Genomic DNA, 288,358 nt, shown 5'->3' with positions numbered 1-288,358 from the left:
ATGCATATTTCATGTCAAATTATTTCTTGCAATGGAATAATGAACAGGAATTCAAATAAAATTAATTTCCACTTTGGAATGCACTGCCAAACCTGTCCCCTGATAGATGCCGCTGAAATGAGTTTCTGGAGAACAGAATCCTCTGTATTTGGCAACCATGCCTACTCTCCATCTGTTAGGTAAATCCCAAGCCGCGCACAGACGTTGTAACAGAAGTACCTCAGAGCAAGTGTGGTCCAAACTTGGAAGTATCAGTCCTTGCACCTGCAAGCATGAGCTGATTTAAATTCTAATATCGTTCAGCTGAATAGGACACTTGAACACAGCTGTACAAATGAGTAAGTTGAGCTGCTGGGCTCTTGAAAGAAGCAGATATCTAGTAAATAAACAACCAGGCAGGATGGTACCCAATGCTACCTTCTGAGTAATAAGCTACAAATAAGAAAGAGAACTTGAAATCTGAGACTTAATTGAGAAATCCACTTAGGTTAAGAGAATAATTAATTCAGGATCAAAGTGACTAAAGGACAGAGGATATGGAATTTCAAAACAACAACTCCACACTGTAATAATTAACCAATTGAAGTAAGACATTAGGATCAGATACTATGACTATGTCATGATAAAGTGTACTAGATTAGGTAAATTAAAAATTGCTAGCAATATAATGTCAATAGGAAGATGACATACTTAAAAACAACTGTAGACCTTCAAATGACCCTGCTTGGTATGAAGGTTACAAAGAGCAAATTTAAATTACAAATTGTCAACATGTACTTATAGAATCTCTAGCAGTTACAAATATAAATAGGATAATTGCAAATCCTAGATTAAGAGAGAAATTGGGGTGATGAAAAAGGATTCAAGTCAGCCACTAAAATCATCAGTTTCTCAATTAAGTCTAGATATCTGCATGCAGGGGAAGACATCAATGCCTTTTGTTAGTTTGCAGAATTATTTGTTTGATGTGGCAGAAGTTATTGAATCTGAGGCTAAAATGGTAACTTAGACAGTGCAGGGATTTTAACCAGATTGTGATCCATGTGAAAAAAGAAAGGCCACAATCATAATCTGTATTAAATTGAAGAACTAAAGTAGTGGTGTTATGGTGAATCTTCTACTGACTGTGATAATAGATGCAATCTTGAAATGCCTATTGTGTCTTTCAAAGTTTAGCACATCACTAGGGAATTATAATTACTATTTAGGCTGATGAGAGTTGAGTGGAGGTGGATTTTGAACTATGCTTAAAATTAATGTTTGAACACAGTCCACTATTTACAAATTAATTTTGAGAGTGGAGCACAAACATGTGTTTCTAAGCCAAGAGCTGACATGTCACTGGATGTGATGATTAGATGAGTGTGCATATGATAATCCACCTTACTGACAGATGGGGAAAAAAAACCTTTATGGTACATCAAGAACAAATGGCTAGATTTTGGAATGGAGTCTACTTCCATGCACAGGTGTTCAGTGTTAAAAGTAACTTCGTGACATCATTGAGAAGACAATATACACTGATGTGTGTATTACTCCAGTCAATTCAAGCACCTCACTCTAACTTCTCACAAGCCTTTCTGTCAATATATTTCTGCACATCCTCATCTATCACTTATTTTTAAGTAAAGTTATTTGTTGACAAATAAACATTTCCATCCATCCATTTTTGTTTGTATCATATTGCTCAATGCTCATCAATAAGCTTTTTCCGATCCTCAGCCCCGGAGGGCACAGAATACATGGGGAATGTAGGGAACAAAGGATGGCATTCCAGTCAATTGGCTTAACATATCTGCAGTGGAAAGGGTGCACAGATAGCTGGAATATTGGCGTGCGTGACCGGTATTGGGGAGATGGGTAATATCAACGCTGATTGGTGAGAGAAGTAAATGTTGTTCACGCACACAAAAGGGACCAGACTTCACAGGATGTTGGACAAGAACATTTCCACAGGTAGAACAAAGATCCACAGAGCTCGTCTCTCCTTCCGCTGGAGCTCGAGGAAATCAATCACTCAGAGATGATACAAAGAAAAAGTGTAAAGATTTGTGGCTGCATGAGGGTGTGTATGTTTTGCAAATGTTAGAATGTTTCAGCCATAATTTTGATCAAAATGAAATGTTGAACCATTTTCATGTGCTTCAGATCTTTAGCTAGCATTTCGAAAACGGATCACTTGTGTTGAATGGTAAGGCGTAAGATAGCATTGTAGTACTGAAAGTTTGCAAAAAGGCCCACGTGGCTGTTACCTGTATGGTGTTTTATAATGGAAGGATGGGGGAAGTGAGTAAGCTGAAAGCTCTAAAAGCACTTTCTCAACATGCCGATGGCTTGCTCTCTGGCACATTTAAATGCCATATGTTTTTTGCTGCACCACTCACGGGCTTCACCAATGTCATCAATCATGTTATAAAGTTAACTCCTATTTCATAAAGCAAGTAGCTGAGAAGTTTATTTGGAGGTGCAAAGATGTCAGAGAGTGGGGAACTTTGCTAGAACAAGGCATCAGTGGCAGTTGTCCAGGAACTCTGCGCGTTCCTCCAAGGAAAGCTTTCTGTGCATGCCCACGCATTGCAGATGGAGTGCAAACACTGGTACTTAGCAAATGCTACTTACACATCAGGGCTGGATGCTTTGATTGACACATGAATACAAGTAGTGATTTCCCACAAGCTGGAGTGCAAACCCAGTCTCCAAAGAATTCTGACTGATCTCACTGGAAGCCAAACTGAGATGATGTTTATCTTGGCAGAACACCTTCCTTCATCCATCTCCTTCACTTGCATGCCGTCAGCTGTGAGATCCTAAAACCTCTCCACCATAACCCCAGACTAACTCTGAGACAAAGTTGATTTCTGGGCAAATTTTCTAAGCCACTGGGATAACACAGTGAGCTACTTGGCTTATGGCTGTGGGTTCATTTCCTGCCGATTGCTGCCAACACAGTACCTTAGCTTCCTGATGCACCAGCATCCAGACATGTTCAGAAGCTTTTTATCCAGTGATACATTTTCTCTTGTGAATATGGTTTCCTGCAGGCTGTAACTAACACTCTGCTAATGTCCCACCATTCTGTGGAACTGAGTGCTATGAGGAACTGCAGTATCAGACCTTCCTGCCACTGCAGGTCCTGCTGGTGTTAATGCTAGTACTAAGCTCAACTCCAGATCAAGAAAGCTGAAGCACTAGATGTGCAAATGTGACACTAGATCTGACTGATGAGAAGATCAAATGGGGCATCCTCCAAAGTTTACAAACTGAACAATTTAAAACTGAGCCAAACTGTGAAGTTACAAGTTACTTCTTTAAAAACAGTTTACAAGACACATCTGTGAGGCTGTTTCATTTGCCAGCAGATTCCTCTTTCCATTCTTTAGTCTCTTGCTTTAATGCTGCTATTCCTACACTGGTGCACTCTGGCAAAAAAAAATGGGGATTCCATGACCTCATTATCCATTTAAGATCATTTCTTGACTAAAGAATTATGGAAAACTCTGAACATCCTCTACATAGCACCATCCAGAGACAGAGAAGCAGTTTCAGCGACAGGTTACTATCGATGCAATGCTCCTCAGACAGGATGAAGAGGTCAATACTCCCCAATGCCATTAGGCTTTACAATTCTACCGCCAGGACTTAAGAACTTTTTAAAAGCTATTATTAATGCTTTTTGAGATAGTGATTTAGATGCATATCATATTTTTTACTGAGTTAAGTATTGTATGTAATTAGTTTTGCTACAACAAGTGTATGGGACATTGGAAAAAAGTTGAATTTCCCCATGGGGATGAATAAAGTATCTATCTATCTATCTATCTATAAAGCATCTCAATTTCATCTCCACATTTAATCTGCCCATCCACTCGAGGTAATCTCTGAGTGCATTTTTTTTTGTTCTTGTACTACAAAAATTGTTTCATTTCTTGTTTTACTATAAACATGTGTTTTTGAACACTTTCCCTCTCATAAACACAAGCGATGTTGTATATGCTGAACATCCAGAGTGACACACACAAAATGCTGGAGGAAATTGGCAGTTCAGGCAGCATTTATGGAAATGTATAAGCAGTCAACATTTTAGGCTGAGACCTTTCCTCTCATTCTTTTTATCATAATATTTAAAGTACTGAAGTTGACCAACAAAGTAAAATTGTTTTCATTAAACGGACTTCTCTTTCTGCTTCCAGAACCTTTAATCTGTCATCCATTCCCATAACTTAAAGTTCAATGCTAGGAATGAACACTGTTGATTCCAGTTGAAGTGTTTTATCAGACATTTCCTGAATTCTATTCGTCTGCATCTATCAACTGCATTCTGTTGATTTTGTTCCTTTCATCATTAATAATGCCTTTGATCTATTTTAATTTTGGTCCTAGTGACATGTGGGAAAATATTTTGTAATTTTTTTTTAACTGCATTCAGGGGACAATAGAAACTTACATTGTTGTGTCAATGGTAAAATACCAAGTTTGAATTGTGACTGCAGATGGCTAGAGACTCGTCACTCAAAACAGTTTAGCATTGGCTGCTTTTGGTCAAGGATTGTCCACGTTCTTTCTTCTGTGATGTGGGGTTCTATAACTTTATATTTGAATTCCTCATCACTATCCTTCTTCATCATTCCACACCACAAACCCTAAACTCCATAAAGTAATTCTTAATCATCCATATGAGAGTGAGTTGGCTGATGGTGGGTTGGAGAAGGATGGTATTTCATTGTTAGGATGTCTCCATACACGGGATGTTCCCCTTGATATTATATACTAGCTAAGTGGTGTGTGGAAGACCCTACTCCCAAAATAACTGGCATTATAGTTTTCTTGATAGGAAATGTTTGCAGTGATATGGACCAAATATATCAAATGAGACTAGCTCAACAAGGCTACTTGGTTGGCAAAGATGCATTAAACCAAAGAGCTTGTTTCCATGCTGTATAACTCCATGATTCTATGACTCTGTTGTTAATAACTTTTGGGTTCCATTGGGTTCTGCTGGACTCCAGCTGGAGCTATAGCAAAGCACTGATGAGACTGCAAAGAAATGTTGTGGTTTGTGTCTTTGATAAAGATGTCCATTAGACATTGCTATTCACATGGCCTTCTTAACAATCAATTTCATCAGGGCCAAAACTTATTGTGACCTTGAAAACTTGCAAATTTTGTATGTAACATTTTTCTGTGAGCTGACATATTTTTCCCATTTTTCCATTAAGAATGTTATTTGAGATTTATAACCCTGCACTCCATTTGGACATATAAATGTCTATCACTTTCTCATTTATTAAATGCAGTAAAGCACCGTTTCTTCAGCTTGGTCTTCTCTCTATCGGAATTTCTGCAATTTTCTGCAACCACCCCCAATGTACAAAACAGATATTTTCCAGCACTGAAGAGTCTTTGAAAGAACAAATCAATAACTCCCACCCCATGCTCCTTTCCTGTAGTTTTATCATTTTTGTCTTTTCAAATATGTATCCAATTTTCTCTTTAATTGGATAAATATTGAATCTGCTTCCATCATCTTTCAAGCTGCACATTACAAATCAACTTGCTACATCTAAAAATTCTTCTCAATGCCCATCTGGTTCTTTTGGATGTCATCTTGGACTGTAAGCCCATAAGATATATGAGCAGATTTAGGCCATTCAGCCCATCAAATCTGCTCCACCACTCCATCATGGCTGAATCATTATACCTCTCAACCCCATTCACCTGCCTTCTCTCCATAACCTTTGACACCATTACTAATCAAGAACCTGTCGACCTCTGCTTTAAATATATGTAATGACTTGGCCTCCACAGCTGACTGTGGCAATGAATTCTATGGATTTGCCACCCTCTGGCTAAAGAAATTCCTCCTCACCTCTGTTATAAGGGACACCCTTATATTCTGACGCTGTGCCCTCTGGTCCTAGGCTGACACACTCTAGAAAACATCCTGTTCATGTCAACTCCATCTAGACTAGGGGTTCCCAATCTTTTTAATGCCATGGACCATTTAACAAGGGGTCTGTGGACCCCAAGTTGAACTCCTAATCTAGACCATCCAATATTCGATAGCTTACAATGAGATCCCCCCTCATTCTTCTAAACCCAGTGAGTACAGACCCAAAGCCATCAAATGCTTCTTTATATCATAACTCTATCTTAGTCTATCATCTCTGGAAACACCTTTGTATATTTCTTCTACATCTTTTCCCTAGTTTTGATGATCTTCCTGAAGGATTGGTGCTAGAGTTGTTTATTATATTCCAGCAGGATCCTAAGTAAAGATTTATAAATATCTTTTCTAACTTCCTTCTAATCCTGAGACTGGTAATGCTAATGGATAATTCCAGTTTTGATACTCAAGGTGGTATTCCTATAATGTGTGGCAAAGATCAGACTAGATCAGGCAAATTGGAAAACCCAACAACAATACATACATGAAGGCTTGGCCTTTGTTTTATCAACAGCATATTTGGAAGCTCAACAGTTCAAATAAGCATTCATTCCTGTTTTTGCTTGATATTATTAAAACTGATTAGCTGAGAGCAATTCTTATAGAGTTCTAGAAACCTGACAGCTGAGGAGAGTTGGGAACACCTGCTTATGGCAGGTAAGTGCACTTTACAGCCCTGTTGGCAGACCGGGAGGAGGAGGAGGAGGAGGAGGAATATCTCGGTGACACATTAAGCAAATCTGCCATAACCAGCCATCACCCTGACTGTGAAACCTGTTACAATTAACACTCCTAAATTGTGACTTCTAAGACTGGTTTTCTCAATCCCAGCAGATAAGTGGGAACCGGAACTGAAAATAAAAATGAAGATTTCTTACATTGAATTCAGGAGAACACCTACATTTTGAATTTGACTTGAAAGCATACATTCATTGGTCACTTTATTAGGTACAGAAGTGGAACCAAATGTGGTCTTCTGCTGCTGAAGCCCAGCCACTTCAAGATTGAATGTGTTGTGCATTCAGGGATGTTCTTCCGCACACCACTGCCATAACGCATGGCTATTTGTGTTACTGTTGCCTTCCTGTCAGCTTGAACTAGCATAGCCATTCTCCTCTGACATCTCTCATTAGCAAGGCATTTTTGCCCACAGAACTGCCACTCACAGGATGTTTTTTTGCTTCTCGCAACATTTTCTGTAAACTCAAGAGACTGTTGTGCATGAAAATCCCAGGAGAGCAGCAATTTCTGAGATAATCAAACTACCCTGTCTGGCACCAACAGTCGCTCCACCGTCAAAGTCACTGAGATGAAGTAGGTACAGAGGAGATGTCAGGGGCATGTTTTTTTTTACACAGAGAGCGGCGATTGCATGGAATGGGCTGCTAGCGATGGTGGTGGAGGCGGATATGATAGGGTCTTTTAAGAGACTCCTGGATAGGTACATGGAGATTAGAAAAATAGAGGGCCTAGGTAATTTAGAAAATAGAGGTAACCCTAGGTAATTTCTAAAGTACATGTTCGGCACAGCATTGTGGGCCAAAAGGCTTGTATTTGCTGTAGTTTTTCTATGTTTCTAGATCACATTTCTTCCTCATTCTGATGTTTGGTCTGAACACAACTGAACCTCTTGAGTATGTCTCCATGTTTTTTATGCATTGAGTTGCTGCCACATGATTGGCTGATTAGATATTGTCATTAAGCAGGTGTACCTAATAAAGCAGGCGTACCTAATATACCTAATAAACTGGGTGTATTTCCCAACACATTAACCCCACTCTTTGCTCAGTCTTAATGACATCCTTCCAGAACTGATTTCAGCATTCTAGTGTGGTCTCACTGACATCTTGTGCAGCTGTAACATGACATCCCAACTCATGTAATCAGTGCCCCGTGCCTTCTTCCCCACATTGTCCACCCATGTTTCTACTTTCAGGGAACTAGGTGCTTGTATTCCCAGGTCTCTCTTTTCTCAACACTCCTCAGGGCTGTGTTATTCACTTTGAATGTTCTGTCCTGGTTTAATTTCCCAAAATGCATCACTTCACACTTGCCTGAGTTAAATTCCATCTTCCATGCCTTGGCCCCTTTCCAAATTGATCCGAATCCCATTGTAACTTTAGACCACTTCATTTACTCTTCACCACATCACCCATCTTGGTGTTATTTGCAGATTTACTAATCATGATACCTATGTAAAATTCTTAATCGAAGTCATTAAAACAGGACAATAACAATGGAACCAGCACCAATCTCCAAGACACATACAGTTCACCAATCTGAAAATAAAATTTACTAAGAAACTCTGACTCCTTCCACCAAACAAATTTTATGTCCAATTGACTAGCTCATCCTCGATCCTATATGCTTACCATGCAGGAGTTTTTATTCAGGCATCCCTCATAGACTGGCCTATAATGGCAAATGTAAAAGAGATTATGGAAAAGATTAGAATTATAACAACTGTCAAACTTTTCAAGTGTGTTTCCTGATCAATAGTTACTCAAGGAAATAATACCCGATTTCAGTCTCTGTACAAATAAGTGATAGATCATTTTAATAGTCTGAGCTTATTGTCAGGTGTGGGAGGCACATGGGTATAAACAACAACACAAAATACACAATGCATTAATTATCCAAGATAGTGAAGAGACAGAAAAAAAGACTGCAAAAACAAGACATCAGTTCAACAAAAAAGACACAACCAGTGACAAGTTCACAATGGTGCAAGAGGCAAGCCTTGATGTTCTATTGCTAAGATAGGGCTAGGGTTGTGAAGGTTGGTTCACAAACCAGATGGTCTAAGAAAGTAGCTGCTTTTGAACCTTTTAGACTTCCCAAATTGTACAAGATAATCCTGGAAGCACAGGCATGGTTGAACTCTTTGTAGTGGAGGTTTCTATTAACCATCTATTTACTTCAAAGTGAACCACTGACATAAAGTTTATCAGTTTCCTTCAGCTGTTCTAGACATCTTCAGCTAGCTCTTCTGTCACACATCTGAACATTCTTCTGCTGATGTGACATACCCAATGAGTTACTGATCTTAACGTCTGTGTGTGATTCCTGTAGATTATATTAACTGTTGTCTCCTTCTCTCCTCGTGTGGAGAAAGAAGCTCACGTAGGGGTGAAGGAGTGAGAAGGAAGGGAAAAAAACTGAGACCATTCTAAATGCTGTGAGCCTTTTCCATGTTTGGGACCATGCTCTGTTCTGGTAAGTTGGTCTTTCATCTACTTGGTGATACTTTCCATTCTAATCAACTTTGCTAGTGTAATTTCTGCCTGCTAACTTGTATGGGTCAATTGCCTCATTTCCTGCTTCTTTGGGTGCTGATCATTATTTATTGCAGCTGTGTGACTATTGAACCCCTTAACATGCTCCGGTGATAAGAATGTTGCCTAATAGCATTTGCAATGAACCTGCAGCGGCAGTTAAGTAAAGGTACTTATTGCAACATAATTGCCTAAAGTATTTGAATGCTTACAGTGAGGATACCATCCCCAAAACCCTTATAATCAATAATTATCAGGGTCTGTGAAATGTTTCCCTTAATGAAGACATTGCTACGCCTTTGCATAAATCAAAATAGGAAACAGATGTGTGTCCATTAAGGTCATATGAGTGATGACAGAACTCTCCTGCCCTTGCATTCAGACCATTAGCTTGGGAGCAGTTGTTTCCTGATTTAATTGGCAGATCAATATGAAAGTCATGCAATAGTAAGAGGCTCTGCTTTTCATTGGAATGTTCTTAATTTAGAGTTTACATTAATCTCAATTTAGCTGGACTTTGCTAAATTAATTCATTTGTTATAACCACTGGATGTAGTAAAATTTGACAGTATTCTTAAATATATGTAAAAAAACTGTTTTAGAAAGTTAATGAAAAACAGGATTAATAGCATGAGACCTTTCACTCACCCCAAATTCCAAATAAAGTCCTTTCCTCCCAAAACTACCAACAAAACATTATTCAAAAATTCTGCAGGATTTCTATTTCCTCTTTCAAGCTTTGCAAATAGCAATCTGTAAATCCTGGGTCTCAGTGTCAATTTTACCTTCTAATTGGAAAAGGGGTAAAAGTCTGACACTAATGCAAATCTTTTCCTCTGTGCCTTTGATCAATCAACATTACCAGTGTCTTTATTTCTGAAACCGATGAATGGCGGACAAGTTAATGCTGCCAGTTGGTGGCAATGGAGAACAGGCAGTGAGCACCAAATTTCATTCCATATCTGACCTTAAAAAGCAATAAAGTTCTCCCAGTTCCTAAATGATCTCACTCTCAGAACACTAAAAGAGTAATCTCTTTAATCATCATCTTCAGGTGTTCCTTCTGCTCCACATGGGTGGGTTTTGTATCAAAATATTATAAAAGTGGATGTTTTGTACACTGCACTGATACAGGAAAACTGTCATTGACTTTTTCCACATTGAGTTAAGTTACACAACAATCAAGGAATTACACAAACACTTAACTACTGGACTCCATCCAGTAAAAATTGCTTTCAAGCTACTTGAGTGATGACAAATCTGAGTTAGTGATTTTCATGATAGCAATGTTTACTTTGTACATTTTTATGCCATTCACCTGCTCCCCAAACATTTTCCTGTGTTTTCTTAACACTGGACTCTGATAAACCTGTGATCTTCTGCCCAACTCAGCTGATGTGTTTTATTTGATGAAATGTATTGGCTGGACATTTTATGAACTTCTTTCATATCCATTCCTGCTTCCACTAATGAGCATTTTTACTAAATTCAAGACTCATTTCTCAAACATATTTACCCAACATTCAAAATCTTGTTATTTTTAAAGATATATTTAGGGATTTAGTATTTCTAGCCCTAATTTAATGCTTTATTTTCTTCTAGCATTCTCCAAAACAGTATCAGTCAGGATCTGTGACTATTGGCAAGTAGAGTGCCTTTGAGTCGCTATTGACGCATGACGACCTGATGGATAGTGTAGTTGTCCATAGGGTTTTTGTGGCAAGATATGGAAGTAGAATGCCAGGCCTTTCTTCCACTAGGTATCTTATCAGAAAAATGCTCATACAACAATTTTACATGACGCAGAGCCACATCATCTGTGCAGGTGCCAAGAAACACGAACTGAAATTAAACTAAAAATTAACACCCAAGTTCTATGAGTGTTAGCTGCTAATCTGTATCTCAAACTGTTTGGTAATGATTTGCAATTTCTGTAAGGGTGAACTTCTATCAGCCAAACGCTATAAAGTGGGACATGCCCAACTTTAGCAAAATGCTGTAATATTGGCTTCTGCCACTTCTGCATAGTCTAATTTTGCAAGGTTGCCTTCAATTATTTCATTTCCATCAGATTCAACCAGTGTAACTCTGGACTGGATGAAGACAATGCTGACTGTTGCATCCTGAGCAACATGCCTTGTATCATTACACGTTTTATGTATAGGCTATATACAGTATTTTGGCAAAGGAGCCATGATATGGTCGAAACAGGGTAATAGGAATACATCCTTTTCTCACCTGCGTGATGCCCCACACTGAGAACATTTGTCACTTACTCTCTTACCTGTACTTTTAGCTTGACCCCTGATGGTCCACAAACGCCAGCTTCAAAACCCTGAAGCTATATCCTGCTCTGCCGAAATGCTGCTTGTCCCAACGACTTTGTGTTATCCTGTTAGCCACAGGTTTCTTAACTTCATCCACAGAGCCAATATCCATATAAAGGAGACTTCCTTGTGTCTCCTTAATTCTTTTTCCAGTCACCTTTCTTCCATTCCTAGTTTTTAATCTTTCCATCTTTAGGAACAGTTTCTTTCTTCGTACCTACTCTAAAACACTCATTATTTTAAATCCTTTTGTCAACTACATCTTAACCTGTTTTTTAACAAGTTTAGTGCATTAGGGAACTCTCCCAAAATCTGTTTCTGTTTCTGCTTTTAAGCACTTCTTTTCATCGAAGCCTTTAATCAATCTTCCTCACAAAACTCGCAGAAAGGCCTGCCTTCCATTCTAATCTCCTATGAAGGACTACCTGTACTTTTGAAGCCGATTTATGTTTTTCATCATGTACAGCTTGTTAAATTACCAATATTCTCTGAATATGACCAGTAAATAAATTCTGTGCATAATTGGAGCATAAATGCAGGGCAATTTAAACTACTAAAGACAGAATAAGGAGATAGTTAATGTGTGGAAGGAGTCCATTTGGCTCAAAAACTCCATCTAGTTGGTCCTTCTCCCTCATTCTCACAACAACAATCTGCAAATTCTTTCCTCTTAGATGTTTATACAATTCCCTTTTGCATGCTATTACTGATCCATTACCCATTTCTCTAACAAATCCCTCACAAGCTGTTATGAGGAATCAAGGCCAATTTTTCCAGTTCATCCACATAATTGAAGTACCTCATGCCTGGACCCACTGCACTCTCTCCACAGTTCCGTAGCTGTGGCTGAACCAGTGTTTTATGCTTCACCGTTCCTTCCTTCCTCTTGTGCTCTAGGCCTCCATTTATGATCTTACATGATGTTTAAACTATTTTCTTAAGGCAGTGTGTCATTTTCAATGAAATATTGCCTTCACACTTCCCTGTTGTACCTATGTTGTGACGGTGACTAAATCAGTGGAGGTTGGAAGCTGATGCAAGAAGTCTTTATTCACTAATGCACACAGACAATTTCTTGGAGATGCTGTCACTAGAATCTCTTTGAATGCAAGTTTATTAACCTCATCTTTTATAACATTTTCAATGGCTATAATGACATCATTTACTTTAATATGTTGAGTCTAACAAATGAGAATCACAATGGAGCTTCCAGTAACTGGCGAGACACCTCTAAATGTTCAAACAACTTTGCTGGAACAAAATAATTCAGGTAGATGGTCTTAAAGTTTCTGTGGACAGAGGTCCCAGACACCCAAAATTAGTTTTGTGAGGGCTGAATCTTTGAATGGCCAACTATCCCAATAATTGGCAGATAGAGCAAATATGCACATAACCATGTTTGATGTGCTAATTAACAAAATGTGTCTTTTCTGGATGCTACCTCCATCTCATTCACAATGATGCAAAAATAACTTACCTTGAGATATCTGATGCCTGGTTTGAAATAGGCCAATTAACATAGTTCCATTGCTTTACATTTGTTTGGTACCTATGAGAATGCTTCATAGCTAGAATCCCTAACAGCCCTTTAGTTTACATTGTCTCTTATCATTCTTCTGACCTATACATAACTCTTTACAGGCCTCAGCATCAAGTTTCATCTGCCGCCTCTCTAACCATTTCATTAGCTTATTCGCATCACCGTGAAATCTAGATCTCCTTCTCACAGTTCACCATGACTCCAGGTTTTGTGTCATCTACAGTTATGAAATAGTACCCCTTCCGAATCATTATCATGCGATGAGTGAGGATAAAGTTGCAGGGGCAGTGATGGAAGCAGATACATTGGCAATATTGGAGAGACATATAGGTAGATTTATGAACCAGCAAAGGACGGAGAGACATTGGCCATATGTAGTCAGAGGGGATAAGTCTAATTTTGTGCCATGTTTGGCACAGACATCATGGACCAAAGGGCTTGTCCTTGTGTTGTACTGTTCGATGTTCTGTGTTCTTGAACCCACCACAATGCTATCTACTCTGCTGTGTTCTTTGCTCTAGTCCAAGACAAAATTTCTTACTGCCACTATCTTCTGTTACTCAGGCAATTCCCTGACCATGCAGCGAGAACATCTTCTTTTTCATGGGCCTGTTTTACAGCTCTTTATCAAGCTTCTTTGGAGCTCCATAAATATTAAGCAAAGCAGATTGCCATCATCTACATTCTCTGTTCTGTCAAAAAAAACTCTCACAAGCCGGTCAAACAAATTAACCTTAACCAAATTTATACTGGCTTTCTGTAATTAATCCACACTTTCCAATCAACTGTGAATTATATTGTTGATTTTTGTTTCATAATGACAGATGAGGAAGCTCTTTAACTCAACAACAGCTTTATATTTTTTATTAAACAAAATATACTTTATTCAGAAATAAAATTATATACAAAAAACCATTCAATGACTTTCAATCCTTTACAACTGTTTCCATTGCTGTCTTTACATTTTCACACTTTTCACCACCCACGTGGCACTCTGTTATTCCATATTTACATACACTTGTTTAGGGGTATACACCCCGCCCCCCCCCCACTCCCGCGGGAGAAGAACCCTAGACTGTGGTCCTTCCCCACCACACAAAACAGACCAGGCACCATAACCTGGAGAGAACCCATCCACTCTCACACCGACGGGGGAGGTGTCCATCACACACTCCGGTTACAGTTAGGGTGACCCACAAATACACAAGCAAATAGCTGTAGAACCCAAGCTAAAATGTAACAATAAATGAACTGGAACTTCCCACCATAATCCCACAGAAGTATTTTAACACATGAACAATAAACAGCACTGGTCTTTAGAAATGCAGGGGTGGGCTGTCGGCCACGGCCCCTCCAAACGTCACAGTATGCAATTTTCCAAATGTTGGATACCTGAGAGTTTGTATTCAGGGCCTCCACAATCTTTCCTCCCTTACTTTCTTCAGCCTGCATCTCTTCTGCACCAGGATGTTTGTCCAATTTATGTTCTTTTTATCTTTCTGCTCCATTTTCAGTCCACCTGGAATCTCAAAGACATCTTTCTTTGCTGAGACACCGGCAGAACCTTCTTCCTCAGTAAAGTACAGGGTCTCTAGGAGTTCATTTCCTTTTGGTTTTAGGTTGACTATACTTCCAATTTGTAACTCATTTCCGGAACACGTGTGTATAGGATATGTTGGGAATCCTTTTTATATTTGCTCTCTATTCCTCTATTAGTTTGTAGTTTACTTTCCCTCTGAAATTTCTTTTATCAACCTGATTCCCACTTGTGTTAACAGCCTATCATTTTCCATCTGCTCTTTATATCTCTCTGTATTGGTCTTTTGCAGACCTGATAGTATCTGAAACATCTTCACTATAATAGCCTTCTTACATCCATTTACAGTTTGCCTGACAAAGGGGAGAAAGCACAAGAAGTATGGATACCTGGAAACCTTTCCTGTTGTCTAACACACAATGGCTTCAAGGGACTAGTCTGTGAAGGGGGGGGGGGGGGGTGTGTGTGTGTGTGTGTGTGTGTGTGTGTGTGTGTGTGTGTGTGTGTGTGTGTGTGTGTGTGTGTGTGTGTGTGTGTGTGTGTGTGTGTGTGTGTGTGTGTGTGTGTGTGTGTATACGTTCATCTGCGGGCTGCTGAGAAACATTTTCTCTCACCAAAGTACCCATGCACCATCAATTTACAGGATGTGCCACCCATGGACTTGGGCTATATATTTTATTGTTTATTGCTCTCTTACATGTGCTATGTGTGCCTTGTGCTGTGTATGACTGCTGGTATTGTGTTTGCATCTTGAGCGCAGAGGAATGCCTTTTTGTTTAGCTGTATTCATGGGTGTTCATGGCTGTGAAGTGATCACACCCTGAGTGCGGGCTTTGAATAACAGACGGGTGTCCACCAGGAGAATAAGCTGTCAGTGCAGGGTTCTGCTGTGGCAATAAGAATACCCCTTTGCTTGTTAGATCAACTTTTAGTGCACAACGGCAGTCAGTGGCACTGTGGCTGACTCTGAGGTTCAGAAGGGAAGGGTAAAGTCAGACAGAGCGATAGCAAAAGGAAAGACAACAGTTAGGACAGGAGATCCCATTGCCATAAAAGAGACGCCAGGACAGTACGTTGCCTCCCAGGTGCTAGGGTCTAGGATGTCTTGGGAGGGTGAGCAGCCAGAGTTCATGGTGCACGTATGCACCAATGACATGGGCAGAAAGGGGAAGAGGTCCTGCTCAGTGAGTATAGGGAGTTAGGGAAGATGCTGGAGAGCAGGAACTCCAAGGTAGTAATTACTGTCAGCATCACATGCTAGTCAAGGTAGAAATAGTGTAACAGTTCAGATGAATTGGTGGCAGAGGAAATGGTGCAGGGGGCAGGCTTTCAGATTTCAGGATCATTGGAATCTCTTTTAGGGAAGGTATGACCTGTGCAGAAAGGACGGGTTACACCTGAACCCAAAGGGGATCAATATCCTTGCAGGCAGATACGCTAGAGCTGCTGAGGAGTGTTTAAACGAATTTGGCAGGTGGGATGGGAACTGGAGTGATAGGCTAAGAATTGGACAGTTGGTATACAAGTCAATCCATTGTGTAGTGAGACTGTGAGGAAGGACAGGTGGATGATAGGGTAAAATTAAAGTCAGTGGGATGCGTTAAAGTGTAACATGGGGGCAACATCAAAAAGGGTGGAGACTACAGGACTGGACCTGTCCTATTTGAATGCATGCAGGATATAGAATAAGATAGATGATCTTGTAGTGCAGTTAAAGATTGGTAGATGCTGAGGGCGTCACAGTGTCATAGCTGAAAGAAGTTCATCGCTTAATATCCAAGGATACGCATTGTATTGAAAGGATAGGCAGAGGGGGTGGGGTAGGTCTGTTGGTAAAAATGAAATCAAATCCTTTGAAAATGATGAAATAGGATCAGAAAATGTAGAATCCTTGTGCCTAGAATTAAGAAACCTCAAAGATAAAAAGACCCTGATAGGTGTTATATACAGGCCTCTGAACTGTAGCCAGGATGTGGGATATAAATTACAGAGGGAGATAGAAATTGCATGCAATATGGGTAACATTACAATAGTGATGGAGGATTTCAATAGGTGGGTTGTTTGGGAATATCAGGTTGGTGCTGGATCCCAAGAGAGAGAATCTGTAGAATGGCTATGAGATGGCTTTTTAGAGCAGCTTGTGGTTGAGCCCAATAGGAGAAAGGCAATTCTGGATTGGGTGTTATGTAGTGAACCAGATTTGATTACAGAGTTTAAGATAGAAGAACCCTTACATGTCAGTGATCACAATGTGATAGAATTTGTCCTGCAGTTTGAGAGGGAGAAGATAAAGTCAGATGTATCAGCATTACAGTGGAGTTAAGGGAATTACAGCGGCATGAGAGAGGAGCTGGCAGAAGTTGATTGGAAGGGAACACTAGCAGGAATGATGGCAGAAGAATGGTTAGAGTTTCTGTGGGTAATTTGGAAGGTGCAGGATAGATGTGTCCCAAAGATGAATAAGTATTCTGAAGGGAGGATGAGAAAACCGTGAGTGCCAAGGAAAGTGAAAACAGCTTAAAAGCAACAGAGAGTGCATAAATAGCAAAAAATTAGTGGGAAATTAGAGCATTGGAAAATGTTTAAAAACCAACAGAAGGCATCTAAAAAGCCATAAAGAGAGAGAAGATGAAATATGAATATAAGCTAGCCAATAATATAGAATAGGATACCAAAAGTCTTTTTCAAATATATGAAGAGTAACAAAGAAGTGAGAGTGAATATCAGACCTCTTGAAAATAAAATTGGAGAAGTAATAATATGGATAAAGAAATGTCAGACAAACTTAAGTATTTTGTGCCCATCTTCACTGTGGAACACATTAGCAATATGCCAGAAATTCAAGAGTGTCAGGGGCAGAAGTGACTGTAGTTGCTATTACTTAGGAGAAGGTGTTTGGGAAAATGAAAAGTCTGAGAGTAGATAAGTCACCTGGACCAGATGGATTACACCCCAGGGTTCTGAAAAATGTAGCTGAAAAGTTTGTGAAGACATTAGTAGTGATCTTTCAAGAATCACTAGGTTTTGGAATGCTTTTGGAGGACTGGAAATTGAAAATGTCATTCCACTCTTGAAGAAGGGAGGGAAGTAGAGGAAAGGATATAATTGGCAAGTTTGCCTGACGTTAGTGGTTGGAAAGAGGCTGGAGTCCGTTATTATGTGAGGTTTTAGGGTACTTGAAGGCACATGACAAGGTTGCCCAAACTCAGTATGATTTCCTTAAGGGGAAATCTTGCCAGCCCAATCTTTGAGGAAGTAACAGGCAGGATAGACAAGGAGAGTCAGTGAACATTGCTGACTAGGATTTTCAGAAGGCCTTTGACAAGGTGCTGCACTTACGGCTGCTTAACCAAATAAGAGCCCATGGTGAATAGCAAAAAAATAGTTAAGACCAAAATTGGGCCATTGAAGACCAAAACGGGTGAATTTATTATGGGGAACAAGGAAATGGCAGATGAGTTGAACAGGTACTTTGGATCTGTCTTCACTAGGGAAGACACAAACGATCTCCCAGATGTAATAGTGGCCAAAGGAACTACGGTAAAGGATGAACTGAAGGAAATTTATATTAGGCAAGAAACGGTGTTGGATAGACTGTTGGGTCTGAAGGCTGATAAGTCCCCGGTACCCGATGGTCTGCATCCCAGGGTACTTAAGGAGGTGGCTCTAGAAATCGTGGACGCATTGGTAATCATTTTCCAATGTTCTATAGATTCAGGAACAGTTCCTGTGGATTGGAGGGTGGCTAATGTTGTCCCACTTTTCAAGAAAGGAGGGAGAGAGAAAACAGGGAATTATAAATTGGTTAGCCTGACGTCAGTGGTGGGAAAAATGCTGGAGTCAATTATAAAAGAGGAAATTATGACACATTTGGATAGCAGTAGAAGGATCAGTCCGAGTCAGCATGGATTTATGAAGGGAAAATCATGCTTGACTAATCTTCTGGATTTTTTTAAGGATGTAACTATGAAGATGGACAAGGGAGAGCCAGTGGATGTAGTGTACCTGGACTTCCAGAAAACCTTTGATAAAGTCCCACATAGGAGATTAGTGGGCAAAATTAGGGCACATGGTATTGGGGGCAGAGTACTGACATGGATTGAAAATTGGTTGGCTGACAGGAAACAAAGAGTAGTGATTAACGGGTCCCTTTCGGAATGGCAGGCTGTGACCAGTGGGGTACCACAAGGTTCGGTGCTGGGACCGCAGCTGTTTACAATATACGTTAATGATTTAGATGAAGTGGATTAAAAGTAACATCAGCAAATTTGTCAATGACACAAAGCTGGGTGGCAGTGTGAAATGTCAGGAGGATGTTATGAGAATGCAGGGTGACTTGGACAGGCTAAGTGAGTGGGCAAACGTATGGCAGATGCAGTTTAATGTGAATAAATGTGAGGTTATCCACTTCGGTGGCAGGAACAGGAAGGCAGATTACTATCTAAATGGAGTCAAGTTAGGAAAAGGGGAAGTACAATGAGATCTACGTGTTCTTGTACATCAGCATGCAGGTACAGCAGGCAGTGAGGAAAGCTAATGGCATGCTGGCTTTTATAACAAGAGGAATTGAGTATAGGAGTAAAGAGGTCCTTCTGCAGCTGTACAGGGCCCTGGTGAGGCCACACCTGGAATATTGTGTGCAGTTTTGGTCTCCAAATTTGAGGAAGGACAGTCTTGCTATTGAGGGAGTGCAGCGTAGGTTCACAAGGTTAATTCCCAGAATGGTGGGACTGTCATATGTTGAAAGATTGGAGCGACTGGGCTTATATACACTGGAATTTAGAAGGATGAGAGGGGATCTGATTGAAACATATAAGATTTTTAAGGGATTGGACATGCTGGAGGCAGGAAGCATGTTCCCGCTGATGGGTGAGTCCAGAACTAGAGGCCACAGTTTAAGAATAAGGGGTAGGCCATTTAGAACAGAGATGCGGAAAAACTTTTTCACCCAGAGAGTGGTGGATATGTGGAATGCTCTGCCCCAGAAGGCAGTGGAGGCCAAGTCTCTGGATGCTTTCAAGAGAGAGTTAGATAGAGCTCTTATAGATAGCAGGGTCAAGGGATATGGGGAGAGGGCAGGAACAGGGTACTGATTGTGTTTGATCAGCCATGATCACAGTGAATGGCGGTGCTGGCTAGAAGGGTCGAATGGCCTACTCCTGCACCTACTGTCTATTACAGGAAAGACTCTAGCATGATTAGACAATTGGCTAACTGGCAGGAGGTAAACAGTGGGAATAAAGGGGTCTTATTTCCGTTGGCTGCGCAGGGGTTGGAATTGAAACTGCCTCTTTTCACGTTATATGTCAATGATTTGCATGACAGAATTGACAGCTCTGTGGCCAAATTTGTGGATGATATGAAAATAGGTGGAGGGGTAGGTAGTGTTGAGGAAACAGGGAGTCTGCAGAAGGACTTAGACAGATTTGAAGAACAAGAAAAGAAGTGGCAAATGGAATATAGTGCAGGGAAGTGTATGGTCATGCACTTTGGTAGAAGGAATAAAGATGTAGACTATTCTCTAAGCAGGGAAAACATTCAAAAATCAGAGGTTCAAAAGGACTTCGGAGTCCTTGTGCTGTAACTTGCAGTTTGAGTTGGTGGTAAGGAAGGCAAATGCAATACTAGGATTCATTTCGAGAGGACTGTAATGTTGAGGCTTTATAAGGCATTGGTCAGACTTCAGTTGGAACATTGTGAGCAGTTTTAGGCCCCTTATCTGATGAACGATGTGCTGGTATCAGAGAGGGTCCAGAGGAGCTTCACAAGAATAATTTCAGGAAAAAAAGGGTTAATATATGAGGAGCTTTTGATGGTTCTGGGCCTGTACTTGCCGGAGTTTAGAAAAATGCAGGCAGATTGCATTGAAACTTATTGAATATTGAAAGGCCTAGACCAAGTGGATATGAAAAGGATATTTCCTATAGTGGATGAGTCTAGGACCAAGGGTACAGCCTCAGAATAGAGGCAAGTCCATTTGGAACAGAGATGAGAAGGAATTTCTTTAGCCAGGGCGTGGTGAATCTGTAGAGCTCAAATTATTCAGTATATTCAAAGTGGAGTTTGATAGGTTCTTGATTAGTTGGGGCATCAAAGGTTATGGGGAGAAGACAGGAGAATAGGGTTGTGAGGGGAAATAAATCAGCCATGATGGAAAGGCATAGCAGACTGGATGGGCTGAATATTCTAATTCTGCTCCTGTGTTTTATGGTCATTTTCCCTCCAGTAGGGGGAATCAGGGACTTGGCTAAGAATCAGAATCAGGTGTATTATCACTGGCATGTGATGTGAAATTTGTTAACTTAGCAGCAGCAGTTCAATGCAATACATAATCTAGCAGAGAGAGGGAGAGAGAGAAAAAAATAAATAAATGAAAAAAGACATAATAATAAATAAACAAGTAAATCAATTATGTATATTGAATGGATTAAAAAAGTACAAACATAGAAATACTGTATATTAAAAAAAAGTGAGGTAGTGTCCAAAGCTTCAATGTCCATTTAGGAATCAGATGGCAGAGGGGAAGAAGTGTGGTACGTGGCAATGTGTGGTTGTGGGCAGATTGCTGGGAGTTCTGGCAAAGACTGGTCTGTGCCGCCTGGATTGGCCCACAAGTTAGAAAGCTAAGGTTCCTTACGGCCTTCAGGGCAGAACTGTTCAAACAAGCCATGTGTTTGGAAATTGCTTTCTCAAGGTCAGATTTCTAACACCACTAATTTAATAAACCTCGGCATTTAGTGCATTGCTTTTCAGAGAGATTCAAATAGAAATGAGGAGATCAGTAGACTCTGGACTGAGAAGGTCAGTGTTCGTGAGCCCTCTTCCCTCAGGGTTCCAAGCTAAAACTGGGCCCAAAGGGTGACTAACAGCTTTAGACATTAGCAAACTTCAGATCCCTACATGATGAGTGGTTTCAACTGTGAAATTGGTAGATGACCTCAAAATCTCTGTGGTCAACAGGAACTTGGTTTAGAATCATCCTCCAGAATGTTCTGTAGCTAACAACAGATGTTTGGCAAAGTGAGTGGGTGACCTTTTTTATCCCACAGCTGTATGGAGAAAGCATGTTCTGTGGGACTGACCACTAACTCATCAATGCTGGAACAACATGACCTAACCTCTCCATACGATGCTGCTATCAAGCTTTAGATGACATTCTTGCTGTGCATTCTAAGAACAAATGAGGTCATTCGTTCATCTGTGAATTGTGGTAGTAAATTTCCAGTATAGATTCTGTTGTGATTTTGATCTGATTTAAAAATAAAAGCTATCTCATTTCAGAATCAGGTTTATTATCACAGGCATGTGATGTGAAATTTGTTAACTTAGCAACAGCAGTTCAATGCAATACATAATCTAGCAGAGAGAGAGAAAAAAATAATAGTAATAAATAAAATAAAAGTTAATAAATAAACAGGTGAATCAATTATGTATATTGAATAGATTTTTTAAAAATGTGCAAAAACAGAACTACTGTATATTTTTTTTAAAAAGTGAGGTAGTGTCCAAAGGTTCAATGTCCATTTAGGAATTGGATGGTAGAGGGGAAGAAGCTGTTCCTGAATCGCTGAGCGTGTGTCTTCAAGCTTCTGTACCTCCTACCTGATGATAACAGTGAGAAAAGGGTATGCCTTAGGTGTTGGAGGTCCTTAATAATCGACACTACCTTTCTGAGACATCGATTCTTGAGGATGTCCTGGGTACTTTGTACATGAGTATCCAAGACTAGATTTACAACCTTCTGCAGCTTCTTTCGATCCTGTGCAGTAGCCAAACCCTCCATACCAGACAGTGATGCAACCTGTCAGAATGCTCTCCACATGCAACTATAGAAGATTTTGAATGTATTTGTTGACATGCCAAATCTCTTCAAACTCCTAATACAATATAGCCGCTGTCTTGCCTTCTTTATGACTACATCAATATGTTGTGACCAGGTTAGATCCTCGGAGATCTTGACCTAGGAACTTGAAGCTGCTCACTCTCTCCACTTCTGATCCCTCTTTGAAGGTTGGTATGTGTTCCTTCATCTTACCCTTCCTGAAGTCCACAATCAACTCTTTCATCTTACTGACGCTGAGTGCCAGGTTGTTGCTGCGGCACCATTTCACTAGCAGGCATATCTCACTCCTGTATACCCTCTCGTCACCACCTGAGATTCTACCAACAATAGTTTGTGTCATCAGCAAATTTATAGGTAGTATTTGAGCTATGCCCAGCCACACAGTCATGTGTATACAGAGAGTAGAGCAGTGGGCCATGCACACACCGCTGAGGTGTGCCAGTGTTGATTGTCAGCAAGGAGGATATGTTATCACCGATCTGCATAGATTGTGGTTTTCCAGTTAGGAAGTCAAGGATCCAATTGCAGAGGAAGGTACAGAGGCCCAGCTTCTATAGCCAGTCAGGAAAAACAATAATTTTCCAAGATGTGCTAAAAAAAAAACACTGCAATTGTAAAAGGCATGGTTTTCTCACAGAAAATGGTTGGTGTATGGACCGCTCTGCCAGGGGCAGTGGTAGAGGCAGATATATTAGGGGCATTTAAGGAAGTCTTAGATAAGCACATAAACAATAGAAAAACAGAGGGTTATGTAGGAGCAAACACGAGGAAATCTGCAGATGCTGGAAATTTGTTAGGTAGGAGGGAAGGGTGAGATTGATCTTAGAGTAAGTTAAAAGGTTGGCACAATATCATGTGCTGAAAGGCCTTTATGGCACTGTAATGTTCTGTGTTTTATGCTCTAATTGCAAAACATTTTTTTAAGAAACAGATCTCCTGTGCATACTATGACAGCATGAGCCTAAAGAAAGGAACGTGATGACCCTCTGCTTTGATCTTAGAGTCAGACAGCGTGGAAAAAGGTCCATTAGTCCACAGTTTCATACCAAGCAATGTATCTATCTGTGATTGGCCCATACTCTAAACTTTTCCCATCCTTGTACCTGTCCAAATGCCTTTTGAATATTGTTTATGTACCTGCCCTAACCATTTTCTCTGGCAATGCATTCCATATTCTGACCACCCTCTGGGTGAAGAAGTTGGCCATCAGGTTGCAATTAAATTTGTCACCTCTCACCTTATGCCCTCTATTTCTTCATTGCCCAACCCTGGGAAAAGCGTTGTGAGCATTGACACCATTTTTGTATAATCAAAGACGCCTGTTAGTGGGATAATGGAAACATTGGTCCTTGAACTGGAAACACTTTAAATAGTAGAATTTGCATGCTGTACACTGCCTTTGAAGTTCAGTTCCATTGACTAGAATGCAGGTTTAGTTCTGCAAAACTAAGAACAAACATTTTGCTAATAGTGTTAAACTATGCAAAAAATGGAATCCTGGCTAAGCTATTGGGTGACAGACAATATTAATAGAACAGTGCGCAGGCAGGAGTTACTGTTATAAAAGCAAATGAAAGCAACTGAAACAGTTTATAGTTAAAGATATGGAATGATACAAAATCTTCTGGCAACAGAAGTACTTCATCAGAAATTGCATCTTTATTGTCCTTTCATTAGGTAAATAGCATCGATACATATCTAAAAAAGTCATTTCTGAGCAGCGGCATGAAATAACCTGCCCAATCCATTCCATTCATAAAATGCAATCCCTTCAAAATCAGAGGAACTAAATTTCAACAGCAGAGCAGAATGAGCAGCCACACAAAGCCAAGCACCGGAAAGCACCATCAATCTGCCACACCCTGGACTTTGGAGGTACTGGACTGACAGATGTTCCAAATGACTCAGGCACACCTTTAGTTCATTTTTCAATGGCATTAAGACAGCAGAAGGGTAAATTTTCCGGAGTTCCTGGTACTTTTAAAGGGAGCTTGGGAAACAAAGTCTGGTAAATGTAAACAATAAAAGAAGTGGAAGCAACACAGACAGAATGCTGCAGGAACTCAGCGTGCCAGGCAGCATCTGTGGAAAATAATATAGTTGACTTTCCGTGCCGAGACTCTTCCTCAGGACAGGAGAAAAAAAGACGAGTTAGAAAGTGGGGAGGTGGGGGGAAGAAACACGAGGTGATAGGTGAAACACAAGGTGTCATGCCATCAGGTCGAAGGCTATGCAGACGGAATATAAGGTGTTGCTCCTCCAACCTGAATGTGGCCTCATGGCGGAAGTGGAGAGGCCACAGATCAACATGTCAGAATGGGAATGGGAAGTGAAATTAAAAAGGGTGGCCAGTGGGAGAACCCGTCCACCAGAAAAAGCAGGATCTCCCAGTGTCCACCCATTTACACCGATCTTTAATTTGGCCCATTGTAGTGGTGTCATCAGCAAGCTTAAAAATGGGAAAATTGTTCCATTGCATTCAGTCAGGCACTATACATAATGGGCAGTAGAAGTAATATAATTACACATCTTACTCGATAGACTAAAATAAATGTTTCTGCATCAGAAACAAGAGAAAATCTGCTGATGCGGGGAATCAAAGTAATTCGCACAAGATGACGGAGGAACTCTGTAGGCAGCATCTATGGAAAAGAGTAAACAGTCAACTTTTCTGGCCAAGACCCTTCATCGGGACTGGAAAAAAGAGATGTAAAAATAATCTGCTTCTGGATCCTTCAGACAGTCCCTTTGCTGGGAAATCTAATAGTTGGTCAAGAAGAAAGGAGTAAAACTGCAATCTAAAACACTTTTTTCCTAACTTTCCTTTCTCTTTGAGGGAAAACAAGCTGATGGAGGATTCCTGATGAAGGCTTTGAGACCAAAAGGTGGACTGCTCATTTCTCTCTCAACATGCTGCCTGGTCCCTTGAGTTCCTCCATCGGTTTGGCTTTTTGTTCCACGTTCCACCATCTGCAGTCTTTTCTGTTTCCCTTCTCTTACACCTGGAATGTAAAAGCACTCATCAGGCAAAACAAAGGTTAAGTTCTATTTTCACTTTTTGGAATGTTTTCGGTACAACCTTGCAGAATAACTTTTCAAGGAAGTATGTCAGAGAAATTGACTTAAGTATAAAGTTACAAGAAAATATATCTCAAGATAAATGTCAGTTTTTCCAGTTTCAAATAGTAGTTTTCACTTCAAACTGCTTACATCTATGAAAAATCTGGAATGATCTAGAAAACAGGTACAAGGCTCCTACAGATTTTATATCTGAAGTGTTACATTTTAGATAGCTGAGATAACTAGAGTTGATTAAACACTTCTTCACGTTTCTCATTCCAATTTATTCAGATGGCCCAAAAGATTTTTTTACAGAATGATACAAATTTGCAGCCCAGTATTTCATGATTATCAATTTTTGTGTGTGATTTTCCTGTGGGTAGGTAGGGCACTATCATGTTAAATGGAGGAGAGGGAAGGCTGGATATGAAGCTCCTGACACAGCTGCAATCTTTTCCTGTGACCAAGTTGTTGAAAGGTAAATTGCCCCAGGTTTCCTTCACTGCCCTGGAGCTGATCAATGGTGCTGTTTTACATTAGTTATATCCCTGTATAATTAGGCTTTTCATGATGTTGTAGAAATCTTTATGGCAGTGCTTTTCACATTCTACTCACTAATGTTCCCATTTGCGAGGAGTGTAAATGTTAGAGTTTACTGGTAAGGTAATAGTTGCCTGCATTCAACATTCAACCAGATTACATTGTTAATGACACTTATATTTCCTGTTGGAGATACAAAGAACTGTAGTAATACTAATAATACTTATGCATATTTTATATTTTCAATTAAGTCTAGCCGGCATTGTTGATTAAGTGTGTGGAATGCTATGATTATTATTGACTTGGGAATGTGAAAAGTCACAGTGTGTCTGAGGTGACTGCATAAAAGTGTTCAGCAACTTACACTTATTGTCTGCCTTTTTCATCCCATTTAACAGGAGTTTATTGCTGTATCCAGATATCAGCATCATCATTATTATGTGTCGTATGGCATGATTATTGACCATGATTGTTCTTGGCAAGTTTTTCTATAGAAGTGGTTTTCCATTGCCTTATTCTGGTCAGTGCCTATACTAGATGGGTGACCCTCAACAATTAATTCAGTGATCACATAACCAGGACTTGTGATATACACCACCTGATCCCGTGGCTTCATGCAACCCTAATTTTGGGGGGGAGGCACTAAGCAGGAGATACACCTTGTCCAAAGAACAAAGGAAGAAGTGCCTTACATCTCTTAGGTAGAGATATAACTGCACCCTGCCACCTGAGTTTCCATATAGCTATGAAGAAATAAATACAATTAGACTGCTTCATTCCACCCTTCTCTAATAACAGTTAGTGTGTATTTAATATTTCAATAATATTTGAGTTACCTTGTGTATATATTGTTTGAAAAGCATTCTTGTTTGTTTAAATGATTAATTACAGGTTATGTGTATAAATGCACGATATGCGTATGGCCTCCTGCTACCATGTGATACATGCAAGAGTCGCTTAAAGCGAAAGACGAAGTTACAGCCGCATTTTGGAGTCCTGTTTTCATTTAAATGAATTTAATGTTCTGAAGCTACAAAAGATAACATTGTTGACAAGGTGTTTTTAAAATGAACCCAACACGGCTACTGACCTGCTGAAGCAGACTGAGACATTCGAGTTAAGAAATGCAGCGGAACAGCCCAGCACACAGTGACAGACTTCAGAAGGAACAATACTCTTCTTGATGTATTGCTCCAAACCAAATTGAAAGTCTCCCTATTACGGCAGAAATGATCCACAGGAAAACCAGAAAAGACCCCATGATAGAGGTATGCAAGATATTAAGAGGAATGGATAGAGTAGACAGCCAGTGCCTCTTTCCCAGGCCACCACTGCTCAATACAAGAGGACATGGCTTTAAGGTAAGGGGTGGGAAGTTCAAGGGGGATATTAGAGGAAGGTTTTTTACTCAGAGAGTGGTTGGTGTGTGGTATGCACTGCCTGAATCAGATACACTAATGAAATTTAAGAGATAGGTATATGGAGGAATTTAAGGTGGGGGGAATATATGGGAGGCAGTCCAGATCCTGCTGCAAGCTTTTATACCTTTCCCTACTGTCCACTACACCCCAATCTTGGTGTCATCCACAAATTTGCTGACCCAGTTTATAGCATTATCATCCAGATCATTGATATAGATGACAAACAGCAATGGACCCAGCACCAGTCCCTGTAGTCACAGGCTTCCAGTCAAGTGGCAACCATCTCCAACCATCCTCTGGTTTCTCCCTCCAATTTACTACCTCATCCTGAATGCTGAGAGACTGAACCTTCTTGACCAACCTCCCATGTGGGACCTTGTCAAAGGCCTCATTAATATCCACCTGGACAACATCTTCTGCCTTACCTTAATCAATTTTCCTGGTAACTTCCTTGAAAAATTCTACAAGACTGGTTCAAGACAACTTACCACATAGAAAGACATGTTGACAATCCATGATCAGTCCCTGTATATCTACATACTTGCAGTGGTACTAGAAAGTCTGTGAACCCTGTAGAATCTTCTCTATTTCTGCACAAATATAACCCAAAATGTGATCAGATCTTCACGTCATAAAACTACATAAAAAGAACCCAATTAAGTAAATAATACAAAAGCATTATACCTGTTCATTCATTTATTGAGAAAGAAGATCCAATATTACATGTATTTGTTGGAAAAAGGAGAGAGAGAGCCTGCAGCATGTCGAATTATCGGGTGAACAATGTAGTCTTTGGGGTAACTGCAAGTCTGTGTCTTTGCTATTTCTTTGCTCAGGTTTGAGTGCTGGTAGTGGATGCGCTTTATTTTTGCCGGTGGGGGGGTGGGATCGTTACTTGCTGCCACTTACGCACAGGGGGGAGGAGCTGGGGGGGGACTTCGGGGTTCTAACATTTAACATTCATTCATTCTTTGGGGCACTCCTCTGTTTTCATGGATGGTTGCAAAGAAAAAGCATTTCTCTGACATTAAGTGTACTTTTGAACCTTTGAACCTCTGGGGTAATGTCTTCTACAAAAGCTATTTGGAATCAGGTGTTCCAATCAATGAAATGGGAATGGAGGTGTGGGTTACAGAGGTGCCCTGTCCTATTTTTAAAAAAAAGACACATAAAGTCAGGTTGCTGACAGAGCCTGCTCTTCTCAAGAAAGATCTGTTTATGTGCACCGTGCTTCAATCAAAACAGCTTCAAGGGCCTTAGAAGAAGAATTGTAGAGACGTACGAAGCTGGAAAAGGCTACAAAAACATTTCTAAAGACCTGAGTGTTCATCAGTCCACAGTAAGAGAAATTGTCCAGAAAAGGAAGAAACTCAGTACTGTTGCTACTTTCCCTCGGAGTGGGCATCCTGCAAAGATCACACAAAGAACACAATGTGCAAAGCTAAAGGAGGTGAAAAAGGACCCGGGGTAACAGCAAAAGGCCCGCAGAAATCTCTAGAATTGCTAAAGGATGACATCCCAGTACAAGTACTCGAAGTGTACACGGCACAGCTAGCTGGTGTGTTCACAGACATTTTTAATCTTTTCCTCTCCCAGTGTGTAGTGCCCTCCTGCTTCAAAACATCCACCATTGTCCCTGTACCATGTCTGAACGACTGGCGTCCTGTCGTACTCACCTCAATCATAAGCAAATGCTTTGAGAGGCCGGTAAAGGACTACCTCTGCAGCTTGCTATCACCCACACTGGATCTCCTACAATTCACTCACTGACACAAATGATCAACAGGTGTTGCCATAGCCACAGGACTGCACACCGCCCTCACTCACCTGGCGAAGAGGGACGCTCATGTTGGAATACTGTTCTTGGACTACAGTTCAGCATTTGACACCATAATTCCCTCCAGGCTCAATAAGGAGCTCAGAGACCTCGGCCCGCACCCCGCCTTGTGCTGCTGGATCTTGGACTTCCTGTTGAATCACTGGCAGGTGGTAAGGATGGGCCCGCTCACCTCCGCCCCTCTGACCCACAACACAGGTGCCCCCAGGGCTGTGTCCTGAGCACCTCCTCTACTCCCTGTACACCCATGATTGTGTTACCACACACAGCTCCAGTCTGCTGATCAAATTTGCAGATGACACGACGTTGATAGAAGTCAATGCCCTGTCACCATGGTGCCAAGAAGACAACCTCTCCCTCAATGTTGAAAAACTGAAGGAGTTGATCGTGGACTACAGGAGGAATGGAGGCAGGCTAGCTCCTATTGACATCAATGGGTCTGTAGTTGAGAGAGTGAGTTGTTTCAAGTTCCTCAATATACACATCACCGAGGATCTCACATGGACTGTACGTACTGGCTGTGTGGAGACAAAAACACAATAGCGCTTCTTTCACCTCAGATGGCAGAAGTCCCCATATCCTCAGGATTTGCGATAGGGACACCACTGAGAGCATACTTGCTGGCTGTGTCACCATTTGGTATAGGAACTATGCTTCCCTCAGCAGAGAATGGTGTGGACAGCCCAGTGAATCTGTGGGTGTCAACTTTCCTAGATTCAGGACATTTACAGCAGCAGGCACGTAAAAAAGGGCCTGGAGGATCATCAGGGACACATCTTAAGTGTTGCATTTCTTGTACTTCTTATACACCTCAAGTACCTCATTTGTTCCTTCCTGTCGATATCTGCAATGCATCTCCGTCTTCTTCTTCTTAACCAGGGTCTCAATATTTCTCAAAAACCAACATTCCCTAAACTTGTTATACTTGAGTTTTATTCTGACAGGAACATACAAACTCTGTACTCTCACTTTTGAAGACCTTCCACTTACCAAGCATGTCTTTGCTAGAAAACGACCTGTCCCAAACTACACTTGCCAGATCCTTTCTGATACCATCAAAATTGGTCTTTCTCCAGCTTAGTATCTCATCCCAAGGACCAGACCTTTCCTTCTTTACCTTTGCACTCAAATCCTGATTTATAAACCAGGATAACCTGTCTTCTTAATTTCTACTGTAGCTGCAAGTTGTGTACAGGTACACCCGGTCCCTGAATACCGCCACCTTTCAGTGCCTCAGTCCATGGCTCACATTTTAATTCACTGTGGAATCTAGGGGGACAACCAACTGATCTTAGCAGCAGAACCCATGGACATAGTTTAGCTCTGGATTTTATTGATTTGACTCTTCAGCTTGAATCAATTGGGTAATTGGAATTAGAATTGGTTTATTATTGTTAATGTACCAAGGGACAGTGAAACGCTTGTCTTGCATACTGTTCATATGGATCAAGTTACTGCACACTGCATTGAGGCAGTACAAGGTAAAAGAGTAGCAGAATACAGCATTAAGTGCAGCAGCTACAGACAAAGTATCGTGCAGGTAGACAGTAAGATACAAGATCATAACAAGATAAATAATCAGGTCAAGAGTTCATCTTATTGTAGTAGGGAATCACTGAATAGTCTTATTACAGCTGGGTAAAAGCTGTCTAAAGACACCTGTCTAAATGCCTCTTAAATGTTTCTATCATATCTGCTTCCACCAATTAGTCTGGCAGTGTATTCCAGACATCTATCACTGTGTTTAAAAAAAATGCTTCACAGATCTCCTTTAAACCTTCCCTTCTCTTCTTAAAATTATACCTTCTGGTGTTTGACTTTTCTGCCCCTGGGAATAAGATTTTGACTATCTACCTGATCAATAACTCCCATAATTTATATTCTTTTATCAGATTTCCCTTCAGTCTCCAATCATCCAGAGAATGCAATCAAGTTTGTCCAGCTGCTCCTTATCAGTTAAGTCTATAATTAGGTTTGTTTGATGACTGCTATACTGTATATTTAACAGAACCATCAGTGAGGAAGGAATGGCTTTGTATAGGAACTGAGTGCCAAGTAATGAGGTGCTCACTATTTGATATCATCGCTCTCACTATTGGCCTTGAACCAAGGGGCTCCAAAGTGGTCCACTAATAGACCTTCATCAACTCTGCACACCTTTTCTTCTCCAAATACACAATGGAGATGTTAGGATAACTTAATTTAAAAAAAACAGATTAAATAATTGATTAGCAGTCTCATTTGTGGAGTTTTTATAATGAGAATTGGAAATTAAAGATGGATGCTGCTACACTTAGAGAACCACAAAAGATGCCATTCCCTTTGAGAATAGCAAATTATTTTAGACAGGATATTTCCAAGTCTTTATTACATATTGTTGGCTTAGGTACTTGAATGGCTTTCTACTTCCATCTAGGACAGATTGGAAAAATAATTATTATAGTAATTATCACATTTAATAGCAGACTCTCAAGGATGAAGTATTCTTTTTCTTGCCTTAAAGTCAATTACAAAATGGCAGACAATGTCTTGTATAATTGTTGCATATTTTTATTCTGTTTGTTACCTCTACCTATGTGGCTTTCATACCACTGCCAGCAAGTTTCTCATTGTACCTGTTCCCCACTGCACATGTGCACACGCCAGTAAACTCAAGTTGACTTGATATAATGTTCTACATGTGTTCGTGCACCTTGGGAAAAAAGGTAGCAGGGAACTCAAAACATACAGGGTTTGGTTTAGTCCTTATGGTGGCAGAACTGAAGATGGGGTTTAAAACTTATGTTTGCTTAACTCAACAAGATTAAACATTCTAAGTTGGTTTTACATGGAGAAAAGTGTGTAAAAAGGAGTAATTTTGAGTCAAGTGACAAATTCTTTTGTATTGAATGCAACTGTACAAAATGTGGAGAGTCAGGATATCAATACACATGAATTCTGGATTTCAATATTTAACTTTGCATGCGCAGGCGCCAAACCTTGATAGCAGGAATGACAGTGAAGACTAAGAACTTTTGCTTTCATTACATTTACAAATTCTAGACTGTTTATAAAGCATTAAGTATTGAGTGACAAAATTGGCAGAGATTATAGAAACACACAACCAAATGCTGGAAGAACTCAGCAAGCAAAAGCAACATCTATGAACGCAGGTAAACAGTTGACGTCTTGGGCTGAGACCCTTCATCAGGACTGATTATGGAAATGCGAAGGCTTGCATTTGAGTTATTGAACAGAATATTGGATAAATTTGTTTACTGTTATGTGCCCAACAAATCTCATTTTCTTTCTGATATTTTTCACTGCAGATACAATACATAATTCTGAATTACATTCAGACAAAAAATATCTTACCGATTTGAATGCAAATTTCAAACAGATCAGAATAATATTAAGGTATGAATACTAAGACTAATGAAAGTACGATTTAGGGTGAAGTCATTTGTTAAAATACAGAAATCTGTAATATGGACAAAAGTTGTCCATTTTCAGTGTGTGGCACAGGAAGGGTTAACACAAGTAGGTAGTACAATGAAGCTGTTTGCATTTGCTTTGATGATCATTCTATTTTTAACTTAAGATTGCTGTTTCCCTGGCAGTAAGAAATTTGTCAAATGAAAGCAGATGAGATGCACTGTATTTGTGATGATATGCATCTTTAAAGCACTGCTTCTGGGCCAGAGGAGCAGGGGTATTTTTGTCAGGTGCACCAAGCTGCATAGCAAACCCTCTCCAGCAATCAGTCACCACTCCACAACCATCACTCAGTTTATTTCTCATCATGTCCATTGATCATTGAGTGTCTCTGTTCTCTGATCACTTTCCGGTGCCTTGCACATCCTACCCTCTCCCCTGTACTGCCCTCCAAATCCTGGTCTCTTCTCCCCCCACCCCCACACACACACCTTTCAAAAGCACCATCAGTTCTCCAACCATAATCAAGTAGCTCTCTTGATCAGTGTTGTCTATTTAATATTTAAGTAATATTATAAATATATTGTTTGATTAAACGTTCTTTGTTATATACATAATTGCGGGTAATATGTAGAAGTACAAAGGTGGCATATATCATTATGTCACCATGTCATGCGTATATGCCTCATTTAAAGTGAAAATGAGCGTACATGAGTTACCTTCCGGCACCGTGTTTTTCTCTTAATTCATTTGTTATGTTTTGGAGTTATAAAACAAAACAATCAGGACTAGCCTGATCATGACCAGGATCTCATCCAACCAGGAACGTGCGCAATCAGCAACCTTGGCTTCATTCTCCTGCATTCTACAAACCACTTCATGATTTTACTTATTCCATTAAATAGATATCTATCTGCTCTTGGAGACTTTGGACTTGAGATGGCACCTTCACCTACACCATCCCTTTTTCTTCCTCCATAAAGAGCTCGCATTCACGCTGAAATTCAGGCTTAGACCATATTGCCTATTTGGTTTCATGTGTTTTTTTCGACTGACTAATTTAATAGACATACTACAGCACAAGTACTGCATTAATAATCTGTGTTCAAGAAGTAGTTTTTCTTTTTTGTGATCCAGGTTTCTACAGTACTGTGCAAATGTCTTGGGCACATATATATATATATATATATATATATATATATATAGGTAGGGTGCCTGAGACTTTCGCACAGTACTGTGTCTGTCAATGTGGAGCGGACAGCGAGTTTGTAAATCTGATGTGTGCAAAGGATGTTGTGAATGGCAAAGGTGGAACATCATGTGAGGGGTGTGGGACAGGTGGCAGAGTAGGAATGCCAGGGGCGGGGAGTGGCATGGGTGCAGCCACACCCAGTCCTGAGCCACTAGGCAAGGCCATTTAATTTCAAACAATTGGTTTATTGATCACTACAGAATGTCACTCTGGTGCTTCCTGCTTCCTCCCTCTCCCTTCCCCTTTTCCCAACCATGATTCCCCTCTCACTGCCCCCTTCCCACTCTCAGTCCACAATAGAGACTGATGTCAGACTCAGACCCATATTACATTGTCATAAAATGTGTCTTTTTTTGCTACACTACAGTACTCTGTGAAAGTCTAGACACCCTAGCTTTATTTATGTACCTAAGATTTTTGCCTGTATCTAGAAAGATCCTTTGATTTCCACATCCAGCGTTTTCTTGTGCAAATCAGGATTGCTCTCCTTCATGACCCACTCATAGTTCCTCCCAAAATTATGATACTCTTTGTACAATAAATTCCTGACATTGTTCTTATGCTTTTTGTAATCTCCAAAAGTCATGCTTTAAATTGATGTCATGATCTGGACTTGCATTCTTCTTAGCTCAACATGGTCATAATCGATGTTCCCTCTAAACTGTGTGCATCTGCGTGCGCACACAAGTTTTTCAACCAGCGCACAAAGGAAGTTAATGTGCGCACAAAAGGTTAGTCACCTAAAATCACGTAATAACTTTGTTATTTATTACTTTAGTTTTGCTAAGCCAACAATGTGAAGAAAACGTCACAGTAGATACAGGTTCACTGTTGGCTTTTATAAATAGTCCGTGTTCTTTTAGAAGAAAGGTTTCCTGAAGATGAGGTACAACAATGGTCAGCTTTTGATTTCCTCGCAATTGCAGATTGTGACTTCACATTTGGCGATGAACAAGTTAATGCCTTGTGTCTAAAATATCATGATTTTCTAGCTGAAAATACAGCAATAGTTAGACAGTTTAATGATTTCAAATTTTTTGTGCAAGAAAAAATTAAATCCAAACTGATTTCAAACTTTATTCAAATGGTGGCATTTGTACTTCAAAATGAACAGTTTTGCGAACTTGCACAGTTGATGGACATTGGAGGAACTTTTCTTGCATCTAGTGCAGACTGTGAGCGAGGTTTTAGCCTAATGAATCAACTCCAAAAACAAGCTGAGGAACCGTTTAGGTGAATGTCATTTGGATATGTTAATGAGAATCAAAAGCTATCAATTGGATGAAAGTTCTATTAGTTGAGATAGAGTTTACAAAGAATGGGTAAATGCCAAAGACAGGAGAGAGAAAAAATAACTGAGTGACTTAAATATGTATGTTATTTTGCTGTTATTCTGTGCAGTTTTAGGTCAAATATTTTGTAAACCTACATAAACTGTGCCATTTGTGCATTCAGTGCACACATACTTTTGTCACAGGAAAAAAAGTTGCTCAATGTAAGATTTTTGCGCACACTGACTACTAAAAATTAGAGGGACCATTGGTCATAATGTGAGTAATTTTCCACCTAGGCCAAAAAGCTATAATTACCTGGGATGTCCCAGTCATTTGATCCTTCAGCAATATTGATTACACCTGTAGCTCTTTTCAGAAAATGCCCAGGATTCCCTTGTGTCTCCATTGGAAAAATTGGTCAAGGCCTTCAATGTGTGATGTGTCAAGAGCATTGAATTATTCAAGTGCTGATGGAACATACTTATAAGCAACTGCCAGCATCTGAATTCAGAAGATAGTACTGAAAACTACACTTATTAAACTCCAATTTCTACTTCTGTACTATACAAATGAAAAGTAAGATGTGACACTATTGACAATGCTCTCTACTTTGTTATCTTGCAACTGTGCTGCACTTTCTCTGTGGCTTTTGCTCTTTATTCTGCATTCTGTTATTGTTTTACATGTACAATCTCAAATGGACTGTGTAATGATTTGATCTGTAAGCAACACAAGCGTTTCACATACCTGGGTACATGTGACAATAATAAACCAGTTCCATTTCAAAAAGCTGCTGGTGGAAAATGTTGTCTGGTAGAATTTGATCTGGTAGAAAGATAAAAATCTATTCCCTCTGATGAAGGAGCTGGGAGCAACTTTTTCTTAAGGATTGTTCTCTAGATTGGCTACCTTTCAAACACTTTCTTTGGGACTACTACAAGATCAATGAAGCAGGAAACTACTGGTTTTCTTTCTCTTTCAATACTTTTCTTAAAGTTAGTCATTTGTGATTTATTGCCATTTAAGTAAATGGGGATACCTAGGTATAATTGATGCATTGGCGGAAAGACAATAGGTAAATAAAAGTCAAATGATTTAACGGATCAGTGGGTATAGACAAGCCTATATGCAAACCATTAATAATGTGGACTGTGGTTTTAATCAAGATAAAGGAAATCACTTTCCATATATTAGTATTGAGCGGATTCTAACTGTTTCTAGGTCTCTGTGGAGAATTATTTATTAGAACTATTATCACCATGAAAGGAGCTTAATCTTGTGTGGTCTTTGATTTTGTCATTCTTTACAGAGAAAGTAATTTAAAGAACTCTTAATTTGGTTTTGTAAGATCTGCATTGGCTTTAATCATCTGTAATTAAGTCCTCAAAAACAGAACAGTGAGGATGCTAATTAGTAATTTGTGTTGGGCAATTTTGGAAGATTGATCAGATGAAAGTTAAGCACCAGTTTTAACTCATTTTTAACAATGATCATTCTTTTGCTCCTTTGTTGTCTGAAAACCTGGCTGTGTTTTGCTCAATACACAATATTGCAGGAGAAATTATGCTCTGCGTGTCTTTGCTGATTCTGGAGCAAATAGTGTGCAAAATCGCTTATGTTTTATTTTTCCTTATCCCCCTGATTTTCTACTCAAAACCTCCTCTGAATTAGCACAAGCAGGTAACATTTAAAATATGTATTTACATATTTTATTTTCTAATGTGACTTTCTAATGAATGATAGCTTAATGAGATTTGAGTGTTTCACAGAAAGTATTTCACACATGCCCATGACCTGCATGCAACCTGTTTTAAAATGATTGCAATGGGGAAGAAGTGTGATTGAAGTGACTTCGACTGTGGAATGATTGTAGCTGCCAGAAATTGCTGATCTCCTGGGATTCTCATGCACAACAGTCTCTAGAGGTTAGAGAGAAAGGTCCAAATCACAAAAAAAAAAATCAGTGAGCAGCAGTTCTCTGGACAAAAATGTCTTGTTAATGAGAGAGGGGTTGATGAGAATGACCAAATGGCCAGGCTGGTTCAAGCTGACAAGAAGCCAACAGTAACTCAAATAACCACATGTTTCAAAGGTGGCATGTATAAGAGCATCTCAGAAAGCTCAACACTTCAAACCTTGCAGTGGATTGGCTACAGCACCGGAAGACCACTCTGGGTTTCATTCCTGTAAAAAGTGGCCACTGAGAGTAATTATGAAAAGGATCTACAACTACATTCTACTTCTACCAAAGTACATTTTCAGTCTCTTCATAATTAAAAACAAAAATCATTTTTCTAAATCTCTTAAAATGTGTTATTTGGCGTTCTCGTGTCCAGATGCCTGAGCTTTCACAAAAGGCCACACATGAGTTAAATTAACAGAAATACCCGATGATGATTAAATACTCCTGAGGGTTGAAAACTTTCTAAGGGTAGGGACAGCTGTGTTTTTTTATATAACGTTTGGGATCTGGGCATTGTTGGGAAGGCTCACATTTCTTACCCAAGCCTAATGGATATCAGCCTTGACAAGCAGTTGCAGTTCATCGAGGTACTCTTTCAGTGCTATTAGTGAGGGAGGACCAGGACTTGGATCCAGAGACAATGGACAGTGATATATCTGCTGCACAGGATGCACTGGATCAACTCACCAAAACTTTTGGACAGCACCTCCCAAACCGACAGTCTTTACCAACTAGGACAGGGGCAGCAGAAGCATGAGAACATCACTGTCCAGAAGTTGCCTTCAAGCCACACACCATTTGACTTGGAACAATATCACCATTCCTTTACAATTGCTGGGTCAAAATGCTGGAACACCCTCCCTTGCAGCTTGGTGGCTGTACCCACTCCTAAAAGAGTGCAACATTTCAAATCAGCTTACCAGTGGTTTAAAGCCAATTAGGGAATACTTAATTACGTGCTGTCTCGGCCAGCAAAGCCTCCATGCTTTGAATGACAAAAACGAAAATCAAAATGATTAACTTGGAATGGAACTGGAAATTGGTGCTTTTCCCATGCATCCGATGTCATTGTTCATCTTACCAGTTGGACTATGTTGTCAGAGAACCTGGCAAGTGACTGCAGTGCATTTTGTTGATGATACTATTGCAGCCATTGTTTACCAATGGTGGAAGGGGATTGGTAGTGTGCTGATCACATAGGCTGCTTTGTGGAGCATTGAGTTGTTTGCTCTGCATTCAACCTGCCTTTGAAGCCATTGCTGATCAGTTTGAGTTTCCAGTCAATGATGACTCCCAAGATAATTGATGATGGGAAGCTTGTTAATGGAAATATCCTTGAATGACAAGGATAGATTCTCTTTTGTTGGGGAAAAGATTGTCTTCAATATTTGCTTCTCTTTGATGTTATACCAATTATTTTTCATACTTTTTCTTTTATTTTCTGGGACATGTGTTGTGTGAATGTTACCTACCACTTGCATGTCAGTGTCAGAATGTTGCCTGGGTCTTGGAACACTCTCCCTTGAATCCCACGGGCTTTTAATGTTTTGAACAGCTTGGGATATGAAGTCTTGTCAAATCCGTTTAGAGCACTTCAAAAGGTGCCCCATCAATCCTCCTTGTTAGGTCCTTGTATACTAAAAAAATCAGTCAGGTTAGCCACACATGACTTTCTTTAACAAATGTATCCTGACTGTCCCTGATTAATCTGCACCTTTCCAAATAAAGACTTATCTTATCCCTTAACATGGAGTCCATGATGGTGTTCTTCACTGAAGTTAAAGTAATTGGCTTGAAATTGCTTAGTTAATCTCTTTAGTTCCCTTTCTAAACCACTGCACACCATTTCAATTCTCTGCGACTTCGGCACGCCTTCTATAGCCAGGGACGATGGAAAAAAACAATGCAGCTCAAGTACCTGTAATATTCTCTTTTACTATTCATTTGGGCTTTGGGCCTGGTGATTTATCTATTTTTAAAGATGATAAGGCTTCTTATAATTTGTCTTTTAATATGTTCATCCCATCCAATATTTCACTCTCATTTGCCTTAACTACAACATTCTCCCTCTTTTCTAAAGAGAATTGAAAAAAAAACCATTATTTTGACCTCATCCTCTACCCTCACATTATAGGCTAGCTTTTTGGTCAATAATAGGTCCTAGTTTTCACTGGCTCTTTGACAATGTTAAAACAATATTGGCTTCTCTTTGATGCTATACCAATTATTTTTCATACTTTTTCTTTGCATTCCTAATTTCCCTATTTAATTTCTACACATTTCCATAGTAATTGAAGAAGATGGATCTAGTGGCAACTGTGTGGAGTTCGTGAAAAAAAGACAAAGATTCAGAATCAGGTTCATTATCACCGGCACATGTCACAAAATTTGTTAACTTAGCCGCAGCAGTTCACTGCAGTACATAATATAATAATAAATAAACAAGTAAATCAATTACAGTACACGTATATTGAATAGATCAAAAATCATGCAAAAAGCAGAAATAACATATATTAAAAAATGAGGTGGTGTTCATGGGTTCAATGTCTATTTAGGGATTGGATGGCAGAGGGGAAGAAGCTGTTCCTGAATCGCTGAGTGTGTGTCTTCAGGAATCTGTACCTCCTACCTAATGATAACAATGAGAAAAGGGCATGCCCTGGGTGCTGGAGGTCCTTAATAATGGACGCTGCCTTTCTGAGACACCGCTCCCTGAATATTACCTGGGTACTTTGTAGGCTAATGCCCAAGATGGAGCTGACTAGATTTACAACCCTCTGCAGCTTCTTTTGATCCTGTGCAGTAGCCCCTCCATACCAGACAGTGATGCAGCTTGTCAGCATGCTCTCCACGGTACAATTATAGATGTTTTTGGATGTATTTGTTGACATATCAAATCTCTTCAGACCCCTAATGAAGTACATTGTACTTGAAGAATACAGAGTGGAAAGCCAAGTATGAGATAGGGAAGATTTTGCCAGATTTGAGGTAGAAGTTTCAGAATCAGAATGAAGTTTAATATCTCTGACATATTTGTGAAATCTGTTGTTTTGTGGCAACAGAACAATACAATATGTAAAGAACTATAAATTACGAGGATAAATATATATATACACTATATTAAATAAATTACACATATATACATATACAAACACTATATTAAATAAATTATATATATAAAATATAAAATAAATTAAATGAATAGTTAAAAAATTGGGCACTCATGGGTTGGTTCTTTATTGGTTCTGAAATCTGATGTTGTAAGGAAAGAAGTTATTCCTAAAACATTGAGCGTATGTCTTCAGGTTCAATGATTTTGTAGACTGTGAGACTGGTGATTACTTTTTCTCAAGGAAAGAGGCTATCTATGACTTTAATGGAAATGCATGATGAAGATAGAAATGAGAGTTTTATGGTCAATTGTTCTGGGGGAAGAGGATCATTGGAGCTATTGGTGATCTCCAAAGTAAATAAATAAAGGCAAGTTTTAAAGAAAGATTCAGACATAAAGCCAGGGTTGGGAGTGTATATGAGGGAATGGGGGAGTTTTCATCACTGGAAGTTTTTTTGTGCCTGTGAAATGAAAAGGAATAAAATTAGCAAAAACAACCAACTTCTTGAATAGTTCATCACTAGTACTGAGACCATTTGCAAGTTACATCTGGAAAAGACGGGGGCAGGAATGAAGATGCCAAAATATAGTTTTTAATGGGAGAAGAAGGTAGTAATGCTTTTCTGTTCAGGCTTATGATGAACTTCGAAAGAAATGCAATGGAGAATCCTAACTGGTTACGTCACAGTCAAGTTTGGAAACACCAACGCCCAGGAATGGAGAAGACTACAAAAAAAATGGACTCAGTCGAGTCCATCACAGGAAAATCCATCCCCACCATTGAGTACGTTTACATGACACACTGCCACAAGAAAGCAGCATTCATCATGAATGACCCCAACCATCCAGGCCTTGCTTTCTTCCCTCTACTACCACTGGGCAGGAGGTACAGAAGCCTTAGGTCCCATACCACTAGGTTCAGGAACAGGTTTTACCCTAAACTATCAGGCTCCTAAACCTAATGCAATGATCACTACTCTGAACTGATTCTACAACCTACAGTCTCACTTTCAAGAACTCTTACAACTCATGTTCTCAGCATTAATTTTTGATTTACAATTTATCTTCTTTTGCACAACATTTGTTTGCCAGTTTCTGTCTGTTCATGTAACAAAATTCTTTTGTATTTCTTTTTCCTGTAAGCTCCTGCAAAGAAATAAATTTCAAGGTGGTATCTAGTACCATTATAAGCATTTTGATATAAATTTACTTTAAACAAACTAATACTGAATCAACGAGCAATTTTGGTAGAGGGGAGTGGGACCTTATTAAGTATGATCTAGTCAAACCTGACCAGGTGAGAAGAAACAAAGTTAATTGAAGGCCAGAAGACTGTGCTTCTTGGAGAATGAATAGGAGATGGGGCAGGAGACAGAAGAGAGGAAAAGTTCCATTCAGCAAAAATGTACATCAAACATTCCAATGAGACTGTGTCTAAGCTGCAAAAGGGGTTGTGTGAAATGGAAAGCCGAATGCTGACTGACCAGAAGTTTGACAGCATAGTTACAAGTGCAGATACAGATGGAGCAGGTTTCTGCAACAACATCCCAATAGGTGGTATGAGTGCAGGGCGATCAGTCCTAAATTGGATTTCTTGAAATTAGGTGCAACTTTGTAAACGCAGATACTGCATTTAGGGCTGAAAACAACCTTAGATTTGCCAGAATTCACTGTTTAATCTCATTCCTTTGTACTTAAAGGAATATAAAACCACTTCATAAGTAACAGATGGGGAAAACCTGGTCACTATGTTTTCCCTCTGCTTCATTTCCAGCTTACAATGCAGCTGACTGACTTCCCCTCTCCATTTATAATTATCCTGCAAATACTCAGGCCCTGTGAAAGAGAGGCAGTGCGCACATACTTAAGCTCAGGCAATCAAACAGAAATAATCTTTTTAAATAAAAGTCTTACCAAAGTAAAATGACTCCACAGAGTTTGTTTCCTTTAGAAGCTCATTAGTTTAATAACTACTCTTCAATTAAACAATAAACCTGTTGAGGAGATTGCTGGATTTAAGCTCTGTGCCAAAGTCTTTGTGCATGTAAATCTTTGCACGCCATTTATTGAATGGGTTATATTTTTAATTGTTACCTCCTGAGGGTGAAAAACAATTGCATGTTTTCAATCTGCATGCCCTCCTGAATTATATGAAACATTTGCTATATAGTTAATGACACCATAAATAGGCATTTTGTAGAGGAAATGCTTGCAGGCTTTGTGCTTCAACAGGCAAATTTGATGATCACTCTCACTGTAGTTTGCATATCTTGGTTGGGTAAAAAAGGAAAGTATAAGGCATATACATCTCTAATTTGTAGACGACAGCTACAAAACTTGGTTGCAAGCACCATATAATTGGGTACTACACTCACTAGTAAGCATGAGTGCTAATGTCTGTGATGAACATGTACTATAAATGTGTAGGAGGATTGACGGCATCTAAAGTGAAACACTTTAGTTGCTAATGCTAAGGCATTGCAGCTAATGCAACATATCAGACATGCAAAGATAAATGGCAGAGAGCACCCATTGCTTTCCACTTCTGCCAATATCCAAAGGGATCATCCTTTACCTTCAGTCTAGCTACTGACTGATATCTCTGGTGTCAAGATCTGTGTGTCTAGTGCCCAGATTCTCAAGAGTTTACTAAACATACAGCGAGTGGTTTACCAGGAACTGGGGGATTTGTCTTGAATTCAAAGTGTATGCACTAATGAACTCTTTCTATTGATGGCTTGTTTAATATCAATTCCTGAAAGTTTGCAGCATAATATGTTTGAAGGAGAGGAATCCTTACCGGCAGGGTAACCTATTGGAAGGAGGAGGAAGACCCTCCTCAGGGAGACACATTCATCAAGCAGCGATTCATGAAGAGAGTCTCCTATCTCCAGCTGAGTAAGAATACATAAGACACAAAGATGAACTCCAGATCATTCAGGAGGCTGAACGGTTGATCAACAGGACATACCTGAAAGTGGTTATACCCAAGGTGCAGAACACAGGTAACTGGGTGACCATCAGGAGGGGAAAAGGGGATAGGCAGCCAGTGCAGATTACGCCTGTGGTCATTCCTCTCAACAACAGTATCCACTTTGGATACTGTGGGAGGAGATGACCTAGCATAGGAAAGTCACAGTCACTTGGTCTCTGGTATGAGTCTGGCTCTGAGGCTCAGAAGGGAAGTGGGGAGAAGAGATGAGATGTATTGATAGGGGATGCATTAGTTAGGAGAAAAGACAGGATGTTCTGTGGACAAAAAGGAGATTCCTGAATGGTCTGTTGCCTTTTAACTGTTGCCAGGGTCACGGACACCTCGGATCGAGCTCTCGGCATTCTTAAGTGGGAGGGTGAGCAGACAGTGTTTGTGGCCCATGTCGGTACCAATGACAGGGGCAAGGTCCTGCACAGTGGATTAGGTGCTAAGTTAAAGGACAAGACTCCAGGGTTGTGAACAGGACTGCTACCTGTGCCACATGGTAGTGAGGCCAGAAAAAGGAAGATCCTACAGTTTAACGCATGGCTAAGGAAATGGTGCAGGAAGGCGGGCTTCAGAGTTTTGGATCATTCAAGGGAAGTTGGGACCTGTATAGGTGGGACAGTTTGCACCTGAACTGGAATGGGACTAATAATGTTGCGGGAAGGTTTGGTATTGCTGTACAGGGCAGTGGGAGTTGCTGTTAAACTAGAGTTGCAGAGGGATGGGAACCAGAGTGCCAGTGCCGACAGTGGAGAGGTTGTGGGGAAAGATGTTGTTAAGCTTACATACAAAGTCAGGAACTGAAAGGTTGAGCTTGGTGGGTCTGATGTGTGTGTATTTCAATGCAAGGAGTATTGTAGGAAAGGTAGATGACCTTAGGACATAGATCAGCATGTAGCCATGACATTGACAACTATGACATTCATGAAACTTGGCTGCAGGAAGAGCAGGACTGGCAGCTCAGTGTTCTGGGGTTCTGTTGCTTTAGACATGAAAGAGCAGGAGGGATTAAAGGGAGAGGGGTGACATTACTAGTCAGTCAAATAATATTGAGGTTCTGGTTAAGAAAAAGGAGGAGGTGCATAGTAAATATAGACAGGAAAGAGGTGCTTGTGGAATATAAGAAATCAGAAGGGCCAAAAGAAGGCATGAGACAGCTCTAGCAGACAAGGTGAAGGAGAATTCTACGGGTTCCTACAGATATATTAAGAGCAAAAGGATTGCAAGGGACAAAATTAGTCCTCTGGAAGTTCAGAATGGTCACCAATGCATGGAGCTGAAGGAAATGGAGGAGATCGTAAACAGATTTTTTGCATCTGTGTTTGCTTGGGAGGTGAAAATGGAATCTCTAGATATGAAGTAATGAGGTCATGGACCATATGTAGATTATGGAGGAAGAGTATTTTTGCTGTCGTAAGGCAAATAGGATGGATAAATCCCCAGGGCCTCACAAGTGCCCTGATGAAGAGTCTCGGCCTGAAACATTGACTGCTTACGATGGCACCATGGATGATGCCTGATCTGCTGAGCTCCTCCAGCATCTTGTGTGTGCTAATTTGTACCTTGTTGGATGCTACTGCAGACAAAAGGTAGAAGTATTTAAAACATCCATAGTAGTGGAGGATGGGAGGATTGGAGGATGGCTAATGTTGTTCTGTTGTTTCAGAAAAGCTCTAAGAATAAGGTAGGAAATTATAGGCCATTGAGCCTGACATCAGTAGAGGGTAAGTTACTGGAAGGGACTGGATATTCAAAGATTTGGATTTACAGGGACTGATCAGGTATAGTCAACATGCTTTGTGTGTGGTAAATTGGGTCTAACCAATCTTATAGAATTCTTTGAGGAAGTTACTAGGAAATTTGATGAAGGTAAGGCAGTGTATATTGTCTACGTGGACTTTAGCAAAGCCTCTGACAAGGTCTCACATGGCAGGTTGGTCAAAAAGGTTCAGTTGCTTGGCATTCAGGATGAGGTAGTAAATTAGATTAGACATTATCTTCATGGGAAAAGCCAGAGTGGTAGTAGATGGTTGGTTCTCTGACTAGAGGCCTGTGACTTGAGGAGTGCTGCAGGGATCAGTATTGGGTCCACTGTTGGTTTTCATCAACAACAGTAATCTGGATGATAATGCGGTTAAACTGGAACAACAAACTTGTGGATGACACCAAGATTGGGGATGTAGTGGACAGCAAAATAAACTATCAAAGCTTGCAGTGTGATCTGGACTAGCTGGAAAAAAGGGCTAAAAACTGTAGACAGATTTTAATACAGAGAAGCGTGAAGTTTTGCAATTTTGGAAGATAAACCAGGGTAGGACTTGCATTGTGAGCAGTAGGGCACTGAGGAGTGCAGAAGAACAGAGGGATCTGGGAATACAGATGCATAATTCCTTGAAAGTGGAGTCACAAGTTGATAGGGTCATAAAAAAAGCATTTGGCACTGAGGCCTTTATAAATCAAAGTATTGGGTACAGGAGTTGGGATATTATGTTGAAGTTGTATAAGACATTGATGAAGCCAAATTTGGAGTATTGGACTGGTCACTTGCGTACAGAAGTTATATCAATAAGACTGAAAGAGTACAGAGAAAATTTACATGGATGTTGCCAGGGCTTGAGGACCTACATTATAGGAAACGCTTGAATAGGTTAGGACTTTATTCCTGGAGCATAGACAAATGTGGGGAGATTTGATACAGCTATTACAAATTTATGATGGATATAGATAAAGTAAATGCAAACAAGCTTTTTTCCACTGAGGATGGGTGAGACTAGAACGAGAGGTCATGGGGTAAGGGAGAATGGTGAAATATTTAAGGGGAATCTGAGGGGGAATTTCTTCACTCAGAGGGTAGTTCAAATGTAGAACAAGCTACCAGCAGAAGTGGTGGATTTGGTTTGACTGCAGTACTTCAGAGAAGTTTAGATAAGTACATGGATGAGAGGAGTATGGAAGGATGTAGGCCAGGTGCGGGTTGATGTGACTAGGTATAATAACAGCACAGTACAGACGAGATGGGCCAAAGGACATGATCCTGTGCTGTAGTGCTCTATTAGTCTACCCAACAGCTGGGAGTTTCCTTCAAAGCCATGCACAACCCTGACTAAGATTATACCATTATTTTTCACTTTTGCTGGTTCAAAGCATTTGGAACTCTCGCTTTAACAGCATTGTGGGTAATCCCACTTCTCAAGGACTACAGCAACAATTCAGGTCATTACCACCTTATCTAGGGCAATTAGGGATGAATAATTAAATGTTAGCTCAGTCTGTGAAGCCCACATCCCTTGAATGAATGAAAAAATATATATCATTGCAGGGATGAGAATGTGCATTCCCCTGCTGTTCCCAGATCCCTTTAAGAGGGCCAGTTTCCTGCTGTGATGGTAAATTGTTAACAGTGAAATGCTCATTCATTGACCATTTACTGTGACTGCTTGTTCAATTTATAAAATGGTAGGAGGTAGTGGTAACATCAGCGTAATATTACAAGACGCTGATTTGCTACTCTACTCCCCAAATTAAAAAAAAAGTGATTTAAATTTATAAACTATTTAGTTGGGGAAATACTGTTATAAACAAAGTTTGGCATTCAGAAGTTGAAAACATATTATGAAAGTAAAGCTAAATGATGTTTTACACAAATATTCATACAAGGAATAAAAAGCTGGAAGATCCTATATAATCAACTCACATTGTGAAGGACGGGGGTGGTTGTCCAGGGTAGTTGTCAATAACCCAAAATATTTCCAATATTGGGGTCACTGCACATGTACTTGTGTGCTTGGGTTTATCTAATCAAATGATCTATGTGAAAAACTTAGAGATAATAGCCTTAAGGCTGGACTGGCATACCAACTGGAGTAAACTTTAACATAATTTCTGCCTAACTGTGGTCCAGAAAATTCCGACTGAAGATCAGACACAGGATATCCTGCACCAGCTGTTCCATTTGGTTTGGAGAAACAAAGTAAAGCTCATTCTGGATTCTGGCCAGAAGTACTTGAAATTTATAAGCAATTCACTGACCCCTTAATTCATCTTATAAATGTGCATAAAGTTGTAGTTAGCAGCATGTATCACAATTGTGCCTCAAATCCTAGGCTACTCTTAAACAATGCTTTGAAAGTTCTTTTGGTTGTTTAAAAATGAATATGCTTATTGACAGCCATGATACCAGAATCAGAAGTAGAATCAGGTTTAATATCACTAGAATATGTTTTGAAATATGTTGTTTTACAGTAGCAGTACATTGCAATACAGAATAATAATAAAAACTATAAATTATAATAAGTATGTATTTTAAAACATAGATGATATAAGTACTGTAGTGCAAAAAGATAGCAAAAAACAATAGTGAGGTAGTTTTCATGGACTCATCGTCCATTTAGAAATCCTATGGCTGAGGAGAAGAAACTGTTCCTGAACCATTGACTGGGTGGCTTCAGGCTCCTGTACCTCATCCTTGATTGTAGCAATGAGAAGAGGGCATGTCCTGTGTGTTGGGGGGCCTTTAATGATTGATGCCACCTTTTTGAGGCATCACCTTTTGAAGCCGTCCTTGATGCTGGTGAGGCTGTTGCTCATGACAGAACTGGCTGAGTTTACAAATTTCTGTAGCTTTTTCTGATCCTGTGCAGTGGCCTCTCTGTACCAGACAGTGATGCAACCAGTTAGAATGCTCTCCATGGTACATCTGTAGAAATCTGCAAGTGCCTTGGATGACATACCAACTCCTAAAATTCCTAATGAAATATAGCCACTGTTGTGACTTCTTTGGAATTACATCAATATGTTGGGAGCATGATAGATCTTCAGAGCTGTTTTCACCCAGGAACTTGAAACTGCTCACCCTTTCCAGTGCTGATCCCTTGATGAGGACTGGTATGTGTTCCCACGATGTCCCCTTTCTGAAGTTCACTATCAAATTCTTGGTCTTACTGTAGCTAAGTGCAAAGCTTTTGTTTCAACACCACACAACCAGTTCATCTATCTCACTCCTATACGCCTCCTTGTCACATCTGAAATTCTGTCAATAGTAGTTGTGTCATCAGAGAATTTATAGATGCTGTACCTGGTCACAGAGTCATGGGTGCAGAGTGAGTAGAGCAGTGGGCTAAGCGTGCATCCTACAGGTGCACCAGAGTTGATTGTCAGTGAGAAGGAGATGTTATTTCCAAAGGGTACTGACTGTGGACTTTCGGTGAGGAAGTCAAGGATACAGTTATGGAGGTCAGGTTTTGGAGCTTATTGATTAGTACTGAGGGCATTGCTGTATTGAATGTTAAGCTGTAATCAATAAGCACCAACCTGAGATAGGTATTGCTATTGTCCAGGTGATCCAAGGCTGAGGTTACATCTGTTGTAGACCTATTGTGGTGATAGCCAAGCTGCAGTGGCTCCTTGCTTAAGCAGGAGTTGATTCTGGCCAAGTTCAGCCTCTCAACGTACTTCATCACAGTAGATGTTGAAAATAGCCGCTCTTCTGAAGCAGGTGGGAATCTCAGACTGCAGCGGCAAGAGTTTAAAGATGTCCTTGAATACTCCCACCGGTTGGTTGGCACAGGTTTTCAGTGCCCTACCAGGTAAACCATAAAAGCATGATGCCTTGTGAGGGTTCACCCCATCAAAAGATATTTTGACGCTGGCCTCCAAAACAGGTATCACAAGATCGCCAGATGTTGCAGGGATTCACATAGGTGTGGTTTTATTATCCCTTTTAAACGCATGCATAAAAGATGTTGACCTCATCTGAGAGTGAAGATTCACTGCCTTTCACGATGTTAAGTTTCGCTCTGTAGGAAGTCAAGGCCTACAAAACCTAGTAGAGCTGCCGCTGATTCCATCTCTAACCTTAATTGGAATTGTTTTTTTCTCCCTCTTAAAATTGTCTTTCATAGTCCTTATCTGAAGTTCTTTATAGTTCTCGATTGCCAGGCTAGAATGTCACAGACTTAGCCTTCAGTAGACTATGAATCTCCTGGTTCTCCCATCATTTTTGGTTTGGGTATATCCGGTATGTTCTCCAGGTTACACACTCATCCACACAGGTCTTGTTGAAGTCCATGGCAACTGTGGCACATTCATTCAGATTCAAAGATGAATTTCTGAATATTGTCCAGTCTGTTGACTCAAAGCAGTCCTGTAAGCACACCTCTGCGTCCTTTGACCATACCTTCCTGGTCCTCACCACTGGTACTGTGGTTTTCAGTCTCTATCTGTATGGCAGGAGTAGAATACAGTCCGATGCAGTCAAGAAAACAAACGAAGGCAATCAGCTTAGAATATGTTTTCAGATATAAACACACCTACCATGTAGCATTGGCTGCAGTTCATTGTATTTAACTTTCTTATATAGCTCGCTTTACTTATATAATCTGTTTATCCAGGTAACTGGAAAAATGGGCTGAAAAATGGCAGATGGAATTTAAGCAGACAAATGTGATGTGTTGCACTTTGGTAGGACAAACCAGGGTAGGTCTTACACAGTGAATGGTAGGGCACTGAGGAGTGCAGTAAAACAACGAAATCTGGGAATACAGGTCCATTATTTATTGAAAGTGGTGTCACAAGTAGATAGTGTTGTTAATAAATCTTTTGGCACATTGGCCTTCATAAATCAAAGTATTGAGTACAAGAGATGAGATGCTATGTTGAATTTGTGTTAGAAGTTGGTGAGGCCTAATTTGGAGTATTGTGTGCAGTTTTGGTCACCTACCTACAGGAAAGCTGTAAATAAGATTGAATAAGTACAGAGACAATTTACAAGGATTTGCCGGGTCTGAAAGACCTGAGTTACAAGACAAGTTTGAATAGGTTAGGATATTATTCTTTAGAACGAAGAAGATTGAGAGTAGATTTGATAGAGGAGTAAATGCAAGCAGTCTTTTTCCATTGAGGTTCGATGGGACTACAACTAGAGGTCACAGGTTAAGTATAAAAGGTGAAAAGTTTAAGGGCAACATGAGGGGAAACTTCTTCACTCAGAGGGTTGTGACAGCATGGAATGAGCTGCCAGCATAAGTGGTGTATGCAAGCTCGATTTCAACACTTAAGAAAAGTTTGGATAAGTACATGGATGGGAGGGGTATGGAGGACAATGATCCCAGTGCAGGTCGATGGGAGTAGGAAATTTATATGGTTTCGGCATGGACTAGATGGGCTGAAGGTCCTGTTTCTGTGCTGTACTTTTCTATGACTTTAATGTTATAAATAAGTATAGTAATCAAGTAAAGAAGCAATTATGAAGGCATATTTTGCATTGGTATTTGTGGAATTGGATTGGGTTACAGAAATAAAGAAGTCTTGGAGGAATTGTACACATTTTTGGTGAGTCCTAATTGGTGTGCAGTTCTTGTCTCTATATTGAAGAAAGGACAGACTTTCCTTGGAATCACTGCTGTGTAGATACAACTGATGATTGCTATGATGTCCCATTTGTTTTATGAAGAGCGATTGAGTTGAACTGACTTCTGCTTTATCAGTAAGGACGAGCAGCAACAATTCTGCCACAATTATTTCCGACAGTAGTGTTCCACAAGGTTGCACCTTCAGCCTCTTACTCCCTGTGCATTCAAGAGCGTGTGGCCAAATTCTGTTTTAAGTTCATCTTCAGATTTGCAGATGATATCACTATAGAGAAGCACATCTCAAATAACAATGTGTCAGAGTACAGGAAGGAGGTTGGGAGTTTGGTAACATGGTGTTTTCCCCTAATGTCAACAAAACAAAAGAGCTGGTCATTAACTTCAGGAAGGGAGGCAGCAGACACACTGCTGTCTACATCAATGATATAGAGGTTGAAAGGGTTGAGAGCTTCAAAGTTCAAAGTAAATTTATTGTCAAATTATGTACATGTTACTATACACTGCCTTGAGATTTATTTTCTTGCAGGCATTTTAAGGAAGAAAGAGATGCAATAGAATTTTATGAAAAACTATACAACAAACATATCAAGACCGACAAATACCAAAGGCAAAAGAAGACAAACTGTGCAGATAAAAGTACACTGAGCACATGAGTAAAAGAGTCCTCAAAAGTGAATCTGTAGGTCATAGAATTCCCAGGAGTGACATCATGTCCTGGTCCAACCACATAGATCATACAGCCAAGAAAGCTCACCAATGCCTCTACTTCCTTAGAAGTCTAAAGAAATTGGCATTTCCCCATCAACACTTACCATTTTTTAATCAATGCACCTGCAGCTTATTATTGCAACTGTTCTGCCAATGACCTTCAGAAAACTGCACAGAGCTGCAGACACAGTTCAGCACATCACAGAAACCAGCCTCCCCTCCGAGGATTCTGTCTATACTTCTCGCTGCCTCAGTAAAGCAGCCAGTATCATCAAAGACCATAACTCCTCCGGACGTTCTCATTTCCTCCCTCTCACATTGGGCAGAAGATAGAAAAGCCTGAAACATGTATCACCAGGCCCATAACAGCTTGTACCCCGCTGTTATTAGACAATTGAACGTTCCTTAGTACAATGAAATGGAATCTTGGCCACAACATCTACCTCGATATAATCCTGCACCTTATTCTCTACCTGTACTGCACTTTCTCCATGGTGTTACACTTTATTCTGCATTCTGCCATTGTTTTACCTTGTACATCCTTAGTGCACTGTGTATTTGTGGTAACTATGTATACCTGTCTGGACATGCCCCTCTGCTGACTGCTCCTGTGGTTCCTCCCACAGACCCCTGTATAAAGGCGATTGGAGCATTGCTCCTCCCTCAGTCTTCGACATGTCGTGCTCCCTTTCTCACTGTTAATGAAAGCCTTTCGTTCACTTCCAGTCTCCTAGAGTTATTGACGGTGCATCAGTATTGAACTAATCTGAATGAACAGTATGCAAGACAAGCTTTTCACTGTACATGTGACAATAATAAACTAATTCCAATACTTCTTGGGGTTTATAAGAACAAGAGGTCATCTTACTGAGCATTCCAAGGTTCTCAGAAGTGACAGACAGAAGAAAAGTCTAGACCTAAACAGCATAGTAACAGGCCTCGGCTTCAACTGTTAGGAATGAAGAAGAAGAAATTTCTTCAGACAGAACACTGGCAGTGTAAACCCTTGGGACTCATTACACTAGGAGATTATGATTGCTCAGTTACTGTGCATGTCAAGTGTTGAGAGTGACAGATTTGGTTACTGAGGGGAAATACAGCTTTGGACGTTAACTAATTGACAAAGCAGGGTGAAGGGGCTATATAACTTAGCCCTATTCCTCATATTCGCAGCAAAGTACCACATAGAAACTTTTCCATTGCATCTTGCACATATTGCTGAGATGTAAATATTATTACTTAGTAATAATGATTAACAGTGATACAGAGAGGGTTTCTAAAAGCAGGTGATCATGCTTAATTAAACAGGAAATTCCAGAAATCAATTATTTGCTAAATTGTATCAAACAAAGAAAATCAGTTCCAAAGAATGGCTTTGAGGATTTCTCTTTCAAATACTTCTAATCCTGTTTTGTGTGGATCAGTGTAGTTAGCGCTGATGCCTCAGAGCTTCACTGACCCAGGTTCCATTGTGACGTCCAGATCTGTCTGTGTGGAGATTACATATTCTCCTAATGACCATGTGGTATTCCTACAGCTGCCCTGGTTTTTTCCCACATCAAAAGACAAGCAGGTTGGTATATTAATTGGCTCCAGTAAATTGCCTCTAGTGTCGGTGGATAATAGGAGTATCAGTATAGGATGGAAGGTGTTAATGGGAAGTGTGAGAGAATACAGGAAAGTAACTGCAGGAAGGGCATTGATGAGATTGCTCTGAGAGCCAGCGTATAATTGATCGGTCAAATGGACTTGCCTGAGTCATAAGAAAATCTGAGAAATAAAAATACTGATTTTCAGGGATTTATAATTTTCTTTTAAATTCATCCTGTTAAAATACACATATCTCTTCAATAAGCTAATACCTTTTAAGTTAAAATAATTAGTAGAAAAAACCAAAAGATGATACCTTTAATCTTATTATACAACACCATTTGGTTGTTAGCTATGTATGACTATTCATGTTCCAAGCCTTCTTAGTAACCCTCCCCAAGTCTTCCTTCGCTACATTGACAACAGCATCGGTGCTGCTTCATGAACCCATGCCGAGCTTGTCAATTTCATCAACTTTGCCTCCAACTTCCACCCTGCCCTTAAATTCACTTGGTCCATTTCTGACACCTCCCTCCCCTTTCTTGATGTCTCTGCCTCCATCTCTGGAGACAAGCTGTTAACTGACATCTTTTATAAACCTGCTGATTCCCACTGTTATTCTGATTATACCTCTTCCCATCCTATCTCTGGTAAAAATGCTATTCCCTTTTCTCAGTTTCTTCACTTCCACTGTACCTGTTCCGGGAATGCTGTTTTCTATTCTAAGACATCAGAAATGTCCTCCTTCTTCAAAGAACAGGCTTTCCCTTCCTTCACCATTGCTGCTACCCTCACCCGCACCACCTCCATTTCCCAAACATCTGCACTCAAACCAGCTTCCCGCTTCCAGCCTTAACAGTGGTAAAGTTCCTCTTGTCATTACCTACCAACCCATGAGCCTCCACAACTTCCGCAGTCTGCAAAGGGATCCTACCTCTAAACATATCTTTACTGCACCATCCCTTCCCCCACTCTGCTTTCTCCAGGGATCATTCCTTCCATGATTCCCTTGTCCATTTGTCTCTTCCCCACTCATCTCCCTCCCGGCACTTATCCCTGCAGGTGGCCCAAGTTCCATACCTGCCCATTTTCCTCCTCCCTTGCCTCCATTCGGGGCCCCAAACACAGAGAGGCAACACTTCACCTATGAATCTGCTGGAGTCATCTATTGTATCCAGTGCTGCCAGTGAGATCTCCTGCACATTGGTGAGACCAGTCAAAATTTGGGGGACTGCTTCGTCAAGCATCTCCGCTCCAAAATTGGATCTTCCGAGTGGCCAGACATTTTAATTCTGATTCCTATTCCCATACCAAAATGTTGGTCCATGGCTCCTCTTATGAAGGATGAAGGAGCAACATTTTATATTCTGTCTGGGTAGCCTCCAACCTGATGGCATGAATATCGATTCCTCCTTCTGGTAAAAAATTTCTCTCCCACTTCCCTTTTCTGCTATTCCCCTGGGGCCTTTCACCCCTTCACACCTGCCTATCATTCCCCCACCATCCCCGCGTCCCCTCCTTCTTCCCTTTCTCCTATGGTCCACTCTCCTCTCCTATCATGTTCCTTCGTCTCCGGCCTTTACCTTTCCCACCACCTAGCCTCACCCATTGCCTTGCAGCTAGCCTACTTCCCCTACCCCCACCTTTTTATTCAGGCATTTTCCTTCTCAGTCCTGGAGAAAGGTCTCGGCCCAAAAGGCTGACTGTTTATTCCTTACTATAGATGCTGCCTGAGTTCCTCCAGTGTGTTGCTTACAATTTGTTCTTGATTTGCTATATTAAGTGATCCCCAATTAAATCCCCAATAAAAAAAATGTCATCACAGATCCTCTGCTTAGAACTATTCAAAAGGTGCTGCATTTTGTCCATTGAATTTGGAGATGATTATATTATTCATTTATTTTCTATTTCATAGCTGCCTGTATTTCAAAATGCAAAATGACTCCTTTTAGCTTCACTAGAACTGGATTGGATGGGTTATTCTGTGTGAGTCCACATGCTGTGAGACTATACTCAGAGAGGTTATTTAAGTACATTGTGCACTCATCTTTAGTTTTGAGATGACACCCAAGGCTGCTTGCAAGACCTGTAAAACTCACATTGAAATGCAAGAGAAAAAGATTGAAACTTAATCTCGGCAATGCACTTGCAAGATTGGCTTCCTGCTGATCTCCCTGACAGCAATAACTGACACTGTTTTATAAAGCAATTATACATTTGCAGTAAAAGTACATACTGAGTGTGCAGGGAGTTGCAGAAACATTCACTTTGGCATTGGCATGGTCAATAATTGGTGTAATTCCACTTTAATAGGTACAAGCTTGTTCTTTTCCTATAATATATCAAAGTTATAAGATTTCATATGAAATATTGACTTGCTCTTTCATATGTTATTTCTGCTAATATAAACAATGTATCCCCTTTGACACATAACATAGAAGTAATGTTATTTCCTTATAGCATAAACACACTCTTCCTGTCAGTTATATACAGTACAAAATCTTCAGTTTCTCCATGCAATCTATGCACCATGTTGAATCTGTGCTGTACAGACAGGACAGCAAACCTACCAAAAGCTATGCTGTGTGTGTCATTTCTATGTATGTTTACTCAACAAGTTTTAAAAAAAGGTTCAAGTGAGTTGTAGAGTCAAACATCTGCTGTTTTAGAGACATCTAACTGAATGGCATTCATGATTTGATATACATTACAAAATAGAGTTTGGCTGTTGAATGATATACCGTAGCAGCTGAAATGCTCGGGGAATTTAGAGCATTAGACAACTTGTTTCCTCCAATCAAAAATTCTAGTAATTTGCAATTAATTATTCTGGGTGCGCAAAAGTTAATTAGATGAGTGTGGCATCCCTCTAAGAAAAGATATTGGAGCAATTTGCATCGGCACAGGAGAGGTGAACTGCAGCAGTTTGCCCTTCCATTATGCAGCCAGTGGTATTTTTAAGCGTGTAGATCAATGTAAATGAAAATTAGGTTCTGCAGTAAGAAGGTGATCCTACCAAGTGGTGAAGGTAATCATTAACCTCTGTGATTTTCTCTTTGATATATAAGTATTCCACGTGATTTCAATTAGGTCAAAATAAAGCTCTTATCATCTAGACATGACCGAGGCACCATTTTGAGTAACAGGATTGTGGGGAGTGATTACATATAATCATAGCAGATGAGATATTCAAAAGTAAGAATTCTGATTGCATTGTTGAAAACTATTTTATTTATATAATTATAAAGATATGTTTAATATGCTATCAATGATATCTTCCCAAGCAAATTATTCAGACTATAATTGTATAGAAGATATTAAATGTACAGTAATCACATTTTTGAGAGTAGATTCAGTACTGAGTCTTTTGCTATTATAAAAATTTGGAAGCTTTTAATTGTTCAATACGTGCATCTACTATTTTTGGAACGCTGAATAATACAGCACAAGAGCAGGCCTGTCTGCCCATCTGGTCCATGCTGAACCATTGAAACTGCCTACTCCCATCGACCTGCACCTGGACCATCCTCTCCACACACCTACCACCCAGGTACCTATCCAAACTTCTCTCAAATGTTGAAATTGAGCTCGCATGCACCACTTGAGATAGCAGCTCATGCGACACTCTCACGACCCTCTGAGTGAAGAAGTTTCTCCTTGTTTTCCTCTTAAACTTTGCATCTTTCACCCATAACCCATGACCTCTAGTTGTAGTCCCACTGAACCTCAGTGGAAAAAGCTTGCTTGCATTTACCCTATTGGCACCCCTCGTAATTTTGTATAACTGTTGGATAACAGGTAATTTTTCAGAAAAGGATAAGTTAATATAGCTTTCACTTACACTGAATAAATTTCTAAAACTAACAATGACATATAATGGAATGAAACAGTGTTATTTCTAATTGTATGAATCATCAACCTGGGATTATATTCCATCATTTATCTATTTGCATAATCACACAGCTCATCTATTACAACTATGCTCTTTGAATCTACTCTTCAGACTCGTTCACAGTCATGGCTGACTATCCTGCAGCCTCCCTTGCAGCTCTCATTCTCTCTCTCACACCTTTGTCTCTATGCCCTCTAGCTTTTAGTTTCTCCCTCCCTGGGAAAAAGACCAAGTGCCTTCAGCCTTTGGTATGTTTGCCTACAACAACATTAAACTTGAAGTAATGTTCCTCATGCAGTTCCAACACTAATAGCCCAAGTGGCCAGTTTTGGACTGCACCTTTCGAAAGTGAGGAGCAGCTGGCAAACTGGCAATAGTAAAAGTGGCGGCAGTGGGAATTGTGTTCATTGGTGGTAGTGACGATTCCAAGGATTGATGTCTCACTTAGTAATCTGTTGGATGAATATTGTGGCACATTGTAAATCTCTGGGAATACTAACTTGTTGCACCAATGCTTGTGTAGAAGAATCTGAACATCCATTTTGCAGCTGGACTTTGGGTAAATGAGGCATCATTCATCAGATATGAATATAGTCCATGACTATGTTAATTGAGTTGTCCACCACTTCCATACCAAGATTGGCACTGTGCTCTTCCATAGTCCTTGAGAATGCACATAGACTCTCTAGCAAACGTGAAATGGTTTTAACGTGCAACTTCGTCTCTATGCTGCTGCAGTGATGTGCACAGCTGGATCCCCTGCATCAGAACATGTGCCTTAGTGTAGTCTCATCTGCTGGCACCCTTTCCTTTACCCTGGCTGCAGCTTAAATGTGCCTAGTGACTCTTAATGTGCAACACTCGTCTCTAGGGTAACAGTTAAGCTGTGTGATCTGACAGAATCTTAACTGGTGGCTAGAAATGTTAAATCAAGTCTTTGCATTTTCATCCTCTTTTGGTTAGTGGAAACAAGTGATTAAAGAATCATTTGGCATCCAGGTCCATTTCAAGCACCAAAGGGTTATTATATAAATATGTATTCTGTACAGTATATCACAGATGAGGAGAAACCCATTGAAAATCCCAGGCAAACAACTTCATAGAACAAATGGAAAAATGTATAGTTATACCTTTATCTAGATCTTCCCAGTTTATTGGTGGTTGGAATCCATCTGTCTCGAAGGACAATGATGATCATGATCATCATCACAAGCCTCGGCTGAAGGTATGGAGATCCTGAGATGCCAGTCGTCAAGATCCCCCTCTCGGCCTCACCGGTGTAGTCCAAAGGAAAGCTTATGAAGCAACACGTTCAGCACCAGCTCGGCTGCAGGAGCTGCCAGAAGGATGTTCAATGACGTCCAGCCTCCTTAGGGGCTCCACTCCAGATTTGCTGTCTGGGTTTACTCCCTTAGCCTGCGTCTCTCCTGGGGCTGCCTACAAGACAGTGGGACTATTTACCCATAGCTGGGGATCTGGTTCACAAGCACCAGGCGTGTCCACACACCGGGCCTGTATGCTACATGTGCAGGAGCCGTGCCTTCTCCCTCTATCTGTAGTTCAGCTTGAGTCCAAAAGGAGTTCAGTTTCTGTGTGTTGCCTGTGAGGAGACACTACATGAGGCTTGCTGTTGGAGAGGCCATGTACTGGCAGGGAGAGACTTACACATTCAGTTTTCCATTTCACATAACTTCTAGCCAGCAGTGGAAGCTGAAAGTGAGATTGATAAGCACTATCTGATGGTGGAGGGGAAGAGGACATTTCTGAGATATTAGGTGTCTGTTATCAGGCTCTTTACCTTCTCCCTGATAGTAGAAAGGAGAAGAGGGGATGTCATGGATGGTGAGGCTCCTTTATGATGGATGTCACCTTCTTGAGGCTCTGTCTTTTGAAGATTTTCTCAATGGTGGGGAGGCCTGCACCCATGGTAGAGCTGGCTAAGACTACAACCCACTGAAGCCTTTTATGATCCTGCGCTTTGGCATCCCCATAGCAGGTGAATATGCAACAAGTTAAAATGCTTTCCATGGTATATCTGTAGAAATGTCTTTGGTAACATGCCAAATCCTCTCAAACTCCTAATGAAGTACAGTAGATGGTTGTGCATTGCTTGGAGGCCTTCCTATAAAACATGCAGGTACTTGAAGGGCCCCTTGTGATACAGCCTACAGTGATCGATGTCTTATCTGCCATCTACATGTGAAGATCAGACTTTTGACATATACAGCTTACTCAAGTATGCTCAAAGGCTGTAGACACAAATGTTCAAAGGAACTTGCTGGGTACTAAATCAATCCTTGAACCTGCTCTAGTAAATCAAGGCAACTGGACTTGCTGTGTTGTCTAGAAGACCTTCTGCCACTCACCTGAGAGGCTGATTCAGTTCTGATCCACGGTGGGTAGTTCTCCAGCTTATGAACTCTGTGAGTTGTTTAAAGGCTTTGCAATCACATGAGGGTCATTAAGAGTTGTAGTGCTAATGAGAGGGTCTAATCTTGCAGGTAGTGTGAACTGTTGTGGAGAAGCCAGGGTAAAGATGTTAGGACTACATTGTCAGTAGCTGATAGGTGTTCAGGGATGGTTTTCCAGTTTGACAAAGATGGCTTCTTTAACCCCTCTTTCAACCCACCTGTCCTCCCGGTCCAAAATGTGCACATTGTTATCATCAGATGAGGGTCCCTTGTCCTTTAGTTGTAGCAACACTGCTGAGTCTAGACCCGAGGTGTTAGCCCTCCTACGTTGAGCCATCCGTTTGTGAAGTAGTTGTTCTGTCTCACTAGTATACAGATCTGTGCTGTTCTCATTGCATTGGAAAACATTTACAATAAATTCTCTGTTTATGTCTGGGTGTAGGATCCTTGGGGTGGACGAGTATCCGAGTGTGTTTGTAGGTTTGAAGGTCTCAGTACTTCTACAACTTTTAACGACCCTCACCTGATTGCTATACCGCGAAACAACTCAGGGTTTACAAGCTGGAAAACTGCCCACCATGGATTGGAACTGAAGAAGCCTCTTGGATGAGTGGTGAAGTGTCTTCTAGACACCATAGCAAGTCCAGTTGCCTTGATTCACCACTGCTTTCTATACAATTATACGGACGACTCAGAACCTTCATAGACATATTCAGTCTGTTCTCTTTCTGAGGTGCCCTGCCAGATTTGTGTATGCAGGTATATGGAGCATGAACCTACTGTCCTTTGTCAGTCAGTGCTTACGATTTCACAAGTACATTCAATCAGACAATCCAGATTGTTGCTGCTCATCTCCAGAAGAGACAGTGTGAAGCTGGCTTTTATAGTACCAACCAGAGGAGGCTATCTTAAACTTCCTCAACTAAAACTCAGCAGCCTTCCACCAGTTAAGCTGTAGACATCAGGAAGGCACTGTACACCAAGGAGTCACCAGAAAGACAGGCTCTAAACCAATGTTCAGTGTGTTGGTGTGAAATAGGAGATGGTTTTATTTATAAGTCTGGATTTGATTGCTGTCTCTTAGATTTTCACTGTGGCCAGGTAGATACTGTGGTGATCAGCAACAGAGAAGATAGGATGAGTGGGTGTTAGGGAACTGCAATAGGTGTCAGCAGACACTGAACAGTTTTTCGCAGACAGCCTGCTTAGAAAGGGTTGACTATGTTGTCCCTTTCAGTGTCTTCAGCTTCTTCTTCCTTGTCCAGTCTCTCCTCCTGCTCCTTTACAGCCTCTTTCTTTATTGAGAGAGGTTGCTGAAGAGGTAATGAATGCTTAGTTATGATTTTTCAAGAATCACTTGATCCTGGCACGGTCCCAGAGGACTGGAAGATTCCAAATGTCACTCCACTGTTTAAGAAAGGAGGAAGGCAAAAGAAAGGATAGGCAAAAGATGGGCCAGTTAGCCTAACCTCAGTGGTTGAGAAAGTGTTGGAATTTATTATTAAGGATGAGGTTCCGGGCTACTTGAAGACTGATGATAAAATAAGTCAAAGTCTGCATGGTTTATGTAAAGGGAAGTCTTGCCTGAGAAATCTGTTAGAGTTCTTCGAGGAAATAACAGCAAGGTGGACAAAGGAGAGGCAGTGGATGTCACTTACTTGGATTTTCAGAAGGTGCTTGATAGGGTGCCGCACATGAGGCTGTTTAACAGGATAAAATCCTATGGCATTACAGGAAAGATACTGGCATGGATAGGGAAATGTCTGACAGGCAGGAGGCAGTGAGTGGGAATAAAAGGGGCCTTTTCTGGTTGGTTGCCAGAGACTACAGGTATTCCCCAGGGGTCAGTTCTGGGACCATTGCTTTTCACATTGTTTGTCAATGATCTAGATAATGGAATTGATGGCTTTGTGGCAAAGTTTGCAGATGATACGAAGACAGGTGGAAGGGTAGGTAGTGCTGAGGAAGCAAAGTGATTGCGGCAGGGCTTAGACAAATTGGAAGAATGGGCAAAAAAGTTGCAGATGGAATACAGTGTTGGGAAATGGGTTATAATGCATTTTGGTGAAAGGAACAATAGTGAGGACTACTAGCTAAATGGGGAGAAAGTTCAGACATCAGAGGAGCAGAGGGACATGGGAGTCCTTGTGCAAGACTCCCAGAAGATTGAGTCTGTGCTAAAGAAGGCAAATGCAATGTTGGCATTTCTTTCAAGGGGAATAGAATATAAAAACAAGTAGACAATGCTGAGGCTTTATAAGACACAAATCAGGCCGAACTTAGAGTATTGTCAACAGTTTTGGCCCCCATATCTCAGAAAGTATGTGTTCTTATTGGAGAACGTCCAGAGGAGGTTCACGAGGATGATTCTGGGAATGAAGGGGTTAACATATGAGGAGTGTTTGGCAACTTTGGGCCTGTACTCACTGGAATTTAGAAGAATATGGTGGAGGTGGGGTGGGAGGGTGGAAATCTCATTGAAACCTACTGAATGTTGAAAGGACTGGATAGGGTGGATGTAGAGAGGATGTTTCCTATGGTGGGGTATACAGAGCTAGAGGGCACAGCCTCGAAATTGAGGGGAGACCCTTTAGAACAGAGGTAAGGAGGATTTTCTTTTTGCCAGAGAGTAGTGGAATGCTCTGCCAGAGACTGTGGTGGAGGCCAAGCCTGTGCATATATTTAAGGTGGAAGTTAATCATTTCCTGATTGGTTAGGGCATCAAAGGATATGGCAAGAAGGCAGGTGTATGGGTTTGAGTGGGATCCGGGATCAGCCATGTGGAATGGTAGAGCAGAATCGATGAGCTGAATGGCCTAATTCTGCTGCTATGTCTTATGGTCTTTACCTGCCTCTCCTCTGCCCTCTGCACAGCCAGAGGGCAACAACAGGTTTGTGCAGGATTCAAGTTACTGCCACCCAAATGTGAAACAGTATAAGCTGCTGCCGATTTTCTGGAACATATTCATTACTAGCAACCAAAGGCTATTTTTTTGCCATTGTTCAATCCTAATATTAAATTTGAGTGAATTAAGTGATTAATTTGAAGCATTTTATTTCTTCCCAGATATATTACTAATTATGTACTTTATAATGAATTATTTTAGCTTTTAAAGTGAAAGATTTAAAGTGAAGTGTACTTTTCCATTGATGGTATTTACTGGCTTCTGTATTTGTTGCCCTGTGTTAAATGAGATAGATTCTGTAATTATTTCAGCCATCTGAAAGGATGTTCTCCCCCTCCATTTTTCTATGTTGTTTCATTTTATTTATTATTTAAGTTTGGTAAGCTAAAAGGTTTCAAACCTTTAATCAGCTTCAATCACCAAAGTTTTAGTTCTCTGTAAAGGTTAGGAAGTAATGACACCTAAGTGACTTCATTGCCAATAGTGTTGTACAGTAGGTATTCTTCAAAATGCTGTAATAAATGAAAAGCAATTGTGTGCAAAACAGTGGAATCCTGGCATAGATAATAGTTGTAGTACTGATCAGTACTGAGAACCCAGTATTGATCAGGATTGGGAAATTTGACCTCAATTGACTTTTTATGTACTTCACCTTTCAGGACGTGGAATCTTGATTATTCATCTGGACTTAATCTACTTCTTTATTTTATTCATCCTACTGCTTCGCCAATTGACCATAACTTCTATATTCAATATCCAATAAGGTATAACTCTGAAAGAATAGTTTGCTTTTGTAAAATAATTTTTGAATTTGAGTCACTTTTTAAAATCTATACCCTGATGGCAATAAAGGACAAAATGCTCAACTTTCAAAATATGACAATTACTCTTATGGTAATTAACTGCTTCATGAAGAAAATGTGAACAGAACATATCTTGGAAATTTGCTACATACCAGGAGAGTTTTCTTTGCTGGAAGCTAGTAATTCATCAGCGTGGTAAGACAGAGTCATACATATTTAATGTATAGAGCACACTTTAGAGCTAATTGTTTTGAATGTTCCATTAGAAAACAAATTGTTACACAATATGCTTATTGCTTTAGAGTTGTTTATTACAGTTGGAAACTCAGTCATTGTATAAGCTTACGTCAATGTTACACCAGTGCTAAATGGTATTAGGATTTCTTTCTTTTTGTAATTATTGCACAGCCTTTCATTGCACTGCAGCCTTCAGTGAGTGTGTTATGCACAATCACAGAAATAGATGCAGTTACAATCAATTGGCTCGTGCGATCTGTTAACCACTACTTGCATGATTTTGCCCTGTTAATGGTGTGGACTTGCCCTATAGAATGAATACAAACTCCAGAACTGCTTCTATGCCACTGTAAGGGCCTGATCCCACTTGGTCAACTGCTGGCAGTGGAAATTCTTCTATGATTGTCATTCTTTATCATGATAATTTTTCCCAGTTTTTCTTAAACTCCTTAATCCTACTAACCCGGTGAACCCTTCACTCTGACACAGTTCCTTTTCCATGGCTTAGCAGTCTTCTCCATAGCTCTTCGAAGCACCCTCACCTCCGCCCATCCATCAACAACTTACCTTCACCCCTTTAGCCTATTTTTCCACCTGATTGTCTCCTTGGTTTCTCTTTCTTTTCTCCAGTTCTCTGATGCCCTTCCCAGACATCATCCATGAGCATCAAAGCTCTTGCTGATAGTTGACACCCAGCCTCTTCCTCCCCCTCCCTCAGCACAATTTCTCCCCACCCTCATCCCACAAAAATTCTCCTAGCATGCTTCTCTTGTAATCTCAAACATGCATAGAGCCACAAGACTCCCACTTCTCTGCTGAACTCCAACTTCAGACATCTTTACAGCTCCCTATCTTCCCTTTGTCCAACCTTTTAACCCTTCACAATCCTCCATCCCATTGATCATTCAATCATCTTTCTGATCTGCACTGATATTCTCTCTAGCTTCTCAATGGTCTTTGCAAGGGTCTGTACATTGATATATTTCAAACTCTGACTTATCCAGAATTGGCCAAATAAGTCCTTTTCACAGGACACATCTATTCAGGTTCATCACCATCTAATCCATCTATCCTCAATGTGGAAGGTGATATTATCAGTCTTATTGAGTGCCACACACTCTCCAATAAACTGCTCACCAGCGTTGAGTTGGGTTTTGCAAAGGACATTTTGCACAAGACTTTATCATAGTCTTATTCCAAATATAGACCAAAAATTGAATTCCAGAGGTGCGGTGAAAAGACTGTCCTTCACATTAAAGCAACATTTAATTAACTGAAGAATTAAAAAGTCCTGGTAAAACTAAAGTCAATAGGCATCAAGGGGAAAACATTCCAATAGTTGGAGTTATTTCTCACACTGAGAAAGATGGTTATGGATGTTGGTGATCAATCATCCAAGCCCCAGGACATCTGCTTCATTAATAACGTTACTTTCATTGTAGTTAAAAGTAGGGATGTCTGCTGATAGATGAATGATGTTCAATACTTTTTGCAACACCACAAAAAAATGTAGCATGAAAATGAAGCAAATGAAATACTTGAAGCAAATACGAGTAAACATTCAGGCAGACACTGAAAAGTAGAGAGCAATATCATTACACTAAAGTTCCAAGCAATGACTGACCTTAACCCAACTTTTAACCTCAGATATTCAATGACATTTCCATTGACAAGTTTCCCACAATCCCTGTGGTTACCATTTACTAGTCATATGGCTAGGAAAACCAGTCAGAATCTTTATATGGCAATCCAAAGACCTTCATCTACTCAAAATGCATAATTTAGAGATCTGATGGAATACTCTCCACTCATCTGTACAAGTGTAGCTCCAATATCTTTCAAGAAGATTGACACCAGCCAGGATAAATGAGCCAAAATTGATTAGCACACCTCCCACCTCTCCAGATTCTATTGTCTCTTCGGGTGGCACACAGGAGCTGCAGTGTATACTATCAATAAAACTCTCTGCAGTCACTCACTGAGACATCTCTGTCAATGCCCCTCAAGCTTGCAATGTCATTTTAAAAAAGAAAAAATAGGAAAAGACAATAAATGTCATGTCCTTAAAAGGCAATGAAGAAGGAAAATAGGAGAAATCTTTCTCAATAGTTAATCAGACATTCATTTATTTCTCGGGTTTTAGGATCTGTCGTTTGTTGATGCTTTGTTTGTCATTAACAGCCCAGGTATTTTATATTTCTGCTCAGGACTATTTTATTCCTTTAAAAAAAAATCATTTTGTGAAGTACATGCTGAACAGTCACCTAATTAGCCATAATCCATTTAAATGTGATTTCACTTATTTAACCTCAGTAACCCTCCCTATTGTATATGCGAATAACGGAAGCTTTTGTTTTGGAGGAGCTTTCTTTTGTATGCAAAGCTGTAAATTATGTGTTTCTAAGGAATCAAATCTTAAGCAATGGGAATTGGCTTTTGTTTTTAATATTACTAAAAATTACCCATTCACTGCGATAGAAGTGGTTTGGAAATATAATCTTACATCTAAATTCACAGACATGTTGTCGGGGTATCTAAGAAGTGTGCATAGCAGAGAGCTGCTATAACACTGTAAGAGTAATCAAGATAGACTGAATAAATGAACATGATTAACCACCTCTAAGGCAGATTGGCAGGTTTAGACAAGCTGCAGATGAGACTATAGAAGCGGGGGGAGGGAAGGCTTTCATGCTTATTGGATTCGATAGCTTGAAGCGATTTGAATTCACCCAACCAAGTAAAATAACAGCCAGAATTCTATTTATTTGTGTTTATATTTCACATATATTTCATTTGCAGAAATGTTTAAATGTATAAATCCTGTTAAAGGGATTCAGCATAAGCAATGAACCCCGGGCAGCCTTTAGTCATCCAATGAAAGACAAACTTTATATTGTTACTAAGGATGACTAGCTTTATTCTACAGTTGACAACTCTAATCATTCTATTCCATCGCTCTCATCTCAAATGATGCTCCTTCAATCTGCAGCACTAACAACTACAGGCTAATTGGAAAGAGGTCAGTGACCTGCTCATGAGCTTTCATCCCTCTGCCCTTCCTGAGCACTAACATTCTCACAGATGCCAATCATCAGAAATGGCAATTGCTGAAATAGAGATCCTGCAGCAATGTTTGAGTGTACCGTCAATTTTTTTGACAAGGGCTTAGCACGCAAAAGTGTTACTTCCGGCTGAATGATGCAGGCCTGCTGCTTGCTTTGTCCTATTTTGATTCTTATCAGTAGACAGCGCTGAAGGGGTCGCCTTGGTGGAATTGACTGTGTCAAATGGTTATTGGCTTCTTTCTTGTCACTTTATGTAAGGCCGTGCTTCCCTTAATTGGTGATGATTACACCTACCATTTTAGGTCAGAAGTAGGTTTGCAAAGATAAAGCTAAGGAACCTGCTCCATTACTAATGGGACAATTTATCTTAGTTTAGTGATGTATGTCCAAACACCAGGTTTGCTCAGCAGCGTACTGCTTAGTGCCTGCTGCTCTTGCAGATAGTGAAGCTCAAGAGAGATGGCTATTTTGCCACCAGCACTGTGAGGGATATCAGGTGATAATGTTTGATGGCTTTTAATTCACTGAGGATCAACCGAGTTAATGAATAGTGGCTCAGTATCGGAGTTAGAATTATGGCTACTGATAAAGTGGTTCAAAAAATGTCTCTTGCTCAAAGCATCTGACAAACTATGCACTGAGACAGGAATTGAATCATTAACCCAGATGTCCCTGAAACTTACTCAAATTCTGTCCCAGAGTGTAAGATTATGCCATTAATAGGGTTCAGACATCGGGATGTAGTTCGTGTTATACATCAACAATGAGTCATTCGATAATGACAAAGATTTAAGAGGATTTTGTTGGTACATGGAAAAAGATTTCCTCACACATCAGTACCAGTAAGATGGTGAAAAGTAATTTCTCACAATGCTTAAGCCTGAAAGGAAAGAGACAGGTCTTGACTTTGTAGGACATCGACATGGGAGGAGATTGGAGTTCAATATATTTGATGCATAAGACTCCCATTTTCAGTCATTAGTTCAGCCTGAAATAACCCACAGCTGTGACAACAGCTGGATCCTATGTCTAAATAAAACAGCTGAAATACTAGTTAATTGTTCTTTGTGAAGATGAATCTAAGCTAGAAGGACTGAAGCACTTTCTGACAAACAACTGTGTCATAACTCTTCACTCTATTATAAACAGAAAACCACTAGAGATTATTTTTCAGAGAGCTGAAAAAGGCTGTCATTTGCATTGCAGAAACTGAAATATGTCTTGCAGAAAAGAAAACTTTAAGAGCAAGAACTAATAGAAAGTTGTAGCAAGAAGCAGTTATATACCTTAAAAGAAACTTCATAGTGTATGAGTAACATTTTCTTGGAAAATGACAGTTATTACTTCCACTCATATTCAAAGATGGTTTACAGAAAAGAACCCAGGACACCCATAAAATATTTCTGTTTTGGCATATAACCATATAACCATATAACAATCACAGCACGGAAACAGGCCATTCCGGCCCTCCTAATCCGTGCCGAACTCTTAATCTCACCTAGTCCCACCTACCCGCACTCAGCCCATAACCCTCCACTCCTGTCCTGTCCATATACCTATCCAATTTTACCTTAAATGACACAACTGAACTGGCCTCTACTACTTCTACAGGAAGCTCATTCCACACAGCTATCACTCTCTGAGTAAAGAAATACCCCCTCATGTTTCCCTTAAACTTTTGCCCCCTAACTCTCAAATCATGTCCTCTCGTTTGAATCTCCCCTACTCTCAATGGAAACAGCCTATTCACGTCAACTCTATCTATCCCTCTCAACATTTTAAATACCTCGATCAAATCCCCCCTCAACCTTCTACGCTCCAATGAATAGAGACCTAACTTGTTCAACCTTTCTCTGTAACTTAAGTGCTGAAACCCAGGTAACATCCTAGTAAATCGTCTCTGCATTCTCTCTAATTTATTGATATCTTTCCTATAATTCGGTGACCAGAACTGTACACAATATTCCAAATTTGGCCTTACCAATGCCTTGTACAATTTTAACATTACATCCCAACTTCTGTACTCAATGCTCTGATTTATAAAGGCCAGCGTTCCAAAAGCCTTCTTCACCACCCTATCTACATGAGACTCCACCTTCAGGGAACAATGCATTGTTATTCCTAGATCTCTCTGTTCCACTGCATTCCTCAATGCCCTACCATTTACCCTGTATGTTCTATTTGGATTATTCCTGCCAAAATGTAGAACCTCACACTTCTCAGCATTAAACTCCATCTGCCAACGTTCAGCCCATTCTTCTAACCGGCATAAATCTCCCTGCAAGCTTTGAAAACCCACCTCATTATCCACAACACCTCCTACCTTAGTATCATCAGCATACTTACTAATCCAATTTACCACCCCATCATCCAGATCATTTATGTATATTACAAACAATATTGGGCCCAAAACAGATCCCTGAGGCACCCCGCTAGTCACTGGCCTCCATCCCGATAAACAATTATCCACCACTACTCTCTGGCATCTCCCATCTAGCCACTGTTGAATCCATTTTATTACTCCAGCATTAATACCTAACGACTGAACCTTCTTAACTAACCTTCCATGTGGAACTTTGTCAAAGGCCTTGCTGAAGTCCATATAGACTACATCCACTGCCTTACCCTCGTCAACATTCCTCGTAACTACTTCAAAAAATTCAATAAGGTTTGTCAAACATGACCTTCCACGCACAAATCCATGCTGGCTACTCCTAATCAGATCCTGTCTATCCAGATAATTATAAATACTATCTCTAAGAATACTTTCCATTAATTTACCCACCACTGATGTCAAACTGACAGGTCTATAATTGCCAGGCTTACTTCTAGAACCCTTTTTAAACAATGGAACCACATGAGCAATACGCCAATCCTCCGGCACAATCCCCGTTTCTAATGATATCTGAAAGATCTCTGTCAGAGCTCCTGCTATCTCTACACAAACTTCCCTCAAGGTCCTGGGGAATATCTGGTCAGGACCCGGAGATTTATCCACTTATGACTTATGACTTTACATAGTTATGACTTGATGTAAATAATCTTCACATATTGCCTTTCATACTCTTTCTATTTCATTTTACTTTCCTTGAAGATCCTGGAAAATAGTTCCACAGCTCTTAGCCCACATTTCAAGTAGAGATTCTGCCAGTATGAGTTTGAACTAGAACTGTTGGCAGAAGCTGTTTAAATCTCAGGGCATCTCAACCAACCCTGATCCTGTCCTCAGCCAACATCAACACTTGTGCAAACCTTGCCCTTCTAGATCTCTGGCTGGTATATTGTATCATGTGCTAACCACAGCTAATTCATTCCAAACCAGAGTCTGAATTGACTTTCTATTGCTCATTGTAATGATCATAAGGAATGCTGAATCCACCTGTGCTTTGTCAACAGCTCTCTTTTATTGCCCACATGGGTTTTGTACAAGGGTCTATCCTAGATGGGGTTGCGTATTTAATATTTCAGTAATATTTGAGTAATATTGTAAGTATTATATAATGTTTGAGTCAAAATTCTTTACTTGGTTAAATAATTCATTACGAGTTATATATAAAAATATGTGAATTGCATACATCATTATGTTACCACATCATACATGCGAGTCTCAATTAAAGTAAAAATTAAGTTAGACTCACATTCCAGACTAATATGTTTCTCTTCCAGTTTTTTTTTTGTATTTTGAAGTTACAAAACATAATCATGATGATGAGGAAGTTTTAAATGAACCCAAGGTGACTACCTAATTGTTGAAGTGCAGCGAGACACTCAAGTAAAGGAAAGGCACAAGAAATGGTTGAATAAAACAAGCAGCACGGTACATGCTTCTTCAAAAAATGAGATATTTGTCTTTAAAAAAGGCAGATTAACAAATTCATGGGATCAGAAACATGAGTACTAGGTGATAGTAATCATTTAAAAAAAAGCTGAAATGGCAGGCTACATTGGAAAGATTTGTGCATTCGATTGCACAACAGATAACTGGATTTTGTAGACTGAGCAAGTTGAAAAGTATTTTAAAGCAAAAAGAAATAGCCAATGAGAAGTGATGGCCTGTTTTACTGAGTGCATTGGGTTTAAAGGTATGCAATTTGCTTAAAAGTTTGACTGCTCCTACAAAACTAGCCAAAATGAGGTATGTTGATATTGTGAAAGTAGTGCAGGAACATTTAGAACAAAAGAGCATTGCTGATTGCAGTACGCTTTATGTTTCATGAGTACAATCAAAAGGAAGGGGAGTCCATTTCAGCTTATGCGGCTGAATTGAAGAAGTAGTCTGAGCATTGTCAGTTCAGTGATTGGCTTAATGATACATTGAGATATCATTCAGTTTTGGAATCTTAGAAGATAACATTTATAAACAACTCCTAACTGAAACACAACTTGCCTTTAATAGAGCAGTTGTGTAAGCTTAATCAATGGAAGCAGCAAACCGAGATGCAATTGAATCACAGTCAGGAGTGGAAGTGAGTACCTAAGCAGAAAGCTGCCTGGCCAAACAAATTGTGTTACCATCATGGCAGTGGCTCACATATACCGGACCAATGTAGGTTCACAGTTGAAACTTGTTGAAATTTGCAGAAAATGCAACAAAATAGGCCACAACCAAAAGAGCATGTCAGGCAGATAAAAATAAATGGACCGTACGGGGAAGAGGAAAGGATAAAAAGTCAAGTTGTAGTTTCAAAAAGAGCACTAATCTGTAGCTGCTGATGAAAAATCTGATAATGATGAAAGTGACACAGGACTGTGTAGCCTGAAGATTTGAAAAGAGGAAAACTAGCAATAGACAAGCAGCATGGCTTTCACCAGAAATCAATAGCAAATTAATTAAAATGGAATTGGACACTAGCTTGGCTGTTTCAGTCAGTCCACAAAATGAGCTTGAATGCCATTTCAAAGATACTGAACTAAAGCTTGCAGACATCCAACTAAGAACCCAATGGAGAAAAGATAACTCCTTTGGGAATGACATTTGTAAGAGTGAAATACAACAACCTACAAGTCACATTGAGCTTATATATGGTAAAAACAGGAATGTGGGGTCATGATTGGCTGAGACAGTAACAACTTGTTTGGAGATCCATCCACCATTTGCATGCCACATCTCCTGTAAAGGAATCAACTGAAAGCGAATTAAGGAAGGTACTGGATGAGGCCACAGCAGTCTTCAAGGATGGCATTAGAAAACTGAAACATATAAAGGGTAAAATAGTGTTAAATGAAAATGCCACACCCAAGTTTTACAAATCCCATCCAGTTCCTTATACCATCCGTGATGAAGTAGTCAGTGAGCTGGATCACATTGAGTCTGAATTAGTTCTTTCCAAGGTTGAGTGGAGTTCATGTGCAATGCCAGTGGTCCTAGTAGCCATGAAGAATTGGTCTGGCAGAATCTGTGGTGATTTTTTAGGTCACCGTCAACACAGTACTAAAAGTGGATCACTACCCTCTGCCCAGAATAGACGATATCTTTGCAAACCTTTCTGGAGGGAAACACTTCAGCAAAGTGGACTTAGCTGAGACTTACCTACAGATGGAGATGACCAAAGCATTTCAAACCATAAGCACTCAAAGGGCTTTACATTATAATAGGTTTACTTTGGAGTAGCATCTGCACCTGCACTCTGGCAGAAAGCTATGGACCAGGAACACATTGTTACCTGGATGGCATCAAGGAAGACAAAGAACATATCCAAAATCTCAAGACAGTGTTATTGGAAGATTATGGGCTCAGAGCACAATGCCACAAGTGTGAATTCTTTAAACCAAACATTACTTACTGTGGTCACGCTACTGATGCACAAAGATTACACAACTGTGCTGACAAAATTCTAGCAGCAGTGGATGCCCCATGGTCAAAGGACATGTCACATTTGCAGTCCTTTTTAGGATTTGTCAATTACTGTAACAAGTTCCTGTCAAACCTGGCTGTGGTGCTCCACCCCTTCCACTCAGAAAGCAATGGAAACAGACAAGACAGTATGAGATGGCTTTCAAAAAGATGAAGGAAATGGTGATGTCAGATGCTGCACTCACACATTATGATCCACATTGTCCAGTGAAGCCTCGCCTTGTGGTACAGGTACTGTCATGTCTCATGCTATGAGTGATGGATGTGAACACCCCACAGCCTTTACATCACTTTCCCTTACTTCTGCAGAGAAAAATTACACACAGATTGACAAAGAGGCTTTGAATCTGGTTTGGGGTATTAAACAGTTCAAACAGTACTTGTGTGAGGGAAGAGTTTACCCTCATTACTGGTCATCAACCACGAGTGTTCATTTTCAATCCACGGAAGGGTGTTCCACTAACAGCAGCAGCATGAATACAGAGATAGGATCTGTTTCTTGGAGGACACAATGACAAGTTCAAATTCAAGAGGACAACTAATCATGGAACTGCTGATTGATTGTCCCATTTATTCTTCGAAAAGGAAGTACCAGAAAAATGTATAAAAGAGGACACTCTTCTTGATGTATTTTCCCCAATGCAAATCAAAAGTCTCCCTATTATGGCAGAGGTGATCGAAAGGAAAGCCAGAAAATACCCCACACTGTCATGGTGACTCAAAATGGTTGGACTGTGCAGCAGGAATCCCAGTTTCCTTATTTTTCCCTGTGCCAGGATGAACGCCCTTAATGGGGGTTGCCTGATGTGGGGATTGAGAGCTGTTGTACCATCCAAGCTGAGAGCTAAATTGTTGGAGGAGCTACACTCCAGTCATCTAGGCATGGTTAAAAGGAAACATGGCTGAAAGCTTTGTCTGTTGTCTGGTACAGAATCAGCAGCTCAGTGTGCACTGTTCGGGATGCCAAAAGCAGCACATCTCCATCTCCATTACCCTGCCAGAGGATTCATGTGGATTTTGCCGGACAGTCATAGGCACAGATTTCTTAGTTATTGTGGTTGCATGTACAAATAGCCCCCACAACAGCCTCGCACACTGTTGATGTATTGAGAAACCTCCTCCGAGGGATTGATGTTCCAGAACACTTAGTGACAATGGACCACAGCTTGTTGCAGAATAGTTCCCGTCAGTCCTAACAATGAATGGAATTAGGCATATTACATCTGTTCCATACTACCCAACTACAAATAGCTTGATAGAAAGCTTTGTCCAGAGTCTAAAGGACGCATTTCACACAATGTCAACAGAACACATCACACTAGCACTGGAACAGTAGCTTGCCAATTCCCTCCTTGCATATCGCACTGCAGCACACTCCACAACCAACAACTCTCCATCCATACTGTTCCTAGGTCGTCTCTTGAGCTCACTCTTGGATCTCTTCAACCCCAATTTCAAAAGGAGTATGCAGGACACACAGCTGAGGGAAATTGAAGGCTCCTTAAACAAGGAGGTTCAGTGTTTCACTCCCGGACAAGCTGTCCTGATGAGTGGTTACAGAGGTGATCAAAAGTGGGTACTGTTGGCCAGAAAGAACTGCGTTCTATAAATCATTGAATTCAAGGACAGTGGAAGCAGATAGGTCAATTGTCTTTGTTCTTGCTGCGTGCTTGGGGATGGAGGCTGCCATTTTGTGAAGACACTCTGTTCACCATTTTGTGAGCTTGACATGCTGGACTTGATCAATGTTTTAAAGAAGACACAATGGTACTTCGGGTAATCTGCTGGAACGGAGATAATTTCTGAATAAGAAGTTATTTGTGAGATGTTTTTTGGTTGGATATAACATGCAGGTTTGTGAACGTTGTGGTTGGTGCCTGCCTGGAGTGATTAAAGCTCGTTGCTGATTGAGAACAAACAGTGTTACGTACCCGTGGGTATCTGGTACTTCTCATGTGACAGTGGTGTTGAAGTTATACTGGACTTAAGGTAATGGTCTTGTGATGGTGGAGTGACGTCATTTTCCCGCCAGTAGAGGTCATGTGACAGTTTTTTCAACAGGGTAGAAAAGGAGGACCCCTCCCTGTGAGGAGGGGCAGTTAGTGGCTGGATTTGCCATTTTGACTCCATGCCACTGCGTGGTCCAATATTATGACGCAGTTTGGTTGAAAGGTGGAGTTTTATTTAATCCCTAAAGTTTAAAAGGTTATTGCCGGTAGTTTCTTTATAATACTGCCAGTTAAAAGTCAGTGGAGAGTGAAGATCGGAGTTCAGGAGTTAAAAGATCGAGGGAAGTCGATTTCGACAGTGAAACAGGTTTGACCTTGTTTGATCCTCATTCGGAAGGAATTCGTTGGCTGTCCCTGTGGTAACCCCTGCGAATAATAGCAGAAAGGATTGAGTACAGTTTTGTCAAGGAAAGGTCAGTGCCTTTAAGTCGTTTCATTTTCATCTTCATAAATTCTCCTGGAAAAGTATACTTCGACTGGGAACCGCAACAACACGACTTGAAAGAGAATTTAAATAGTCTAAAAAGTCTCTCCTTTAATGGACTGTAAGCATTTTGAACTTTCGCAGTACTACTTTGAAGAACTGTTTTTGCAACATCGCTTTAAGAACTGTTTAAGCTGCCGCACAGCAGCTGATTTCCAGTTGCATTAGCTTTTTGTTTACTTTTGGGGTTTGTTTTTCAGTGTTTAATAAATGTTTTATTTGTTATAAAAAACCCTGCCTCATTTATATATTTATTGTTGCTGAATCCGTAACAACAGCCATAAATTATCAACAGTCACTTGATGGGAAGAGTTCAGTAAGAGGGATGCTGGCTTGGAGCCGAGCCAATAACAAGGTGCTAAAGGTCAGACACGTGACCTGTAGCCAATGACACTGGAATGCAATTTATGAATTGATAAGAAATGGATATAAAAGTTGATGCTTCGTGTGTGCTGGCAGTGGTAACTTGGAAGAACAACCATCGCAGAAACAAGCGTGAGCGACCCTGTTTGAAACACGTGGCGAGTGAATCGGAAAAACGAGGACGCCTGACCAGCATAAACTCCTTTGCCCAGGTAATATCTTTGCTATTCTTTGACTACTCCCGAGAGTCAGGGATACATAGCAGGTGTGCACACAATGTGTGTGAATTCACATACTTGTTCGTTTGAACAATAAAGGTACTTGTCAGTAAATACAGATCTCTCGGTGCCTCACTCATCATTTTTATAAGAGGATTTTTTACAACAGTACTTGGAAAGATTAAGGATAAAGTTGGACCATTCTCCAACACTGTGAAGATTGCATCTGATATCTGGAGGTGACACATCAATCCATTGAGGAGAGCAGAGTCAATTGTTAGAGAAGAAATGCATCCAGAGCTCTCAGAATCACTTCCTGCAGGCTCAGAGTCATCTCCCACAATCACCAAGGAGGAGAACCCAGAACGCGAAGTTGTTTCACAGCCTCAAGTTTCATCTGCCGAGCAGTGATCCCCCTTGTCCGGAAAGATGTGATCCCACAAGAGTAAGAAAGTCTCCTCAGCAATTAAATCTTCAGCACAAAATACACTGCAGATGCTGGGGTCAAAGCAACACATACAACACACTGGAGGAACTCAGCAGGTTGGGCAGCATCCGTGGAAATGAACAGTCAACATTTTGGGCCGAGACCCTTCATCAGGACTTAAGAGGGAGGGGGCAGGGGCCCTATAAAGAAGGTGGGGAGAGGGTGGGAAGGAGAAGGCTGGTAGGTACCAAGTGTAAAACCAGTAAGGGGAAAGATCAAAGGGTGGGGGAGGGGAAGCTGGGAGGGGATAGGCAGGAGAGGTGAAGAAGGAATGTAAGGGGAAAGCACTATGGGTAGTAGAAGAAGGCGGAATCATGAGAGGTGATAGGCAGATGGAGGAGGAGGCAGAGTGAAACTGGGATGGGGGAAGGGAGAGGGAGGGAATTACTGGAAGTTGGAGAATTCGATGTTTATACCAAGGGGCTGGAGACTACCCAGACGGTAGATGAGGTGATGCTCCTCCAACCTGAGTTTGGCCTCATCATGGCAGTAGAGGAGGCCATGTATGGACATATCCGAATGGGAATGTGAAGCAGAGTTCAAATGGGTGGTAACCAGGAGATCCTGTCTGTTGTGGCAGACAGAGCGGAGGTGCTCGACGAAGCGGTCCCCCAATCTGCATCGGGTCTCGCTGATGTAGAGGAGGCCACACCGGGAGCACCGGATGCAATAGATTACCCCAAAAGACTCAAGTGAAGTGTTGCCTCACCTGGAAGGATTGTTTGGGGCCCTGAATGGTGGTAAGAGAGGAGGTGTAGGGACAGGTGTAGCACTTACACTTGCAAGGATAAGTGCCCGGTGGGAGATCTGTGGGGAGGGACGTGTGGACCAGGGAGTCGCGGAGGGAATGATCCCTGTGGAAAGCAGAGAGGGGTAGAGAGGGAAAGATGTGTTTAGTGGTGGGGTCCTGTTGAAGGTGGCGGAAGTTGTGGAGGATAATGTGCTGGATCTGGAGGCTGGTGGGGTGGTAGGTGAGGACAAGGGGAACACGGTCCCTGTTGTGGTGATGGGAGGATGGGGTGAGGGCTGAAGTGTGGGAAATGGAGGAGATGTGGGTGAGGGCATCATTGATGATGGCAGAAGGGAAACCACGGTCCTTAGAGAAAGAGGACAGAGTCCTGGAATGGAAAGCCTCATCCTGGCAGCAGATGCGGCGGAGACAGAGGAACCTGGAATGAATGGGACAATTTAAAATTTACTTTGCTGAGGATGTGAATGTTGTTGTATCATATAGTATACTTATAAACATAAGTTGAGGTGCATTCTATATTGAGTTGGAGATAATAGCTAAGCAGTGAGGTGTGTTGTGTATTTAATATTTAAGTAATATTGTAAATATATTATTTGAGTAAGCATTCTTTATTTGTTTAAGTAATTCATTACAGGTTATATGTAAAGGCGTGTGAATTGTATACATCATGGCACTACCTTGTCATACGTGTGCAGCTCTCTTTCAGTAAAAATAAAGACTCGCATTCCAGACTTGTGCCTTTTTCTTCCAATTTGTTGTTATGGTTTGGAGTTACAAAACATGACAAATGGCTTCTTTTTTGTCCTGTTAGAGGTTCGGTCAAATGCAGCTCAGAGAATTGCAGAGAGTTCTGTTCAACAGGAAAAGGGCATTAAAAGATGTGGGTAAAGGCAGTTGAATGGATTGGTGGAGATCAGCCATGTTCTAGTTAAGTGCTATGGAGGGCTAAGTGTTTGAATGGACTGGTCCTATACGTGCTGTCTCCTGGTTCTGGGATAATGTAGCGGTTAGTGCAGTTGCTTTACAGCACTTGATTGAAGTTTGATTCCCACTTTGTCTGGAAGGAATGTGTACTTTCTCCTCATGACCATGTGGGTTTCCTCTGGGTGCTCTGGTTTCCTCCCACATTCCTAAGATGTACAGGTTAGCTCAGTAGGTTAAGGGTATGCTATGTTGGCACTGGACGTTTAGCAACTCCTGCAGGCTGTTCAGTGTAATCATTACTGACTTGCTTTGACACAAATAATGTACATGTGACAAATCTGATGAAATCAGGGGCTTATCTCTAAATTGTGCTGTTGTATTTGGATCGGTGATAAGATTTTCAAAATTATTCTTAATATATTTTGGAGTTGTGCTCCATCCAACTCTTTTCTGAATCTTTTGAAGCAAAGGGCAATCCTTGTTGATCTTCACAACTTCTGGTAGCTGATACAAAACCACTGGCAGGGCTCAGGTTGGGGAACTAAAGGAAAAGGGATGAAGACACAAATTAGAGCTCTGAAAGCTACATGGACATTCTAATAAAGCAAAGGATATTATTCCACTGCTGCTGTCCAGAATTCACAGGTGTTACAATGCTAATTGTACACTCATTATGATAAATACAAGCTATGATAATGTATGCTTACAATAATGGCCACAGACATTATTAGTACACATTTTCCCACAGCTTATATTGACTAAAGAAAGGGAGAGTTGTCATCTGCTGTCAAATTCAAAATTGTACAGGAAAAATCAATTAATGAAACTCAATTTTATAAGAGTCATGTGAAAGAGAATTTAATGGGAGACCAAACAGCCTCACATTTCTCATCCCTAGCTAGTTTCAGTGTCGTGTAAAAGTATCATTACCACAACATAGTTTAATAGCTTTAACATACCAAGATTCACATGCTAGAATCAGACCTGTAGCAAATTGAATGTTGGAATAGGAACAATTTTAATGGCTATGACCATAGAGCTGTATTTATTTTAATGAATTCTGTTCTTATTATAAAGACAACTGGAAATTACAGGTCCCTGTCCCATAATTTTTCAGCCAATAAAATTCATGTGAAATATTGATAGGTGCCACAGCTGTGATTCTCTGCCTGGTACTGGTGATAGAGAGAAAGCTGAATTTTGCTAAATTTGGTCATCAGAAGAGAACCTGACAGCCTTTCCAGTCCCGCCATTCAACACATAGTGCGTTGGATCTCCCTATTCATTTACTTTCCTGTCAAGCAAAACTCTGTATTCACTATGTAGCTGCAAACTCTATATTTACAGTTATTTCAGTAAATTTAATTTTCAAATCTGCAGATGTTGGGAATCGGAAATAAAAACAGAAACATTGGAAGCATTCAGCAGACCTGGTCGTATCCATGAAAAATGGAACAATTAACGATTCAAGTCCAAGATCCTTCATCAAAACCTTTTGGTCCATTGATGTTGCCTGTGCTGATGAGCACTTCCAGAATTCTCTCTTTGTATTTTACATTTATTTCAGGTCCACTGGGAAACCGAATCTCTGAGGTGTTTGTGAGAATGAAGCCTACGGTCCAAGTCCTACTCAAATACAAATCCTTACGGTTCCTAGAGCATCCTTCAGTAGAAGACATTTAAAAGGGAGTCCTGATGAAGGATCTGGGCCCAAAACAGCGACTGCTTACTCTTTTCCATAGATGCTGCCGGGCCTGCTGAGTTCCTCTGGCATTTTGTGTGTATTGCTTGGATTTCCAGCATCTGCAGATTTTCTCCTGTTTATGGTTTAAAATGCTGCATTAGCTTAAATTTTTTTTTATTTTAAGAAATAGATTCCTTTTTAAAGTTAAAGTGCTTTATCATTTTGCAATCAGACTTCTCAGACAGGATGTACTCAGAGATGATAAAACTCTATTCCTCAGGCATTAAGTTAAGTAATCTAGAACTTGTATAATGAGCTATTTTGAACAGGAATTTGTTTGGTGTTCATTATCTTATATAAATGTATTTCTGGGAATGCGTGTTTTCATTTGGAATTTCCCATAATGACTGGAAATCTCATCGTGGATGATGAACTGTTTCTCAATGCATATACCACTCTTTTCTAGAGCAAAAAAGCTCAATTAGAGCAGAAAATGCCAACTCGGACAGGACTTTGATGTTATGATATTTGACATGGTTCAGATTGGAGACTTAGGTAAATCTGTTGTTCTATGATAAGGCAATTCACGTACCTCCTGGACACTGCGGTGCACTGAACAACAGGATGCTGTATTATTAGGAGCAAAGAATTGCAATCTGCACACCTATAATCTGTGTGGCCCAGTAAGGAGCAAAATCTATTGTTCATATAGGCGATCTGGATTCAAGAATTGAAGGATAATGATCAAATTGATCAGCTCAAGTGGTCTGTGAATTTTATGAATTTTCTACCACAGAAGACTGAATCATTAGACATCATCAAGATTCAGACTGATTGACTTTATCTTACAGAGGGAATCAAGGATTGCAAGGACTGGCCATGAAAGTGGTTGGGACTGGGAAAATAAAGAGGATTTTAACAATGGAGCAGTGTGAATCGTCTGCTAATGTTGTAGTTTCATGTGTTTATTTGTAGGAAACCAAAATGAGATTGGAAGAACATTAGATGTCTCGATTCAAAATACAGATTGTGCCCAGCCTATTTATAGCACATGCATCTGAATGAACATTTGTGCGATTGGTGAGATGTATTTTCCAGCTGTTGAGGGGCTGCAGGTATCTTTTTCCATGTGGGAACTCAGTTTGCAATCTCATTTCCAACCTGCAAACTGTTTGGGTTGTAGAAGTTCACAGGATTAGAATCCTGCTGTAACGTGAGGATGACCTGTAATATAAAATATGTCTCAGAAATACAGACGAAAAGGACATTTCTATTAATATTAAATATTTTGGAGGCAGAGGGGGAATTTGCTTTCCTACCAGCAGTAAAGAGTGAGGAGGAGAATTAAAACTTTTTGGAACTTTTCTGGCACTAATTCTTTTCTACTGGTAGGAAAGCAAATTCCCTTTCTATCTTCAAAAGAAAAGGCTAAAGATTTTAATCTTCCTTCTGGCACCAGAGAAGAAGAAAGGCTTTGGTTTTACAATTCCAAGCATCCAACATTATTCCCAATGACAAGGCCCATTTGAGACACCCTGGTGATAGGCTGCTGGCACATCACATGATTTTCCTTTCTTTTTCATGGGATTTTATTGAAACTCGTGGGTTAAAATCCATGGGGTGTCTTTTCACTGTGGGCTTATGAAAAATTAATCCACCAATGCAGTTTCCTGCCAGAAATCACTGGCAGTTAAAATCCAGGCCATTATTTTCAATTAATTTATGATGTTGTAACAAATGACAACCAAAGAAGCTGATTCCCCCACATCTGGCAAATACTGTATGCTTATCCTTTCCAGTTTACAAATCCCATTTCACAATATCTCCTACAACATTTGAGATTGTGACTGGTCTCAGGAATCCAAAGGGAGATTTCATTCTCTGAGACAGATGAGTTTGAGTTGAGTAGGTTGTAAGAATTTTAAAGGACCCAAACCTCAATTCCCCAATCTGGGCTGTTGGTTTTAATGGAAATAGGGTGATCAGACATGCAGCAAACTCGAGTCCAGCAGACAGATGGCTAATTGATATTATAATGAGGATTTCAAATAGTCTTGCAGGTTTAACCCCAGCTGGCCAGGTTTTCTAGGCTTTTGTATACCTGGGAGCTCAAGGAAATTGAGGACTGTGCCTTGGAAGAGTTGCTTGTGTGTGAGTGGAAGCAGGAATATTTTCACCCAACACGCCAAGCTAATGAACTTACTGTGTGATTCGATGATCCTCATTGGATTTTCTCCTTAATCATCCTCTAAACCGTGCCCTCTACCCTGAGACCTCTCTTATATCACTGATTCTTCTTTCCATGTGTGCATTGACTGCTTTGGGATCTCTTTAATCCTACTTGCTAAGAACATTTCCTGACTGCTCCTGGTATTCCTAATTCCCTTCTTGAGTTCTTTTCTCAAGGGCTCTGTTGGATTCTAGCTTCCTGAACTTCACATACTTTTCCTTTTTCTTCTTCTTGATTAAATTTTTCACCTCTCTTGACATCCGAGGTTCTCTTACCTTTCCATCCTTGTCTTTCCTTCTGACTGGAGCATACCCGTCCTGTACTCCCCGCAGTTGGTCTTTAAACACCCTCCACCCAAAAACAACTGTTCCCAATTTACTCTCCCCAGTTCCTGCCTAATGCTCTTGTAATTTACCCTGCTCCAATCTAATAGTCTTCCTCAAGTCATAATTATCCTTATCTATAGCGATCTTAAAACTTAAGGAGTGTGATCTTAAGATCTTAAAACTTAAGGCTCATTACCAAACAACTGGACCAGTAGAACCTTTGCCCATATTGGTCTATCTACATATTGATTTAAGAAATCCTTCTTGATATCCTGTACATAACAAATTCTGCCCCATCTAAACCTCTTGGACTAAGAAGGTTTTAGTTTATGTTAGGGAAGTTCAAGTCCCCCATGCCAACAACCCAATTGTTTTTACACCTTTTCTTAATCTGCTACATATCAATTCCTCAATGTCCTGGTGGCCATATGAGAATTTATAGTACTCCACTGCTTTGTTGTATATAAAACAATTAGACACCCAAGGAATACATGCAATAGATGAAAAGAAACAAGTTCTAGTGATAAAATATTAGCAAATACAAATATATAAAGCAGTAGTATTCACCAGCGAGAGGGATCTTGACAAGGCAAGTGTAGAACAAGCTAATACGCTGGAACATCTTGGTGTAAAGTTTGAGCTCATAGGGCTAGATGTTTCAATCCCTTTGATAAGCAGATCCTAACTTGAGTCATAGCATGAAGATCTTGAGATGGGGCTTTGTGGACGGCAGATACTTCCCAAGGGTCATTAGGTGGGCACCCCCCTTCTTAGATGTTTTCTCCAGAGGGCTCAACAGTGCGACCCGGCATAGACCCTTCACATCTGGCCACCCATGGGTCATTTTAGGGCCCAGCTGCCATCACTCCTCTTTATCCATAATCAGTGGCTGCTTTGCTCAGCTGCCTCTGTGAGTTCATTTATGGATTACTGCTGGCCCTGGCCTCCAATCCCTTCAGCAATCTGACCATGGAAGTAGCCTCAAATCCTCTGTAGCCAACCTCTACTGGGAAAATCTGCACCTTCCATCCATGCTGCCTAGGCCTGTGGCCAGCTCAGCGTATCTTACCTGTTTCCGCTCAACACAGACTACCTCTTCTCAGGGCACTGTGAGCTCTGAGATTACTACGACTGTTGGATGGTAGTGGCTATCTCCGGGGGCATATATTAGCCTTTCGTCAAGATCAACAGCCATGTCACTGAGGGTGGCACTGTCTGTCCTTGCCGGACAAAGGGGACGGTGGTTCTTCCAGTCACATGGGGCTTAGAGTTGTTATTCAGCCTTCTCTTCTCCACAGTGGATGCCAAACATCTGAGGACCTGGTTGTGCCTCCACGTGTATCTCCTTTGAGTGAGGCTCACTTTGCAAGATGAAAGGATGTGCTTGAGGTTTGCTGTTCTTCCACAGAGCGGACAGGCTGGGTCTTCCCTGAGCCACTGGCTCAGATTTTTGGGAGTTGGGAGGACATCATAAACAGCTCTTATAAGGAAGCTAATCTTCCTTCCTTTTCCCATAAGTCTTTACAGCTTAATTTTCTTTTCTCAATGTTTTCCCACATTGTCCACTGACCCTGTTTTGCCTGAGACACTGTTCTTGCATACCTCCTGTCACTGTACTTTGGGGGATTGAGTTTAGAAGCCGAGAGGTAATGTTGCAGCTATATAGGACCCTGGTCAGACCCCACTTGGAGTACTGTGCTCAGTTCTGGTTGCCTCACTACAGGAAGGATGTGGAAGCCATAGAAAGGGTGTAGAGGGGATTTACAAGGATGTTGCCTGGATTGGGGGGCATGTCTTATGAAAATAGGTTGAGTGAACTTGGATTTTTCTCCTTGGAGCGAAGGAAGATGAGAGGTGATCTGATAAAGGTGTATACGATGATGAGAGGCATTGATCATGTGGATAGTCAGAGGCTTTTTCCCAGGGCTGAAATGGTTGCCACAAGAGGACACAGGTCTAAGGTGCTTGGAAGTAGGTACAGAGGAGATATCAGGGGTAAGTTTTTTACTCAGAGAGTGGTGAGTGCATGGAATGGGCTGCTGGCAACGGTGGTGGAGGTGGATACAATAGGGTCTTTTAAGAGACTTTTGGATAGGTACATGGAGCTTAGAAAAATAGAGGGCTATAGGTAAACCTAGTAATTTCTGAGGTAAGGACATGTTCAGCACAACTTTGTGGGCCGAAGGGCCTGTATTGTGCTGTAGGTTTTCTATGTTTCTATGTTTCCTCCCCCACCAGAGCTCACCTTTGCTTTTCTGTTGTCACCTTTTGCCAAATGGGCCTATTCGAGCCTGTGCCAAGGCCCCTTCTTCCAGATTGCACCCGGCCCACCATGTCTGCAAGCCTGAGTGCTGCTTTTGCCAGTTTTACTGACTCTGCTGGACACCACTTTCTCCCTGTTAAGGTCCTGGATGTAGTATTCCAAGAGGGTCATCTCAAGCCTCACCTTGACACACTCAAACTGTTCAGTCAGCCCTGTGACAGGCAACTCTAGAAATTCTTTGCCATACAGGTAGATGTTACTTAGCGATCTTGGTAGGCCCATCCACTTCTTAATGAAGGAACTAACTGTCCTCTCCAGCTTTTCAACATGAGTGAAGGGGACTTCATACATTTTCAGTGAGCACAACACCCAAGGGAGCAATCCAAGTTGAAGGCACCAGAGCTTGAGGTTTCCTGGCAGCAAGGTCTTCTCAATGTCTTTAAGCTCTTTGATGGTTTCTTCTCTCAGCAGTTTCACTTGATTTGTATCACTGAGGTTTACATTGCACTAATGTCCCAAGCTTTTATCTGGCATTTCTGACGCAGTAAGAAAGAGGATGTGATGGAACTTTTGAAAAAATTTGGAATAGATAAGTCGTTGGGGCCAGATGAAATATAATGAGATGTTACTACCAAAAGTGAGGGAAGACACTACTGCACCTTTAGCAATAATCTTTGTGTTGTCACTGGCCAAGGGAATAGTACTAGATGATTGGTGGCAGATATTCTTCCTTTTTTCAAGAAAGGCAATAGGGATAATCCTGTGAATTATACACCAGTGAGTCATACATTAGTGGTGGGCAAACTATTGGAGAAGATTCTTAAAGACAGGATTCATGAGCATTCAGGGAAGTATAGTCTGATTAGGAACAGTCAGCATGGCTTTGTGAGGTGAGTTCTTCCCTGATGAATTCTTTGAAGATGTGACCTAACAAATTAATGATGGCAGAGCAGTGGATGTGGTGTATATAGATTTTGTTAAAGTATTCGACAAGGTTCCCCATGGTAGCTTATTCAGAAAGTCAGGAGGCATGGGATTCAGGGAAATTGGGCCACTTGGATTCAGAATTGATTTGCCTACAGAAGGCAGATGAATCAGAATTAGAATTACAATTAGAATCAGGTTTTACATCAGCGGCATACATCATGAAATTTGTTGTTCTGCAGCAGCAGTACATTGCAAAACGTAGTAATAAAACTATAAATTGCAATGAAAAGTATATATAGAATTTAAATTAAATAAATAATTCAAAAAGAGAGGGGAAAATACAGAGGAAGTGTTCAAAAATTCTTCCTCCATTCAGAGGTCTGAAGTTGGAGGGGAAGAAGCTATTCCTGAAATGTTGAGTGTGTGCCTTCAGAATCCTGTACCTGGTGGTAGCAATGATTTTAGGGTATGTCAGGGATGAGAGAGGTCCTTAATGATGGAAGCCGCCTTTTTGAGGTATCGTCTTTCAAAGGTGTCCTTGATACTGGAGAAGCTAATGCCCATGATGGAGCTGGCTGAGCTTACAACTTCCTGCTGTTTTCCCCAATCCTTTGCAGTTGATATACCAATTCTCCTCAAACTCCTAATAAAATATAGTCACTGTTGTGCTTCCTTTGTAATTGCATCAATATGTTGGAAGCAGGATAAACCTTTGGAGATGTTGACACCCAGGAACTTGAAACTGCTCACTCTTTCCACTTCTAATCCCTCAATGACGACTGATGTGTCTTCCCTTGACTTTCCCTTCCTGAACTCCACAATCATCTTCTTGGCTTTACTGATGCTGAGTGCAAGGTTGTTGCTGTAACACCACTCAACCAGCTAACCTATCTTGTTCCTGTATGCCTCCTTGTCACCAACTGAAATTGTGCCAACAACAGTCGTGTCATCAGCAAATTCATAGATGTTGTTTGAGCTGTGCCTAGCCACACCATCATGAGTGTAAAAAGAGTAGAGTAGTGGGCTAAGCACACATCCTTGTTGATTGTCGGCAAGGAGGGGATGTTATTTCCGATCCACATGGTCTATGGTCTCCCAGTAAGGAAGTCAAGGATCCAATTGCAGTGGGAGCTACAGAGGTCAGATTTTGGATCTTTTTGATTAGAATTGAGGGTATGATTGTGTTGAACGTTGACCTGTAATCAATAAGCTGCAGTCTGCCTTTAAGTATTACTATTGCTGGTAGGAGATGGAATGTATTGTGCCTGGAGGTTAGTGACCAGTGGAGTTCTGCAGTGATCTGTTCTGGGAACCATGCTCTTAGTGATTTTTAAAAATGACTCGAATAAGGAAGTGGGTGGGAGGGTTAGTAAGTTTGCAGTTGAGACAACGGTTGGTGGTATTGTGGACAGTATAGATTGTCAAATGGGATATTGATAGAATACTGAGCTGGACTGAGAAGAGACAGATGAAGGTCAATCAAAAAAGTGTGAAGTGATACAGTACACTTTGGAAGGTCAAATATGAAGGCAGTTTACATGGTTAATGGCAGGATTCTTAGCTGTTTGGAGGAACAGAGGAATCTTGGGATCCACATCCATAGGTCCCTCAAAGTTGGCGCACAAGTTGATAGGGTGTTTAAGGATGCTTATGATATGTTGGCCTTCATTAGTGAGGGCTTTTCCCTTTGGAGTGAAGGAGGACGAGAGCTGACCTGATAGTGGTGTACAGTGCAAGATAATAAGAAACTTAGATAGATTAGAGAGCTGGTGGCATTTTCCTAGGGCAGCAATGCCTAATACAAGAAGGATTAATTCTAAGGTGTTTGGAGGAAAGTATATTGGGGTGTCGGAGTTAGGTTTTTTTTACAGAAAAAGTGCTGCACTTCCAGGAGTGGTGGTAGAGACAGACATTTAAGGGACTCTTAGATGTGCGCACAGATGACAGAAAAATGGAGGGCTACATGGGAGGGAAAGATTTAACTGATCTTGGAGTAAGTTAAAACACTGGCACATATCATGGCCAAGGAGCCTGTACTGTGCTGTATAGTTCTATGTTGCATATTCAGTTAGTTTGCTCAAGTTTGTTTAATCCACATACATGAATACAGCCAAATGAAACAGCGTTCCTCCGGGACCAAAGTACAAAACACAGTACCAGCAGTGACACACATAGCTGCCCTGTCATCTGTCTCGCCAATGAACCAGTGAACTGACTTGCAGGATTCTACATTACCAATATCCAACTGAGCCTTGCGATTAGAAGATGAACATCCCACACAATCTTTTGCACTGTTTGTTGGACCATGCTCTGCCTCTGATGGCTTCCTCCTTGGGTGGCCCTAGCTACCAACAGCAGAGCACACAAGTCCAACTTCACCACCATCGAGCGACTCAGCAGGGGGACAGATCTGCAGCATTTGATGCTCTCAATATCCAGCAGTGTCCAGCGATCGCAAAAAGTACATTTCACTGACATCAATTCTTCCTTGTGAAAAATGTGGCACAGTAGTCAGAATAACATAATCCCATTAAAAATGTGCAGTAGTTCCTCACATTGGTTACCAAAGTGAACAAATGTGAAATAGGCACAATCAACCCTAACACTTATGTGTGAACCAATGTTGAAGCTAATGTTTAAGTCTCATTTTCACGGCACTCCCTTCACAAAATGCTTTCATGCTCCCACATGAAACTTGCAAAATTATGTTTTCTTTTTACTTATTATGGAGGCCACATTGAGACATTAAAAAATTTGGGGATTTATGTTAAGATCAAGTTTGCATTTGGCCTTTCATTTAATTATTGTTCCCCTCAATCAGGTTGATAAATAAAACTGAAATGTAAAAACTCTACATGGATATGGTGGTCTAAATGACTTCCTACCCAGCCAGCTAGCCTGGAACTCCATCAAACCCAATATTGTGCATCTGCTGAGGGCCCCTGAGACAGCGTAACTATCAAGTGCTTTTCATACATTAATTGTTGATGATATTTATTGATGAATTTGTCTTGGCTATTCCAGCCAGATTGAAATCAGCAGTATGCTCTCCAGAGAGCCTGGCCTTGCCAAGTACAAGGATATTGGTCCAGCTGCTTTCTGTAAAATTAGAATAAATTCTGAATGGACTGGAAGGATCTAAATTGGAAAAACTGCATCCACATACAGAGGTTTCTATGCTACATGCTGTTCCAACATCAGCAGGATTAGTCTTCCATGGGATAACCTTTTATGTTAATGGAAACATTGAACAAATACAATACAGTGCAATTCCAGTTAAGTAACTGTAACCGCTGTGCTAGTTCCTGTTCTATGATATCGTTGACCCCATTATAATGTGGTTATATATTTTATGTGTGTCATAAATTATAGTCATTTCCGGAAGCTAGTTTTTTGTCTTTCTTCATGGAATGAAAACTCGTTAAATTCATAGAACCATAGAATTTTACGGATCAATGGAGACCATTTGGGCCAAAAGATTAGTTCCTTGAGATATCATTACTAAAGATCCTCTACTGTCCAGTTTTCTCTTCATAGCCATGTACTTCCCTGGTTTCAGATACTTAACCAATGTTCACTTAAAAGGTCTCTGCTTCTACACTGCACTTCTCCATGCTCCAAAGTAACTTATGCAAATATTTTAGCCCATCATAATACTCCTCACACTAACATTAAATTGAAAGCCTCTGATTCAGCAAGAGGAGGAAATGATCTTTTCTGTCACCTTATTAAAAGAGGTTTTGAAGATATTGGAGTCATTTTTATTGCTGTAAACAATGATCCTGGCATTATCAGGTTTTCTTCATGACTTAATCTAGCATCACCTTTTGTATACTTACACCATAGGTTTTTTGAAGTTATTGCTGAACTACTTAATGATTTAACCAACATCTTTAAAAATGTCCATGTAACTATATATTTAATTTCTCATATAATAACCAAATATTGTAGCCAAGTGGATAGAATTTCATTCCATCATTGTTTTGAAACCTTTATCAACTATCTTTCCAGTGTCTATTCTTTCTATAGTAAATGAGCCTGGAGTGGGAAACTGTGCATGTAGAGTTTTTTCGGAATTGATTGTGATTTGAGGAAGGGGGAAGTTGGGAGAATGTGCATCAGTCCTCACTGAGGAAGGACTCATCAGTGGAAAGACTCAGCAGCCTTAAGTTCCTTGGTGCCAACGTCTCAGGACCCACACATTGATGCAACCATGAAGGTGGCACACTGGCAAATTTATTAGGATTTTGAGGAGGTTTGTCATATCACCAGGCTCTTTAAAATTTCTTTAAAAGTATGGTGGAGAGACAGCTGACTTGTTGCCTCACCACCTGGAATGGAGGTTCCCGTGTGCAGAACTGCAAGTGCCTTCAGAGAATCGTGGACATCTTCAAAAAACAGGGCTTCCAGAAGGCAACACCCATCATCAAGGATTCTCACAATCCAGGGCCTGTCCTCTTCTCATTATTACCACAAGGGAGGAGGTGCAAGGTCCTGAAGACCCACACAGAATAATATAGAAACAGCTTCTGCCGATTGACCATCAGAAAGTTCTGAAAGGTCTATGAACCCACAAACGTTAGTCCTTTACTTGCACTTTTCAGTTATTTTGCAATTTATGCCTTGTACGGTATTGCTGTCACAAAACAACAAATGTCATATTATATAGACAGTGATAATAAACTAATTCTAATTCTGATTCTGAGTTCTGACCATTGCATTATAAAATCTGGATTAATAATAGACAAAGAGAAGAAGAAATCCAAAGTAAAACTTGTAAACTTCATGTCATGGTCCGGTCCGTGAAATCTGCCTTCCGGTTCACAGTCCAATCCATGTACTCCGGTCTCCAGGGCTTCTGGCTGTCCTTTGTTTCAGTTGGGCTTAATCACAGGCACCTGATTCTCATATTGGGGCTGGAATATCAGTGGCCCTGGGTTCGAGTGTGGGTGATGGTTTGTCTTGTCAGTTTCTTGTCCTTGCCTCTGTGGGGTAAGTCAGGCTGGCTTTGCCATTACCCTGTGGTTGGATCTGTCCCTTCCTGTCCTTGTCTCCATTGGCTAAGCCAGGCTGTCTTTGCTGTTACCCTGAGGTTGGACTGTTCCCTTCCCTTCCTCTCCCTTCTGTAGCCCTTGCCTGGAACCTTGCCTGCATCTTTGCCTATCCTTGCTGTCAAGTTCTACTGCTGGAGCAAGACCAGAGCCTTGCTGTGTCCAGATAAGAAACTGTCTTTTGTTGTTTGGAACTGTCTCTTTGTGTCCTCGCCTTTGCTAGGTAGGTCTGGCTGTTTGCCGCTGCCTTGAGTTGGAACTGTCTTTGTGTCCACGCCTTCGTAGGTAGGTCTGGCCATTTGCTGCTACCTAGTGTTGGGAACTGTCTTGTTGTGTGCAGTGTTCTGTGTATGAGTCCTGGCCCTATGTCCTGTACCCAAGGAGGGGTCCCGGCTCAGTGTTCCATGTTCCTGTTCTCCCTTGAACCAAGGCTCGGTGTTCCTGTCCTCATCCAGCCCTGGAGACCTGTGCCCTGCCCCCATGTCCAGTCCTGTTGCCTTGCCATGTCTTGTCCTTACCTAGATCCAGAGTCTGAGCCCGAGTCAAGACCCAGGTTCTAGGTTCCTGTCCAGTCTCTGGCTTGGAGTCCTTGTCCAGGTTCCAAGTTCCTCTTCCAGGAGGTCCCTCTTTCCCAGTCTATTCCTAGCCCAGTCCCTGTATCCATGTCTCGTCCAGGGCCTGTGTCTTGTCTAGTGTTGTTTCTTCCCCAATTCCCTTGCTTTCTTGACACGCCTAGTCCTGTCCCTAGTACTTCAGTGTCTGTGTCTTGCATTTGGGTCCGCTCCCAATGCCCACCTTATGACATTCAACTATATAGGAAGGCTTCAGTCCAGGGTAAAGTAAACCAAAACTAGCTAAGTAAAATAGTATAAAGGTTGATCTTCAGAGGACAGAGGTTTCAGGATCAGATTTGGTACATAATGGAAGCAAAGGCAGAAGTAGAGGTGATAAAAAACAAGGGCAAGTTGCTCAGTTAATCTCGGGTGACTAACTTCAGGAAGAAGCAGGCTAAGAGGGAACTGAAGAGGAATACAAACACACATCGAATGTACAACATCAGGCTAACTCCAAGGTTTGTTGTGAAAAGAAATTACCAGGTTGGATGGAGGAAGAGATTAAAGATTGTTTTAAAGCTTCTTGGAAAATGTGTGACATTCCCATGAATAGAGAAGAATCCTTTTCATAAGAGGACTGTAGGAAAGCTGTCATGTGCTGAAGGATGACAGAATCACAAGCAGGCCACTGGGAAATCAATATCCTCTTCATCATAATCATCATCAGCATCTCTCATCTCTTGAAATGCCTGATGTTTCTGGAGTAAGAAGGCTCCAAAATAGGAACAATTGAATATCATTCTTGAAATTAAGGAGACAGGGAAGTTGGGTGAAAGTCCATGGACCCCAAGTTGGAAACCCGTGCTACCAACTGCTGATATCTAATATTACCTTTCTTGGTTTAATAAAAACAAAGTCAGAAACATGGAGGTGTGAGGGTGCTAAATTGTTGTAAGTGACTTCAGATCTAAGTATAGCACCAGGGGTTCTGGGCAACATGAACAAAATGTCCAGTTAGACCCGAATCCTTGTGCGTAGAGCATAACGAATGACTAGTTCTGGAAGTCTTAGGATGAAATGCATGTTGCAGTTTGTGGCACCCAAGGAAAAGACCGTGATGCCCAAAATTTTACCTTGCCCTCCCTGCTAGAGATTTGGAGTCTGTTGCAGAATATTTACAACCCTGTAATGAAGGTCAGCACTCAATATCAATACTATATCCTTTCAGAGGCATGTGTTTGTCCTGTGTTGCTTAGAACCTATTCATCCAACCTTACTGCAAATAGCCAACGAAATATCCTTGTCAACAGTTTTACTTTTCTTTCCCTATCAGTATCATCTGCTGATTAGTTCTTCCTTGACACTCTAATGCTTATTCCTTGTTAACAGTGATCGTCTTCAGCTGAGATTTAAATAATATCATTTGACAAGAAGGAAACTTGTGTCAGTTTAAAATAGAATGATTGACAAGTAAATGACTCTTCAAATATGTTTCCAAGTATGGGATATTTAATCTCTGATCTTTTAAATTCTTAAAATGTGTCTATGATAAAACATATCTCTCTGCACCAGTTTGGAAAATTCCTGACAAATTAAGCATTTTAACTTTTCCTATAACTCTTCATTTTGCTGATTTAACAACCAGGTCGATAAAGCATTGCTTCAGAGTTGGAGGCTCCATGGTGTTACAAATGGCTTAATTTTGAAATAATATTTCAATGCTGCCTTGAATATATATGTATGTCAATCCAATCAATAATGATTTTGAACATATTAAAACAGTTGTGGATAATACAAGCAATCATCATTGTGCTCCAGTGAAAATGATTGATATATCAACTGTCAATATATCCTCACAGTAACATACATATTTCTCCTGTTTTGAAGATTTGAAACTAATTTTCTAAGATGCATTAAAATAATTTTCAAGGTGATTTTCTTTCACTACATCAAATTCCTGGTTCCCAACAGATAGAATATTGCAACACTGAGCGGTGCTCTACCAGGATTTAATTTGTCTAGACTGTGAGCTTTTGGCTCCAGTCCCACAATGCAGAGTAGTCTGGATTGAGATTCTCTTAGTCTTTTTGGGTAGACAAATACTGGACATAGCTAGTAGAGCTCACAAATTCTGAGCCCACACTCCCATTCTGTCTGCATGGAATTTGTATGTTCTCCCTGGGATTAAGTGGGTTCTCCTTGGGTGTCTTGGTTTTCTCCCACATCTCAAAAATGTGCAGGCTGGTTTACATCACCACTATTCACTTAGTGGTTACTTTACTAGGTACATGTGCTCATTAAAGCAAATATCTAATCAGCCAATCATGTGACAGCAACTCAATGCATAAAAGCATGTACACATGATCCAGAGGTACAGTTGCTGTTCAGGCCAAACAGCAGAGTGGGGAAGAAGGTTTGATCTAAGTGACTTAGACCATGGAATGATACTGGTGCCAGACAGGGTGCTTTGAGTATCTCTGAATGGTGTGAGAAACAAAACGACATCAGTGAGCGGCAGTTCTGCTGGCAAAAATACCTTCAGAAATCAGGAGAATGATCAGACTGGTTTAGGCTGACAGGAAGGTGGCAGTAACTTAAATAACCACATGTTGCAACAGTGGTGTGCAGAAGAGCATCTCTGAAAGCATAACGCGTCAAACCATGAAGTGGATGGGCTACAGCTGCAGAAGACCGTTAACATACACTCAATGGCCACTTTCTTAGAGAGGAGGTACCTAATAAAGTGGCCACTGAGTCTAAAATGCCCCAGTGAGTAGGTGAATGGTAGAAACTGGGAGATAATGAGAATGCGGGAGAATGAAAATGTAGGATTGGTGTAAATGTGTGCTTGATGGTTGGTGGACTAAAGGGCTAGTTTCTGTGTGACTTGTTTGCTGGTGGGACTGTTAAACTTTTTTTTGTTTTAATGAAAACTGCTGTCACTTTCAGTGTGCTGCATGGTGTGGAACTATAGTTTTTTGCTGAGCAAGGTCACTGTATTATTTATAATATTCACTGCAGTATTGTAATACATTTAAACTCAAACTCAGGCTCTGAAATCAGTTTGTTGACTTTAATGAAACCACATTTCTACTGTAGAATTCAAATCACATGCTGGTATATTGTATATTTTAAAACTACTGCAAAAGATGAATTTTATCCCATTACATTATTATAATTTATTCTTTTTCTGTCAGGTCTATCCCTCCGTGGGGGGGGGGGGCGGGGGTGGAAGATTGTTTCTACTTAATGATTCACCAGATTTCTGGGATAAAACAAAGCTTAGCTTTGGGAAAATGTAGGATTAAACTTATGCCTTCACACTATCCACTACTCCATCATTCTTCATATGCCAAGAAAAATACACGATACCATTCCAGCATGTTTTTCTCAGGAGGGCCTCAGAGTGATCCTCTTGATTCACCACTGCAACTGTTTGATTAATGGTTTCTCAATGATTAAAAGTGGATTGAAGATAATTCCATGAGAGTTTATCCCTATTCAAATCTTTCCTATTGAAGCAGCCAGCCTAAGCTGCATCGGATTCGCAGTAGCTTCTGGACTTGGGGTACAGTCTTTGGAAGCTAATATATCATTTCATCGTCAGCAATAATTGTTCACATCAAAAAGTGGCTTTACCTTCTTTCTTGATCTTCAGTGATGTTACCAGGATCAGGTTTATTATCACACTGACATATGTTATGTGATTTATTACTTTGTGTCAGCAGTACAGTGTAATAGAAAAAATATACTATAATAAGAAATATATATTAAAAGTAAATAAGTTTGCAAAAAGAGGATAAGTATTGAGGTAGTGTTCATGGACCATTCAGAAATCTGATGCCAGAGGGAAGAAGCTGCTTCTAAAGTGCTGAGTCTTCAGGTATCACTTTTGATGTGGAACATTCCATTAACCACTGGAGTATCTATATTATATATTGAGAGTCTCATTTCTGAATTCAGCAGAGCAGTTTTGTCAAAGACGAGAATCTAATAAAGTATTCAAAGTAATACCATTATTTTATCAGGATTGGATTCAGCTATACAATGCTCAACAACTAATGGTTTAAGTTGCCTGTCATACTTTAACAAGACTAATACAACACATCTCATAGACCTCTCATTGCTGCTTTCAAACATGACAGGCATATTTTTGGAATATCATGACCTGCAAACTTCTCTCAGCAGCTTACATCTTTGGGTAATTCTTGATTTTTAGCATTAGTATAAAACAGATTTCAGAAGTGCATATCCATCTCCTGATTTTTATTGCCATCAAAGCCAATAAAAATAAGAATTGGGAAAATATAAAACTGGGTGGTGACTCACTGACATAACTTAACATTGTCACACAAAGGCTAAATTAAAACCAGAAAAATGGGAAATAAAGAACTTGAGTTTAAACAGAACAAATTCATGAGACTGTGAAGGCAGAAAGAAAAGAGGGGTAAAGAAAGCAACTTGGAGAATAGGAAAAATAAACTGATGCAGTTTATTTAACTCTAGCAGTTAAAGATAATAGCTGGAAAACGTTAAGGGGAAATTACTAGTGTTAGGGATCATTAATTGGAGTGTGAACAGTATTGGATAGCATTATTATAGATTAACTATAATGAATGAAAACCAGTCTTCAGAAAATAAAACCTGTATACAATTGATTAGTGAGACCAATCATTCTGATTTCATCCTATTGAAACTACATAAGGGAAGACAATAGATGAATCTTTCTGCTATTAGCACATTGATAAAGGTGCTAATGCACACTTAATCCACAGTTTTTTGGGTGTCTGGCTTTTTTTTAAACAGACCAGTATTAAAAGGGATTCTAGAAGATGGGATGTGCTACCATTGTAAATATGTAATTCTGTAAATTTACCTGACTAGATTACAAATGTTAAAGTTAAGTAGGTGATTATAGCAATTAAAACTGTAGTTAATTGTTATTTTTATCTTCGAGTTGAAGTCTAAAACCTCATTTCAGGAGAATCTCCTCAATTTCAGGAGAAAGAGAGAGAGAGTTCTCTCTCTCCCCTGGAGAGTTGTTGCATGAATAAAGACTTCTATATTTCCCAGTTACAGTTTCCATGTGATTTAGTTTTTACCAGTCACAAGACCCAGAAAGAGAAAACTTGAACGCAAATGATAACAGAAGATTTGAAAATTTTACCAAGTTTTATTATTAGTTGTAACTGATTTAAATGTGCAATTTTATCGTATTATTTTGTGGTTTGTGGAACATAATGGGATGTAGGTTAAATTGGAAAACATCACAGCTGTTAATATATGTTTTAATTCAAATAAGTGTGTTCATAATATCTATTTTAGGTGAGGCTAAATTAGCACTCTTTGTAAAGTCTGGTTGAATAAAATGTTTAGAAGATCTCGGGCATAAGAAATAGAAGCAGGGATGTCTCTAGCCTGCCTCGCCATCTAATAAGACAGCGGCAGAACTTGCATCTGAATTCTACTTGTCATCGGATAGTACATACAGGTTTTCTTAGAAACCAAAAAAATCTGTCAATCCCAGTTTTATATACACTCAGTGACTGAGCATGAACTAAACTACTGGTTGAATTGTTGGCAGAATGAGAAGCCATGTAGTCTGGGGAATATGAAATCGGGTAGAATGACAGGTAGGTCATTGTAAAGCTGAGCTGCAGCAGAAGAGAAAGGTGATGGTTTCTAACCCATTTGAATCTTACAGTTTTTGGGCTATGTGGCCACAGTTAGAGGTTTATTTCCCAATTAGCAACTGGACATTGTAATTTTGCTTCTCTTTCAACTTTTCATCCTAATGATTGAACAAGAATGATTTTCACCATTGTTTTCCAACTCAGGCCTGCATTCAATCTTTAAAGCTTAAACTCATTTGTTCCTTATAATCTTATTTGTTCCTAACTCAAGACTCAATACCTTATTCGTTAAGCCAACAGAGAATAGGATAACGTAGATCTGACTAATAGCTATCACTGGCTTTAAAGAATTCATTAAATTGTTCATCATACCGGATGAAGGTATGGTATCCCAAAGAGTGGAGACAGGCTGGAGAGAAAAGTTCTTAATATTTGAAATGATAAACTGACTGTGACAAGGGAAGAGTACATCAGCATGATAAACTAGAGGTTACAGAAGTAATAACAATATGTACTTAAAACCAGCTTTCCAGTGACAGCTACAGTCCATATTGCAAAGTCAAAATTATTTCATTACAATTTCTATTACCCCAAAAAGATTTCTTATTCAAAACTGCTTTCTCCAGGTAAGCAATATACAATATAAACAATTTGTCTGTTTATCACTAGATTATGCACTGGAAGTGATGTAGAATGGCACTGTATTTCTCTCAAACAGCTGAAGAAACATTTCACTGTTAAACTGGATTTTACAGACTACCCTGTATGTAGTTTATTTTAATAAAGATGCTTATACACAAACTGATTATATCTATAGGGCAAGTCTGTGGTACTGTGCTTAAAACTTGAAAATAATAAAGATCTGTCTAAAAATATTGAACATGGTTTCCTGATGAATTTCTTTCAAGAAAAAAATTTGGCAGGCTTCTTAATGACTGTAAATGTATAACTGACAGGAATGAGGAAACTGAAGAGCTTTATGTGATGGCATTGGGTTTGCTAATCATGAAGTTCTAAACTCAGACATAGATTTTAAGCCCTATCAGATACATGTACCCTCACTAAAGGGAGGTTACACTGCAACTACCTACTCTTCAAAGACTAGTTCACTTCCCTGTTTAATTGCCAACACCCACTAATTGAGCAGTGGGATCCTCCAGCCAACGGAGGAGATATTTCTAGCTAGGAAAATAATATAAACACATTTCATTTTTCTTTAGTGATACACATCTAAATCCAGACAAAATTCTTAAGACACTTCCATTTCCAGTTTTCTTTCTTACAGAAGATTTCCAAATTACAAATGATTTCTAAAACACAAAAGAATTTCCAAAACACAGGTATAATTACTACAAGCTTAAAAGACATACCAGTGATGCAGATGTATGAATTGTCCATTGCAGAAATTGAAAACAGAGGAATAGATTCCAATTCACCCTATCTTTCTATCATTCTTCTTGTTGTTCCTTACCATTTCTACATTTCTACTTTTTTTTCTGCCATTTGGGCGACTTCATGCATATATAATATTCTTTCAGAACCTTTTTACACAAAGTCTTAAATCTTCTGAAGTTCCCAGGTATCCAACGTTAATGCTGTGAAGCTGACTCCCTGAACATACTGTACATCTATTAACAGATCAACTATTTGATGTGCTCAGTGATAATATCAATCTGGTCGGCAGGCTTCTTTGAACCGGTTGTCCGGTTTGAAACAAACCCAATTAAATAACCCTATTGTCTTACACTGCAACATTTGAGAAATCAGCTCAGGTGCTGTGAACCAGCATCATGTGTTCAATAGACAATGTGTTTCTTTGCAAAGCAGTCCATATAACCATATAACAATCACAGCACGGAAACAGGCCATTCCGGCCCTCCTAGTCCTTGCCTAGTCCTTTTAACTTCAAGATGATTATCAATTCCCATTTACATTAATTGAAGACTGGCTCCTATTTATGACATAAGGCTAAACAAAGAATATTGGTTAGAAGTTTATCTTATTCAAAAACAACCCTTGGATCTGTAGAGGGTTCAGCAGCTATGTTAGAAAGCTGAGATTAGCCAAAAGGAAAAGAAGGCCTGCTGGCCTAAACAGTCAATATTCATCACAATTGGAAACCCATCTTGATTACTGTGTATCTTACTTTGCTTTGATGTGCAAGCTGGGCCAATAGGGAATAAAATAATATCCATTGCAAGCAAGTCTACTTCCAATTATTTCTTACAATCACTGACTGGAGACAGAAAACTTATCAGCTAACTTTAATTAATTGAACTAACAATGACAGATTCTCTCTTTAGAAGTAAGTAACTGTTAATATCCCTCCAGGACATGTGTTGGGTCCGGAATCATTTACTGCTCATGTCAATGATAGAAAGCTATGTATCCTAATTTATTGGCAATAAATCATAGGCAGGGTGGATAGGAATATAAAATTATGGACATTGGGGAAAAATTATTGGCAAATATGAAATTTGAATCTGGAAAGTATGAATAAGCTATTATAATGAAAAATCTGGAGGATTTGGAGATAGTAAAAAACAATAAACTATTAGAGAAAGTAAACAAAAAGGCAAATGGAAAACTGGCTTCTATATCCAGACTATAAGCAAGAAGATATTATTCTGCAGATTATGAAGTCTGTTTAAATCACCTGGACAATTTGGTGAAATTCTAGGTATGACACAAAAAATGTTAATATAACACCTTAGAAAGGATAGATTAATCTTAAGAAAAATGCAATATACTGCAGGTATACCAGGATGTTGCCTAGGCTCTGAAGTGCTATATATTTTGTGGTATACATGTAACCTAGAAGCTAATGGACAACTCATAGGACGATGAGAGCAAATTCTGCTCATTATGGAAGCTTTGACAAGGAACTAGATATTCTGTGAACACACACAAAATGCAGGTGGAACACAGTAGGCCAGGCAGCATCTATAGGGAGAAGCGCTGTCGACGTTTCGGGCCGAGACCCTTCGTCAGGACAAACCGAAAGGAAAGACAGCGCTTCTCCCTATAGATGCTGCCTGGCCTGCTGTGTTCCACCAGCATTTTGTGTGTGTTGTTGTTTGAATTTCCAGCATCTGTAGATTTCCTTGTGTTAGATATTCTGTGAATGAAGTTAGGAGATAATTAGAAGTGTAAGAGACAGACACTAAAGCATTCATCTACAAAAGCAAATGATGCTACGAATGAAAGCTTCTATTTAACCAAAGATGTTAAGTAAAATATGGAAAAGGAGCGATATGCAGCTCAGTCATAAATTAGCCATGATATCATTGAATAGGCTACTTTCCCACACTTGACTTTCCTACACTTCTATACTTAATACTGGGGCCAATAAAATTTGGCTAACTTTGATTTATTCTTTCTTTTGTAACAGAATTTCTTTATGGGTTTAAACAAGGGATAAGTTTAAAACATCAGCAGTTTAGTTGATACCCTGATAGATTTTTACATTAGGACAAAAGGCAGTTTATGATTTCCTACGACAGTTTGGAGATACTGACAAAAAAAAATTGCTTTCCAAAGTCAAATTGTTTCACATACTAGGAGTCTGAAAAAAGAGAAAGTACTGGAGGTTCTTTGGAGGTCCACACCCGACCTGTGAAGAGAGGATTTAACTTTGTAAGACATTAACAAAGAAAACCAGTGAAATACAAATGATAATTTCAAATCAAGGATTACTCAGTTATATACTGAGACTATAAATTTAAACAAAAAATACCCTATATGGGGAAAAAATAACTAATTAAGTTCCAGTGAAAGGTAACAATGTAGATTTTGTACTTTGTTAAATTTAGTTAAAGGATACAAACTCATAAAGTCCCAAAAAATCACTGCTCAATCCTAGACTTGAATACAATGGTCAGCGATGACACCGTGATAATCAGATGATTGCGATGACTTTGAATGTTAATACTTATCATTATGCATTTCAACTTGAGTGTCTGAAAATATTACTATCTGAAAATAAGCTACTTTTCTAAACATCAATATAAATTGAAAATATATCTCTGAACTGAACCAAAAGTTAATAAAAAATAATAACTTCACATTTGGGATGATCATGGGGATGAGCCAGAGACAGAATGGGCTGGGGTGGGCAGTTGTGAAGATTGGTCAAATATTCATAGTTGTGGAAGTGCTAGGAACTGTAGAAGCAAATCCCAAAGCCAGGCAAAACCTCAGGTAGATCAGGAAAAAGCATAACTAAAAATAATTTTAAAAATGGAAAAACTACAGCACAATACAAGCCCTTCGGTCCACTATGCTGTACCAGATATATCTTTACTTTAGAAATTACCTAGGGTTACCCATAGCACTAAGCTCCATGTGCCTATCCAGGAGTGTCTTAAAAGATCCTATTGTATCCGCCTACACCACCACTGCCGGCAGCCCAGTCCAGGCACTCACCACTCTCTGCGTAAAAAAACTTACCCCTGACATCTCCTCTGAACCTTCTCCCAAGCACCTTAAAACTGTGCCCTCTCATGCTAGCTATTTCATCTCTGGGAAAAGGCCTCTGACTATCCACACAATCAATGCCTCTCATCATCTTGTACACCTCTATCAGGCCACCTCTCATCCTCTGTTGCTCCAAGGAGAAAAGGCCAAGTTCACTCAACCTATTCTCATAAGGCATGCTCCCCAATCCAGGCAACATCCTTGTAAATCTCCTCTGCACTCTTTCTATGGCTTCCACATCCTTTCTGTAGTGAGGTGACTAGAACTGAGCACAGTACTCCAAGTGGGATCTTACCAGGGTCCTATATAGCTGCAACATTACCTCTCGGCTCCTTAACTCAATCCCATGGTTGATGAAGGCCATTGCCAATGACTTAATCTAAGTAATTAAAATCTTCTTTTCTTTCTAATTATCCTGAATTTGTTTTATTTTATCCATTCAATTTCAGTTTCAAATATAAACATTAGAAAAGTGAATTCTTTAAATGGAATAATTTTAAACCTGGATCTGCACAAGATTAGAAGTCAGTTTATGCTCCTAAGAGCAGATGGAATGTGAATTAATAAAAGGTTAGCTCATGAAAAAAGGTAAGTGTTTGACTTTCTATTGTGACTTAAACACATAAAATTGGATTGTAATCATTGGAGGCACTTCAGCAAGGGGCCATGTGCTTCACCTTAAATGATTTCCAGGTTTTTCTATTTCAAAATGCAATTAATTCTACAAATATTCCTATTTACATGGCTCCTCCATGGTGTTCTGTGTAACATCTATTTCAGCAGTGTAGTAGACCTCCTGGCAGGATGTATGCCAAAAAGATTCCCTAGAGCTTGTCTGTTTTATTTCATGCTGTCATCCTCATCATCGACCTGTCTGCTGACCAATAGAAAACTATCTTTTTAAGCTTCCCTTAATGTCCATCAAGTAGTAGATAAAGCACACAAAATACTTAGTGGGCACTGCTAGAGGCAAATACAGACAAGATGGTCTGTAGTCAATCTTTGAACATACCAGATGTATACTGCAACCACAGTCCATAGGCTACCCAGGTCCTGTTAACACATTACTGAGTAACTGAATTAAATAGCTCCAAATACATCATGGAGAATGGGAAAGGAAAACAAAGAACAGGGGAACTTGACAGCTGGTTAGGTTTTTTTTAAATATAGGTACTGATTGTATACAAGGAATGCAGCAGGCAAATTGCAAATACCAATGACCCACAAATGAATAAACAGATTTTTTTTGTGCCATAGGTTGCCTTTTAAAATAACAATTATGCCCTTTACACCAATGAGAAATAGTCAGCCACTTTTAGCTACTTCAGCTAAACAAAAATGAGTTCTTAAGCAATGCTTCTACTGCTTGGAGTACTTGGGTAGTACTTTGCTAACAACAGCACTGAAATCACAATAACAAGATTAGAACCCGGGTATTGTATGCATTTTCTGTTAAGTTAAGACTCTGGGTGATTTCCAAATCATAACTACAGCTTATCTTTTACATGGCCAGACAATATAGCACCCACTTTTTCTAAATCCATTTGCAATGTCATGAAGGATGCCACCCAATAGTGATGGTATTGGGTTTGCTAATCATGAAATTCTAAACTCATGCAAAGATTTTAAGCCCTACCTCATATAAATAGCCAATGGTACTCTCATTAATTGGAGATTAACTGTAACTATGCAATCTTCAAAGATTAATTCACTTCATTGTTTATTCTGCATAGCAAGTTTAGCTGCCAATACCCATTATTCAAGCGGTGGGTCCCCTCTCCCTACCAAAGAGAAGATACCTCCAGCTAACAAAATAATTTAAAACAAATATTTACATGTTTAAATCCAAACAACATTCTTAAAACACATTCAATACTCACAGAAGATTTCAACAGTATCTCAAACATTTCCAAATTATAATCTATTTCTAAAACACGAACTATTCCTAAAACACATAAAGAGTAAGTGTAGGTTGCTCTGGAGGATGAACACATGGTTGAGGAACTGGTGTAGGGGGCAGGGTTTCAGATTTTTGGATCATTGGGACCTCTTCTGGGACAGGTGGGACCTGTACAAGAGAGACGGGTTACAACTGAACTACAAGGGGGACCAATATCCTTGCAGGGAGGTTTGCTTGTGCTTTTTTTGGGGGGGGGGGTTAAACTAGATTTGCAGAGGGATGGGAACCAGAGTTCCAGAGTAGATAGTGGAGCGGGGGGTGAAAATAAATTATGTTAAAAGTTCATGCAAAGCCAAAAATAGAAGGGTTGTGTGTGGTGGTAATAATCTTCTGAGGTGTGTCTATTTCAATGCAATAAGTATTGTGGGGAAGGCAGATGAGCTGAGGGCGTGGGTTGACACATGGAATTATGACATTGTAACTATTAGTGAAACTTGGCTACAGGAGGGGCAGGACTGGCAGCTTAATGTTCCAGGGTTCCGATGTTTCAGACGAGATAGAGGCAGAGGGATGAAGGGTGGGGGTGGGGTGTGGCATTGCTAGTCAGAGAAAATGTTACAGCAGTGCTCTGGCAGGACAGATTAGCGGGCTTGTCTACTGAGGCCATATGGGTGGAGCTGATGGGGTTAATGGGGTTGTATTATAGACCACCCAATAGTCAGCAAGAATTGGAGGAGCAAATCTGCAGAGAGATAGACAACTGCAGGAAACATAAAGTTGTGATAGTAGGGGATTTTAATTTTCCACATATTGATTGGGACTCCCATACTGTTAAAGGTCTAGATGGGTTAGAGTTTGTAAAATGTGTTCAGGAAAGTTTTCTAAATCAATATATGGAGGTACCAGCTAGAGAGGATGTAATATTAGATCTCCTATTAGGAAACAAGTTAGGACAAGAGACGGAAGTATGTGTAGGGGAATACTTTGGGTCTAGTGATCATAACGCCATTAATTTCAACTTGGTCATGGATAAAGATAGATCTGGTCCTCAGGTTGATGTACTAAACTGGGAGAAGGCCAAATTTGAAGAAATGAGAAAGGATCTAAAAGCGTGGATTGGGACAGGTTGTTCTCTGGCAAGGATGTGATTGGTAAGTGGGAGGCCTTCAAAGGAGAAATTTTGAGAATGCAGAGTTTGTACGTTCCTGTCAGGATTAAAGGCAAAGTGAATAAGAATAAGGAACCTCGGTTTTTGAGCGATATTAGAAATCTGATAAAGAAGAAGAGAGAGATGTATGACATGTATAGGCAACAAGGAGCAAATAAGGTGCTTGAGGAGTATAAAAAATGCAAGAAAATACTTAAGAAAGAAATCAGGAGGGCTAAAAGAAGATATGAGGTTGTTTTGGCAGTCAAGGTGAAGGATAATCCTAAGAGCTTCTACAGGTATATTAAGAGCAAAAGGGATAAAATTGCTCCTCTTGAAGATCAGAGTTGTCGGCTTTGTATGGAACCAAAATAAATGGGGGAGATTTTAAAAGGGTTTTTTTTGCATCTGTATTTACTAAGGAAACTGGCAAGGAATCTATGGAAATAAGGCAAACAAGTAGTGACATCATGGAACCTATACAGATTAAAGAGGAGGAGGTGCTTGCTGTCTTGAGGCAAATCAGAATAGATAAATCCCCAGGGCCTGACAGAGTATTCCCTCGGACCTTGAAGGAGACTAGTGTTGAAATTGCAGGGGCCATGGCAGATATATTTAAAATGTCGGTATCTACTGGTGAGGTGCCGGAGGATTGGAGGATAGCTCATGTTGTTCCGTTGTTTAAAAAAGGTTATAAAAGTAATCTGGGAAATTATAGGCTGGTAAATTTGATGTCAGTAGTAGGTAAATTATTGGAAGGAGTACTAAGATAGGATCTACAATTATTTGGATAGACAGGAACTTATTAGGGAAAGTCAACATGGCTTTGTGCATGGTAGGTCATGTTTAATCAATCTATTAGAGTTTTTCAAGGAGGTTACCAGGAAAGTGGATGAAAGGAAGGCAGTAGATGTTGTCTACATGGACTTCAGTAAGGCCTTTGACAAGGTCCCGCAGGGGAGGTTAGTTAGGAAGATTCAGTCACTAGGTATACATGGTGAGGTAGTAAATTGGATTAGACATTGGCTCAATGGAAGAAGCCAGAGAGTGGTAGTGGAGGAATGCTACTCCGAGTGGAGGCCTATGACTAGTGGTGTGCCATAGGGATCAGTGCTGGGTCCACTGTTATTTGTCATCTATATCAATGATCTGGATGATAATGTGGTAAATTGGATCAGCAAATTTGCTGATGGTACGAAGATTGGAGGTGTAGTGGACAGTGATGAAGGTTTTCAAAGCTTGCAGAGGGATTTTGACCAGCTGGAAAAATGGGCTGACAAATGGCAGATGGAGTTTAATGCAGAAAAGTGTGAGGTATTGCAAATTGGAAGGACAAACCAAGGTAGAACATACAAGGTAAATGGTAGGACACTGAGGAGTGCAGTAGAACAGAGGGATCTGGGAGTACAGATACATAATTCCCTAAAAGTGGTGTCACAGATAGGGTTGTAAAGAGAGCTTTTGGCACATTGGCCTTTATAAATCAAAGTATTGAGTATAAGAGTTGGAATGTTATGGTGTGTTTGTATAAGACATTGGTGAGGCTGAATTTGGAGAATTGTGAGCAGTTTTGGTCACCTAATTACAGGAAGGATATTAATAAGGTTGAAAGAGTGCAGAGAAGGTTTACAAGGATGTTACCAGGACTTGAGAAACTGAGTTACAGAGAAAGGTTGAATAGGTTAGTTTATTCCCTGGAGCATAGAAGAATGAGGGGAGATTTGATAGAGGTGTATAAAATTATGATGGGTATAGATAGAGTGAATGCAAGCAGGCCTTTTCCACTGAGGCTAGGGGAGAAAAAGAACCACGGGACATGGGTTAAGGGTGAAAAGGGAACATTAGGTGGAGCTTCTTCACACAGAGAGTAATGGGAGTGTGGAATGAGGTGCCACTTGAAGTGGTAAATGTGGGCTCACTTTTAACATAGAAGAAAATCTTGAATAGGTACATGGATGAGAGGGATATGGAGGGATATGGTCCAGGTGCAGGTCAGTGGGACTAGGCAGAAAAATGGTTCGGCAGAGCCAAGAAGGGCCAAAAGGCCTGTTTCTGTGCTGTAATGTTCTATGGTTCTATGATTCGCAAAACACAGGTACAATTCCTGTAAAGTAATAAAATATATACAAATGATACAGATGAATAATTCATCCATCAGAGTTTCTAGTTCAGCTCGTGTTTCTGTCACACTTCTTGATGTTCCTTAACCATTCCTAATAAGCCGGAACTGCTCTCTATATTTATATGCTTTTTCTTTGCCACTTAGGTGACTTCATATTCATATGGTATTTCCTTAGGTACACTTCTTACACAAATGGTCCAAAAGCTTTTTGGAGACATAGTTAACCAGTTACCTATAATTAATACTGTAAAACTAACTTCTCTGAGTACATAAAACTCCAAACATTAATAGATCTATTATTGATACATTAAGATATATTATCTATCCGGTTTGCAAACTTCCTTGATCTAAGCAACTTAGTTTGTCTGTTTTGAAACAAGTCAAATTAAATAACCTATTGTCCTATAGTGCCCTTCTTGGGCAGCTGTAAACCAGGTACAGTTACTTCCTACATACAGAGCATCTGCTATATACAGAGTTTGTATGCAGAGCTGCTTTATAGACAGTACTTTGTTTTAACTTCAGAGGGATTGCTGTTTGCCATTTATATTTTAAGAACTGAAGACTGACACTTGTTTACCACCAGAAGCTAAACAAAGTATACTAGTTGAAAGATTACTTACAAAGCTTGATCTTGACAAGTGACAGCTGCTGTGCTTAGAAAGTGAGCTTTGCAAAGCATGGGCAAGAGGCCCAGGAAGCAAATATCCACCACATGGTCATTTATTCCTTTTATTTCAGTGAAAATGCAGATACCTTTAATCCAACAAATCCTCAGAAGTACAAAACAATTGAAAATATTTTCATTTGTAGAACAGTGAAGTCAATCTGTTAATCTATTCCTTTCACCTTCAACTAATGTTATGAAATATATTGGTGAGCACGGTTCTGCTGATTTCCAAATAATAGGCAATTCCACTTTTCCACCCTCTGATCTCTTCATTTTCTCTATACACATAACCCCATCAATCTTGGTGTTGAAGGCGCTCATCAACAGAACATATACAGCTGGCTGGAATGGAAAACTCCAAAGAGGTACATCATTCTCATACAGTCCTCATCTGATCCCAGTCCTAAATAGCATATAATTTATCCAGAAAATTCTAATGACAACTCACACTTGTGAAACCATTTTAAAAAACTGTGAGCTGAATTGTTTTCCAGTAGAAAAATTGATAGTTCTCAAACTTTTGATGCTCAGTCTGTCTTCAACTTCTGTGGGTGAGTTACTTAAATGCAGAAATCTACAGCTGACCTGTTGTTCTACTTATAGTTGAGCATGGTGTAAGGACCGTGTCTCTTTGAAGGAAGGGTCTGGAAGACTTTTGCAATCAGCCATTAGCTTTATGCCAGAGAAACCTGATGGAGAAACTGTGATAAAAGGCAGGTCAAGGTAAGTGCTCATGTTATCTTCATTTTACTTTCAGTATTTGTTAGAATTGTAAAGTGGAGAAATGTCTTTTAAGTTTTTAAAATTTTTAATTCTTCTTAGCTGTTCATTTCTATTTAAAGAGTTTTTGAATGTTCCTAACTACATTTGAAAATAATAAGAAGTCCTTTTGAAGCCTACAAATTGTCAAAGGCTCTGGAGTAAAGGGATTCTGGGATCAGGTGTTTATGATGTGCTACGTACGGTCTGGTAGACGAGGAAGAGAAAGAAGAGGGGCAGGAACTCTTGTGTAACATGATTACTTGGGAATAGAGCCATTCGGTGGATGGGCTTCTTCTGTGCTTTAAAACCATGTGATACTACAATTTCAACTCCCCAAGTCCATTCCAAAATAAGACTAGCCTTCTAGGATGTAAAACACAAGAATTAAACTTGTGCAAATTGACATTGTCTTTGCTCACCAATATTATTGTATCTATAACCAAATTAAGGAGCTTGTGCAGTCCACGTCATTTAAAAAACTCTAGTATCTTCCCAGGGCACGACGTAAATTAAATGCAAGCCAAAACTAAAAGCTTACTTTCTCTCTTAGATTTGCATTATTTCTTTTATAATACAGTAGATGGCTGTTAAATTTTCTTCGATTTTACATTGGCTGCTGTAATTTACGAAACTGAGTTTATATATATTTCCCACTTCCTTACTTTGCAGTATGTTCTTTTCCCTAGCCACACATCTTCCAGCCAGTTTCTCTGAAAGAAAAAGCATGTCTTACTTGATAATGAGTAACTTGCGATCCATTCTAACACTGCTGACTGTGAGGAGATTCTGTGCAGCAAATCTTCCCTTAAGGGATAGATTTTACAGCTTCATTTCTATGGTGCTTTGAGGGTGTCTCAAATAATTCTGCAGAGTGACTGAAAATGAGCTGGCATTGCACAGGATGTTGAGATAGGAAAATACAGCTGAGGTAAAATCAGAATAATAAAAGATTTTTATTGGTATTGAGGGAAGTTGCAGATGATGTTGCAAAAACAAAAACAATGAGCGCTTAATAAATTGAAGTTCCAGCTACATGCTTTGAAAGTTCAAAGTAAATTTATTATTAAAGTACTCAAATATCACCATTACCACCCTGAGTTTCACTTTCTTACCTGCATACTCGATTAATCCAATAATAGAATTAATGAAAGACTACGCTTACAGGGTGGACAACTAGTGTGCTAAAGACAACAAACTGCAAATATAATAATAAATAAGAAATAAATAGATGGATAGAAAAATCGATACATCGATGAATAAACAAATAAGCAATGTCTATTGAGAACATGAGACGAAGAGTCCTTGAGAGTGAGTTCATAGTTTGTGGGAGCAATTCAGTGATGAGGTGAGTGAAGTTAAGTGAATTTATCCCCTCTGGTTTAGGAGCCTGATGGTTGAGGAGTAATAATTTATTTAATGTTTAATTAATGTTTGAGTTATCTTGTATATATATTTAGATTGATAAAGCATTCTTGTTTGTTTAAATAACTCAATTATAGATTGTATGTATAAATACATGAGTAACATACATCATTACGCTACCACATAATACTTGCATGCCTCGCTTAAAGTAACCTTGAAGACAGACCCAAATTCCCAGACTCCCAATTCTTGTTTTGAATTAGTTTAATGTTTTGAAGTTATAAAGCATAACAAGATTTTTTCCTGAGCCTGGTGGTGTGAGTCCTGAGGCTATTGTACTTTCTCCCTGATCGCAGCAGCGAGAAGAAAGCATGATCTGGGTGGTGGAGATCCCTGCTGATGGATGCTGCTTTCTTGCAACAATGCTCCATGTAGATGTGCTCAATGGTGGGGAGGGCTTTACCCATGATAGAAAGGGCTGTATCCAGTATTCTTTGTATGATTTATATTCAAGGACATTGCGTTTCCATACCAGGTTGTGATGCAGCCAGTCAATATACTCTCTATCACACATCTAAAGAAGTTAGTCAAAGTTAAAGATTTCATCCAAACCTTTGCAAACTCCTAAGAAAGTAGAGGTGCTGCTGCACTTCCTTTGTAATTGCACTTATGCACTTAGCTCAGGACAGGTCCGTTTAAATGAAAACACTGAGGAATTTAAAGTTGCTGATCCTCTCTACCTCTTGATATCCCATTGAGGACTGGCTCAAGGACCTCTGGTTTCCTCCATGCTGAGTGAATAATCAGCTCCTTAGTCTTGCTAACATTGAGTAAGAGATGGTGTGGCACCATTCAGCCAAATTTTCAATCTTCCTACTATATGTTGATTTGTCATCACATTTGATTTGGCAAACAGCAATGGTGTTGTCACAAAACTTGGATATGGCACTGGAGCTGTGCTTAGCCACACAGTCATAAGTGTAAAGCGAGTAGAGCAGAGTGCTAAGCACACGGCCTTGTGGTGCACCGGTCCTGATGGAGATTGTGGAGGAGATGTTGTTACCAATGCAAACTGACTGCAGTCTACAAATGAGGAAATTGAGGATTGAATTGCACAAGGATGTATTGAGGTCAAGGTCTTGAATTTTTTTTGATTCATTTTGAGGGGTTGATAGTATTGAATCCCAATCTGTAGTCAGTAAAGATCATCCCAATTTATGCATCTTTGCTGTCCAGATGTTCCTAGGTTGAGTGAAGGGCCAATGAAATAGCATCTGCTGAGAACCTGTTGTGCTGGTTGCCAAATTGGAGCAGTTGCAGGTTGCTTCTCAGGCAGGAGTTGGTATGCTTCATCACCAACCTCTCAACACATTTCATCACTGTGGACGCAAGTGCTACTAGATGATAGTCACTGAGGCAGATTACCAAGTTCTTCTTAGGCACTGGGATAATTGAAACCTGTTTAAAGCAGGTCATCACCTCAGACTGCCAAAGTGAGAGGTTTAAGATCTCAGTGAACATTCCAGCCAGTTAGAAGGATCAGAAGTGGAGACAATAGCAATTTCAAGTTCCTGGGTGTCAAGAGCTCTTAGGATCTAACCTGGTCCCAACATATCCATGCAGCCACGAAGAAGTCAAGGCAGAGACTATACTTCATTAGGAGTTTGAGGAGATTTGGCTTGTCACCTAAAACACTCGAAAAATTCTACAGGTGTACCATGGAGAGCATTCTGACAGACTGCATTGCTGTCTGATACAAGGGAGCTATTGCACAGGATCGAAAGAAGCTTCAGAAAGTTGTAAAATCAGTCAGCTCCCTCAAGAGTACTGTACTACTGTAGCATCTAAGACATCTTCAAGGAGTGGTGCTTCAGAAAGGTGGCATCCATTATTAAGGCTTGCCATCACCCAAGAACATGCCCTGTTCTCACTGTTACCATCAGGTAGGAGGTACAGAAGCCTGAAGACACGCACTCAGTGATTCAGGAACAGCTTCTTCCCCTCTGCCATCCAATTCCTAACTGGATATTGAACCCATGAACTGTACCTAATTTTTTTTTATTACTTCTTTTTCTTTGCACTATCTTTTCTTTAACTATTTAATATACATATATACTTACTGTAATTGACTGACTTAATTATTTTCTATATTATCATGTTCTGCAATGTACTGCTGCCGCTAAGTTAACAAATTTCACAACATATGCGGGTGATAATAAACCTGATTCTGACTGATGTTACATGATCTCACTAGTAAGAGATGACAGTATTTGAACCCTTCCACAGCTGTTGAGCACCCTTCATTGATTCAAGTCTGGTACAGAATTGCCACTTCACCTATGAGACGGCTTTCCAGAGATCGTACCCGGACCTCTTGTAGCTTTCTCGGTTGCCAGACTCGAATGCCTCTGATCTGGCCCTCAGCAGATTGCAGATCTCATGGTTCATACAGGGCTTCTGGCTGGGGAAGACTCTGAATGATTTTGAGGGGCCACACTCATCTACGACTGTTTTTACAAAGTCTGTGATAACCGTGCTGTACTCATTCAGATTCACAGATGAGTTCTTAAACGTGGCCCAGTCTGCTGACTTGAAACAATCCCGTAGCCTCTGCTCTGCCTCCGGCAACAAACTCCTTGTTGTTCTAATCTCTGGAGCCTTATTCTTTAGCCCCTTTCTGTATGCAGATAGAAGTACAGCAAAGTCATCAGATTTCCCAAAGTAGAACCTGGGCATGGAACGGTAGGCATTCCTTATCTTAGTATAGCAGTGGTCTAATGTTTTGGGATCTTTGGTGCTACAGGTTATATGCTGATGGTAGTTGGGCGGGGATTCCTTCAATCAGGAAATCCCCACTAAGATTTGAAATGCATTGGGATGGACTGTTTCTTGTTTGGTAATGGCATTATTCAGTATCTCAAGCGCATGAATACTGTCGACCGGTAGTGGTGCTCAGGATCACAGAGGGGAACTCTCTGGTTTTAATGGTTATAGTGATCTTCGAGTAGTATTCAAAGTGGAGAATTGATTTTCTTCCTGTGTACCAGCTGATTTTTATCCCTTTTTTGGAGTTTCACAGACTGATTAACTTGCTTTTCATCTTGCAGTTTTTTTCTGTGTTTTTTTTAATTGTCTACCTGATGATGACAATGCCTATAGTTCATTGAAATTTGGGATTTGGGGCACCCAAAGTTCAATAGATTATAGTCACTGTCATTATCAAGGTTCTTTGCGGAAATGAGACCTGCTCTCAGGGCCTCTCAACTGGCCGCTTTTCGATATGCCAAGGACGTGGCCTGGAAGACCAGTGCACTTTCAGGACACCAGATTTTCATGTCTCTGGAGGAGGGCGGATTCAAGGCCAGTGCCACCACCTGATGTGTCGTGGGAGTACACGGAAGATCGAAAGCAGTGAGCTGGCTACAGGCTGTGTGCCCAGAGACCTGAGTTCTTTGGGCACAGAGCTCGGAAAAAGCGACACAACAGACTTTTAACACCATAGATCAGTGAGTTGCTTTATTATGTCTCCCCTTTCACTATGAAACGGGGACACCTCTTTTTTCCTTATTAGGGAGAGTGAGAGCCTGTGGCATGTCGAATTACTGGGTGAGCGAGCAGTCTGTGGGGTGCTGCAAGTCAGTGTCTTATTGATGCTTTGCTGCACGCTTGAGTGCTCGGTGGGGGGTGCTGATGCTTTTTGCTGGTGAGGGAGGGGGTTCATAGCTTTGCTGCTGCTTATGCATCGGAGGGGGGGGAGTTGGGGGCATGCTTTGGGGTTCAAACATTTAACTGTCATTCATTGGGGCACTCCTCTGATTTCGTGGATGCTTGCAAAGAAAAAGTATTTCAGGATAAATATTGGATTCATTTCTCTGACATTAAATGTACCTATTGAAACCTATTGAGTTGTAACTCTAGATTTAATAAGATAAAAAATAATTTTTTCATGGAAAGTGAAGTTCACATATTTGTTGATGAAAAGAAACTCCACTTAAATCCTGTCCTGTCCTGATGTAGGGTCTCAGCCCAAAACATCGACTATTTACTCTTTTCCACAGGTGCTGTCTGGCCTGCTGAGTTCCTCCTGCATTTTTTGTGTGGTGTCTACTTGAATAAAAGCTCCTCTGTTCTTGCAAATATCCTACAGGTCAGGTTGCATTCCTGGAAAGACAAATGGAACTAGGATTTCTTGTCAGTGACCTTTCATCAGAGTAGCAGCATTCAAGATGTTTTTCTGTATTGGGATCTTAAGAAACCAACTTGGTAACATGCCTTTTTAACTCTAACTTTGCACAGTGAGAATTGGGTTATTAATAATTTTGTCTTCAGGAAAGAGTGATTGGAATTTTATATTAAGATTGAAAATGATTTAGCTCAATGCAAGATCATTGAATCTGACCAAAACAAACCATGAAAGTATTAGGTGTGAGTTGGGTGTGGTAGATTAGAAACTACATTAAAAAGTGTGACAGATGATAAGCAATGAGTAACAAATAGAAATTGATATATATATTAATGCATTTTAAATGTTTTTCACATAAATGCAAAATAAAATGAGGTATGATTGTGATTAACATGGAAAGTTTAAAATAGTATAAGATTTTTAAAAAGCTATAATGACACCAAATAGATAGTGAATCTCTGGGGATTGGGAAAATTTCAGAAATCAGCAGAGAACCAAGATGTTGACAAAGAATGAGAAAGCAGAATGTTAGAGTCATCAAGTGAGAAACACAAACGCTGGTAATAAAAACTTCAATTGACATGCAGAAAAGAGAAGATTAGCAAAATATAATGTAGACCCCTGACAGGATGAGCCAGAATAAATTATACTGGGGAATAATTATACTGGAAAAATAGGTTTTGTTTTCATGCAAGCAAAAGAAAGCCTCACAGAAAATAAGTTAAGAGTGAATGAAGAATAGCAAGAATTTAGCATTTGTGAAAAAGCATAAATGGAGAGAAATTAATGAGATAGAAAGGCCATAAATCAGCAGGACACAGTGACCTTCATTCCAAGAGAGGTAGTGATGGAGATAATTGTTGGACAAATGTATCTTTAAATCCCATTGATTATAAAATGATTTCCGCAGACCGGAAAGCATCATTTAAAAAAAGGAGAAGAAAGGGAAAAGTATAGACCAGGTAATCTGAGGTCAGTAGTAAGGAAATTATAGAAACTATTATGGAGAAGTAACAGAGCACTGAAAATATAGTGATAGGACAGGGTAGCGTTAATATGGATTCATGCAAGGGAAAGAGCAAGTCTGTTAAAACCTTTTATAATTAGCAAAATAGATAAATGAAAACAGATGTATATTGAGTATCTGGACTTTCTGAAGGTCTTTGATAAGGTGCCACACAAAAGATTATTAAACAGAATGAGAGCATATGTGGTTGGAGGTGTGATAATGATATGGATTGTGCATTGATTAACAGACAGAAGCTGAATAAATAAATAGGTCATTTGTTGTTTGAAGGTTGTGAACATGGAGTGCACAGGGATTGATATTGGAAACAGGCTGGTCACTTTCCAGATATAATATCTGAAGAAGGGATCAAGTATAATTTATCCAAGGTTGCTAATACAAAACTAGGTGGCTGTGAAGAGTATGTAAGAACACATCAAGGGTACAAGTGACAAATGAAATATAGTGAAGAAAAATACTTTAGTATAAATAAATTTTAAAAATTTATTTAAAAGTAAGTAGTAAGGGATTAAAATGTGCTGGCTGTGAAAGCACTTGGGTGCTGCTGTAGTGCCTATAAAACATATTCACCAACTTAGGAGTTTTCATGCTTTATTGTTTTACAACATTGAATCACAATAGATTTAATTTGGCTTTTTTTGACACTGATCAACAGAAAAAAGACTCTTTTGCGTCAAGGTGAAAACAGGTCTCTACAAAGCGATCTAAATTAACTACAAATATAAAACACAAAATAATTGATTGCATAAGTATTCACCCCCTGTAATATGACACATCAAGTCATCATTGGTGCAGCCAATTGGTTTTAGAAGTCGCATAATTAGTTAAATGGAGATCTGTGTGCAGTCAAGGTGTTTCAATTGATTGTAGTAAAAATACACCTGTATCTGAAAGGTCCAACCGTTGATTTGTCTGTAGCTTGGCAAAAACCACACCATGAAGATAAAAGAACACTCCAAGCAGCTCTGCGAAAAGGTTATTGAAAAGCACAAGTCAGGAGATGAATACAAGAACATTTCCAGGTCCCTTAGAATGCAGTTAAGTCAATCATCAAGCAATGGAAAGAATATGGCACAGCTGTAAGTCTGCCTAGAGCAGGCCATCCTCAAAAACTGAGTAACTGTGCAAGAAGGATAGAGACCTATCCACACAGACTCAAGAATGTAATTGCTGCAAAAGGTGCTCTACTAAATATTGATGAAGAGGATGACTACTTACAATTAATTATTTTATCTTAACAGAAGACATGAGCAGTGGAAAACTAGAGATCGGAAGCCTATGAAGATGTAGCTTCATCAGGTTTGCTGATTGAGTAGAAAAGGCAGCAACTCACAGCAGCTTAGAGCTTTGAGCAGTGGCCAATCAGTAATTGGGATTGATTAAGGTAAGGTGGGGCAAGTGGAGCAGCCATTGTTGGGGTGGCCATCGTTAGTGTTCAGAGTTACAGTGGGGATTTTGAGGCTTTAGTTCTTGGAGGCAAAAAGCTGTAGGTAGAAGTCCCCCCCTCCTCCACAATTTATTGTTCTTCTCTCTTTATGTTTGCTCAGTTAGAACAGTAGAGATGCCAGGGAAGATCATGGAATGCTCCTCTCGTGGGAGGTGGGAAGGCAGGAAGACCCCCAGTGTCCCTGATGACTGCACCTGCGGGAGATGGATTCAGCTGCAGCTTCTAACACTCCATGTTAAGGAGTTGGACTGGAACTGGTCTTTCAGGAGCATGAGGGGATGATGGATAGGTCATACAGAGGGGTAATTACACCCAAAGTGCAGGACGGAAACCTGAGTGACAGTCAGGAAGAGGAAAGGGTTTAAACAGCCAATGCAGAGTACCCCCGTGGTCATCCCCTACAACACGAGGTATGCCACTTTGGATACTGTTGGGAGCGGGGGCATGCCTACGCAGAGGAAAGCCATAACGGTCAGGTCTCTGGCATTGTGTCTAACTCTGGAACTCAGAAGGGAAGGGGGAGAAGAGGTGAGCTGTGGTGATAGGGGATTCGTTTGTCAGGAGAACAGAAAGGAGGTTCTGTGGATGAGAATGAGATTCCCGGATGGTATGTTGCCTCCCAAATGCCAGGGTCAGGTCATCCTGGATCAAGTCCTTGGCATTCTTAAGTAGAGAAATGAACAACAAAATGTCGTTGACCATTTAAGTAACGACAGCAAGGAAGAGTGATGAAGTTCTGCAAAGTGGGTATAGGGAGTTAGGTGCTAAGTTAAAGGGCAGGTTCTCCAGGGTTATGATCTCAGGATTGCTACTCGTGTCGTGTGCTAGTGAGGCAAGATCTAGAAAGATTAAACAGTTTAACACATGACTAAGGAGTTGGTATAGGAGAGAGGGCATAAGATTTTTGAATCACTGGACTCTCTTCCAAAGAAGGTGGGACCTGTACAGAAGGGAAAGTTTGCACCTGAACTGGAGGGGACTAATATCCTAGTGGGAAAGTTTGCTAGTGTTGCAGGATGGGGTTTAAACTAGAGCTGCAGGGGGTGAGAACCAGAGTGCTAGAACAGTTAGTGCAGAGGTTGTGGAGACAGATGTTGGTAAGACCTCAGATAAAATCAGGAATCAAAAGGTTGAGCATGGTGTGACTAATGTCCTGAGGTGCGTGAAGCCTCCTTACTGGACTTAAATAGAAACTTAGCTTGTTAGCTGGCTCTGCTAACAGCCACTGGACTCAGTGGTGAGAAAGCCACCTTTCTTAAACAATGTATGCTTAAGGTAGGCATGATTTGCATCCCACCAAACCAGAAAGTTGGGATGTTTCAATTAACGGAACCCCGATTTGAGCGAATGTTGTGTAAATACTGCCCATATGCAATTATCTGTAGGCATGAAATAACAGATCGCACGCTGCATACAATTATAAAGGAAGTGTCTTCACTAATTTCAGCTTCATCGAACTGTTATTAAGAGGCAAAGGTAAAGAAAAACATAAAACGGCCCATACAATTAAACCAGTCTAAATGAGCACATGTTGGAGGTTATGTCTTCCAAACTCTCGAAGGCGGAGCGAAGTGATGATGGCGCTAAACGGCAACTCCTTCGCTTGCATCTTCAGAAACAACTCTATTTCCATCTTTAATATCTTTGTTTTTCCCTTCCAGGGTTTTTTTTTGAAGACCCTGACCTGGAGTTAGATGCTGACTACAGTTCTTTGCGGGAATGGGATCCGCTCTCATGGTTTCATAACTAGCCGTAGTTTGGCACGCCTAAGAGGCCAGCTTGGCTTTGGAAGCCTAGGATCTCAGGGCTCTGGAGACAATTGGATTGAAGGTTGGTGTAACAGCAGAAGACCCGTGTGTCCGTTACGGCTGTGTGCCCACAGACTCGACACCTTTCAGCACAGAGCTCGACAAAAACGACGTAACGGACTTTAATATCGTAAACCAGCGAGTTGCTTGTTACGTCTCCCACTTGCTGTGAAATGGAGACTTCCCCTTCTCCCTTACTAGGAAGAGAGAGAGAGCCTGCGGTACGTTGAATGCCGGGTGAACAATGGGGTAACTGCAAGTCTGGGTCTTTGCTGTCGCTTTGTTCACACTTGAGTGCTCAGTGGCAAATGTTTTGCTGGAGGGGGTAGGGGAGAATCAGTGCTTGCTGGGGGGGACTTTGGGGTTCTAACATTCAACTGTCATTCATTCGTTGGGGCACTTGTCTGTTTTTGTGGACGTTTGTGAAGAAAAGGAATTGCAGGATATATATTGTATACATATCTTTGAAACCAAAAGCTGGGTGTGTCCCTTAGTCACGACCCTGACTTCTCATCACCGATAGAACTTCCCATTTTGGACGCCTTCAAATCACGCCTTTCCATCAGGTCAAATCCTATGGCCATCTCTCCTGATCTTCTCCTCTCTCCATCTCCTGCCAAAAGACCACAAACCCCACCAGTGTCCGTCACAAATCACACTCCGCCCATCTTTCTGTAGAACCTTCTCCCACTCCACCATCCTGAACTGCTGACACAGCATCTGAAGTTGAACATCACAGCCCCTTATCTTTAGCAGAAATCCAAACACTATCAGCAGGATACACTGCTTGTACAGAAAACTACAAAATGAAATACCCTACAGCATTAACATTAAAAATCTTAACCAGGACATTACATTCTTCCCCCACCAAAAATGGTCATGTCCTCATAACTTCAAATTTATCAAACCATTAGTATTAATACAGTATTCAAAGGAATTTAGTGATTTCAGGACCCCAAACCCATTTGTAAATGGGAGTAACCCATCTCACTAAGGGGATATATGCACCACTCTATTTCCCAGATTTCCCTGGTGTGTCATATTCCCCCAGCCTAACTGGGGGTTTCCTGATTCTCTGACACCTTCTTATCACAACTTCAGCTTCTTTAGCCTCAATCAGTCCTTGGGACCGTTCCTTTCTGCTTGAGAATGCCTCGCCCTGTCCATTACTCGTGCCTTCCTGCAACTGTCGCCTGACTGAGCTCAGCTTCATCCCCAATTACATTGGAGGCCTTCTTCCCTTCGTTGTTTAGCATCATGTCAGCACTCCCCCACTACATCTGAGTCAGGGTGGGGAGGTTCAGGAACCTCTTCATTAACTCTTGGGGCATTTGCTTATGGTAATGTATACCACTCCCCCATTTCTTCATCCTCTAAGCCCAGACAGCATTCAGTAGTTGAGTCCTTTTCAGTTCTTTCAGCTGATTACCTTTCTATTCTCCTCCTGTTGCGCTGAGTTCTCCTGCTAGGTGTAGTGTCCATGTCAGGCTCTGGGCCAACACGTACCTCCTGCCCTAGAGGTAAAAGATGATTCTAAAGGAGAATTTTGACAGGATCATTCCTGTCTTCTGGTTTCACCAGGAAAACAGATGCATTTGGCATCTGACTCTCCACTACATAAGGCGTAGTCACCAATGGTCAACTAACTTAACTTCCCCAGTAATCCCAAATTCCTTTTTAAAACTCTGTCTCCAGGCATCAGTTGTGAGAACCTAATCTTTTGATCATATCTCCTCTTGTTTCCTTGAATTTGGTTGGTAGCAGAGACAGCTGTTAGTGCATAAGCCTTTTGCAGTTCCTTCCTCATGTCAGACACAAACTTAAGGTATATCTTCTGTGGCAAGTCTTCAGCACCGGTCCAAAAACAGAGATCTACAGGCAATCTCACTTCCCACCTGAACGTCAAATAGTTTGGCGAGTATCCAGTAGCTTCATTCTGTGTACAGATGTAGCAGTGGACAAAATGCCCAATATACTGACACCATTTGTTCTTTTTACTGATATCCAGGGTTCCAAGCATATCTATCAAGGTCCAGCTGAATTGTTCAGGCTGGGGATCACCCTGAAGATGATAGAACGTTGTCCTCGACTTTGAGGTTACGGGGAGAAGGCTGGGAAGTGGGGTTGAAGAGGGGGGAAAAGAAACAGCCATTATTGAAAGGCAGAGCAGACTTTATGGGCCAAATGACCTAATTCTTCTTCTATATCTTATGGTCTTATGGTCTTAAGGTTTTCTTGACTCCCAGCATGCTTCGTAACTTGTATATGAGTTAACTCTCAAAATCCCTTCCCTAAACACTGTGTATCCTTCTTGGGAGGCCATGGTGAAAAAATACTTTTCCCATAATACCTTGGGCACTGTGGACACCTTCTGACCCTTTGTGGGGAAGGCTTGAGCATACCTGGTGTAGTGATCAGAGATGACCCAAAACATTCGCAGTTTTGCTGGAATCAGTCTCTATGGGGAGGAAGTCCATACACACTAAATCAAGTGGCCCCATGCTCTGCTAATGGGATTCGGAGCAACCCCCATTGGCAGCATCTTCCTCCAAATACATCAAATGCTCGACTTACAGTATTCTTCAAACTCGGGCTTCACTCGGGGCCAGTAGAACCGATCTCAGACCAAACCCCAAGTAACCTGAATCATCATGAAATGACTGCAATGCAACTCTCCGATGCCTCTCGGGCAAAACCAACTGGGAACGCCGAGGCCTGTCTGGAGGAGAGGAGACCTGGTACAGAACCTTGTTCCTCTACTCCAGTTTGTTCCATTCTCTCATCAGTGGGGATATAACAGGTGGTTTCATCTTTTCAGCTTGAACCATATCCTCTTTTGCAATGGATGACCAACTGGCACCTATACAAGGGTCGTCTCGCTGGGCCGCTGCCAGTTCCTCAGGACTCAAGGCGGGCAACTGCTTCGTATCCAGCATGGTCAATTTGCAATAAGCTTGTGGTATGGCCAACCAGAAGCTCCCAGATGATCCACCGCTCTATTCTTCCTTAGTCTTACCTCTGATCTCCCCATGGTGGAAAACTTGCACATTGCTTCAACACCAGAGGCAGGAATACTCCCCAACTCTCCAACCATTTCCAGCACCTCATTGCAACGTTGGGACAAAGCATCTGCATCAATATCCTGACTTCCAGCTGAAATCATAAGCAGACAACACACGCCAACTAATGATGACCTGCGGCATCCAATTTTGCTGAGGTCACGATATAACTCAGCGGATTGTTGTCATACAGCACCATATAGATAGTCACTTAACTTACCTACCACAACCTATTTCAACGGCAGAAACTGCAATATGTGCAAAGGGTAGTTTTGTTTGGAGGGTGACAGACCCCAGCTGATGAAAGCAACAGGTTTTAACTCTTTGGCCTGGTCCTGATATAGAACATCCCCTTAACCCTCTCATCTGGCTTAGGTATGTAGTATATATGGCAACTGTGGGTTTACAAAGGCCAACAGTGGGGCTTTAGTCAGCAGCTGAAAGTGCTCGTCACATTTTGTGTCCCATCCTTCTCTGAAGGGCTAAGATAAAAGTTACCTTCTTCTTCTTTCATTCTCATTCTTTTCTTTCCTTTCTTCCCCAAGGAAGGCTAACCACACAGAAGCTGGTTCAAAGGGTGGCTCACTTTGGAGTAGTCCGGTGTTGGAACCCCCAGTAGTACCCACAGGATCCAAGGAATGAGCATAGAGCACTCACATTCTTGGGGCCATGTGGTCACCACCTCTACCTTTGACAGATCAGTACCTATGCCATCCTGTGGGACTATGTGCCTGAGGTTGCTGACTGGCATACTGAAGAACTGGCACTTGTCCAGTGACGGTTTTAACCCTTCAGCTTTCAGGTGGTCTAGCACCTTCTGTAGCCTCATTTCGTGCTCTTCCAGGGTGGACTCGAACACTGTACACAGAGCATGTTGGGAAGTAGCCTGTGCTCTTGATATGCTCTGGGGCATTCTTTCAATCTGAAATAATTCAAGAGGACGTATGAATGCCATCTTCTCTTTGTCAGCTTCACTCATGGGTATCCTACAATACCCACTTCTTAGGTCCAATACACAGAACCATTTTGCAACACTTAGGCAGGCCCACATGTCCTCAATCTGTGGAACAGTATACTGGTCAGGGACTGTATATCAGCTCAGTGTTCAATAGTCAACACATATTTGTGCCTTCCTATTCTCCTTCCTCACCACCAGTATGGGTGATGCAGAGGGAGTTCTCAACTCAGTGATAATTTCAGCTTCCTTCAGTTTCAGCAGGTGCTGTCAAATATCTTCCATCTCCACCGGTGCTTGCCGTTGAGACTCTCTCTGAAAAGGGTGTCCTCTGTCACTCAGGTGGTGTGACGAGTTCTCTTGGACCAACCCACATCAACCCCGTCAGTAGAAAAGACATCTTCTCCATCAGACTCCTTTCTCCATATCTCAGATACCGGTGAGTCACCAAAGTTGAATGACTTTGTTGTTAACTTTCCCGATCCAGGAGATTGTCTCTCTCATCAGAAAACTAGAAAACTTACAGTCACCGGGAAAAGATGTGCCATTGGCATCCCACAGCTGAGGGCAGCCTCTCTCTTCCCAAGGTGTTCGTGACAATCACTGTCATCCTAATTTACTTGTACAGCTGATGGTTTCTACAGTTCAGGCTTCACCAGTACCCCAGCCAGTAAGCATAACTCTTCTTCGTGATCCTCCAGAGTAGTGGTCACCAGCCTTTTTAAGCAGAAGATCCCCTACCTCGGCCTTAGTGAAAGGCAAGATCAACCCCAGATCGATTAGTTACAGGCATGTGCACCGGGGCAGAAAAGACCAGAAGTAAAACCCCACAACCCGGAAATAGAAATAATGTATAACCACCAAGGATACCCACCCTTTTTTTTGCACCGCGGACTGGTTTAATATCGACAATATTCCTGTGGACTGGCCAACGGGGGTGGGGGGGTTCTTAAACACAACTGGAATACAGTGATACTCGAAGCAGGTTCCTTATGTCCACTCTATTCCGCAATTTAGTTTTTGCGGCTCTCGGCACTTGGCTTCTGTCCTGCTTGCTCGTTTTTTTTCCGCCACAAAACTCAGTGTGTTTGTCTTTAAGTGCAGGGTGCTTGGACTCAAGGTACCGAAGCAGTTTTGAGGGCTTCATTGCCTCATTAGACGGCCTCCTGGCCCGAACTCCAGCCTCCTGCCCGCCCGCCGCCAGACATCCTGGCCAGATACGGCTGGTCATGGGTGGGGTGAGAGGACGAGGTCAGGGCCGGAGGTCTCTTTGAAGGGGCCATGGCGGTCGCAGTCCAGAGAGAGTGACCGACTGACCGAGCGAGGAGTGCGACAGGGCCTGTGCCCACCCCCCTTGTAGGATCTATTGGCCGACAAAAGTTTGTTTCAGTAGATCGCAGCGAGGTAGCTGCTCTGCTACTTACGAAACCCTGAGCCCAAATTAGGTCATCTGCGAATATTTTAGCTCCGGGTTCCCCACGAACATTCGGTGTGCTGAACAGGTTCAGAGGCGGCGCCCATCTGTCCATCCTCCGGGCCAGTAGCATCGGCATTTCCCGTCGGCCGCGCAAGGCCAATCAGTGATCCCTGGTGCGAGGGTATCACTGCGGTTAGGCGACTGATGACATCGCGTGGGTTCGAGTTCAACAGTGGCGTGACAGGGAATGAGGAAAGGTGCAGCTGACTCCTATCGTTTCCTCGTGGCCCAGTGGTTGGAGACCACTGAAGTACACTGTGTAGTGCGGGGGAGCTACACGCATGCGCACTGGGCAGAAAGAACGGAACAAAAACCCCGCAACCCGGAAACAATCTCTCAACAGCATTTGTGTATTTATTTTTCATTTTTTTTCGGGATCTACTGGAAAAGTCTCAAAGATCGACCAGTGGATTGCGATCGATGGGTTGGCGACCACTACTCCAGAGCATCCGCCGGGAGAGCCTCGGCATCAGGCATTCCAGGGAATTTGTAGCTTTCCGTCACTCTAGCTACTTTCCCGTGATGTAACCCTATGGGTTTGGGCTGGATGTACCACACAGTTCCTCATTTGTACTCATCATCCTACTTGGATGGAACTAGCACCCTCTCAAAAACAGCTCTGAACAGCGGCTGTATGGAAACAACACACGCAAAGTGCTGGAGGAATTCAGCAGGCCAAGCAGCATCTATGGAAAAAAAATACAGTCGACATTTTGGGGCGAGACCCTTTAGCAGCACTTTATGTGTGCTGCTTGGATTTCCAGCATTTACAGGAATGCTTGTTACCAGGTGAATGGATAAGGTTCTCGAAAAATTCTCTCCAATTCTCTCCTTGCGCGCTCACACGAGCCTCACAGTGGGAGCATTTGTTCCCACAAGAATGGAAGCTTTTCTCTTCTCAGCTGGCTCCAGACAGACCATCACTAATGTATCAAGGGTCTCTGCTACTCCAACATCTGCTTCTGAAAACTCCAGCTTCAATGAAATGTAGCCACCACACGGGTAGTTATCAGAACTAAGGCCCCAAATTTCTAGGGCACTGACTGGCGTCAATGGTAAATGTGTCAAATACTGGTTGTATAATGATCTTTACAGTAGATTAACCTGAAAACCTGTGTCAGTATGGTTCTGGAATAAATACCCTCAATCCATATGGATACAACTGAGCTCAGTCCCACTAAGCCTTCAGAAATAGGTTTTGCACTTTAGTTTATTCCTTGATACATTGATTGGAACGTGCCCCCCCCCCCCCCCCGAGATGCCAGGCTATTCCCTTACTGGGTCACCCTGAAGTTTCCCAACTTCCTCTTTTGTTTAAGTAATTGTTGAGTCACTTTCTGTAGGTTGTCCTCCTCCTTCACACTCCCACTTGAAATGTCCATCCTCACCACAGTTGTAAAGGAAGATACTGACTGCTTCCCTTGTCAAGAGCCCCCAGTCAGTAGCAGCCCTCTGCTTAGTATGTCGTTGATGCACCATCAATAACTCACGCCGAGACTTAGGAAGTGAGATATCGGCTTTTATTGACTGAAGAACAACACTACATCCTGGGGAAAATGAGGGAGAGCAGCAGGCCACAGTCGCCTTTATACAGGGGTCTGTGGGAGGAGCCACAGGGGCAGTCAGCAGGGTCTTGGGAGGAGCCACAGGAGCAGTCAGACAGGTATATCTAGTTCACCACATTCACCCCCCCTTTGTTTAAAAAAATTCCCAAGCATATTTACAGGTTAAGTCGATCAGGTGGTCGAATCGTTCGCTGCGATCTACGTAGCTCCGGCTGCAATTGCACAGGAGCCGGAGGTGATGACGGCACAGGCGCCGGAGGTGGTGTGTGCTCCGGAGGCGGAGAGTGGGTTAATTCTGTCCCAACAGGAGGTGTCAGGGATCCCTCGCGTGTGAGCGAGGTCCCTGGAACAGACGCATACGGAGTCTGTGTGGGGCACGGTGCGCGCGGAGTCACCTCGGGTACAGGGTGCATAGTTACCGTGGAGTGCTCGGGGTAGTGGTCTGCTGCTCCGGCGGGCGCCAGGTCGCGGACAGAGACCGTGTCCTCCCGCCCATCAGGCAAGACCACGTAGGCATACTGGGGATTAGCATGCAGGAGGTGAACCTTCTCGACCAGTGGTGAGTACTTATTACTCCTCGCATGTTTACGCAGCAGCACTGGCCCCGGGGACGTCAGCCAAACTGGCAGGGTGGTCCCAGTGACAGACTTCCTGAGAAAAGAGAATAAGCGTTCGTGAGGGGTGGCGTTAGTGGACGTACACAACAGGGAGCGGATAGAGTGGAGTGCCTCAGGGAGGACCTCCTGCCATCGGGAGACCGGCAACCCTTGTGACTTAAGGGCTAAAAGTATGGCCTTCCACACTGTGGCATTCTCCCTCTCCACCTGGCCATTCCCCCGGGGATTATAACTCGTGGTGCGACTAGTAGCTATGCCCCTAGCAAGCAGGAACCGGCGTAACTCGTCACTCATAAAGGAGGACCCTCTATCACTGTGGACATAGCAGGGATATCCGAACAGAGTGAAGAGCTGGCGCAGGACTTTTATGACCGACGTGGTAGTAGTGTCGGGGCAGGGAACGGCAAAGGGGAATCGCGAGTACTCGTCAATAATACTGAGAAAGTAGACATTGCGGTCGGTGGAGGGAAGGGGGCCCTTAAAGTCAATACTCAGTCGCTCAAAAGGGCGGGTGGCCTTGACAAGCTGCGCAGTGTCAGGACGGTAGAAGTGCGGTTTGCACTCAGCGCAGATCTGGCAGTCCCTGGTCATCGTCCTGATGTCCTCCAGGGAGTACGGCAGGTTCCGGGCTTTAATGAAATGATAAAACCGGGTGACCCCCGGGTGGCAAAGTTGGGCATGAAGGGCATACAGCTGGTCGAGCTGGGCACTAGCACACGGTCCCCGGGATAGGGCATCAGACGGTTCATTGAGCCTGCCAGGCCAGTACAGGATATCATAAGTATAGGTGGAGAGTTCTATTCTCCATCGCAAAATTTTATCATTTTTGATTTTGCCCCGCTGTTGGCTGCTGAACATGAACGCAACCGAGCGCTGGTCGGTCAGCAAGGTGAACCTTTTGCCGGCGAGATAGTGCCTCCAGTGCCGAATAGCTTCCACTATGGCTTGGGCTTCTTTCTCCACCGTGGAGTGCCGAAGTTCAGAGCCTTGAAGGGTACGAGAAAAAAACGCCACTGGCCTGCCTTCCTGATTGAGGGTAGCAGCCAGCGCGACGTCAGAGGCGTCACTCTCTACTTGGAAGGGAATGGTCCCATGTACCGCATGCATCGTTGCTTTGGCAATGTCCCCTTTAATGCAGCTGAAGGCCGCGCGGGCCTCGGCAGAGAGGGGAAAGGTGGTAGACTTGACCAGGGGGCGGGCCTTGTCTGCATAATGGGGAACCCATTGGGCGTAATAGGAAAAAAAACCCAGGCACCGCCGGAGGGCCTTGAGAGTAGTGGGAAGAGGGAGTTCTAACAGGGGGCGCATACGGTCGGGGTCAGGGCCAATGACCCCGTTCTCCACGACATACCCAAGGATAGCGAGTCGTGTGGTTCTGAACACACACTTGTCCTTGTTATAAGTGAGGTTCAAAGCATTGGCCACCTGGAAAAAACGTTGGAGGTTGGCGTCATGGTCCGACCAGTCGTGACCACAGATGGTGATGTTATCTAGATAGGGAAATGTGGCCGTCAGTTTGTACTGGTCCACCATCCGGTCCATCTCCCTCTGGAAGACTGAGACCCCATTTGTGACACCAAATGGGATGCGCAGAAAGTGATAGAGCCTGCCACCCGCCTCAAAGGCGGTGTAGGGGCGGTCCTCTGGGCGGATGGGGAGCTGGTGATAAGCGGATTTCAGATCAATTGTCGAGTACACCTTGTACTGAGCTATCTGGTTGACCATATCCGCGATGCGGGGTAGGGGGTACGCGTCAAGCTGCGTGAATCTATTGATGGTCTGGCTGTAGTCCACAACCATCCTATTTTTCTGCCCAGTCCGAACAACGACCACCTGGGACCGCCATGGGCTTGTGCTTGGCTCAATGATCCCCTCCCTGAGCAGCCGCTGCACCTCTGAATGAATAAAGGCCCTGTCCCCCGCACTGTACCTCCTACTTTTAGTTGCCACAGGTTTACAGTCGGGGGTCAGGTTGGTGAACAGCGATGGGGGAGGGATCTTGAGGGTGGAGAGGTTGCAAATAGTGTCAGCAGCACAGCTATCGGCATGGTGCTGGGTGGGATGTGGGGTTCGGGGTGTATGTGCGTGTGGTAACGGAGTATATGGCGAAGTCCCACCAAACTGAGGATTCCTGACAGTGAGTGGTGGGTGGGGCCCGTCATATGCCATAGTCACACTTTCGAGATGGCTCTGGAAGTCCAGCCCCAATAGCACAGGTGCGCACAGCCGAGGCATGACCAGGAACGCAAAGTTCCGATATTCTGTGCCCTGCACCACCAATGTCGCTACACAACCCACCCGGATGTCTGTGGAATGCGACCCTGAAGCCAAGGTGATCTTCTGACGTACCGGCCGTGTCACGAGTCCACAGCGTTGCACTGTGGCCGGGTCAATAAAACTCTCAGTGCTGCCCGTGTCAAACAGGCAGCTAGTCCTGTGCCCCTCCACCAGGATGTCCATCATCGACCTTGCGAGCTGGTGCGGAGCGCTTTGATCGAGGGTCACGGAAGCCAGCGTTGAACGGTGCGTGGCGGGGGCGGGGCCTGGTGACGCCGGCAAAGTTGGCCGCTCACATCCGGGCATGCAAGATGGCGAGTCGGGGGTGGGGCCTGGTGACGCCGGCAAAGATGGTTGTCCACATCCGGTCATGCAAAATGGCGGCCCTCAGGTCTCAGACGCAGCGCTGCTCGACCCCGGGCGCGGTTTAGATTTACAGACCTTGGTGAAATGGCCCTTCTTCCCACAGCTGGAACAAGTCGCGTCGCGAGCCGGACAGCTGTTTCTGGCATGTTTCAGAAGCCCTCAAAAGTAACAGAGTTTCATACCTGGCGAATTCGTGGGGTTTGAGATACCGCGACTGGCAGCGGCGTTGGCGAATTCGCTCGGAACCGGGGAATCGCGCGGCTGGACCTCTTCGGCGTACCGCTGCGCAGCCTCTATCGAATCGGCCGTCTCTATCGCGGAGCGTAAGGTAAGATCAGCCTTTTCCAGCAGCCGCTGGCGTATACACACTGACCGAACCCCAGTCACAAAAGCGTCTCGGATCAAGAGTTCCTTATGCTGTTCCGCTGTGAGCGCTTGGCAGTCACACGTCCGCGCGAGTGCCTGTAGTTCGCGGAGAAATTCAGCAGTTGACTCCGTAGGCCGCTGTTTTCGTGTTGCCAAGCGGTGCCGTGCATAAACTGGATTTACTGGCCGCAGGTACTGTCTTCGGAGGGCGGCAAGCGCCTCCTCGTAGGTGGATATGTCCCTGATGAACGAATAAACTTTTGGGGCGACCCTCGAGAAGAGAAGTTTGTGCCGAACAGCCGAGTCGGTGGCACGAACCTCCTCTAAGTACGATTGGAAGCACACCAGCCAGTGTTCAAAGGCAAGAGCTGCTCCAGGGTCTCGGGGGTCCAAGTCTAGGCGTTCTGGGCGTAAAGCGGTTTCCATGTTGTAACTTTCAGTCAATAAAATTGATGCACCATCAATAACTCACGCCGAGACTTAGGAAGTGAGATATCGGCTTTTATTGACTGAAGAACAACACTACATCCTGGGGAAAATGAGGGAGAGCAGCAGGCCACAGTCGCCTTTATACAGGGGTCTGTGGGAGGAGCCACAGGGGCAGTCAGCAGGGTCTTGGGAGGAGCCACAGGAGCAGTCAGACAGGTATATCTAGTTCATCACAGTCGTACTGTGGGTCTGGCCTCCTGGCCGCCTTGTCACACTTGATGGCAGCACTAGCCGACACCAACCGAGATACCTCGGCTTGCAGATTTTTCACTACATCCCACAAAACCCCCACTTGTGTGGTATCGGGGTTGCTTCAGCAACAGAGGCTGCTACTGAGGATTTTGCCCTACTGGTGGAGGTCTCCTACTCCTCCATCGCGTTTTCCTCTCTTACTTCTCTGATCAGCTCAACAAACGAGGGAGGGGGGCGCTTCTTATGAAACATTTGCATGCTTAAAGCAATCACATCAAGTGGCAGTGCACCATTCACAACTTGCTCCACCCTTAGTCAATTTTTCTCAGCTAGTTGAATGGCCCCTTAATGGCACAAGCAAAGCAGCTGACTCTCTAGCCTGAAAGTACAGGCAGGAAGTTTCCCCTGGAATGTATACCTGAACCTCATCATAAGCTCTACTGGTCTGTCCATCACGCTAAAAACTTTTTCTGACTCTTGCATGTACCCCACGGATGTGACTGATGGGTTCTCTGCCTTTAGGGACCTCACCATCTCAGCAGCCAGACCTTTTAGACCCTTTACCAGTTACTGTCTTCTCATATTATCTGAGCACTGCCACTCATCCAGTAACAGAGATGTCTGCTCCACCCTCCCTGTTCCTCGTTCCTCCCTGTCGGGGTGGTCTTGACTCCCGAGAACATTCTCTGCCTGTGGTAGCTTTGACTCTCACTGGTACACTTTGGCATTTATACACGAGGGATGGAATTGCCGAAACCAACTCGGAATTTTCATCACCTGCTGAAGGACTCTTTGGACCGTTCACATCAGACAATCCTTCGCTTCACTTTGCAGACCAACTTGTCTTTGAAGTCTTTGACCTCAGCTACATTCTCTAAAAGTGTAGGCTGCCCATGGCCACCTCTCCAGGTGCTCTGATTGAACCAGGCTGCACAATCTCAGTCACATCACTGCTGGTATGGACTAACACAACGTCCTTACCAGTTGATTAATCAAAACGCCATTCAATGAGTGTAACTTACCCTAATACTGTGACTGAACTTAACACTCTAATCAGCAGTTTGCCTGGGCTGCGGATATCCGCCACGATCAGAACACAAGCACTATTTGTGGGTAATCTCTTTGAATCTCACCAAAGCTTAATCCCTGCAGCATCCATAATAAAGTACCTTAATCACTCTTCCCCGATACTAGTTCAAACACAGATTTAAACACTAAAACCACTTAATCAATTCATAGACCATTGAGCCAATCAAGCCCCCACAATGAAGCCCACTCTCTGGGCTTGTTAGCTCGTTAGCCAGCTCTGCTACCAGCCACTGGACTCAGCGGTGAGAAAGCCACCTTTGTCCTATGTCCAGGGTGGGTTTGATTTGGGTCCCATCAAACCAGAAAGTTCGGATGTTACGACTAACAGAACCCTGATTTGAGCAAAAGCTGTGTAAATACTGCCCATATGCAATTATCTGTCAGTAAGAAATAACAGATTGTACACCACATCCAATTATAACGAAAATGTATTTGCTGATTTCAGCTTAACTAAACTGGTATAAGAAGAAAAGAAAAATAAAAAAATAAAAGGGCCCATTATAATTAAACCAGTCTAAATGAGCACGTGTTAGAGCTTATATCTTCCAAAAGTTGGGTGTGTCCCTTACTCATGATGCCGACTTCTCATCACCAATCACCAGTAGAACGTCTTCGAATCACGCCTTCCTGTCAGATTGAGTACTATGGCTGTCCCGCCATCTCCTGCCAAAAGACCACAAACCCTACCAGTGTCCATCGCAAATTGCTCTCCGCCCATCTTTCTGTAGAACCTTCTCCCATTCCATCACCCTGATTGGCTGGCACAGAATTCCCAAGTTGAATATTATAGCCCTTTATCTTTAACTACAACCCAAACACTATCAGCAGGACACACTCCTTCTGCAGAAAGCTGTGAAAAGAAATACCCTACAGCATTAGCTGTAAAGACATTAACCAGGGCATTACATGAACATATTTCAATGCAAGGAGTTTTGTAGGAAAGGCAGATTAGCTCAGGGCATGGATCAACACATGGAATTATGATATTGTAGCCACTAGTGAGAATTGGTTGCAGGAGGGGCAGGACTGGCAGTTCAATATTTCGAGGTTCCGCCGTGTTAGAGGTGACAGAGTAGGGGGGATTAAAGGGGGAGAGCTGGCACTACTATTCAGCGAAACTGTCATGGCTGTGCTCAGTCAGGACATCTACTGATGCATTGTGGGTGGAACTGAGAAATAAGAAAGGCATGGCCATGTTAATGGGGTTATATTACAGACCACCCAGCAGTCCGAGGGATTTAAAGGAACAAATTTGCAGAGAGAGTACAGACTGTTGCAAGAAAAATAAGGTAGTTAAAGTAGGTCATTTTAACTTTCCACACATTAACTGTGATTCTTATACTGTAAAAAGAGTAGATGGGATAGAGTTTGTCAAATGTATTCAGGGAAGTTTCCTTAATCAGTATGTGGAAGTCCCAACAAGTGATTGAGTGATATTTGGTCTGCTGTTAGAGAATGAGACAGGACAGGTGACAAAAGTTTGTGTAGGGGAACACTTTGCATCTAATGATCATAATGCCATTAGTTTCAAAGTATGAGAAAAGATAGGTCTGGTCTACAGGTTGAAATCCTAAATTGGAGAAAGGCAAATTCTGATGGGTTCAGAAAGGATCTGGAAAGTTCGGATTTGTTACAGGTTATTTTCTGGCAAAGTTGTACTTGGTAAGTGGGAGGCCATCAAAAGTGAAATTTTGAGAGTACAAAGCTTGTCAGAATAAAAGGTAAAGATAACAGGTGTAGGGAACCTTGGTTTTCAAGAGATATTGAGGCCCTGGTTAAGAAAAAAAAGGTGCATAGCAGTTATAGGCAGGTAGGAGTACAAGAGCACACTTAAGAAAGAAATCATGAGGGCTAAAAGAAGGCATGAGGTTGCCCTAGCAGACAAGGTGAAGAAAAATCCTAAGGGATTTAACAGATATGTTGAGAGCAAAAGGATTGCAAGGGACAAAATTGGTCCTCTGAAAGATCAGAATGGTAATCCATGTGTGGTGCCAAAGGAGCTGGGGGAGATCTACACTTAGTCAGGAAATAATCACTGAGTCTGTAGATGTGAGGTAAAGTGACATCAACCTCATGGATCCTATACAGATTACAGAGGAGAGGTGTTTTCTATCCTGAGGCAAATCATGGTGGGTAAATCCCTAGGCAAAATGTTCCCTCAGACCCAGGGCGTCATGTGCAGAAATGGCAGGGGCCTTAGCGGAGATATTTAAATTGTCCTTAGCAACAGGTGAGTTACTAGAGGATTGGAGGATAGCTAATTTTGTTCTGTTGTTTAAGAAAGGCTCTAGAAATAAACCAGGAAATTATAGGCCAATGCGCCTGACATCAACAGTGGGAAAATTATTGGAAGGTGTTCAAAGAGACCAGATATATACTGTAAGCATTTACATAGACATGGACTGATTAAGGATAGTCAGCATGGCTTTGTGCATGGGAGGTCAAGTCTAACCAATCCTATCGGGATTTTTGAGGAACTTACGGGGAAAGATGATGAAGGCAAGGCAGTAGATGATGTCTGCATGGACTTCAGTAAGGCATTTGACAATATCCCACATAGGAGGATGGTCAAGAAGATTCAGTGGCTCAGCATTCGAGATAAGGTAGTAAATTGGATTAGACATTGGCTCTGAGGGAGAAGCCAGAGAGTGGTAGTAGATGGTTGCCTCTCTGACTGGAGGCCTGTGACTAGTGGTGTGCTGCAGGGATCTGTCTGTTGTTGATGGTCTTCTATATCAACGATCCAGATAATAATGTGGCTAACAGTATCAGCAAATTTGTGGATAGCACCTAGACAGGGGGTATAGTGGACAGCGAGGAAGACTATCATGGCTTGCAGTGGGATCTGGACCAGCTGGAAAAATGGGTTAAAAATGGCAAATGGAACTTACTGCAGACAAGTGTGAGATGTTGCACTTTGGTTGGAACAGCCAGGGTAGGTCTTACACAGTGAATGTTAGGCCACTGAGGAGTGTGGTAGGAGAATGGGTTCTGGGAATACAGGTCCATAATTCATTGAAAGTGGTGTCACAAATAAATAGGATCGCAAGGAACACTTTTGGCACATTGTCCTTCATAAGTCAAGGTACTGAGTACATGAGATGGGATGTTATGCTGAAGTTGTATAAGATATCAGTGAGGCCTAACTTGGAATATTGTATGCAGTTTTGGTCAGCTACCCAAAGGAAAGATGTAAATAAGGTTGAAAATTTACAAGGATGTTGCCGGGTCTGGAGGACCTCAGTTATAAGGAAAGATCAAATAGTTTAGAACATTATTCCTTGGAACATAGAAAATTGAGAGGAGATTTGAGGGGTATATATATAGTAAATGCAAGCAGGCTTTTCCCACTGAAGTTGGGTGGGCCTACAACCAGACGTCATGGGTTAAGGGTAAAAGATGAGAAGTTTAAGGGGAACATGAAGTGGATCTTCTTCACTCAGAGGGTTGTTGGAATGACGAACAAGCTGCTAGCACATGTGTGCATGTGACCTTGATTTCAATGTTTAAGGAAAGTGTGGATAGGTACATCGAGGTATGGAGGGCTATGGCTCCGGTGCAGGTTGATAGGAGAGGACAGTTTAAATGGGTCAGCATGGACTAGATGGACTAAAGGGCCAGTTTTTGTGCTGTACTTTTCTATGACACTATGACTGAGTTGATGTTCACATAGAATGTTACACCCTAATCTATGTGCTGGTTATGACATAGGTCTTACTCATATGGTTGGTAATTCATAACACGAGAGCTATCCTTGAAAGCATGTGTGATGCTAGGCTCAGTTCTTATAATAGCAAAGGTGTATCTGAAGAAAGAATAGGTTCTTCTTTCTCAGGTAGCGAAGGACGATCAATAACTTCAGTATTAAAAATGAAAGAAGTGGGAAGGATAAGCCTTTGGTAAGTACTATAGGTAAAGGAGAGATTAATGACTAATGGAAACAGCTGTTAGTTCTGCAGAGTGTGTAAAGCGGGAAACAAAGAGTAATAAAGAGGAAAATGTATCATAGCTACACCAGGATTGATAACTAGCAGAACTGTGGTTTATATGTACAGAAGTTGCAGACATATTAAAAAGAATAGAATTGCGGTTTATTGTACAATCATCACAGACCATTGAAAAGTATAACATGTACCAAGAATCTGTTAACCAAGTTGTTTTTGGCTTCATTTCTTTAACCTGCTGTTGTGTCCTTTTGTTAAAAAGCCTTCTTTCTCTTATGTTTATTATTTTCTCTGCTTTATATTAATGTTTCCACTACAGGTATTTATGATTTCAGTCCAAACCTCAATTACATAAAGCGTGGTTGTTTTGTTAATAATTGGAGCCAATTCTTTTAACTTGCTGCCGCTGATGAAATAAAAATCAGTCAGGAAACAGGAGATCAAAGCAGGCTTCTGAGAAATGGGGAAAACATCGGGGAAGAATCAAGCAATGTATTGCTGGGACTGAGATCATCAGACATCTATGGAAGATAAGTCATACGCGGTGCTTTTCATGTTTGGCAATCTAGTGATTCTGGAGTTTCTGATTATGTATATTAGTCATGCATTGTTAGAAAAATAACAATAAGAATTGTAGAAAATTGCTACAAAAATGCAGTTGAGAGTTACTTTGCCTTTGCTATTGTATCTTATTTACTTAAGACATTGACATTTAGTGGGTAGAATATTTATGGGAATTACATAGGAAACCTCCTTTTTTTGGTTGTCTCTGGAAATGTGGCTCGTTAGCCTCTCGCTAACAGCCATTGGATTACAGAGCGATAAACCCACGTTTCTCCAGCTTCAGACGCCTAGGGTGCACATGACTTTGGTCCCACCAAATCCGTAGGGTTGGGATGTCTCGCCCATTCAAACCCCAGTTTGTGTGAATGCTGTGTGACTTACTGCCCTGCAATAGCCCGTCGGCATGAAATAACAGATCGCACTCTGCATCCAGTTATAAAGAAGTATATTTATGAATATTAGCTTAGCTAAAGGGTTAGTAAAGAAAAGAAAAAAACACACAAGAAGGGCCCATTATAATTAAGCAGTCAAATATGCACAGGTTGGAGCTCAGTTCTTCCAAAAGTCATAGTCATTGATCTTCTGTAGACTTCCATGCATCAGCTCCATTGAATCGTGTATCCCCACCGGATCGAATCCTATAAATGGTTCTCTCTAGAGTCTTCCTTCTTCATCTCCTACCGAATAAAGACAAAGACAAAGGTTCTCTAGAACCTTCTCACTGTTCCACCCTCCTGATTGGATGGCTCACATTCCTATGATTTCATACCTCATGACACAAAAATTAACAAACTATTAACAACAAACTATACTTAAGCAACACACACAAAATGCTGGTGGAACACAGCAGGCCAGGCAGCATCTATAAGGAGAAGCACTGTCGATGTTTCGGGCCGAGACCCTTCGTCAGGACTAACTGAAAGGAAAGATAGTAAGAGATTTGAAAGTAGGAGGGGGAGGGTGAAATATGAAATGATAGGAGAAGACTGGAGGGGGAGGGTGAAGCTGAGAGCCGGAAAGGTGATTGGCAAAAGGGATACAGAGCTAGAGAAGGGAATTTCCAGCATCTGCAGATTCCCTCGTGTTTGCTTTTGTCAGTTAGTCCTGACAAAGGGTCTTGGCCCAAAACGTCAACAGTGCTTCTCCTTATAGATGCTGCCTGGCCTGTTGTGTTCCACCAGCATTTTGTGTGTATTGCTTGAATTTCCAGCATCTGCAGATTTCCTCGTGTTAGCTTTTGAAACTATACGTAAGAAGGTTTATCAAAAATGTGCTACAAAATTGACAAGACCCTGTCACTGCCCCATTAGAGGAAATTGAGTTGGTAGTTTGGATCATTAAATTTTTCTGATGACTAATTCAGACCTGACATCAGGCAGCATTAAAGCTTAACCTGTTGATCACTATAACAATTTGAATTTATATATGGTCACAAGACATCTACAAGCACTTAACAAAGGGATGCAGAGACAAAAATAGTTAGTGTGCTAAAGACTTTTGATTAAGAGCTGGGTAAACAGGTTTCGAAGTCTTAAGAGGGAAATTGGGAATCAAAGAGTTTCAGAGAACTTTGGGTCCAGATGGCTGAGAGAGTGGCTGCAATGATGTGAGCACTTTGGCTTAACCAAGATTTAGAATAATGTAGTAATCTCGAAGGGTTAGGGATTGAGATGAGGAGGTGACAGACAAGGAAAGGGAGATCAAAGAAAGATTTGACATAAATAATGGGACCTCAAAGCAAAGGTGGACCAGGAGGCAGTATAAGCAACTGGAATTTGATTCATGTCAGGTCATTGACTGCAGAAATTTGGATAAGAGAAAGAAGGGTGCTGTCCATGTGAATAATTGAACAGTGAATATTAAGGTATTGAATAGAGAAGTTATGGGATTTAAACCAGCAGCCTTTTTAGATCCTCTTGTGCAAGCATCCATTGCCATTCAATTCAGCTCATAGTATAAACAAAAGCTAGTTTAATCAGCAAGTGAGAGCATTTCACTGAGCAGTGCAGACAAAAGCATTTCTGTAATGTAAATATTCAAGAGGCTCTATTAATCTGTGGAATAATCTGGAGGTTTCATAGCTTTATGATGTTGCCAGTTCCTAGCTGAATTGCTACACATGCATATGTGAGAGAATCAGTTACAATATCTTATCATCTAAGTATTTCTTCCTTAGTGGGAAGATTTCATGTAGTGTAGAGTCAACCCACTAATATTCAAAATTGTACATGTATCATTCATTGTATTAATGAGTCAAAGTTCCACATTGTGTGACTATAATGGTAGTGCAGTGTTCCATGAAATTCCTTTCAAACCCTGTCTGCATCCCAGGGCCAACATAGCATGCCCAAAATAGACAATAGACAATCGGTGCAGAAGTAGACCATTCGGCCCTTCGAGCCTGCACCGCCATTCTGAGATCATGGCTGATCATCTACTATCAATACCCGGTTCCTGCCTTGTCCCCATATCCCTTGATTCCCCTATTCATAAGAAATGTTCAGCGGAACGACAGCAAAACAAACCCCTTTTTTGCCTTCCATCTACCTATCCAACCATTCACACACACAGACAGTCCTCCAACTCCAGCCTCCATTGGATTCATGGACTTGCAGATCCAGGGCTTCAAAGATTGGGCCTCAACTTTTGGATTTCCAATGAACCTTCATGCTTCAATTTTTGATATCGAGCCCAGGACTCGCTGATGTCAGGGTCCTGAATTCCAGACTCAACGATGACAGGGCATGACTCACCAACTTGTGTATCTAGGGTATCACCAGCCTTCATACCTCCTGCTTGCATGATATTCTGAACCCATGAGAGATTTGCTGCCCTGGGGAGAAAGGCACCAGCTCTTGTCCTTGCTGGTCCTTGTCCACAACATTTGCTGGCCTGACATCTATCCACAGATGTTTTTCCTATACATCGTTGCTGGTCTTTGGACATGGAGTGTGAAGTGGAGGCCTAGACTCCAGTCTGACTTCTAACTCTCTACAACCCTGTTCCTAAACCCTAACCTAACCCTATCACACACCGTCCCCAAAACCATCCCTGCAAACCTAAAAAGCAATTCAGTGTAACAGTGAGTATTGAACTGAAAACTAGAAATCCCTAGTCCATTGGGAACACTGACTTACTTTACCCTTTGTCTTAATCTTCTTTTTATCTCCTTATCTAGCTGCCAGCAATTATAAAAGACTGAGGTGGCAATTTTACCTATGAGCTAAGTATGCTGTTGTTGAAATGCAATCAATGATCCTGCCAAGGCAACTGAAGATTGTGTAATGAGTTGATATGGAACTTTGTGAATGACGTTGGTCCCATGTAGTTTGCACTACTTAAAATCAGCCTGTACCTATTAAAAGGGAAATGACCACAGGCTGCATCAGGTAATGAATGTTGGCTAGAAGGCCATTGAGCCCAACTTGTTGAAGAGATAATACGACATCGGAGAAAAAGAGACAGTGACATCCATTATTTTTCCAACACAATGCTGGAGACTTTGGTGGCTGAGATGCAGAGGAGGAAGGATGATCTCTATGTTAAGGAAACCTGGTCACTTACCAACGCACACAAAAGGCAGTGGCAACAGCAAATGTAACCCAAAGATTCAATGATTTAAGATGGTTAAGGTATGTAAATGCATCTTCAGATCCCATCAAATGCACCATTAATCTCATACACTCTCCAGTGAGTAACCCCCCCCCCCCCCCGCCCTCTCCTCCAGCCCCCATTACTTACTCAGACCCAGTTTCTGTCTATCAGGCCCAGGTAAAAGTTATGTGTGAGGGTAAGGTGCAGCAAATGAATGTCTGCTCCACCTTACCCTCACGCATAATTTCAAGCTTCCCAATGTCATCTCAGAGCTGCAATATGATATCAGTAATTCAACTGGGACAGCCGCATCCACAAAACACAGTCTGTGACTCTTGTTGAAGATCTTCTTCTCCACTGACAGTACACAATAGGCTTTACTTGCATCAAATCTTTATGAAAAACATCTGTGCATTGTTTTAGTGTCCCCACTCCCAACATGAGGAGACATTGCTGACTCTAATTGGAGAAAACTAGAATGACCAGAAGTATCCTTATTTCTTGCTATTCTTCTCAAATCGTATTTCCCTCTTATCTGTCAATCCTGTCATATCTAGTTGAAAAGGTGGTAGCTAGTTGAATAGCTAATTGGAGGTTCCAAAACATCCCCTTCTTTATGAATGCTGAAGACAATACTGAAGTATTGACATCCATGTTCAGCTGGAAGCGCCAAGTCGATAATCTGAGCTTTCACCTAAGATTTGCACCATTACAGATCATGTGATGGCATCATGTCTTCAGCCAATGTGATTCACTCCTTTTGATATCAAGAAACAGCTGTCAGCATTGGATGCAGCAAAGATTACAGGGCTAGATAATATCCTGGCAGTAATATTCGACATTGTATTTCAATTCCAGCTGTATCCTGAGCCAAGCACTTCCAGTAGAGTTATGAAATCGGTTTCCATCAGACAGTGTGGAAAATTGCCCAGCTAAGTCATTATCACAAAAACCATTCAGACTGGTTAACCTCCAATCAATCTCGTCTCATCCTCTGCCAGGACTACTCAGGCATAGACACCATCATAACCTTTGTCTGAACAGACCGAAGAGTTGAATTTCAAAGATGAAGTTAACTTGACATTAAGGCAGTGTATGACCAATGTGGCATCAAGGAAACTTTGGGGGGTGGGGGAGGAACCTGCCCAATGAGTATCAGAGAGGAAACATTCTGGAAGATAGTTGTAGGGAGTTACTGAGCATGAGTGGAGTGACCTATAGGGCAGGGAGAAAGGATATCATGGCTGCCTGATGCCTGATGTGTGAGATCATAAATGCTGCAAAGGACTCAGATAAGAAGACTATAGGGGAAGTGTTCACTCAGTAAAATGCCTGACTGATTGAACTAATTGCCTGAGTGCAATTTTAAGGAGCAAGATTCTAGCATCATTTATGCACAGGAGTAGGCACAGTGCAAAGGGCAAAGTGTTTAGAAAGATTTTGCTAGAATTTAACTAATGTGGTGCTACAAAGAGTAGCATTGGAATATAAATCTAAATACAACAATGATGTGTTCAAGGGATTCAGTGGTCACCATTCTTTTATTGAGTGGATAGTGATTACTGGTGAAGAGTTGATGGAAACTAATTATCATGGAAAGCTGTTGGATATTGAACTCTATTCTTAAATAGGCAGTTGGAGCTGGAAAAAAAAACAAACTAGTTCAGTACGAGATGATGGCTGGGAAATGGACAGATCAATAGGAAAATGGAATTTAGTAGTTAAAGTAAAAGTGTAAACTTCACCTAGATCAGAAAAGTTTGGATAGGTACATGGATGAAAATGTAAGGAGGGCTATATGTTCAGATGTGTGTAGATGGGACTAGCAGAAAAACAGGTCAGCACAGACTAGGTGGGTTGAAGGGTTTCAGCCCAAAATGTTGTCTGTTACTCTTTTCCATAGATTCTGCCTGTCCTGTTGCATTCCTCCATCATTTTGTGTGTGTTAGGTGGGTTGAAGAACCAGTTTCTGTGCTCTTCAGTGGTCTATAACTCTATCAGATTTCAGGCCTGGTGCTCCAGGAATATTCTGCAGCTGGCCATAGCCCTTCAGGCTAATTGCTACGACCAAGTGAAAACTCCAAATAAGTTAAAGGTAACATGCATTAGTTTGTTTAAGTCAGATGACAGCCTGAGAAGTGACTGAGGAAAGATGAAAGAAATCACTAACAACAATAGTAATTTTCTTGACCCCAGAATGTAATGTGTAATGAAGAATAACCTTCCATTCCTACAGCCATTAATTTGAATAGTAAGTGTATTATTGAAAAACTGATAACAGTCCAGTTCACATAGACTCTGGTCAAGAGGAATCCTAAGTGAGGAATTTGGCATTCTGTTTGCATTTGGCCACGGTTGACTGTTTGTCTTAAATATGACCTTAGGCAGCATAGGGCTACAGAACACTTCTGGTGCCAAATAAAGACACTCCTTGCCTTTGCAGTGGATATGTAAGCACCTTTATTACCCAAAAGCAGCTAAGCAGAAACTGGAAACATCATCTGGAGTTTTAGCACATAATTCCATTTAATCAGCTGACTGACTTCAAGGACATCGCTAGCCTTACAAATTTCAGAGTATTGATCTACTATTGCAAGGTGAGGATGTGTTGATGTAAACATCTGTTGCAAATCTACACTCTGGTATCATGCAGGATTGGCTCTAATCTGCGTCAGTAGACATTACCTTGGCTATCCTGTTCAGTAAATTTCTGTCAATCTGGTGCTGTTCTGGTATAGTTTTTGGGACATTGAATGTTGCTCCAATTAGTATTCCAACACACTTTTAATTCACATTTTTATTTTATATTTTCCCAGAAATGGCATAGTCTTATAAATTTTCCAGTAAACCCAATGAGCTTAAAAGGAGCATGGAAATTGGGGTCATGGTGAATTTAAAGGGAGTGTGAGAATCAGCACCCAGAGTATTAGTGATCTCGGGGAAACAGAGTCCTGGTGTGCTAAAGAGAGCAGAGAAATAGGGCCCTGGTGAGTCTAAAGTAAATGCAGTAGTTAGCACCTGATGAGCCAGATGTAAACCATCACAATTTCCAAATAATCAGATGGTGAACTATTAAGGTTTCATTATAATTGTCTCTAAAATTCTGAAAACATGATTAAAAAAGCACAAATTGTTTTTTTCTTACCATAATCTAATGTGAAATGGAATCTTTAGTCAGCTGCAAAATTAATCTTCTTGTTTTTCGCTGCTTTCAATGTACTTAAAACAGTTTTTCTGAAGTTTACTTAATCTGTTACATATAACCAAATTCTTTAAGAGTAATCATGTATCCTGATGCATCGTGGGACAATCACATCATGGACAATGTAATGAGATTATTTCACACTGCCAAGCATGAATGCAATATGGATTTAAACCACCAATTATTACTTACATGGCAAAGTATATCTGTATATGAATGTATTAAGTGTGAAACACTGACAATGGTGCAGAATACGTAGCCATGCAGATTGTGACTGATCTTGAACTTTTGCCAGATGAAAGGCTCATCCATTCATCCTGATGTAGGAAGAGAAGGAAACTATTCTGGCTATACAGACTCCATGTTTTATCAAATGGTCTGGAAGCGGGAAATCACTAGTAAAACCTCTGATTGGAACAATATGTCAAATGCATCTGTGCATTCTTTTCTGTAAAATTGTGACCACAATACTCTACCTGTGATTTATGGGGGAGGGGGTATACAGTTTTAGCATTGGTTCCCAGCTCTTGTATTCCATATCTTCCCTTATAATCATTTACCTGCCTTGCTGCCTTCAGAAATTTACAGATATGCACCCCAAAGCTCCTCTTTTCCTCTAAGCATCCCATCATTTGTTCTCTAATTGCTTATTGTATATGCCCTCCACAAATGTATTATCTCACACTCAGCTGGTCTGAATTCCATTTTGTATCTAAATAGGAAATATATATTTCTTTCCTAGGCATATAGCAGAGTGCATTGCAATCATTGCCTTGTAATTACATAGCATAGAAATCCTGAAACAATCCTCTCTACTCGTCTGGATATTATCAAATGGTTCTCAAACGTCCAACGCACATACTTAATTAACCTGATCCTTATTTTTTGCTATCACTTCCTTTAGATAGGTGGATACTTTATTGACCCCAAAGGAAATTACAGAGTCTCAGCAGCATTACAAGTGCACAGATATAAATATTGGAAGAGAAGTAGAAAGAATTAAAATAAGTTACCTCCAATATTCTAACAGACAGGGTTATCACCTCCCTGGCTATAGGTTGACTCATGATAGAGCTTAATGCTGAGGGTAAGAATGGCCTCATATAGCACTCTTTGGAGCAGTGCAGTTGTCCTAGTCTATTTCAAAGAGTGTTCCTCTGTTCAGCCAAGGTGGCATGCAGAGACTGCGAAAGATTGTCCAGAATTTCCAGGATTTTTCATAGGGTTATTTGTTCTACCACAGCCTACAGTGGGTCCAGTTTGACTCCTATAACAGAGTCAGCTTTTCTCATCAGTTTATTGCGCCTGTTGGTATCACCCATGTTGATGCCATTGCCCCAGCACATCACCGCAGAGAAGATTTTACAGGGGATAACAGATTGGTGGAATATGTGAAGGAGAGGCCTGCATACTCCAAAGGACCTCAGTCTCCTCAGGAAGTAGAGCAACCCTGGCTCTTCTTGTACACAGCCTCTGTGTTGGTGCTCCACTCAAGTCCGTCATCCAGGTGCACCCCCAGGTACTTGTCCTCACCACACCCACGTCCTCACCATCAATAGTAACAGGGAGCAGTGCAGGCTTGGTCTTCCTAAAGGCCATCACCAGCTCCTTTGTCTTACTGATGTTGTGCTGCAGATGATTTCGCTTGCACCATTTGACAAAGTCCTCCACCAGGACCCTGTATTCATCTGCCCAACCTCCCTTAATACACACAACTATTGCTGAGCCATCACAGAATTTCTGCAGATGACATGATGCAGTATTCTATCTAAGGTTCTCTTGATTTAGCCAATCAAAAGAAAACAAAAGCAAGTGCACCATATGATTCGTGTTTCTAATACAAGCTATAAATCCTCCTCCACTGGGCCATCTTAACCGAATGGTTTAATGTATGTTTGATTAAACATTAAGTAGCAGGTTTAGGTAATTCTTCAATTGCTGTTCTGGGTAAAATCCTTGACATTTCTCAGTGCTCATGAACCATTTGATGGCAGGTTGCAAACTTGGAGAAATACTTTTCTGCCAGTATTTTGTTAAGCAACCAATTACAATTCTCTGCAGTTTTTCAATAACAAAAAAAATCAATCTTTATAGTTTGTTTTCCAGACATGTAAAATTGAGATAACTGTTCCAGTGAACTATTCTCTCATTAGACATGAAAAAACCTAAGCGTTTCACCTCAGAAATCGATGTACATTGTCATAACATAACATCTGTTTTCAATTACACATAAACATGTGTCTAATAGTACATAAATGAGACATAGCAGATTTGAGAAATTGTGGAAATTTCTAACTTAACTGGAAAAATTTCAACAACTGAGCAATTTCCTCAGAGAAATAAGAGCTAGCTACTTTCTGCTTGGTTTCTTCCACCTGATCAAACAGGAAGAACTGGAGCTCAGAGACATGCTCAGCTGTGGAGTTAAAAGAGAGAAAAACCATCAGATCTGTCCAGTAATGTTGTATGTAAATTGGGTTATTTGTATGTCACCAAGGAAACATCAAAGGGTGGCAATCAATTCTACCAATTAGAATACAAGTATGATGGGAGCAGCAAGAAAGGCACACCGATGCCAGAACAAACTAATGCTCCGACTCCTTTTGATGTTTATTAACAAGGGAAGTAGGAAAATGTATTGAGTCAAGGCAGCTGCGTAGTTGAAGACAATGAATGCTTGACTTGCAACCAGATGGCTGTCAGCTAGTGGTTTATTTTTGTTCACCTTATTGAGGTGAGCTTGTTCTGATCTTTCCACAGTTGGCTGCCTATTATTGTGCATAAATGACATAAAATCTTATTTTAAAAGTTCATTAATACTGAGATCTGGGCTTAAAGCTGTGAATTTATACAGGATGAAGTTCTCCTTCCCTGCTAGATATAAGCTTCCTGCGTACAATGAGTTATCCATCCATGTTCTGCTCTGGCTTTGTAATAAAACCATGCCCATCATTTGGTACAAATTAACAATGTAACGTGTTGCAACAATTCCACATCTACAGTATCTTGTATCTACAATGCAATGTGATCTCATACAAAGGCCACAAATGCATGATAGGTGTGCATGGCTCTAAGCTTAATACATAACATACAATGAAAGGACCTCCATTCTTCAGAATCAAAGTCCAGCACCCAGAAAATAAAGCTTCATGAGAAACATACACACAAGAGCTGTTCTGTGCTCAAAGAGGTATGGATTAATTAATGCATCGTGAAAGGTATATCCATCTTGCTACAGATATGAAGCCTCTCTCATGGGCAGAAGGGGCCACACAGCTGGCAGGTAGTGCCTGGTAGATCATGTTGATGAACTCCATACTTCAGCAGCAGGAGGAAGCTCAGAGTCACAGAGAGATGCTGCAAGGAAACAGGCCATTTGCCCCACTGAGCCCACTCTCATCCCCAACCATCCATTTTATTACACCCGTCCTACACACATTCCAATCAACTTCTACCCTCTCCCTCACCTTTACAATAGGGGGAAATGTACACTGGCCAGTTAACCCTACACATTTTTGGGATGTGGAAGCAGTCTGAAGTAACCAGAGGAAATCCATGTAGGAGACCATGCGGATTCAACACAGCCAATCATGGAGGCCCGGATCAAACCCAAATTGCAAGAGCTTTGAGCCAGCAGCTCCACTAGCTGGGTCTTCTTTGTGGCTTTTGAAGTAATGCTACTAGATTCCATTATTCAATGCAGGCAATAACCTGAACAGCCTTCCTCTGGGCTCTTTCACAAAGTACCTTCTGACATCCCTTCGATGTCTTTCACAACACTCTCCAAAGAGGTCAGCCAAGGGTTGAAGGTTAGGAAGATCTAAGGATGGATGCTTATGTCGAAGAATAATACTGTGTGAAAAAGCTAGCCTATGACACTGTTATGAGTATTCTGGAATGCCATAAGTGTGTAGGAAAAACAATCATTCACTGCTCCTGTGCATCAAAATTCTGAGGCCTAAGACTGAGGCCTAAGATAGCAGGTGTGAGGCACCAAGTGTTGTACACCAACATAACTCTCGTCTCTCAGGTCCAGGTTTGTGTGAGCTGGGGTGGGGGTGGGGGGAGTGGGTGTAGGTCACAGGCTTGGTTGTGGATGTGGTTGGTGGTTAGATGGTGGCTGAAGAACTTAAACTGCACCATGTGGGAGGGCAGACTTGTGTCAGGCTGGCCTGACTCAGAGAGGGAATTTTGTGGTAGCAAGTAAGGGTGGTGACACAAGAGAATGCAGATGCCAGAGTCTGGAGCAACACACAAAGTCCTGGAGGAACTCAGCAGGTCAGGCAGCATCTGTGAAGGGAAATGGACAGCCAACACGTTGTATCGAGACCCTTCACCTGGGCTGTAAGTGGATTTGGGACAACTCCTGGACAGATGAAGGGAGGAGCTTAGAAACTGGGAGTGACAATGTCTCAATGAGTCATGTGATCAGAAGTGAGAGCTTGAGGAGAGAGGATACGTAAGGAGACTGAAGATCAAGGGTTGTTGGCATGTGAGAGATTGCAGGTGTTGAATGTATTATGGCACAAACTAACAATGAAACATGATTTCACAAGGAGGTTGTAAGGGTTGTGGCTGTAAGTGGAGTTGGCGACAGAGTGACAATTTGGATTGGTGTTTTACATGGTTGCAGATCTCCCAATGTGGGATGAAGACTGTTCTCCAGGGAGCTCTTCATGACTAGTGCTCTCAGAACAATATAGTCCCTAATTCCCTTACAACTTTCCAAAGAGGAGCATTACAAGAGAAATAATGTCATCTCCTTCTTCTCCTAAATGCATTGGATGTTTATGGGGTTAAATAGTGAAGAATGCTGATGGAAGGCTTCCCATTTGAAGACCGCACACCCTGGAAGAGAAGGGCATATCTTGGGTCAGCCTCTGATATGTCCTGCAACTCTTTAATCCATAGCTCTGAAGCAATTTTACTGGGTAGATAGTGACATGTAATACTCAGGGAACACATTCTATTTTTTTTATTGCTGACATTGAAGCACAGCAATTCATTGATTATACAAATATATTGATCAAGCAGCAGTATAACTAAAAGGGACCAACATTATAGATCAATTGCAAACTTTACTTGCAACAGAAAATCCACTTGGAGGAACTTAGAAAGTCAAGCAGCATCTGTGGGAAGAAAGGAATTGTTAAAATTTCAGGTCAAAATTTTAATTGGCTTAGTCGACAGTCAATTTGTAGAACGTAACCAAGCCTCAGGTACTGTTCATCAAGCACGATGCAGCAATTTAAAATATGTAACATTAATTTCGTCCATCATTATGGTCTCCCTTTACCCAGAGCATGCCCTCTTCTCATTGCTACCATCAAGGAGGTGGGACAGGAACCTTAAGACACACACTCAACATTTTGAGAATAACTTTCATCCATCAGATTTCTGACTGGACAATAAAGCCACGTACACTGCATCATTATTATTTTTTCTTTTTGTTTGCTCTCTTTTTATACTATTTATTTAATTTATTTTTAAATATACAGTATTTCTTATTGTAATTTATATATTTTTTCTATTATGATGTATTGCAATGTACTGTTGCCACAAAACAACAAATAAATTTCATGACATATGCCAATGGTATTAAACCTGATTCTGATCATTATATGTTTTTTAACATAAAGTGAAGCTTATTGTCGTGAAGGTAAGGCCACCCTTGCCAAAGCTCCTCCGAAAGGTAACAATAAGTATGTCATCTGTAACCTGGTACTTTCACCAAATAAGCTTCAGGTTTCTGGGCCAGTAATCATGAACAATGACAATATATTTATAAGCTGCAGCCATGTGTGACTGGAATGAAAGCTTGGACATGGTGATATTCCAATCACAGACAAAGGAAAATCTGCAGATGCTAGAAATCCGAGCAACACACACAAAATGCTGGAGGAACTCAGCAGGCTAGGCAGCATCCATGGAAAAAAGTACAGTCGATGTTTCGGGCCGAAACCCTTCGGTAGAACATAGGGGCAATGCTGAAGGGTTTCGGCCCGAAACATCGACTGTATTTTTTTTCCATAGATGCTGCCTAGCCTGCTGAGTTCCTCCAGCATTTTGTGTGTGATATTCCCATCCCCTTGTTAATATGGTCCCCAGGCAGTAAAGATCTTGAGTTTGGGAGGGTCTATTGAAGAAGGCTTGGCAAGTTCTGCAGTTACTCCATGTTGATGTTGGTGGAAGTGAATGTTTAAGGTGGTTGTCACTCAAGATTACCTTGTCTCGGAAACTTCTTGAGTGTTTTTGCTCCACTCACAAGTTGAGAACATTCCATCACAGTTCGAATTTGAAAATACATCATGAAGTCAGGAGGAGTGATTTGTATTATTAAAAAATATGAATGCGTGGAATTTAGCCCTCTCATGCAAACCATTGAAATAGATTGTGAATAACTTATAAGAAATTATAAAGTAAGCTTGACTCAAAAGCAGAACAGCAGAGACGATTTAGAAGTAAATGATACTTAGCTAATAAACTGTGAAATAACAAACCATGAGGGGCCACAAAACAAGACAGAACAGTTACTAAGTACAGCAGGCAACAAGGTAACTGAAGGCTAGGAACAACTGGTTGAGGCTGACTAGTTCCATAAGTGAGCAAGGACTGTGAATAAGAGCTGGGTTTAAAATAAGCATTAGGTGATGAGTTGGAAATGAGTGTAAGGTAACTCCTGTTAGCTGGGTGGAGACTGGGAAGTGCCTGTCTCTGCATCCTTGACAGGAATCCCCTCCTACTGCAGGCACCTGACAGCCCAGGATTATCTGAATTGTTCTGTTGGAACTCCTCGATAATGCAATGGATCCAAAATGAAACTGGACATCACCCAAGACCTCTCTCCTCTGGGCCATACCCTTCCCAGTCGATCAGGTACTGCACACCCTGTCCATCAATCAGCAAGCTGTATACACCGGAGCACCTTCCTCCATCCTAGATTCCAGAGGTGCAGGCTTATGTGGGTTGACTGGTCCATGGTGAACGGGCTTGAGACAGGACACGTGGAAGATAGGCGTGATCCTGTGGGATAGTGGCAGATGGAGATGGTAAGTGACTGGATTAATGCAATGGGTAATCTTGAACGGACCAATGAAATGGGGCGAGAGCTTGTGGTAGTAAGTGCGCAGGGACAAATTTTGGTTGGACATCCAGACACAATCCTCAGGCCGGTGTAGTCTGGCTGAGCACCGATGACAGTTAGCCTGGCAGCAGTAAGTGCAGTTGGCAGACAGGATTACCATCTGTGCTCTCTTCCAAGCATTTCAGCAGCAGCAGACCAGAGCCCAGGCCAATGAGATCTCCACTGATGGCTCCTGTACAAGGACAATGGGGTTAGTAGTCAGGAAGCACTTCAAAGGGTGATATACCCATGACAGAGCAGGTATGTAGTTTGTGGGACAACTTGCCTAGAGCAGATACAAGCTTTCCATGTGGAAGGGTTAGAGGCAGCGAAACATCGCAGAAACTTTTCCACTTGCTGATTGGCTCTTTTTGATTGCCCAATGGTCTGTGGGTGATAGGCAGAAGACAATCTCAATGAGGTGCAGAGAAGGGAGCAGTCAGTTCATCACAAGTGGGATATGAATCATCCAACACAACGTCTAGAAGGAAGCCATAGAGGTGAAATGCATTTTGGATAACCAGGTCTGCCATCCGAGTCACTGATAGAAGTTTGGGGAGGAGAATGGTGGGCCACCTTGGAGGACTAGTCCAGAACAATCACGATCACCTTGGTCCCATCATCACTGAAAATCCAGAATCTGTCGTGCACCTGGGAGGCCAGACAGGGGTGAAGAGTGGGTCTACTGGAGTACCTCAGAGGGCATGGCAGCATGCACATGCAGTTGACAAGCTTGTGCTTTAGGTTCTAGCAGATCTGGTTTTCAAGGTCTCAAATGATTGGGACAGGGATCTGAAATATGGGCTGTGGGTTAATCTCCATTTCCACTGAGTCAAACTGTCATGACAGGCCAGCCCCCTTAGTGTTCTTGGAGCCGCCTCGGTAGGAGATGGTAAAGTTAAACTGCTCGAAGAAGAGGGCCCAGTGACCCTGATGTGGGTTGAATTGGTGGGTCTACTGAATGGATATGAGGTCCTGGTGGCAGGCTAGATCAAGAAGGGTTCAATGTTTCCCAATGGCTAATGTCTCTATTCCTTCAAGGCCCACTCCATAACTCCTAATCCATAACAGTGGTGTGCGAGAAGAAGGCACAACTGTGCCCTTTCCTGTCCGGTCCTCACTGGGAGAGGGTAGCCCCGGCATCTATGTCAGATGTATCCTCCTCTACCATGGAAGTTCCAGAGGGGTTCAGATGGCGGAGAATGGGCATGATAGCGAAACGTCTCTTGAATTCTAAAGTGTGGTCTGCGACAGTGAGCCTGGTTATCCATGAGGCAGATGACTTGCTGAGGGAGTTGAGAGGAGCGGCAATTTGGCTGTAGTTACTGATGAAATAGTGGTAGAAATTGGAGAAGTCCATGAGGCTCTGTAGCTGTTTGAGGAAGCATGGTCGGGACAATTAAACAACTGCATCCACTTCCTCTGGCTCCATGGTTATGCCTTGGGGTGAAAGGATGTAACCCAGGAAGGAAATGACTGGGGTGTAGAACTGGCATTTCTCTAATTTGCACTACAGTTGGTTTTTGAGGAGATGCTGAAGGACTGAATGAATGTTACAGACATGGTCTTGGAGGTCCTTGGAGAAGATAAGGATCTCATCGAAGGTTGTCAAACACATACTTGTGTAGCATGTCTTGGAGGATCTTGTTTATGAAGGCTTGGAAAACGCCTGGACGGTTGGAAAGTCCGAAAAGCATCACCAAGTATTTGTAGTGGTCTGTGGGTGTCAGGAATGCTGTTTTCCACTCATCCCCTGGTGGATGCAGATCAAGTTATACGCACTCCGTAGATCCAGTTTGGTGAAGATCTGGGCCCTGTGGAGTGTTTCAAATACACCATCCAACAAGGGGAGAGGGTAGTATTTCTTAGTGGTGATTTTGTCGGGACCATGTTAGTCGATGTAGGGACAGAAACTTCCCTCTTCCTTACTGACAAAGAAGAATCTTGCTCTAGCTGGGGACGGGGATTGTTGAATGAAGCCATGCTGTAGCTCTTCAGTGACGTAGTCAATCATGGCTCGGGGTCTCAGGAGTGGAGAGGGAGAACAGGCGAGCTTGAAGAGGGGTGGTGCGTGGGAGGAGGTTGTTTGCAGAGTTGTGTTGTCTGTGAGGCAGCAGGGTGCTGCCTTCCCTTTAACTAAAACGATGGCAAAGCTGTGGTATTCCTGTGGGAGTTTGGGTGAGGTCGAGAGTTTCCTCTGACTGCACAGATTTATGGGGTGAAGTCAACAGGTGGTCCAGCAGGTGGGTCCCTAACTCAGCAGGGAACCGGATAGCCTGGAGAAGTGAGGGTCACGAGTGGAGAGCCACGGGTAAGCCAAGATGAGTGGAGTTTTGGATGAGTCAAGCAGTAGATATTGGATGTATTTGTGGTGCTTTCTGATGTCACGTGCGTGCTCTGACCTTCCCAGACCCCAAGGGACATCTGTCACTGGCCGTGATGCAGAAAGGGTGTTATTGATGAGGGTCCTCTAGCCTGAAGTTGTTCTAGGAATGGAACTGGGGTTCTGGCTGATGATCTGGACAGCAGATCCATAAGATGCTTATCAATACAGAGGACTGGAGTGATGAGGCTTGCGAGGTTAATGAGCATCTCCCAGGCAGATAGCTCATCTTTCAAGCACTTTAAGAGGCCATGGTGGGTATGGGCCAATAACTCTTCCAGCTGCACTCCACCGTGAGGGTCCTGGTGTAAGCCAACACTGGGCGTGAGCCTTAATGCAGGTGAAGTATCTGATTCATTGTCTCCCTTCCACTTCCTGGATGGTCAAAAACCTGGTGCATCTCAGCTGTGAAATTCTCATATCTGTTGTAAATAGTGGTCTTATTGTCCCAGGTCAGAGTTCACCCAGTCAAGAGAGCGATGATGAAAGCACCTTGGCTCAGTCCATAAAATACAGAGATGGCTGGAGCTCAAAGTGCAAGACACAATGGAGCGGGAAGTTGAGGCATCGGGCTGGGGAATCCGTCAGCACTCAGGAACTGGAATCTAGGGCTACGAGGGAGGAGGGTGAGTGGCACTGGGTTGCTATTTTGAAACAGAGAGTTGGAAGACTATGGCAAGCAGATGGTCATTAGTTGCCTGCTGCTTATGGATTGTGTGCTCATGTTGACGGACAACCTCCTTTAGGCAAATAAACTCTGCTGTGTCTATCCCTGGTTCACAAATCCTCTCAGGAATTGTAGAGAAGGCTTAACCCAAAATCAGTAAACAATGCTTTGCTAATAGGCTGTGAAATAACAAGCCACCAGGGCCCACAGAACACAAAAGAACAGATACTGAATACGATGGATAACAAGGTTACTGAAGGCTAGGAGCAACTGGTTGAGGTTGGCTGGTTTGATGGGTGGCCAAGGTCTGTGAATGAAGCTGGGTTTAAATAGGCTGCTGGTGACGAGTTAGAAATGAGCGGCAGGTGACCCCTGTTAGTTGGGTGGAGCCTGATAGGTGTCTGCCTGTGCAGGCCTGATATAATTGAAGTCCAAGCACCATCCCACTGATACCTACAAATAGCAACTACCAATTTGAGGAAGATCAAATTATTCCTCACTGTTTATTTCCTGACTGATAATCAATTCTCAATCCATGTCTGTGTATAACCCACAACCCTGTTTTCTCTACCCTTGCTGACCAATGACATGTAGGAACTTTCCAAAAGCCTCCTTAAAATCTAAGTTTCTCCTCATCTGCTCTCTAAGTTACATCCGCAAAGAATTCAAACGCAGTAGTCGAACATGATATCCTTTCACAAATGCACACTGACTTTGCGCAAGTATTCATTTTAAGGTATTTTGTTTTTATATCCTTTTTATATCCAAAACAGGCTAGCATGTTTTCCACTATTGATGTTACACCAACAAGTTGGTAGTTCTCTGTTTTCAGACAATCATTGTGCAATGATTGTGCAAAGCTGCCGATGCAGTCTTAAATAGGTGCCTCTGTGACTGATAGACTGCAACTATCAGGACAAATAGTTGCTTCTCTCGCTGGTAATTTTGAGGTAAGTCATAGAATTGCTCCAATATCGACTCTTTCCCTTTTAAATCAATGAAAACAAAAGAAAAAAGCTACCAATATACTTGTAATCAGGCATATTTAACCTGTATGTATGCTGATTATTTCTCATTGTGTGCTGGTGTTGGGCTGATTTATTATATTCCTTTTACCTTCTAATCAGTATCTCAACTCATTTTTATAACCTGTCAAGTTCTTGAATGGACCACTAGATGGAGTGGATTGCAACATGTTCTTTCCACTGAAAGACAAGTAATTTGGGATGATCCTGTAGTCCCAGATTTAGAGGTCTGGAACTAAATCCTTTTCAGAGATACAGATCAATGCATTATCTTATTGAAGGCATTAACCACGTTGGAATCCTCGTCTATTGTGCAGTAATGTGCATAATGATTTAGCTGGAGTTGGCCATTTCCTTAAATTTCTGCACCACAAGGACGGGAAGCAATAAATGACATGGATGGATTTACATGTGAAGGACTGCCACACCTGGAAGCCCGTGTAGTGGGAAGGGAGGAGGTGTAGTGGCAGGTGTAATACTGAACATGGTTGCAGGGATAAGTACCTACAGCCGGTCTCAGTGGAGGGATGAACAGACCAGTGAGGCATGGAAAGAGTGATCCCTGCAGAAAGCAGAGAGGGAAGGGAAAGGGGTCAAAGCAACACGTACAACAAGCTGGAAGGACTCAGCAGGTCAGGCAGCATCCGTGGAAATGGGCAGTCAACGTTTCGGGCTGAGACCCTTCGTCAGGACTGAAGATGGAGGGGGCAGGGGCCCTATAAAGAAGGTGAGGGGAGGGTGGGAAGGAGAAGGCTGGTAGGTACCAGGTGAAAAACCAGTAAGGGGAAAGATCAAAGGGTGGGGTAGAGGAAGCAGGGACGGGATAGGCAGGAAAGGTGAATGGCAGTAGAGGAGGCCATGTATGGACATATCCGAATGGGAATGTGAAAGAGAGTTGAAGTGAGTGGCAAACAGGAGATCCTGTCTGTTGTGGCGGACGGAGCGGAGGTGCTCAATGAAGCGGTCCCCCAATCTGCGTCGGGTCTCGCCGATGTAGAGGAGGCCACACTGGGAGCACCGGATGCAATAGATTACCCCAACAGACTCACAGGTGAAGTGTTGCCTCACCTGGAAGGACTATCTGGGGCCCTGAATGGTGGTAAGAGAGGAGGTGTAGGGACAGGTGTAGCACTTACGCTTGTAGGGATAAGTGCCAGGTGGGAGATCTGTGGGGAGGGACGTGTGGACCAGTCGCAGAGGGAACGATCCCTGTGGAAAGTGGAGAGGGGTAGAGAGGGAAAGATGTGGTTAGTGGTGGGGTCCTGTTGAAGGTGGCGGAAGTTGCGGAGGATAATGTGCTGGATCTGGAGGCTGGTGGGGTGGTAGTTAAGGACAAAGGGATCTCGGTGCCTGTTGTGGTGACGGGAGGATGGGGTGAGGGCTGAAGTGTGGGAAATGGAGGAGATGCAGGTGAGGGCATCATTGATGAGGGTAGATCTCCCATCTGGCACTTACCCCTACAAGCGTAAGTGCAACATCTGTCCCTGCACCTCCTCTCTTACCACCATTCAGGGCCCCAAATAGTCCTTCCAGGTGAGGCAACACTTCACTTGTGAGTCTGTTGGGGTAATCTATTGAATCCGGTGCTCCCGGTGCGGCCTCCGCTACGTCGGTGAGACCCGACGCAGATTGGGGGACCGCTTCGTCGAGCACCTCCGCTGCGTCCGTCACAATAGACAGGACCTCCTGGTTGCCACCCACTTCAATTCTGCCTCTCATTCCCATTCGGATATGTCCATACATGGCTTCCTCTACTGCCATGATGAGGCCAAACTCAGGTTGGAGGAGCAACACCTCATATACCGTCTGGGTAGACTCCAGCCTCTTGGCATGAACATCGAATTCTCCAACTTCCGGTGTTCCCTTCCCCTCTCTTCCCCCATCCCAGTTTCACTCTGCCTCCTCCTCCATCTGCCTATCACCTCTCTCATGATTCTGCCTTCTTCTACTACCCATAGTGCTTTCCCCTTACATTCCTTCTTCACCTCTCCTGCCTATCCCCTCCCTGCTTCCCCTCCACCACCCCTTGATCTTCCTCTTATTGGTTTTTCACCTGGCATCTACCAGCCTTCTCCTTCCCATCCTCCCCCCATCTTTTTTACAGCTCCTGCCCCCTCCCTCTTCAATCCTGATGAAAGGTCTCGCCCTGAAACATGGACTGCTCATTTCCACGGATGCTGCCCGATCTGCTGAGTTCCTCCAGCATATTGTATGTGTTGATTTGACCCCAGCATCTGCAGTGTACTTTGTGTAAGGGAAAGGGGTGATGGTAGTGAGATGAGAGATGTTGCAGAAATGATACATTGGACGTGGAAGCTCATGGACAGGTAGCTGAAGATAAGGAGAACACTATCCCCATTATGACTGATGGCAGATAGTTGGGAAACAGAAGAGATGCGGGTGAGGGTGGCAAAGGGGGATAGCCCTGTTTTCCTCAAGATGAGGAGATCTCTGATGTCCTGGACTGAACAGCTTCATCACAAGAACAGATGCTGCAGTGGAGATGAAGAACTGAGAGAAAAAAATAACTGCAGGAATCTCTCTGATATACTCTTGTCTCATATCTGACCTGCCTGGTGGTGTAAAATCAGAACCCTTCTGTTTCACAGCATTCTTCACCTGCTTTTCCTTCTTCGTCCCTTCCAGATTTGGCTGAAATCTCCATTGAGGCATAGAACACCTTCAATCTAGTCACTGCCAACTATTAGATTACATCATCAAATGTGCTCTGATAGATATCAGCAACAGCTGAATTGACCACCTCCTAATCCATTCCATTTCTTTCAGCCTAGCCACAAACAATAGAGACAACAGGACCACATCTGGAAGAAAATCTATATTGAAGATTTCAAAGATCCCACAAAGAAAGTTCTTCTCAGTCAGCACCTTACATCCTCAACCAATGGAGATGCAGAATATCCACAGGTCCCAGTTTATTCTGACGTTGATCTGAATTTGCCTTGACTTTTTAATCTGAAAACATTAGGAGAATTTTTAGGAGATTCGGGAGCTAATTCAGAAGGCATCCTTGGATTGAAATTCAACAGGTATCAAAAATAAACAGCTCTAGAATCACCTGAAGGCCAAGGTCCAACAAAAAGACATGACCTAAAGAGATTGTAGATGGAATGAGCTCTGAAGATCTAACAATTAGCCAAAACATAATGTGTATGGATTCACAAACAGAGGCACAAGAGATTCTGTGGATGCTGGACATCTTGAACACCACATACAAAATTCTGGATGAAATCAGCAACAATGGAGGGAAATAAACAGTCAATGTTTCGCGTTGAAAACTAATGAAAGGTCTTGGCCTGAAACATCAGCTGTTTATTGCCCTCCATAGTTGCTGCCTGACCTGCTGAGGTCCTGCAGCATCATTTGTGCATATGGATTCTTCAATATTGTCAAGACTATTATGACAGACAATTTTGCCACTATCCCTGACTGACGATCATAAAATATTTACAACACAGAAGGTAACTGTTGTGTAAATCCAGAAGCTATTCGAAAGAAAAGCGCAGGAGCCTGGGATAACTTGTCTACTTAAATTCTTTTCTTTAGCGAGTCATGCACTTATGAAGTGGTGTGCAATGATCTATGCCATACACCTACTTCTTATATATAACCAGTAATGAACTATGTAAACAAAGAAAGAATGCTGAATCAAACAATATAGTTAAAATATTAATCAAATACTTCTGAAATATCAAACACATTACAGAAACCATTTGGTCTCCAGTTCCGGCTGCCCAAAGAAATCCTAATCCCACCTCCTTCACTAGGTTTGTGCCCCACAAACAAAGACTTTTTAAATGTGGTGAGCATTTTTATCTCTGCCTTCATTTCTGGCAGTGTTTCAGATCCACAACCCACAGGATGAAAACATGTTATCTTATCTTCTTCCAATCCTTCTACCATTTACTTTAAATCTATGTCTTCTGGATTTTGACCCGCAGCTGAGAGAAATAATTTCTTTATATTTTTGACATCTAGGCTATCTGTTATTTTATGCACATTTATTAAGTCTTCCATCAGCTTCTTCTGTTCCAAAGATAATAACCCCAGCCTATCCAACCTTTCCTCATAGCTGAAACATTCCACTCCTAGCTGCACCTTCTCCAGTGCAGCCACTTCTTCCCAGTAATGTAGAAAACAGAACTAACCAAAATACTCAACTTATGAGCATTGTCTACAATGGTAGCATTACATTCCTTCTGGTGTAGTCTATCTCAGATTATAGATCAGCTTGAACTGCTGCTTGAACCATCATATTGACAGGCCTGCTGCCTTTAAGCGTCTCTGAACTTACACACTAAAATGTGCTTCCACACCACTCAGAATTACCTCATTTATTGTGTATTCCCCTACCTTATTGTAATCCCCAAAGGCATTACCTCACACTTTTCTGGAGTAAATTCCATTTGTCATTTTTCTGCCCAACTGACCTGACCATCTATACGCTGCTGCAGTCTAAAGCTTTCCTCCTCACTGTGAGCTACACAGTAAACAACCATTTTATATTTCGTAATTTAGGTCTAAATCATTATTTCATAATACTGCTAATACTGAGCTCTATTGGACATCTGGGAGCAGACTAAAAACACCTGAACATGATTCCCTGGTGCCTCTTGTCACGGAATGTGTTTTGGATCCAGTTTGATACTTTCCTTTGTATCCAAGTACCTCTACTTTCTTTAGTCTGCCTGTTATATGACACTTTAGCAAAAGCCTTGCTGAAATCTAAATGGACCAAATCATATCAACTAACATCATTACCCTTCTATTTCTTCAAAGAAATTCAGTCATGTTAATCTGATGTGACCTTCCTTTACAAAATCCACACTGATTCAGCCTCATGAAGCCAATAGCAGATAGGAAGAGCAACACCTCTTATTGCAACTTGTTAGTCTCCAACTAACTAATTGATTTATCTAACTTCTGGTAATCACTCTCTACTATTTTCCTTCCCTCCTCTTTGTTTTCCCTCATGCCTGTGCACCTTCTCCTCCCCCATCCGTATGGCTTACCCATCACCTCCCTCACTTTGTCCCATAGTTACTGTCCTCTCCTATCAGATTCCTTTTTATTCAGCCCCTTGTCTTTTCCACCTATTACCTCTTAGCTTCTCACATCATTCCTTTTCATTCTCCTCCCCCACCCAAATCCCTGAATTCACGTATCATTTGCCAGCTTGTGTTCCTTCCTCTCCCCCTACTATTTTATTTGGGCTATTGCCCTCTTTTTTTTCCCAAGTCCCGATGAAGGGTCTTAGCCCAAAACATTGACTATTTATATCCCTCCATAGATTCTGCCTGACCTGCTGAGTTTCTCCAGCATTTTGCATGTGTTGCTGAAGATTTCTAGCATCCGTAGAATGTCTTGTTCTTCACATTGTGTTTTTACATTAAAGAGCAGGGGGTTGGCAGCTCTTAGTGTAGTTGAAAGGATATGTTCTTTAGGGATAGATCAGTTGTGAAACTGAGGAAGGGACATAAGTGTGCCTGACAAAATGAAGTAATCTGAAAGCACAGTCTCACAAACATTGGCACCCGAAAACTACTTGGCATACACCCTGGCACCACAGAAGACAAGAGATGTCTCACTCACCGACCTACTGGATCAATTGTGCAGTCACTATAACTGGACATCTTTGAACATTGAAGGAAGTTACAACTTCAGAATCAGAATTATATATTTGTAATGAAGCTGTTTTAACACCATAATTTGAGGTGCCTTGCTGAAGTGACTAGTGACAGCTGTGTGAAAATGATATGTGTGGTTTTAATAAATTTTACAAAAGGGAATCAGAGCAAAATATTATAGAGACAAGGAGGTATAATTCAGAGAAACAGCCCTACGGTCCAGCTAATCCATACTGACCAAAATATCTCAGAGATACTCACATTTATCTGTGTTTGGCCTACATTCCAGCTTCCTATCCATGTACCTGTCTTTTAAATATTTTAATTTTATCCTCCTCTAAAGCTTCCTCTGACATCATCTTCCATATACTCACCATCTTTTTTGTGAGAGTACCTCCCCTCAGGTTGTTTCTAAATCTTTTTCCTTTCACCTTAAATCTACATCCTCTAGTTTTAGACTCTCCTATTCTGGGAAAAGGGCAGTGATCATCCTCCTATCACGCATCATCATTTTATATACCTCGATAAGATCACCCCTCAGCTTCCTATGTTCCAGGCCAAAGTCCCAGCCTATCAAATCTTCCAGTTCTGGTAACATTCCCATGAGCCTTTTCTGCACCCTTTCCAGTTTAATGCCATTCTTCTATAGCATGGTTACCAGAATTGTACAAAAGACTCAAAGTACGGTCTCACCAATGACATGTACAATTGCAAGATGATGCAACACTTCTACTCAATGCCCTGAACATTGAAGGCCAGGATGCTGTTTGGGATTTTTCTGGAGTTAGAAACATAGAAAACCTACAGCACAATACAGGCTCTTCGGCCCACAAAGCTGTGACAAACATGTTCTTACCTCAGAAATTACCTAGGGTTAGCCATAGCCCTCTATATTTCTGAGCTCCATGTACCTGTCCAGGAGTCTCTTAAAAGACCCTATTGTACCCGCCTGCACCACAGTCACCAGCACCCGATTCCACACACTCACCACTCTCTGCGTAAAAAACTTACCCCTGACATCTCCTCTGTACCTACTTCCTTATGAAATTTCAGACTGCAGATATTAACTAAAATGAGGACAGACTTCAGGTAATAAAAACTAGTCGGCCCTCCTTATCCGCAGGGGATTGGTTCCGAGACCCCCCGCGGATACCAAGAAATGCGGATGCTCAAGTCCCTTATTTAACCTGGTTCAGTGTGGTGGACATTAGGACCCGGCGGTGCAGCTCTGAATCCGCAGTGTTTCTGTTCACGAAAATAATCACAATCACGATTGAAAATAAGGTGGAAGTAATAAAGCGATCGGAAAGAGGTGAAACGTCATCGGTCATTGGAAAAGCGTTAGGCTACAGTCGGTCAACAATTGGAACAATTTTAATGGAGCATGTGAAAGACCCTGCCCCGATGAAAGCTATAATTATTACTAAGCAACGCAGTGGTTTAGTTATTGAAATACGTATCTTTCTTAAGTGTTTTATATGCATAGAAAGGTAAAATATGTACCAAATACTAAGAAAAACGTTTGACTGACTGACGCTAAATAATACGGGATGTATCTGTTCCGACTTCAAATCCGACTTAAAGACGAACTCAGGAATGGAACTCATGCATAATCCGGGGACTGTCATTTCTAGATTACTTAAAACACCTAATACAATGTAAATGCTATGTAAGTAGATGTTATACTGTATTGTTTAGGGAATAATGACAAGAAAAAATTGTCTGTACATGATCAAACGAGTGCTGGAGAGAGAACTTCTGGGTTTTCCAAATCCGCAGTTGGTTGAATCCGCGGATAAGGAGGGCCGACTGTATTCACAATTTAACTTTACCCGATACATTAAGACTATTGAAACAAATCATTGGACATAGACTATTCTGATTCTGTACCACTGAAACAATACAGGGAAGACAATAGATGTTAATTAGTGCTGACTGAAATGTTCAGGGTGAGTTGGGGTAGGTGTTAAGTGGTCACCTCCTTCACTAAAGCATCGTTGAAACACATACCTGTGACCTAATGATCTGTTATGCCTTTGGGGGATTCGCTGGCTGTTGTGGAAGATGGACCAAAGGTGCTCGATGAAGTGATTCCCTAACCTGCACTGGGTAGGGAAGGCTGGGACCAGGCGCACTGGATGCCATAAATGATGCGGGTGGATTCACATGTGAAGTTCTGTCTCAGCTGGAATGGTGGTGTAGGGTTCTGAGGGTGATTGATGGGGAAGGATAACCTAAATCCACCTGCATCTGTGCAGTTTACCAGCTGATAACTGGAAACACTTCAAACAGCGATTCAATATATACAAAGCAGTGAGCAGAGCAGTTGGGACAGAGGAAAAGTTGAAAGCATCTATCTCTCTACACATAATTAGTGAAGATGATTTAGACATCTATAACAGCTTTCAAATTGATGAGACAGACTTCAAATTGGACACTCTGATGACAGAATTTGAGGAGTATTTTGTCCCAAGTAAAAACATCATGATTGAAAGATTATTATTAAATTATTATCCAGTGAACAGAGAAACAAGGCCGTCAGCTTTGACCAAAACTGAGCTGAAATTCATACACTGATTAAGTCCTATCAGTTTGGAGATTTGGGAGGCTCATGAAACAGAGACAAAATAGTTTGTAGAATCCCAGATAACTGGCTCAGAGAAAGCTTGCTCTGTGGCAAGTATGTGACACTAGAAAAGCTCTGAATATGTGCAGGGCAGCAGAGACCACGTAAGCACAAGCTAAGGAGCTGCACAGAGCAGAGACAACAGTGCATGCTGTGAGAACAGGGGGGTGGAGCACAAGGCGTTTCCCGAGGCAACAGGGTAGCAAAGATGTAGGCTCTAACAGCAAATACTGCAAATGTGGAGGTAGGGACATCCCAAAGATGTGTCCTGCACTAATTGTGGGAAGAGGAATCATTTTGCAAAGTACTGCAAAACAGGGGCTACCAAAAGAAAGATGCACACAGTTGATGAGGAAATTGAGGAAGTTTTTTGTAGATTATTTGCAGGCTGCTGGCATTGGTAAAACAGAATGCATTATTCTAGTGACTGAATGAGACAGTAATTCCATTCAAGCTTGATGCCAGAGCCCAGGTAAGTCCATTATCCGTGGATCTGTGGATGATTACAAGACTCTCAAAGTAAAGAGCAAGATTTACCCTAGTGAAGTTAAGTGACAGTCTATACTGGAGAGAACGTTCCAGTAAAAGGTCGCTGTATAGTGACCTTGACGCACAAAGGGGCAGCTCCTAAAAGCACAGCTACTGGTTGTAGTAAAGAGAGTACATCCAATATTAGGTCTGAGTGCATGTTAAAAGCTCAGCCTGTTGAAAAACAGTTTTTGTAATGGGTTCACAGACCAAAGGTAACTACACTTCACTCATGGAAGAGGGCACAAATATCTCTGAGGGGCTTGGATGCTTACCTGGTATACACAAAATCCATGCAGATGAGCCAATAGATCCTGTTGTCCGTGCATGCAGGAAAGTTCTGCTTGCACTTAGAGACAAACTTAAACAAGAACTAGCACAAATGGAATTGATAAATGTCAGACAGAAAGTTGAAGAACCAACAGATTCGGTGAGCTCGCTGGTCACTGTACAAAATAAAAATATAATATTGCGGAGATGTCTAGACCCTAGAGATCTCAATAAAGCCATCAAGAAATAACACTTTAAATTGGCAACACAGGAGGAGATCTCGTCCCAGTTTGCAGGTGCCAAAAGGTTTAGCAAATTTGACACGCCATCTAGGTTTTGGCAGATGAAACTTGATGAGGCAGGTTCAAGACTGCATACTTTTAATACACCAGGGGGAAGATATATCTTCTTTATTTACCGTATGGGATTTGGTCCACACCAGAAGTCTACCATAAAACCATCCACATGATCTTTGAGGGCATAACTGGTGTCAAGATCATGATGGATGTCATCATCTTCTGGGAGTCCACCAAGGAAGAACATGATGCACGACTGAGACAGGTGCTAGTCATGACACAGAATGTCAATTTGAAGAGAAATGTGAGTTTGATATTAAGAGACTGACTTTTATAGATGTCATATCAGAAGGGGAGGTGAAGCCTGACCCAAGAAAGACATCAGCCATTGAGAACATGGAGAGATCCCAAAACAAGGAGGAGGTGAGACGTTTCTTGGGGATGGTGACTTAACTAGCTAAGTTCATCTCTCGACTGTACTGTGCCAGCACCACAAAGGCCACTCCCTGAGCAGCGTAACGAGTGGATTTGGTCTCACAAGCAAGAAGAGTGTTGTTTCCAGAGGCTGAAAGAAGTTCTAACTGAAGTGCCTGTGCTGAAGTTTTATGATCCAGAAAGGTGCACTAGGATATCAGCTGATGCAAACTGGGATGATCTTGGAGCAGTACCACTGCAGTAGCTTGATGACAAGGCATCCAGTGGCCTATCTATCAAGAGCTTTAACAAGGGTGGAAGCCAACAATGCAGAGATAGAGAAAGAGATAGGTTGAATAGGTACATTTAATGTCAGAGAAATGTACACAACATATATCCTGAAATTCTTGTTCTTCACAAACATCCATGAAAACAGAGGAGTGCCCCAAAGAATGAATGATTGTTAAATGTTGGGACCACAAAGCCACACCCCCATGCCTAAGCAGCAGCAAAGGAACAAATGGCCCTCCCCACCAGAAAAAAAAGCATCAGCGCCCCCCCACTGAGCAGTCAAGTGTGCAGCAAAGCATCAATAAAGACAGACTCACAGTACTCCAAAGAGTACTCATTCACCCGGTATTCAACATACCAAAGGCTCTCTCTCCCCCTAATAAGGGTAAAAGTGGTGGCCCCATTTCACAGCGAGGGGGGGGGGACGACATAACAAACAATTTGCTGATGTTGCATCACTTTTTCCAAGCTCTGCATCCAGAGAATCAGCACCAGAAAGGCTCAGGGCTCTGGACACCCAGCTCCTGATGTTTCATGTTCTCCCGCGACATCTCAGTCAGGGGCACCAGTCTAGAATTAGCCCATCTCCAGAGCCATCAAAATCTGGCACCCTAAAGGCACGCGAGTCTTCCAGGCCGCGTCCTTTGCATATTAAAAAGTGGCCAGTCTTGAGACCCTGAGAGCAGGTCCCATTTCTGCAAAGGACCGAAGTCAGCATGTAACTGCAGGCCAGGGTCTTCAAAATAACCTTGAAAAGGGAAAAAAGAGATATTAAAGATAGAAGTAGAGCTGTTTCTGAAGATGCAAGCAAAGGAGTCGCCTTTTAGTGCTATCTTGACTTTGCACCTCCCAAGAGGATTTCCACAAAAGTCTGATGATTTACAGATGTGCACTACTTCAGAATGGCCTTACACCAGCCCAAATGCTGATGGGTCAATGCATACACAGTAACTTTCCAATGCACCAAAACCAGTTAACATCTAATGAGCACACAAGGTCAAACTGGCTAAAGTAAAAGGGAAGGAGAGACAGAAACAGTATCATGACAAGCCTGTGAAAAGCCTACTAGTCCTGAAGCCTGGAGATCAACTGAGAGTCCAAGGTCATGATTCTGGCACATGGTCCATGCAAGGATATGTGCAAGAGGAAGTTGTTCCACACTCCTACCAGATCCAGATGGAGCGAGCAACACCTCTAAGGAGGAATTGTGCGGATCTACAACCAGAAGCTCTAACCCGTAACTGTGACACATCACCTGTCAGTACACCAAAGGGGCCGGCAAATGTAAAGAATAAACTTGTTCAGAATTCTCAGAAAGACACAAATATTAATGCTTCAAATACAGGTCCACAATCCCTTGTCTGAAATCATTGGAGCCAGTTGCATGTTGGAATTCAGAATTTTTCAGATTTCAGAATCCCTCCTTATTGGTTCAAGAATCCCCCACAGATACCAACAAACACGTATGCTCAAGTCCCTTATTGAACCTGTCTCAGTGCAGGTGGACTTTAGGACCTGGCGGAGCTCCAGACCTACGCACATCCTCCTGTATACCTTAAATCATCTCTAGATTGCTTATAATACCTAATACAATGTAAATGCTATGTAACTAGTTGTTATACTGTATTGTTTAGGGAATAGTGACAAGAAAAATATTTTATTTGCAACAAAAACATTCAATAAAACATAAAAATATACGGCTTCAAACGAACCAAATCAAACACATGGTAAATGACTTATTGGAATAAATGTAGAATGTCACTGTCACTATAAAACTTCAGTAACTTGTCTTTCTGTTTCTTTAAATCATATACAGTGGTAGTTCCAACACCATATTCTTCAGTAAGATGGTGCACAGACACACCACGATCAAGTTTCTGCAATAACTCCACTTTTTAGGTTATTGATAATGATAGATGCTTCCTTCTCTTTTTCTATTGTTACCCATTGGGGTATCTGCAGCTCTTTTTGACATTTTCACAGGGAAACTAAACACAAAGTCAACAGTGAACACAAAATATCAGCGAACAGCAAATGCATGTGTAACCAGTACGGGCAATGAACCACAACTGACATCTGGCGGCCTCTGCTAGTGCTGCCACGTCACACCTGAGTGACATCAGCTGTCGGCGAAAAAAACTTCGGTTTTCGGAGCTTTTTGGATTTCAGAATTTGGGATAAGGGATTGTGGACCTGTATAAGTTTTACACCTGTGGAAACATATAGCAGACAAAAAAGGATCTTTAAACCACCTCAGAGATGGATTGAGGGTTATAGAGTGAATAAAGGACTGCATTTGCTCGTTACAATTGATGTTGATGTAAATATCTGTGTTTGAAAGCATTATTGTTTCTTGCAGGTTTATAAGGGAATAGTATTGTGTTTATTTACTTTAAAGGGGGAAGATATGCACATAATAAAAAACTTCAGTTCCCAGTGTGCAGTGTAGGTGGTTCATGTGGAACTGGAGGTGAATGTTGGTGAACTGGGAGTGCAGGCAAAAGAGTGGAGCGAGGAGCCAGGACTGTCTCCTAGCAAATATGTTAGCATTTAAACCCATGCAAGGTTTGCCTATTATCAAAAACAAAACATAACAATGGGTTCCATGCCCATTCAGAAATCGGATGGCAGAGGGGAAGAAGCTGTTCCTGAATTGTTGAGTATGCACCTTGAGGCTTCTGTACCTCGTTTGTAATGGTAGCAATAAAAACAACGCATGACCTGGATGATGGGGGTCTCTAATGATGGAGGCCACCTTTTTGCTCCTGGAAAATGCAACCTGGCAAGTATGGACTCAGAATCTGAATCAGGTTTATTATCACCGGCATGTGACGTGAAATTTGTTAACTTAGCAGCAACAGTTCAATGCAATACATAATCTAGCAGAGAAAAATAATACTAATCAATAAAATAAAAATACTAATAATAATAAATAAACAAGTAAATCAATTATGTATATCGAATAGATTTTAAAAATGTGCAAATACAGAAATACTGTATATTTGAAAAAAAGTGAGGCAGAGTCAAAAGATTCAATGTCCATTTAGGAATCAGATGGCGGAGGGGGAGAAGCTGTTCCTGAAACGCTGACTGTGTGTCTTCAGGCTTCTGTACCTCCTACAGGGTATGCCCTGGGTGCTGGAGGTCCTTAATAATGGATGCTGTCTTTCTGAGACACCACTCCCTAAATAAGTCCTGGGTACTTTGTAGGCTAGTACCCAAGGTAGAGCTGATTAGATTTACAACCTTCTGCAGCTTCTTTCAGTCCTGTGCAGTAGTCCCTCCATACCAGACAGTGATGCAGCCTGTCAGAATGCTCTCCACGGTACAACTATAAAAGTTTTTGAACGTATTTGTTGACATGCCAAATCTCTTCAAACTCCTAATAAAGTATAGCCACTGTCTAGCCTTCTGTATAACTACACTGGGACCAGGTTAGATCCTCAGAGATCTTGACACCCAGGAACTTGAAGCTACTCACTCTCTCTACTTCTGATCCCTCTATGAGGATTGGTATGTGTTCCTTCATCTTACCCTTCCTGAAGTCCACAATCAGCTCTTTCATCTTACTGACATTGAATGCCAGGTTGTTGCTGCGGCACCATTCCACTAGTTGTCATATCTCGCTCCTGTACGCCCTCTCGACACCACCTGGGATTCTACCAACAATGGTTGTATCATCAGCAAATTTGGAGATGGTATTTGAGCCTAGCCACACAGTGATGTGTATACAGAGAGTAGAGCAGTGGGTTAAGCACACATCCCTGAGGTGTGCCAGTGTAAATGTCTAACATCTGTGCTAGGTAAGTATTGGAAAGGATTCGGAGGGCTAAGTTCAAAGTAAGTTGCCTATCAGAGTACATGTATGTTACCACATGGTTCGGAAGGAGGCGGAGCGAGAGGAGGATCTCCTGGTGAACTTGGTCCTGGGCCTGGCCAAGGTGGCCATTCATGAGTTTTCTGCAGAAACGTTCCTGCTCAGCTGTCCTTGGAGAGGAAGCACACTGGGGGACTTCTGTGAGTGGTGGGTCCTCCAGGGTACTGACTGTTTTATTGACGGTAGCAAACATATTTTAATTTGAGTATACTTACTGTCTTATAAATATTGACTGCCTGTACCTTGTATATATGTAAATAAACTTCTATAGTTTTGTAAAAAAACACCCTGCAGCAGAACGTACACATCAACATACTCCCAGTGGCCACTTTATTAGGATATCTAATAAAATGGTCACAGCGTTTATGTACTTTGATAATGAATTTACCCTGAGCTTTGAAATGAAAGTCCAGGCAGGGCAGTCAAATGAAAGAGGAGAAGATATGAGTAGTATCAGAAGACAGTTGCTCCGGCCTAGATGGGAGTGAATACCAAACCAGCTGACCCCTTTCAGTGGTTGGGTCAGCCAGCAAAAGGATATTCTAGGAGGGTGTGCCATTGTGGTAATGCTGCATACAGGGAGGAGCTCTGAGTGAAGTGAGGTGAGCGTGCTTGGTCTAATAGGCAGTTTGGAAAAGCTGTCACTGATGCAGTGATGAGATACAGTCATAAGTTTACTCATTTAGTATAGTTCCACCTGCAAGGTGAAAAAGCGTTTAGCTACAGCGTGTAAATCTAAACCCTGGACTGCAAGCAGGAACGTCGGCCCTCTGTGCAGAAAGCAGAACTGGCAACAGAAAGTCGCAGCGGAGACCAAATGTTACTGAAACTAATCAGTTGTTCTAAGGCCGCTGAACAGGAAAATATGCCTTTGTCATAATGAAGTTGTAAGCTCATGGCAGTTAGCTCTACATGAACAGAAATTTAGCCTCCAGGTAGCTCAAAGTGCGTTTATTATCAAAACATGTATACAACCCTGAGGTTTGTCCCCTGCACAGACAGCTGTGAAACAAAACCAATGAACCCATTCAAGGAAAAGCATCAACCACCTCCCCTGTATAAAAAACAGATGGTAACAAGAACATCAACCCCCTACACACAAAAAAAAAACAAATTGCGCAAACGGCAACAAGAAAGAACTAGCAACACCACAGAATATAAAAACACAAAATCAAGAGAGTCCAATCAAACTGCAGCCCAATCCACAAATGGCGGATCCTGAACTTCAACAGCAGTGAAGAGAGAGAACCTATTCAAACGCAGTTGCCTTCCCTCAGGAGGAGCAAGTGAGAGGAAGAGAGAGACTGTCAACGCAGACACCTTCCTCTGGCAGCAGTGAGTGAGAGGCTGGTATACAGTGCCAAATATCCACTCGCCTTCTGCACTCATTTCAAAGCTTTCAATCTTCCTCAATGTTTTAATCGGTGAGATCAACGAGTAATGGAGTCTATAATGGGCTTGCGCCCTGTCAATAATTATTCTCAATTACAGGCAGGTTTTGAAGATCAATGAGCTCAGGAAAGTGCTACATACCTACAATTTTACAAGCTCTGTCCCTATTTTTGTAATCCCCCGTGCAAACTCTCCAGTACAATCTCACTTTCCAGTAATGTCGTGTCCTGAGCTACATACAATATTCAAGTTGTAAATAAACTGGTTCAAGCATAATTTCCCTGCTTTCCTGTTCATGTTCTTTGTCTAATAAAGAAAGGCATATGGAATGCCCTTTTCACCACCTTATTGATTTGACCTGCTACCTTTCAGGATCTGTGAATCTATATTTCAGAGTCCATCTGTTCTTCCACACCACTCAATACCATGCAATCATTAAATATTTGCTTTGTTGTTCTTTCCCAAATGCATCATTCTGGCAGCAATTCCTATTATTCATTTTGTGGCTATGGTGCATTTTTTCAGAGTTACCAGGTAACACGTAATGAGGGACATTGTATACAAATTTACAAAAGCTCCATTATATTGAATTGCTTAGAAATGAGTTTTTCTGTTTTATTGCTTTAGTGTCAGTCATTATGCTCCAAACAAGATTTCACCAACTCTACTGACTATGAATATTACACAACTTTAAACTTAGGAAGCAAATTATTTCAGCCATAATACAGTAAAATCAAAGTGCAATCAAATAACATAAAACCACAAAGAAAGAATGAGGAACATTGTAATGTAATAGAGGAGTAGAGACTGAAAGAAACAGCATTTGAGCTTGAGCAATTTGCCATTATATTTTTCACACACATTGGTTTTAAGATTTCATATAAATAAGGTTTCTTTGGAAAGTATCACCTGCAAACAGCAAATCCCTAATTTGTGTTTATGTGGTAGAAATAAATCATGTTCACAATTTTCTTTTCTGATTTGGCCCCAAGTAAGATTGTGGATTGCTATGCAGAGCCTGGAGCCAGGGTTATGGTCAAGGAAAGGTCCTCTAAATATTTCGTGTCTGTGAAATTGGCAGCTAACTTTAATAAAGTGGTGAAAACCAGAATCACGTTAAACAAGAAATCAGAACCGGCTAATGAGATCCAGACCCTGCACTTAGTGTTTGTAGTAGCAGCCACCAATGGTCGTGTCTCTCGCCACAATCAGTGAGCAAGGACTGTTTTGACCATATAACCATATAACAATTACAGCGCGGAAACAGGCCATCTCGGCCCTTCTAGTCCATGCTGAATGCTTACTCTCACCTAGTCCCACTGGCCCATACTCAGCCCATAACCCTCCATTTGTTTTTGTTCCTTTCTATATTGTAGAGAGTATTCTCAGTTAATAGTTGTGTCCATCATTGTGCTAAATCCACCTGCCCCTTGTCCTCTACCTCCAAAACACTCCGAACATTATATCTACACAAAATACCCAAACTTACTTACTCTGCAAATCTATATGCTTTTTTTTCCTGATGGAAAAACATGTCTGTTATTATCACTGTGGGAAGTGTCCATAAACAGCAAAGGTGCAATCATTTTAAAAACAACCAGTTCCATCATTGATTACAGCTGTATTTAACTAATGTCTCTCTGATCAGGGATGTACATTTAAATGCATAACATTGCCATTTCAAATTTTGTTACTTTAACATTAAAATTCTACATTACAATTTATTGCATGTTAAATGTTCAGCAAAATACTCCTTGTTCACCTGCTGAAAAATAATGCTTTTTCACTGCTATATATTTCTGTCAAATGCATAATAGCCAAAGAGAAAATGGTCATCAGAATTCACTCTCAAAAATTTTAGCGTACCAATACAGCATTGGTGTAGCAAGGACGTTGGATGTACCTATCCAATTACAAGGTGGTTTTGCTGGTATGATGATGACTCATGTAGTACATGCTCCTGCAGGCTATACTTATCTTCATATCTAAGAAAGGATATAAATACTTGGATTTGCTCACAATTCCATGGATTGTTTTAATTGTATCTCCTCTCAGTTTTGGTTTAGAAGAAGACCTCTTTTAAAACAAGATCCTGTGATAGCACAGGTATTTTTTATTCATATAGGCCTTCCCTGGGTTAGGAACAACCTGCTATATACAGTACAGTGGGGCTCCCACAATACTATTGCATTCAGAAGTCTGACATACATAGGCTTTTCAAATTTCTGCCACTCATTATGTGAAAACCTTCCTCCTCAAATCCCTTCTAAACCTATTATCCCAACCCTAACTGTGTGCCCTCTAGTATTATGCACTGTGGAGGACAGTTTCCTTTTGTCAACAGAATTTAGTATACCTCTATCAGGTTCAACCTTCAGCACTTCTCTGCTCCTAGGAAAGAAAACACAGACTATGCAGCCTTCCTTTGTAACTGAAACACTCAATCCCAGGTAATACCCCAATAAATCCCACCTCTACTATCTTCAGTGCAATCACATACTTCCCATAATGCAGTGATCAGAACTGTACAGAGTACTCCAGCTGTGGCTATACTAATGTTAGACTGAAAAGCATAGGAACAGAATTAGGCTATTCAGCCCATTGAATCTGCACAGTCATTTGATCAAGGGTCAGGTGTTTTCCCTATCCTGCCTTCTCCCCATAACTTTGACACCCTTACTAACCAAGAACATATCAACCTCCATTTTAAATGCACCCAATTATTTGGCCTCAATATACTCAATCATTTGTTCTTATATTCCATTCCCCAGCTAATAAAAGCAAGCATTTCCTATGTTTACTTCACTAGTATATCTACTGTACCGCCACCTTCCGGGATATTTAATGAAAAATCTTGATACATATCACGGTCCCTCTGTTCCTCACTTTGCCATCTGACCTTGTTATTTATTATAAATGTCATTCCAAAATTTGTAAATCACATTTATCAAGCTTAAATTCTTTCTGTCACTGCACTACTCATCTACCACAACATCATTGTGCTGCCTGCACTGTCCTCCTCAATCTCAGCACCATTAATTGTTGAAAGTTCAAAGTAAATGTTATTATGAAAGTACATATATGTCACCATATACAACCCTGAGATTCATTTTCCTGTGCGCATACCTGGCAAATCTACAGAATAGTAACTATATCAGGATCAATGAAAGATCAACTAAAGTGCAGAAGGCAACAAACTATGCATATGTGAAGATAAATAAATGAGGAGAAGATAAGAAAATGAGATAAAGTGTCCTTAAAGTGATGTCATCGGTTGTTGGAACATTTCAATGATGGGGCATGTGAGTGTAGTTCGAACATAGAGGAGTAGAGTAAAGGAACAGGTCGTTTGGCCCACAATGTTATGCTGAACCAACTAAAAACACTAGTCCCTCCTATCTACACCATGTCCATTACCCTCTATCTTACATCCATGTGCCTATCCAAACATCTCTTAAAAACCTCTAACATATTTGTCTTTCCCACCATACCAGGCATCCATGACTCTGAGTAAAAAACTGACCCCTCACATCCCCCTTAAACCTACCGCTTCTCTCCTCCAATGCATGAATACATGCCCTCTGGTAATAGACATTTCAACCCTGGGGAACAGATTCTCTCTGTCCACTCTATCTATGCCTCTCTTAACCTTGTAAACTTCTATCAGATCTCCCTTCAGCCTCCAGTGCTCCAGAGAAAACAACCCAAGTTTATCAAGAAGTACAAACAAGCTGGATGAACGCTTCAGGCCCAAAATGTTGACTGCTCCTTTCAACGGATGCTGCCCGACCTGCTGAGTTCATCCAGCTTGTTTGTACGTCTTGATCTGACCATAGCATCTGCAGTGTACTTTGTGTTAACCCAAGTTTATGCAGCCTCTCGCGATAGCACAAACCCTCTAAACCAGGCAGGATCCTAGTGAACCTTTTCTGATCCCCTCCAAACCCTCAATATCATTCCTATAGTGGGGCAATCAGAATGTATCTGCAATACTCCAGATATGGCCTAACCAATGTTTTATAAAGTTACAACATAACTTCCTGACTTTTGAACTCAATGCCTTGACAAATAAAAGCAAGCATTCCACCTTATCGGCCTGAGTAGCCTCTTTCAAGGAGCTATGAACTTTGATCCCAAGATCTCTCTGCTCAGCAACACTGTTAAGGACCTTACTCTTAATTGTGTACCGATCCTTGCATTTGCAACACTTCACATTTATCTGGGAACTCCATCTGCCACTTCTCAGCCCATATCTGCAACTGATCTATATCATGCTGTATTCTTTGCCAGTCTACTACACTATCCACAGCTCCACCAATCTTGGTATCATCTGCAAATTTACTAACTTACCCACCTACATTTTTATGCAGGTCATTTATATACATTATAAACAGTAGAGGTCCCAGCCCAGATCCCTGCAGAATGGCACTAATTACAGACCTTCAGTTCCAATAAGTCCCTTCAACCACTACCCTCTGGTTTCTATGCACAAGCTAGTTCTTAATCCAAGCAGCCAATTCACTTCAGATCCATGCATCTACATCTTCTGGATTAGCCTCTGAAGAGGGACTTGATTAAATGCCTTACTAAGATCCACATAGACAACATCCACTGCCCTACCTTCATCAATCTCTCTCATCACCTTGTCAAAAAATTCAATCAAGTTGGTAAGGTACAACCAGCCCCACACAAGGCAATGCTGGCTCTCCCTAATTAGGACTCCTTTAATAACCTGGGGACTTACCATCTTAATACTCAATAGGAGTCCAACATTTCCTCCTCCTTGATCTCTATAAATGGCTTAATATATTTATACACTTACCGTGATCTCCTGTTTCTCCATATTCTTTTTCTTGGTAAATACAGAAGCAAAGTACCCGTAAGGTACCTGACTTACATTCTCTGCATCCAAGCAAATGTTCCTCCCTTTATCCCCGAGTGTATCCACCTTTTTCCTACTTATCCTCTTACTCTAGACGTATGTATAGAATGCCAAGGCATCAGCCTTGATCCTACTAGCCAAGGACTTTTCATGCTGCTTCCTGGCTTTCCTAATTCCCATCTTGAGTTTATTTCTACTTTGTTATACCTCTCCTGTGCTTCATCTGGCCCTGACTTCCAAAGTTTTACATATCTTTCCTTTTCCTTCTTGACTAAATTCATCATCTCTCTGGACATCCAAGGTTCTCTTATTTTTCCATCCCTGTCCTTCCTTCTAACAGGAACATACCTTTCCTGTACTCCATGCAATTTATCTTTAACCCCGCCCTCCATGTGTCTGAAGTGGACTTACCAGAGAAAAGGTGTTCCAAATTAAAGTTTCTTAGTTCCTGTCTAATGCCCTCATAATTTGCCCTACTCCAATTTCAGAACTTTCCCGTGAGGACCATACCTATCCTTATCTATAGCTATCCTGAAAGTTGAAGTGTTGTCATCACTGTTCACTAACTGCTCACCCACAGAAACGTCAGTCACCTGGCCAGGCTCATTACTCAACATCAGGTCTAGTGTGCCCCCCATCCCCTCACTGGACTGTCCACATATTGATTTATCCCTTTGTTCAAGAGCCTGATGGTTGTAGGGTAGTAACTGTTCTTGAACTAGTGGTGCGAGTCTTGAGGCTCGTGTGCCTTTTTACCTGATGGCAGGTAGAGGTAGAAGGTGAATGAATAACTAGATGTTTGCTGGAAGTGGTATTAACTGAAGGAATATAGGTGGACATTGGATCAGAAGATTCCCCCACTTTAGTTAAAATAATACAATTGATTCATTTCTGCAACCCTGAGCAAACAGACATGGATCAGGCTTAACACCTTACCTAAAAAACAATTCCTCTGACAATGTAGCACAGCACTGCTCATGCATTCCACTGAACTATTGTATATCAGAGTATGCAATGTAGCATGCCCCCATATATCAAGACCCATACTCAATGATTTAGGAACAGCTTCTTCCCCTCTGACACAAGATTTCTGAACTCTCCATGAATCCATGAACGCTGCTTTGTTATTCCTTCCTTTTGCACTTTATTTTTGTAATTTATAGATTTTTATGCCTTTGCACAGTACAGCTGTTGCAAAGTAACAAATTTCATAGCATTCAGTATGTCAGTGATAATAAATGTTTCTGATTCATTGATAATTTTCATTATCATAAAGTCATAAAACATAAACAGTCCATATGATATTTCCACTTTGCTGGAAGGAACAATATTCTACACTAGAACCTGCTGCTTCTTTTCCAATCAGAAGTTGTTCAAACTGTCACTCCTTTAGAAGAGTAATGTTAGGCACCTAATAAATAGGTGGATAGGTAGGAAGTTTTCTGTTCTATTAATCTTAATATCCTTAAGGGATGTAGTCTCCTCATCTAGATGTTGATGTAGGTAAAATTTCTCCTTATTGGCCTTCCTTGTGAAGCAGATGTGATGGTGGTACCATCTCAGTCACATCAGTGTGTGCTGGCACAATCCTAAGAGTGCAACTCAGCGTTTAGACTGAATATAGGTTGATTATCTTAGATGTTGCTCTGATATTATTACTTCCTCATATATATATCTTCCATTTGTATATTGTCCAACACAATAGAAGTCTCACAAGGGAGGTTTCTATGCACCTGTGTGCTTGGATCTACTTCAATGCATATTGAGTTTATTGTCATATGCACAAGAATGGTAAAATACAAGTAACGTGAAGAATTTCCTTGCAGCAGCATCACAGGTGTATAGGATCAGACAATACATAGCAGCCAGTGAATTTAAAAGGTGCGCAAAACTAGATATTAGTGCAAAAAAAAACACAGCTAGAGACCTGGTCCATGGTGTTCTGTGCCTGGGTTAGATTAGAGTTCCCGCATGCTAGTTCAAGAGCTTGATTACATGTTGTATGTGTTTGTCAGTCAAGGAACTGCTGGTTGCAAGATTACAGACAGACAGACAGACATACTTTATTGATCCTGAGGGAAACTGGGTTTCGTTACGGTCGCACCAACCAAGAATAGTGTAGAAATATAGCAATATAAAACCATAAATAATTAAATAATAATAAGTAAATTATTTCAAGTGGAAATAAGTCCAGGACCAGCCTATTGGCTCAGGGTGTCTGACACTCTGAGGGAGGAGTTGCAAAGTTTGATGGCCACAGGCAGGAATGACTTCCTATGACGCTCCATGTTGCATCTTGGTGGAATGAGTCTCTGGCTGAACGTACTCCTGTGCCTAACCAGTACGTTATGGAGTGGATGGGAGACATTGTCTAATATGGCATGCAACTTGGACAGCATCCTCTTTTCAGACACCACCGTCAGAGAGTCCAGTTCCACCCCCACAACATCACTGGCCTTACGAATGAGTTTGTTGATTCTGTTGGTGTCTGCTACCCTCAGCCTGCTGCCCCAGCACACAACAGCAAACATGATAGCACTGGCCACCACAGACTCGTAGAACATCCTCAGCATCATCCGGCAGACGATAAAGGATTAATTAGCAATCACAGTCATATTGAACAAACCCAAAAAGTATTGGAAAATAAATAAGAAGAAAATGTTAAAATCTGAAACAAAACCAAAGATGCAGAAGAAAAGTATACAGTTTATTGAGAAGAAAAGTGGTAATGAATTGGTCAAAAAACAGTAAAGTGCAGTATCCACTATTATTTGAAGAATACTAATCTTTCTTTAAGATAACAATTCCAAGACCTGGTGTGAGTGATGTACCTGCAATAATTTGAGCCTCATCTTGTGTTATGAATTTCAGTGTGAAATCCAGTTGGCATAACCTTCCTTTGAGACCAGTTCGGTTCTTGTGTGTCTATTGTGCTGTCTCATTCAATTCCCAGTTCCCAAATCACCTTGTGTATAATAAAAGATATCTCTAAACTGTCTGCCTACAATATATCATGCTGTGAATAGTCTACGATTTATGTAAGATCTAACCACATAAATCAGATATCTAATCCTGCCTGAGAAATGTCTTGGATCTTCTCCAATTTGCCTACGGTCATAACAATCCAATGGCAGATGCCATTTCAGTGGTTCTTCACTCAACTCTGGAATATCTGGACAGTGAAGGTACAAACATCAGGATTCTCTGCATTGCAAACAGCTCAGGATTAAACAGTCTTCCTCTTAAAACTAATCACTAAGTCCTAGGCTTCAAAAACCTCCCTGTACAACAGAATTCTGTGCTTCTTCTGTTGTTGACTGCAGTCGGGATAGATTGGCAACATCCCTTCCACAATTATCATTAGCACAGGTGCAGCACAAGGCTATGTGCTTAGCCTTTGGCTCTGTTCACTTTACGCCTCTGACTGTGAGGCTAAGTACATCACCAGTGCTGTATTTGCTGACAACACCTCTGTCGTTGGCCAAATCAAAGGTGGTGAAGAATCAACATATAGGAGGGCGATTGAAAATCTGGTTGCCTAATGCCACAACAGCAAACACTCACTCAACATCAGCAAAACCAAAGAGTTGATTATTGACTATAGGAGGAAGAAAATGGAGGTCCATGAGTCAGTCGTCATTAGGGGATCGGGGATAGAGAGAGTCAGTAACATTAAATTCCTTCGTGTTATCATATCCAAGGATCAATCCTGGGACCACACCATACAGTGCCCATAAAAAGTATTCTCCCCTCTTGGAAGCATTTACATTCTATTGTTTTACAACACTAAATCACAGTGAATTTAATTTTGCCTTTTTTGACACTATCAACAGAAAAAGACTCTTTTGTGTCAAAGTGAAAACAGATCTCTACAAAGTGATCTGGAACTAGAACATAGAAATTTACAGCACATTACAGACCTTTCGGCCCACAACGTTGTGCTGACCATGTAACCTACTCTAGAAACTGCCTAGAATTTCCCTAGCGCATAACCCTCAATTTTTCTAAGCTCCATGTTAGAGGCTCTGAAAAGTCCCTGTTGTATCTGCTTCCACCACCACTACCAGCGGTGCATTGCATGCACCCATCACTCTGTGAAAAACAGAGAAACCTGACAAACCCTCGGTACCTATTTCCAAGCACCATAAAACTATGCCCCCTCGTGTTAGCCATTTCAGCCCTGGGAAAAAGCCTCTGGCTATCCACACAATCAATACCCCTCATCATCTTACAAACCTCTATCAGGTCACGTCTCATTCTCCGTCGCTCCAAAGAGAAAAAGCCAAGATCACTCAACCTGTTCTCATAAGGTACAGCCTCCAATCCAGGCTACATCTTTGTAAATCTCCTCTGCACTCTCTCTATAATATCCACATCCTTCCTACAGTGAGTGAACCAGAACTGAACACAGTACTCCAAGTAGGGTCTGACCAGGGTCTTATATAGCTGTAACATTACCTCACGGCTCTTGGATTCAATTTTATGGTTGATGAAAACCAATACACCATACACCTTCTTAACAACATGTCACAATGTGGGGGCAAGGGTGCTGGGGGAGGACCCAAATGCAGGACACAAAACACTGTTTTGTGGGGTTAACTAAATAGAGTTTATTACTAGTTACAAGGAGAGCTGTGATGCAAGGATAGAATGGAGAGAAATCAAGGAGAGCCAAGTGGAAACGGGAATAGGCGTAATGGACAAGGGCTTAGGCCCTGGACTGGGCCAGGACTCAGGGTCTGGGCTAGGACTTGGAGCTCGGGGATCAGAGCCAGGACTCGGAGCACGAACCTCAGAGCCTGGACTCGGAACACGGACCTCGGAGCCTGGACTTGATACTTGAACACCAGAGCCTGGACTTGATACTTGAACACCAGAGCCAGGACTTGATACTGGAACACCAGAGCCTGGACTTGATACTGGAACTTCGGAGCCTGGACTTGATACTTGAACAGTCGAGCCTGGACTTGATACTGGAACACCAGAGCCAGGACTTGATACTGGAACACCAGAGCCTGGACTTGATACTGGAACTTCGGAGCCAGGACTTGATACTTGAACAGCAGAGCCAGGACTTGATACTTGAACACAAGACGTAGAACACTTAGCCGGGACTCCTCCTTAGACACAGGATGGAGTCAGGATTCTTCTTATTCACGGGACAGACTCAGACACAGGACATAAAACACTGAGCCGGGAATCCTCCTTAGACACAGGACAGAGTCAGGACTCTTCTTGACACAGGGTCAAGACCCTTCTAGGGTATAGGGCTGGAACCTCTTTTAAACACAGGACACGGATACGGAGACCACACAATGATAGATGGTACTATAACTGGGCAGAAGTTTGCTCCAAGCAACGGTGAGCTCCCGACTCACCCCGGCAGGTTAACCTTGCCGGACCCGCTCTGGCAAGGGAAGCCGACTAGCTGGCACTTGCTTTGGGAGGAGACTTGGCTTGCTCCAGCAAGAAACTTAGTTGGCTCCAGCAAGATGACTTTGGCTCTCATTAGCTTCGGTGACTTCTTTAACACTCCATAATGCTCTCACTTCGAATGGCTGAAGCCGGAGACTTATAAACTGCCGGTTCAGTCGAGAGTAAATTGCCTTTAATCACCAAGCTTGAGGGACACGGGAAAACAGGGAATTAAAGGAAAACGAGGAGTCAACGGTCTGGATCATAACACAAACAATGTAAATTTAAAGGGAACCCAATTCGGACCATGACACAACACTGTCAACCCGTGCAGCAGCTTCGAGTGTCCTATCAATGCGGACCCCAAGATCTCTCAGATCCTGCACTCTGCCAAGAGTCTTACCATTAATATTATATGCTGTCTTCAAATTTGACCTACCAAAATGAACCACGTCACACTTATCTGGGTTGAAGTCCATCTGCCACTTCTCAGCCCAGTTCTGCATCCTAGCGATGTCCCGCCATAACCTCTGACAGCCCTCTGGACTATCCACAACACCCACTGGAAGAGACTGTGCATACAACTGTTGCCCAGGTGCTTCACCAGTCACAGCTTTATGGGAGAGTGGCAAAGAGAATACCACTTTTGAAAACAACTCACATGAAATCTCAGCTAGAGTTTGTCAGAAGGCATGTGGAGAACACTGAAGTCAGTTGAAAATAAGTTCTATGTTCCAATGAAGCCAAAATTGAGTTTTTTTGACATCAAACTAAATGTTATGTTTGGAGTAAGCTAAACACTGCACATCATCAGAAACACACCATCCCTACCGTGAAGCATGGTGGTGGCTGCATCACGCTTTGGGGATGCTTCACTACAGCAGGCCCTGGAAGGCTTGTGAAGGTAGAGGGTAAAATGAATGCAGCAAAATACAGGGAAATCCTGAATGATAACTTGATGCAGTCTGCAAGAGAACTGCATCTTAGGAGAAGATTTCCTTTCCAGTAAGACAATACCCCCAAGCATGAAGCCGAGCTACATAGAAATGGCTTAAAAACAACAAATTTGATGTCCTGGAGTGGCTAAGACAGATATCAGACCTCAAACCAACTGAGAATTTGTGGCTGGACTTGAAAAGGGCTGTTCACTCATGATCCCTATGCAATCAGACAGAGACTGAGCAGTTTTGTAGAGAAGAATGGGGAAAAATTGCAGGGTCCAGATGTGCAACGCTGATAGTGACCTATCCACAGAGAAGACTCAAGGCTGTAATTGCTGTCTAAGGTACATCTACTAAATACTGACTTGAAGGGGTGAATACTTATGCAATCATTTATTTGTGTTTTATATTTGTAATTAATTTAGATCACTTTGCAGAGATCTATTTTCACTTTGATACAGAAGTGGCTTTTATGTTGAGCAGCATAAAAAAAAGCCAAATTAAACTCACTGTGATTCAATGTTGTAAAAACAATAAAACATGAGAACTCCCAAGTGGGGTTTCATTCATAGCTTGTCACACCAGACAGCCAGCCACTCTAGTATTTGGTTGACGTTGAGCAGGTCAGTGTCACTAAATCAGGTGAGAGTGGGCAGTTGTGCAGAACGTGTTCAATGTTCTGCACCCTTTCACCACACTTACAGGATTCGCTGGTCTTTAAACCCCACTTCACCATATTGTCCCCCGTCCTACAAACTCCCATTCTCACTCTGTTGAGAATGCACCACTTCCCTCTGTCAAGCAGCGCCCAAGGCGGGCTGAATACTTTTTATATGCACTGTAAGTACCATCACAAAGAGGGCATGATAGCACCTACTCTATTTTCTTTGATGGTTGTGCAGATTTGATGTGTCATCTTAAACTTCGACGAGCTCGTATAAATGCACAGTGGAGGGTGTCATGACTGGTTGCAGTACCGCCTGGTATGGAAGCACCAGTGTCCAAGTATGGAAAAGCCTACACTAAAGTGTTGGATGCAGCTCAATCCATCACAGGCAAAGGCCCCTCTGTTGAGCATATCTACAAGAGGCACTGCCACAAGAAAGCAGCATCCATCATCACAGACCTCCACCATCCAGGCCAAACTTCTCTTCCACATTCTGCCATCAGAAAGGAGGAATAGGACCACCAGGTTTGGGAAAAGTTACTACCCTTCAACTATCAGGCTCCAGTGCAGTTTTTCATTGATTCTATTATACTTCTTTGTTCTACTGTGAATGACTGCAAGGAAATTAATTTCAAAGTAATATGTGGTGATATATGAGACCTCCATTGGTCAGAGTTGACCACGGATTATTGTGTCCTTGCTGTCAACGTGATACACAGCCAGGGCAGTAGGGTGTGAAGAGCAAATTGAACAGAGTTACATAGTTAACTTTTAACATCTCTGTTAACAAGAAGGTTTCTTCACTGCATCCTCCTCAATGAACAACACATGTAACCTTTAAGATTTGAAAATCTTGACCCACTTGACATCCTGTAGAAGTCTGATATCTTGCATTGGTGCCTCATCAAGTTCTCAGGCAATGACATAGCCTACAGCTAGTGACGGCTGGATGCCTAGCCTGTGAGTGGGTATAGATGCAAGGTTTGAGATTAGAACCTCCCTTCCCCTACGTGAACAGCCAACCACAGCTGATGACCCCTATATGCACAAAGCAACTAGTTTAAAGGCACCAGTTACCCAACTTTGCCCCTTTCCTGTCAGTCAAAACAATTCTGCCAGTCTTAGTAGTTAAGCCACATGCGAAGTTCAGGAGCTGGACTCAGTCGTCAGAAGCTATTTGAGGTGCGTGCCGTTGGAAGCATTTAATACGTGGTGGGGCCTTATCCCTAGTACATCCCCCAGCTATGACAACCTTAAGGAACCAGTGATATTTAAGTACTTGGATAATACATTTTCTTCGAACTTTGAGATATTTGACATACATAAACAGAGAAGTAGAACCATACGAGCATGAGCCTGAGACCAATGATGTGAGCTGCTGAGCTTATAAGGTGCCACTAGCCAACTGCAGTGTACTGTCCTGAAGGCCATCCATTTTCCCTGATGCTACCCATTATCCTCAATGTAATTCTTGGAACTAATAACCATTGGCAAAGGTTTATTGTTCAGCTGACAAGATTTTATCATTGTCATGTTGGTGATTTGAGATGAGCTGAGCAAAGGAAAGCAATGAATGGTATCTCTAACACAAGAGATTCTGCAGATACTGGAAATATGGAGCAACATACACACAAAATGGTGGAGGATCTCAGCAAGTCAGGCAGCATCTATGGAGGGGAATAAACTGTCGACATTTCAGGGCAAGACTATTCAGCAAGACTGGAAACATAGGGGCTGAAGCCAAAATAAGAAGGTAGGCAGAGAGGAAGGAGTACAAGCTGGCAGGAGATAGTGGGCACCAGATGGGAAAGGCAGTGGGTGAGTGCATGAGGGGGTGGTATCTCTGCTGCCTAAAAACATTGGAGAATACAGCTGAAATTTAATACTCTTTCCAGATACACACTTTCCAGTGTATTTTCCATGTATGTATCAGATTCTATCATCACATTGTTTTTGATACACTACATTACATTCATCACTAGCTGGAAGCTATAAAACACCATCCTGAGGTCTAACTAGCATCACAAAAACTGTGTGAACAAAAAAATATGAATATTATTAATATGAAATTCTGAATTGCTGATTGTTTTGATTTGGTACATAGTTGTCAATGAAATTTTTGAAGGGTTAAAGACCCCTTTGTCTTGGCCATTATTACTGACCTGATGAACAGATATATTTGGCTTAGGCCTCAGCTTAGTGTCCAGAGCTCAGTGAAACTCAGAAAGGTACGGATGAGTGCTATTGAAAACCTTTGTTTCTATTCCACACTTTAATCTGGAGAGACCTGATGACTTTTCCAATGAAGCCTAACAAATTACTCTCCAGATTTTTTGAAGTGGACCTTAAAGTATGTGTCAGTAAATGAAGCTATTTATTTACTTTATTGCAATCTTAACCACAGTCTCTCCTCGTAGAGCCATTCTCTCTGCATGTTGCAGCCAATCTTTCACACTTGGTTTACACATGATTGGAAAGGAATCATTTTGATAGCAATTTAAAAGTTACTTCTGTGCAAATATGTGGTTTCACAGCATGTTAAAAGTCCAACAAACATCCAACCACCACTAGCTGTAGGCCATGTCACTGCCTGAGAACTTGATGAGGAACCAATGCAAGATATCGGATTTCTATGGAAAGTCAAGTGGGTCTAGGTTTTCAAATCATAAAGGTTTCATGTATTGTTCATTGAGGAGAATGCAGAGAAGAGGCCTTCTTGTTAACAGAGATGTTAAAAGTTAACTGTGTAACTCTGTGCTCTCTCCTTTTCAATGTGCACAGACCTTGTTAGGAATGGTTCCAGCATGATTTTACCATGGGCAGGAATTAGGGAGCAAAATATACACATAACTAAAAATCTTACCATTGAACTCAGAGCTTTGTGGCCATTTAGTTTGTAATGAGAGGAAACGGCAGACCTTTCTATATTTCATTTTGCCTCTCCCAATAGAGCTTCTAATTGATGAGCTTCTCAAACAAGGCACACAGACAACTTCTTGAGTCCTCTCCTGTTAATTGCAATCTTTTACGCTTTAAGTAAATTGATGCTGGTCCCTCTTAACATTATGTTAACATTGAACTTGTACCTTCTGCAGATGTTTTTTTAATTTAGCACAGAATAATATGATTTTGTGATTTTCCTTTATCCTATATCCTAGCACTAGATTTTGTTGCCTCCATTGCCTCTAGAGTAAGGACAATTATGAGCAAAGTGCTTTGATCGGCTCACTATAAATTAAACATAAAGATGTTTCTGAAAGGAAGGACAGCGATGAAATATGACCATAAGTTTGGAACCTCCAAGAGGATCACAACCTTGTTGTGGGGTTTGGAGGCTTGTATGCCTTAATAATCCATAGAGCTATGTTAGCTGGAGTCAGGGCCTTGTGCTTTGGCTCTTGGTAGGGTCACCCATGCCAAACAGGTCAAAGGGTAGAGGACAGACTAAGAGTGGTCCACTGGTCCTCGAGGTTTGGGGTTCAGCTCAGGGCTAACAATCCTGACAGGTGAAAAAAACAACTGTTACGGACACAGCAATGAAGAATCCTGCTATACAGATAGTGATGGAGGACCTTCATTGGTGCCCTAAATGCCAGCAGCTAAACAGGCAGTAAGTAATAAGGGTGGGAGGTAATTTTTGGTTCTATAGTAGTGGGGAAATAATTGGAATAAAAAGAAGAAACATAATATGCTAAGTAATGATATTAATATTAAAATAGATGTTATCTATGTTTAAACCTTCCTACAATCTAGCAAACCTTTGAGAATATTTTATTGTTATTTCTTGTTGAGAAACTGAAGAAAAAAATAACAAAATAGTCTTTTATGGCATATAAATGTCTCTAACACTTTGCATACCTCAGGGCCTCTCAAAACACTTTATTCCAACAAAGTAGTCCTCAAGTGATATTATGGAGCTTATGAATATTATGATGGAGAAAATGCTGTAAGTTCTGAAAGACATAATGGAGGAATAAACCATCAGCGTTTGACCAAGCATATCTCCAGATTTTAAAGCAGAAGGTTACCAGGACCCTGACAGGATTTGTTTTTAACTCATTTAGTCACAAGCAACATTAGGAAAGCTAGAGGATAGCTAGTAGTCAATCTTTATTTTAGAAAAGCATTAACGATAAGCCAGGGAACTACAGATTGCTGATCCCAGCATATGTCATAGAATAATAGAGCACAACAGCACAGGAAAAGGCCTCTCAGCCCATCAAGTCTGTGCCGAACTTTTAATCTGCCTAGTTCCATTGACCAGCATCCAGACCATAGATGCTCCTTCCAACCATGCACACATCCAAATTTCTCCTAGTTGTTGATATTGAATCCTCAATCACAACTTCTACTGTCAGCTCATACCACACTCTCACCACCCTCTATATGAAGATTCCCCTCATGTTCCCCTTAAGCATGTCACCTTTAATCCTTAACCCATGACCTATAGTTCCAGTCTCACCCAATCTCATTGGAAAAAAAATCTGATTACATTTACCCAATTATTTCCTTCATAATTTTGTATACTTCTATCAAATCTCTCCTCATTCTCCTAACCTATTCAACCTATTCCAATAACTCAGGTCCTCAAGTACTGGCAACATCCTTGTATATGTTCTTTGCACTCTTTCAATCTTATTGATATCATTCCTGTAGATAGGTGCCCATAAGTGGACACAATACTCCAAATTAGGCCTCACCAACATCTCATACAACTTTCAACATAACATCCCAACTTCTGTACTAAATACTTTGATTTATAAAGGCCAATATGCCAAAAGATCTTGTTATGACTGATTCTACCTGTGACAGCACTTTCAAGGAAATATGGATCGGTATTCCCTCTGTTCTACTACACTCCCCAATGCCCTACCACTCACCATATAAGTCTGCTTTGTCCTCTGTTATGTTACAACAAGAAGTTCTCAGATTTAGCTCAGACAGGCAGAAAGGCACAAACTTCAATTACTTACTTGCAGCTGCAATATTTTATTTATTAGGTCAGAACAGAGCAGTTATTGAAATATATGTCTAGCTATGCGCTCCCACTTACCACAGCACACCTCCCATTTAGTCAATCTGAGACGCCCATTGGTGAAGCTCCTGAAAACACCCCAAAGCCCCCCGAACACACTATTTCATAGCCTCTCCATTGATATGGAATACAGCAATAAGTGACCAATACATTGCATCAGCTCAAACCACTGAACAAGAATCGATAATCATGTCCCACCACACTTCACGAGTCCCACCCTTGTACTCACCTAACTTTCATGTTCCCAAAATTGTATTCCATTTTCGTGGCTGTATTCCCATAGTAGTAATCAAAGTACCTACTAGTCATAGGCCTCCAGTCGGAGAAGCAACTGTCTATTAACACTCACTGGCTTCTCCCACAAAGCCAATGTCTAATCCAATTTACTATCTCATCTTGAATGCCAAGAACTAAACCTTCTTGACCAACCTCTCATTTAGGACTTTATCAAAAGCCTTGCTAAAGTCCATTCCCTTTCCTTCATCATCTTTCCTGGTAACTTCCTCGAAAAACCTTATAAGATTGGTTAGACACAATCTACCATGCACAAAGCCAGACTGACTATCCCAAGTCAGAACTATCTATCCAAATGCTTATATACCCAGTTCCTTAGAATACCTTCCAGTAACTTACCCACTACTCGTGTACAGCCTGGCTTACTTGGCTTACTCTTAGAGCCTTTCTTAAAAAATGGAACAACATTAGCTATCCTCCAAACCTCTTGCACCTCTCCTGTTGCTAAGGACTATTTAAATACTTCTGTTAGGGTCCTTGCAGTTTCTGCAGTAGCCTCCCACAAGGTCTAGGGAACATTTTGTCAGGCCCTAGAGATGTATTCAATTTAATTTGCCTCAAAACAACAAACATCCCCTCCTCAGTAATTTGTATACAGTCACTGCTATTTTGCTTCAATTCTACAGACTTGTTTCTATCTCCCAAGGAAATACAGATGTAAAAAATCCATTTATGATCACCCCACCTTTTTCAGCTCCATGCAAAGATAGCCACTCTCACCTTCAAGTGGACAAATTTTGTCTCTTGCTATCCTTTTGTTCTTCTTATATCTGTAGAATCCCTTGGGATTCTCCTTCACTTTGTTTGCTGGACCAATATTATGCCTTCTTTTTAGCCGTCCTGATTTACTTCTTAAGTATTCTCTTGCATTTCTTATACTCCTCAAGTACCTAATTTGTTCCTTTCTACCTATACCTGCTATGCACTTCCTTCTTCTTCTGATCCAGACCTTCAATATCCCTCAAAAACCAAGGTTCCCTAAACCTTGTATACTTGACTTTCATTCTGACATAGGCAACATTTTGAGGATTGTAGACAATACTTCTAGCTAGAACTCTTTCAAATTATTCTCACTGCAGTCTGAAGCATGTAATTTCCCTTTGAACGATGTACTTTTAAATCAACTTCATGATATACAGATCTGATGTTCTCCTGGAGGACTCAGAGGACCAGACAAGTATGACACCTTTAAGTGGATGAAAGATCATTGCTATGGCTGGAGGCGAGGCATGTGAGGGGAGCTCCAAGCCAGGCTGAAACACAGAGGGATGAGGCCCCCTCTACCTAGCATCTTGTTGGCAAATGTGCAGTCGCTGGAGAACAAAATTGAGGACCTGAAGGTAAGATTGCTGTGTTGGAGAGAAATGAGAGATTGTTGTGTTCTATGTCTGAGTGAGACATGGCTTTCTCTGGGCACACTAGATACTAGACACTAGGGCACACTGGAAGGCTTCACAATTTTCTCAATGGATCAAACTGCTGATTTGGAAAAGGCAAAACGTGGAGGAATGTGTTTCATGATAAGCTCTCAGTGGTGCTCCAATGTTTTCTCGAACTTGTGTTCTCCCAACCTTGAACACCTAATGATCAAATGCCATCCATTCTATTTACCAAGACCCTGGGGGATGTATCCAACCTAACTTGCCTCAAAACAACTCACACCTCCTTCCCAGTAATTTCCTCCATAATCCTGACCACAGTTTACATACCACCAGCTACTGACTATAATCAAGTGCTTGAGATACTGCACGATGCTGTCTCCAAACAAGAAACAGTCTATCCCAACACATTTCAAATCATAGTCAGGGATTTCAACCAGGATTGTTTGAAAAAACCCTGCCCATTTATCATCAGCATATAACCTGTAGCACCAGAGGTCCCAACACACTAGACTACTGTTATACTAAGTCAAGTAATGTCTACCATTCCTTGCCCAGATGGTATTTCAGGAAATCTGGTCACTTGGCTGCCCTTCTTCTAACTGCATACAGACAGAGGATAAAGAGCAAAACTGCAGAGATTAGGACAAGAAAGAAGTGTTTGCGAACAGCAGATGAGTAGCTACGGGATTCCTCCAAGCCAGTGGACTGGGCCACTGTGGATCTGAATGAATATGATTGTAATGGACTATATTTAAACAGCTGTAGACAAGTGAATCCACACAATATCATTCAGAGTCTTCCCCAGTCAGAAGCCCTGGATGAACTATGAGATCTATAACCTGCTGAGGGCCAGGTGAGAGGTGTTCAAGCATGCTGATGAAGAAAGTTACAAGAGGTCCAGGTACAATCTCCAGAAAGCCATCTCATGGGCAAAATGGTTATTCTGGACTAGATTTGAATCAATGAAGGATGCTTGACAAGTGTGGTAGGGCTTAAATACTGTCACCTCTTATAAAGCTAAATCAAGCAACGTAGGTGACAGTAGGGCTTTGCTTTCAGGTGAACTCAATGCCTTCTATGCTCGCTTTGACCATAAAAACATGGAGGACATATCTGGAACTCCCACAGCCCCCAATAATCCTGTGATTTCAGCCTTAAAAGGCCAAAGTATGAGCAGCCTTCAGGGTGGTGAACCATGAAAAACGTCCAGCCCAGATGGGGTACCTGGCCAGGCACTAAAGATGTGTGCTGATCAACTGGCTGAACTCGTATCTTTTAACTCTTGCTTGGGCAGTCTGAGGTACCCAGTTGCTTCAAGCAGGCTTTGATTATACTGGTAACTAAGAAGAACGTGGTAACCTGGCTCAGTGACTATCATCCAATAGTACTTAAATCCACAGCGATGAAGTGTTTTGAGAGGCTGGTGATGAAACATATCAACTCCTGCCTGAGAAGTGACTTAGATCCAGCCCAATTTGCCTCCTGGAACAACAGGTCCACAGCATATACCATTTCACTGGCTCTTCACTAAATCCTGGAGTATCTAGACAGTGAAGATGCATACATCAGGGTGCTCTTTATTGACTGCACCTTGGCATTCAATACTATCATCCCTTCAAAACTAATCAATAAGCTCCAAGTCCTTAGCCTCAACACTTCCTTGTGCAATTGGGTCCTCAATTTCCTCACTTGCAGACCCCAGTCAGTTCAGATTGGCAACAAAATCTCCTCCACAATCTCCATCAGCACAGGTGCACCACAAGGCTGTGTGCTCAGCCCCCTGCTCTACTCACTTTACACTTATGACTGTGTGGCTAAGCACAGCTCCAATGCCATATATAAGATTGTTGATGGCATCACTGTAGTAGGCTGAATCAAAAGTGGTGATGAATCAGCATATAGGAGGGAGATGGAAAATTTGGCTGAGTGGTACCATAACAACAACCAATTACTCATTGTCAGCAAGACCAAGGAGTTGATTATTGCCTTCAGGAGAAGGAAACTAGAGGTCCATCAGCCAGTCCTCATTGGAGGATCAGAGGTGGAGAGAGTCAGCAACTTTAACTTTCTTGGTGTTATTACTTCAGAAGATCTGTCCTGGGCCTAGCACAAAAGTACAATTATGAAGAAAACATAGCAGTGCCTCTACTTCCTTAGGTGTATGCGAGGTTTTGGCATGATGTCTAAAATTTGACAAACTTCTATAGATGTGTAGTTTAGAGTATATTGACTGGCAGCGTCAAGCCTGGCACAGAAACACAAGTGCCCTTGATCCTACAAAAAGTAGTGGATACAGCCCAGTGCATCACAGTTAAAGCCTTCCCAGCATTGAGAACATCTACACAAAGCACTGTTACGGGAAACCAGCAGCCATCATCAGGGACCCCACCATGCAGGACACGGTCTCTTTTCACTGCTGCGATCAGTAAGCCTGCGAGACAATAAATTTACTTTGAACTTTTACAAGTACATACAAACTCTGTTCTTTCAAAATTTCACCTTTGAAAGCCTCCCACTTACCAAGCCAGAAAACAACCCATGCAGAGCCTATAGATGTGAGGCAATGTAGCAGTGAGGTCATGGACCCTATACAGATTACAGAGGAGGAGATGTCAAACCCCCATCAATTTTTTATAAGAATATCATCATCTGCCAACTTACTACCTATAATCAATCTTTTCTCTCATGTAGGTCTTCTCCCTTCCTTTCCAGTGCTGGTGAAGAGTCTCAGCCCAAAATGTTGTCTATTTTCTTTCATAGGTGCTGCCTGACCTGCTGAGTTCCTCCAGCATTTTGTGTATGTGGCTCAGGATTTCCAGCATCTGCAAAATCGCTTATGTGTTTGAATACTATGCTGACTAAAAGATCTTGTGTTTTTGATTCTGAATTCATGTTTTGAAATCATTGCACTAGAGTGCACTTTTGTTCTAATTGTGTTTTTTCTTGCAAAATTATGTATAATTTATCTTTTACTTTTGAATATTGCCCATCTTATGCTATGTGCTAGTGGTGCCGCTGCAAATAAGTTTGTCATTGCAACTCAGCACATATGTATGTATATATGTGCTTGTGCACATCACAATAAACTTGACTTTGATTTGAAGTGCCCAGGTGCAGGAACTTCCCCTGAAATTGGCTTGCACTCTAAGACTGGGGAAAGGAGAGAGTGGGCTGTTGTACTTGCTAGCTTGAGGGATGATGGCCACTAGCTTCAGGACCTTCTGAATGCTGTTCATCCTCATGTTTGGTGCAATTTTCTTCTAAATTCAGAGACTCTGTTTCGGGGAACAGAGATTTTAAATTTTGCAGAATTTAAATTTTGCGAGATCCTTTGACTCCTGTGTCTCTGTGCTACCCCTTCCTTCAGCATCTCCCCGCCCCCCCAGCACTTTCCATTACTGATTGAATTAATTCTGTTATTCCTTGCCCCAATGACTCCAAAGCCAATGCACCCCTCCCAAATGCTGGCAGATCCTAAGATCTTACTTTGCTTCGCTGATATTTTCTCACACCCCTAATCTCAGTGGTGCCACATCCCAAGAATCACCAGTAAATTAACACTCCAGTAAATGGTTCCTCTGACATTTTGATTTCATCTCCTAAAGGATGTCACACTGCTAAGAACTCTGCTCTGCATGCAAATCTAAAGCCTTTGAAAAAATTGAGGTATTGATAATATAAGAGTCTTACGGCAGTGCTCTTGAAACTTGTGATATTCCCTTCTTTAGCTACCAAATTACTCCCACGTGCTTTGAACTGCTTGCAAAGTTCTGAAGCACTCTGCTTACATTTGTTAATACTGCATTCCATGAAGAGTGAAAGGGATACTTGGAGGAAAAGATTAGAGGGATATAAATAACAGAATTTGTGCATTAGCTCACCCAGAGAGTAAAGGCCATTATGGTCTAGATAGGCTTGTTATGTATTGTGACTGCTATGTAATTCAAGGAAGTAATGGGTTCCTTTTCCCAGGACCTGAAATATGTCATTGATTTCATGAATGTCCATAAAGTTATCATTGGTCGGATTCCCATAAGAAGTATTAGATCAGTTCCCATAAAGGGAGTGGTTAGATCATCAGTTAAAAATCACAGTCATTTGCTTGACCTAGAAAACCATGAGGAAAAACCCTTTATTGAGTTCCACTGCTACATAAATAAAATACACTTCAGACATCATTCCTTGAATAGTGATAAATAAAGTAATCCCCTTATTTCCGTTACCAAATGCCTTCTGATTGAGGCTGAGCAAACACAGTAGATGCTACACAGAGATAATAATTTGAAATTGAAAGTTCCTAAAATGGAAGAACAAAGCAACATTTAAGATAGCACTGAAAGTAAGTGCTCATGAATAGGTTAAGTCTGGGGGGAGGGGGGCATGGGTTGGAATCATGATCTAATAGTTGAATTGGAAAGTTTTTGATAGAAATTCATCGATAAACATAATTCCCAGAAAGAATGTATTATTTTAAGAAATTTAACATGCTTTATTGGGAAATAAACTGTAACTCTTACTCCTGAAGTATTATTTTAGATTTAGTTTTTCTTAAGCTATTAATATAGGACAAGAGGAACATGCTTAATATAGTCTCAGCAAAACGGAATGGGTGAGTTGATTTCTGCAGAAATTCCAGTGAGCTGCACTAGTGAATTCAATGTTATCATCCTCTTGAAGCTCGTGACTTAAGTTCTAAGACCTGGGCCTCAATATCACCCTGCTCTACTGGAACGTCATTTTCCTCACTGAACAGGTCAGCTTGGATTGACAACAACATCTCCTCCACACTGACTATCAGTACAAGTGCACCACCAGGCTGCGTGCTTAGCCCCTGCCTTAGTCACTTTATACCTATCATTTTGTGGCTAAGCACAACTCCAATGCAGTATAAGTTTGCTGACTGTACCACTGTTGTTGGCCGAACTTAAGTGGATGACGCATCAGCATACAGGAGGGAGACTGAAAACCTGGTTGAGTGGTGCCACACTAGCAACCTCTCACTCAATGTCAGTAAAACCAAAGAGCCGTTTACCAGCTACAGGAGGAAGAAGTTAGAGGTCTATGAGCTAGGCCTCATTAGGGAGGGTCTGTAGCTTTAAATCCTTTGGCGTTATCATATTACTGTGACTGTTATTTAATCACCATCGCAAAGAAGGCATAACGTCACCTTTATTTTCATAGAAGTTTACATAGATTTGGCACGTCACCAAAAACTTTAACAAACTTTTACATATGCGCTGTGGAGTGTACCCTAAATGGTTGCATCATGGCCTGTTACAGAAACATTAATGTCCTGGAATGACTACAGAAAGTGTGGATACAGCCCATTCCATCACAGGCCACATTTGACCAAATTTACATGGAGTGTTGCCATAAAAAAGCAGCATCCATTATCGAAGACCCAACCATCCAGGCCATGCTCTTTTTTCACTATTATCATTGGGTAAGAGGCACATAAGCCTTAGGTCTTATACCACCATGTTCAGGGACAGTTATTACCCTGCAACCATCTGACTCCTGAACCAGCAAAGACAGCTTCAATCATCACAACTCTGAAATGATTCTATAACCTATCGAGCAAACATGAGGAAATCTGCAGATGCTGGAAATTCAAACAACAACACACACAAAATGCTGGTGGAACGCAGCAGGCCAGGCAGCATCTATAGGGAAAAGCGCTGTCGACGTTTCGGGCCGAGACCCTTTGTCAGGACTAACCGAAAGGAAAGATAGTAAGAGATTTGAAAGTAGTGGGGGGAGGGGGAAATGCGAAATGATAGGAGAAGACCGGAGTGAGTGGGATGAAGCTAGTCAGGATGAAATCTTTAGCTCCACACCCCAGCACTGGGTGGCCATACCAGGTATTCTGTAAGGCTGTTGTTACGAGACACACCCAACTGTACCAGCTTCTGGGGTTCAGATGCTCTAACTCTCCAGAGTATGGATGATTCCGGAGAAGACCAAGGACATGCCTGAGCAGTCTTTAACACTTGCAGCTAAGCATAAGGAATCCAGCTACCAGATCTCTAAGAGAGGAAAGACTCCTATACTCAGATCCTTGAAGCCTATTCCTGGAGGGACAAGGGCCATTGTAATGCCCCTTACCAGCGCCTGGGATACAGTCAAGGATATGGACTCTGATTTGGCCACAGTTTCTATGAATGAGTTTTGTGAACCTAGGGAAGAGACTAGGAGGTCTGTCAAATCACCTCTGCAATTTAAGAAGCCTCAGGAGTCATCCTCGAAGGAAGGTCCGGAGGAGATTGCTTTCACTCAAACTGGTCAAAATCCCTTCCGTCTACAAGGACTTGGAGGGGGTCTTCAGCAAGGGAATAGGCTCGACTCTTCCACCACACCGACCCTTTGACTGTCCTATAGATCTTCTGCCTGGTACTTGTTCTCCAGGGGGTCGATTGTACATGCTCCCAGGCCCGAAGAGAAGCACAGTGGTGGAGTATATAAAGGAAGCTGTTGCCATGGGCTTCATTCAGCCCTCCACCTCACCAGCTGGCGCTGACTTCTTCTTCATACCGAAGAAAAATGGGAGCCTGCAGCCATGCATTGATTATAGGGGGTTAAATCTCATAACAACCATGAATCATTACCCCTTGTACTCATGAATATGGCCTTTGAGATGCTCCAAGGGGCAGGAGTATTCATGAAGCTAGATCTGTGAAGTGCATACAATCTTGTCCGTATAAAGGAGGGTGATCAGTGGGAGACCATATTCAATACATCGACGGGGCAATATGAGTACCTAGTTATGCCCTTTGGTCTCGTGATTGTTTCAGCAGCCTTTCAGGCCTTCATAAACGGTGTGATCCACGGTAGTCTCCATAAGTATGCCTTTGTCTAATTGGATGATATCCTAATCTTCTCAAAGTCCTTAGAGGAGAATGTCGCTCACGGCAGGGATATTTTTAAGAGGCTTGTAGACCATGGACCATGGACCATGCAGTTATAAAGAAGGCAAGGCAGCGGCTATACTTCATTAAGAGTTTGAAGAGATTTGGTATGTCAACAAATGCACTCAAAAACTTCAATAAATATACCTTGGAGAGCATTCTGAAGGGCCATGTCACTGCCTGGTATGGAGGGGCTACTGCACAGGACCGAAAGAAACTGCAGAAGGCTGTAAATCTAGTCAGCTCCATCTTAGGCACTAGCCTACAAAGTACCCAGGACATCTTCAGGGAGCAGTGTCTCAGAAAGGCAGCATCCATTATTAAGGACCTTCAGCAACCAGGCCATGCCCTTTTCTCGCTGTTGCCATCGGGTAGGGGGTACAGAAGCCTGAAGGCACACACTCAGTGATTCAGGAACAGCTTCTTTCCCTCTGCCATCTGATTCCTAAATTGACATTGAATCCTTGGACACTACCTCACTTTTTTAATATATAGTATTTCTGGTTTTTGCACTATTTTTAATTTATTCAATATACGTATACTGTAATTGATTTAGTTATTTATTATTATTATTATTATTATTATTATTATTTTATTTTGTGGTTTTTTTTTCTATATTATATATTGCATTGAACTGCTGCTGCTAAGTTAACAAATTTCACATCACATGGCAGTGATAACAAACCAGATTCTGATTCTGGCTTCATGTCAAGCTGGAGAAGTCCGAATTTCACACAACTATTTCCTTTTTGGGATCCATCATCTCCAATAACAATTTCAAGATGGCCCCTACCAAGACCCAGGCAGTCAGAGATTGGCCACAAGTATGCAGTGTCAAACAAGTCCAACGATTCCTGGGGTTTGCAAACTTTTACTGGAAGTTCATCAGGAGCTTCAGCTCGGTGGCAGCTCTGCTGCCAGGCCTAACTAAGAGATCCACATGGCCCTTTGTTTGGGCAAACAAAGCGAGGCTGCTTTTGCAGAGCTTAAACAGCGGTTCACATCGGAACCCTTTTATCGTTTGAACAGATCGCAAGAACCTGGCTTATACTCAGGCTGAATTCCAGGCAAGTCAGGTGGTCTTTGAGCTTTAGTTTTATCCTAACCTATTAACTAGGATCAAAAATCCAGAAATCCGATTCCTTGTCCCGTCAGTTTGAACGAGAGGAGCAGCCTACCTACATTTTGCCCCAAGCCAAAGTGGTGGCACCAATTTATTGGTGAACCAACAGTCTTGTTCGCGCCTAAGCACAAGGGGAGATTCCCAAGAACAGTCTTGTGGGTTGGCTGTTTGTCCAAAGTTCCATTTGGACTTTGGTACTCCGAAGGGGACATTCATTGAGAATGACCGCTCACCCAGGGATTGCTAGGACCCTTGAGTTTATTAAGGGAAGGTATTGGTGGCTTGGAATGATGAAGAAGGTTCTTCTAGGCATGCAAGTTGTCCACCCAGAACAAGGAGCCCCATACCCAACCTCAAGGACTCCGCCACCACCCTCCTGTTCTGGAAAGACCACGGGCGCTCATTTCTGAAGAGTTTGTCACGTGTCTTCCACCTTCCAAGGGAAGACTGTCATCATAGTAATTGTCCTGGACCAGGTCTTCAGGATCTATGGATTCCTAATGGGCATTGTCTTGGATCGTGGTCCACAAGTTGCATCACATTTCTGGAGGGCTTTCCTTAAGCTGATTTGGGCAACAGCAAGTCTTTCCTCGTGGTTTCACCCACAGTCCAACAGCTAGACAGAGCAACCCACCAAGATTTGGAATGAACCCTAAAATGCCTGCCCTCAGGAAGACCTGATGATTGGTGCGACAATTTAATGTGGGCAGCAGTCACCCACAACAGTTTACAGCATTTGGCACAAAGGATATTACCGTTCAAGCGCCAGTTTATCTTCCGCCACTCTTTCCAGAACAAGAGGCCAAGGCTGAGGTTTCTGCAGCTGAAGATTTTGTCCAGTGCTGTAAGGAGAAATGGGTTAGAGCAAGAGAGAGTTTGCTGCCCTCTACCCAAAAGGTGGAGACCAAAGTATACAGAAGGAGAAGACAGGGACCTGCTCTACAGCCTGGGCAACAGGTCTGACGTCCATTCATGATTTGCCTCTCCAGGTGGAGTCTAGAAAGTTGGATCCCAATTTCATTTGACCCTCCAAAGTCCTGAGGAAAGTAATCCCAGTGGCTTATACCTTGCAGCTCCCCAGTACCCCAAAGATCAATCCCACCTTCCACATTTCTAAACTAAAACCTATCTGCACCAGCTCTTAGTCCCCCACCATCAGCTCCGCCGTCACCAAGGTTTACGAATGGGGAACAGGTCTTCACAGCGAGAAGACCTCTCAACTCACAAAGTGTTCAGTGTGTTCAACAATACCTTGTGGACTGGGAGGGACGCGAGGAAAGGTGCTGGGTGCCTGAAAGAAACATTTTGGACCTGGTTCTCATCTACAACTACCATCGCCATCTCTCCAAGCAGCCAGGCCCATCAGGAGTCGGCCATAAGGGAGGAGTTCCTGTTGCAAGACGCACCCGACCACACCAGCTTTCAGGGTTCAGACATTCCAACACTCCGGAGTATGGATAGCTGGTGCAGTCCCTTTAAGGGTTCAGGACCATCCTGCTAATTGGCAGTCATGTTTTGGGTGTCAAGAATCGAGTATTTAAAGAGCACTTGAACTGAGCCGCAGTGCTCAACTATAAGTCTAACCAGAGTTACCATCTAGAGTTTTGTTTTGTGTGCAGTTCTCAATCCAGTATTATTCCATGTCTCAATCCTAGCTTCGGATACTCCAGCATCTGGGTCCAATCCATCCTCGTCAAGGTCTCGCGTCACAGCTGTGTTGCAAAATCAGCTTAACTGTGAGGGCATTCACAAAGCTAAAGATACTGGAATCACACTACAGCTTTGACGGCATCTGTGGAAAGTGAAGTAGTTAAAATTTGAAGCCCAGTTTCCTTACAGACAGCTTCTTCCTACACTGAGCCTGAGGTGATTCATGGGTAGATTCTTTAATTGAATTGAATTGACTTTATTACTTACATCCTTCATACACATGAGGAGCAAAAATCTTTACGTTACGTCTCTGTCCAAATGTGAAATGTGCAATTATAGTAATTTATAATAAACATTATGTACAATAGGACAGTCAATGTGTTGCCTTTATGGCAGTTATTTAGTTTATAATATTTTCGCTTAGTAATTCGTTTGTTAGCATTTTTTAGTTAAAGTTAGGATTGTTTAAGTAAATTTGTTGTCTGTGATATATCGCGGCATGCGATGACGTCACATCCGGTTTTGCCGGGTCTTGTGGGAAAATACCGGTTTGGAGAAACTGGAAGGTGGGGGGCTCACATGTGCGAGTCCAGCGCAACAAAAGTTGTCTTCTACGCATTAGAAACACAGTGAAGCAACGCTGTAAGTTCACGAGATAATCGATATGTTGAATTAAAATGTTAACGCTGATTCTGTTAAAAGTAACGACGGTCAATAAGGTTTATGTTTTCATTAGTTAAAGAGTTGCGGATAGTTGTGTTGAAGTGTATTTAAAGCAGTCAATGGCGTAAGTAGATTCTGACTGTATGCTGCACTTTAATGTAATGTAGTTGTTGTAGTTTACTTTTGCAAGTATTTACAATGTAAATGTGATATCTAGAAGGAAACAAATACTGTACAAATCTTGTATTGTTTTATCAACAGTTTTCACCATACGTTAATGTGGAAGAGTGAACAGTAAATGGTTAATCTTACTGCGACCTTGTTTTCATTGACTACGGTTTACCTTGGTGTTTAGTTCAGTGTTCTGTTACACCCGAGCGAGAACACTACAGTCAATATAACATAGAAATACAATTGTATCGGTGTGAATTAATCAGTCTGATGGCCTGGTGGAAGAAGCTGTCCTGGAGCCTGTTGGTCCTGGCTTTTATGCTGTGGTACCGTTTCCCAGATGGTAGCAGCTGGAACAGTTGTGGTTGGGGTGACTCGGGTCCCTAATGATCCTTTGGGCCCTTTTTACACACCTGTCTCTGTAAGCGTCCTGAATCATGGGAAGTTCACAACTACAGATGTGCTGGGCTGTCTGCACCACTCTCTGCAGAGTCCTGTGATTGAGGGAAGTACAGTTCCCATACCAGGCAGTGATGCAGTCAGTCAGGATGCTCTCAGTCATGCCCCTGTAGAAAGTTCTTAGAATTTGATGGGCCATACCAAACTTCTTCAACTGTCTGAGGTGAAAGAGGCACCGTTGTGCCTTTTTCATCACACAGCCAGCATGTACACACCAAGTGAGATCCTCGATGATGTTTATGCCGAGGAACTTGAAGCTGTTCACCCTCTCAACCTGAGATCCTTTGATGTCTATAGGGGTTAGCTGGTCTCCATTCCTCCAGTCTCCCAGCTGAATAACACACTGCTGTGGGGAGGGAAGTAGTTTTTATGAGGTTGCCAGCACAACAGGGAGAGCAGGAGAGCATACATTTTCCTGACACTTCATCGCTATTGGTGGAGCACCGCTCTCCATGGAGCCTGTAAGCATCAATCCCCTTACTACACTAAATGAGGTGTCAGTACACTCATTATCTTGAGGGCATATAAGCCTACCACATACAGAGTGTCGGAATGGAATCAGCCATAAATTAGACAACAGAGTATTTCTACAAACTTCGCACAGCTCAGGGCATGGGAACTGAGAGTTCAATTCCAGCTTCATCTGTAAGGAGCATGTATGTCTTCCCCATGGAATGCACGGGGAACCCGGGAGATCCAGGTTGTCAGGGGTTGCTGGGGCAATGCTGTTTGAAGGGCCAGAAGGGTCTACTCTGTGCTGTATGGCTAAATAAAGAAATAAAATACAATCACATTCCCAAAGGAATTTTGTGAAGCAGTGGGATATTTACAATCTACAAGTATTTGCTTTCATGGTTGCTTTTTCCTGCCATCGCTAGCTTTATTAAATTCACTTTCACAAATAGACACAGTTGGTTTTGAAATTACATCTCTGTACTCATTAGAGTTCGGAGGAATGAAGGGCAATCTCATTGAAACCTACTGAATATTGAAAGGTCAAGATAGAGTGGATGTCAGGAAGATGTTTCCAATAGTGGGAGAGTGTAGAACCAGAGATCAGAGTCTCAGAATAGAAAGACGAACCTTTAGAACAGAGATAAGGAATAACTTCTTTAGCCAGAGGTTGGTGACTCTGTAGAATTCATTGCCACAGTTGGCTGTGGGTATATACAGTATAAAGCAGAGATAAATATGCTGTTGATTAGTAAGGGTGCCAAGGGTTATGGGGAGAAGGTAAGAGAATGGGTGCCACAGTAGCATTGTGGTTATCATGACAACATTGCAACTAGGGGTGTTCCAGAGTTCTGTGTTTAATTGTGGGGCTGCTCTGTAAGGAGTCTCTCTACATCCTTCCTATGAAACACAGTTTCCTTCCACAATCCAAAGATGTCCAGGTAGATTAATTAGTTATTAATCACTGTTAGTAGGTTAGGGTTAATCGGGTTATAGGATTGCTGGAGTGCCGTGGCTCCAAGGGGTAGAACAGCCTACTCTGCACCGTATTGCTAAACGAATACATAAATGGGATTGAGATGGATAATAAATTGGCCATAATGAAATGGCAGAGCAGGCTCAATGGGCCAAATGACCTTTTTCTGCTTTATATCTTAGGGTCTTATGGTTGTTTGGGCTTTTATTTATTAATTAAAAGCCCTGCTGACTTTTATTTTGAAATTAATTTGGACCATAACAGGAGGGCAACCATTTTGTTTTTAGTAGAGTTTTTCCAGTCAGACTGAAGTACATTTTCACTATCTTGCATCATCTTTCTTTCATTTGTACCAGCAAAATCATCATCCGTAAATGTTGTTTTAGTTCACAGAGAGAACACTAATTGAGCTATAGTTTGTGTTAATATTATGTAAAAGTTTATTCCTGTTTATCAGTATAGTGTTTGACTAGTCTTGGTAGTCTAGATCATGCTTATATGGTATTAATCTTCTTGCCTACTTTAAAACTTTGTATGCACACGTTGTGTATAAATTTTGAATATTTTACTTGCAAGGCTAGCTTCATATATTCCTAATTTCTTATGAATGTGTGATTTAATCACCATGTCTGCTGCATTAACACTCAGGGTATTTTACTGGTTCTCTCTGCTTTACTTTTATTCAAATGTTTATATGTGAGTGCCACCCAATAAAGCACGTGGAGATTTAACGCTATATCCTGACTCCCGTGGAGTTTGGCTTACTGTTGATTTGTGTGATTCCTACTTCACACACCACGAGAGCCGTTCAACAGTCTTAGGGTCACTTATGCCCACTACAACAGTCATTCTGACAACCTTGATAAGGAAACCAAAAGAGACTAAAGGACTGTACAAATAAATAAAAACATAATGTTAACCTTATATCAATTGGAACCTCTCAATTAAAAGCAATTAGGGTTATAGTCTGAGTGATCCCAATGCTGGAATACATATGCTGCCAGTCTTTTCTTTGGGGCAAAATAGTATTCGGCCATAATATCAATATATAGAGGCTTGGCAAAACACAAGTATAATGGGAAATCATGTGAAGCACTGCCACACAGCCCTGTACCTCTGTGATGCTTCCCAAAATATAAAGCAAAGTTCTTTTCAGATTCCTTTTATAGCAATTTAACTGTGATTTAACATTTTAAGTCACAAAACTTAAAAAGCTGGATAAATCCCATGGGTCAGACAGCAACTGTGGAAAATGAAGCAGTTAAAATTTGAAGTCCAGAAGCTTTCATTTGCAACAGAAAAAAGAGAAAATCATTAGTTTTCAGTACCAGAGAAGGTGTGTGGGGGAGGGGAGATATCCAGCATCTGCTGCTTTAAAATTTTCCTTTACTGTGAGAACAGTCATCCTGGCTACATTCCCACTGCCAGGTGTTGGGGAGTATTTTGGAATTATTTGAATATAGCAGATAATATTTCAGACAAGAGCTGGTCTTCAGTTCTTCATGCAATTGGCAAATTACAAGCAGTAAATTGAAGTAAAAAGCACAAATAAACAATACTGCCTGCAAGAATACGGTTTGCAAAATGGTGACCATAAGACATTTGCATATATATCAGCCAAACATTAAGACAATGGGGTTGTGAAAATTGGCCTGCACGACTCCAGGCAAATGTGGATTTCGTCTGGCTCTCCGTCATCAGAAGATTTTAGAATATCGGTGTTAATTACTTTCTCTCAGACAAGGTTTCTGAATATTCAATGGTGCCTCCCACTGTAGATTTGTAATTGTAAGAAAGCATTGTCAATCGAAAATATTGAAGCAAAAAGTAACCATTGATTTTGTATTGAACATAAGTGATTTCAATCAAAATCACAACACTTGAGTCAAGACAGAAATGAGAAAGATGATTTTGGCAACTACTTCCATTCAGCTTGTTCCAGAATTAGGTTATATTTGCCCAGCTAAACTTACGTATAATGTAAACAATTAATATATTTAAATGTATTCAATTATAAATATTGGAAAATTAGCAGCTATCCAGCCACAGAATGGGACTATTGCTCTTGTCAAGTTTAGAATCACATTTCTGTTCAGTATTATTTAGAAAGATCAGTCCACCAGATTTATTAATTTATTTAAATTTCAGAGATTTTGGGAGGTTTGTCCATTATTGATATCACGGTCCTTGATTATGTAGGAATAATATCTGATCATAGGGAACAGGGTAGAGATGCATCTCTACCAAAGGAGGCTCTTTCTCTTCACTAGCCTGCAGGTTACCCTTGGGCTAGGTATAGCACCTGCTTAGCTCCCCGGACAGGGTCGTGTGGAACTATAGGAGCAGGTGGTGGATGGCTGAAAGAGCAGCTGGTGCATATCACAAGTCCTGTTTATGCAATCACTGACACCAGGCGGACAATCTCTGAAGAGTATTGATAATGGCTGGGGTCACCTGTAAAATCACTGCACCAAAGAAGACAATGGCAAACCACTTCTGCAGAAAAATTTGCCAAGGACAATCACAGGCATGGATAGAGAAAAGAATAAGAACAACTTCATGAAGGGAGTCTTCCCTACAGGCAATGATCAGATTAAAGAGGGCTGGAAGACCATGAATGTTCATTCCATATGTCATGGCTGAATAATGCTGATCTATCAAACATAAAAGCATGTTCTTTCCATAGGAATATTGATAGAAGAAGAGGATAGCCAGCCTTCACATCTCTTCCATTATTCAAGTAGACCACGGCTATTCTTGCCTACCAAATATATTGCAAAGCACCATGTCTGTGATAAATAAATCATGACTGGAAATCAAGAGCATATAGCAAGATATACAAAGTCTGGAAAGTACATCCTCGACGCACCTGTGCTTTTGACCTGGATATGTACAGCAGTATCCATCTCATGTCTAGGCACCACTTCTGAGATTTTCAATGTGTTACGTTGGCCTGCAGAGTTCAGAGACCAATTCTAAAGAAGCTCCCTCCCAAAAGACCTACAAATGCTGCCTCTGCTTTCTGGACAGCACAGTAGATCTGCTGCCACACACCTCTAATGACCCAGCGTCAATGGAGACTTCTGTGAAATTTGCAGATGCTCCCTGTGACCATGTGAGTTTGCTCCAGGTGCAGCAGTTGGCTTCTGCATCCCAAAGACATGTGATTTGGTAGTTAAATGGGCAAAAGTAAAGTGCCCCTATCATGTTGGTTCAAGACAGAGTCGGGGGGAATTAAAGGTAATGCAGGAAGAATAAAATGGAATATGAAACACTTACACATTGTGCTGAGGGGTCTAGGTTCCATGTTCTAGGATTTGATGGCTAATGAGATCCTACCGCAACAGTCCCCAAGCAGTTGCTGGGAACCCAAATCAGGCAGCTTGCCTCTAAGTTATTTACTTGCTAACTTTTCACCTTGCCACATTCTGCCAACCATTCCAAGGAAGCATAGTGATTAGTGCAACACTATTCCAGAATTCAGAGTTCAATTCCAGCGCCTTCTGTAAGGAGTCTGTATGTGCTCCCTGTGAAATGCATGGGTTTTCCCGGAATGTTCTGGTTACCCCCCCCCCCCCACCCCCAACCCCACAGTCCAAAGATGTACCAGGTAGGTTACTTGGACTTTGTCAATTGACAGATGATTAGGTTAGGGTTAGACGGGGAGGTGGAGCAAAGTTAACACAAAGTACACTGCAGATGCTATGGTCAAATCAACACATACAAACAAGCTGGATGAACTCAGCAGGTCGAGCAGCATCCGTGGAAACGAGCAGTCAATGTTTTGGGCCGAGGGAGGGGGCAGGGGCCCTATAAAGGAGGTGCCAGGTGAAAAACCAATCAGATCAAGGGGTGGGGGAAGGGAAGCAGGGAGGGGATAGGCAGGAGAGGTGAAGAAGGAATGTAAGGGGAAAGCACTATGGGTAGTAGAAGAAGGCAGAATCGTGAGAGAGGTGATAGGCAGCTGGAAGAGGAGACAGAGTGAAAGAGGGATGGGGGAAGGGAGAGGGAGGGAATTACCGGAAGTTGGAGAATTCTATGTTCATACCAAGGGGCTGGAGACTACTCAGACAGTATATGAGGTGTTGCTCCTCCAACCTGAGTTTGGCCTCATCATGGCAGTAGAGGAGGCCATGTATGGACATATCAGAATGGAGCAAAGTTAAGATGGCGCTAAACGGCAACTTCTTTGCTTGCATCTTCAGAAACAGCTCTATTTATATCTTTAATCTCTTTATTTTTCCCTTTCAGGGTTCTTTTGAAGACCCTAACCTGGAGTTACACGCTGACTTCGGTTCTTTGTGGGAATGGGACCCATTCTCGGGGTTTCAGGACTGGCCGTTGTTTGGCACACCAAGGGCTCAGCCTGAGAGTCCGGCTCAGATTGGGAAGCCTAGGATCTCAGGGCTCTGGAGATGGGCAGATCAAGGGTTGGTGTCACGGCAGGAGACCCGTTTGTAGTCGAGGGAGTTGGAAAATCTACTGCTGTGTGCCCAAAGATCTGTGATCTTTGAGATCGTTGGGAACAGAGCTCAGTAAAAGCAAAGCAACAGACTTTTAACATTGTAAAGCAGTGAGTTGTTTGTTATGTCACCCCGCTCACCGGGAAAAACAGAGACACCTCCTTCTGCCTTATTAGGGAGAGAGAGAGAGCCTGTGGTATGTCGAATGCCGGGTGAATGAGTAGTCTTTGAGGTAACTGTAAGTCTGTGTCTTTGCTATTGCTTTGCTCACTCTTGAGTGCTTGCTGGTGTTTTTTTTTTGCTGATGGGGGGAGCAGGGATAATTGCTTGTTGCTGCTTACGCACGGGAGGGAGGGGAGTCGGGGCTCTTATGTTCAACTGTCATTCATTCTTTGGGGGACTCCTCTGTTTTCATGGATGGTTGCAAAGGAAAAGCATTTCAGGATTTATATTGTATAAATTTCTCTGACATTAAATTGGACCTTTGAATCTTTGAATCAGGTTTGTCAGAGGTTGCCGGGTGGCATGGCTCAAAGGACTGGAAGGGCTTATTCTGTGCTGCATCGCTAAATAATAAATAATATGACCAACTAATTTATGACTTTACCCCCACTTACCATAAGCTTAATTGGAGATATTCTTGAAAATGTATATTATGCAGAAAGTCCCAAAGATTCACCAGCAAAGTGAATCCAGCTCTGGTAAAATGTTTTTGACAAAAATTGTTTATTCTTGATAAAGCAGTCGATTTTTCATGCCAAGAACCTTCATTAGGGCTGTTTATTCTCCTCCATAGATGCTGACTGACTTGCTGAGTTGTTGTTCAGGTGCCTTGTCATTAGGCATGGGCGATCATGTCTCTCCATCCATCACGGTCCCAGACCCTCTGAATTGTAGTTGTTTCCTCCCCTGTTTCTAACCGCGATGTTAATTCATCTATCATTCTCATTCTTTGTCAGTTTCTGCTTCTTTTTCCTTCCAGCTTTTCAGTTGTAACTAAATGTTCTAATGTCTCTCTTCGCATGATGTGTCCAAAGAATTCTGATTGCTGTTTTCTGATTTTTTTAAGTAATGTACTTTTTGTTTTTATTCTCTGTAGACCTTCTTCATTGGTTATCCTGTCCGTATATGATAATCATAGCATTCTTCTGAGGTGCCACATCTCTGCTGCATTGATTCTTTTTTCCATTGCATTTGTGATGGTCCATGACTCGCAGCCATACACCAATATAGGAAGAATGCAGCAGCTGAGAGTTCTAAGGCGGGTGTCAATTGCTATTTTCTTGTTTGTTAGGATGTTTCTCATTTCTGTAAATACTGTTCTTGCCATTGCTATTCTTGCTTTTATGTCTGTTTCGCATTTGCCATCAGATGTTACCCAGGATCCAAGGTACTTGAAGTTGTGAACATGTTTCAGGATTTCATTTCCCAATACGATCCTATAGTTTGGGATATCAGGTTTTTTGGTACTACCATTACTTCAGTTTTCTTTTTGTTTAAGGATCCTTAAGCATTTTGTGTGTTTTATACCTAATTTGCTAAATATCACACTATGCTTTACAACAGTATAGAAATTGATGCAGAAGGCAACACTAGGATGGGCAATCAAATATTTTATCAAAGTGGCAAATTCTAACCTTTGTCTCAAGGATGAAGATGTGGGAAGATTTGGGGGAGTGAATTCCAGACATACCTCTCTCATTAAATTATTGTTTATTGTTGTCAAATTGGAACTGATTTATGTAAGGCATTCTTTATAAAATGCATTCTTAGAAAGAAAGGAAATAACTTATTGAATGGCCTACACATGGTTATCTAAGTTCATTCAGCTCTATTATTTTCTAACAAGGCTGAGAGAACTTCTCTGTATTTGTTCTTGAATCCCAGGAACTTTTGATTTGGGAACCCATCATTAGAAAACAACTCCATGGGAAAGTTGAAGTGTTGATATATTTGCAAATCTCAACCTGGCAAACTGGCTCAGAGAAAGGAAATAGTTAGGGTGGATTTTTTCCTGCATTATTAATCTGTGATATCAGTTGTACGGACTCAAAAGACTAATGCATCCTCTGCAGAGCTTTCCTATTTTTCTAACTGGCTCCAGCTTTGTTTCTTTAAAATAGAATCATGAAATACAGGGAATGACATTTAGAATGAACTGCTCAATGAGAAATGTGCAAAGGCATGGAAAACTATTTTAAAAGGAATTGTTACAGGATATTGCAGCTTGTTTTTCAGTGCAACAGGCCTAAGTCAGATTGAAACCACAAAGGTCCATGGATGGTTCATTGTGTATGTACTATTTCAATACTTGAGTAATCTTGTATATATATATCGTTTGATTAAGCATTCTTGTCACAACATATTGATGCAGCTATAAAGAAGGTGAGACAGTGGCTATATTTCACTAGGGCTATATTTCATTTGGTTCGTCACCTAAAACATTCAAAGTTCTACAGACGTACTATGGAGAGCATTCTGACTGTCTGCATCACCGTCTGGTTTGGGTTGGGGTGCGGGTGCTGCTGCACAGGATCAACGCAAATTGCGGGAAGTTGTAAAATTAGTCAGCTTCACCATGGGTACTAGCCTCCACAGTATCCAAACCATCTTCAAGGAACGGTGCCTCAGGAAGGCGGCGTCCATCAGTAAGGACCCCCAGCATATGCCCTCTTCTTATTGTTACCATCAGGGAGGAGGTACAGAAGCTTAAAGGCACACACTCAGTGATTCAGGAACAATTTCTTCCCATCTGCCATCCAACTTCTAAATGGACACTGAACCCATGAACACTACCTCACAACTTTCTTATAATTTTTGTTTTTTTGCGCTACTTGTTTTAACTTAGCTATTTAATATATATACATATAAATACTGTAATTCAGTTTTTTTCTATATTTATTATGTAGTGCTTTGTACTGCTGCCACAAAGTTAACTAATTTCACGACAGATGCTGATAATATTAAACCTGATTCTGATATACTAATGGGTTCTATGTATAAATATGTGAATTACATACATCAACGTGATATGTGTGCACCTCACCTAAAGTAACCTTGAAGTTAGACCCCACATTTTCAGACTGCCGTGCCTTCCTTTGAATTAGTTTAATGTTTTGGAGTTACAAAACATAAAAAATCATTTTTAATTTATGACATTTACCTGACATCAAAAAGACTGAGATGGTTCTTGAAAAGTGCAGCTATTAGTTATGAAGTCTGGTTGCATGATTTATCTATTGAAGCCAGTAAATGAAAGTATAAATCAAAGTTGCAAAAAAAAGACTTAAAACAAAATGAGAACAATCATCAGCCTCACAATGCTTTGTTCTAACTGCAGATAAACAGTTTACTGAGATTACTTGTACAGTGGGGGATTTTAAATTGCAAAGTGGGCTCTTGCAGAATGTAATTAGACAAAGGTGACAGCCTGATATTAATCTATCAGCTTGTCTGGTTGGTCAGTCAAAAATATGCTAAACTGCCGCCGATCCAAATAAACTCTGAAGTACTGAAATAAAACCACAGAACAAAGTGCTATATCAAGATTCCTATCTCGTTCTGCACAAAACATTATGTCAAATGTTTACTTTCAGCTTCACTGCATATGCAAGCAAAATATTTCACAACCATTTGCTATCTTTATTGAAGTTGAGATGCAATCATTCTCAGACTTAACATTGAATTAGTTTTCTGCATGCAACATATTAACAGAATTTCCATTACATAGTATGATAAAAATGAATACTTTATCTAAATTGAGGTGATGGCTATCAAAAATTATAAATGTTAAAGAAAAATAAGGAAAAGTTTGATCTTGCTGTGCCACATTGTTTGCAAGAAATGGATGCAACTAGTCTCAGAGTTGTGGACCTTTCTGCATTCTATAATATTTATATTGGAAAATTAATGAGCGGGCAGTAAATTCCAGGACATGCTCACTTATACCTTTGAGGCCGAAGGAGGTAACAGTGGGGGTAGTCATGTACTGGTTCATCTTCAAAATTCCTTTAGATTCTGGAACAGTTCATACTGATAGGAAAATAACAAATGTAACCTTGCTATTTATTAATGGGGGAGAGATAAAGCAGATGATCACATATTTGGTGTTCTGTACTTGAATTTTGAGAAGGCCTTTGACAAGGTGCCACACATGAGGTTGCTTAACAAGATAAGAGCTTGTGGTATTACAGGAAAGGTACCACCCATGAAGAAAAGATTGTTGAAGAAAATATGGCTGGCATTGGAGAGGGTCAGGAGGAAATACACAAAAATGATTGTGTCCAGAGGAGGTACACAAGGTTTATATATTGGAGGCATTTGATGGCTCTGGGCCTGTACTTGCTGGAGTTTAAAAGAATGAGAGGGATCTAATTGCAACCTATCAATTATTGAAAGACCTAGTTAGAGTGGATGTGGAGAGAATGGTTCCTATATTGGGTGAGTCTAGAACCAGCCAGCACAGCCACAGAATAGAGGTTCGTACATTTGGAACAGAAATGAGGAGAAATTTCTTCAACCAGAGGGTGGTGAATCTGTGGAATTCATTGCCACAGATGACTGTGGAGACCAAGTTATTGAGTATACTTAAGAGGTTGATAGGTTCTGGATTTGTCAGGGTGTCAAAGGTTACAGAGAGAGGGCAGGAGAATGGGGTTGAGAGGGGTAATAAATCAGCCATGATGGAATGGCAGATTAGTCTCATGGCCTAATTCTGCTCCTTTATCTTATGGTCTTCCATGTTAATCTGTTAATAGTGGTAGAAAAAGTGTTGAATTTTGAAATTAAGGAAATGGTAATATGGCATGTAAAAAATAGTAATAGTGTAGGGAAAAGCCATTGTGGTTTGATGAGAAGGAACTCATACCTGCCCAATCTGTTAGGTTTTATGAGATGATAAGCAGCTGACTAGCTAAAGATGGACCAGTTGATGTGTTTGAGCTTCCAGAGACTTTTAATTATGTTCTAAGTGACTGACAGCATTGGGGATATCATACTGATAAATGTGAAGTGAGATTTGGTTAGTGGACATAGAGAATAGAGGAAAATAGGTCAGTCTTGTATTGAGAGGCTGTGACTATTGAAATGTCATAGGGATTGGTATTGTTGATCCAGTAGTTCACAATCTGTATGGATGATTTGGATCAGTGGATCAACACAAAATATTTAAGATTGCTCTTCATGCAAGTCTGGTGGTACTGTGAGATGTGCAAGGATGCAGCGAGGTTTCATTTAAATATAGACAGGTTGAACAAATGGGAAAGGATATGGCAGTTGAAATACAAACCAGAACAGTATGAGGTCATGTACTTTGGTGGAGAGAATGAAGCATGAAGGATCCTTTAAATTGTGAGTGATTGAAAGATGTTGGTATTCAGAGAGATCTGAGCGCTCTTGTATATGTATCTCTGATATGGCATATCATGCAATTAAGGCAGTAAGTTGTATATTGGCCTTTATTATTGAAAACATTGGAAGTCAAAAGTGCAGCTGCTTTGCACCAATTATACAGAATGATGGTGAGACCATGTCTGAAATATTCTGCATAGGTCTGGTCTCTCTACCTAAAGGAAGTTTACTTGTGAGATTGACTAGGGTTCACCCAAGTGATCACTGGGATTATTGTATGATCACTTGTGATGCGTCAGCCCTCGGATTGCAGGGATAACCCTGTGTTTCTGATTGCCTGCCAGTTTAACTCACCACCTCATTCACACTCTGAGTTCTGTCTCTGGCCTCCTGCTCCGTTGCAAAAAGCCCACTTTAAGCTCAAGAAATGCCTCACCTTCCTTATGAATACATTGCAACATTCCACACAATGGGGAATTCTTTAACATCAGATGACATGTTCTTTCTTCTTGTTTATGTGAGAATCTTTTTTCTTCTCCTCTCTGTGTATAGCAAGGGTTCCCAAACCTTTTTTATGCCATGAAGGAAGGGGTCCATGGACCCCAGGCCAGGAGCCCCAGGTGTATAGTCTGACCTGCTGGGCATGCCACAGTTCATTGAAACAACATTAGCAACATACTACACAGCAAAATCCCTCATTCCAGCATCTCAGGGTCCTCTTGCAGACTGAATTGTCGGTGTTACTACTTGCCTTTATTTCATCAGAGAAACTCCATTGGTTTCACTCACATTTTTCTGATATTCAGACTAACATTTCTCTCCTTTGCAGTGTCAGATGAGGTGTCCCTCATCCAAGAAAAATAATCTTTCCCTTTCCCCTGATGCTAGTAAACTCAAATTCAGATTCCTTTATTTGTCACTAGTACTACTCATTTCACCGTATGTTTTGACGTACATGTGATAAATAAATTATTCTGAATTTGTATTTGAAATGCTGAGTGTTTTTCTAGCGTTTTCCATCTTCTATTTTCTTCTCATACCAGCTCAATTTTTCTTATCCTAATCATTCAGGCACAGCAATCAAATAGGATGGAAATGATCTTCATTGCAAGAGACTTAGAGAGAACATGTGAGGAAGTCTTTGGGTTGGTTATGTAGATGAGAAGAAATATCTTGATTAAAATGTTGCTAAACTTTTGATATCTACCCCTGAGAACACAAGTATTATTTTGCATAGATCAACCTTTCATGGACTAAGGGAAGAAATTTAATTTAAGAATCTTGTCACTAAGGACAATCAAAGATGTTCAACACATATGTTGATGTCATTTGCCCCAGGATCACATGCATGACCTGTGGCTGGTGAGGCCAGCCAAGTCGGAATGCACCTTCCCAACACAAGTAAGGACTGCTTCACTCCACCTTTAGGTAGTCCAGATTGACTGGGCTCATAACTGTGGCAATACATACACCTTGCTCCAATCCAACCTGCATTTCACTGTTTCCCAGTCCGTCCGCTCACCCACTCCCAACTGTTGTCACCTATGGCCATCATTCCGAGGTTCCATTCCAACCATATCCTGACCACGTCATTTACACCCCTGATCTGTCCATTGAGATATTAGAAATTGCTTCCCCTTCCACTAATGCCCTGATTCATAATTATTGCAGCCATCTACTGAAAATGCAATCCTGCCAGCACTACCTCACTTCATCCCACCCCTTCACATCTCAATTCCCAGGCCTTTCTCAACCATGATATCCCCACTGCAAGCTACTACTCTCCATAGTGGAGTCAGTGGAGGGGCAATTTGGTGTGCATTCTGTCCTAAGCTGTTCTGAGGCACATTGTGCTTTGGGTCTGCTTCGCAGTGCAGTGCTGGCAAATAGGACTAAGTTTGGTCCCAGCTAGTACGTTGCTAGTTTGAATTTCTGGACCAACTTTTACAAGCAACCTGAGCATTATGGGGAGTTGTTCCAAGAAACACGAAGTCACGCCATCTGCCTTTATTTATTTATTCATTTACGGGATGTGGGCATCACCAGCTAAGCCAGCATTTATTGCCCATCCATAGTTGCCCTTGAGAAGGTGGTGATGAGCTGCCTTCATGAACTGCTGCTGTCCCTAAGGTGACTTGAAGAGGGATTTCCTAGTGATGGTGTTCCCAGGTATCTGCTGTTCTCGTCTTTCTAGATGGTGGTTGCTACAAGAATCGGCCTTTGAATAATGCTCAGTAAGGTACAGAGAATCTGTATTTATCAACAAGTAACTTTTATTATTTCAACTAAAAGTCACGTGGGTTCACACTCTTATCTGCCTCTGTGCACCCTACTAGAACCCCTGACACTCCAGGAAGAGTCAATGAGGAGAAAAAGATATCACCCGGGAAAGGAGTCTACGCTGGCCGGGCGTTCCTTGTGGTCCCGATTGCCACGTATCCATGGGGTCCTCCTTATCCATGATGGTTGGTCTCTGGCTGCTGGAGAGCTATTGCTCCAGAATATTTGGAGCTCCTGAGTCTTATACTGTTCCTCATCGATTGAACCATTGGATCTCCATCCCATTGGCTCAAGGTCACCTGACCTACCTGGGTCACCTTCTTACAGCCAACATTGTTTCATGGCTCTGCCCACCCCAGCCTTGTGTAATTGTGTCTTTACACTCTGACTGGTCCAAACCAGTTAAATGAGGCAACTCAGACAGAATTTCACAAGATTACTGATTGCAGGTCTGACACTTTACAGAACAAGTAGCTACTCCTCTGAGAATGGTCTCAGGTATATTGCTCTGATTAGATTGTCCCAGGGCAAGGATCAGTTCAGAGTCCATTCCCTTTACATTACAAATGGCTACTTGTTTGAGAATGGTCTCAGGTTTAGCAGACCATTACCTGAAGCTTCCTGTGTCCACATTCAGTTGCTCTGATTAGATTATCCAAGAACAAGAAACTGTTCAGAGTCCACAAAATGGGAGAAACAAAGACAACTGGCTTGTCTGCTTCCCCTGACCTTGATCAGACTGAAGTTGCTTCTGGCCAACATAGTGATCATGGGTCTGGAAGGTGCTGCCTTCCTGTACATCAGGAAATGTGAGTTGAAAGGAAAATTCTGTTTATTTATTTATTATTTCACATAAATGTTGTAGGAGTAAACTTTTATTCCATATATAAAATTCAAAGTTGAGTAGTTGAAACACAATAGAATGAACGTAAACAAACAACCAATGGGCAAAAGACAACAAAGTGTGCAGATAGAAAAAGAAAATAAAGCAAACAAAATAATAATAAATAAATAAATAAGCAACAGAAATCGAGAACATGAGACGAAGAGTCCTTGAAAGTGAGTTTAGATGATGTGGAAACAGTTCAGTGTTGGGATACCTTGATATTGCAGCAGTTAGTGCAACTTGGAGAATCGAAGTTCAGATTTCAATTCAGATGTCTTCTGTAAGGAGTTTGTACATCCTCACTGTGAACATATTGGATTCCTTCAGGTGCTCCAGTTTCCTCCCAAAAACGCGCTGGTTCATCGGTTAATTGATCATTGTAAATGTCCCATGGTTAGGCTAGGGTTATATCAATGGGCTTCCACTGTACCTCTCTATGCTGGCCATTTCATCTCCGCACTCTCAGTCTTGATGCAGGGTTTTGGCACAAAACATTGACAATTTCTTTCCTCTTACTGATGCTGCTCAACCTGCTGAACACCTACAGCAAATTATTTGTTTTACTAGATTGATTCGTGGAATGAGAACTGAGGAATATTCTCACTACAGTTTAAAGGGAATGAGGGACAATCTCATTGAGACATAACAAGATTCTGAGAGAGGTTGACAGGATCACATACAGTTTCATTATATTGGGAAATTGTCATTAACAACTGAAAAATGGAGGAATTTCTCAATGTTGGTTATTGTAAATGCAGAATTCTTTACCTCAATAGATCCATTGATGTTGTAGATAGTTTGGATATTTTCTGTTTTTAGTGAATTTATGTAAATGATACTATCCCAGGGTAGGGTTGGATGTAATGAGTGCCAGAGCCAGTTGTTGGCTGGAAGTCCTGCTCCACCACACATTTGGTGACACAGCTGCTTGCTGGGAAGTTCTTGACTGTTTCCAAGTTATCGATGTAAATCAGAAATGGCATTACTGAACAATTTTGCTCACCTGGCACTATTTATTACCGACAACATTGTTGCTTCCCACACTTCAGTTAAGTTTTAGCCAAGTCCTACATTTAGTCCAAATTCTTAGAGCTTTGTAAAAAGAATGTGTAACCTCCAGAAATAAAGGAATTATAAATCCTGGTTGAGAAAAGACCAAGATCTAATCAGTTCATCCATCAACCTCTTGATACCACAGTAAGAGCTGTTCAATCATCCTAATATTCAATGTGACTTGATACTGCTCCAACAGCATCTGGACTCATAAGCTGATGATCCAGATATTCAAGTTCAATTCCTGCCATGGCAGCTGGGAAAATAATTCAGTTAAATACACAAATTCCAAAAGTAAGAGAAAAATGATCAATACTGAAGCTATCAAACTGTTGTTGCAATCCAACTGGTTCACTAAGATCTTTAAGAAAAGGAAGTCAGCTATCTGTAGTGGGTTTATAAGTGAAGCAGTCCATGAATAATAAATATTGTCCTTGTCAGCTTTGTCTTGATCCCAAGAATTATTTTTAATGTCAATTTTTTATGAATGAATTTACAATCAACCCAAGTATGAAGTGGCATGCAGGACTGCATGAGGTGTCAGGATTAATGTTGCCAAGGAACCAAAGATCAAGAGGGAAATGTCTAGATGTAAGTGGAGAAAGGGAGGCTTTTCTTTGAAGAGCAGTACACTTATATGGAAATGAAAGTGCTGAAATATCATGAGATCAAGCTGAGTCTTTATTGGTTGCCTACAGATACGGAGCAGATCTACATGAAGTGGCATTACAGACATTATGGAAGTGAAACAGATTTACCTTAGGCTCAAGATAAATCCAAGGCTCAATTTTCCTTCACAGATGATATGATTAAATTTTCAGAATGATTTTTGAAATGGTTATGATTTGGGTAATTCTACTCAATCTTATTTTGCTTATTAATCCAGTAACTATGGAAACTAATGAAAATGTATGTGGTAGCTCTTTGTCTCTTTTCAGATACTGTACAAAGCAGTATTCACAACTCTCCAGCTATTCAGCAACCTTTTACATTTTAAGATGAGCAATCTGTGATGCAGGCCACCTAAGAAAGATATTTCAATTTGCTATGTGTTGATATTGATCCTCTAGATAGACCAAATGAAACATCACACTAGTTACATAACTCAGATGCACAACACCTAATATTTGGAACTGACACAATCTTGTAAATTTAACGTACAGGGTCAGAACTACTGTAAAGCGGTAGCAATAAATTTTTAATATAATGGAGGGCAACTAAGCCAATGCCACATAGTAAAAGTGTGTAGTGCATACAGGGTTCACTGTTTCCGGTGTCTGGACAGCAGTGTGTTTGGAACAGATGGATTTCACTGCTACAGTCATCAGAACCACTGGTGCTACGGTGGTGTAGCGGTCAGCTCGGGGCATCCTGGACTTTGGGGTTCAATTACACCGCCATTCTGTAAAGAGTCACTCTGTGTGTCTTCCCGTGGAAGGCGTGGGGTTTCCCTGGGTGCTCCAGTTTACTCCCACAGTCCAAAGGCATAACGGGTAATTTAATTGGTCATTGTAAACAGGATTGTAAACAACCTGAGTTAATTAGGATGTGGGATTGCTGGGACCAGTAGGGCCAACATTGCACTGCCACAATAAATCAGTAAACAACAAAAAGTCACTGAAATACTTAAGTTTCAATGATTCAAAATTAGATGCATAGAATTTCACTAACATATAGCAAATAGCAGAGAAAGTCATGTGACAATAAAGATTTCCTTTATGGGTCATATTTAAGAAATATATTTGGGTTTCACTTGCAGATAAACTATAACTTATCTATTCATATAGGTTTTTAAATCTCTAGAAAGACCACTTTAATGCTTGGCTCCAGAGGTAATCAAATAGATTATTATGATGTTTGCAATGTCATAGTTCTGCAGGTGAAAACTGATATCTGTTGTCCTGATTCATTTCTTCAAACACAGACTTTAAAGTACTCAATTGCCTATATGTTTATAAAAATGTGTAAACCATCAGAACCAGATTTAATTCAGTGCATAAATGCTAAACATGTCTGATATGTAAAGTTAAACTGAGATTTGTTTCTCCCTTTGACCAAATAACCAAGTTGGATCGATATCCTGTGAAAATAATAGAAATTCAGAAGCAAAGTTAACTGGTGACAGACTGGCTAAGTGAAAACTCTGTCCTTAGTGTCAAGTCAATTAATTAAATGTGGTTAATACACTGATGCAGAACAGAAAACAATTGGTGTCATTGGCATGGAATTCAACGGCCAGCATATTATGCCACTGGAAAATGCTGATACCTAGAAGGGTTCTGATTCAATCTCAGATAGCCAGCATCTTCCTTAATTCAGTACTAGTCAGTGGAATATTTTGTAGAAATTGTTAATGAACTGGTTAACATTAAGATGCTGGAATATTGATGTCTCTGGGTAGTGCTTAAACTGACACATTTACAAACACAGTATCAATTAGCATTAATATTGATCTCATAATTATATATAGCACATCTGAGAATACCATTTTGTTTCCATTGCACAAGGATCTTGGAATAGGTGCAGAGTAAAGATTAGAGTCAACAATTGTCATATTTTCTTCTGCCATAAGAGGAGGACATTCAACTGAGCAAGTCTAGGCCAATTCTTAAAGCTAACTGTCCTATTTTCCACTCATTTCCCCAATAACCCAGTCTCATTCACATGCCCATCAAATCCCACTACCTGCACTCAGAATAACTTATGCTAACCAATTAACCTCCCAACTAGTCCATCTTCAGCATATGGGAGCACCCGGGAGAAACTCCTGCGCTCATTTAGAGAGAATGTGTAAAATTCACACAGACAGCCCTGGAGGTCAGGGGTGAATGTCAGCCTGTGGAACTGTGAATCAGTGGCTCTACTAGTTGCCCAGAAGTGAAAGGTATTTAGAAAGTTAAGGAGAGAAACTAGAAATCGTGAGCATGCAAGACATTTGGAACACATGTCTGCAATTGCCTATTTATGCAAGGTCAATTATTAATTTCAAAGCTGGACTTACATATTTTTATTAAAGCGATGTAAGGAAAAGGTGGGTATATGGATTTAGCCATGATCTCATTGAGTGGCAGAGCAGAGCCAAGGGGCTAAATAAACTATTCCCTTCTTATATTTCTATATTAATTGAAAGCAAGAATTGTTCCATGTAATTGGATCAGCTGTTACAAATGGAAAATTCCAATTAGGTCTGATTATCAGCATTTCTAAAATAAAAAGCTCATTTTCTTTGCCATGCACAAAACTTGAATTTTAGGAGGCACTATGTGTCAGTTTTCAAAATAACTTGAGCTCTTCATTTCTTTATATAAAATGTACGTGTTACTACTTAGTGAATATATTTATATCTTCCTAGTTTTAGGATACTTCGCATTTTATTCACTGGACTAAAAAGCTGACTTACGGATGGTCTTTTTCTTTTGTATTTAAACTGTATAAAGAGCACAGTCTGTACAGTGTGTTTATGTTAAAGTACAACCAACCTCACAAGACATTTCTCACACTAAATCATAAACTGCGCAGGAAAGTAGCAAATGTTGAAACAAGTAACTGCTTCATTTTCTCAGCAGGGCCTTAAAATCCACTAAAAGGAAGGAAAATAGTCCATATATAGACAATGCTTCAGGATTTTCTAATTACGACACATAACCTTGCAAACTACAAGTGTAGATCATGTTTAATATCGTGCTGAGCTATTTAGTCACATGAGATAGCCCAAGCAACTTATGTCTCAGTTCACAATGTCTACCTGCAAGGAAAAGATAGCAATCAACAACAAGATTTCAAAATTATGTCACTTAACCTCAGTTATTATTCTACAGGGTACTATAAGGCTTTATTTAATCTGCCAGCTCCATTAATCTTACAGAGAGTGAGGTCGATTATTGCTGTGGGATAGATGAAAATCGGCTGCTGCAAGTAAATTCCGGGTTCCAAGTTGGAAGCAGACAGACATGAAATGGCTGGTTTTATTGGCATACTTTTTTTAAAAAGTCTTTGGTACCATAGTGATTATGCTACTCGTAATCCTAAAGCATAATGATTCAGTTCAGTCCCAGACTGGCAGTCTGAGGATTTGAACTCGCTTTAAAGAACAATTCAATACAAAGAACAAAAATGGTGGAGACTGATAAAGAATTGAATTATCGTTAAAAATCCAAACACTTCACTCGCTTATTTTAAAGAAGGGAACTGTTTGCTTTTACCTGTGCTAGTTATTAATTTCTAAGTATTCTCTGACATGGCTCAGCAAGTTAACTGGCAGTGAATAGACACTATCACATTTTCAGTGTACCAAGTAATCATCAAATTATAAGGATTATAATTAAATAAAGCAGAGCAGAAGGTTGTGCAAAGACTAATCCCATCAGTCCCACTCCCAGACTTATTCATCAGCAGTCTGCAGTTCTTTTTCAAATATCTACTCAGTTCGAATCGATGGGCCAAGTGGCCTAATTCTTCTCCTGTGTCTTATAAAAAGTCATTAATATATTTGTTTTCTGCACCCTCTCAAGTGGTAAGCTTGAAATCTTAATGCTGTAATAAAAGTTAGCTGAAACTTACCTCAAGATGGTTCTGTTGAGAACACGGGTCAGTTCATCCGTAATATCCATGTCTGTGCACTGATGTGCAGGAATCAGAAATGTATTATCTTGATTAAATAAATAGTTGGGCTGTAGGTGAAGTGACCTGTTTATTACTTGTTATTTTACATTCATCTTTATGTATTTCACTTAATTTCAAGAAGTTACCACTCTTTCAGGTGAACGTATTAATTTCTAATCTTCTATATTTTAACATTATTATTTAGATCTTTTTTTTACTGTTTTCAATATCTGACCATCAGGGATATTTAAATGCCATTTATGAAATGTCAAACAACAATCAGGATCGTCCAGAAGTGGGGCTTTCAGGTCCACTGCCTGAAGTCATGTTCCCACTCACAACCCACTCCACTTGGCAGGATGGCTATGTAATTGGAAACCTTGAGCTGATGATCCCATGGAGCTGGAGAGGATAAATGTGGCTTCATGTTGGTTGTGGTGAATGGTGAATGCTGGTAGTGAGCTGAGTCCAGTATAATCTTTTTTTCCGGACTTCAATTTTGACGAATACTGCAAGTCTATGCCCTCTGCCTATCAAACCTTCAACCATTGGAAGCAGTGCTTTGTTTATTCTGCTGAATCCTTTCAAAATTTCAAACGCCTCGCTCAAATCTCCTCTTGATCTTCCATGCCTTGAAGATAACAACTCTAGCTTCTCAACAAGACTGGCTTCTCTCATCCCTGAAATTGTTCTAGTAAATCTCTATTCAAATGTTTTCCCATCCTTTCTAAAATGTGTTGCCTGTAATTTTACAAAATATTCTAGCTGGGGCCAGATGAATGTATATATTCAAGTGCAATATCTGACATGTGGTGTTCAAAGTGCACATGATACCTGAGTCAGCAGTGAAGGAAGAGTTCCACATTTTTTGAAGAAACTTTTTATCCTCTTGACAGCTGCTGTTCTTGAAGAAAAGCCACAGAAGCATTCTTGTCCAGGCAGTGATTAAACTACAATTGGGATCCCAGGGCCATGATACATCAATTTGTACAACTTGTTTTTGGCAGGCACTCTTCTGCCACCTAAACAGCAACGCTTGGGTAAAATTAATCAGCACAGTTCCAGTTAAAGCTGTAAAGCAGAATGCTCAACTTTAAAGGCGCTCTACCTTTCCTTCCCACCCACCCTCCCACCACAACTCACCACTTAATTCACTCTGGTCAGGATCAGTTATGAACCTAGCTAGGCAGCACATGAAACACAAAACTTTTGGAATAAAACATTGACTCTATGACTCAATATTTAAAAGAAGTAATTTGATATTTTACATGTTAAATTTTCCTTATGTTGTTGATTCATACTAATGATGGTATCCTTTTGAAGTAGAATGGTTATACCAAGACCATTCCAGAAATATACATCTAGGATGAACCCCTTAGAAGAAGGGATATTAAACTTAGTGGCATTGCGAAAGAATGTTGAGGGGTAAGCATGTTTCAGTCCACTCAAGCCTCATGCTGTAATCTGCATTCTATATTTCCTTGTCTTTTACACCTTGAATAATAGATTTAGTAGATTTTGAGGTGAAACACTAACAGAAAAGCATGCTTGGTGGGAATCGTGTTCAACAAATCTACTTCATCTTATTGTTCCATTGCCTCTCAGATACTATGGCTCTGTACTAAGTCCCACATTAGTTCATTATCAAATCAAGAGACCATTCAGACCCATTCCAAATGAGTCATTATATAACTTTGATGATTTCCTAATGGAGATTATTATCTGAATTCCCTAAAAGAGATTATTAGTTTGCTCGCTCTTCATTAACAATGAACATTCAATCTGGTTGTTTCAAAGGTCTACCAGAAGTTTAATGACTTCCATAGGTTTTTTTTAATGGAATAGAAGTACTTATTTAATCCTCGGAGTACTGAATATCCTTTGAAATTTTAAATGTGTATTTAATTATACAAAATCAGGCACAATAATGCTCTGTATTCTCTGCAGACTTAATTCATTTTTGCACATTTATATTTTACAAATATCCCTCTAGCTAAACATTGTTCCAATCTTTAAACTGTTCCATAGTCTATAGAAGTCATTATTCTTTTTCCTAAAACAATTGTAGCAGCATTGATTGCACAGTTATCAGAATGAAACCAAGAAGGAACAAGATGGATTTCTTAATGATGTGATAATTGCTTTCAAATGGATCAAAACAAATTAATTACTGCAATACTGCAGAGTATAATGATTAAAATGATTTACATCTTCCAAACCACCGAGAAAGCACCGTGTGGTAAAAAAAAATCAGTCGTGGTTTAAATTGAAGTGCTAATTTGAATATTACCCACTGGCATAGATGTTGGGATTGTGGCATAGTGTAAAACTGTTCTGGAAGGGTCTCAGCCCAAAATGTCACCTGTTTACTCTTTTCCATGGATGCTGCCTGGCCTGTTGTGTTCCTCCAGTATTTTGTGTGTATTACTTTGATTTTCAGCATCTGCACATTTTCTATTGTCTGGCTTGCAAACCTTTTTTAAGTCAATGGAAATAAAAATCAGGACAGATGTAAAATGGGCATTCAGTCTCCTTGAATTCTCATATCCATTTTACACTATTGTCCAAAATCTTTTTTTTTTCCTATTTGTTTGCATAATGACTCAATGCAACTGGTGGGTTTCATATTCTCTACATGACTTACTGGATGATTCTGCAATCCGGAGCTTTCCACTGGTTCCATGAATCCTGCAGTATGTCTGAGTAAGTGGCTGTAAGAATTGAATATAAGCTGTGTGTGACTTTTAATGTATCATTGTACCAGATATTATTATCTACTGCCTTCCGAGAAGGTTGTTGCATTGGTCACTCTCCCTTTGTTTTATGCCTGTTTTTTCTTGGGCTTTATTCCTAAAACTACACAATCAAGTTTATTACAACTACTGCAGCCTAAACAAAACAGGCTCCTCATTGCCAACACAACAGTTACTACCCCTCAACTATTGGGATAAATAGTTGGGAACCAAAGGGGATAACTTCACTTGCCCAATCAATGAACTCACTTTCAAGGACTCATCATCTCATGTTCTCAACTTGTATTGTTTATTTATTTATTATTAGTTATTATTATTCTTTCTTCTTTTTGATTTGCTGTTATTGTCTTCTGCACTGTGGTTGAACACCCTCATTGGGTGGTCTTTCATTGATTTTGTTATAGTTATTAATCTATAGATTTGTTAAGTGTGCCTACAGGAAAATGAATCTCAGGGTTGTATGTACTTTGATAATGAAATTTACTTTGAACTTTAAAATTGGGATGTTGCTACTTGAAGGAGTAGCAGAAATAGAGAATGGGGTTCTCTCTGTAGTGAAGGTAGTCAATAGTGGATGTGGTAGAAATGCTGCTATGCTTGAGAGACAGATGTTGACTCAACCTCTGGAATGGAAATGTTCCTGATGATAAACTATATTGTCAAATCCCAAGGGAGAATAAGAATCAAGGAAATATTCCCATATGTGAGAAGAGGAAGGCAATATTGTTTCCTGTGTTGGACCTGGGATATAATCAGATGTTTTTGAGTTCACGGGTGTCATGAATTACAGATGAAGTCATCAATGAAGATATAATGAAAACCTTGAAGGCGCATTTTAATCTGGTGTGTCAGACTCTTTGAGAGCCACATGCAATCAGAGAATGGGGGATATTGCTGCCAACAATGTAGCGCACTTGCAAAATGATACAGTTTCCAGAATATTCCAGAACAATTTCTGGGCCATTATAAGAGCCTGCAAGCAATCCATGATTTAAAAGTTTCTGTATTTTGGACTCTAGGGAATTAATATCACTTGCATCTGGTATAGACAATACTGATGGAGACTGGATGAATTTGAGAAAAGAGCTTTGTGCTTGAGAATCTTGTTGTTCACAAAGTTGCTTCAAAAGTTCTCCCTGCATAGGCTTTCCTGTGTGCCCTGGTTTCCTCCCACATCCTAAGGAGATGTGGGTCATTAAGTTAATACACCACCGTAAGTTGCTCCAAGTGTGTGGGTGAGTGGTGGAATCTGTAGTTGGTGAGCATGCAAGGAGAATAAATTTGGATTAGTGTAGATAGATGATTGATGATTGTTGTGGACAGTGGGCCAAAGGCTCCACTTTCCATGCTGAACATCAATATGATAAGTAGAAGCTCCAAGAATAAGCTACCACAATGGAGAGAGCTGAACCTGAATGCATAGCTTTCCAGTAAAGCCCCTAACTACTCTGCATCATTTTAACCATCTTAGTTGCTGTTGATAGCTTTTAGAACCTGCATTATGTTAACAATTTGGTTAGCAATAGGCGAGACTGGTCAAGAATATGTACACGATGTATTCGGAGTTCTGAGGCAAATATGTTGAAGCAGCAATTGCAGAAGAGAATGTGAGATCAGCTTGGTGTAGTGCATATCTGGAGAAATGAACCAAAGGAATTTCTGAGACCAGAGCAAATCAATCAATGATATCAATTGTAGCTTGCAGTGAGTCTATTGAATCTTGACAAGTCCATAGACCCCAGCCAGTACATTCTCCATTCTTCTTTAATGTGTTGGTGCTCAGTATGCACACCACTTCCTCCTGGGCTATCCAGCTCCATGCGACATGCCCCAACTCAAACAGCACCACAGGAATGCAAGCTGCCATAAAAATTGTTCGAGGGAGCAGATTAGATTTAAACTTAGATTTTACTGTTGCTTGGCTTTGGGATAATTTTTACTTCAATTCGTTTTGGCTGTCTGACATTAGCAGTTCATTCATTCTGTGATCTGCCATAAGGTTAAGACTCCAATAAGAAATATTCAAAAAAACAGCTCAACTGAAGGTCACTGAGAGACGATGAATTTCATTCCTCCCCTGATTTGATTAAATCAGCTTCTTACCCTCTATATCTTTGAGCATAAGAACAATTTCATAACCAGATGGTCACTCATAAGCAACCTGTTCTCAAACCTTCAACAAAGCTGCACTTGAGTCAAGTGCTAAGGGTGTGTGAGATTGCCACAGGCTGATTCTCTTTTTACCCCCTGAGGACAACCTTTTCTTCCATCTGGCATCTCCTTCAGAGGACCAGCTGAGAACAGGAAATAACAGCATGGGGAACACAAGAGGGAGTTCTTTATGTACTACTCGTACTGGAAAACAGCCTAGCAGGGGATTACAATGGTGCAACAGAGAGGGAAATGTTTTAAACTGAAACAAAAACAACAATGGTGCTTTCTTAATCATCCTCAACATAACAATCAAAAGATGTCTCAATGAATAATGTTCAGTTAATCCAGCAAAAACAAAGACGTATAGTTGAAATTCTGGATGGTACAGTAATGTTAATTATTTAAGTAAGCTATACATTAAAGAGCATAGAGGGCTGACTATTGCTGGAAACATAATGATAACAAACATTATGAGAGAGAAAAGTGGCAAGCAAATTTATTCTTTAAGATAGACACCGTGAATTATGATTCTCCAGAAGTTTCTAGTTAACTTATTTTGCACAAGTACAATTTTGCCCTGAGTGTACCAGTTATTCTAAAGAAACAAGTTGGATTTGCATGCTAATTGTGCAATAAACTCCCCTCAGAAAGTTAGGGTCGGTGATTAAGTGAATAACTACCATTTTAACAATGTGACAATTGTTAGTGCTTTGCCAACAAATCTTTTCTGCTGCAGAAAGGGAGCAATTAAAAGTATTCAATATCATTCCTACATGTAGAAATTCTTAAGTTTAGAAAAAACTATGTGATTTCTTTGTTCTGTCTCATTTTCTCTTCATTAAACCAATGTTTGTTTTCTTTATTTCCATGCACCTGGTTTGACACTAATTTACTCACCTCAGCCATGTCTCTGTTTCTCAAGTCCTCCTTAAGTCTCACTCCTTAAATCCCATTCATTTAGGAGATAATGTATTCACCCTGTTTCCTAAGATCCCCAGTATCTGATTTTCCTGTAATGGTGGTTGCATACCTAAAAAGTTAGGGTGCACAACTTTTGTGAACATTAGTTGCCATGTGGTAACCCACTTCAGCAAGATTTAGCCAAATGTATGTAATTCGGCTCAGCACGACAACAAATACCTCATGAGCCAGCGGTCTCTGAGTTCAACTGATATCCAGGAGAGACCCCTCCAAAAAGTTCTAGTTTGATCTCTGCTGCAAAGCTCAGGGCGTATTCCATTGCTGGAGGTATTGTTATGAACAATTAAAGTGAAATCTGTCTGTACTTACAAATGTACCAGCATTTCACCTCACACTCCTTGATTGAATATAGTGACTAATTGTTATGTTTATTATTACCCACATAGCATCATGTAATCAGAAAAGGTTTCCATCAGAACAAGCAGGCATTACAATTCATTTGTAATTTTTAAGTACTGGCATGGAAATAGTGTAATTTTGCAGTATAAGTGCGGTTGTGTCCAAACTTCTCCACGAATATAGAATATTCAAATTTACTAGCCAAGTTGCACTGGGCATTTCCTATCTGTGCTTCACAGCTGGATTCAGACCTCCAGAGAAGAAAGTTTTAAGGGTTTTTTTTTTGACATATTTAGAATTTTTAAGTGACTTAAAGATGATTTTTTTCAGCTATTTTAAAAATATTCTTGATTCTTGCTGAGATTTAATTTTAAATATTTCATTTAGAAATATTGAAAAGCTTTAGTAGCATTAGTAGTCAGGAAAAAGGGAAGGCGAAAATCACCATTGTTCAAATCTTGCAAGAAGAGTTTAGTGAGTGGAGCTTGTTCTGACATCACTTGGCTCAGTATTATCTGAGAAAATAAGACTGGCGTACAGGATGTAAAGAGTATGGGGAGCATAAGTGGCAAGTATCCCACTCAGGAAACTGGACAAATTAGATGCCTCCACAGAATTCTGTTAGCCACAGATCTAATATCAACTTCATTTATTATCATTTTTCTCCATTAGTAAAGCAAGAATTCAATGAGATTAACATATTATTAATTCTCAGTCTTGCTAAGAGCTTCATATGATGTGGGGCTTTATAAACTGAGTTTGTTGACAATTGGACTGATTCCATCATTGCTGGATTTTTTCTCAAGCTGTTCTTCTACTTAAAAGTTTGTCGAAAGACAAATGGCAGCAACCATGCTGATGCAAATAGGCCAGTTAAAAGACAAAAAGTCGGTCCTGAAGAAGGGTCTTGGTCCAAAACGCTGACTGTTTATTCATTTCCTTAGATGCCGCCTGACCTGCTGAGTTCCTCCAGCATTTTGTGTGTGTTGCGTTGAATCATCTGCAGCCTTTCTCGTGTTTAAATATAAGATGTAAGATTTTGGGCAAAAGGATGATGTGAAGATGATTTCCACCCCCACCCCCACCCCCACAGAGGAGAGTCATAATGTGGAATTCACTGACTGTAGGGGTGATGGAAATAGGAGTAAACATAGGGTAAATGAGTGGCTATACATTGCCAATTTTATAAATTATCAGTCTAGTAAGTTTTTAAGTCTTAAGCACAACATGTATGATAGCAAGGACTCCTGGAATGCTAGCTCAAAAAATATCAACCATTATGTTGAAATAGCAGAGGGATTCCTGGCTAAACAGGGCACATGTTTCAGGAAAGCGATAATAATGAAATTAAGCATGGTTAAGATAGATGGGGGTGTACAAGATAATGATTGATTTAGATAAAATGATTAGAGTTCTTAACAGATGGTTTAATAGCAAAGAGACATGGTTTTAAGATTTAGGGCAGTAAAGAATGCACTTTTTATGCAATAAAGAATAATGATATGGAAATCAACAATGGGAGCAGAATAAGTCAGGGATTTCTAACGGGAATTCGCTAAGTACTTGAGAAAGAATTAGTTGTAACGCTGTATGGCAGGGGAATGGGACTAATGAAACTGCAGCCAATGTAGACTGAATGTGATGAGTTAAAATGTCATAACAACTCCAAGATTCAGAAATAATCCTGAAATGCTCAAGCTGGTAACCTGAACTATAACTTCCTGGAGTTTTTTTTTTACAGTGATCAACAATTTTCCTTACTTAGTAACGTAAAAAACTAATTAGTAAAACAATTTATATATCATATTTGCATATTTTTATCCACCGTAATAATGGGTGATTGATTGCTGGTATTTAAATGCCAAAATGTGAAACAAACATATTTGTAGCAACAAAAATTTACTACCAGATATTGACAGACAATGATGGAAATTTTCAATAAATAAAAGTCCAACTTGTATTAATTTTGTGATTAATATTTGATACATTTGGCTATTTCCTCTATTTGCGCAGTATCATCTCTATCGCTTAAAACTGAATGAAAATCACATGGAAAATTATTATAAAAGTATATATTTTGGAAAATGTAGCAATATTGTTTGCCCCATATGAAATATTATGGCCTGGTTTATTCCACCAAGTAGTGAAACATGAAGTTCAACATGCTTTAATGAAAGCTACATCCAAATTTTTGAAAGACCATGATCGCCCACGTCATACCACGTGGCACATAGCGAATGAACGAACGAATAAACGTCCAAATTGACACTTGATGCATACATTTCCTTTAAAGTGACAACTCCCAAGCTATCAGTCCAGAGATGACCAAAAGTGGTGGTAATAATCAAACCCAATACACAATTTGGACAGAAGAGTCTAACCTACACCAAAGAGAGTGCACTTCAACTAACACAATAATTTTGTCAACCAAGCGATGGCAGGGAAATCAAGTTAGTAATCTAGTCAATAATTGGTGTACAAATAAGGCTGTTACGAAAAATAAGATTATGAACTTTTGAACCAGACTCCCTGGGTTGCATTATTAATTCAACAGGTAGTAATATCAGCAATCACTTGAGATTTGTTTAGTGCTTCTTTACTTGAGACATTGGGCAAGCCATATTAATATTTTGCCTACTAGGAACCATAGAAAACCAATCATCAGAAATGCCTTTTGTTCAATTAAACAAAATGATCACAGGCCAGCATAGTTTCTGTATAATTTTTTGTAGTTTCTGTTCAAATTTTATGACTTTCAGCTTAATTGTACCAAAGGTCAAGTGAATGATTTTTCCTCAGTAAACTGCAATCTGGTCAAACTATGCTGGCAAAAGATGTGATTAATCAGCTATTGAAATCACTTAATTTATGCTTAAAGCTTTGTTTATTGCTTTCAGATGCACTGAACCATGGCAGGTGTGGGTCGGCACTGCATGAGATATTATTTTGCTTGGGCTAAATAGCTGCTATGTAAACAATCAGTCAGTTAGCAAAGTGAATCTGCGTGTTTTTGCCTGGCTTTATTCATTGGAAGCATTGGGCTACTTTAAAAGAGAATGACTCAAAGAAAATAGACATTTAACTTTTGCCACCTGTTGCTGCATCATTGCATGCACACTATTTTGCCTTTTGATTGAATAGTCGCTCTAGTTGTTGTGGAAAATTCTATATTTCTGAAATGGTTCTGCAATAAATCAAACATGGAATGTTAATTAAGTCCTTGCTGTTTTCTTTGTTGTTCCTCTCACTGTTCCACAAACATCCAGAACCTTCAATTAACCAAATACAATGGGCTGGCTTCCTGTCAGCTTTAAATCTGGGTAAAGGACTTATCAGCTGGGAAAGCTTCTTCTTGCCTTGCTATTGGCTTCCATTTATTTCTGCTTACACTCTTGAATCCAATTAAACTGGCACTGGCTGGCCTTCTCTTTAATTACCTGCATATCTGGTAGAGGGTCAGAGTCCAGACCCTAGTGGATTTCCCAGACACTGAGCACAAAGAAAACTCCTACATCCCTGATTCCACTTATCTCTTCAAGGGCCTTATTCGGCTGCTGAAGGACCCAGAATCCTGAGCTGAGCTCCACATGCACACCTTGTCTGGGCAAAGATTTGAAGTAGGTCTCGGCCTTTCATTTGCACACTGGAGGGCAGCTTGACAAGCATGTTGTCAGGACTGAAAAAAAAGAGATGTTGGGAAAGGTTGAACAGACTGAGGTCACTTTCTTTAGAAGAAAGAAGGGTGAAGCTAAACTTAACTGGGGTGTTCAAAATTATGAGGGTTTGAGATAGAGTAAATAGGAAGAATGTATCTTCCCTAGCTGAAGGTCAAAGATCAAGAGGGACACAGATGTAATCAACAGAAGGTGATGAGAATTCACCAGGATGGATGTGTGTGGTGAACTACATATACCTGTCTGGACACGCCCCCTGATGACTGCTCTTGTGGCTCCTCCCACAGACCCCTGTATAAAGGTGATGGAGGTCTGAGACCGGCCTCTCTGTCTCCAGGATGTAGTATAGTGGTCACTCACTGCTTGTTCCTTCTTCCAGTCAATAAAAGCCGATATCTCGCCTTTACGTCTCAGAGTGAGTTATTGATGGTACATCAATGTGGAACAAACTGTCTGAAAGTATAGTAGAGACAGAGAGCTTCATTGCACTTTGGAGGTAATTGGATGCATATTAAAGACCTATGAATTGCATGGCCACTGTCCAAGTGCTGGAGGGGAGATAGGCTGGTTAACCGTTTTTCAACAGTTATAGAAACAATAAGTCAAATGGCCACCTCCTACATCATAAACTTTATGATTCCTTCACATGCATGGAACATAACACCTGTCTATCTCATTAACTTTGAACTTATCTTTGGTCTCCTCTTGACATGGGAGTTAGCATTATGAAGCTCTATGCTGCTTTCAAAAGCAGGTGCAGTGGGCTCCAATGTAAACTGGCAAATTAGCAGATTGGTAACTTATTGTCACATACTGTAGTACAGTGAAAAACTTGTATTCCATACTGTGCAGACAATGCACTTCATCAGAACAGTGCATTGTGATGGTAGAGAAAGCAGAATAAAGTGCTACTGTTGTAGAGAAGGTGCAATGCAGGTAGACAATAAGGTGCAAGGTCATAACCAGGCAGTCTGTGAGGTCAAGAGTCCCTCTTATTATCTAGGGAGCTGTTCAATAGTTTTATAACAGCCGGATAGAAGTTGTCCTTGAGCTTGGTGGTATGTGCCTTCAGGCTTTGGTATCTTTTGCTCAATGAGTGGAGGGAGAATAGAGTAAGTCTGGGGTGGGTGGAATCTTTGGTTGCACCAGCTGCTTTACCAAAGCTGCGAGAAGTATAGATAAAAGGGAGGGCTGCTTTTCCTGACATGATGAGCTGTGTTCACAACTCTCTGCAGCTTCTTGCAATCATGGGAAGAGCAGTTACCATACCAGTCCATGATGAATCTGAATGGGTGCTTCATATGGTGCATTATTAAATTTTGGTGGGTGTCAAAGGGGAACTGCTGAATTTCTTTAGTTTTGGTATCAGCGTGCTTGGACCAGGACAGGCTATTTGTGACGTTCTCTTCTCAGAACTTGAAGCTCTCAACCCTCTTGACTTCAGCACTGTTGACGTAAACAGGAGCATGTGCTCGAGCCCCCTTCTTAAAGTCAGTTTTCACTTCTGGCAAGCTAATGGTGAAGGGTTACTGACCACTTTTATTGGGGTATGAAGCTCTCTATCACTGACAAACGTGAAAGTTAGCCTCTAAAATGTCCACATTTTACAAAAATAAAACAACTTTTTAAAAAAGAAACAAAACAATCATTATCCTGCACCCTTAAATTTACATACACAATTGCTATGGATTGGCTTGTGTCCTTTTGTGCCTCCAGCAACTGGAGATGAATAAGGGATCAGCTACAGGCCAGTTTCACAGCACAGTCATGTTCCAGAGGAGAATACCCATGGGTAATGCTGTGGGAGACTGGCAGCACTACCAAGAGAAGGACTTGCTTTTAATTATCAGTACCCAACTTTCCAAGAAGCAGAAGCATAAAAGTACTAATAAATGCCAGACCCAAAATATAATTTTAGCTAGCTGTGCCTAGAACAGTTTATTGGTGATGTAGGACTCTTTATATTGTACTTCAAAGTCAGTTTAATAAAATTTAGTTCTCTCACCACAATAAAAAGTCATAGTATAAGAGGTGGCTGTAGCTAATGATGGATAATTAATATGTGTGTAATACAATGCTGAAATTAGCTAGTGGTAACCATGGTCAATATGTGGTGTAGTTTGTGTTTTGTTAAAGCACAGTTGTTACAGAGATTTCATTGACAGAAGCTGGTAATCCACAGGCCTTGCTTTACCTAGAATGCAGTCAACTATGGCTGTTGGTCCAGTAATAGAATGGAGACAAGCTTGATGTCTGGGACTTGGAAGTGCTTTGCAACAACTAGATTTGATGGCAATACCAACACTTATTTTCCTATCCGAGGATCTTCATGAGGTGACAAAGAAGTAGCAGTTCAGCCAACAATGGATGTCTTAATGGTAGACAAGTTACAGGTGGACTGTGGAGTTCGTTACCACAGAGAGCTATGGAGACAAATTCACTTGGTATATTTAAGGCTGAGATTAGTGAAGGATTAATGTTATGGGCAGAAGGTGGAGGAATGGGGTGAAAAAAAACATCAACCATCATTGAATGACAGAGCAGACTCAATGGGCCACATGATCTAATACTGCTCCTATGTCTTACGGACAGTGATTCTTATGGGTGGTGACAAATTTGAAACTTGACCACAGTACCTTGCTGTAGACCACAAGCAACCCCCATGGTAACTCCAGTACTCTATTTTTCTATCTTCACCCAGACTGTGAACTCTTTTCTCCACCCTGATCACTGGTTTAATGACCCAAGCTCCAGTCCTAACAGCTTCACTGCAGATATCTTGTAGCTAACTCTTGCTGCAGCCACACCAGCCATTCACATAAACTAACCTCCTGTCCTAACCCCGGATCCTTGGATCCCAGTCTTTCTCCTATCCCTTTGAACCCTCCTTGTAAACCCTGCCCTGACCAACATCCAGCCTCCTGATCCTCAACCCTCTTCCCTGCTCATCTGCTTCTCCTTTGCTCATTCCCCTGATATGACCTAGACCAGCCCCAGAATTCTGATTTTATTTGGAAGGTAGTTGCTATTGTAAAGTCAGACCATGGCACTAAATGCATGCAGACTGCAATCACCATAACTGTAGGGATAACAAGAAAAAAAAACTAGAGAATTCTCCTGTTCTTTGTCTTTATCAAAAGTGAAGTATTTAAAAGCAATTAACATTTGCAAAGGGTACAGTAAAATCAATCAGAGGGGGAAAATCAACAGCTTCACTGCACCCAGTGAAAAATACATGGTAGTTTTAACAAAGATGCTTCAGAAAATGCATGAAGTATATTCCTTCAGGTATTCATGAGACTCTATACTTTCCCCCAAGGACTGGATGACAGAAAATATCACCCACCAATGGCACCAGCAACGTGGGAGAGAGAAAATGGGAGGTATAAATGGTGCCATGGAGCACTTAAGCACATAGCTAATAGAAAAAAGATTGGATTGTAGTAATAAATGCAATCATAAGCACGTAGATGTAAACATAAGGAAAGCATGCCAGCATTGTTACTTTCTTAGGAGGTTAAGGCAGTGTTTAGCTTATGATTCGAACATTCTAACAAGTTTCTACAGATGTACTGTTGAAAGTATCCTGATAGGCTGTATCATGGTCTGACAGGACATTTCAAAACCACAGGAATCAAAGAAGCTGCAGAGAATAGTGAAGTCTCCCCAGTACATTAAAGGCACATCCTTCCCCACCACTGGTGCTATCCACAAGATGATGCATTGCCTCAAGAAGGCAAAATCTATCATCACAGATACCCACCATCAGGGCCATGTCATCTTTTCATTGCTACCATGGGGTAGGAGATACAGAAACCTTGAAGTCTCACTCTACTAACTTCAAGAACAGCTACTTCCCTTCAACCATTTGGTCATGAATCAACTGGCACAACTTTAATCACTGCAGTTCAGTAACACAGTGGTCACTAATTCCAGTCTAATTATTAATGCATCAACAAAAATATCATTCAGCCAAAATGACAAAGCATGAGAATTTATCAGATGTTGCTTACATCCTTAACACTTTGCTCAACTGTGCTATATGGAGGGAGGCCCACGAAGTCGAAAGCGCTGTAATGCAAAGCTGAATCGTCATCTGAAGAGAGAATAAAGTGGAAAAGAAGAAAGGACAGTGTTGACTGAAGAATGGCCAAGATGAATGATGCATTGACTGGTTGGCCATTTACAATTATTCCAATTTGTTGTGAATATTATCCATTTAATAAGTACATATCACACATCATAACCTAAGCCACAACCTAGTGGAACATTTGTTTTTGTATCGCTGAAGAGAAGAGAGCCAAGCAAAGATGAGTGATATATACAATAACTCAGAACCTCAGGCCCCATATTGAACTCCTAACCTCATTACATTTACATTGATATTGAGCAGAGAATGACACAACCCAAATCATTGTACTGAGGCTTGCTTGTAAGAATAGCCTGTGGTTTATAGCCAAAAAAAGTAGTGCGTATTAGAATACAGTATATTGTCTGTGTTCTCTTGCTCATTGAATTCAAGAAACATACTCCATGATTTTCCAATTTGTGCAATGTTATTATCTGGCAACATCTGATAACTTGATTGTTCTGTAACAAGATGTTTCCAGATGAAATAAATCTAAGGCGATAGCCTCAGCCAGAGAAAGCAATCACGCTGAGACTGAGATCCCAGGATGATGAAGACAAATGAACTAAAACTTCTTCTTCAGCCAAACCTATCTTGTGATCTTGCACAATCTTTTGCTATCAGCAATTAGTCACAAGTTTCCATCATTATATTTGTAATCTTTTATTGGTATTATTTTCCTGGTAATTATGTTTACTAAAATGAATGTACTAATATTGGAAAAAGGCACGCTAAATACCATCTAAATATTACAAAACAACGTTTCTTACTTTCAGAAGTTTTGCTCATTCATTGTTCCATTTGAAAAATTATGTAAATCAGCCAAGACTGCTAAAACTACTCATATAAGACTAATAATCATTAACAATAATGGTTTCAAAGAAGAAACCGGAGGTCAGAGGGAGAATCTGCCTTTGATAACTGTTGCTCAAGGCATTGGTTTTACAATTTCTCTGGAGTCATATAATAAAAGCATTAGTTAAAATAGCTCGAATGACCAGATAATGATGGATAGATGATTTGACGCTGTTATAAATTAAGCATAATTGACTCCTTTGGAGTCTAAGATACCATTTAATTCTAATTATGGCAGGTTAATGGATTTTGTTTTCATTATATTTTTCAACAGTTAGATGTATTGGCTCTTGTTGTGAAAACTTTCAAGCAATGAGGTTTTAAGTTACCCCAAAGCAAAACGATTCATATTTAACTCTGCTTTCATGTTGTGTGAGAATGTAGAAAATGTGCTGGTATTAGCAGAAAAATGTATGTTCAATAAAAGGACACAGCAATAGTAAGTTGCCAGGGTACATTGATTCAACATCATCTTAAAAGACCGCAGAATACAGGCAAGTCATGCCAAATCAGTAATAACATTTCAATGGAGACTTTAATTCCATATCAAAATTGCCTAAATGGTTTCAAATGTCAGTTAATGAGCAAATAAATTGGCTTTCATCAAAACCAGATTCTGTAGGAATGCATTTGTACCTAGTTAAATAAGCAAAACTTGCGATTTAGAGGTACTTGTATAGTCCTTATGACGTTTTTAATGGAATTGTTCATTATATATTTTTCCATAATGAGAAATGGCTTAAACCTGCAATTAAAATCTGCACATAAATTTGAAATTTATCTGCTAAGACCTGAGATACTATTATTTAATTTGAGGCTGAACCTACGACATGTTTAAAAGAAGACACTTAACAATAATTGACTGGTGATTATAGAAAGATCAGATTTTAAATTGCACTGAACTTCAAGTATAATTTCTTGACAAATCCATCACTGATGCTTCTCCTCGTGTTCCTTTTCCTTACCATCTGACTGCAATTTCAAACCTAGACTTTTATAACATTTTATCAAAAGATTTATTTTCCTACAAGACATGTTTAGTTCTGCTACTCAGTTTTCTACCCTTAGTCATTCCCAGTTGTATTCATAAAGGAACCAGAAAATCCATTGGATATACAGAGCATCATCAGAATTTGTATCACCTTTATCTGAAGTCTGCTGAAGCTTGTTATGTAATGCTTTTCATTGAATGTAAACAATGCTGTTCTGGGAGCCTCACAACTGTAAATTCCCTTGTTTAGGAGGTTCTAATAAATATACAATGGTGACCTGCAATGTTATTTCAATGCCACTCTAATACCACAAAGCAATTTTTAGACTCATGGCTGTGCTGTGCACAACTTTGGAATTATTAATGTTCAATGTCTTCACAACTTTTTAATTAAATACCAAGAAATATCAACTTGTTGGTTTCTTCTAACACAAGTAAACTCACTCTGAGAGTTGAAGTTAAGTTATTTTGAAGGGCTACACTTAAGGCTCACTGAGTGAATTGATCTTTGGTGAACTGTTATTGACATTCCTGCACTATATATAAAGCCATAATAGTCATGAAACACGGGGAGTTTCCTTATTTTGATATGGAAGTTAACAGGGATTAGTAATACAAATTAATGCCGATGCATTCCCACTTCATGTGTAGTTGTCATGATCACTTTGCTTTAATCTATTCTGCCTGCATTGTTAGAAGGCTGGCTCATAAAGGGTCTCTTAAAGAGTCCCAGTTATCTTGTTCAATCAAAGAGTATAACAAAATCTGCAGATCCAAGAGATCTGAAATAAAAACAATAAATTTTAGAAATAGGCAGGTCAAGTCAGCACCAGCCATGATGGGTGAAACAGAGGTGATGTTTCACATCACTGATCTCTCATTAGAAATTGATTTTAAGTTTCAGAGAAGGGTGAAAAAAAAACATGAAGACAAGGTCTGCAACAGGGTGCTGAAGAGATTTGAGTAAAGGTGCTGATAGATGAGAGAAGAATAAGCTTTTCTCAGGCTTCCAGCTGGGTTCTATTATCAATTACAACCAACATTTCAATGACAACCTCTGCCATCTTCTTCAGGGATGATATCTGGGCATGCCTAGTCCAGTGGTATTTATACTCCCACAGTCCATTCCTACTGATTGGTTAGTCCTCATCCAATCAGGTTTCCCCTCTCCCACCTTGTTTACAATTAAATTCCAGTTTTTACTTAAAGCAAGACTTTTATCTTTGTTAAAGTTCTTTTCCTTTAGTTTTATTTCATTGGCTTCCTTTAACAGGCAGTCCCAAAAACCACAGTAGTTTTGTGCCATCGAAGTCAATCCTACAGCGATTGTGAATTCAGTGTTCTGCTACCACCGATTTCTCTGGGTAACATGAAGGAATACACCTCCAGACCTCCTTGATGCAGGTTTCCACCATGCATCCTGTCTGGCCTATATACGCTGTGCCACATTCACAGGAAATCCTGTAAACGCCAGCCAACCTGAGTCCCAGGTCATCTTTGACCCAGGTCAGCCGCGACTTGAGCTTCCTTATGGGTTTATGTTTGGTATTAATCTGTTATTTCTTCAGGATCCTGGTGGTCCTTCCAGAAACTGTGGAAATATAGGGAAGACAGGTGGTAACGACAGTTCCTTCTTGTTGTTAGGTTTCCTGGTTTTTCTGTCAGTTTTTTTTTAAGGTGATTTCCTTCACCTTGTAGCCATTCTGTAGGAATGTCGTGCGTAACCAAACTAGACCAGACATGCCCAGGCATCATCCCTGAAAAAGATGGCAGAGTTTGGCTTTGAAACACTAGTTACAATTGTTAACTATACCCGGATGGAAGTCCACGAAGAGTTTGTTCATCATATATGCCGAGAAAATACTAGATCTTTTTTCAACAGAGATAAGATTCAGGGGACTAGTTAATTGTAAGTGATCTGTCAAAAATATTGTATAGCTTATTGATGAATACAAGTGCTGATTACAAATCTGATTTAATATTATCCATTCATTGGCAAAATAATGGCAGGAGACATCCATCCACAGTGCTATCAAGTCACATTTACTTACCAATAACTTACCTAACTAATGCAAATTTGTTTTTGTCATTAAAGTTTAATGTCATGTGCATGAATACAGTGAGGTATGGATAGAATTAAAATCTTGCTTGCAGCAGCATCACAAACAATACACACAATATAAATTATACATAAATTACATAAGCCACTGATGAGAGAGAGAAAAAATGTGCAAACACCTTAGGGCAAAGAACATAAACACAATTACAGACACGACCACAGCGCTGCTATCTCTTCAGAAACCTCTCTCGGGACTTATTCACTTTAAGACCTTTGAGTTTGCCTAGCACTTTTTTTCCTTTGTAATAGCAATGGCATTTGCACCTGCTCCCAGACACTCACAGACCTCTGGCACACTGCTAGTGTCTTCCACAGTGAAGACTGATGCAACGTACTTATTAAGTTCATCTGCCATTTCTTTGCCCCTTATCACCACCTCACCAGCATCATTTTTTCAGTGATGCAATATCAACTCTCACCTCCCTTTTAATCTTTATATAAACTGAGAAGAACTTTTAGTATCCTGCTTAATATTATTGGCTAGTTTACTCTCATAATTCATCTTCTCCCATCTTATGGCTTTTTTTAAGTTTCCTTCTGTTGGATATTAAAACTTTACAATGATCCAACTTTCCACTCACTTTTGCTACCTTATATGCCCTTTTCTTGGTTTTTATGCAGTCTTTAACTTCTCTAGTCAGCCACAGTTACCTACTCCTGCCATTTGAGAACTTCTTCTGTGGTACATGTCTATCCTGTGCCTTGTGAACTACTGCCAGAAACTTCAACCACCTCTGCTCTGCCCTCATCCCCAACAGTATCCCCCTCCAGTCCACCTGGAGGATGCCTGTCTCATGCTTCTGTATATTCCATTATGATACTGATACATCTGGCTTATGGTTCTCCCTCTCAAATTGCAGTATGAATTCAATCATATTATGATCACTGCCTCCTAAAGGTTCCTTTGCCTTAAGCTCCCTAATAAAATCTGGGTTATTACACAACACCCAGTCTAAGATAGCCTTGCCCCGAGTAGGCTCAAGCACAAGCTGCTCTAGAAATCCATCTTGTAGTCATCCAAACATTCCCTCTCTTGCGATCTGACACCAATCCCATTGCATATTGAAGTCCCCCATTACAATTGTGACATTACCCTTATTACATGTCCTTTCTAGCTCCCTTCATGCTCCCTTCAAGCATGTCTTCATGCTCCCTGTCTTCAAGCAGCAAGATTAAGACAATATTCAGACACAGGCCAATAAATGAGAGTTAACAATTATGTCATAAATGCACCAAGCAATGACCATCTCCAATAGAAGAAATTCCAACCAACCAACCAACTCTTGATATTCAGTGACATTAGCATCACTGTGCCTCCACCATCAATATCCTGGGAATTATCACTGATCAGAGATTCAGCTGGACTATGCCAAGACTACAAGTGCAAGTAAGAGGCCAGATATTCCACAGCCATTGACTCACCTCCTGACAACCCAAGATCTCTCCACAGTTGAGAAAGCTCAAATCAATAGTGCAATGGGATACTCTCTGCTTGCCTGAATGAGTGCAGGGACAACAAATCTTATGAAGCTTAAAATCATCCAGGATAAAGCCACCACTTTGCTGACACATATCTACTATCCTAAACATTCATTCCCTTCACCTCAAAAGCACAGCGCCTGCAGTGTATACCAGTTACAAATATATACTGTAGTTACTCATGTAGGCTGCTCCAGCGGTACTTGCTAAACTACAACCTCTGCCTTGAAAATGCACAAAAGCAGCACATGAAAAGGAAAAGGCCTCAAGTTGCATACCATCCTGATTTGGAAATATATCGTTGGCCCTTTGTGGCTGCAATGTACTGTTCCCAGAATTCCCTGCCAAACAGTTGTAAAGGAGCAGCTTCATCAGCAGTTCAATCACTGTCCTGTCAAGGACAATCAGTGATGCCCATTTAATTCTACCTTTTTCAGCCATTTCCACAGTTCAAAAATAATTTGTTTTTATTTCAACAAATCTACTTTATTCATTAAAATACACCCAGTGTCCACTTAACTCTGTATACCTACTCATTAATGCAAATATCTTATCAGCCAATCATCTGGCAATACCTAAAGTCTGCAGACACGTTCAAGTGGTCCAGTTGTTGATCAGACCAAACATCAGAACGTGAAAGAAATGTGATCTAATTGACTTTGACTATGGAATGATTGTTGGTGCCAAATGGGGTGGTTTGAGTGTCCGTAAAATGCTGATCTCCTGGGCTTTTCAGGTACAACAGCCTCTAAAGCTTACAGAGAATGGTGCCAAAAGAAAAAACAAACAAAAAAATTCCAGTGAGCAGCAGTTCCGTACCGTAGGTGAAAACACTTTGTTAATGAAAGAGGCAGAGGAGAATGGTTAGACTGGTTCAAGCTGACAGGAAGGCAACAGTACTTTAAATAACCACAGATTGTAACAGTTGTGTACAGAACAGCATCTCTGAATACACCACACATCAAACCTTGAAGTGGACGGTTTACAACCACGAACAGACACCCAGTGGCCACTTTAATAGGTACAGGAGGTACCTAATAATATGACCATTGAGTGTAGACATAGGAAATACAATCAGTGCCTGTCCCTCTTTACATTAATTGTGACATCAAGTCAACGCATTCTACTCACAACACATCAATGCCACTCATGTTTCCCTTTAAATAATACATGTGAAACACTGAAACAGGCCACTAACCCAGAACAAAACAAGTTCAAAGTCTAAGACCATATCATTGTTTTAATTTTCCACAATAAAGAGCGTCATCAGGAGCAGATTTCCCAGTCTCAGAGCTGGACAGTCTGGGGATAAGTGTACTAGCACCAGGGCAGCTGTCTTTATGCCGAGGGTAACTCCAGCCAATGAGAATTTTGATCATATGCATGGCTAGTTCTGAAGCACTTCTGATGTGCAGTCACTATTTTCATGAGGGAAACCAGGCAGTTAATTAACAGGTGATACTGAAGAGAAAAGAAATTAGAGTAAGATATAAATGTGAGCAATAAGGAAAGGGTTTGGTTAATATTAATGAAGTCCAAATCAGGGGAAAGACAAATATGATTACAGTGAGATAAAAGGAACCAGCTGAGGAAAAGATATGCAGATCCCACTGAGAAAAATAAAAAACAGGCAATATCAAAATGAATGGTGAACTCTGCATTAGATGTGTTAATACAGGAGATGCCAGCACCTTTCCTGATTTTATTCTGAAGTTTTAAATGACCACTAATTAACATGTACAGTCGGCCCTCCTTATTCGTGGGGGATTGGTTCCGGGACCCCCCCCCCCCCGCCCCCCCAGTGATACCAAAATACGCGGATGCTCAAGTCGGTGGACCTTAGGACCCGGCGGAGCTCTGGAGCTTACTTAACCTAGCTCAGTGCGGTGGACTTTAGGACTTGGCAGAGCTCGGGACCCGCTGCCCGCAGTGTTTCTGTTCTGGAAAACAATCACTATTGAAAATAAAGCGGAAATAAGAGGTGAAACACCATCGGTCATTGGAAAATCATTAGGCTAAAGTCGGTCAATGATCGGAACAATTTTAAAGGATAAAGTGAAAACAATGGAGCATGTGAAGGCCCTGCCCTGACGAAAGCTACAATTATTACTAAGTGGTTTAATAATTGAAATACATACATTTCTTAAGTGTTTTATATACATAGAAATACTATACTGTATTTATACCATATACTAAGGCAAATGTTTGACAAACTGATGCTAAATAATAATAGATGTACCTGTTGCAACTTAGAGAACTTCCGTTTTTTTTTATTCCCGATCCGTGATAACCTATGCACATCCTCCCATATAATTTTAAATCATCTCTAGATTACTTATAATACCTAATACAAAGTAAATGCTATGTAAATATTTGTTATACTTTATTGTTTAGGGAATAATGACAAGAAAAAAAGTCTGTACATGCTCAAACAACGAGTGCTGGAGAGAGAACTTCTGGGTTTTCCCGATCTGCGGTTGGTTGAATCCGTGCATGTGGATCCCACAGACCATACATTCATCTATTGCCTTCCGTTGTGTAGTTTTGATAGTACAGAATCAGAATGTCCCACACCCTGGATTTCGGCCTGAAACGTTGACTGTACTTTTTCCCACAGATGCTGCCTGGCCTGCTGAGTTCCTCCAGCATTTTGTGTGTGTTGCTCGGACTTCCAGCATTTTCAGCTTTTCTCTTGTATGTCCCACATACAGTAATTGGTTTCAAGGCATTGAAGTATCAGCTGAAGTTAAATTAAGTCTTATTTAATGAAGACTGGTTTGCATCTTAATTAACATCTGCTATCCATAATTTCATAACTCCAGAATAATCCCTAACAGCCCTGGACTGACCCCTAATAATTATAGATTCCAGATTGTTTCTTTGTCTTCTTCTAGTGTTTTTGACCATCAGGGTCTTTTCTGAGTCTTTCCACTACTCAGTTTTGCTAATAGCCATAAAAATTCCCTAGCATTTCCCTAGCCCAGCAGCATCTCTACTGTCTGCGAAGGCTGAGGAAAGTCCATTTCCCACTCCCCATCCTCACCACATTCTACAAAGGATGTATCAAGAGCATCCTGAGCAGCTGCATCACTGCCTGGTTCGGGAATTGCACCGTCTCAGATCGCAAGAACCTGCAGCAGATAGAGAGGTCAGCTGAGAAGATCATCGGGGTCTCTCTTACCACCATTATAGACATTTACACTACACGCTGCATCCGCAAAGCAAACAGCATTGTGAAGGACCCCACGCACCCCTCATACAAGTGCTTCTCCCTCCTGCCGTCTGGGAAAAGGCACCGAAGCATTCGGGCTCTCACGACCAGACTATGTAACAATTTCTTCCCCCAAGCTATCAGACTCCTCAATACCCAGAGCCTGGACTGAAACTTTACTGCCCTATCGTCTTGTTTATTATTTATTGTAATGCCTGCACCGTTTTGTGCACTTTATGCAGTCCTGGGTAGGTCTGTAGCCTTGTAGTTTTTTTTCTGTGTTGTTTTTTATGTAGTTCAATCTAGTTTTTGTACTGTGTCATGTAACACCATGGTCCTGAAAAAACGTTGTCTCATTTTTACTATGTACTGTACCAGCAGTAATGGTCAAAATGACAATAAAAGTGACTTGACTTGACTAAATCATCACTGCACTTTTTCCAGCTAAACGGCATGTTTTCTATAGCAGGGTCAGCAAAACTGAACACAATATTCAATATTCCACAATATTCCTGACAAAGGGTCTTGGCCCAAAACGTCGACTGTACTTCTTCCTATAGGTGCTGCCTGGCCTGGTGCGTTCCACCTGCATTTTGTGTATGTTACAATATTCCAAATGTGGCCTCACCAAAAATTTGTCCTCTACTGTGCCTATTGTCTTGTTTATTAATTATTGTACTGCCCTGCACTGTTTTGTGCACTTAATGCAGTGTTGTGCAGGTCTGTAGTCTAGTGTAGTTTTTATGTTGTTTTACATAGTCTAGTGTAGCCTTGTGCTGTCTCACATAGTCTAGTGTTGTTTTGTGTTCTTTCATGTAGCACCAGGGTCCTGAAGGAACGTTGTTTCGTTTTTACTGTGTACTGTACCAGCAGCTTATGGTCAAAATGACAATAAACTTGACTTGATTTTCAGGACACAGGATCATTCCTCAATGGCACCAAAAGTCGATTATCATTTCCAAGAGCTGAAAATTATCCAGGATTGATCCCCAGTGCTTCTATTTCTCAGGACCAGCATGACGGACTCAACAGCTTCCTGTCTTGTCAATTTCTATCATTGTTTGATTGACCCAATTGTTTCCAAAGTGCATAAATGGCAAAGTTTCCACTCACACCACGGCACGTCACCTCCCCGCTTCCTGTGTAGCTCCATTTGCTGTGTTTTTCATGCAATTTTCCTGTCAGTTCCCACCTTTAGTGGAGTCATGAAAACATGAGATAGATGTGTAAGTAAATCAATATATGTGACATAAAGACCACATTCAGAGTTTTCATAGAATAATGAGCAGTGTTATCAAATAAAATCCTTAAAGCACCAATATCATAGAAACATAGAAAACCTACAGCACAATACAGGCCATTTGGCCCACAAAGTTGTGCCGAAAATGTCCCTACATTAGAAATTAATAAGCTCACCCATAGCCCTCTATTTTTCTAAGCTTCATGTACCTATCCAAAAGTCTCTTAAAGGACCTTATCGTATCTGCCTCCACCAACGTCACCAGTAGCCCATTCCATACACGCACCATTCTCTGAGTAAAGAACATACCCCTGACATCTCCTCTGTACCTACTCCCAAGCACCTTAAACTTATGTCCTCTTGTGGCAACCATTTCAGCCCTGGAAAAAAGGCTCTGACAATCCACACGATCAGTGCCTCTCATCATCTTACACACCTCTATCAGGTCACCTCTCATCCTCCATCTCTCCAAGGAGAAAAAGCTGAGTTCACTCAACCTATTCTCATAAGGCGTGCTCCCCAATCCGGGCAACATCCTTGTAAATCTACTGTGCACCTTTCTATGGCTTCCACATCTTTCCTGTAATGAGGCGACCAGAACTGAGCACAGTACTCCAAGTGGGGTCTGACCAGGGTCCTATATAGCTGCAACATTACCTCTCAGCTCCTAAACTCAATTCCATGATTGATGAAGACCAATGCACCATTAGCCTTCTTAACCACAGGGTCAACCTGCACAGCTGCTTTGAGCATCCTATGGACTCAGACCCCAAGATCCCTCTGATCATCCACACTGCCAGGAGTCTTGCCATTAATGCTATGTTCTGCCATCACATTTGAGCTACCAAAATGAACCACTTCACACTTATCTGGGTTGAACTCCATCTGCCACTTCTCAGCCCAGATTTGCATCTTATCAATGTCCCGCTGTAACCTCTGACAGCCCTCTACACTATCCACAATTCTCTCAACCTTTGTGACATCAGTAAATTTACTAATCCATCCCTCTAGATCCAAGTCATTTATAAAAATCACAAAGAGTAAGGGTCCCAGAACAGATCCCTGAGGCACACCGCTGGTCACCAGCCTCCATGCAGAATATGACCCATCTACAACCACTCTTTGCCTTCTGTGGGCAAGCCAGTTCTGGATCCACAAAGCAATGTCCCCTTGGATCGCATGCCTCCTTACTTTTTCAATATGCCTTGCATGTGGTACCTTATCAAATGCCTTCCTGAAATTCATATACACTACATCAACTGCTCTTCCTTCATCAATATGTTTAGACACATCCTCAAAAAATTCAATCAGGCTCCTGAGGCATGACCTGCCCTTGACAAAGCCATGCTGACTATTCCTAATCATATTATACCTCTCCAAATGTTCATAAATCCTGCCTCTCAGGATCTTCTCCATCAATTTACCAACCACTGAGGTAAGACTCATTGGTCTATAATTTCCAAAGAAACAACATTCGCAACCCTCCAATCCTCCAGAACCTCTCCTGTCCCCATTGATAATGCAAAGATCATTGCCAGAGGCTCAGCAATCTCCTCCCTTGCCTCCCACAGATGCCTGTGGTACATCTCATCTGGTCCTGGCGACTTATCCAACTTGATGCTTTCCAAAAGCTCCAGCACATCCTCTTTCTTAATATCTACATGCTCAAGCTTTTCAGTCTGCCGAAAAGTTTTACATTTTGTCATTGTAAATCAAGAACACTCAAAATATACAAACCAGGTCTACAGACCTAACATGAGACAAGTTGCTGGGTATCAAAAGGTGTTGGAAAATTTTCCTTGATCTGTAACATTGTATTTTTCTTTAGCTTCTGCACCATGGAATCACCTTTCAGGATTGGAGTACAAAATCAAATTAGAACTACCCACTGAGTACTGATTTTGATTCTGAAATAGCTGCAGTTTTATTTCTGGTAGGTAGAATTGCTTCGCAAAATGATGATTCCAAAATAAAATTTGGGCTTCTGAAATTGCTAATAATAAGGGCAGAAATTTAAACTGGCAATTGTTCCTAATTTCCCAGTTTTAATGCCATGAATGATAGGTTTGTGTCTAGACATGGAAGTAAAGGAATGAATGCCAGAAGTAGTAAACAATTTAATCTGAATGGAGGAGAAAAACTGTCATGAAAAGTGCTTGATACTAACAAGGACAGAGCAGACCATTGAAAGATGCTAATTATACCAATTTATATTAGAAAACTGAGAAGAATAAAGAATAGAAAACCTAACCTAAATACAACAGCTTTTCCAAACTGAAACTAAGTGGCACCACCAGTTGTAAACGAGATGTAGGACAATTATTTGAATGTTAATGAGAAGTGCAAGATGATTTAAATCCAAATTGAAATGGAGGGTAAAGGAACAAACCAGTGCGCCTTGGATATAATCCCCCTTTGTGGATAGGCATAATTCTGTAGAACTGAGGAATGAAGGTGCTCAAGACCAAAAAGGAAGAACAGATGTTGGAAAAGCTTAAAGGTCCAAACATGCAGAGTTCGTGAAGTATGCTCTCTCAGCAGTGCTGTATTTGATGATTATGGTACTTTGATGATAAGATATCTATAAGACAATGATACTTTGAGCTTGAAAATCAAGCACTTCACTTTTAGTTTTTGATGATAGTGACCAAAATTTACATCCATCATTGTCTCAGCCTATCAAAGATATTCCCTTAGTTCTAGCTATCCTTCTCCCACTTTTTCTCCTACCTGAAACTAACTTGTTTTCTCTCTTGCCCATTTTTTGTAAAGGTCCCAGACTAGAAATATTTATTAACATGAGAAAGTCTGCAGATGCTGGAAATCTTGAGCAACACACAAAAAATGCTGGATGAGCTCAAGCAGGACAGCGAGTATCTGAAAATGAATGAACAGTTGATTTTTGGGCTGAGATTCTTCTTCAGGATTGAAACATCGCTTATTTATTCTTTTACACAGATGCTGCCTGACCTGCTGAGTTCCTCCAGCATTTTATGTGAGTTTTGTTTAGAAATATTGATGGTTACTTTTTTCATAGCTGGATCTGCTTAGTATTTCCCAGAAGTTTTATTTTAATTACTACTTTGAGATTTATGTATTATGGGATATTTTGAGTTCTGTTTAGTCCTGATGTGATTTAAATTGTGAATATTTCCTTGTCATAAAGAATCAGCAATTTCATATTTGATAAATGATGATAGCATTCATTTTTCTTTATCTGCATGTAAGCATTGATATATTGAGTATGTTTATCTTAATTTAAGACTTTGAAAGTAGTAAAACATCTATAATTTATTTTTTCAACTTTTGGACTTACTTTCTCAGAAGCTAAAAAAGATTATAAGCTTCAGCCTCACTTAGCAAGCAAACTGCACATCACACACAAAATAAAGTAATACACTATGCTGCAAGAATAGAAACAGGGATTCTTTAACTTCAGGAATTTCTCAAGGCTCCAGCAGTATTACAGCCATGTTGAGGGCTTGGCTATGAGAAACCTTGAAATCTCTGATTTCAGAGATTTTTTTGTGGCATTTTAACCTGGCTCTGTTTTTTGTGTGCAAATTAATATAAATGAGTTCTGACACATTGGATTGAACTTTTTGAAGAGATAACAAAGTGATGAGAAGATTAACTAATATAGTCTATATAGTTAATATAATCTATATGAATCAGGAAAGCATTTGACAAGGATGAAAAAGTTAATGAACATAGGGTTTAGGACAAGTTGGGATCATTATTGGCTTTATAATAAGTTGAGGAGTGCGAAGGGTTGATTTTGAGCCTGTGACGAGCGGTGTCCCATAATAATCATTTCTGAGATCTTACTGGCAAACACGAGGAAATCTGCAGATGCTGGAAGTTCAAGCAACACACACAAAATGCTGGTGGAACACAGCAGGCCAGGCAGCATCTATAGGGAGAAGCGCTGTCGACGTTTCTCCCAATAGATCCTGCCTAGCCTGCTGCGTTCCACCAGCATTTTGTATGTGTTGCCTGAGACCTTACTGTCTGTTTTATATATATAATCAATTTAGAACTGAATGTGGGTGTACATTTAGTAAGTTCACAAATGACATGGAAGTTGTTAGTGTGGTTGATAGTGAAGAGGATATTGGTCGGCTTTAGAATTATAATGAGGTGATGAGAAGGGCAGAGTAATGGCTGATGGAACTTAAGCCTTGATTGATGTGATGTGGTGCACATTGAGAGGACTTGTCAGGGTAGTGCATGCACTACGAATATCAGGGCCTTAGTGGGTATTAAGGAACAGAGGAATCTTGGTGTAGAAGTACAAGAATCATTGAATGTGGCAGTAGGATGATGAAGAAAGCACTTTGGATATTGACTTCATTAGCTGGGGCAAAGAATATGATGTCATTGAAGTTGTGTTATAATTGAGAAAAAACGTTGGTTCAGATACAGCTGGAGTACTGTGTGTAGTTCTGGTCACTACACTATAGGAAGGAAGTATTTCCACTGAAGGGTTTAAGAACCTACTCTAGAATGTTGCCTATGAAGAATTGTTTTAGTCATGAGGAGAGAATGGACAGTCTGAGTTTCTTTACCCTCAAGCAGAGAAGGCTGAGTGGGCACCTGATAGAAGTGTTTAAATTATGCGAGGCATTATTAATTGTAGATAGTAGGGAGTGTTTACTAAAAGCAAAAGTATCTAAAAGCTGAAAGCATAGGTTGAGGATACGAGGCATGAGATTTAAAGGAAGAAATTTATCACCCAGCAGTGGTTGAAATTTGCAATGTAGAGCCTAAATCAGTGATGGAGACAGATACTGTCATAATATTTAAGAAGTATCTTGATAAATCTCCAATTCATAGAAGGCCATGGACCAGGTCCTAGTAACTAGGCTCAATGCAGATGGGCTGTTGATGTTCAGCATTGACACCATAGGCTGAAAGAATTTTTACTGTACTGCTTGAATCAAAGAGTTTATATGATGACAAATCAATTAGCAGAAAATAAAACAATTGAGAATGAATCATGAGTAGAGAATTACAAGCCTTTGTTGTGGCATGAACCACTAAGAAATGTATTAAGAGGAAATAAGAGATTTTTGAACTAGTACCAACATATACTGATTATTAAACTAATAAGCTCATAACTCTCTGCAAAAATGGCAATTAATTCATATCAAATTTGTTCTCTACCCCAGGCTCAGTTTGAGAGAAATATTATGAAAAAATTGCATACGAAGATGAAGTGGGGTGGAAAGGATTCTATTTAATATAAATGTTCTATTATTTCCTATGGTGGGGATATCCAGAACTAGAGGGCACAGCCTCAAAATTAAGGGGTGACCTTTTAAAACAGAGGTAAGGAGGAATTTCTTTAGAGAATATTGTATCTGTGAGAATGTTCAGCAACAGATTTTGGTGAAGGCCAAGTCCGTGGATATATTTAAGGTCTAAGTTGATAATTTCCTGATCGGTCAGGGCATCAAAGGATATGGCGAGAAAGCAGGTGTATAGGGTTGAGTGGGGTCTGGGATCAGCCATGATGGAATGGAGGATCAGACTCGATGAGCTAAATGGCCTAATTCTGCTCCTATGTCTTATGGTCTTATGGCATGGAATATGTTTCTTAGACTTCAGTAAATTGGTCAATAATCATACATGTAACTTTAGGGTCGGCCAGCACGTGCTTGTCTAGGGGAAAAAAACTTCTTGCCCCGCCAAACTGAGAAATCTCGTTTGTGTGGATGCTGCGTGTATGTTGCCTGATTACAAATCCACACCGCAAAATATCAGACAGTACACCATATTGAATTAAGTGATTGAACTTTATAAATCTTAATCTGGATAGAGGGTTAGTAAAGAAAATAAAAAGTAAAATGGCCCATTTTAGGGAAAAAGTCTATTTTTGCAACGGTGGAGCTCTCTGATACGGCTATTCATAAACCATCAACCTCCTCTGAGCATCGCCAACCTTCAGACTCTCGCTCCTCGGTCCACTCCGTCCGGTGGTCTTCCGAGTCCCTCCAGTCGCGTCCTCTCTCTCCATCACTCCCCGACAAAAGACTGCAAAAATCCTGGCTTCCACACGAGAAAGAGCAACATTTCCTCATTGGCTAACCCCTGCATTCCAAAGCCCCGTTATCTCTAGCCATGACCCAACATTGCTGTTACAGAGAAACCATTTCCTTAGCAGTGGAACATTACATAGAAGCCATTACATTAGCCTTAACTGTGAACCTTACAGCGTGCTACATACATATCATACACATTGCCATTATTTTTCAGAGTGTACGGAGTCTCTCAGAATTTTTATGTATTAATCAGTACATCCAGAGACTCAAAATGAGATTGATCAAGTATCTAATAGAGAAGCTCAAACTAAAATCATTGTTAAATGATAAAAGTAAACATAGCTGAATTATTTCCATTGGGAAGGTAATCTGTATAGGCAAGTTATTTAATCCTTAAATTTATAACTGTGGAATTCAAATGTCTGTTAAATATCCTTTGCTAAAATTAATGACTAATGAGTGTGCAGACCCTGAGGAAGGCAAAATGCTCCTGCAGCCTCAAAGGAGATGCACCCACTCACTACTACTGCCACCTCTAATTCCTCCTCTCATCATTTACCTGTGATTAATTACTAGTGAGGTAAACAATTTGATAATAATCTCTTTGTTCATTTTCAAAGCAATTTTCTCCTTGTACATTTTGCCAACATAAACAGAACAGCTTAACATTAATGAGGAACACTTGAGTTGAAACAACGTTCCTTGCTCACTTCCTTCCGATCTAGATTTCCCTGAGCATGTCCAAAGTGCAATTGATAGAGACTGTGGTAGATTTCAGTGAACCTACCACATTTGGCTTATAAATAGAATGCGTCTGCTAGTTGTATGTAGCAGGAGCAACAATGGCATAGAAAATTAAAATGATGGATTGAGTTCAAAAGATGGTGAATAGCAGCTCTCAGTAATGTATAACTTTAGTAACCAATGTTTACATTGCAGAGTACAAAATGGTTAATAAACTCAGTCAGTGACTGTGCCCTAGCCACTAAGTCAGAAGTTTCTGATTTACAGTTCCATTCCAGAAAGATGTCTGAACCGAAATGGATCCAGTTAACCACCAAATGAAATAACCCAACTGGTTGCATTACAGTTCAAATGCACATAAGCATTAGAAGATACAGAGATTAGAGGACTCAACCTAATATATCCAGGCACGTTCCTCATCACGACTGGAAGTATCTATTTCAAAGTTCAAAGTACATTTATTATCAAAGTACATATACATTATACCAATCTGGACATCGGAAGGAGGGGATTTCACTCAGGTCCACTGCCTGAGTAGAAAAGACAACAGCGGGTCACTACAGTGAAGAAGAGCTTTGAGGAGTGACAGAGTCAGAGTGGTGTGAGATCCTGAGGGTCCATGTCCATTGGACACTCAAAGCTGCTGCCCAGGTTGACGGTGTTGTTAAAAAAGCGGATGGTGTGTTGGCATTTATCAGCCGTGGGACTGAGTTCAAGAGCCGTGAAGTAATGCTACAGCTATATAAGACCTTCATCAGACTCCGCTTGGAGTACTGTGTTCAATTCTGGTCACCTCACTACAGGAAGGATGTGGATACTATTGAAAGAGGGGATTTACAAGGATGTTGCCTGGATTGGAGAGCGTGTCTTATGAGATAGGTTGAGTGGACTCGGCCTTTTCTCCTTGGAGCGATGGAGGATGAGAGAGGTGTATAAGCTGATGAGAGGCATTGATCATGTAGATAGCCAGAGGCTTTTTCCCAGGGCTGAAATGGCTAACACAAGGGAGCATAGCATTAAAGTGCTTGGAAGTAGGTACAGTGGGGACGTCAGGGGTAGGTTTTTCACACACAGAGTGGTGGGTGCATGGAATGCACTACCAGTAACGGTGGTGGAGGCAGATACAATAGGGTCTTTTAAAAGACCCTTAGATAGGTACATGGAGTTTAGAAAAATAAAGGGCTATGCAGTAGGGTAATTCTAGGCAGTTTCCAGAGTAGGTTACATGGTCAACACAACATTGTGGGCCGAATGGCCTGTAATGCGCTGTAGATTTCTATGTTCTATGCTCTGTGTGGTGAGGAAAGGCTGTTGATAGGGCAAAATTCCAAAATTACAGGATGAGTTGCAATGTAAAAGGCAGACAAAATCAAAAAGGGTGAATACAGGACCGAAGGTGTTATGTTTGTTTACAACCACCACGGATGAGGCATCAGAACCTGAGATTGTTTCACAGCCAAAGGCCTCACTTGCCAAGCAGAGTAATCCCCCTTGTCTAGAAAGACGTTATTGAACAAGAGTAAGAAAGCTTCCACAGTGATTAAATCCTTAGGCCTGAATGGGACAAGTTAACATTTACTATACTGCGGATGTCTATATGTAGTTGTTGTGTCTGTGCACAACTACATATATATTAAATAAAAAGCACGCACTTGGGAGACGGCTTTAGCTGGTGTATTCACATTGCAGTGAGAGCAAGGGAGAAATGCACATCCGTAGACAACAGCACATGCACAGACAACAGATCAATCAATATGTAGTGCTGGGGGGCATTGCTCTAAAAGAAATAGATCCATACATTCCACTTTGTCTCCCTTTAGATTAATTATAATATAAAACGGTATATATACAAACTCAAGTTCCCTTTCATAAACCCATATTCCAAATAAATATCCATTCACAAATACAGTGCATAACTAATTTCACAGTTCTAAAGATTCAGTCTTCTGGGTGACGCTCCATTTCTTTCAGGATAGCACCTCTGGATGTGTGGAGAAGCATCAGGTTTGGTAGGTGTCTTGTCCGGGAAAGTGTTCTTGGTTTCCCGAGTTACGTTGCTGTCATTGACATCACCACTGAGAGGTAAGTCTGGTGACTGTAATGTATCTGTCCTGTTGGATGTGCTCGATGAGGTGTGTTCTTTGGTTCAGCATCCAGTATCTGGTCCACATGACATCTCCATGTCTGATCTCCAACATCCACTATGTACATCAGTGGTCCAGTTCTTGTAGATATCCTATCGGATGTCCACTTGTGTTCTCGGTGATAGCACAATAGGACTTCCTGTCCAATCTCGAAGCTGCTTACTGCTTCACTTGGCAACTGGCTGAGCTGTTTATTCTGCACTTCCCCCTGTAGGTCTGGTTTCAGGATGTCTATGTGAGATCTCAGATTCATGAACAGCATTGCAGGTGTTTGATTTGTCATCACATGAGCAGAATTCCAATACACAAAATGGAAGCTGTCCACCTTGTGCTGTAGAGAAATGTCCTCCTTGTCCATTGCTTTAATTAACTTCTTGAAGGTTTGGATAAACCTTTCAGCTAATCCACACATTGCTGGGTGGTGAGGAGCTGACTTAAAATGACTGATGCAATTTTTCTTCATGAACAGTCAAAACTCTTCTGATGTGTATTGTGGTCTGTTGTGTCTCACAATTTGTTCTGGTAAGCCGCTTCTGATGAAGATAGTCTTCAGGGCGGAAACAGTCTGAGATGAGGTGGTGATTTTGTAAAATTGTAGCAATTTCATCAAACGTCTTGCTTCTCAGGAGTTACTGAATTGCATAACAGACTGTACGTCCTTACACCCTTTAAGCTAAGATGTGTAGGGGTTTACAATACAGTTCAACCCTCTCAACATACAACTCCCAGCCTTCGTTAGCACTATCCAATTCGTCAACTTTACCAACTGAAGCCATCGCCATGTTAATTTCACTTTAAATTCAGCATGTTACTCACACAATTATTAGCATCCGTGACTGCCTTCACTGTACTGTTTAACTCCTGCTGTTTCATCCCATAATCATGCTGTAATTGTTAATGTAGTTTGTGATATTTTCTGACATTCAGGTTCGTAATCGTCGCCAATTTGTTGTGTCTGTGCACAACTACATACATATTAAATAAAAAGCATGCACGTGGGGTTTAACTGGTGTATTCACAACACAGCGAGAGCAAGAGGGCAATAAACATGTGTAGACAACAGATCAATACATAATGCTAAAGGGGGAGTCATTGTTCTAAAAGAAATAGATCCATACATTACAACAGAAGGTGTATTATATAGAATACTATGTATAGAGTTGAGACACATTCTCTACTGAGTTGGTTTATAGCTAAGCAGAGAGAAGTGATGTGTATTTAATGTCTCAGTAATGTTTGAGTAATTCTGAAAATATATTGTTTGAGTAAGCGTTCTTTATTTGTTTAGATATTCCATTAAGGGTTATATGTAAAAATATGCTAATTGAATACTTAATAGGCTACCACGTGATGCGTTTGCATATTGTTAAAGTAAAAATGAAACTAAGATGTGCTCCCCTGGGCTTGCAGTTAGTTTTCCGTTTTGGAGTTAAAAGCATAACACTCAGTGAAACAATAGAATGGTCATGTTGACACTTTGCAAACAGCTTCATTTTGTTCTATTTGTGATTCTTCTTGGATAATTTTGTAGAATTTATGTTCTTTAATCTTTTTCTTGTGAATATTGTGTATCTGATGTCATGTGCCTGTAATGATGCTTCAGGTAAGTTTTCATTGTACCTGTGCATGAATGTAGTCCTGCATATGACAATGAAATCTGATTGTTCAATTTTGCTTTGACGTTAAACCCGCTGCCTATCTTCCCCAAATAACCTGACCTGTGTACAAAGTGTTGTCTGAACTGAGCCTCTGCACTTCAGAATGTTCCTACAAAGTGATTACCAGACCCTGTGTGGAAGATCCATATCTGGAATGCCCCAATGGCCTCTTAAAAGTTCACTGCTGGAGAAGTCCTTAGAACTTTTTAAATGTTCCTGATTAGAAAATAAACTATAAAAGACTTATTTTATAGTTTAAACTTAAAGACTTTTTGCTCCAATAGTTTCTGAGCACATTGACCAATATCCCTTTAAGTGTGTTTTCACACTCACACACACACACACTCACACACACACACACACACACACACACACACACACACACACTCACTCTCACACACACACACACACACACACACACACACACACACACACACACACACACACACACACACACACACACACACACACTCATGCAATGTTTAATTTCATTGGTGGCCCACTCTGACTTTAGTGGCTGTGGTGAACTGATGACGACCAGCAAGGGGTTGCTGCTCCTGGTTGCTAACGGGGTTAGTTTTACTATAGCTGTCACCTTCCAGAGACTTCTTTTTGCTTAATAAGATGGTAAAGGTGGTTGGACCAGTCATAATCAATTCCAAATGACGTAAGGCAAGAAATCCTATCTCCACTCAGTTTGTTTCTCCATTGCTTCTCTTTTACTTGATGGAAACATATTAAATATTCAGTCATTAATCAATGGACCAGCTTGTGGCCAGTAGCACCCATTTTGTCATAGCATCACTACATTAGTTCAAGCCGGATACCTGGTCCAGTTGGTTTTGCGCAATTGTATCTTCCACCGGTCCAAGACCAGCTTAGCAAACCTTGCCTATTTCCATCTTCCTGTTCTAAGAAGCTTCTTGACCACACTAATTAGTTAATTCAAAACATTACGGGAAATTAAAATAAATGTATTCCTTCCCCAGGCTTGCCTTTATCCTCAATGTCAGTCAGAGAATGGGATCACCCCAAGTGTGAGACTGAGGGGTCAGATACAGATCCACATGCACAGGTTGGCACTGGAATTCTGCAGGATCCAGTAGTGGAGCAGAAGGTCAGATCTGTTGCACCAGCATCTAACCTCATGCTGATCTCAGACTTGTGCATTACAACATGCAGCAGCAGCACATTATAAATCAGCCCGCCAGTAAAGGGAGGCAGCCTACAGCTTTCTATGGAAGCACCAGCCACAGTTGAGAAGAATCTAGCCCATTTATCTGAAATCTCTCTCTCTCTTTCTCTCCCCTCTCCTTTCTCCTCTCTTTCATCTCTCTTCTGTCTCTCTCATCCCTGAAGGAAGTTGGTGATTCAGTATTTTATCATGCATACCATACAAATAGAAATGTGATAAACCATGCCAGTGAGTACATACTTCCTTTGGTTTACTTTCCTTCAGACACACAGACTGTAAACAAAGCTGCAATACAGAGAGCTCTTGGACAACGGTACAATGTTTAAAGTGTTGCCAACTAATACTGCATTTGCCCTGGATATTGCAGAAATTCTTCCCTTAGTTGGAACAACTAAAAAACAATCTAATTGTACCAAAGCCTTGTAATCTGCCTCCAAAATCAATTCTTCTGAAGTCTGTGTCATTGTGTGTTTACCATTATTGACCAAACAATAATCATTGAAAGTGGCAGCACAGGCAGATAAGCTCGTAAAGAAAGCTTTTGGCACATTGGCTTTCATAAATCAAATTGAGTACAGGAGATGGGATGTTATGTTGAAGATGTATAAGACATTACTGAGGCCTCATTTGGAGTATCATGTGCAGTTTTAGTAAGCTACCTACAGGAAGGATGTAAATAAGGTGGAAAGAGTACAGAGAAAATTTACAAGGATGTTGCCAGGTCTGGAGGACCTGAGTTATAAGGAAAGATTGAATGGGTTTGGACTTTATTCCTCGAAACATAGAAGACTGAGAGGAGATTTGATAGGCATACAAAATTATAAGGGTTGTAATTAGGGTAAATGCAAGCAGGCGTTTTCCACTGAGATTGGGTGACTACAGGTCATGGGTTAAAGGTAAAAGGTGTAAGGGGAAACTTCTTCACTCAGAGAGTTTTTGGTGTGTGGAATGAGCTGCCAGCACAGGTGGTGCATGCAAGCTTGATTTCAACATTTATAAGAAGTTTGAATAGGTACGTGGATGGTAGGGGTATGGAGGGCTATGGTCCTCGTTCAAATTAATGAGACTAAGCAGTATACGTGGTATGGCACAGACTAGATGGGCCAAAGGGCCTGCTTCCACGCTGTACTTTTCTTTGACTCTATGACTCGTTGGTACAGAGCTTTCAGTACTTTTCAGAAATGCTGCTTTAGTTCTCGGTGAGACATTAAATCTTACGGCCGTTTCAAATGAATCAAATAGATCCGAGTCAAAGTCAAAGACAAGTTTATTGTTATATGCCTAAGTTCAAAAATGTACAGGTGCAATGAAAAGCTTACTTGTAGGCACACTGTATCAGATAAGATCCCAGACATGATGAGAAATTTTCATAGGCAATAAATATCCCTCATCCACTATGAACTTAGACACATTTTTAAAACTGACATACAGTGTGTAATAGCCCTTCTGATCCTTCAAGCCACATCATCCAGCAATCTGCTGGTTTAATCCTGGCCTAACCACAGGACAATTTACAATGACTAATTAACCTACCAACTGCTACATCTTTGGACTATGGAAGGAAACAGACGCGGTCACGGGGAGAATGTAAAAACTCCTTACAGGCAGCGGCAGGAATTGATCCGGGGTCTAAAGCATTGTGCCAACCACTACACTGCCATGCTACTCCTTTGATTAAAATGACCCCAAAACAACAGCAATAAGATTTAAATTCACTTTTATCCTCAGTTGAGCAAATCCAGAGAGGTTCTAGATATATCTGTTCTGAGGAATGCCCTGCCAGTAGATCCAACTAAGTTTCCAAACATTGGTTATAGTATTTTACACCTAAAGCTTAGAAAAGCATCTGATCTCTGTTTCCTTCATAGTAGTGTTCCACATTTCATAACACAGTATACAGTTTCATGTCGAGTTTCATAACATGATTTTTAGTTGTTTCATTTCTAACCTCAGCCGATCTGCTTTTATCACATCATAATAATAATATAACTATTCAGTATCTTTTACCTGTTTGCCAAATCTAAATGAAAATTTCTAATTAATATTGCCTGAGGGTATCTCTGTGCTGTGGATCTGCCCACAAAGAACTGATGTGATTTCAATTCTTGCCAAGATTAACCTTTGATATACAGAACCATTTGAAAGGTTCAACCTTTCATTCCAATATAATGATAGATCATTAGCTTAAGAAGAAAGCTAAAGATCTCTGAATTCAGATTCACCCAATAGCACAGCCAAAAGCAAAGCAACTAGTAACTAATTGCCCATGCTCTGCTCTGAAAACCTTACCTCTTTGACCAAGTGTCTCGCCATCTCTCCTTCTATGTTCTTGTATAGCTCAGTCAAATTGCTTTGATAATGAACGGATGAGGCACCATGGGATCTTTTCAACTGTAGTCAAGGCAACTTTTAAAATCAATTATCAATGTACTAATAATATCACTGTTTGGAAATATTTCTGTGAAAGTCGCTATGTTAGGAAAATAATATATGTTATCTCTGTGTAGTGAATGACAGTAAAATTTGGAAACAAGTATTAATCAGTGAAGGATAAATTAAGAATAAGTTAATAATAGCTGTTACTTACTCACAGAAGTTCCAAAAGTGATCTCACTTTTAGAAATAAACAAGCTTTATTTACTCTTGCACAATGCTGCACAATTCTCTACAAAATTGATTCCAAATAGATGGATCTAACCTGGGATGATGATGATGATGATGATGATGATGATAATAATAATAATAATAATAATAATAATAATAATAATAATAATAATAATAATAATAATAATAATAATAATAATGATAATAATAACAATATTGAGAAAAAACAGCAACAATCCAACATATTACCGGATCCTGTAGCAGTTTAACACATTCTAATTACTTACACAGGTACAATCAAGTGGCAAACAACATTCATTAAAATTTTGCTTTAAAATACAAACACATAAATGAAATCACACTGCACTATAAATACAAGCCTGATCCAGTTTTAGAGTCAGAATACCACAAACTATATTATGACTGATTAAATATTACAGATAGAAAAATCCATAATAACTGTCCAGATATAATAATACAGGGTAAACAAGCGAGAACAACATTGAATAGATATGGCCATTCCAAACACACATAACTAACAGAAATCAGCAAGTCCAAAACACCAGGAATATGCTGAATTAAAAAAGGAAATTGAAAGACTTTGGAACATGAACAAGTTATACATTGCCCTGATACTATTATCTACTACTAGTATCATCTCAAAGGCACGACACAATAGTATAAAACAATTAGGGCTACACAGTAATATTTGTGTAAATCTTCAGAAAGCCACAATACTAAGCATCGCTAGAATAGTCCAAAAATTCTGAGCAATTGAGAAATGAGAATGCTTGGTTAAGCCCATACCTCAGGTTATACCAGCTTCAGCTAAGAAAAAAAATTAAAAAAATAAAAATTAATAATAAACCTTAAATGAAACCTAATAATGATACCTAATAACGATACCTTAAGGGCAGAAATAGCTTGCCTAATGGAATATAAAATGGATAACCCCGACAAGAAAGTTAAGAGAAAAGCTATGGGAATACTAAGGAAATATAAGGTTCATACAAGATATGACCAACCTAACAAAATCATTGCAGAATTTATAGATACACTAAAACAAAAGCTTGGTGCATAAAAAACCAAACTAAATAGATACGTGAAATGCACCAGACAAAGAAAACAGAAATATCAGTTAAGAAACAATAAAAAAGGTTTATACAGGACACTGAAACTAAACTTGATGAACCAAAATATCACCAGCCCTAGCACAGAATTACCAACAAACACAGAGATAATGAACTTTCGGTCAAACAAAGTGATGCATAATCTAGAAGCAAGCTGAGTTAGGGAGGTAAAAAAATGGACACACATGATTGAAGAAATGCAAATACCTGAAGTTACAAATGATTTGCAAAAGAGGTTATAAAAAATACCCACAACTGGAAAAGTATAGGCAGTAGGGCAGTAGTATCACTCAATATTGTCATTCATAATTATTGATATAAAAATTTTACTTGTCTTCATCCGTATCTATTAATACATATCAAGAATTTTCTTCAAAATTCTGAAAAAGTGCCTGAATTTTTCATAGAAGCTAAAACATATCTCTTACCTAAAGGGGAAATCACAAATGATCCATCAAAATTTCATCCTATTTCATGTTTACAAACTACATATAAAATTGTAACTTCATGCAGCTCACAACTGATCACCACTCACTTGGATAACCACAATATATTGACTGAAGTGCAGAAAGGATGCTGTAAGGGTTTAAAAGGATGTAAAGAACAACTGATAATAGATTCCGTAATTCTAAATCAAACCCGGTGGAAAAGCAAAAATATTTCATTTTATTACATTGACTATAAAAAAGCATTTGATTTTGTCCCACACTCATGGTTAATTGAAGTTCTTGATATACATAAACTACACCCAATACTTGTGAAATTCCTACAAAATCAGATGAAGCATTGGCATATTATAATCACCCTATCTGTTAAGAACCAAAAAAGAACCACCAACGTTATCAAAATAAACCAAGGCATTTTCCAGTGCAACTCTAGACAACTATGGTTTTGTCTAGCTTTAAATCTGTTCTCTAAATACAGAATCAGGAAAATAGTGTATCAAATCAGAAACAACCAAACGGATTATACCTTGACACACATTCTATACGTGGATGATTTGGAATTACACACTCGTTCATCAGTAAAAGCTAAAGCAATTAATTCAAACAGTAGAACTATTTTCTAAAGATATAAACATGAACTATGGAGTAGATAAGTGCAGAATATTAAACACAAAGAAAGGTGCAAGAGAGCTAGTGGAATATAAAACAGAGCAGCAGGATACAATACCACTGATGGATGCATATGAAACGTATAAATATCTGGGATATCAACAAGCAAAGAAAATAAATCACAGTGTAATAAAAGGAAAACTTTCAAAAGAATTTACTTCAAGGCAATAAACCCTTTTGCAAGATACATATTAATGCATTCTTTTGGCATAATATCTTGCTCCGAAACCGATCTGGGAAATATACAAACAAAAATAAGAGCTGATATGACAAATTTCAGAAAACATTATGTACACTTAACACTACCTAGGATAGAAGGAGGAACAAGAATAACAGCCATTAAAAATTCATACAACAGTCAGGTAAAATTTCTAAGGGTATATTTTTACACCAACAAAAACAGGATTCAGCACTCCGTATGAGCATATGCAATTCTGATAAGAAGTACACACTACTAACCTTAAATAAGAGCATAACCCAGAAAAATGAAGGAATTATTACTGTAAATGAAAAAGTGAACCAATGGAAGAGCATGGCCCTCCGTGGAAGGCATCCCCACGATCTAAGCAGACTAGATTTCGACAAGGAAGCACTGAACACTTGACTCAGAGTTGGAGACCTGTTCCCAGACACAGAAGGGTTCCCTCTGGCAATACCTGGTGGAAAACGCAAAAAAAAGATCAAAAATACATAATAGAAGACCAACACATTCAAGATAAATGTAGAAAATGCCAAGAGAAACCAGAAACAATCCAACACATTACAGGACCCTGCAGCAGTTTAACCCAATCTGATTACCTATGTAGCCACAACCAAGTGGTAAAAATCATTCACATAAATCTTGCTTTAAAATATAAACTCATAAAAGAAACCATACCTTGCTATAAATACAAACCTGAGCCGGTTTTAGAGTCAGATTCCCACCAATTAGGTTATGACTGATCCATTATTACAGATAGGACAATCCATAATAACTGTCTGGATATAATATTACCGGATAAACAAGCTAGAACAACTTACGTAATAGAAATAGCCATTCCAAGCACACATAAAATACAGAAATCGATGTGAAAAACACCAGAAATATGCTGAATTAAAAGGAGAAACTGAAATACTTTGGAACATGAACATTGTCCCGTTAGTAATATCTACAACTGCTATCATCCCAAACACACTACACAATAGCATTAAACAGACTACACAGCAATATTTATGTAAATCTCCAGAAAGCCACAATACAAAACATCACTAGAATAATCCAGAAGTTCCTAGTAATTGAGAAATGAGTGTGCTTTGCTATGCCTGTACCTCAGGTTTTGCCAGCTTGAGCTGAGGAAAGGTAACCTATTTATAAATCACTTTTCATACAATGTAGTTTTAAATGATGTCAGTCACCATATGCCAGCAGGTGATTCCAGTTAACCATATAACCATATAACAATCACAGCACAGAAACAGGCCAGCTCGGCCCTTCTAGTCCATGCCGAATGCTTACTCTCACAAGTTGGTTTCCTTCAAAATGTATTTACCAAAAATGGACATGTTTGTTGGTTTCATGAATGAATCTGCAGATGCTGGAAATAAATAAAAACACAAAATGCTGGCAGAACTCAGCAGGCCAGACAGCATCTATGGGAGGAGGTAGTGACGACGTTTCGGGCCGAAACCCTTCATCGGGAGTTCATCATGTTTGTTGGTTTGTTACATGACCAATGAATAGAAAAGCCACGCGCCTCACTCAAGCTCAGTTCTGGTCCTTCCCATCACGTTTCAGAACTGGCTGCTTGCTGCTTTGTCTGACAGATCAGAAAAACTCCAGCCTCAAAGAGAAAGTCATTATGCTTTCATTCAGTCAATAGTAACAGACAGAGCACCGAGGGACATTTTGCTGCATTAACAGTTTCCCCAAACATCAAGTATTCAGAAGCTCCTGCTGATTCCTTCCAGCACTTTCCATTTTCTGTTTCTATATCAGGCTAGCTCACTTTTTCTTGCTCTACTCATATAGTCTGACCTGCTGGGCATGTACCATAATGTTACCATTAGCAGATACACAGACTAAGAAACTTAATGTGTTGGTAACTGCCTCATTAAGCCATGCTAAATCACCATATAAGAGTCATTCCCTTTGTGCGACACTTCTTTCTCCTACTGCTGCTCAAAACTAGCTTGTATTTTTCCTTGCAACACATAGAACACTGGAAAGTCCCAGAAGAAGGCTCTCCAGATGAAACATTGTGGGTTTTTTCCCTTCCATAGATGCTGCCTTATCTGCTAAGTTCCACCTTCCATTATTCGGAGTCTCTTGTCTCTCCATCATATATTTCTCATTTCCCACTCATTTCCCAGTTCCAGTGAAAGATCTGTTATGCCGTTGGCCCCCTCCTTTGTGAAAATCGCAAGAACTCTAGTTAAGGGGGGTCAACTGACCCAAGAGAGAGAGACGTGCGAAAGACCACGTTCTCCCAAGAAGCAGAATAAAAGTGACTTTGACTATTGTCTCATGGAGACCAATGAAAAGCCCTCGGGCAAAGTGGGCTGGTTGAGAGAGAGATCGCATTACCTGCAACTTGATTGACACCTGCGATCCCGTGAAGAAGTATAAAGGCGGGTCTGAGGGGAGGACCCTCAGATGCACCAAGGAAACACACGAAGGAGAAACGCTAGAAATCCTGCGACAGCGTTTTAATAGCTACAGCCGGTGGTGGGGTTCGTGTGCGTCCTTCCCTTGCCTGGGATTGGCGACTTCACCACGGAAGACGGCCTAGCTACAGGGGAAGCCACAGATGAGAGTCCATTCCCCCAACGAGACTTCCGACTACCTCCTACAGGTTGGAAAACCTGTCGGGTAAATGCTTCATGTTCTCTGTCTTTCTAACTAAAAGTGCACCAACGCGACACTTCCGCCGGCAACTAAGTGAAACTGCCGTGATCTAAAAGACTTTTAGATATCCAGTGAACGATATAAAATCTACATTACCCCTAGACGACGATCGAGCTTGTGTTTTGAATGATTATTATTACACCGGTGTTTTAGATTGAGTTTTGATGATCTGAATGTTTTGTATTAACCATACGTTTGTGCCCTTGTTGAATAAAACGGTTGAAAATAGTAGCATCCGACTCAGCTGATCCATCTATCTTTGCTGGTAAGTTACCTGGTTACGGGGTTTTCGTAACAAGTGGGGTTCTCGTCCCGGATTTGAAACCAAACGGGAGGGTCAGTGAATCGGGCTGTAAGTCCAAACTTAAATCTGGTTACGCAGGTAGCCAGACGGGAAACCAGCAAAGATGGATGTGCAGGAATTTAGGAGAAACCCGACGGTAGAGGCGCTAGGGAAGGCTACAAAATCAGAATTGGTAAATTTGGCGCAGGCATTAGACCTCACAGCGGTGAAGCCAGCAATGAAAAAGCAGGAAGTGCGAAGGGTCATACAACAGTATTACGTTGGGAAAAAGGTGTTTGCAGCTGAGGATTTGGAAAATATCCCCGAAAAGAGATTAGTGAGTGGGACAAATCAGGCAGAGTTGGAGAAAGCAAGGCTGGAACATGAGTTTAAAATAAAGCAGCTAGAAGTAGAAGCAGCTGAGAAGGCTGCAGAGAGAGAAGCCGAGAGAGCTGAGAGGGAAAGAGAAGCCGAGAGAGCTGAGAGGGAAAAAGAAGCCGAGAGAGCTGAGAGGGAAAAAGAAGCCGAGAGAGCCGCAAAGGAAAGGGCTGTGGAAAGAGAGCATGTGTTCAAACTAAAGCAGCTAGAAGCAGAAGCAGAAGCAGAAGAGAAAGAGAAACAAAGGAACCATGAATTGGAGCTGGACAGGCGAAAGCAAGAGCGAAGAACTCAAGGGGAAGAGAGAGAGGAGGGGTTTGATATTAGTCGGGCGTTGAGGTTGGTCCCCCCGTTCGAGGAGACGGATGTTGATAGTTATTTCTTGCTTTTTGAAAAGGTGGCAGGGAATCAGCAGTGGCCCAGAGAGCAATGGGTGGCGTTGTTACAAAGTGTGTTACGAGGAAAAGCACAGCGGGTATATACCGCGCTGCCCACAGAAAGGGACGGGAATTATGATCAAGTAAAGGAGGCCATTCTCCGAGGTTACGAGTTAGTACCTGAGGCGTATAGACAAAGGTTCCGAAATTTAAAAAGAGGGTGGAATCAAACGTATACCGAGCTAGCCCATGAGAAGGGTGTGCTCTTGGACCGTTGGTGCACAGCTGAAAAGGTGGCCGAGAACTATGGGCGTCTCAGGGAGTTAGTTTTGATTGAGGAATTTAAAGGTTGCGTTCCGGAAGAGATCCGAATGTATTTAAATGAGAGGACGAATCAGTCCATCTCAGAGATGGCTAGGCTCGCAGATGAATATGCCCTAACCCACAAGACAAAGTTTTCCTCGCCAAAAAGTTACCCGAGAGACCGTCGGAATGGTAGGGAAAGTCCGCCGGCTGAGGCGGAGATCCCGCCGGGAGCTAGCACAAAAAGTGAGGATAACAGACAGGAAACCTGGAGATCTCCTGGTTTAAACTGTTTTAATTGTGGAAAGGTGGGACATATTGCATCAAAATGCTTTGCTCCGAGAAAGGAGCCAGAGAGGGAGAGAGCAGCGACCCCTATCGGGCGTGCAGTGGTAATCAGGAAGTTGACAAGAGGGCCCCAGGTAGATGGAGTACCGGAGGGGCGGGAGACATTTAGTTCCGAAGGAACCGTGTCTTTGAGGGAAGGGGACCCCCCCATCCCCGTACGAATTTGGAGAGACACGGGGGCGGAACTATCGTTAATTAGCCGTAATGTGTTAAATTTCGGCCCTCGGACGGGGGAGGTTGCCCTGAGAGGAATCGGGAACCAGACCGTGGTCGTGCCTTTACATAGGGTCTTTCTCGATTGCGAGTTGGTGTCGGGACTTGTGGAGCTAGGAGTCCTGCCGGAGTTACCGGGGGAGGGCGTGGACCTCCTGTTGGGTAATGACCTCGCGGGTGGGAAGATGGGAACCGCCCTGATAGTTGAGGCCCCGCCCATGGAGTCCCCGAGCTATCGCGCATGCGCGGTCACTCGCAGCCTGTTGAGAGCGGCGGCTGGGACAGCGCGCAGGTTGAAATTGGCCCAGACGTTTTTACCGACCCTACACCACGAGGGTTCAGAGGGTGGTAAAACGGAAGGTAGTAAAGTAAAAGGGGGTAAGGGCGAGGAGATAGCTCCCCCCTTAGTGAAGAGAAAGGTCCTAGAGGTAGGAAATAAAGATGAGAAACGGATAAAGCTGTTAAAACGTCCAGAGTTGGATGTGGTTGATCTGTCTGGTTTGGCAGAATTGTTTGGAGAAGTTGAGAGTTCTAAAGATGTTCTCGATGGTCCCGAGAGTGAAATGAGGGCAGTCTTAGAGGAGAAGGGTATCCTTGCTGTGGAGAAGTCAGCTGACATGGCCGAGGAGGTTGTTTCAGCTCGCAGGGTTGCGCCTTCCCCAACAGGGGGCTGCCTGGAGAGTTACTGGAAGGAGGGGGGGACGTTAGAATTTGAAAAAGGTACGGGTGTTGAAAACCTGGAAGAGGCCAATGTCCCGTTTGAGTGTGTCCAAGATGGGGATACACATGGTGCTGAACCTAGTCACGGAACTCAAGGGAAAGGGGGATGTGTAGTTCCCAAATTGAATGAAGAAAATTTAAAGGCTGGACTGATATCAAAAGCAGCAACCAGGCTACAGAGACAATGGCTTGGTACCACAAAGCCTGGGAATCAATTACAGGTTGAGTTGGAAGGTAAAGGGGCCCCACACGCTATTGTTATTCCAGAGTGTGGTGTGAAAAGGCAGAATTTGAAATGCTGTCTGAACAAAGCGAGATCGCTTGCGGATCTTAAATTGGAAACTAATAGCATGACGGGTCCTGAAGAGAAAAACGACAAATTGCCTAAAATTAAGGAATTGGGCGGTCTAAGTTTGGAACACGCTGATAAAATAACTCCTATGAAAGGAGCGGGCGAAAGCCTATTTCGCCAGGGTGCCCAAGATCGCCACGAGGGAATTAACCGGAAAAAAGGTGAGGGTTAATGGGGACGCGATTTTTAAAATAGCAGAAGCCGGTTTTAAGGGATTTTGACAAAGTATGTGAATAATAAAGACAACACCCATGGAAGCTTGACTGTTAAGTTTGAAAGTAGCATAAAAATTTGTCTTTTGCATGAACCTTTGTAGATGTATGTAAGCTAAGATCACACCTCCTTAGTTATGTTGCTGAAGAAAGCAAATAAATAAGGTGGTTATTGAGCTGAAGTTTGATGCTACCAGGCGTTAGTAGGGCACATGAGGTTAAGGTATTAAAGAAAAGGGGCACTGTACTTGTTACCTGTTTAGATACTGACTTGAATGTATAACAGTAGTACTCTGTGAAGAGAAAAGCTTGTGTAGTATGTAGATTCAAAAAAAAATAAATAATAAAAAAATAAATTCCTGTGTCAACCTGTTTTTAACCGCTGGTTAAAAACCCATTATGGAGGGAGGTGTTATGCCGTTGGCCCCCTCCTTTGTGAAAATCGCAAGAACTCTAGTTAAGGGGGGTCAACTGACCCAAGAGAGAGAGACGTGCGAAAGACCACGTTCTCCCAAGAAGCAGAATAAAAGTGACTTTGACTATTGTCTCATGGAGACCACTGAAAAGCCCTCGGGCAAAGTGGGCTGGTTGAGAGAGAGATCGCATTACCTGCAACTTGATTGACACCTGCGATCCCGTGAAGAAGTATAAAGGCGGGTCTGAGGGGAGGACCCTCAGATGCACCAAGGAAACACACGAAGGAGAAACGCTAGAAATCCTGCGACAGCGTTTTAATAGCTACAGCCGGTGGTGGGGTTCGTGTGCGTCCTTCCCTTGCCTGGGATTGGCGACTTCACCACGGAAGACGGCCTAGCTACAGGGGAAGCCACAGATGAGAGTCCATTCCCCCAACGAGACTTCCGACTACCTCCTACAGGTTGGAAAACCTGTCGGGTAAATGCTTCATGTTCTCTGTCTTTCTAACTAAAAGTGCACCAACGCGACACTTCCGCCGGCAACTAAGTGAAACTGCCGTGATCTAAAAGACTTTTAGATATCTAGTGAACGATATAAAATCTACATTACCCCTAGACGACGATCGAGCTTGTGTTTTGAATGATTATTATTACACCGGTGTTTTAGATTGAGTTTTGATGATCTGAATGTTTTGTATTAACCATACGTTTGTGCCCTTGTTGAATAAAACGGTTGAAAATAGTAGCATCCGACTCAGCTGATCCATCTATCTTTGCTGGTAAGTTACCTGGTTACGGGGTTTTCGTAACAGATCACAGACCCAAAGCATTGATTGCTTCTCTTTTTACCGATGCTGTCTGACCTGCTGAGCTTTTTAATTATTCCACATATTTAAAAACTGCACAGACTTCCTTACAGTTACCCCACTGGCAGCCTCCTACTAAAAGTCTCCTTGTACAAAGAATATGACTCCTTGGGCATTGATCTTCACCAGCCTGTACAGATTCTGCCAGTCCTCCTTTTGCATTTTCCATTTCTTTCCAGTTGTTTGAGCATTTTTTCTTTTTTGTCAATCGCCAGGAGCTGGAAGGGAGCAAGTTTTGTCTCAGTGTGAACTTTCCTAGAAAGTGCTAGAGGCACAGAAGCTGAGAGTGAGGTGACCTTGTCTCCCACTGTGAAGAGTCCAGACTCAAGTGTGAATTTGTTCTTGAGGTCTGCGGAGGTTAGAGATGTAAGTAAGGACTACAGGTGTGTTCATGGCAAGGTTATGTTCCTGAGAACTGTTCTATACCCAAACAGTTTACAAGTTGGAAATGCAGATGCGAACAAAGTTCCCACACAGTAGAACATGTCCACAGTGCTGCAGCAACCGGCAAGTCTATCCAAACACGAGGAAATCTGCAGATGCTGGAAATTCAAACAAAGCACACAAAATGCTGGTGGAACACAGCAGGCCAGGCAGCATCTATAGGAAGAAGCACTGTCGACGTTTCGGGCCGAGACCCTTTGTCCTGACGAAACGTCAACTGTACTTCTTCCTATAGATGCTGCCTGGCCTGCTGTGTTCCACCAGCATTTTGTGTGTGTTGGCAAATCTATCCCACTACTCTCCCAAGCATTTGTTTGTATGTACGAACTCTATATAATCTGGGGGTATTCATAAGCTTTGAAGGACTTGCATTTTGTGGAAGAGGAGCTGACGCAATGTTTCTACAAGCACCGCGGATAAGACAATGGAACTGGTAAAGGACAGAAGACAGATGCACATTTCCAAACAAAGTTTACAACAGATGTTATCTCAATGGCTCTTCGCTCAAACCTGGAACATCTGGAAATCAAAGATGCACACGTCAGGATGCTCTTTATTGATTACAGCTCAGCATTTAACACCATCATCCCCTCAAAACTAATTCAGTAAACTCCAAGATCTGGGCCTCAATACCCCCTTTGTGCAATTAGATCTTGGGTTTCCTCACTTGTAGAACCCAGTCAGTTCGAATTGGCAAAAATATCTCCTCCACAATCTCCATCAGCACAGGAGCACCGCAGGGATGTGTGCTTAACCCCCTGCTCTACTCACTTTACACCTATGTCTCTGTGCCTAAGTACAGCTCTCTCACTATATTAAAGCTTGCTGACGACACCACCGTCCTAGCCTGTATCAAAGGGGTTGATGAATCAGCATACAGGAGGGAGATAGAAAATTTGGCTGAGTGGTGTAATAACAACATCCTCTCATTCAATGTCAATTAAGTCCAAGGAGATGACTATAGACTCCAGGAGAGGGAACCCAGAGGTTCCTAGGCCAGTAATCATTGTAGGATAAGAGGTGGAGAGAGTCAGTAACTTCAAGTTCCTGAGTGTCATTATCTCAGAGGACCTGTCCTGGACCCATCATATAAATGTAACTGTGAAGAAAGCACGACAGCACCTCTACTTCCTCAGGAGTCTTCGGAGGTTCAGCATGTCATCAAAAACCTTGGGAAGCTTCCAAGATATGTGGTGTAAAGTGTGCTAACTGGCTGCATTACAGCCTGGTATGGGAACACCAATGCCTTTGAGCAGAAAATCCTATAAAAGGTAGTGGATTCAGCCCAGTACATCATGGGTAGAAGCCTCCCAGCCAGTGAGCACATCTACGTGAAATGGTGCAGTAGAGAAACAGCATCTGTCATCAAAGATCCTTACCATCCAGGTCAAGCTCTCTTCTCGCTGCTGCCATCAGGTAGAAGGTACTGATGCTTCATGTCTCACGCTTCCAGGTTCAAGAACAGTTCCTACCCCAAAACCATCAGGCTCTTGAACAAAAGGAGATAGCTATATTGTTATTTCATGCTTGTTATTTATTGCTATTTATTTATATCTGCATTTGCACAGTTAGTTTATAGTTAACAGTTCCTGATGTTTACAGTTTCGGTTACTGTTCTATAGGTTTGCTAAGAATGCCCGCAGGAAAAAGAATCTCAGGGTTGTATGTGGTGACATATATGTACTCTGATAATAAATTTTACTTTAAACTTTGATCTCATCCTCCTTCATAAAATTCAACCTTGTCTCAATTCTTTGCTCTTATTTACCATCTCTACAGCAGGACTGATCAGATGTTTATATATCTACTGCCAGTGCTGAATGGGGTACATCTTCCTTCCCATTTCCCAGCATCCTACACAATCTGCCAAAATTAAAAACGTCTGAAGATGATTACCCATCCCTTTTCCCTTGATCACTATCTGGAAAAGACAAGAAAATAATGAACAGAAATGTGTTATTTTCAAGAAACCTAGTTTGACAACTTTCCTGTTCCACATTTTACAATGTTTTTCAAAGGTAGCTTTTTCATCTTGTGTTATATTGAACCACTGAATAATTACATTCATTTTGACAATCTGGAATTGATTTTTAATATCGCAATTAAGGGATTATATTTAAATTTACATTTGTCTGTAGATAATTATGCATTCATTTACTAATGGAAATACCACCTCTTCCTGACCATGCAAAAGCAATTTATCCTAACGATAATGGGAATGCCTGACGCTGACCTCTGCCAGGTCTAAAATCAAGTCAAATTTGCATTTTTAAACTTTAGAGAATTTCCAGCCCCAGTAAGCATTTAATGTCACCTTCTATTGAGGCGTATATATTAATACTGAATAAGACATTTCTCTTTTTAAGTCAACAGTCCAGAGCACTGATGATCTTGTTCCTCTCCAGAGCTGACTCGCACATTTCAAAAATAAGATGCTTTGAATTTGCCCCATATCACACAGAATCTAATGGAAAATGACTAATTTCATTAACTGTACTCGCAACAAAGTGCTCCCTGCTGCCAATACAATTAATTTTGTTCCTTAGATATGCCTTAACACAGATATTCTCAATTCTTCTCAGTAAACATGCTGAGAAGTTGTGTATACAATCTGATCAACAATCAATTTAATGCTTTCTGAGGTCAGTTAGCGTAGCCTAACAACAATTTGGATAGACAATCACTAGCCAGCAATATACACCATAGAATTATGTGGTGTCTGAGAAGATTCAACATGTCAATGAGGATGCTCTCAAACTTCTACAGGTGCACTATACTCTGTCAGGTTGCAGCTTAGCCAAGTACGGCAATTAAAATTGCTCTGCTCTTAACTGACTGAACTAGTGGAGAGTGATAGACTCTACCCAATTCATCACAAATGCAATTTTAGCATTCACTTTGAGAGGACTAGAATACAAAAGTAAGGATGTAATGTTGAGGCTTTATAAGAAACTGGTAAGGCTTCACTTGAGTATTGTGAACAGTTTTGGGCCCCTTATCTGAGAAAGGGTGTGATGACATTGGAGAGGGTACAGAGGAGGTTCATGAGAATGATTCTGGAAATGAAAGGGTTACCATATGAGGACCGATTGATGGCTCTGGGCCTGTATTCACTGAAATTCAGAATAATGAAGGGAGGATCTCAGTAGAACCTATCAAATGTTGAAAGGCCTCGACAGAGTGGATGTGGAGAGGATGTTTCCTATGGTGGAGGAGCCTAAGACTAGACACCATGTCATTGGGTATATTTAAGGCAGAGATTGACAGGTTCTTGATTATTCAGGGTGTGAAGGGTGATGGGGAGAAGGCAGAAGATGGAATAAAGAGGGAAAAGGATCAGTCATTATGAAATGGCAGAGCAGACTCAATGGGTCAAATGCCTAATCGTGCTCCGATATCGGGCGCCCTCTTCTTTGTGGTGGCGTGTTGGGGAGGCAGCATTAAGAAGAGGGACGCCTCATGTCTTAATAAACTGGTAAGGAAGGCGGGCTCTGTCGTGGGCAAAGTACTGGAGAGTATAACATCGGTAGCTGAGCGAAGGGCGCTGAGTAGGCTACGGTCAATTATGGAAAACCCTGAACATCCTCTACATAGCACCATCCAGAGACAGAGAAGCAGTTTCAGCGACAGGTTGCTATCGATGCAATGCTCCTTAGACAGGATGAAGAGGTCAATACTCCCCAATGCCATTAGGCTTTACAATTCAACCGCCAGGAATAAGATATGTTAAAGTGCCGGGGTTGATTGTATTTAATGTATTTAAGTAAACTACTTAAGAACTTTTTAAAAGCTATTATTAATGCTTTTTGAGAGAGTGATTTAGATGCATATTATATTTTTACTGAGTTAAGTATTGTATGTAATTAGTTTTGCTACAACAAGTGTATGGGACATTGGAAAAAATGTTGAATTTCCCCATGGGGATGAATAAAGTATCTATCTATCTATCTATCTATCTATAGTCTTATGGGCTTAAACACAAGAGCTTCTGCAGATGCTGGAGCTCTAAAGTAACACATGCACAGTGCTGGAGGAACTCTGCAGGGCAGGCGGCATCTATAGAAAGGAATAAAGAGTCAAAATTTCAGACCGAGTCTTTTTATCAGGCTTGTCACTTCCTTCCATCACAATGCGCTGCGTCAGGAAAGCTAGTAGTATTATCAGTGATGCCTGTCACCCTGGCCATTTACTTTTCTCACATCTACTTTCTGAGGGAAGGTACAGGAGTTTACAAGTCCTGATATCCAGACAAAGATGCTTCTTCCCCACTGTAATCAGAGCCTTGAAATAATCACCTCCTTCACATCAGCTTCCTGGTAGTGCTGGCATGTTCTCACACTTTGAAATCTATCTATCCAGGTTGTTCCATAATTGTCATTCATCATTTTTTAATCTACTTCAGATTGCACTACAAGCTTTGCATTGTTCTATCTGTAATGCCCTGGTTAAGGTTTTTACTGCTATACTGTAGGGTATTTTTATTTTGACAGTTTTCTGCAAAAGCAGTGTGTTCTATTAGTACTTGTTGACTTCATTAAATTTGCCTCCAACTTTCACCCTGCCCCCACAATTACCTGGTCCATTTCCGACGATTCCTCTTCCCACCCTGTCTCTTGCAAAAATGCTATCCCCTTCTCACAATTCTGCCGTCTCCGCCACATCTGCTCTCAGGATGAGGCTTTTCATTCCAGGACGAAGGATATGTCTTCCTTTTTTAAACAAAGGGGCTTCCCTTCTTCCACCATCAACTCTGCTCTCAAACACATCTCTCCCATTTCCCACACATTTGCCCTCACCCCATCCATCCGCCACCCACTCGGGATAGGGTTCCCCTTGTCCTCACCTACCACCCCACCAGCCTCCAGGTCCAACGTATAATTCTCTGTGACTTCCGCCACCTCCAACAGGATCCCACTACCAAGCACATCTTTCCCTCCCCTCCCCTTCTGCTTTCCACAGGGATTGCTCCCTAAGCGACTCCCTTGTCCACTTGTTATTATCCACTAGTCCACTTGCTCTGTTATTCACATTACCATGTATTCACAGGGAAGTAATTTTAAAATCACCTTGCTCTGGCTGACTAACTATTTCTTCAGTTGAAGTTGCATTCACACCACTTGAAGAATGGAGCTGACTGACTGGCACCAGTGGTGGAAGTTGTTGACGACTTTGGGATAACATAACATGGTGATGCAGACATTAGGGAATAGCCTGCTTGTTACATGCCCAATGGAGGTATATTTCAAAAGATGAGGACCATAGAGACAGGTGTATGGAACTTGAAACAACCTCCAGATGAGAGGGATAGTAGAGGATCTTTCAAAATAATGTCCTGGGCAGCGCAGGAGTAAGACTTTGAATGCATCAATATATCCTGACAACAAATAGCTGAATAATTATTTAATAATAGTAAGTACTTTGTTAATCCCGAGTGGGAAATATTTTTATTACAGTAGCAACAGTTAAAAACACACTTAGCAGTGTTCATACTTAACTAATAATAAAGTACAGAGTAATAATATACTCAGTAATAATTTTCCAATGTGCAATAATAATGTATGAAATAATAAAGCAGAGACGACTGTACTATGATGCGTGTACTCCTGTCGCATAGAGATGAACTGTTATGTATTCAGTAGGTCATGGAGAGGATATGCCAGATTGCCCATAATAGATAACAGTTTATTTAGTGACCTCCTCTCTACCATTAATTCAAAAGAGTCCAGGTTGTAGCCAAGGACAGATCCAGCCTTTCTGATAAATTTATTTAGTTCTTTTTGCATCACCAGCACCAATGCAGCTCCCCCAACATAAAGCAGCAAAGACTGCGTTCACTACTACAGACTGGTAAAAGATCTCCAACATCCTGCTGCACACATTGAAGGATCTCAGCTTCCTTAGAAAGTAGAGTCTGCTCATCCCCTTCTTGTAAACAGCCTTGGTGTTGGCTTTCCAGTCAAGCCTGTTGTCAAGGTGAACACCCAACTATTTGTACTCCTCCACCACTGCAACTTTATCTTCCAGAATGTATACCGGACTCATCATAGGCTTCTTCCTCCTAAAATCAACTACCATCTCCATGGTTTTGGCCACATTCAGAAGCAGGTGATTCCTCCCACACCACTCCACAACTCCACAAACTTGTCCATCAGTCCTCTGTACTCTGACTCCTCCCCATCTCTGATACACCCAACCACCACAGAGTCATCAGAGAACTCATGCAGGTGGCAAGACTCAGAGTCATACTAATATCACACCCAACCCATACAGAGCAAGCCTGCACCATGCATCATCCCAACACTCACGTAACAATATCAATCAACATTTCAACTTTCATTCACGACACAAGTGAGAACATTCGTGACATAAGTGAGAGGGTGAACAGTAATCAGCACCATTTCACAGACCTCAGCCACCGTTGTCTGGAGTGACCCAGTAGCTGAGCAGGTGATAGATGTCATTACACTCCAGATGTTCTGTTCTAGAGGCAAGCGAAGAAAGGAGTATTGTTGCCGGGGATCTCCTGGGGATGGGCCCTTCTGATCAGAGCCTTTCCTCACTCTATCCATCGGTCTTACCTTCTCAGGCACCTTCACCTTCTAGGCCTCTCATACTGCCCTGTCTGGTGCCTCAGCAGAACTATTACTAAAGTATGCACCGATATAAACAATAACAGTCTTTGCTTCAAAAATAGGAACAAAACTGCAATGCTGGCAGCTGTAAGTTCAACCTGGGTTCACCTCCATTTCAGTCCCTAATAAATCTGCAAGTAATTAAGGATGACTAAGTAACCCAAACCTGTAAATTAGATTGAATGGTGCTCTTTATTTTAGAGTGCCCTAATTGAAAATATACCTGCCATTCAAGGAACATGATAAAGACAACTTGTTGGTCATTAGGAACCATTCTAGAAATTCAACATCTCTGCCTTCACTGGATCCCCATGATCCATTATGGAGGCCCCAATTTTCATCATTCTCAGCCCTATGGCCTAATCTCTAAACCAACTCCAAATGCTTTCAAGACGTCCACTTCACCTGCTTCATTTCCAGCAGCTCCGTCACTCTAACCATTTACCTGATCATCATACTGACACCTAGGTCTGTAACCAGCACCCTCTCTCTCTCACCCCCATCACAATCTCCTATTTCTGGTTCTACGTGTCACATTTTTAAGCAAATCTATTAGTATCTCCATTGCATACATGAGGCACAATGTGGCAGAGCTGGTATCAAATGGGCTGTAGAGTCTAAAAATAGTGCTATGTCATCTCATGCTTAATTTGTATAACATTAGTGTATGCTGTGCAATTGAATCTTTGTGCACTGCATATTTTCATGCTATTTCAGCTCCGTCCCCTCTGCATATTTTGTACAATGCACGGAGCCGCTCAGCTGCAGCAGGTAGTATTGAAATAAGTGACATCAGGAGGCTGCTACCACAGAACTATTCACCCCTATGTAGCTTTTGAATGTTGTGCGTCATTCATACAGCTGCAGACCTTGATTAAATGAGTGGAATTTTAGCAAAATTGAAACAGGGGTCTGTTTGAACAACTCCCAGTCCATTGAGTCTGGTTCTGTAAACCGACCAGCTGCAGTGGGCGCTCTGCAAATGGAGAAACATAACTCCTATTGCACTCTTGAAGAACAATAAACCAGTTCCATGTAATTTCTCTCCCAGCTCCCTCACAACACTGCCCACTCAATCCCAACATTGAGATGCAATGATTGGAAGACCTTTGAGTCTGTTAAAGTGCAAGGTCTTTCCTATTGTCCAAAATCTTGTGACCTTATTTGTAAGAAAACTTTTTAATGGCTGTTGCTTGCAAAAAAAAAAATCCACTGGCATCCATGTATCACATGTTTAACACAATTTTCCAGACAACAAATAATTTCTAGGCCTGACAAATCTTTTCCACTCCAACACCCAAAGTGATGTTTTAAGAAATGAGCGATAACTCCTGAAAGCTATGAGGCTTCTTCTTTTTAAATCTTTTTATTAATTTTAAACAAACATAAATGAATCATGAATACAGACAGTTTGAAAGTACATAATTAATAGGTTAAGTATACATTCATATAGATGATAATCCATATATAATAACCTCCCAAACTCATAGTAATTACGAAAAAAAGGAGTAAATAAGAAGAAAAAAAATCCCCAAAAAAGAAAAGAAAAAAAAACCTAACCAACATGGGCCATTGCATTATGTCAAAAATACACAGTAGCGTCAATAACTCCGCACCTCCATCCAAATAATTAAGGATAATAAAAGCAGGGTTTATGAAAAGTCAAAAAAAAAACGAAATGCTGGCAGAACTCAGCAGGCCAGACAGCATCTATGGGAGGAGGTAATAATGACGGGAGGAAACCCTCCTGATGAAGGGTTTCGGCCCGAAACATTGTTATTACCTCCTCCCATAGATGCTGTCAGGCCTGCTGAGTTCTGCCAGCATTTCGTGTTTTTTTATTTATTTCCAGCATCTGCAGATTTACTCGTGTTGCTTTAGGAAAAGTCAGTTTAACTGATATGAAAATGTTGGATAGATGGTCTCCAAGTTTCTTCAAATTTAACTGAAGAATCAAAGACAACACTTCTAATTTTTTTCTAAGCTCAAACAAGAGATAGTTTGAGAAAACCACTGAAATATAGTTGGAGGATTAATTTCTTTCCAGTTCAATAGGATAGATCTTTTAGCCATTAATGTAACAAATGCAATCATCCGCCGGGCTGAGGGGGATAAACAACTATTATCCACCATTGGTAAACTGAAAATTGCAGTAATTGGATACGGTTGCAATTTGATATTCAAAACTGTTGAAATAATACCGAAAATATTTTTCCAATAATTTTGCAAACAAGGGCAAGACCAAAACATGTGGGTCAATGAAGCTACTTCAGAATGACATCTGTCACAGGTTGGATTAACATGAGAGTAAAATCGAGCAAGTTTATCCTTGGACGTGTGAGCCTTATGTACAACCTTAAATTGTATTAGGGCATGTTTAGCACAAATAGAAGAGGAATTGACTAATTGTAAAATTTTCTCCCACTGCTCAGTGGGTATAAGACAATGAAGTTCTTTTTCCCATTCCTTCTTAATTTTTTCTGATATTTCTGGCTGTATTTTCATGATCATATTATAAATGATGGCTACTAAGCCCTTCTGACAAGGATTCAGAGCTAAAAAAAATTCTGTAATGTCCATTGGACGTAATTTCAGAAAAGACTGTAACATATTATTCAAGAAATTTCTAACTTGCAAATATCTAAAAAAATGAGTTTTAGGTAAATTATATTTATTAGATAGCTGTTCAAAGGACATAAAACTATTATCTAAAAATAGATCATGAAAACATGTTATACCTTTTGTTTTCCATAATACAAAGGCTTGATCCATAAAAGAGGGTCGAAAGAAAAAGTTAGATATAATAGGGCTTGATAAGATAAACTTATTCAAGCCAAAAAATTTACGAAATTGAAACCATATTCACAATGTATGTTTATGGGATTAGTTATTTGTTTATTCAATTTAGATAAAGAAAAAGGAAGTGAAGATCCTAAAATTGAAAACAATGAAAAGTCTTGTACAAATTTACATTCCAAATTTACCCATTGTGGGCAAGATGCTATAATCGATTCTTGTGTCCAAAATATTAAATATCGAATATTGACTGTCCAATAGTAAAATCTCAGGTTTGGCAAAGCCAAACCACCCTCCTTCTTAGGCTTCTGTAAATATTTTTTGCTTAGTCTAGGATTTTTATTCTGCCACAGATACGAAGATATTTTAGAGTCAATAATATCAAAAAAAGATTTAGGAATAAAAATTGGTAGTGCTTGGAATAAATATAAAATTTTGGGTAATACTATCATCTTAATAGCATTAATTCGACCAACCAATGACAAAGATAATGGGGACCACCTGGTAACAAGTTGCTTAATTTGGTCAATTAAAGGTAAAAAATTAACTTTAAATAAATCCTTATGATTCTTGGTAATTTTAATACCCAAATAAGTAAAATGATCTGTGACAACTTTAAATGGCAAGTGTTTATAAATTGGAAATTGCATATTTAATGGAAATAATTCACTCTTATTAAAATTCAGTTTGTAACCAGAAAAGCTACTAAACTGAGCAAGCAAGGACAAAATAGCAGGAATAGATCTCTCAGGGTCAGATATGTATAGTAACAAATCATCAGCATATAATGATAACTTATAAGTTCCTTCCCCACGGGTAATACCCACAATATTAGGTGATTCATGAATGGCGATAGCTAAAGGTTCCAAAACAATGTCAAATGGTAAAGGACTTAAAGGACAGCCTTGCCTCATACCACGGAATAACTGAAAAAAAGGAGATCTTTGATTATTGGTGAAAACTGAAGCCAAAGGTTTATAATATATTAACTTAATCCATGATATACATTTCGAACTAAAATTAAAATGGTGCAACGTATTAAATAAATATGGCCATTCAACTCTATGAAATGCTTTTTCAGCATCTAAAGAAATGACACATGAAGGAGTATAGTTATGAGGCTTCTTAGGGAAACACAGCACACATGATCGGGCACAATCAAGATTCTGGCAATAGAGCTACTCTGCATTTGCTGGTAAAATTGGCAGTGAATTGTCAGCATTCTATTTGTTGTGGGGTATCAGGTAGCACTTGGGTATAAGTTATAGAGTAAGATTTTTATGGGGAGACATTCTTCACTCAGATCCTGGTGAACTTGTAAAATCTTTGACTACAAGGGGCACCAGAAGTCAAATTGCAGAATATATTTAAGAATTAGGTAGATAGATACCTAACTACGAAACTATCAGAGATATGGAAAGAAAGTGGGATTTACAAGGACGTAGCCTAGTTTGGAGTGCGTACATTATGAGATTAGGTTGAGTGTACTTGGCCTTCTTTCCTTGGAGTGACGGAGATTGAGAGGTGATGGGATAAGATGATGAGGGGCATTGATTGTGTGGATTGCCAGAGGCTTTTTCCCAGGGCTGGAATGGCTAATTCAAGGAGCTTGGAAATAGGTACTGAGGGGATGACAGGGGCAAAATTGTCACACAGAGAGTGGTGGGTGTGTGGAATGCACTTCCAGTTGTGGTGGTGGAAGCAAATACAATAGGGTCTTTTAAGAGCCTCTTAGGTAGGTACAAGGAGCTTAGAAAAATAGAGGGCTATGCGCTAGGAAAGTTCTAGGCAGTTTCTAGAGTAGGTTACATTGTGGGCTGAAGGGCCTGTAATGTGCTGAAAGTTTCTATGTTTTACATTCTATGTATTGGGATAAATAGTTAGCTGTTCTACTTTGAATGGCAAAGTGGGCGTGAAGGGCCAAATAGTCTATACCAGCTCCTATATGTCACATTTTGTTGCAGTATATGATCTGCTTTCCTAATTTTTAACTCTGGCAATGCTCTGTGATGTATGTGAAAAGATTCCCAGATCCTATCAACACTTACACCTTTCAGTGTCTGATCTTTCCATTTGTACTCCATTATTTTCTATCAAAGCGGATGACTGCACATGATATTCCATCTGCCATGTCCTCACCCATTCACTAAATGTCTCCAAAATCCTTTGAAACCGCTTTGCATCTTCCTTGCCACTCACACTTCTAAGGTGCCAGAGGTGAAAAGCACCAAGGAGTTTATGGATATGTAATTGAAGCTTGGTAAATGGATACTGCGGACAAACCACTCAATGCTTGAAAAAGCTTTGGATAGCAACCTCATGTGGGAGAATGATCCCCCTTTCACAATGAACTGCATTGGCCTGCCCGGCCTCCTCCTTCCACACTGCCCTCAATGCATTTCCCACATGTCCATTACCTCTTCAATTTTACATATAAAAAGGAATGATTTCCCCAGAATTAGCTAAATAAGATGAAGTGTGGCTATAACCATAAACCACACCAAGAGTTCTATTACCTTACAGAGGAAATCTATCTCCTTCTCGTGCCTCATGTGTAGATCCAGTTGCCGAGGAGTTAACATCTATGCAGAATCCTGAACTAAGAAGGAATCAATTAAGAATATAAAATAAATAACAATTAAAGCCATTAGATTATCATAAGAACTCTCCCGGTTCATAAATGTCTTCAAGATAGAGATTTTGCTCTCTTTATCTGGTTGGTTTTACATGAGACACCAGACCCACCAACATGATTGAAGTGCCCCAGCAGTCTTGCATGGTTAAGGCTCGGGATTCTTGCCTAGCCCCTATTATACCAAGTCCCTGTGAGCATACAAAATCAAAAAAATGCAATTTTCCTGCGGGATGTCATTATGTATATTATAAATTACGTAAGCAAGTTAAATATGCTATTTTAATCTCAGTCCAAGGCTTTACAAGTGTATTTGAATGCCTGATTGCAATTTTAGTCATATCCATCCAGAAGCAACAGGGTATATTTACTCAGTTCCCTACACAGAATGATAAACAGGTATTTAAACAAATGTGCATCTGAATTCATCCATTCCCATTGAGTTAGATTAAAACTGAAACCTCATCTACAACCTGCAGACTGAGGGAGGCTGCACTGAGGTTCCTGGACCCACAGGAAACCATGGAGCACCCTTAATCAGAATACTACTCCACTGTTATTTGGGTTTCCCCCCCGAAGTGTCTCATCAAGGCAGGATTCATTCCCATGAAGGTTGCTGCCGTCAGTTTCCTTCAAGCCAATTACAATAATTACAATGGATGGGAAGCATTTGTTGGATATTTATTCTACTAGGAAAACTGAGATTGAGGAAGAAATGTTCTCAATGCACATGTAGTAATGTAAATGGGTATATTTTAACCGCAATCAAAATTTCATTTCACTCACCCTTGTGAGCCGTCATGAGTACAAAGTCATGTTGTTTGATCAACAATGTTACTTGACCTTTTTCCAAAGCAGGAACTTTTTGCATCAGTCCCATTCCCCCAGCCCCGTGCTCTCCCTGCTTCAGGTATCATCCACCAGCTCATTCTCCTCCCTATTCCCCCATGCTTTTATTCAGGTCTCTGCCAATTTTTTCCAGTCCTGATGAAGAGCCAGAAATGTTAACTGTTCAGTTCCCCCCATAGATGCTGCTGAGCCTCTCAGGTATTTTTGTGTGTTATTCCAGATTTTTAGCACCTGCAGTCTCTCTTGAGGCTTCTTTAAATGCCAGCTTGTGTTGCTAACTGTTCAGTATGTGAAGTTTGCCCACAGTTCACTAACCCTAACTGCACGTCTTTGGAATGTGGAGGAAACCGAAGCACCCAGAGGAAACCCACGTGGTCACAGGGAGAACATGCAAACTTCCTACATACATCAGCAAGAATTGAACCCAACTGCTGATTGTTGGCATTGCAAAATGATTGTGCTAGCCACTACATTACTGCGCCGTTACTGCCAAAGAACAAAACTAACCATTTTACAGAAGTGCTTCATACTCTGTAGCTATGAAGGAGTCAACCATTTCTGTCTGCTTGTTGGTTCTGAATTATTCACCATAATATTAATGCCTTATCGGCAGCTGACTGGAGCCGAAAAAGCCCAGGATTTGAACTCAGTGAAGTGCCACACTTGTTGCTGACTTTAAGGAAAGCTGCCCCATAAAGATCCAAAATCCTTTTAGCAGGGGCATTATTAACATGTTATTGAGATTTCAAGTCATACAGAATACAACCAAGCCCTTCAGCCCATCTGGTCCAAGCCAATCAAGATGATTATCCAAAATTGTTTCATTTGCCAACATTTGGCCCATAGGCTTCAAAACCTTCACTATCTATGTACCTGTCCAATTATCTGTTGACATTGTTACGATACGGTAACAATGAATATAGAATTGAGAAAGGTTTCTATAAACAAAGAAACATTTATTTAAACTCAGCTCAACCAGAAATGAAAAGTAAACAAATGACTAACTTAACCGGAAGTTAACTGTTATACAACAACTCGAACAGTTCTTAAAGCTATAAATGCGAACACAGTTCTTAAAGTGATAAATGTGAACACAGTTCTTAAAGCGATAAATGTGAACACAGTTCTTAAAGCGATAAATGCGAACACAGTTCTTAAAAGTGGTAAAAGCAAAAGTCCAAATGATTTACACAGTCAATTAAGAGAGACTTCCCTGAAGTAACAAATTCCTTGATGACTGCTGATCCCAGCCGAAATATGCCTTGCCCGAAGGATTTACAATGAAGGAAATAAAACGGCTTAAAGGAACTGACCTTTCCTTGGCAAATAACGCTGCCCAGCCCTTTCTGCTTTCACAATGTAGGGGCTATCTTAGATGCAGGTTACTACCTTCTGAATGAGGATTCAATAAGGTCGATCCTGTATTACCGCTGACAACACCAACTTTACTCAATCTTTCGGGTTCCCGTACTTTGATAAATCTTCACTCTCCAATACTTAGACTTTGAAATTAAATTGAAGATACATCAAACATACTGGCAGTAATTTTCAAAACTGCCAGCACAACGACAATGTACCTTACAGTAAGAATCAAAACTCCACTTTAAAACAAACCTGCATCATGAAACCAAATATACAGCATAACGGAGTAACGGATGACATAAACGACATCCCAACAAAAACTCCTGCGTCACAGCAGGCTTTCCCTGTTTCATACCTGTTGAAATCATGCCATCACATGACCTCTCCCTGGCGGGAAAATCACATCATGTGACCTCACACTGGCGGGAAATTACATCACCCTACCATCACAAGACCATTACATCATGCTCATCAGATACTCAATTACATCATGGTCATAAGACAGTCACTAGATACCCACGGGGTATGTAACAACATTCATAGTGATCTCTGGTCATTATTATCACTGAAAAATCCAGGCCATTGGCCTAAGGTTTATAGATAGGAGAAAGGTCTCTCTTGGTGCATATCTTGGCACCGAAGCATTCGGGCTCTCAGGACCAGACTATGTAACAGTTTCTTCCCCCAAGCTATTAGACTACTCAATACCCAGAACCTGGACTGACACCTTACTGCCCTGTTGTCCTGTTTATTATTTATTGTAATGCCTGCACTGTTTTGTGCACTTTATGCACTCTTGGGTAGGTCTGTAGTCTAGTGTAGTTTTTTGCTGTGTTGTTTTTTACGTAGTTCAGCCTAGTTTTTGTACTGTGTCATGTAACACAACGGTCCTGAAAAATGTCTCATTTTTACTATGTACTGTACCAGCAGTTATGGTCAAAATGACAATAAAAAGTGACTTGACTTGATCTTCCAAGGTCAACTTGGTGGATGTAGATGGCTTCTTCAGTCAAAAAGAGGCATTAGGTTGTCAAGCTTTCTTCTCAGATGTCACCCCTTTGTATTAAGAAGTGAATGCAGTGAGGGGAGTGGAGTGCAGACTCAACAGGTGCTGCCCACAATACAGCCGACAAAAACTTTGTCTGATGGATAATCCAACACCCTGACTTAGCTTCCTGATCAATAGCTCAAGAGATACTGCATATGCTAGAAATCCAGGTAATACACACAAAATGCTGACAGAACTCTGCAGGTCAGGCAGCATGTCTGGAAACGAATAAACAATTGAGGTTTGGGGACAAGACCCTTAATCAGGATGAAATGCTTTGAGAGGTTGGTCATGACTAGACTGAGCTCCTGCCTCAGCAAGGACCTGGACTCATTGCAATTTGCCTATCGTCACAATATGTCAATGGCAGATGCAATCTCAATGGCTCTTCACACGGCTTTAGACCACCTGGACAACATAAACTCCAATGTCAGGATACTGTTCACCGACTATATCTCAGCATCTAATACCATCATTCCCACAATCCTGATTGAGAAGTTACAGAATCTGGGCCTCTGTACCTCCATCTGCAACTGGATCCTCAAATTTCTAACCAGAAAACCACAATCTGTGTGGATTGGTGATAACATATCCTCCTTGCTGACAATCAACACTGGTGCACCTCAGGGCTGTGCGCTTAGTCCACTGCTCTACTCTCCCTATACCCATGACTATATGGCTCGGCATAGCTTAAATACCATCTATAAATTTACTGATGATACAACCATTGTTGGTAGAATCTCAAATGCTGACGAGAGGCTGTACAGGAATGAGATATGCCAACTAGTGGAATGGTGTCGCAGCAACAACCTGACACGCAGTGTCAGTAAGACGGAAGAGTTGATTGTGGACCTCAGGAAGGATAAGATGAAGGAACACATACTAATCCTCATAGAGAGATCAGAAGTGGAGAGAGTGAGCAGTTTCAAGTTCCTGGGTGTCAAGATCTCTGAGGATCTAACCTGGTCCCAACAGTTATAAAGAAGGCAAGACAATGACTATACTTCATTAGGAGTTTGAAGAGATTTAGTATGTCAATAAATAGACTCAAAAACTTCTATAGATGTACCGTGGAGAGCATTCTGACAGGCTGCATCACTGTCTGGTATGGGGGCTACTGCACAGGACCGAAAGAAGCTGCAGAGGGTTGTAAATTTAGTCAGTGCCATCTTGGGTACTAGCCTACAAAGAAGCCAGGACATCTTCAAGGAGTGGCATCTCAGAAAGGCAGCGTCCATTATTAAGGACCTCCAGCATCTAGGGCATGCCTTTATCTCACTGTCCCTCTGGTAGGAGGTACAGAAGCCTGAAGACACATTCAGCAATTCAGGAACAGCTTCTTCCCCTCCGCCATCGGATTCCTAAATGGACATTGAACCCTTGAACACTACCTCACTTCTTTAATATATATTATTTCTGTTTTTGCATGATTTTTTAATTTATTCAATATACTTATACCGTAATTGATTTACTTATTTATTAATTATTATATTTTTCTTCTATATTATGTATTGCATTGAACAGCTGCTGTGAAGTAACAAATTTCATGACACATGCCAATGTTGATTCTGATTCTGAAAGGAAGGGGGACCAAAGACCTTGAACATTCAGAGGCGTGCAATAATATTCAAACTACTAAAACATATTAAAGCTGTTAGAATTTAAAACATTATGATCAAGACTCAAGTAAATAATTTAACACAACTAAAACAACATTTAAATTATTCAAACAATTAAACATTTATATTAACATTTACGTTAATTTCTGCAGCTAAGAAGTTCAAATGAATGAAGGTGATGTTCTTGCTCCAGGTCCAGTCTGGTACAGGATCTCTGAGCAAAGTGCTACGTTAGGAGGTTCTTCAGGATGATAAAATGAACTCCTGGGTCCCCACTGTAAGCTCTAGGGAATCTTCTAGTTTTGTTCTCTCAAGCTGGATATCAATAAAGTTTACAGGGCAGAAGTGTAATCCTGAAATTTACTATGTGCAGCTGAGATCAACTTTTAGCCTGTATGGATAACTGTGAGCAATACCTTTCAAAACCGAGATTATTACTTTTCACTGCAGAAATGGTCCTAGAAAGGACCACATTGCACACAGATGAAATCCTGCTTTGTTTCAGTGAAAGCAAAATTCATTTCATTTCTGGAAAGCAGCTGGTGTCATAATCATTCACTGGAGCTACATACAGAGGATCAATAAAACAATTTTCTTCTCGTGAATAGTATTTGATCAGCAACAAACATGGTTTGTGCTTAACTGCCAGAGCAAGAGGAGAGAAGAGAGAGTATTCTGGGTGGGTGGACTCTTTGATTAAGTTGGCTGCTTTACTGAGGCAGTGAGAAGTATGGACAGGGGTCAGTGTGGACAGGGTGGAGGATTACAAATACCTGGGGATATGAATTGACAATAAACTGGACTGGTCTAAGAACACTGAGTCTGTCTACAAGAAGGGTCAGAGCCGTCTCTACTTCCTGAGGAGACTGAGGTCCTTTAACATCTGCCGGACGATGCTGAGGATGTTCTATGAGTCTGTGGTGTCCAGTGCTATCATGTTTGCTGTTGTGTGCTGGGGCAGCAGGCTGAGGGTAGCAGACACCAACAGAGTCAACAAGTTCATTCGTAAGGCCAGTGATGTTGTGCGGGTGGAACTGGACTCTCTGACAGTGGTGTCTGAAAAGAGGATGCTGTCCAAGTTGCATGCCATCTTGGACAATGTCTCCCATCCGCTCCATAATGTACTGGTTAGGCACAGGAGTACGTTCAGCCAGAGACTCATTCCATTGAGATGTAACACTGAGCATCATAGGAAGTCATTCCTACCTGTGGCTATCAAACTTTACAACTCCTCCCTCAGAGTGTCAGACACCCTGAGCCAATAGGCTGGTCCTGGACTTATTTCCACTTGACATAATTTACTTATTATTGTTTAATTACTTATGGTTTTATATTGCTATATTTCTACACTATTCTTGGTTGGTGCAACTGTAACGAAACCCAATTTCCCTCGGGATCAATAAAGTATGTCTGTCTGTCTGTCTGTCTATCATAGCAGGGAGGATGGTTTCCGTGATCTACTGAGCAGTGTCCGCAACTCTGCAGTTTCATGCAGAGTACTTGTCATACCAAGCTGTTTTGCATCCAAATAGGATGCTTTCTCTGTTGCGTCAACAAAGATTGGTCAGGGTCAATGGACACATGTCAGACTTCTTTAGCCTCCTGAGAAAGCTAGGACATTCAGGAGCTCTCCTGATCATCCAAGCTATGTGAACAGGCTATGGGTAAAGTTCATTCTCAGACTTGAAGCTCTCAGCCCCCTCAACCTAAGCTCCATTGATGAAGACGGGACCATGGCACCATCTCCCTAGCTGAAGTCAGTGATGTGCTCTGTTGTTCTGCTGACGTTGAGGGAAAGGTTGGGGTTGTGACCCTAAGCTGTCCTGCTCTGTTCTTCCTGTACTCATCGTTGTTTGAGTTATGGCCCACTATGGTGGTATCATCTGAAACTTGTAGATGGAGTTAGAGCAGTATCTGGCCAAGCAGTCTTGGAGGTACAGGAAGAAGAGTAGGGGACTTGTGGAGCACCAGAATAAAGCAGCAGAGTTGTTGCTGTGCGTCCTTACTGATTGTGGTCTATTGGTGAGGAAGCCAAGGATCGATTAGCAGAGGGAACCATTGACTCCAAGGGTTTGGAGGTTGGTGATGAACTTGTTTCAAATTATGGTATTGAAGATGAAGCTATAGACAATAAACAATTGTTTAATGTAGGTGTCTTTACAGGGCAGATGCTCCAAAAATGAGTGTAGGGCCAGGAAGATAGTGCCTGCCATAGGTCTGTTTAAGGAGTAGGCAAATTGAAGTTGGTTGAGGTTGCCTAGAGGGCTGAAGTTAATGCATGCTATAATCAGCCTCTCAAAGCACTGCATGATTATCGATATCAGCGCCACTGAGTGGTCATCATTAAGGGATGTTATCTCCTTTTTCTTAGATACCGGGATGATAGTGGTCTTTTTAAAGCAAAATTGAAGCAGAGAGAGTTTAAAAATGTCTGCAAGTACCCCCACCAGTGATCTGCATGGGATCTAAGGACATGGCCAGGGACATCATTCAGACCAGTTTCTTTCCATGAGTGGACTTTCTGGAAGAATGATCTTACGTCTACAACCATGACTGGGGGTTCAGGTGCACTGGAGGCTGTCGGGGTGACATTCCCTGTCCCTACTGTTCAAAACATGCATCAAATATGTTAAATTCACCAGGTTCCAACTCTGGGTCTGATGGACCTGGGTCCCTCAGACTGTAGGAACTGACACTTCCTGCCATCTCCAACTCCAATGACCCTGGGTGGCTCCAGACTACAGATCCCACTATTGCCAGCTCTAATCCCTGCTGTGTCTTCAAAACTTCCTCTGACATTCCCCTTTCTGAGGCAGAACATCCTGTCCTCAGCATGGGCCTTACCTTTGTCACCCTACGCCCGCATCTCAGTGAGTTCTGGGCCCATCATAATGCTAAGCTCTTCTTCCGTTATCTCTATCTCCAAGCCCACTTCTTTGGCAAAGCTTCTGCACTCTATGCCAATCACCCCTTCTCCCATCTCCAACTCTCCTCCTCTTCTTGGACACCTCGCTCTGGTTTTCTGCCTGCTCTGGATCTTTTCACCTCGAATTGCTGACGAGAAATCAACTGGCTTGACTTCAGCACTTCTCCCTCCTCTTCAAACCTATGCTCTCTGAACACACTGCCCTCCACTCTCTCAGAAATCAAACCCAAACTTACCATCAAACCCGCTGGCAAAAAGGCTGAAGTTGTAGTGTGGCGGACTGACTTCTACTTTGCTGAGTCTATGCCACAACTCTCAGGCACCTCCTTTACCTTTCTGGACACCACTCTGGACACCAATCCAGAGTTGATGAGGTTAGTGTTATTTCCTACACCATCACTAACCTCATCAACTCTGGAGATCTCACATCCATTACCACCAAAGTTATTGTTCCCTTACCACACAATGCTCATTTCTACCTCCTACCCAAGATTCACAAACCTGACTGTTCAGGTAGGCCCATTGTCTCTGCATGCTTCTGCCCCACTGAACTTGTGTCTACAAACATCAATCCCATTCTATCCCCTTTGGTTCTGTCTCTCCCAGCCCACATTTGTGAAATTGCACAAGCTCTTGATCTCCTCAACAACTTTCAATTCCCTGACTGCCTCATTTTCCCCATGGATCTTCAGTCTCTATACACTTCTATCCCTCATCAAGTAGTCCTTAAAGCTCTATGCTCTTTCTTGATGAAAGACCAAACCAGTTCACCTCCACCATCTGGCAGAATTGGTCCTCAACCTCAACAACTTTTCCTTCAGTTCTTCCCACTTCCTCCAATTTGAAGGGGTAGCCATGGGGACCCACGTGGGCCCCAGCTATGCGTGCCTTTTCATTGTCTAACTGGAATAGTCCATGTTCCAAATCATCTCTGGTAATGCTCCCCAACTCTTTCTGCACTACATTGTTGCTGCTTCATGAGTCCATGCTGAACTCTCGAATTTCATCAACTTTGCCTCCAATTTCCACCCTGCCCTTAAGTTCACTTGGTCCATTTCTAACACCTCTCTCACCTTTTTTTATTTCTCTGTCTCCGTCTTTGGTGACAAGCTGTCTACAGACATCTTTTATTATTCCCACAGCTATCTTCAATAGAACTCTTCCCACCCTGTGTCCACCTTCTTGAAATAATGGGGTTTCCCTTCCTCCACATGTTGATGCTGCCCTCGCCCACACTTCCTTCATTTCGAGGACATCTGTTCTCACCCTAAACACAAAGTACACTGCAGATGCTGTGGTCAAATCAACAAACAAGGACTTCCGGTAAGATGGCGATTGCTTAGCTGCTCCGAACTTTTGTTCCGTTATTGTCGCTATCTTTGCACTAAATGTCTCCATTTTTTAAACCTTAGTTAGGAACTTTTTCGGTTTCCTTTACTTGCCTGTGAACACATCTACCTTACAATGTCTAGCAAGAGTTCTAAATCCGGAAGAAAGGAAGTTCCGGATCTCTCGGCTGAGACCCGCGCTGCGCTCAAACAACTCCGAGACAATATTTTAAAGGAATTTAGAACCGCTTTCAAACAGCTGGAAGCCAAACGGGATCGGATCAACGATAGAGTGGACGAACATGCCGAACACTTATCTCGCATGGATTCGACTTCTGAAGATTTAGAAAGTTGTGTTCGATACCTGGAGACTTTCTGTTCCAGTCTAGAGGAAAAATGTAATAAACTCCTTTCCAAAATGGTGGATCTCGAAAATCGCAGCAGACGCTGTAATATCCGAATTCTTGGGTTGCCAGAGGCCACCGAACAGGGATCAAACGTGAAGTTTTTCGCCGAGCTTCTCTGTGAGATATTCGGGAAAGATTTGCTTCCGAACCCGCCTGAGCTCGAAAGGGCACACAGGGTCTACATTCCTCCCGGAATTCTGGGCTCCCGCCCGTGACCAGTAATTCTGTGCTTTCATCAATACCAGGTAAAACACCGTTTGATTATGGAGGCACGTCGCAGGGGTACTTTTACTTTCCAAAATACAACCATTCACTTTGTGGAAGATTTTGCACCCCAGACCTTAAAGATGCGCGTTGAGTTTAAAGGCGCAATGAAAGTGCTTTTTGATCGTGGTTTTAAACCCTCTCTTCACACTCCTGCCGATCTACGAATCAAGCTTAATACTGGAAAATATAAATGGTTTAAGTCAGTGAAAGAGGCTGAAGCATTTGTGGCAAGTCTTCCGGCTATCCAGTCATCTTCGGAACCCAATCGGACCTCCTAAAATGGTGGATAAGTACTTCTCATAGTAAAATTACTTTTTCTGGACTCAGACTTTACTTGAATCACTCAGACATTATTCATTGAAACTCTAAGGGCTGTTGACAATCTCTCCCTGGATTTGGTGTGTCTTTTTTAAATAGACATTCTGTGCTTAATGTTTCCCTATGGACGTTTAAATAGTACTTGTGTAATCTATTTTATTCTTGTATAACTTTATCTATAGAGTTCTACAACTGACTCGAACTTGTCTTGGAGGTTTGAAGTTTTTAGTGAAGGCCTCCCTGTTTGTTGGTTCATAGTTTAATTACTGATTTATTTTTTCTTCTTTTTTATTTATTTATATATATATATCTTTTTCTTTCTTCACCCTTTTTTTTTAATCTCTGATTTTTTTTCTCCTCTCTGTAAATGGCTGATAAGTACTCTTCTTGAATTTATAATTTTCCCCTTCCTCCTTTTTATTTCTCCCTTTCTCTTACTTTATTCTTCTATAATTTTTCACGGGTAGGTTAGTTTTGGTTTTCTTCCGATTTTCTCTGTATTAAGTTTTATATTTCTGCAGAAGATGTTCCAATTTGTAGTTATGTTTTCTAGTGCATAAACTAGTTACTATTTGCTATAGTATTTATACGGAACTGCTGTTAATGACACAGATCTGGAAGTTGTATTTGGGTTAATTTTTTTGGTAGAGCTAGCTGCTTTTTTTGGTAGCCGTCTAGTTTTGGGTTGTGTGGGTGGGGTGAATTTTCCAGTTCCAACATCACTCACTGTATTTATTGTTTTTCTTTATTGCTCAGGACATGTTTATGTTTTGACCTTACGAATCTATGTTTACATTTCTGCTCCCAGACTGCTATTGTACTGCTTGACTTTTTATATGCCTGCTGCCTTTTATGCATTAGTAATTGATAATGGCTAGTGCACTTAAATTCGTGAGCTGGAATGTAAAGGGACTGAA

Source organism: Hemitrygon akajei, chromosome 13 (genome assembly GCF_048418815.1).
Source record: "Hemitrygon akajei chromosome 13, sHemAka1.3, whole genome shotgun sequence".
Classification (NCBI taxonomy): Eukaryota; Metazoa; Chordata; class Chondrichthyes; order Myliobatiformes; family Dasyatidae; genus Hemitrygon; species Hemitrygon akajei.
Note: the sequence above shows the minus strand (reverse complement) of the source record.